The sequence below is a fragment of the Equus przewalskii genome, chromosome 3, assembly GCF_037783145.1.
Source record: "Equus przewalskii isolate Varuska chromosome 3, EquPr2, whole genome shotgun sequence".
Lineage (NCBI taxonomy): Eukaryota > Metazoa > Chordata > Mammalia > Perissodactyla > Equidae > Equus > Equus przewalskii.
The window spans coordinates 16824875-17055742 of NC_091833.1; the positions used below are offsets into that span (position 1 = coordinate 16824875).

The 230868-nt window shown below is 50.0% G+C and overlaps 7 protein-coding genes, 1 long non-coding RNA gene and 1 pseudogene across 27 annotated transcripts; 6 read left to right on the top strand and 3 right to left on the bottom strand.

Annotated features, from left to right (window-relative positions):
- The first annotated feature begins 31302 nt into the window (after positions 1-31302).
- CDH5 (cadherin 5) lies at positions 31303-65698 on the top strand. Its single transcript, XM_070612046.1, has 12 exons — positions 31303-31925; positions 43314-43533; positions 48772-49060; positions 50199-50315; positions 51232-51396; positions 52305-52492; positions 53879-54129; positions 57429-57571; positions 59477-59601; positions 59946-60054; positions 62089-62334; positions 63628-65698. The coding sequence occupies exons 1-12, from the start codon at positions 31744-31746 to the stop codon at positions 64143-64145; spliced, it is 2553 nt and encodes an 850-aa protein (XP_070468147.1). The 5' UTR covers positions 31303-31743; the 3' UTR covers positions 64146-65698.
- Positions 65699-89200: 23502 nt separating this feature from the next.
- On the top strand, positions 89201-128974 carry BEAN1 (brain expressed associated with NEDD4 1). 9 transcript variants are annotated; one of them, XM_070612047.1, is made up of 6 exons: positions 89224-89352; positions 98623-98729; positions 103768-103887; positions 118586-118849; positions 125540-125690; positions 126762-128974. In XM_070612047.1, the coding sequence occupies exons 2-6, from the start codon at positions 98705-98707 to the stop codon at positions 127099-127101; spliced, it is 900 nt and encodes a 299-aa protein (XP_070468148.1). In that variant the 5' UTR covers positions 89224-89352; positions 98623-98704; the 3' UTR covers positions 127102-128974. The 9 variants fall into 9 exon arrangements, with proteins under 9 accessions (XP_070468150.1, XP_070468148.1, XP_070468152.1 ...); XM_008508943.2 differs by lacking the exon at positions 89224-89352 and adding an exon at positions 95281-95464; XM_008508958.2 differs by lacking the exon at positions 89224-89352 and adding an exon at positions 95281-95464 and having other exon boundaries at positions 118589-118849.
- On the bottom strand, positions 109137-109712 carry LOC139082419 (nuclear envelope phosphatase-regulatory subunit 1 pseudogene; annotated as a pseudogene).
- LOC139082203 (uncharacterized) lies at positions 116065-126767 on the bottom strand. The gene is made up of 5 exons (XR_011537956.1): positions 126423-126767; positions 119548-119891; positions 118504-119100; positions 117690-117797; positions 116065-117344 (listed from the first exon to the last, which is right to left on the bottom strand). It is a non-coding gene; the product is annotated as an uncharacterized lncRNA (long non-coding RNA).
- A 3453-nt stretch (positions 128975-132427) lies between the features above and the next one.
- Positions 132428-176202, bottom strand: TK2 (thymidine kinase 2). 9 transcript variants are annotated; one of them, XM_070612053.1, is made up of 10 exons: positions 175844-176095; positions 174909-174946; positions 171159-171233; positions 168093-168146; positions 165641-165730; positions 163542-163615; positions 155166-155254; positions 154488-154567; positions 152200-152280; positions 132428-133315 (listed from the first exon to the last, which is right to left on the bottom strand). In XM_070612053.1, exons 1-10 carry the CDS (start codon positions 175956-175958, stop codon positions 133298-133300), a joined length of 714 nt encoding a protein of 237 aa, XP_070468154.1. In that variant the 5' UTR covers positions 175959-176095; the 3' UTR covers positions 132428-133297. The 9 variants fall into 9 exon arrangements, with proteins under 9 accessions (XP_070468154.1, XP_070468159.1, XP_070468155.1 ...); XM_070612054.1 differs by lacking the exon at positions 132428-133315 and adding an exon at positions 138639-138765; XM_070612052.1 differs by lacking the exon at positions 132428-133315 and adding an exon at positions 149233-151051 and having other exon boundaries at positions 175844-176202.
- LOC103542024 (spermatogenesis-associated protein 2-like protein) lies at positions 136252-140759 on the top strand. The gene is made up of 2 exons (XM_008508935.2): positions 136252-136593; positions 137204-140759. The coding sequence occupies exons 1-2, from the start codon at positions 136252-136254 to the stop codon at positions 138323-138325; spliced, it is 1464 nt and encodes a 487-aa protein (XP_008507157.2). The 3' UTR covers positions 138326-140759.
- Positions 176203-178465: 2263 nt separating the features above from the next.
- LOC103542090 (chemokine-like factor) lies at positions 178466-189684 on the top strand. Of its 2 annotated transcripts, XM_008509009.2 has the most exons (4): positions 178466-178673; positions 183559-183717; positions 187057-187152; positions 189505-189684. In XM_008509009.2, exons 1-4 carry the CDS (start codon positions 178596-178598, stop codon positions 189619-189621), a joined length of 450 nt encoding a protein of 149 aa, XP_008507231.1. In that variant the 5' UTR covers positions 178466-178595; the 3' UTR covers positions 189622-189684. The 2 variants fall into 2 exon arrangements, with proteins under 2 accessions (XP_008507231.1, XP_008507246.1); XM_008509024.2 differs by lacking the exon at positions 183559-183717.
- LOC103542081 (uncharacterized) lies at positions 189648-202260 on the top strand. 2 transcript variants are annotated; one of them, XM_008508985.2, is made up of 4 exons: positions 189648-190500; positions 192940-193098; positions 200083-200181; positions 201747-202260. In XM_008508985.2, the coding sequence occupies exons 1-4, from the start codon at positions 190153-190155 to the stop codon at positions 202161-202163; spliced, it is 1023 nt and encodes a 340-aa protein (XP_008507207.1). In that variant the 5' UTR covers positions 189648-190152; the 3' UTR covers positions 202164-202260. The 2 variants fall into 2 exon arrangements, with proteins under 2 accessions (XP_008507207.1, XP_008507215.1); XM_008508993.2 differs by lacking the exon at positions 192940-193098.
- Positions 202189-216117, top strand: CMTM2 (CKLF like MARVEL transmembrane domain containing 2). Of its 2 annotated transcripts, XM_008508980.2 has the most exons (4): positions 202189-203012; positions 203153-203311; positions 215169-215270; positions 215743-216117. In XM_008508980.2, the coding sequence occupies exons 1-4, from the start codon at positions 202779-202781 to the stop codon at positions 215983-215985; spliced, it is 738 nt and encodes a 245-aa protein (XP_008507202.2). In that variant the 5' UTR covers positions 202189-202778; the 3' UTR covers positions 215986-216117. The 2 variants fall into 2 exon arrangements, with proteins under 2 accessions (XP_008507202.2, XP_070468162.1); XM_070612061.1 differs by lacking the exon at positions 203153-203311.
- Positions 216118-230868: the final 14751 nt, after the last annotated feature.

Below are 230868 nucleotides of genomic sequence, written 5' to 3' on the forward strand. Positions count from 1 at the left end.
GGCAGACCCTCTGGGTGTGCCGGAAACATTCCAGCACAGATGGGCAAGGGCCGGCCTGTGGGTTCTGTCGATTTCTAGCGGAATCTGCTCCAAATCAGGATTTAAAATGGAAGTGTGTTTCTCCCAAGAAACAGACGCATCAGGCAGGAGCGAGAGAGAGAGGTCGGGATTGGGGGCAGGGGCAGGGCATGGATGCTGGAAACCCCTGGAGTTGAGCCAGGTCTCTCCTTTACAGATTGGGGGAAACCAACGGGAGGGAGGGAGGAAAAGAGCCTTGCCCGAGGTCACACAGTCACTTAGAGGCCCCATCAGAACCGCAAACACCTCACCTCAGTGGCCCACACATTGTCCCATCTCCCCGCCGTCTCCCCACTCTGAATGCGGAGCCCGAGGGTCTGCCCACCCCCGCCCGCACCCGCCACACTGCAGTCAGTTCTTGCTGTCCTGGGCCACCGAGCTGCTAAGGAGTTCTAAGATCAGTCCTTTCATCTTTTTTTTTTTATTGAAATATAATTGGCATATAACAATATATTCTTTTCAGGTGTCCCACATAATGATTCGATATCTGTATATATTGCAAATAGCTCACCACAAAATGTTTGGGTAACAGCCATCAACACACATAGTTACAAATTTTTTTTCTTGTGATGGGACCTTTTAAGATCTACTCTCTAAGCAACTTTCAAACATGAATACGGTACTATGAACTATAGTCGCCATGCTGTACTTTGCATCCATCTTGTACTCATCTTGTACTCATCTCGTAACTGGAAGTTTGTGCCTTTTGACCCCTTCACCCGTTCTGCCCACTGTCTACCCTCCACCTTTGGCAACCGCCAATCTGTTCTCTGTGTCTATGACTTTGGGGGGGTTTTTGTTTGTTTATTTTTTAGATTCCACATATGAGTGAGATCATACGGTATTTGTCTTTCTCTGTCTGGCTTGTTTCACTTAGCATAATGTCCTCAAGGTCCATCCATGTTGCTGCGACTGGTAAGATTTCCTTCTTTTTCTTTCATTTTTCATGAAGAAAGAAATTGAGATAGTGGGTTGGGCTACAGAGCTGAGCAGAGGGGTCCCAAAAAAGGACAGACAGTGCTCTGCCTCACGGCCAGACCCCAGTCACCCGGGGTCCCTGGGGATGTTCACACGGGTCCTAAGGGAGACAGGCAGCACGTCTTCCACAGCTTTACAGAAGAGAAAACAGGTGCTAACTGAGGAAGGTGCCAGACTGAGAAAATAAAAATATAGAATGTCCCATTACATTTGAATTTCAGAAAAACAATGAATAATTTTTGTAAGCATATTAGTTTCCTAGGGCTGTTATGACAAAGTAGCACAAACTGGGTGGCTTTATTTATTCTCTCTCAGTTCTGGAGGCCGGAAGTCTGAAGTCAAGGTGTGCACAGGGCCACGCTCCCTCCGAAGGCTCTAGGGGAGACTGTTCCATGCCTCTCTCTTAGCTTCAGGTGCTGCCGTCATTCCTTGGGTCGTTGGTGCATCGCTCCAACCTCTGCCTCTGTGGTTACACAGCGTTCCCTCTGTGTGTCTCTGTGTCTTCACGGGCCTGTCTTCCCTCTGTGTCTCTTTTCGCCTTCTGGTAAGGACATCAGTCATTTTGGTTTTATGGCCCACCCTCCTCCAGTATGACCTCATCTAATTTGATTACATCTGCAAAGATCCTATTTCCAAATACGGTCACATTCCCAGGTATCAAGGGTTAGGACCAGAGCATATCTTTCTGAGAGACACAATTCAACTCAGGACAATAAGTTTGTCCCAAACATTGCCTGGGACATACTTCCTTCTGTCTAGGCCATCTGGGCTGCCATCACACAATACCACAGTCTGGGTGGCATGGACAACAAACATTTATTTGTCACAGTCTGGAGGCTGGGCAGTCCGAGATCAAGGCGCCAGCAGATTCAGAGTCTGATGAGGGCCTGCTTCCTGGTTCACAGACAATTCTTCTCCCTGTGCCCTCATGTGGCGGAAGTGGCCAGGGAGCTCTCTGGAGTCCCTTTGGTAAGGGCACGAATCTCCTTCATGAGGACTCCACCCTCGTGATCTAATCACCTCCCAAGGGCCCCATCTCCAAATACCATCGTGCTGGGAATTAGGTTCCAACATATGAATTTAGGGGGGGACACGAACATTCAGTCCATTGTAATAACTAAACAAAAATATTTGTTATTTATTTGAAATTCAAATGGAATGGAGCATCCTGTGTTAAATCTGGCAACACTATACCCAAATCATATGATCTTCCCAAAGTCCCAGCCTCTGGCTCCTGGCTCTGCCCTCTAGAAAGTAGACTATTTTAAAAGAAGTGAAATGATGGGGAGGAAAAGTTGACTATTTACGAGCAAAAGGTCAGTCTCCAAAGGCAATTGAAAATGACGAAAGCTGAGGGTGCGATGGAAGCTAGGAGGAAGCTTTGTGTCCAGATCTATGCGGGGCACTCAGGAGAGACAAGACAAAGGAGCGAGAAGACAAGCAGATGGAGGAGCCCGGGCCTCAACCGACCGGAGGCCAAGCAGAAGAAGAAGGGTGCTCCAGGCACGCACCTGCTGGCACCTGAGCACGTGGATAGAGAGAGCATCACCTGTCCTGTCTGTGGGGTCGTTAGCACCTTAGACCCCTCAGCCCTGCCCCAGATGGAGCAGCCCTGAGCCCTGCTCCTTGATCTTGTGCCTTTCTCACTCCACTGCATATCCTGGAAAATGCACCCAGAACTCCTCGGTCCGAGCTGGTCCTCCACTCTGCCTGGGCAGGGTCATTGCACCACACTCGTTAGGCTGCCACCTGCCTAGGTCTCCCCTGTGCGTCCCTTTGAGGAGTGGGGACTGGCAGGCAGCAGGGGAGACAGGCCTGGCTCCCTACCCTGGAGAGCTGACACTTCTGAGTGAGGCAAGACTCCACACAGGATGCAAGTTGATTAAAACCTGCCTGAACTGCCCCCTTCACCCTGCTCTGGGTGGGCGTGGAGGCTGACCTCACCAGTGGGGTGCTGTGGGGCTTGGGGGCTGGGAGTTCCTCATCTGTCGAGAAGATAGTACTGAAACTAAGGGAGAGAGCAGAGCCATGAGCCCAAAATGAAGATCTGGAAGCTAGGAAGGAAGATGAAGTAACCTTACCGACCTCCATCAGCATCGGGAACCTTTGCTGAGGACTCACCAAGCAGAGGACCAGGGTAACTTGTCGCCCGCACTCTCTCTCTAAACTGGAAAAGCTGGGAAGGGAGGGGATCCCAGAGGGGGGCCCAGCATATTGCTTTGCTAAATTAAACTGCAGGGCAATTATCAGAGTGACCAGGCAATGCTAGAGTTAAGGGCCATTCTTGAGCTGTGTCCAGAACAGGCTCAGGTGACAGGTGGGTGAGGCCTGGGCTTCTGGCAGGAGCTGGCTGGCATGAATGGGGCTGGGGTGTCCCCAACCTCTTAGAGCGGAGTGTGCAGAGCGGAGGGGGCCTTTGCAGCCAGGCTCCTGGCCGAGGGACGCTGATAATGCTTCCAAGCTCTCAGTGGAGACAGTGGGCTTGGGAGCAGGCAAGCAGGACAGACACCGCTCTGTGCCAGGGGGCTGAGGATGTTGGCACATCTGAATCTCAACATAGACCTGGCGTCCAACTGACTTGGGCAGCACGTGGCAGAAGGAGCTGGATGCTCATCCCTCTGGGATGTCACATAGAAGGAGCATGTCTCCTCCAGGGTCTCACATCCAAACCAGTCCCACTCCTGCTCCTTCCCTCGCTTGCTACAGACCCAGTGTCACAGGCCATGCACCTGCACACGCATGCAAATACTTACAAACACACATGCACATTCTCGTACTCAGTCCCACCTATCTGCACACACAACAGTGAGCATGTCCTCACACACACACAGATCCACACTTAGGTACACACACAGCTTCCATAGACAGAGAGATGCAGACACACACACTTGCACACAACGGCCCACCACCACACACTGGAAGCCATGGTCTCGAGTTCATAGATTTACACACACATGAAGTACTCTCAATCACAACGCCCAACTTTGCAATTGCACCCACAGCTTCCCTTTCAAGCATTTCCCTGGCTTGCCAGTGGAAAATAAATTTCTTTTCACACTTTCCAGATTTGCTATCCTCAACCTGGTGCCAACTTCCATTTAAAAAATGACACCCAAGAAAGACCAAGAACCTAGAAAGGGAAATGAATCAGCCTGACAGGTGCTGGCCCGGAGCTTCCCCACAGCGTGGCTGGCACTGTGGCGGCCTGTCTTCGTGGCTGGACGAAAGGGCCTTGGCAGAGAGGAATATCTGAATAGGAATATCGGGCCCGTGCTGAGGCCACCTGTCCGTAGAAAGGAAAGGGGCGGGGGTTCCCAGCCTGCAGGAGGTGGGCATTGAGGCAGAGGGAGGGAGGGGACGGGCAGGGTTGCCCATGAGCAAGCTCAGGGCACAGCCACACAGGTGGTGCCACCTCTGAGCTACCCCAGATGGCAGGGTTTGGATAGGGGTGTGGAATGGCTTTCTGGAAAGTGCTGTGGCAGCTTGGACCCTAATCAGGAAGTTCCCTCTGCCCCTTTGTGGCAGTGCAGGCAGTGTGAGAAGAATGAGGTGGCTTGCCAAAACTCTCGCTGAAATGAGAGAAAGCAGGAAGGCCCAGATCAAGTATCAGTTTGCCAGGACTGCTGTGCCCAAGTACCATAGACTGGGGGCCTTAGACAACGGAAATGCATGGTCTCCTGGTTCTGGAGGCTGGAATTCCAAAACCAAGGTGTTGGCAGGGTCAGTTCCTTCTGAGGGATGGGAGGAAGGGTCTGCCCAGGCCTCTCTCCTTGGCTGGTGACGGCCGTCGTCTCCCTGTGGCTTCACAGCGTCCTCCCTCTGTGCATGTCTGTCTGTGTCCAAACTTCCCCTTGGTGTTAGGACACCAACCAGTCATACTGGATGGGGCCCACCCTAACGACCTCGTTTTAACTTGATCATCTCTGTAAAGACCCTAAATCCAAATAAGGTCACGTTCTGAGCTACTGGGGTTAGGACGCCTACATATCCTTTTTGGGGAGTGGGACACAGTTCAGCCCACTCAGACCAAACCACCTTAATAACAGAACTGAGGGAGACCCTGGGGTTGACCTTAGGACCGTGGTTCATGACTGAGCAGTCGCCCGTCCAAAAAACGGACTCCAGTCACAGAGCGCCTCCAACAGTCTTAAAGAAAAATCCAGGTTCTGCATAGGTTTTAAGTTTTCAGTCACTTATTTATTTTTGCTGCGAAACAGTCTTTCTAGAAGGACGAATGGCTCTCTTTGTGTTCCTAATTGAGAATGGGCACAGTCTCGTGTGTCTGTTGGGCTCATTAAAACTAGATCTGTGAGGTCCACCTGGGCTCATTTTCACTGAGTTGGTGAATAAAGTCAACCTGTTATAAAAATCCTAGTTTAGAACTCAGGGCAAACAAACAGTTTTCTACAAACATTCTAACAAATTTCGTTTCCTATAACAAATATTCATAGTCTCAAAAGTAAAAGTCTACGGTCCCTGGCACGATGAAAATAAACCTTTCAATATTTCAGGAACGTTCCTTGTCCCCTTAGGAAACACACTTGGAGAGAAAATCAACTTTATGATGACAAGACACAGAATAAATACAGATTGAACTTGAATTTCACGGTAACTGGTATGTAAATATTTGCTGCTCTTCCCTCGTCCGTCTAAATAAAGGCTAATGCTTGATCCAGGGCTTTGCATTCTCGAGTGCTTGTGGCCTCTCAAGGCAGCTGCTCCCGAAGCTTGAAGGTTCTGGCCTCAACTTAATTTTAATCAAGTCTGATTTTAAAGTGTTTGGAGTTTATAATTTTTAATTCTATGTAGCTACTGGCAAACATGCCCAGGGCCCCTGTTGTAGAAGTCATGACCTTGAGGGGGTCTTGGGACAACATAGTAAGACAGAGCCTGGTTCAAGAGCGAAGACCTCGGGGCTGGTCTGCCCGGGTTGGAATCAGTTCTGCCAGGCACAGCCACGTGGCCTTGAGGAAGTATGTTAACTGCTGTGAGCCTCAGTTTCCTCATTGGTAAAATGGGGATAATAATAATACCAAGTTCCCTAGATTGTTGTGAGAATTAAATGAGATAGTGTCTGGGTGATGGACGCTGTGGGGCGCCTCCCGCTTAGGAAATGAAAGTCATATTCCCCCAGCTGCTGGGTGTGCCTGAGAAGACGGCCGTCAGCCGTCAGCTGTCTTCAGGGAACTGCCGCAGCTGCAGAAAACTGCCTTGCCCAACGTCACACCTCCTTCCAGGGGCAGCCTGCGTTAATGAGTGATCAACGTAGGGGTATAAAGGCCTGGCACTCTTGTCCCCCACTTGGGCAAGTCTGGAGGACCAGAGGACCATCCCAGTTCCAGAGCTTCCTATGGCGCTGGCTGAGCTCTTTTTGGGGACCACGTCACACCTCACCTTCTCCTTCTGTCCAATCCCGCTTCCCACCCCCTTTTCCCCTGGGTGTTGATCCCAAGACACCCCCTCCTCCTTCATGAACATCCTGTACTCTAGTCTTTGACTCAGGGTCGGCTTCCCCAGCAAGAACAGTATGTGACAAGACGTAAAGTGCTCAGAAATGTGCCTGTCACAGGTAAGCATCATTTAAGTGCTTGTTAAATAAAAAGCCGGAAGGATGTAGTGACCACAGGATGTCCTCCACGCCTCGGGAGCCAAGTGGTGTCTGGATCCAAATTTGCCTTTGAGGCAGAAACTTTGGGGAAGATCTTAGAATGGGATGGAGGAAACACAGTCAGACTGCTGCCTCCAGCGCGGCGAGCTCAAACTCAGCTCCCTGGGAAGGAAGGAAAGAAGGGGAAACGGGGGCCTGCTCCACAGCCCACTGCCCTGGCGGGAAGGTGGGAGATGTGGAACTTTCTGCCTGAGTTTTTCCAATTCTACCTTAATCTGAGATCTCTGGACACTTTCTATCATTGCAACTGAACACTGTCCCAGAGCAAGAACATCTGGGACAAAGAGAAGAGCAGAATTTACCAGAGCCAAATAGACCTCTGAGACAGCTCTTGGCCAAAGATGCCTGGGGAAGGACACAAGTTTTTCATTTGAAACATCTAAATGTCCAACTTTTAAAGCGAGTCTCTCTCCCCATTGGAATATGGGGCCTACTCCCAGCTGAAGGATAAAAGGACAGGCCATGTTATAGACCCTGATTCTTTCCACAGGTCCGTCATCCCGTATCAAAAAGCACACATCAAGGGCATGAGACTAGTGCTATGAAAGGGCTTCAGATGCAGTGGAAGCCTAGAGAGGGTGGAGATTAGTTCTGTCTGGAGCAGTGAGGGTAGGCTTCCTGGAGGAGGTGATGTTCAAAGTGGGTTTTGGGTATTTTTTTTTAAGAAATACAATTTTTGGGGGCTGAGAAAGATTCATCCCGAGCTAACATCTGTTGCCAATCTTCCTCTCTTTTTTTTTTTCTTCCCCAAAGCCCTAGTGCACAATTGTACATTCTAGTTGTCTTTCTAGTTCTTCTACGTGAGCCACCACCACCACATGACAACTGACACATGAGTGGTGTGGTTCTGTGCCAGGGAACCAATCCTGGGCCACCAAAGCAGTGAGAGTGCCAAACTTTAACCACCAGGCCATCGGGGCTGGCTCTGGAAGTGGGTTTTGACAGATGAATAGAAGTTCCCCCGTCACACACAAAGTGCAGAGGGATTTCTAGGTAGAGGAAACAGCACATCCATTGACACTTAGACACAAATAAACAGAGAAGGCTCAAGAAAAGTATAGGTATTTGGTTTGTCTGGGGCTTGCAATGCTTGAGACGAACTGACTTAAGAGGAAGTTGAGGAATCACACGGGGGCCTGCTCATGGCTGCCGCAGAATCCCAGGCCTAAGAGCTTGCATCTCATTCTAAAGATGCTGGGGTCCCCACAGGAGCAACTGAGCAGGGCACTGGCCAGGCCAGACATGGTTTTTGGAAATCTAACTAGGTGGTTGGCGTGGGGGGTGAGAGGAATGGCTCACCTGGGCACCAGGCACATCTTTCCACTTGGGGCTGGTCAGCAAGGAGGCAGAAACCTGGGTTCTGCCCATCTCCGTGAAAGCCAGAAGACAAACACAGGTTTGGACAAGACAGAAGGCCCACAGTTGGAGGAAACGAGGGAGCTGGAGCAGTTTCCTCCTAAACAGCTGTGGTGCACGAGCGTTTGGATTTGGTTTCATTATTTAAACGGAATGCACTTCTCACTGCCTCGCCTTGTTTCGTATCAACATCCGAGGCGGCCGCAGCAGTACCCAAACCATCCAGGGACTCGCTCAGCAAACAGCAGACGCTCAGCCACGAGCCACAGCTGGAGAGCCCATTTTTCTGTGGAATTTTCAGCCATAAAAAGACCCAGATGTTCTAGGATGATTTTCTTGGTGCTGAAAAGAAGCCAGGTCTCAGCAAAGAACTGGCAAGGAGATGGGTGTCTTAGAGCGGGCTCCCTGGAAACCAGCTCTGGGATGGATATTTGCACACAGAAGGTTTCTTGGGGAGGGTGGGTCCCCGAAGGCACAATGAGGAGTTTGTGCTCCCCCTGACCTAAAGGAACAGAAGACCCTGCAGGGTTTTAAGCAAGCAAATGATGTCATTGGATTTGTGTTTTAGGACGATCCTTCTGGAAACAGAGTGAAAAATTAATTGGAAAAAGGCAGATCTGGCTTTTACATGGAAGATGCGCCTGCAGAGACTGTGATTGTATTTTGCTCCTATTGCGTCTGTCCTGCAACCTGGGACCTGAGTGACACTCCATAAATACTTGAATGAACCAGTGACTCAACCAATGAATGCCTCTGGTATTCTGTTCCCTGGTTCAAGGTCACACCTGAGCCTTTCCTAGCAGCTACAGGAGCCTTTTTCTTATCTTTTCTGAGCACAAATTCATTCCCAGCTCCCACCCTCCTACATCAAAAAAGAGGAGAGTAAAGAAAAATATCATTTCTTAGAAAGAAAAACCTTTTTGTGGCGTTTTCCCTCTTCAGACTCTTAAGCGAGAATATATTGTTCAGAGAGACACTAGGCATAAAACCCAGGATCCATGTTCCCCAAACGATATGTTTCTTTTCTGTCCAAAGGGAAGAGAAGAGATGGGGTAGGCGGAGGGAAGCCCCAGGAGCTGGGGAATGGGCACTTGGAGAGGCACAGGGAGAGTAAGGGGCACCCAGAACAGAGGGAACACCTGTGGGTGGGAGAGGGGACGGAGTAGGTCCTGTCCTGGGACCCCAACACCGCCGAGCCCAGAGCTGACACTTTGCAGGCTCTGTGACCCTGGGCAGGTCTGCTCTCTGGGCGCCCTGCTCCCCAGGGTGGCTACTTCAGCTTGGGGCCATCACTCAGGGTGCCCTGGCAGAAGTCGTTAGACCCCACAGACGTGTTGGTGGGTGGGGCGAGGAAGCAGGTACAGGGACAGCAGACAGGATCTCTGGCCCTGGCCCAACTCAGGTGTGCAGCTGTGCGGGGTCCCTGACTCCCTGGACCACATTTTCCCACAAGGACGGGGTGAAGGGAATTGTCCCCAAGCTCCCGACTAGGCTGAGTGTGTGAGCTCTCCTGTGAGGACACCAGGATGTCTCTGGAGCACCAGATGTCTAAAGCCAGGGGCGGACAGCAGGCTGGCGCTGCCTCTCCCCGAGCGGACGCGGGCTCCTATGAGGCCTGGAGACACCCCGTTTCCCACAGGCAGTTGGAGAAGCTCTCCACCCCGTCCTCCATTAGGTAGCTGACACAGATGTGATTGGTGGAAGGGGTTTATCTCCCATTCCTCTTCCTGCAGCTCAGCACTGCCCACCCCACCCACCCCCGAGGTAATGCCTTTTATTATAACTCCAGGGGCTGGGGGAGCAGACCCTCCTTAGCATAACAAGGTTGGTGAGAAATGCTAGAAAAGGTTAACACCTGGGTGTGAGAGCTCTGTGGCTTTTCAGATATCGTCTGGAGAGCTTCTCCCCTCCTCCTTCAGAATCCAGGCCTCCCCACTGCCATCCAGCAGGGGACACAGAAACCCCCAGCTAGGCTCAACTCGGGAGAAAGTGGGACCTTAGGAAGAGGGTATGGAGGGGACCATGTGAGGGAGGGACAGGAGAGGATGGAAACAGGTCCCCAGGAGGTGACAGTGAGCAGTTTGTAGCGGCTGGAGGAGACTCAAGTTGTGCGTTCCTGCTCATTGTCATCATTGCCTCCATCCCCCCCATCTGAGAGGTAAACAGTCCACGCAGGCTGGGGCCACAGGGCGCAAAGAGCACAGACTTTGGAATTAGACGGCCCTGAATTCCAGTCCTGACTGCCACTCCCGGGCTTTGTGATCTGGGTAACTCGCCTCATCTGGCAGAGACTCAGTAGTCTCAACTGCAAATTGGGGGCATGGTCATCCTGGCCCCATCGAGTGGCGGAAAGGAGATGAGGTCATGTGCACAAAGCTCCTTGCACTGGGCCAGGAGAGGTGGCACACGGTCATCATCGCTGTGATGGTGCGTGACAGATGAGGAAACTGAGGCCCAGAGATGCCAAGCAACTTGCCCAAGATCCCACGGCAGGCAGGCAGCTGAGTAGGGCTTCAGACTCAGGTCTTGTGACTCCAAGTTCAAGGCTCTTCTTTTCCCCTCTATTTCTCCCTGAACTGGGTTTCAGAACAAAGCAGGCTGAGCAGCCCTAGCCCAGCCTCTGCAGAGAGGGACAAACAAGGCTTTCTGTGTGTGAAGAAGACCGGCCCTGAGCTAGCATCTGTGCCGATCTTCCTCTTCTTTTTTTTTTTTTTTTTTTTTTTTTGCCTCTCCAAAGCCCCAGTGCACAGTTGTATATCCTAATTGCAAGTCATTCTAGTTCTTCTATGTGGGATGCCACCTCGGCATGGCTTGATGACCCGTGTGTAGGGCCGCACCCAGGATCCAAACCACCGATCCTGGGCCACCGAAGAAGATCGTGTCAACTTAACCACTCGGCCACAGGGCCGGCCCCCAAACAAGGATTTTTGTCGTGGACTTGGATTCACTTGGCGTTTACAGAGCAGCCAAACGCCCCCCTTCCCCCAGCTCAGGCAAAGAAGACAAAGCTCAGTAGAGACGGTTCTTCTGGCCATTCCCCAAGGCTGGGCATTCAGGAGGCCACCATGTACTGGGCATTCAGGAAATGCGGAGTATTTTACACCCATTGCTCCCTCCAGTGTCCCTGTGAAGAAGGTCAGTAGCTCCCAGGCTTGCAGTTCATGGACCAAAAGAAAACAAAATTGAGGGTGAGGGGAGGTACAAAGAAAGAATTGCCAATACTTTATTTTTTACACTAAATAGTATTATGACACTTTCATTGCTTGAAATCCTCTGGTGCTGCCCTCTAGTGGTAGATCTGAAATAGTAGCCGTTAATCCCAGGCGGCTATTTGAATTTAAAGTAATTAAAATTAAAACTAAAATTTCGGCTCCTCAGTTGCACTAGCCACATCCCAAGTGCTCCGTAAGCACATTCGGGTAGCAGCTACCATATTGGACAGCTCGGATATAGACCGTTTCTGTCATCACAGAAAGTTCTACAGGGCGTGCTGCTCCAGCGGCTTCCCGCTGCTGAAGCTGGGATGAAACTCATGCTCCCGCGGTGGCTACAGGCCCCAGGGAGCCTGCCCTACCTTCCTTTCTAGCTTCCTCTTGGGCCACTCTCTTCCTCTTTCTGATGTAGGTCTCATTGTCTCCTTTTGGCAGACGAGAAACTGAGGCTCAGAGAGGTGCAGTGACTTTCCCAAAATCAACACAGCAAGTAAATGCCGAAACTCGGACTTGAACCCATGTCTGGCCTATACACCTTCATCATCTCTTTCAAGTTCTTTATTACCCGTGACATCAAGGAAGAGCCCTTCATCCTGCTCTTCCCCAGCACAGCTGACCCCCTTCGGGCTCCTGCCCCGACAGCCTCTCGTACATCATGCCCTTCTGCCCGCGACCAAGCCAAGGTCAAAGGCAGAATATCCAGGGTGTGGAGCCCAGGCTTCTCTTCCACCAACAGAAGGCGCATTTCCCCAGGCTGCTGGCTCTTGTTGGCCAAGAGCCCAGGGTGGACGGAGCAGGGGCACGAGGCATCCTTTTCAAACAAGAAAACAGCTTCGAAGAAATTCCTTGATGGCAATACCTGTCAACACACATTCACACACAGGAATGCACAGGCTGGCCGACACGCACTCACCCACGGTCACACGTACATGCTGACTGACACACTCACAGACACACACGTTGACTGGCACACTCACACAAACACACACACACACAGGCTGGGGCACACACACACACACACATACCCAGATGAGCACATTCAAGGGTACACAAGCTTGTTAACACAGACGGCAGTGCCGCATCTGAAGGATTTCAGAAAGACAGCCAGGAAAGTGTCCCCCCACTTACTGCAGAGCTGTTCTCTGCAGACCGTGGCCTTCCGGTTTTGTCTCTGATGAACCTCTGAGCTGCAAACGCCAGCACCCCTGAGGGCTGTCGGGCAGCACACACAGCCTTACAGATTGGCTGAAAATCAGTCAACGCAGGAACCCAGGGAAACTAGCAAACAGCACCCCGGCCAGACAGGCTGACGCCAGAGCCACCTCTGGGCCTCCCCCCGCGCCCCAGTGAGGCACCAGACCCCACAGCACAGACCCCACAGCACGGGCCGGAACCCGACAAAAGCCTGAGGAGCAGCAGCTAAACAGGGGCCTCTGGGAGAAGAGAAGGGGGCGATGGTCAGGACGAGACGGGAAGTTCCAGAAGCTCATGAACATTTGAAAAGAATGCCCAGGCCAAGGAAATGCTCTGACTTCCATAATACCCCCAAACAGGAAAGACCCCAAACGTCATCCATGAGAGAACAGAGGGGGCATATTCCATGCAGTAGTCAATGGAATATTACTCAGCAATTAAAGAAACGACTCTTGGATGAACACAACGACGCGGACAAATCTCACAGGCGTGACACAGGGTGAGAGACGGTAACCCAGAGAGAAACACGCTGCCTAATTCTCTTTAGATAAATCCAGTGACTGGCGAGACTATCTGTGCCATCAGGAGCCAGAGCAGTGGGCACCCCTGGCAGGGAGGGAGTTGCACATGCACGTAGAAGGGACACGAAGGGAATTTCTGGGCTACTGCAATTATCTTTTTTTTCCATTAAGCTGTACATTTAAGATGGGTGGCCTTTACCGTATGCATGTTCTACTTCAAAAAAAATTTTTTAAGCGAGAGAGAATATGCTGGCCAGCAGGTGAGTGTGTCGGAGCCCAGGCCCAGAGGCCTCCCAGAGGCCCTGCTGGGCGCGTTGTCGGCCTGCCCACCTGATCCTGCTAGGTCCTCTTCCCGGGGCAGGGGAACCTGAGCCCTAGCTGGGAGTGTCTCTTCCTCTCTCTCTCTCTCTCTCTCTCTCTCTCTCTCTCTCTCTCTCTCTCTCTCTCGCACACACACACACACACACACACACACACACACACACGCAGCCCTGCTGGGGCCCACACAGGGGAATGTGGTCTGGAGAAGGGAGGGGATGGGCCCAGTCACGCACACTGAGCTTCAGGGTCAGGAAGAGCAGCCAAGCCGCCCGCCCCCACCTGCAGACAGGGCCCTGCAGTGCCCCCCGCCCCCACCCCTGCCCCTGTGGGGCTCCATCAGCCCTGGGCTCAGTTCTCTGCCTACCCCCTGCCTCAGCCGCCACAGCTCCAGAGTTCTCATGCTTCCTCCATAAGCCTCCGTTTTTCCCAGCTCTGAAATGGGGCTGTTATCACCTTGGAAGATGGCCATGAGGACACAGTGTGGCCATGCCTGGCCCCGCACCTGGCACACAGAATGTACCCAAGTCCACATGTCTGTCCACTTCGGTTGGCCCCCTTCCCTTGCTGTTGCAAAATGAGCCCATGACTAGCGTGGCGGGTCTCCCGGACTCAGGATGAGGTCACCTGGGCCCCTGTTAACCCTACAGCAGCCTCCCAGGCTCTCTCAGGAGGTTGGGGTTCAGTGGGGCAGGGTGGGGCTGGGACACCGATTTTCACAACTTCTCCAGTGATTCACACGTCGGGGATGTGAGGGAAATTCTTCTGGCCAGGATGGAGTCACGCAGACTCCGGGCGAGATGCTGGATGGGGACGATGGCACCTGCCTCATCAGCTGGTTTCAAGGACTCAGAGGTCTTACTATTCTGGGGACTGTGCTGATGAGCTTCCAGACCCCACCCTCAAGTCCGAGCACAGAGTGGGTGTTCCGTCGATTGTATCATTGTGGGAGCCTCAGCAATGGATCCAGACACAGGGGCATAGGAGGAAGTGCCCCGTTAGGTACACAGCAAGCCAGGGTTGGGCCCCCACAGGCCTCTTAGGTCAGTGAGGCCCCAGACAGGAGACGAAGGTCCCAGCAGTGGGGTGCAAAGCCTCAGGACAGCACAGCCCCCCACAGGAAGCCTTGATGCTTGGAAGGGAAACTGATATCCCTGAAAATGATGACCGCCATTTCCGACTCCCACCCTGGGACCCACACAGCCCCGGGGGGAGCTTTGCCAACATCCTCTCCTAGAAGCCCCTCAAAGGCTGTGAAGCAAGAAGCATCGGGCCACGATGCCTGGATTACATTTATTTTTTTTCTGATTTTAAAAGAAAATCGAACATTTTTGTGGGCCCCTGTATTCATTTCCTACTGCACCTCTAACAAACTAACATAAATCTAGTGGCTTAAAACAACATAAATTTATTATTTTACAGGTCTGGAGGTCAGAAGTCAGAAATGGGTCTCGCTGGGCTGAAATGGAGGTGGCACAGGCCTGCACTCCTGCAGGAGGCCTTACGGGAGAATCCATTTTCTTGACTTTTCCAGGCTCTGGAGGCTGCTTGGATTCCTTGGCTCGTGGCCCCTTCCTCCATCTGCAAGGCCAGCAAGGAGCAGTCGGGTTCTTCTCACAGGGCATCTCTCCGGAGCCCATTCTCTGTCTCCCTCTTCCACATCTAAGGAGCCTGCGGTCATGTTGGGCCCACCAGAATAATCCAGGATCATCTGTTTATTTTAAGGTCAGCTGATTAGCAACCCTAATTCATCTGCACCCTTAATGCCCCTTTGTCATGTAGTATGCTGTCTTCACAGTTTCTGGGGATTGAGATGTGGACGCTTTGGGAGGCCATTCTTCTGCCTAGCACAGCCCCTAAATTAGCATTTTAGGCCTTAGGCACTGTCCTTGCTGTGCCTAATGGATAAATCGGCCCCGAGCATTAGAGTTCCCATTTCATAGCTGAGAAAACTGAGGTTCAGAGAATGCAAGCAGTTCACTAGAGGTCACACAGCATGGAGCTGAGATGCCAGCTCAGCTTTGCCTGCCTCTGAAGTCGGGGAAGTGGGTGCGCGGCTGTGGTCAGGATCCTGGGCAAGGTCACCATGGGGCACCAACTGCTGCGGCACCCAGAAGGGCCTGGGTTTGATGGGGAAGGGGAGGGGGCCGGATGAGAGGCTGACCCAGCCGTTCAAAGCTCCCAGTTCTCAAACAGGAAGCAGCACTGACAATGCAGAGGGACGGGCATACCGGGGGCGGCTCCCTGATTCACGGCCCAGCAGGTGCCTCCCTGCATCAACGTGCTGATTCTTAATAAAACAGATTCATTTACCTCTGACATTTACGAGTGGAGACAGAAATCATGTTGGGGAAAATGTATTACTTTTCAAAGGCACAGTTGTTTCTTCCTCACGGCCTCCCCATAAGCAGATGCAGGCAGGAGTTATTTATTCGAGGTTCCTGTTCGCCGAGGTTCCTGTTCGCCGGTAGTTAGGTTGAGAACACACCATGAAAAAGGCACTTATGCAGGTGAGGGTTTCCTCTTCAGGACCCACAAGCCAGGCTGCAGAAATGGCTGGAGGCCCCGCCAAGCCCTTGGGACAAGGGAACTGTGACCCAGCGAGCCCAGAGAGGCCAATGGTGGGGGGAGGTTGGGTGGGGGGGGGTATGTCCAGCGGAAGCCAAGGAGCCTGAACTCTGAGACCAGGAATCGGGGATTCAAGGGGCACCAGGGAGGGTGATAATGGATCATCCCGGGGCCACAGTGGGGTTGGAGGTAAGCGTGGTGAAGAAGAGGGTTCAGGACTCGAAGGGAGGGGCCCAAAAGCTCATTAGTGTACCCCCAGAATAGTAATACCTGCTGTTCGCACAGCACCCCCTGTGTGTTGGGCACCTGACAGAGAGCTCCTTTAACCCTCACGGTGTGATAGCCATAGCTGACACATATTGGGGTGTTGGCTGTGTGGGTGGCACTGTCCCTACATCTCACACAATGCCTGCCAGAAGTAGCCCCAGTTTTCGAGGTGAGAAACCCAAGCCACAGAGAGGTTAATTCATCTGCCCACGATCACACAGCTCGGGGCTGAGATTCATACTTAAGTAGGTGGGCACTAGAGGTAAGAGGGGCAGGCCTCTCTTTGCTCTGCCAGGCTGTCTGAGCAACCGAGAGTACCAGGGAGGGCCCCAGACCCTCGCCCACTTCCCCAAATCCACACAGGAGGCAGCCTGCCTGGGTCTCTGTTGCTGTGGCCCCCCTACCACTGACAAGGTGTCAGGCTGAGAGCAGAAGGGAAAGGCGGGGGGAGGCGTGAATGAGCCTCTCCCTCCCCAGCGGCCTGCCCCCTCCCCTTGCAGATAATTCTCCCCAATGTTTATTGCCTTTCCGCTTATTTATTAGCCAGGCTGCCTCAAAATTTATGCCAAATCAATGTCGTAGCAACAGCTCAGCTGAAAGGATTGATTTCTTTTACTTAAGGTGAAACAAGCTTAGTTCAGAGGCCCAGAGCAAAAGCCTCACATTTGCTGAAAAGAGGCTGCTTGGCGAGAGGATTCCTGGGAAGAATCTGGAAAGCCGAACCCCTCTGGGTCAGCCGTGGGTCTTCCAGGATCCTGGTTCCCAAGGCAGAGCCATCAGCTTCCTCGCGTCAGAGGGGCGTGTCCCCTTCTCTCCAGTTCCTCAGTGAGGAAACTGAGGCACAGAAACGCTGAGAAGCTCGCCTAAGGCACAGAGTGACCTCAGGTCTGTTGACCTCTAAATAAAAGGACTTCCCTGAACCCAGTAACTGTTGGAGTTTCTTCCCCAAAGTAAATTCGCTGAGTTACTGACACAACATCATAAAACGAATGGTCAGAAAGCAGAACACGTTTTCCCGTAGGAAGGATGTGAGATATTCAACTCGGCTTCCTGATCAATGACTGGCACCCAGCGTGTCGTACATACTACTTCCCCAGTGTCATAAATACACACGCACAACAACGACAAATGTCTTCATAATCAGCTAAAACGTAAACCCTAAATGGTCATGTAAAATTTGTCACAAGCCCTAGAACTTGAGAATGAATATAGTGCACATATTTGTCATGGGAGAAACCCCAAAGTATTATAAATAATGCACACATTCGGTGCGGAAAAAATAGAGTTCTCCCGTACCATAAACTAGGCTTGAAAGTAGTAAGTTGCTATAGCAGAATTATAGAATTGCAAAGGCGGGACGGACTGTAAGTATTAGGTGTCCTAGTCCCCATCTGATGCTGGGGCCCTCACCACGACAGCACTGTCAGAGTCTTCCAGCCTCCGCTTGTCCATCCCCAGGGACAGAGAGCTCACTACCTCCTGGTTCCTGGTCTACTTTCGGTTGGACTTCCCTGTAGCTTCCCATTGCACCCCATGGTTGCTTGCAAGGAATGAACACAGCGCTCCAATCAGAGTCTGACCAGTGTGGAGGAGGCCTTGGGGAAGTCCTGTCCTCGATTAATGCTCTGTCACCTGCTAGCTGTGTGACTCTAGGTAAGTTACTTCATCTCTATGAGCCTCAGTTTCCCCATCTGTTGAGTGGGCATTAATAATAGTATCTACCTCATACATTGTTGTAAGGGCCAAACAAGGTAATCCACGTTAGCTATCATTAATCACTAATATTATTATTATCCCAACCATTGACCGAGTGTCCTCAGATTCTCTTATATGTGTCTCTTCTGTCTTTGGGCAGCTGCTCTTGATTTTTTCTTAAGCCCAAGTGCAAAACCTTCAACTCATCCTTGTAACGTTACATATCGTTATTTTGAACCATTTCTTCACCCTGTCGAGACCTCTTTGGATCCTGACCCTGTCACCCAATACATTCCCCATCCCATCAGAGTTTGAATAGCCCACTGATTTGACCGGTTGACAATCAACGTCTTCTTCAAAGTCATTGATGAAAAATGCTGATCTAGATGGCCTGGGATGGAGCCCTGTGGCATACCACTGGAGACTTTCCTCTAGGCCAACGTTTCCCCGTGTCCCCTGGAAGTTTTATTTTCCATGAGATACAAATATGTGTTTGGGAGTAAAGGAGCCTGTGATCCAATGAGGTTGATGCACAGCATGTGCTAAACAGCATTTGCACAAAAAAGCAAAGACACGACATCTAACGGTGAGCTTCCTGGCTGGAGGGTCCACCTTCCAAGAGTAGGAGCCCTTAAATCTGTTCTGTCCACTAAGATTGAATTTTACAAGAGAATTCCAAGCTACATGAAAAGATGCTCAACATCGCTAATGATTACAGATACGCAAATGAAAGCCACAATGAAATAGCACTTCATACCTGTCAGGATGGCTACTATTTAAAAAAACACAAAATAAATGTTGGCAGGGATGTGGAGAAATTAGAAGCCTTGTGCACTGTTGGTGGGGGTGTTAAGGTTCACATTTGTACACCCGTGTTCATAGCAGCATTATTCACAAGAGCCGGAAGGTGGAAGCACCCCAAGTGCCCATCGACAGATGAATAGATAAACCAAATGTTGTCTATACATATAATGAAATTTTATTCAGCCTTAGAAAGGAAGGAAATTCTGACACATGCTCCAACATGGATAAGCCTTGAGGACATTTTGCTAAGTGAAATAAGCCAGTCACCAAAGGACAAATAGTATGTGATTCCACTTATATGAGGCTCCTGGAGCAAATTCACAGAGACCAAAAGTAGAATGGTGGCTGCCAGGGGCTGGGTGAGTGGGGAATGGGGAATTGTGTGTCATGGGTACCGAGTTTCCATCTTGCAAGATGAAAAGAGTTCTGGAGAAGGATGGGGGTGATGGTTGCACAATAATATGAATGCATTTAATGCCACTGAACTGAACACTTAAAAACGGTGAAGATGGTAAGTTTTATGTTATGTGTACATCCTTTGGGTGCTCTGCACACAGCCAGTCACTCCCTGCCTCCTCGGATGCTCTCTTGCTTTCAACGCCCCTGCCCCTGGGGAGAACGCAGCCACACCAGCACCTGCGAGGTCCCAAGGCACTTCCTGGGGGTTCTTGTTTGGTCCCACAGGAGCCAGCAGGGCAGCAGCAGCCATCAATTCTGACTCATCTCTTTGGGCTCCTATTCAGACCCTGGGTACCAGCTTCATCAGGCGGGCCCCTCCCACAGCCACCTCAGGTCTCCCAGCTGGGGGCACCACCCCCTCCCAGCCCCACCTGCCTCCACTGGAGCCCCTCCCAGGGCCAAGACCAGATCTGCTTGGACCACAGGGGATCAAGCACCCCAAATAGTCTATGCTACTCCCCCTGATCTCTGAGAGCCAGCACCCCTCTCAGCCCTGACTCTCAGTGGCTGTTCGTTGAATGAATCAATGCCCACAGAGGTCTGACAGCCCCTGAGGGTGGGCGGAGCTCTACTGCCCGGGTGCATCTCTCTCCATCATTTGGGATCCCTCTCTGCGTCCCCTTCCAGCCCCTGCCTGCGACCTGGCCTCCCCCGTGTTAAAGAAAACAAGCATTTATGACGCTTGTTAAAGATGGTAAGGCAGACTCAATTCAGGACCATCGTGTTAGGTACAGGGAGCATCGCGTTAGGTACGGGGACCATCGCCTTAGGTACGGGGACCATCGCCTTAGGTACGGGGACCATCGCGTTAGCACTGCAGCGGGATTTGCAGTGGGGGAGGGAGACGGGGCTCAGCTCTGAAGACAGCGTGGGCAAATGGGGATTTACAGCCAAGAAGCACGGTGAGCGGGGCCGGTGGATGGAAAACTACTAAGAGGACACATCAGGGGTCGGGGGAGATTCTGGATAAACCTAATAGGACTGTTTCCGATCAGACATGCCCTGGGGGGTGGAGGATGAGGAACGTCAGATATCAAGGATCAGACACCCGGGGCGGGGACGGGGGAGCTGTATTCTGGTTAAACTGACTTAGCAGGGTTCTTGCTAAACTCGATTTTACAAGAAAGTGCACAGATGGGCTTCAGAGAAGGTTCTAGAGGCTGACTAAGTTTGACCAGGAAGAGACTGCGTCCCCAGCCTCCCCTCGGCTTTGTGAATGGACTCTCATCAACAGCACTTCAACGTGAAACCTGCCATCATCTCACTCTCCTTTTCTCAAAGGACACTTTTTGAGAAAATGGGCCCAAGTTTCCCCAAAACGTCCGTCTGAGCAACCGTGAATGGTGGCCTGTCCTCGTTCCACGTGTGTCCCCCGAGAACCGTCGCTGCAAGTCCTGCAGATGCTCGTCAGTTTTCCTCGACAGCCACCAGATGGCGACATCAGGCACCGTTTACTCTCCAAAGAGAGCAGCTTGCGGCCGAACACACGGGTTCTAAATTACGCAGAAAGTAATGAAAGGGAGGAGGGAGGGGATGCGGGAAGGCAGGGACTCTGGGTGCCAGTTCCCCCTCCTTCTAGGTGGCTATCCAACCTGGGACACGTCTTACAGAGCTTCTCCACTTGTACTCTGGGGCTCAGGGGGGTCCCTACTCCTAAGGCAGTGACTAAGTCCCAGGTGCACCTTTGGATCTCCTGGGGAGGTTTAACGAATGGTGAAGTGTGCCTTCTCCCAATCTGGTACCCAGACACAAACAACGAAAGGCTCCCAGGCAGCTGCAGTGCGCAGCCTGGGGCGAGGCCCAGCTCTGGGGCAGCGCTCAAGCGTCAGAATCCCCTGGAGCTCTTAGATAACGCGACAGCTGGGCCCCACCCCCAGAGCTTCCGAGTTTGGGGGTCTGGGGTGCAGGCCCAGGAATTGGCTGCTGCTGCGGTCCAGGTCCCGCTTGGAGAGCCACCACCACGGACGGAGAGAAAGTGAGACAATGCACAGACAGCACTGAGCAGGGGCCTGGCACAGAGAAGCCCTCAGTGAGGGTCGGTGACAGGTCGGTGACAGGTCAGTGACTCTTTTCCATAACCCACTGCCGGGCTCCCCAGCTCCGTGTGGGTCACCCTGGCACCCATCTGAGCCTGACTTTGAAGCGAGACAGCTTGCCATCCACTAGCTATACGCCCAGGAATGGATCTTTGAGCCTCAATTTCACATCTGCAAAATGGGAGTCAAAACTCCTACCCTGCCAGGATGTGACGAGAGAAGGTCATGTTTGTAAATACCCGGCACAGGGCAGGTCTCAAGAGCTGACAGCTAATCCTCACGGCCTTGGACTAGACAATGGGTTCTTAGGTTTGATACAAAAAGCACAGCAGACAAAAGAAAAACTATATAGAAATTGGACTTTATCAAAACTAAAAGCTTTTGTATTTCAAAGGACACCATCAAGAAAGTGATGGCAGCTCAGAGGATGGGAGAAAACATTTGCAAGCCATATATTTGATATGGGACGTATATCCAGGACATATAAAAAACTCTTACAACAACAAAAAGACAAATAAGCCACTTTAAAAGGGGCAAATGAGGGGCTGGCCTCGTGGCCGAGTGGTTAAGTTCACGCGCTCCGCTGCAGGCGGCCCAGTGTTTCGTTGGTTCGAATCCTGGGCGCGGACATGGCACTGCTCATCAGACCACGCTGAGGCAGCGTCCCACATGCCACAACTAGAAGGACCCACAACGAAGAATATACAACTATGTACCGGGAGGCTTTGGGGAGAAAAAGGAAAAAATAAAATCTTTAAAAAAAAAAAAGGGGGCAAATGATTTGAAAAGACACTTTTCTAAAGAAGATAGACAAACATCCAACAAGCATGAAAAGATGCTCGACAGCATTAGTCATTTGGAAAATGCAAATCAAAATCACAATGAGATATCACTTCCGCGCACTAGGATGGCGAGAATCAAAAAGACGGATGCTAACGAGTGCTGGTGAGGATGTGGAGAAGCTGCAGCCCTCCTATATTGCTGGTGGAAATGTAAAATGGTGCAGCCGCTTTGGAAAACAGTTTGACAATTCCTCAAAAGATTGAATCTAGAGTTACCATATGACCCAGCAATTCCCCTCCAAGATATAAACCCCAAGAGAATTCAAAACATGTTCACATAAAACTTGCACACAAGTTGTTCGTAGCTGTCTTATTCATAACAGCCAAAAAGCAGAAACAACCCAAATGTCCACCAACTGATGAATGATAAACAGATGTGGTTTATGTATGCGTTGGAATATTATTCAGCCTTAAAAAAGAAGTTCTGATGCATCCTACAACACGGATGAACCTTGAAAACATTGTGCTGAGTGAAAGAAGCCAGTTGCAAAAGGCCGCATATTGTATGATTCCATTTGTATGAAATTTCCAGAATAGGCAAATCCATGGAGACAGGAAGTAAATTAGTGGTGGCCAGGGTCAGGGGGTAAGGGAGATAGGGAGTGACTTCTAATGGGTTCTGGGTTCTTTGAGAGGTGATGCAAATGTTCTGGAATAAGATAGTGGTGATTAATGCACAACTCTGTGAATATACCAACAAAACACTGAATTATATGCTCTAAAAGGGTGAGCTTTATGATATATGAATTATATCTCAATAAAGCTGTTACTTTTAAAAGAGGAATATCTATATTCCTTACCGTTGTTGTTTGTCATGGAGAAGATGATATTGGATTGAATTTCTGGGAGTTGGAGAGGCTAGAGGTTGTTAGGGAGGTGGAATTCCAGACAGTGGAGGTGGCACATGCAAAGGCCCTGTGGCCCAACAGAGAACTCTGCTTACTGGGAACTCAATCCCTCAGCATGGCTAGAGCTGAGGGGTGGGGAGTGGGGCAGTAGGGGGCAGTAGGACCTTGAATACCAGGCTGAAGAGCTTGGACCTTGTCCCAAGGAGGGAAAGGTAGTGGCTCTCAGGCAGGAACCAGCACCCAACAACAGACTGATGAGAATTGAGGTGGGATGGGGTGAGGCTGTGCATGACCTTCTCAGGGTAAGGGAGGGCCACAGTGGGGGTCCCAGAGCTGAAGGCCCTGCGGGCTGGCCTATGGGGCAAGAGAGGGGCAAACCATCCCCCATCGAGCCTTCCCAGTCCCCCGGCCTCCAGACTCCCCACCAAACCCCGCCGCCCTGACCCCTCCCTCATTCCAGCCGAGGCCCACCATGTGTTTCCTGTGAGTGGCCCCAGCCGGGACTCAGAAGCAGAAGGAAATTTTCCCGGAAGTACCAACAGGCCCGAGGGAGCTGTTCTCAGAGACGGCTCCTCAGCCCAAAGCAGGGGACCCAGACAGCGGCCAGATTCTCGGACACAAGCTGTGCAGCAACAGCCCGAGCGTTCGAAGAGCCATCCACACGGACAGGAGATCCTCCTCTCAGCTGGTTTGGCCCCCACCCCCAGAGAGGCCAGCTTCCTGCAGGACTGTCACAGCCCTGCCTGCCCTTTCCTGCCACCAGGCTTGTTAGAACTGTATGTAGACTGAGAGTTAACAGGCTCAGAGACACCCTGTGAGTAAGAGTTTCAGCACAGGGGCTGGGGGTGTTTCTTGGGGCTGATTAGAGTCTCTCCGGGTCCCCTCTTGGTTCTCAGTGCACGGTGGGTGGGTGAGGTCGGGGGATCCCTGAGACCTCCATCAGCCTGAGTGGTCAGTCCCATCCAATCTGACTTGGGTTCTCGTGGCAGCTTCCTTCCCCCGGACCAACTCAGGCTCCCCGCCCCCTAGCTGGGCTGTGCCCAGAATACCAGCCTCAGGCCACAGGGCACGGGGAGGGGAGTAGGGGCAGTGTGTGCTGGGGGTCTGGAGGTGGCCTGGAGAAGGGATGGACCAGGGCAGGCAGGAGGCAAATGTCCCCGGCTTGCCGGGTCTGGCCCGGCTGCCACGCTGCTGTCCTAGGGCTGGTGTCGGAGCCGTATCTGTTTGCCCCATTAAGAAGGAGGACTGACTGGCCCCGAGCCACCTTCCTGCCCCGCAGATGGCGGAGCTCTGACCCATTGTTCTCCAGGACACTTTGACGAAGGACGCAAGGAATATGGGGCCCGGAGACAGGAAGTCCTGGCTTCTGTGGGGCAAGCTCTCTGCCAGACTCAGGCCTGCCTTTCCAGAGAGGGAGGCAGGGGCCTTGGTCCGATCTTGTCCCTCTCTGCTCACTGGGCCACCTCGGAGCAAGGCCTTGACCTCTCTGGCCCTCTGCAGAAGGCTTGGTCAATGGCGCAGGCAATCGTTGACACAGGCCAATGATTCCAGACGATGGAGGAGGAAGGTGCTGCGCCCAGGCCCAGCCCTCCCTGGGCCTGACTGCACCCCTCAGCCCACTCGTGCACCCATAAACACACACAGTCACATCCGTGGGGGTGCCTGACACGTTCCACGTGTGCTCTCACACGTACACATGCAGCCACACAGCTGCCAAACACACACACGTGCACAGCCCTGCTCACCCCTCACGTGTACACACTTGCCCTCCTCACACACTCGCGGCATCATTGTCATGACTAACATTTATTGAGCACCTACTGTATACCAGAGACTGTTCTATGCACTTTACATGAATCTTCTCAAGCCCTCCTTCCACCAACCCCATGAGGAAGGCATGCAGCCACTCCCACTTCACAGGAGGGGAAACTAAGGCCCCCAAGGCTGCGTGGCTGGTCCAGGATCAGCAGGACTGTCAGTGGCAGGGGCAGAATTGCCTGGGATGGAACCACAGGGCACGCCTCCGAACCCTCACGTCCCGTGGCTCCTTGAGACTCCCCCAGCCCCACAGCCCTGGAGCACCGTTTCCTGACTGCCTTGCCCGGATGTTGAGAGAAAAGTGACAGACATCTGGGAAAGTCCTCTGCGGACAAGGTATTGTTCTCGCTGTTGGGAATTCAGTCCCTGCTCAGCCGTCCTTTCCTGGCCACGGTCAGGCCTCACTCGGCTCCCGGCCTCCCGGTCTCCCGGCCACGCTCAGCGGTCTACTCCAGCCTGTGGCCTCTCCCCGGCCTGACCACAGGCCACCAGGTTGGATGAGGATGCGGTGGGCTGGATGGGCCGATTCTCCTAAAATTCAGGGTTTCTTGGGCCCCTGCCTGGCGTGAGGTCCCCAGGAGTCCCCCGGCCTGATCTCTGCTCCAGGGTTCATCCCCGGCTAGTCCCCCATTCCCCTCCCAGGACCTCAGTGCTTCCCCCCACGGACCGGCACCTCCTTTCCAAGCAGGCCTCAGAGCCTTTGCCCTTGCCGTCCCCTCTGCCCGGCCAGTCTGTCCTCCTGCTCTGCGCTTGGGGAGCTCCCGCCCTTCCTTTCAGAGCAGTTTGGGGACCCCATCGTCCAGCAGCTCCCAGGCCACCTCCTCTGAGCACACCTCTGTCACCAACCTGCCCCCACCCAGTGCACCCACACTGGTCTGGGCATGTGTCTCTCCCACCAGAGTGAGGACACATCAAGGGCAGGATCCAGCTTGGGTCACCTGTGTTCCCCATGCCCAGCACAGAGCTAGGCAAAGCCTGGGCATCATTAATAGTATTTTTCAATAATAAACAAGCATAAAACGTCATTAAACAATGACAGGTTGTCAGAAGGAGGAGGATGTTGTAGAGTGAGCACTAAACTAAGAACCAGAAGAAGAGGATGGGAATCCCGCCTCTGCTTCTGGAGAGCTGTGTGACTTTGGGCAAGTTACTCAGCCTCTCTGAGCCTCGGCTCCCTCATCAGGGAAATGGGAATAGGAATAGTATTTACACCTCTCAGGGCTGTTGTGAGAAATCACTACATGAGAAAATAGGGGAAGGTGCCCAGGAGGCTTTGAAACTGAACAAGTGCGGTGCAGGGGGGCTGGAAGTTTCCCAGGGGCACTTCCAGAATGGGAATCAAGGAAGGCTGGATGGAGGTGAAGTGTGTGTGAGCTGGGCACTGAAGGGCTAGGAGGATCTGGGCTGGCAGAGGGAAAGGAAGAGAGTCCTAGGTGACAAGGACGACACAGGCAAAGGCTCGGAGGCAGGAAGCTGGAGCAGCTCAGCCTAAGACTGGATCCAGGCCATTCAGAAGGCTCAGCCCAGTCACGTGAGCCTTGTTCGAACAGGGCAGAGCCACGCCGGGCTGGGTACTTAATGCTGTGAAATGGGAAGAGCCATGCCCCGGTCGGGGTCACCGTATTAGAGATAAGGCGCAGAGCCTGGGACAGCGATGACACATGCAGTTAACTCCACCCCAGCCTCAGAGCTCATCGGGGGACGGTCTCTTTCACTTCCCTGGGTCCCCACCCCAGCCTGGCGCAGAGCTGGGCACCCAGCAGGGCTGAGCCATCCATTGATTCGGTGCCTCCGGAAGCCTTCGGGAAAAGGACCTACTGTGCGCTGGCACATACCACAGCACACAGTATACATGGCCCAAGGCCTTGTGTCTGCCTCAACACGCCCGTGGCCCATCCACCCGTTCACTCATTCACGCACTCATTCGTTCAACAGCCCCTGCTCTGCGCCCACCCTGAGCTCAGCTCGGCACCCACAGGTGAGCCCAGTCCCGACCCTACTCTGAGGAGCTCTCCCTGCTCCTTGTGGGACCAGCACTGAGGGCGAGACCCCTGCCCTGCTCGTCCTCCCTCCGGGGCCCCCACAGCCTACCCCGCACTGACGCCCATTCCGTGTCCCCTGAAGATGGTGTCGCCCCCGTCACCACAGCCAAGGACCCCTCCCCAAACCCCCGCTGGGGAAAGGGTCTCCCTTTGTCCGTAACTCAGCAGGCGGGCTCACAGAGCCCACTGCCCTCGCAGCCCAGGCCATGTCTCTCCCGTGGAGGCAGGAGCGCAGCGGGCAGCCTGTGAGCCCACACAGTCAACTGTCCCCTTTGTGCCCCACCCAGGGAAAGTCCGACCGTCAGATAGCAGGCTCCTCAGCAGCCACAGGTGTCTGGAGCAATTATCCGGAGAAAAGAGGAAGGAAATGGAAAACTCTTCAGCAGCTAAATGGAGCTACTGACAGAAGCCGTGGCGCCCATTCCAGGCGCTTTCCCACAGGAGCATCCGAGTTTCATCCCTGGCTGGGTGTTCTGTGACAGGGGCCCGGCTCACAGCTCTCCACCAGGGCTGTGCAGACAGGGCCAGGGCCACTCCCTGCAGGGGCGGGGAGCCCCACACACCCACGCAGTCCCTGGGGGAGCCACAGATCTGGCCCACAGGGCCTGCCTGCTGTTCCAAGGAGCGATGGTTTCACGTCCGCGTTTCTGGAGCACTCATCCTGTGCCGGGCGCCCACCACACATGCAAAGGAGACACTGTCGGACTGAGAGAGGGCAATGAGCAGAGAAGCGAGGGGTAGGGCCGTGAAGGGGTTTTGTAAATGCTACGGGAGCACAGAGGAGAGAGTGGAGCCGCAGAGAGGGCCCAGGAGGGCAGATAGGGGTGGAGAAAGCTGGCGGGGGCTCTGCAGGCAGGCGAGGGGGCAGAGAGAAGGCAAGGACAGGTAAAGCCCCAGAGGCGTGAGCTGCGTGGTTTTACGGCCACCTCCCCTGCAGAGCCAGCGGCCCGGCTTCCCTGCGCCAGCCTTGGGCCTTCCACACTGTGGGGAAGAAGGAACGGGGTCTCTTGTGAGGAGCCCCTTCTGTGCACCAGACACAGGTTGAGAGGCAGGAAGGCTTGGTGGGCGAGGAGACGGCCTCTGAACAGACGCCTGGGTTGGAATTTCCGTTCCACCACTGACATGCTCTGTGATCTCGGAGAGCACTTAATTCTCAGTCTTGGTTTCCCCATCTGTATAATGGGGACAAGAATAGTGCCGTCCCCCAGGGTTGCCCTGAGGACTGAACAAGGAGTTCCCGGGGAGAGAGCTCCGCTCACCACCAGCACACCGGGGCAGTGGTCCTCAGACTCCCACGTGCAGACACGTCACCGGGGAGCTACAAACATGTGGGTCTCCATGACCAGCTTTCTGACTCCATCTGCCTGGAGAGGCCCAGGAATCCAGATTTTCAACACTCTCCCCAAGTGATTCTGAGGCAGGCGGCCTGAACCACACTTGGAGAAACGCCGGCTCAGGAAACGCTTGTTGTTACCGTCTTTTCTTTTCTTTGTCTCATTTGACCCACCAGACAGCCCTGCACAGTGTGAACTGGCAGCCCATTTCACAGGTGAGGAAAGAGGCTCAGAGAGGCAAGTCGACAGCCCCAGGTCACACAGCCCACCGTGGGGCAGGGTAGGATCTGAACCGGTCTGCCAACCCCGAAGCCTGAAGCTCTCCAAGCAGGGCATCACGGGCTCCCCCAACACCCTTGTTACAGTCCCCAGCCCACCCCCACCTCCCCCACTGTTGCTTCCTCCTCCGGCTGCCTGCTAATCAGGTCTCCCAGACCAGCCTGTTTCCTGCCGGCCCACCGGCTGCCTCTTTTGCTCCTGATGGCACTTCCCGGCCTTGTGCCCTCCCATTACCTCCTTTGCCTCCAGACGGGTTGGAACAGGGGCTGGGCAGTGGCAGAAATGGGGCATGAGATCCTCAGGGAGCCCCGAGGGGCGCTAGCCCCCCCTCCCGTGGCCTAGACTACCTCTGTGTGGCGAGCCCATCCCCGCTCCAGGGGCACGTATCTGGACACCATTCCCTTGTTTACAGACGACAGGAACAGCGGGCTTCAGGGCAGTCAACTTCCTCACGGATGGGGAGGACAAAGGGAGCTGGCAGATGGTGCCAGGACAGACCCTGCACCGTCTGCCACCTGCGCCCAGTCTGAGACCCAGCAGGAAGCAATGCCCAGCTGGGCCCGGCCCTGTGGGCACGTAGACCACCAGGGCAGGCTGTCGGCACAGGCAGGGAGGAGGGGGAATGGGGCTGGGGCATCAGCGACGGAGTGCGGGCCTGTCCCGGCTCCTCAGTGGCCACCCCCACCCTCTGGCAGGAGAAGGCAGAGTTAATCCTGTCGGAGAAGGGAAGTCTGAGCCTTTGTTTGCTCATTCCACAAAGGGTGATGGAATGTGCTGGGTCCCACTCAGGCTGCCCCAGGACTGCTCTCCTGCCAGAGGTTCCCTCTTCCTACTCCAGCATCATCTGGCTTCCGGTCTGCTGGACGCCCCCTCAGCACACAACATGCCACCATAGCTTTAAACAGACAAAAAGCCTCCCATTTCTCTGCCCCCGTCACTGCAAGTCTTGGAGGAGCTGTGACCGCGGAGCCCCCACTCCCTCATCCCCGGCTCCAGCCCCTCTAATCCGTCTCATCCACGCCTCGCCGCGTGATCTGCTCTGGTCGCAGCCATCTATCGCCTCCGTCTTCCAAATCTAGCAGTCGACACTCAGCCCTCACTTTTCCCAGGATGACCCGGCTGACACCCCACTGTCCTAACCTGGCTCCACAGCCCTGCCCTCTCCCAGCTTCCCTCCTTCCTCGCTGGGCCCTCTTCTAACAGATCTGCAAATCCTGGAGGCCCGGGGGCCTCCCTCCCTGTAAACTTATCCACTCCTATGGCCTCAGGTGCCAGCCCTAAGATCCCCCCAGCTTTCAAACCTCATCTCCAGGCCACCCATCTCCACCTGTACCCACCCCTGTCTCCACCAGTATCTACCCCATCTCCAACTGTACCCACCCCATCTCCACCTGTATCCACCCCTGTCTCCACCTGTACCCACCCCTGTCTCCACCTGTATCCACCCGTTTCCACCAGTATCCACTCCTGTCTCCACCTGTCTCCACCCCTGTCTCCACCTGTACCCACCCCTGTCTCCACCTGTCTCCACCCCTGTCTCCACCAGTACCCACCCCTGTCTCCACCTGTACCCACCCCTGTCTCCACCTGTATCCACTCCTGTCTCCACCTGTCTCCACCCCTGTCTCCACCTGTATCCACTCCTGTCTCCACCTGTCTCCACCCCTGTCTCCACCTGTCTCCACCCCTGTCTCCACCTGTATCCACTCCTGTCTCCACCTGTCTCCACCGCTGTCTCCACCTGTACCCACCCCTGTCTCCACCTGTCTCCACCCCTGTCTCCACCAGTACCCACCCCTGTCTCCACCTGTATCCACTCCTGTCTCCACCTGTCTCCACCCCTGTCTCCACCTGTATCCATGCCTGTCTCCACCAGTACCCACCCCTGTCTCCACCTGTACCCACCCCTGTCTCCACCAGTACCCACCCCTGTCTCCACCTGTATCCACCCCTGTCTCCACCTGTACCCACCGCTGTCTCCACCTGTATCCACGCCTGTCTCCACCAGTACCCACCCCTATCTCCACCTGTACCCACCCCTGTCTCCACCTGTCTCCACCCCTGTCTCCACCAGTACCCACCCCTGTCTCCACCTGTATCCACTCCTGTCTCCACCTGTATCCACCCCTGTCTCCACCTGTACCCACGCCTGTCTCCACCTGTACCCATGTCTGTCTCCACCTGTCTCCACCCCTGTCTCCAGCTGTATCCACACCTGTCTCCACCTGTACCCACGCCTGTCTCCAGCTGTATCCATGCCTGTCTCCAGCTGCCAATCTGACATCGCCATTTGGGTGTCTAAGAGCCATCTCAAACTCAATATGCCCAAAACAGGGAAATCTTTTTCTCTCCCCCCAAAAAAATATTCTTCCACGCACTCCCCATCTCCATTCCAGTGTCCGCTGACGTCCTGAGTGCCCTGGGCAAGCCCTCTCCCGCTCAGGTCTCTGCTCAGCTGCATGATGGAACAAGATCGGGACTTCCCGACCATTCATCCACCCCCGGAAAAACAGGGGCAACTAGTCAAAGGACGGATTCCCCCAGCCTGCCCTGGGAGATTCCAAATCAGCTGCCCTGGGTGGGGCTCTGGGGTCGGCAATTTGTAAAAGTTCCTCCTAACTCTCAAATTAACGGAAACTGAGCCCCTCCCCCCAGCTTCTTGGTTCTGACAGCTTCCGATCCGGCCTTCAGCTTCACCACCTTCCACGCCCCTCTTCGACTCTAGATGATCACAGCAGCCATATGGGGTTCGGGCTACAATTATTCCCATTTTACAGATGAGGAAACTGAGGCTCGGGGGGGACATGATGGGCCCACAGTCACATCAGAAGCAGAGCCAGGGCACTTGACGCTGCCTGCCGTTCCTAAACCCAACGACCCCCACAAACCCAGTCTGGCGCCTTAGAGCTGGAACCCATGCCCACGCCCACCGGAAAGTGGATCCGGCTCACAGAGCCAAGAGTGGCGGTCTGCGACTCGTCTCCCACCCACTCCACCTCTGAGGCCCCTGAAGCATCCCCTGCAAAGTCTGCCCCCACCTCATGTGCCATGGGGTCACCCGGGAGAATCTGACTCTCAGCCTGGGCTGACCCAGGCTGGATTTCTGGCGCTGCTACGCCCCAGCCGGGTGGACACACAACCTAAACTTGCTGAGTCTGTGTCCCGAGCTATAAAATGGACGTGATGACACCTGCCCTCGGGGTTACAAGGAGGGTGAACTAAGGCCCTAGGCAGGTGCTGGGATCGGAGGCCCAGAGCTGAGGCCCGGGGTTGGGGTCCCAGTTGAGCATCCCAGGCTGGGGCAGGGCTAGGCCTCCATGGGGTCAGCCCGGCTGGGCCGAGGTGGCCGCCCACCACGGGGCCTGCCTGTCTGCGGCCAGCCCGGCCCTCACAAAGGAACAATAACAGGAAGCCATCCTGGGGGAAATGGGCCGGGGCCAGCTGGAAAACCTGAAGGGGCGGCGGCCAGGCCTCCCTTGCAGGCCGGGTGTGGCTCCCCTCGAGAGGCTGTTGGCTGCTGAGCTCCGCAGAGCTCCCCAGCGTGCTCGGCCCCGGAGAGACGGACAGACAGACGGACAAACGGAGACACCTCTCAGCCAACGGGCACGGTGAGTGAGGGCTCCCCGCACCGCGCGCTACCCCAGACCCATCGCCATGTGCCCAAGACCAGAGGGTCCTCAGCTTCTGCATCTTAGAATGGTCGTCGTTGGGGGTCCCAGGAAGAGCCACTCCTTGGGGCAGACTGGGTCTCCTCCTGGCTCAGAGCAGGGCTGGGAAGGGCCACCCATGGTCACGAGCAGGTGTTCTCAGGGCTGAGGGAGGGCGTGAGGGCTCAGCTCTCCCACATGTAGACTCCGCAACTCGATGTGACTTGAGGGCCCACAGGCTTCCACTGGTGCCAGGCTCAGAGAAGGTAGGATTCTGCCCAAGTTGCCCAGCACACCACCCACAGGGGACTGACACCCAGACCTAGGCTCCCCCTTGGTGCCCCTTCCCCCACAGGAAAGGATTAACCAAGGCCTGGCATCAGGCCCTCCCCAGGGATTGGAAGAGAAGCCCAGGAAGAGGAGCTCTGAGCCTCGGGCCCTCACTACCAGCCAGCGCCCCCACTTCTGGAGTAGCAAGCTGAGGCGTAACTCCAGGCACTAGAGGTCCTGCCTATGGGAATCCCTTCCCCACCCTGCCCAGCCCCAGATGCTGTGGGGGCTGGTCCCCAGCTGTGGGAGCTGCGTGCAGGAAAGCGGCTCACCCATCCCCCCAACACCCAGATAACCAAAGGCTGGGCCCAAGGGACCCGGCAGCCCTCATATTTTAGGGAAATCACCCCAAAGAATCTTGAAGGCAGGCAGCACAGGGTGAGAGCCCAGCCTGGAGACAGTGGTCTTGGGCGCAGATCCCAGCTGTACCACTCACTTCCTGTGTGACTTTGGGAAAACTGCCCAACGTCTCTGAACCTCAATTTGCTTGTCTGAACAGTGGAGACAGCAATTCTTTCTGCGGTTCCTCGTGGGAACTGGAGATGATGCGCACAGAAGCCTCTCAAGGAACGGGACTCATTATGTTCTACTAACAGCCCCATGAGTGAGCCCATCCTTTCCCCCCCTCCATGGAGGCCACCGAGCTCCAGAGATGTTAGAGCTGGAGTGGGAACTGGAACTAGAGCTCGCGCCCGCAGCCCCGGCTCCTTCCAGCACCACGCAGCTCTCCCCGTCTCAGCTTTCTTGTCTGTGAAATGGAGGAAACGGTCTTTTCAGGAGTCAGTTGAAAGAAGCAATATACACACCTGGCGCCAGGAACAGCTCATAGTAGGGGAACCTTCAAGAAATCACGGCTCAATTTATTTGCTGCCCCAGAGCTGACTGTGGCTGTGAATGTCAGAACGGTTTTGAGCCCTGAGGGAGGCCAGTCCCCAGCTAGTGAAAGGGATGGGGTGCAAGGGACGGGCTGTCGACTCAGCTCTTCCTCCAGTAAGCACCCTGGGCAGCTACTCTGCAACAAGCACTATGCTCATTCTCTACCCGCCTCCCCCGCCCCCACCATGGACCTTTCTGCCGTGGGTGGTGGGCAGCTAGGATCCCGACACGGGAGAAGGGCATTGCAGGGGAGGCAGGAGGCCTGGGCGGCTCGGAGGTTTTGGGGAGGCTGCAGCCGGAGGGGTTTTCAGAGCAAGGAGCACCCGGAGGGCGAGGGATGCTGCAGGCCCTGAGGGCCAGGCCCGGAGCTCTGGTTCATCTCCAGGCGATGGGGACCAGTGGGGCTGTCCGCTGTCCAGCCTGAGTCCAGCCATCTTTGGGCCGCACCTGGAGGGCAGCAGGTGGCCTCTAAGGGGCCCAGGAGCTGCTGAGCCCCAGGCGGCCGTGCCAGTTCCAGCTTACGGCACCCTGGGCGCAGGGGACGCGGCCACCGGCCTTGAAGAGGTTAAGCTGCCCGCCCTCAGCCTCGACCTGAGCGATTGTGCTGCTGAACAAGGGCCGGACGTGGGGGCAGGAAGCCGGGGGGCTGTGCTTATTTTCTCCCAAGGCTGGATGACTCACGGCTCTGCCGCTGCCTCGGGGACACAAGGTGGACACAGTGGCCACCAGCTGAGGAAAAATCTTGGGCCCCTTGCCCATGTGGACCCATCCCTGCTACATCTGTCCCCACTCTGCACCCCCACAGCAGCCTTGAAGCCACTCAAAGAATTCCCATTTGACAGATGGGACCACAGAGGCCCAGAGAGGCTGAGCAGCCAGTCCAAGGTCACACAGTTAGTAGGAGGTAGAAGCAGGATATGGGTGAGGCCAGCCCCTCTGACCCCACAGCCCCCACCACACTCCATAGCGAAGATCGGAGAGGGGATAAGTAGAGGAGGATTGAACCTGACAGTTCAAGCCACAGAAGAGGCACCAGGACAAGCCAGGAGCCCAGTGACCCTGGGAAAGGAATGTTCTAGGAGACAAGTCTTGCCCTCAGGAGCTTGGCATCTGGCTGGAGAGGTGCTGAAAAGCCCATCCTTGGACAACCAGATCCAAGCTGATGCTGGGTGGAAAAATCATGGAAGGCTTCCTGGAGGAAGAGCAGAAGCCCCAGAGGATGCTGGGAGGTCTTGAGTAGCCCCTCTGCTCTCTGAGCCTCAGTCTTCTCAGCTCTCCAGGGCAGGAAACGGGCCTCATTCAGGGACCTCCAGATTGACTGTCTTGGGCCACAGCGTAACAGTCAGATCCTGGCGGGTGCAGATACGAGGAGGAGGAGGAAGCAGGGCCCATGGGGCCAGGCCAGGCAGGCGGTGAATGAGATTTCCTTCTGGAAAGGAAGAGAGGAGAGCAGGAGGTGGGCCCAGGACAGAACCAGGAAATGAGGTCAGGTGTGAGTCGGCTAGTCGAGCCCACAGCCACCCGGCTGACAGGGGTGAGTAGATGTGGGTCAAGACACCCGCATACTTACTGAGCACCTAGTGTGTGTCAGGCTTCACCCCTATGATCTCACTTAATCCTTCTGACTAGGAAGGCAGCTACCATTGGTGAGGAAGCTGGGGCTCAGAGAGGGCAAGGGACAGGCCTAAGGCCACACAGCTCCTATGCAGCTGGGCAGATCCAAACAGGCAGGTGTGTGGGGTTCATTCTGTTGTCCCCCCGACTGCCTCATAGCCCCTGGCAGAGTCAGGAAACCCAGGGGAGGCTGGAAAAGTCCAGGGTGGTGTTCTCTCCTTGAACTCGGAGTTGCCCTAGTAAGAGACGGGAACAGACTGGATGATCCTGGAGCCCAGAGACCCCAACACAGCACACATTTGTTTCAAATCACAGCCATTCGCTCCATTTTGCGAGCCCTACCCTCCGAGGCCCCTGGCACAGGGTAGGTGTGTGTTCATCGGGGACCTGTAAGAAGGGTAATCTTGTCCTCAAAGGACAAAATCCTAATGGTGGTGTGTCTGACAATGGGACAGGCCATTAGAGATGCTATTGGGGACAAGGACAAGCTTCTCTGAGTTATTCCAACTATTGTACCTGCTCTGACCCCCCACAGGGTTGTCTGCAAATATGCAGATTTGTTTTCAATCCTGTGAGTGAGGAGGGAAGCAGCAACAAGACCGGAGCTGGAGACGGTGGCCAGCTGACAGGCAGCAGTGGGGACCCTGACACCTCAAGTCAGGGGCCTCGAGTTCATGAGCTGGATGCTGGGCAGACCCAGAACCTGCCTGGTCACATGTGCTCGGGCCAGGGACAGAGCTGGCCCAGGGCCAGGTGTCAATCAGAAGGCCTCGTGGGGGAGGCGGCCCGGGGCTTGAAAAGAAGTAGGGCGTTCACTCAGGGGACACAGCAAGGAAGGGTATTCTGGGCAGAGGGAACAGCCTGTGCAAAAAGCCTGCTGGAGAGAAGAAGAGCACTGTGTGTTCCAGAAACGCCTAGTTCTCCTCGTGGCTGGAAGGGGCATGGAGATGGGGCTGAGGAGAGTCGGAAGGGTGGGGCAGGGACACACCGTGCTGGGCTGTCCGTGCTGGCGCTGGAGCTAGACTTCGTCCTGCAGGGTGGGGAGCCAGGGAGGAAGGTCAGCAGGGGGACAGTGTGGTCAGCTCTAGGGGGAGTCGAGATAGGGAGGCTGTTGGCAGAACCCCGAGGGGAGAGCATGAGGTCTGGGACTCACAGGAGCAGGTCCCAGGAGTGAACTGAGCCGCGAACCAGGAGAAAGTCCCAAGGGGCCAGCTCGGAGCTGCCCAGCCCCACCCCCAACACACCCCAACCCCGAGGCTCCCAGGGCCTCACCCTTCGTCCTCCCGGTGCTCGTGGCTGCCAAGGCCCAGCTGTAAATGCCATGGATCACGCAGACAAGTGAGGGGTCCCTGAAGGAGTCTGGGGACCACTGGCTCCAACCTGTCCTAGACTGAGGCTGAGGGGGTGGAGGCAGTGGGCATGGCTGCCCGGGGCCTCACAGGCAGTGGGGGTCCCAGTGCCCCCACCCCCCGCAGGCACACCTCCTGCATGTTCTGGGCCTCTCCTCCCATCACCCGGCCCCTAATCCCTGACCCAGGGCCTCTGGGATGGAGTCCAGAGCCTGGGGGAAGCTGGGCTGGGACAGAGCGTCCAGTCCGCCCTCTGAGGCTCTGCCTGGGGTGGGCTCCGCTGCCAGAGCCCGTCCCGCTGACACGGGGTGCTGGGCAGGAGCAGAGGGGCCACACGCGGAGCAGAGACTCTTCAGGAACTGGCGTGGGCATTTGGGGGTGTTGTGTGTCCTAACCTGGAGTCCTCCTCTACCCACCCCCAAAGGCCCCCTGGGCCTGCTCAATAACCCCCCAAACCCAGATTTAGCCCCTGAAACCTCAGACTTGAGCAGGGATCTGCCCAGGGAGGGGTAGGGGGCAGGACCAGCCCAGGGGATTTGTCGGGCTGCCCCGCTGAGCCACTCCCAGGGGGGTCCAGTCTTCCCAGGGGCAACTTAGCCACAAACGGAGCAGCTCGAGCCCCTCCCTTCCCTCGGCTCCCTCTGTGCCCCCAGCCCCTCCTTTTAAGGAGCACGGAGCTGAGCGCAGCCCCTTCAAGGTCAAACCCCAGTGACAGAGGGGACCACGAAGAGAAAGGGAGCAAAGAGAGTTCGCCTGATGCCCCACAGCAGGTCAGAGAGAGGCGGACTCAGCCCTGGCCCGAGACCCTCACACCCATCCGGGACCTCCTGTCTCGGCCCTCCCGTCTCGGCCCTGTTACCGCTTCCTCTACTCCTCCATCAAAGTGAGCATCATAATTTGAAACCGTGGGGTTTTTATCAAGTGGTTAGTGTCCCTCCCTCCCACGGGGGTGCAGCCCACATGTAGTTTGGTGCCTGGCACATAGTAGGTGCTGGATAAATGTTTGTTGAGTGACTATGTAACCCCAGGGCTCTAGAAAGGGCTTCAGAGAAGTGGTGACAAATGACCTAAATCCAGGCAGAAGAGAGAGAAGGGCAAGTGCAAGACCAGGAGGCTGTGACCCAGCGTGGCGGGGCTTAGTGTCCTTCAAGCGGGGGCTCCTCCTGGAGGCTCCCCAAGCACCTTGAGACCCAGACGGGCAACTGGAGAGCAGCAGTCAGAGGCATAGGCCCCACCATTGGCTGGGCCTTCGGAGCCACCCCTCAGTCCTCAGGCCTGGCCCAGGCATCTAGGTTCTGACCTCAGTGGTCCCAACCAGTGTGGACACAGCCCCGGACCCAGGAGCTCTGTGAGGCCCTGAGCTCCCATCCTGGCCTCGTGGAGCCCAGCCGCTCCCTGGGGTCTCTGAGCCTCCTCCCCCTTCTCCTGGGCTCCCTGCCCGTTCACCAGGGGCTTTGGGCCACATACTCTCTCCTTTCATTTTGGTCCCCCTGGACCTTCCCAGACTGACCCCAGAAGTCCCGCCCTCATCCAAGAGTCCATTTGGAGCTGCCCCCAAAAGCCTAATACAGCTACAAGGATGGGGCATCGTCAGAGATCCCGGATGACAGGGACCCGGGCTGGCGAGTTCCCTATCCTCCCATGGCTGTTGTGGGGCAAGTTCCCAGGGCTGCTCAGCTGGGATCTTCTGGGCACAAAACCCTTTCTAAAACCCTCAGCCCCTCTGCCGTCTGTCGTGCCCCAGATCCACCGAGCAGTGGCCTCATCTCTCCCAAAACTTGGTGAGAGAAACCAAGAGCTGTGACTCCTGTTTGTAGGAAGGCAAAGGGCTAAAATAGTCTGAACCCAGCCGTGGCTCTGACCACACACTTTGTGCGGAGGGCCGGGGGGAGGGGGCCCACCTCCAGAGGTGCAGCCAAGGGAAATTCTGTTTCCAGCTGTGGGTACAGCCCGCCAACGTCCTCTCCATCAGCTGCAGGAGAAGAAATAATTATTGGAAAAAACCCTTCCCCTTGGCCCCCATTTTGGTGGCCAGATTTCTAATGCAAAAGGCAAAAGACACAAATAAATGTGGCTTTTCAGTTGGAAAAGTCCCTCTGGCCCCTCTGAGATGGGTATAGAAGGAGCCCAGGATTTAGAACAAGGTAGACGTGGGTGAGAGTTCCAGATCTACCACTTACGAGTTGTTTGTCTCTGAGCCTCAGTTTCTTCCTCTGTGAAATGGGGATGGTAACCCCCACGTCCTGGGGATAGTGTGAAAACTGAAGGAGATGGTATCTATGAAAGCTAAGCATGGAGAACAGTTGGTTATTATTATTACACGTGAATGTCACCACAGAGGTAGAGAGAGGGTGGCGTGATGGGAAAAGCACTATTTGGGGTGAAAGGCAGCCTAAGTAGAAATCCTGGTTCGGCTCCTCCCCTTACCGCTGTGTGACCCAGGATGACTTACTCCACCTCTCTGAGCCTCAGCTGCAAAATGGGATTATTGACAACTACGTAGAAGGATGCAAGCTTTAAATGAGATAACGTGTGCCGCTGATGAGGGACTCAGGAATCTCAGCCCCCCTCCACCGTCCCAGGCAAGAAAGGGCTGTCCGGGGAGGGCACTCAAGGGTCCCACACAGGGGTGAAGACAGGATTATGTGATCCTTATCTCCCAAAGGCCCCCATCTCCAAGGTCCCACCTCTCCAGTAACTGCTCACTGAGAAGGAGCTGAGCACGCAGACCTCTCCCCTGACCCCAGCAAGTGACACACTGGTGATACGGGCCCAAGTGGGAGGCAGCGCCAATCCAGTCAGAAGGCGGGAGCTTGATGATGCCCCATGTATGCCAAGGGATCTCTCTCCAGGGCTCACAGCAGGGCTGCTGCTGGACAGGGAATAGAATCCAAGGGGCTTTTCTGCACATTCAGAGAACACTTCGCATGCGGGGCCATTCAAAGCCCACCGAGGGGTCAGTGTCCCCTGTGAGCCATGTGGCTGTGGCCTGTGATGTGGCCTCTGCTTTATTTCAGTCCAGTGTGGTTATTCGTTCCTTTGGCTGATGGCTGCTGTCAGCCCTGGGACCACTAGCCCATCCAAGCAGGCCCCAGCAGAGAGGAAGCCGTGCACCTGTTCGCTGTATCAGACGTGGTCCCACCAGCAAACAGAAGTTACCCCAGGGGTTCAAATGCAGAGACTTTATGAAGAGAATACTTACAGAGCTCTGTGCTTGGGTGAGGGTACAAAGGGGATGTCGAGGTATGCAGCAGACACCAGCAACAGTGGGAAGCTGTCACCACCCCAGGGACAAAGGGGAGGGCAGGGTGTTTCCAGAACCCAGAGAGGGACAGAACCACGGAGGGGCGGCCCAGTAGGAGCTATCATCACGGAGAGATGCAGCCACAGCAAGAAATACGAACCAGAGTAGAGAGCAGCAGGGAAGAAATACCCCACTTCTCACCTCCCATCCTCAGAGCTCCTGCTGGAGCCCCTGCTGGCCAAGCACCAGAAATCAGGGCCAGAGGCCAGGGGTCAGCCCCCTGACACAGAACAGAGGTCAGGGGTCAGCCCCCCGACACAGAGCGGAGGCCAGGGGAGGTGCGGGGGGAGTGGGACTGGCAGGGTGGGGACGAGCGCATCCCCCAACCAAATGAATGGATGTTTAGGAACAAGAATGGTAAAGTGACTCCCCAGTGGAGCAGAACCAGAGTGTCAGCGAGGCTTCGTACGCGTTTGGCATCATTGTTAGTTTTTTGGCCATGTTAACAAATACTTTTTAATTAGGGCTTGAGAACAACCCTGAAAGGAAGACACCAGTGTTCCCATTGTACAGATGATGTAACTGAGGCTCAGAGAGGTAAAGTGGCCCGGGCGCCGTCAAGCAGCGACAGAGCAGTGCATCTGAGGTTCTGGAAACCACGGAGCCTGCCAGCACAACCGTCCCCCTGCACTGTGTGAGCCCAAAGAGGGAAGATCCCCTGGGACTTGTGGCTGGGCCTTGGGGAGTAGGGAAGATGCAGACAGTGCAAGATGGAAAGACACTCTCTAGGAAGGAAAGGAAGCTGTGACTTGAGCCCAGCAGTGGGACATGGGTATCAACCCTGGGACCGGTCCCAAGCTGGGCCATAATGGAGGATGCCCAGGGATGCACAGGGCTGGGAGGCGGGGACCAGGGTCGGCTCCCCAGAGGAGGACCTTTGGGCTCAACTCTGAAGGACTAGTTCACCAGACAGAGAAAGAGGGAAGATTCTGGGGGACTGTCCTGGGCCACTTCTCCTCACCAGCTACCTGCTCTCCTTAGTGTCACAGTTTAAGCATCAAACACACAGCGACCGTGTGCAAGCTACTCCAGCCCTGCTTTCTCCTCCAGACTCTGGGCCGGGTCTCCAGAAGCTGCTGGCCATGGCTACAGAGACGTTTAATAGGCCACTGCCGCCTGATCCAGGTCACACAGATCTTCTGGTTTTCTCCCCATCAAACACGCCACTCACCCTAGTCTTCCTGCTGCCCCCAACTGCTCAGGCCAAAGACTGGGGAGCCATCCTTGATTCCTTTCCATCTCTCACCCCCACATCCCCTCACCAGCAAGTCCCGTTAACTGTTCCTCAAAAACATAGCCCACGGCCCTCCCCTCCAAAACCTGGTCTGGGCCACCATTAGAACGTATCCACAGGTTCCAGGACGAGGGCATCTTTGGGGGCCATCACCAGCCTGCCACACTGACCTGGTCACCTCTTCTTGTGCCCCACCCCCGGTTGCTCCTTTCTGTCTGACTCACCTTCTTTTGGTTCTTCAAACACACTAACCATTTTCCACCTCAGGGCCTTTGCACTGGCTGGTCCTTCTGCCTGGAATTCCCTTCCTTCCCTTGGCATTCTTGGGGCTGACACTCAGATGTTGGCTTAAGTGTCGTCTCTCTGAGAGGCCTTTCCTGGCCTTGAAGTCTCGGCCATCTGCCCCCTCACTCTCTGTTGCATCCCCCATTGCAATTCCCTGATCACTAGCTTATGTTTTCCTCGTTTACTAATTTCCCTGGTGTTTCCACTCCAGCGTGCACTCCCTGAGGGCAGGCCGCATCCGGTTCCATGGTATACAGTAGGCGCTCAATACCCATCAGCTGAGTGCCTGGGCTCTCCCTCTGTCCTGTCTGGAGGCCTGAGAACTCTCTCTCTCAGGCCTCGGTTTCACTTCTGTTTGTTTTCCTTTTTCATTTTTGAGTCACTTCTCACTTGAGGGAGGAAGAAAGAACCAACACTTGCAGTTCCTTTCTAGGCAAAGAAGGAAACGACCCACCGGGCCCGGGCCCAGCAAGGCTGCGGAGGGGTCACACCTGCCTCCTCCCCAGAGTCAGGACCAGCTTCCTGGCCAGGGCTCCCGGCCTCCCCAGGCCTTTGTTCGCCGGCTTCCTCCCGCCCGCAATGGCCGTCCTTTCCACATCCTACCTCGAGGGGCGCCAGGTCTCTCCTAGTTCCCCCGCCTCATTTATGACTGAGAAACTGAGGCCCGGAGCCTCCCCCCGGCACACGGCACATGCATCCTGGGGCCTCCTCAACACCCTGCCCCACCCCAACCCTGGAAGCCAACTTCCTCCTGGCCAACTGCAGGGGCCACTGGGTAGGGGCCTTAGATGCTAAGATCAGCAGACGCAGAGGCCGGGCTGGCCCAGCACAGGCATTCTTGGCCCTTGTTGAGACAGCCCGGCGCCAGTGTCTCAGAAGAAATGTTACTAGAGTTTAGGAACCTCCTGTGACGGGCAGAGTCCAGCCTCTCCCTGGGTTGGGAGGCAGCCAGGAAGGAGGCCTCCCATCCAGCATCCAATAGGTCCTTGTCTCGCTCCAGGCAGAAGCCCTGGTTCCCACTTCCTCCCAACCACCTTCTTCCTCTGAACCATCCCAGGAGCCGCAGGTCAGTGACACAGGGACCCAGCAAGGGTAGATGATGGGGTCAAGGCAGAGAGGGCACTGTGATAGCCAAGATCACAGCCTCCACCCGCCATGGGGCAGTGGGGAGAATCCTTCTTCTGAGAATTCAGGATGAAGCCAGGGCCCATCTCTGGATGAACCTCAGATCCTGGTCCAGGCAGGTCCCACGTCCTGAGGGCTGCCTTCAAGGGCGTGCAACCTGTGCCATCACACAGGGCCCTGTGCTTAAAGGCCCGCATGCTTGGTTTCCTGTCTTCTCTCTCTGTCTCGAAATTCCTAAAAATCTTTGAGCTAAAGGACCCGCGTTTCCATTTTGCACTGGGCCCCAGAGATTAAGGCAGTCCTGTGGGCCCAGCCTCAGTCCCGCACCGGGCCCCAGCCCTGGTCTTGGGCCAGGTCCTAAGCTGATCGTCTGCTGTGAGTTCTGGGTCTGGGGAGAGCCTGACCCTCTGGGTTAAGACATTTGGGTTTCCTAAGAGCCTTCTGAAGACAGCATCAAAGCCAAGGCTGCCGCAGGGGCTCTGGGGCCGGCCAGAGGGGCAGTGTTGTGCAGGAGAGCCTTTAAAGCCGCCCCATTGCAGCTGCTGGGATGAGAGAGAGCAGTAGGGAAGAGCACAAACTTTGGGGCCAGGCAGACTCGGTTTAAATCCTCCCTCAGCTGCTTACAGTCTGAGTGATGTCAGAAATGTCACTAAACCTCTCTGTTCCTCAGCTCATCTGTAAAAGGAGGGTTACAACTACAACCACCTCGAGGGTTCCTGGGAGGATTCAATGAGATAACATATAATGTGCTTGGAATAGTGTCAGGCAAATAATGTGTGCTCAATGAATCTTAGCTCCGACACCCGGGCTCCATTCTCAGCCCCACCACTTGCTCCAATGTGAACTTTAACCTCCCTGTGCCTCAGTTTCCTCATGTGTACAATGAGGGCAACCTGGGTGTCCAGTGCACAGGGCTTTGGGAGCTACCATCAGCATCAGCAGCCCTCTCCTCCAGGAATCCTTCCCAACGGCCCTCCTCTGGGCTCCCCTATTGCCTGTGCTGGCTGCCACACTAGCCCATGTGACACTTAAGTAGGCGTTGTCTCTGTGTGTGTCTTCCCCTCCCAGACTGGGAGCTCTCTGGGGCAGGAACTGAGTTGGCTCTGCAGTATCAGCAGAGAGTGAAGGATGAAGGCGTGAACACACAAGGAGAGTCCAGTTGTCTCTGGGAGCTGCTCACACCCCAGGGCAGTGACCACCATGCCTTGATGGTGCCTCCTGTCTTTCCCCAGGTCAGTGCCTCCCAGGAAGATGCAGATGCTCATGATGCTGCTCGCCGCCGTGGGTACCTGCCCGGGCCTGCTGGTGGCAGCTGCAGCAGGTGTTAACTCTGCCCAACTGGACACTCCCGGCATGCTGCCCACCCACCGGCGCCAGAAGAGAGACTGGATCTGGAATCAGATGCACATCGATGAAGAGAAAAACAGCTCGCTGCCTCATTATGTGGGCAAGGTAAGGCTCAGACCCCAGGACAGGAGAGGCCTCTGCAGCAGGGGGCCCACAGTGACGGTGGTGGTGGTAACATGCTGATAGATACTGTGGTGGTTTTAGGGGTGGGGATGATGGCCGTGAGGGCGATGGTAATGGTGGTAGAGATGGTGGAGGTGGTATATGTGGTGGTGGTGGTGGTGATGGTGGTGATGATGGCAACGGTGAAAACAAAGGTGGTGGTGGTGGTGGTGACCACGTAGGTGATGGTGGTGGCAGTAATGTGGTGATGGTGAGGGCTATGGTTCATTTTCTCCCAGACCTTGGTCTGTGGACTAAACATTGCTGCTGGAATAGCTACCCCAGGCACAGGCTGAAGAGGCCAGCCTGGCCTGGGGTTTCAGGGCTTCGAGCAGAACCAGCCGAGGCTATCATTAAATTTTCCCATCTGAGAGGCCCAGAAGACCTGAGCAGCCTTCTACAAAATTGTGCTGGTGACAAAGTTAATCATCCAGGCCATGGTTTGCGAACCCCTGTCTAGGCCTTGGAATCTCCTCAAAAACCCCTTGCTCTCAGACTATCCCTCCCTGGTCCCCTGTCACCCCACACAACACCCTAGATTTTAGGACCCCCATTACAAGGTGCCTGAGCCAAGCCTGCCCTCCAGGGCAGTGCCCAAGGCTCCAGCCCTCACTTCCTCCCCCTTTAAAACTCGTCCATCCCCAGGCAGCTTCCTAAAGCTTGGAACTGATCTGAGAGACTACTGATCGGTCTTACGGTGTCAAACTGTTGTTGATGTCAAAACCTTCCATTCTAATTCAAAGGAACAGCTCTAGTGGTGGGATTTCACACACAACGGCAGGTAGATGGACTAAGTATTTTGAGAGTTTTCAGTAAGAAGAAAAATTTCTCTCAAGTGTTTTAAAATCTCACCATGTCAGTTTCTTGGAACCTAAACATGGTGGGCTACGAGAAAGAATAGATCCATGTGCTGGTGAGAGGGAAGTATGGTGTCAAGCACATGGCTGGGTTCTGGGAAGAAAGCAGCAGGCAAAGACACGGCCCCACCCTCGTGGAACTTGTGGTCTGAAATAGAGACTGGCAGAACCCTCCCACCACCTGGTTTTGTAAATAAAGTTTAATTGAAACAGAGCCATAGCCATTCACTTACAAATCGTCATGGTTGCTTTCATGCTCTAATGGCAGACTTGAGTAGTTGTGACGCAGAACATATGACCCAAAAAGTCAAAAACGTTTACTATCTGGCCCTTTACAGAAAGAGCTTGCCCACCCTTGTCTAGAAGAGCAGCAGACACCAAAGAATCTTACAGATGGTGGTGATGCAGGAGCCCTGTGGTCACAGAGAAACAGGCTGCAGAGGAACCTTTGATAGGGGAGGGTTCAGTCTGGCCTCAGCACCAGAAATGTCACGTCAGCTGGGGTGGGGCCAGCTGGGAAAGTCCACTCATGGCCCCACCTACAGTCAGCTGACTGTGCCCACGGGCTCCTCTGGCTCCCAAAATGGCTGGGAAATTTAAATCCTTCCGTACGGCCACTCAGAGGGGAAGACGCTTGCCCAGGGTCATACAGGGAGCCCAGGGCAGAGCCCTAGGTGAAGCGAGTCCTGACCCCCAACGCAAATGTGAACTCTGTGTCATAGAGGAAAATGTCGTCAGCCCACTTACATCCTTCCCAACGGGATGACTGCGCCATGAATCAGCCTCTGAAGAGAACGGTCAGCCCTAAGGAAAACCTGCAGGGTGAGTCAGGGAGAGTCAGCAGAAAGTGGGGGCCACCTGCATCACGTGCCGCCCTCAAACTTGGGGGGGCTCGCCCACTGGCCTTCAAGCAGCAGGAAGAGCGTCAGCCATGCCATCATCTACCATCAGGGTCCACTTGGCACCTGGTGGAGGGCAGGGAACAGAACAGCCACATGTAGTCCCCACCCTGGGAAGAAACAAGGATGCTGTGAGAAGCAAGGACACGGCTCCGAGGATCAGCCCCTGGGTCCCAAAGACATACTCTGAGGGAAGGAAGTCCCTTGTTTATCGAGACCAGAGCCCGGAGCCTTTGTGTACAGATCTGGTCGGACAATGCGAGCCAGCCCTGAGCCACCTTCCGAATCCACAAATGTGGGTCAGTACGGCTTTTGGCATTAAGACATCATGTCTAAATATGGTGATAATTTTAAAAAAGAGGGCTCCCAGAAACCCATACCTTAGTCTAATCATGAGAAAAATGTCAGACACATTCCAGTAGAGGGGCACCCTACAAAACACCTGACCAGTACTCCTCGAAACTGTCAAAATCATCAGAAACAGTGAAAGTCTGAGAAACTGTCACAGCCAAGAGGAGCTTAAAGAAACACGACAACTAGATGTCATGTGGGATCCTGGATGGGATGGGAGAACAGAAAAAGGACATCAGATAAAAACTAAGGAAACCTGCATAATGCATTAGTTATAACATGATGCTAATAATAGGAGGACCTGGGAGCAGGATATGTGGGAATTCTCTGTACTATCTTCCCAATTTTTCTATAAATCCAAAACTGTTCTAAAATATAAAGTCTATTTAAGAAAAGTTGGAGGGAAGGAAAACAGAAACTTAAATGAAATGTTTTGGGTTTTTTTTTTTGGAACACTATTTATTTGAAGATATTGAGAAAATATTATCAAAGTTGGTTAAGGGTGAGTCAAATGAAATCTTATACAGAATCGCAATAGACTAGATGGAAGCTGACTCACTCCCCTCCCTCCCCTGCCCACGTGGGGCTGAACACGCCCACCCAGGACCAGTCTGGAACCACCACCTCATCCTAACCCTGAGCAACAGGGCCCCAGACTGTCCCTCCTCCTTGAGCCCCCGCCGTCCCCCCAGGCCACAAGTTACAGAGCTGGTGCATCGCTTCTTGCCTCTTGTCCAGCTCTTCATCACTTGTCCCAGCCACTGGGCCTTGGGACCTCCTCTTGAGCCACACCGCAGCCCTGCTCCAGGATGCTTTACCACCTCCAGCTGCGGCCCCGCCTCTCCCCTCCCTGCCCACCCAAGGGGGAGGGTCCTCACTCCCTGTCTCCACTCCCTTGCCTTTCGGACTCTTCTCTACACCCTGTCATCTGACTTCTCACCCCAACACCCCTTGATGCTGCTCCCACCAAGGGCTCTGATGACTGCTCTGCCGCTAAAGCTGGGGACACTTTCTGGACCTCGTGGGGTTTCACCATACCCTTCTTGACTCTCCCTCTTCTGTCTTGAGACCCCACTCTCTCTAGGTTCTCCTCCAGCCTTTCTGATGTATCCTTCTTAACACCTTCACTCAAGACTCTTGTTCCATCTGAACCTTAAATGCTGCCCTTTCTCAGAATCTCAGCCTCTGTGGCTTCAAGCTCAGGCCTTGAGAGCAAGAACGGGGTCTGGACTCTCTCTGTGCTCCCAGCGTGGGGCCTGCCACCTTGTAAGCATCCTAGTTATATGTTTTTAATTGAATTAAACTTTTTTGTTTTTCCTGAGGAAGATTTTCCCTGTAACATCTGTTGCCAATCTTCCTCTATTTTGTATGTGGGCCACCGCCACAGCATGGATGCTGACAGACGAGTGGTGTAGGTCTGCACCTGGGAACCGAACCCAGGCTGCCAAAGTGAAGCCCACCGAACTTAACCACTAGGCCACCAGGGCTGGCCCAAACTATATTTTTTGAACATTCTAACCGTCTATGAGAGTACCATTTTACATAAATACGATTCTCTTATGTTCCTGATAGTCTCTAAGATTCTATAAATGAAATGTTCAGCAATTCTAACCTGTTAATATCTCTTAACATATGGATCTAGCATGAGTAATAACTGGCATTTATGGAAAGCCTGTGCAAATTGCTTTACACACATTATTTTCCAAATCTTGCTCCTTGTGACATGAATAGCATACGTTACAAAGAAAAAAGTTCCAGTGGTCTAGTAAGTAGGGGAAATCCTGAGTTAAACAAAGCTCATCGGATGTCTTTTCTGCAGGACTGTACACTGTAAGTCTCCAAGAAGAGAATATTTTAGGTACCATTCCAAAACTAAAGTGGCCGGGACCAGTGGTGTGCTGATAAATGACAACTGGCTCTCCAGGGGAAAAGGTCTTGATCTGTAGAATTTGCTCATTCCCCTGGTGTAAATATTCTCACCATGTCTGTTTCAAGCTATCAACTTGATGTCACTGAAGGCTGAGTTGGGAAAAGATGTGTATTACAGCATTATTTAGCATTTTCATCATTCAATGCAATAGGCATAAATAACCTCAAGAACACAGTAAAATGTAGTCAAATAATTAGGAGGCAATGAATTTTGAGTATGTTACCTCTGTTTTGAACATGATTCATTTCATTGTAAGTTTATATCATTGAATTTTTAATAATGGCCGTGTTGAACAAGCAGCTCACAAACAGTCCTGAAAATGTAAGTTGGCTCTCAAAGCCCAAGCCCGTGCCAGCCAGCTCCAGCGCCCTGGGACTACACTTTTGTGTGGAACAGCAAAGGAGACCAGTGTTTCCTGGAACTCACTTTCAAAAGTGCTGTTCTGCTCGTCAGAGCAAGCCAACATCAGCAGTGTTATCTCCATTTCACAGACGAGGTCACCACAACTCAGACAAGTTCAGTGACTTCCAAGGGGTGAAATAGCCCTTGCCTCCCAATGGCATCACGCATGCTCTTTCACTCAGAAAATGTTTTCTAGGGGCCGGCCCAGTGGTGTACTGGATAAGCTTGCACGCTCTGCCTTGGCGGCTCAATGTTCGCAGATTCGGATCCTGGGCGCAGATATACACACCACTCATCAAGCCATGCTTTGGTGGCGTCCCACATATAAAATAGAGAAATATGGGCGTAGATGTTAGCTCAAGGCCAATCCTCCTCACATACACACACAAAAAAGTGTCTTCTAAGCACAGACTATGTTCCAGGCACTGTTCTAGACAAACCAGGGCAGTATGCTGGGCAAGTCACATTAATGTGATATTTGCAGTGACCTGGCTGAGAACAACTCACTAATGACCAGTCAGAGATTTTGATAAAAATCACAGCATCACATCTGGATCCCTGGCTGGCACCACACACATGCATGCACAAATATGGATGTGTGCACATATATGTACACAAGTGCGTACACATGTGCATACTTACAGATATACCTATACACATCCACTTGCACACACTCACATGTGCACACACACACACAGCCACCACTGCCCATTCCCAGCTCACAGCACCTCTTCTTTCCTAGATCAAATCAAGTGTGAACCGCAAGAACGCCAAGTACCTGCTCAAAGGAGAGTCCGCTGGCAAAGTCTTCCGGGTCAACGCAGAAACAGGGGATGTGTATGCCTTTGAGAGGCTGGACAGGGAAAAGATCTCTGAGTACCAACTTGTTGCCCTCGTGGTGGACAAGGACACCCACAAGGACCTGGAGGCTCCTTCCAGCTTCACCATCAAAGTTCATGACGTGAATGACAACTGGCCTGTGTTCACGCACCAGTTGTTCAACGCATCCGTGCCTGAGATGTCGGGTCTGGGTACGTGCCCAGTCTGTTGCTGCCCCTTCTCCCTGCCTCATCCCCAGTCTGGAGGCACTTGTCCCACCTGCAAGTTCACTGCCTGGGGTCAGAATTCAGTGAGTTGAGGGCAGTGATTGTAACGCCCACATTACCACTTTATATGACTTGAAAGAACCTCTGGTCTCTAAAGACTAAGTTCTGACCTGGCCCCAGCCTGAGCCCTGATCCTGATCATAGACTGAGCCCTGACCCTAGTCATAGATGGAGCTTTGATCCTCATCACAGACTGAGCCCTGACCCTAGTCATAGACTGAGCCCTGACCCTAGTCATAGATGGAGCTTTGATCCTCATCACAGACTGAGACCTGATCCTGATCACAGGCTGAACCCTAACCCTAATCATAGACTGAGTCCTGATCCTGATCATGGACTGAGCCCTAACCAATAGACACACATGTGTCTTGTTACTCTTTGGAGCAAACCCCACTCACTTCTCTGACTCTCAGGACTGGCATGACAAGAGTATAGCCTTTGCATAAGAAGAATGCCAACTCTGCCACCAAGGCAGGAAGACTCATCTCTAGGGTCCATGCAGGAGTGGAAGGGGAGGACGAGAGCCCAAAGTGTATCACCAGCCTGGACCCCATGCCTCCAGAAGTTACTACTCTTTCCTTAGTTCTATCCCCAGCCTCTAGGAGGTGCCAGAAAAGGGTTCCCTTCCTCACCCCCTCAGTCCAGGGTCTCTGGCCACAACCCTGGGATCAAACCTTCCTGTTAAGTATGGGGATCCTGGAGTTCAAGGGAAAAAGAGATACGACACGCACCCTTTAGGAGCACCTTCCCAGTCTCTTGTCCCCCTCCTTCCAGAAGAGGGAAGAGGCAGCCCCTTGCTCTCCTCTGTTTCTCCTCATGACCCCAACCATCCGCCCTCTCCCTCATTTCCCCATAAATGAAAACCACCTGTTCTCTTTGCCCCTTCAAGGCTGACCAAGCTGGGCTTCTGTCATTGCCAGCTCTCTGCCCCGTGCAAACTCCTCAGGACAAAAAGCAGCATTTTCTCCCTCAGGACCTAAGCCCCATTTGCCCTCCTCTGGGAATGGGGTGAGCGGCCGGCAGTTAGTTACAAGGCAGCAACCTCTGGATTCTCTCTCTGCAGGGACCTCAGTCCTCCGTGTGACAGCAGTGGATGCAGATGACCCCACTGTGGCAGACCATGCCTCTGTCGTGTACAGAGTCCTGGAGGGAAAAGAATATTTCTCCATCGATGGTTCTGGTCTGTGCGACTCGCCCTCCTGGGCAGGCCCTGGCTTGAGAGGGGGGTGGAGGCGGATATTCCAGGTGCAGGCACTGAGGGAAGTCCAGTCGGACAGGCGTCGCCTACTACTGAACCACACTGCCCTACAGAGGTGGTCAGGATCACACGTTAAAACAAGGCGGCTGGTGAGGGCAGAGGAAGCAGACGGGTGCCCAAGAATGGACTCAAGTCCAGGAACAAAATCGGGACCCAAGCAGTGACACTCGAGGCAGAAGAGAAGGCGGGTTAGCAGCTCTGGGTCTGGATTCAGACAGATCTGGTTTCTAAACCCAGCTCTGCCTCTCACCTTTCTAGAGACCTCAGGCAAGTGAGCTAACCTCTGTGAGCCTTAGCTCCCTCTTCCCAAAAATGGGAGCACTTATGTTCTTCTTGCATGGCAGCCGTGACTTCTGAATTAGATCATGTATGGAGGGCGCATAGCCCATAATAGTCATCTACTCGATGCAGCTTCAAAAACTGTAAAGACTGAGTCTTGGGAGGAAGACAGAAATTCAGTTGCTCAGGCCTAGGACACATTGTCTTTCAGAGGGATGGCAGATACACAGCACAGACACCATCACAACCCATGACGCTCCGGGGCAGGCATCACTAATCCATCACAGCACTCTGAGCCTAGCAGTGGCCTTGTGCTCTTTCCAAACACAATGCTTCAGGCAGCTAGGACCAATACTGAACCAAACAGCTTGGGCAGCTTTGGCCTAGCAGTGCAGGGCATGGAGGTAGGGGGGTGTTGACCAGGGGTTCTCAGCCCTGGCTGCTCAGTGGAATCACCTGGGGAGCTCTGAAGTCAGGTGCTCTCCAGGGAGGGCCCGGGCATCAGGATTTTCTAAAAGCCCCCCAGGTAACATGGTTCCTGCTGGGACACTTTTTGCAGGACTCATTGTTACGACGAACAAAAACTTGGACCGAGAGAGAACGCCCAGCATCAAGATCGTGGTGGAAGCACAAGATGTCCAGGGCCTCCGGGGGGACTCAGGCACGGCCACGGTGCAGGTCATTCTGCAGGACATCAATGACAACTTCCCCATCTTCACCCAGAGTGAGCACCTCCCCCAGGGCCCTGGGGAGGGCGAGGGTTGGGTTACTCTGGACTTGGTGGCCTGGGGGCTCGCAGGGGGCAGCCCAGAAGACGCTCTGCTTCTCCCCTCACCTTGGGGTAGGCCTAAGGCCCAGGGAAGTCTTTTTGGTGCAGGGAGAGCCCTGGTCCCCATCGCTGCACACATTCCCAAGACTGTCCAGCTACCCCTTGCCACAGTCCCCTCACAGCCTGCAGGGAAACCACGTCCCCGCTGTGTGCCCCCACTATGCCCAGACTCCCACTACCCAAACAGCAGCAGTTTCCCCCAGATCCCACGGGCTCAGGGAAATCCAGGCCCCATCTAGAAAACCCCCATGAGCTGGTGAGCAGGAGCATGGCAAAGCTCCATCTCCAGAGCCGGGGCTGGGTCCTGACCCCACCCACAGATGGATTCTCCCTCCTCTGCCACAAAAATATACCTGACGAGAGCTTTTACATTCCCCGGATGGGGCTGGGGAGGAACGTCAGATGGCTCACCACTTGCACCCTCCAATGCGGAAGGTGTAATTCAGAGGCTCAGCCACACCAAGGACAGGCCAGTTTTCCTGCAGTGGCCTTGTTGTGCATGACACGACCTCCCTGAAGTCAGGACTTATCTCTGCTGTCAATTGATGGGTCCCTGGCAAAGTGCCTGGCATGCAGTAGGGGCTCAATAACTACTTGTTGGACAGATGGAGGGATGGAGGGATGGAAGGATAGACAGAGCAGAACCTCTTTGCCTTGGGACCCAAAATCCCAGGGGTATTATTATTATTATTATTATTTTATTGTGCTCATTTCCTATATCAAAATGTGTTAGGATAGTATGAGGGACAATTGCCTTGTCAATCATTAACCGAGTGCCCTTTGGGGCGCCCCTTCTGCATCAGCCAAGTACGTATTTGCCGTGCCTGAAGACATCCGTGTGGGCAGCTCCTTGGGCTCTCTGTTTGTTGAGGACCCAGACGAGCCCCAGAACCGGATGACCAAGTACAGCATCGTGCAGGGCGAATACAAGGACACCTTCACCATCGAGACGGACCCCATACACAACGCGGGCATCATCAAGCCCATGAAGGTTTGTAGGCCTGAAGCAAAGACATCAGGATGGGTTGGGGGCTCCTAGCATCCCAGGACTGGCCCAGGGGCTGCTCCAGGGTCAGAGGTCATCAAAGTGCGCGTTCTGGGTCAGCTCAGAGCTGGCCATGTGCTCGTGGAGACTGTAATCCTGGAGCTGGAAAAGGGGATCCAAGAAGACGGGCCAGTGCCTTAGGCTGGGTTACCCCAGAAACAGACCTTGAGGCAAGGATTCGGGTGTAAAGAGCTTATTTAGGATGTGATACAAGGAAGCCCCCAGAGCAGCGACACATGAAGGGGAAGAAGCTGCTACGAGGCTCCTTAGTGGGCAGGTTATCACTGTGGGCAAGGGCCCCTGGTCCCATGGGGACATCTGGGGGACAGGTGCCCCCGAGATGTAGCAGCCAAGGGGGAGAATGATCTGGCACTGACTGCGGGCTGCTCTGGGGGCAGTCACTCCCTGGCCTGACGCGGTCATTCTGGGAGCTTGCGGCAGAAAGCCGTCAGCACATAAGAAAACGGTGAGTGCTGTGGGGATACAGGAGGGCACTGGCAGTGGCTGCAGCTGACACAGCAGTCAGACCCACTGAGTCTGGAAGAGGAGGGAAGGTCCTGCCAGGGGCACAGAATGCCTCCAGAATAGGCATGCAGAGGACAGGGGGTCCTGGGTCAGGGATGACCCTCCTCAAATGGGACACTCCAGAACGCCTCTGCCTGAGCCAGGCCATGCCTCCAGCAGTCCTCTCTAGAGTCCGTCTCTGGCCCAGCCCTGTGCTTGGGACTGGAGACAGCCAGGGGAGCCAGACAGCCTCCCTGGTACAGGAGCTGTCAATGGGAGAGGAAGACAGACCCCCAGACAGAAAGGGAAGCAGGTGTAAGTGCTATAGCAGCCCACGCAGGGAGCAATTACCTGTGTCAGGAGGGGCAGAGACTGGTTCTGAGAGGACATCTGATTACCTTCAGATTGGGTTCTTGAGGAGTGAGTAGGAGTGTGCTAAGCGGGGAAGGGCAGGAGAAGCATCTGGAGCAAAGGCATAAAGAAGAGGCTTGTCCTTAATGAGCTGTGGACAGAACCACTAGTCTGTGATCCCCTGAGAGCAGGACCAGGGCTGATCTCTTGTGTGTCCCCAGTTCCTGAAACAGGGCGAGGCACAGGGCCAGGGTCAAGGGTGCAGCCATGAAGCTGCTGAGATGCAATGGAGGGCAGCTGAGGACAGCCAGGCCCAGTCACTCTCTTGATGACCTTGGAAATATCACTTCTCTGGGCCACAGGCCCCTCATCTGTAAAATGGTGGCAACCCAGTACTACCCTGCAGAGTCGCTGTGAAGATCATGTGCCACATGCTTGGCTTGGAGCAGGTGCTCACCGTCCTTTCTCCTTGTGCAGCCCCTGGACTATGAACGCATCCGGCAATACAGCTTCACCATCGAGGCCACGGACTCCACCATCAACCTCGACTACCTGCGAGGCGCCTCCACCAGAAACATCGCCCGCGTCATCATCAACGTCACAGACGTGGATGAGCCCCCCGTCTTCCAGCAGCCTTTCTACCACTTCCAGCTGCAGGAGAACCAGAAGAAACCTCTGATCGGCTCCGTGAAGGCCACTGACCCCGACGCCGCTCGGCGGAGCATTGGGTAAGGGGGTAGAGGGCGTGAGGATGGTGATGATCATGACAATCCTTGCTTGAGGTTTCTGCACCTGCTGGCCTGAGACCAGGACTCAGAGGGGGAAACTGGCTTCTCCCGGCTTGTACAAGGGGAGTGAGCACATGCAGGGCTAGAAGACCAAGCTCTTCCACCAACCCACGTGGCCAGGTGGGATCTTGTCCCTCCTAGGAACCCCCGCCCAGCACGGTCCTGGCCATCAGAGCTGCCCGCTCCTGTAAGAGGCTGTTCTTTGGACCACAACTCCCACAGGTCCCATCTGGGGAGATCTGGCAATCGAGAGGGCAACCCACTAGATGACATGCATGAAACCCCTTCACTAAACATGTTTTATTAAATTTGTCTTCCTAAAACCACCAAAGGAAAAAGCATTCATTTCACACAGTGAAGCAACACAAAGATCTACAAAGAACACATCAGCAACCCCACTCCCAGATAACTCTCGCTCACAGTTGGATGTGGTCCTGTCACACCTGTCTTCAGGACCGCACAAACATCTCATACACTTACCGTGGATCTGTCGTTTCGTTCAGGCTTTCTATTGTTCTTAACATTTTCTGGATCAGACCACGCCCGTTTCATCACTCCTTGTTCTCCATCTCAGCTAGACTCCTCTCCTCTACCCTCTGGGACAAAAGACATAGTTCTAACTCATACTTTCAAGAACCACATAACATTTGATAGTAAGTATGAATTTAATGCAATCCCGTTTTATTCCAGAGGGGTGGCTAACTGTGCCAGCACCATTTATTAACTGTCATCGTTTTCTCATCTTTGTTATGTACTGAGTTCCAGTATAGACCTGAATCTATTTCCAAATCCTCTATCTTCTCTATTGCTCTGGGGCAAAGCCATTCTGTTTTATTGAGGCAGCTTTATACTAAAACTTTGTATAAGGCAAGTCCCTCCCTCACTGTTTTTTTACTTTATATAATTTTTATGCATTCTCATTCATTCTTTCACATGAACTTTAAAGTTCTTTTATCCAATTTTTAAAAAAACAGAATTCTAACGAGAATTGAATTTAGATAATCAATTTTGGAAGAACTCATGTTTCTATGATATTCTTATCAAGAATTGTTATTAATATTAAGGATAAAATATATCCCTCCATTTTGGCCACATCTCATAAATTTTGGGACACTTTTTTCACGGCCATTCTATTCTAAATAATCTGTAACGATCATTTGTCTTTCTTCACTGATCCAAGGGTTTATTAACAGACTGATTTGATTGTTTTCTTTTCATTTACAAGTGGTAGGGTATTTTTCATTTTTGCTTTAACCTGTCCTGTGATGTCATACAATTGTGTTTGTGTCCATTTTTTTCCTAGAATATCTAAGCTTTCGCTTTATGTAATTTTTCTATTCAGTTAACAAAAGTTCAAAACTATTTTACCTCCATTACAACTTGTAACTTTGTCCCTATGAAACTACCCAGTCTGTTCTGCTTAAACATTTTGCCCTCAGTTCCCCACGCCTGGTGAGAAGTTTGTCAGTCCTGTTTTCATGTTATTCGTGTTCACCTGATACAAGTTATCCAACCTTTACTTTTAACTTTTCCAGGTCATTTGACATTAAGTTGTCTCTCAAAAATAGAATGTAGTTGGCTTTGCCTTTAATCTAAAGTGGGATGATTTGTGTGTAACCTATTTACATTTTTAATCACAAATTATATGTTTGATCTCACTTCTTTTATTTTGTTTTACATTTCCCATTTCTCAAACTTAATGTCTTTTTTCTTTTCCCCCCATCTTTGCTACATCTTTTTGCGTTTTCTTCTTCTCCTAGATATTTGGAATGAGTACATCCATTTTTACTTCTACCAGTGAGATTTACTTATATCCGTAAAATTAAGAATGTTTTCCTGGACCTATATTTTCTAGTTAAAAACATTACACACACACACACACACACACCCCCCATTGCTTTCCTATGTATGATAAAGAAGTCAACAGTTTCATTTTAGTTCCTCCCAAACCAGGTTTTTACTTTATATTGAGACATTTCTTAGTTAGATGAAGGAAGTTTCCAAAAAAATTTTTTCAGGATCCATCTGTGCAGGTGATATATTTCCTGATTTCTTGCATACTTACGAATACCTTAGTTCTTTTGCCTTCTTATGTTAATAGCACCTAGATGTGCTCATATAATCCTCAGATTCTAGACATTTCCCTTCAAAAATACTATCAATGTGTTCTAGCATTTGATTTTGAGGGGACGTCTGGGGTGAGCTTGATTTCTCTTTCTTCGTAAGGAAATTATTTTGGTTTTGATTGGCACTTGAGTTAACATCTGTTGCCAATCTTTTTTTTTCCTTCTTCTTCTTCTCCCCAAAACCCCCGGGTACATAGCTGTATATTTTCAGTTGTGGGTCCTTCTAGTTGTGGCATGTGGGATGCCACCTCAGGGTGGCCTAATGAGTGGTGCCATGTCCGTGCCCAAGATCTGAACCAGCGAAACCCTGGGCCACTGAAGCAGAGTGCATGCACTTAACCACTCGGCCATGGGGCCAGCCCCCATAAGGAACTTTTTTTTTCTGTCTAGACTCTGTTTTCAGTTTCTTCATACAGCCTTGAAATTCAAAAGTGTCACCAGGATATACCTAAATATTTATCTCTTTTTAAAATTATGCCTGATATCAATGACTTTGTTTAACCTGTAGACTTGGGCCTTTCTTCAGATCAGGAAAGTTTTCTTTTATTATATCTTTTCTTATTTTTTCTGTTCTATTTGTTCTGAAATTTTCCTCAGTAATAACAAATATATATATTTGGAATTCCAAATATATATATATATATAATACATATTATATTTATATATATTCCTCTCTCTTTTCATCTCTTCATAACTTTCTTCTTGATTTCTGGAAGAACTTGTCAAATTTTTACTTCATAAGTTTAATTTCCTTTCAACCAATTCTTATCTCTTGCAGCTCCTTTTTTATTTCTTCCTGGCTCTTACATTTTCATTAATCACAGACACCAACCCCACCATGGTGTAGGTGATTATAGCGCCAACTGCCTCAGCTCCGAAAGTTCTGTCGATGGAGCCTCAGGCACCACTCTCAGTCCAGGGAGGGCAACAGGGCTAAAATCAACAGGATCTTCTCGGTGCTCTGAATCCCCTGGGTGGTCGAGTGCAATGAGCAGTGAGAGGAGGACAGAGGGGGAAGGAGGGACAGAGCCTGAAGGGCCTCACTGGTCACACTGAGGAGTTTGGACTCAGCAAAGAACAATGGAAAGCCATGACACTGTCTTCCCTGGGCAGATACTCCATCCGCAGGACCAGTGACAAGAACCATTTCTTCCAAGTAACCAAGGAAGGGAAGATTTACAATGAGAAAGAACTGGACAGAGAAATCTACCCCTGGTATAACCTGACAGTGGAGGCCAAAGAACTGGATTCTAGAGGTGAGTGGCCCCATCTCAGGGTACCTGGGCTTTTCTCCTTTCCTTCATTCTTTCAAAACTGGCATACTCTGTCATTTTGGGTCTCTAGAGGTATCATAAGCACCTGCTGAAGCACCACTTGGCTGGGATGCTACAGAGCATCCACCCCCAAGGAGTGGATGGACCAGCAGCATCCACATTCACCTGAGACACTGTTAGAAGTGCAGAACATTGGGCCCCACCCTCAGACTGAATCAGAATCTCACACACATCTCAGCTGAAGCAGCACTGTCCTAAAACAGGCTGCCAGATATCTCCGCAATGAGATTCACCTAAGGCGCCACTGCAACACAGAGCTGCTCAGACCCCTCCCTGGAGGTTCTGGCCCAGTGAGCCAGAAATGGGGCCAAGGCATGTGCACCGAACAAGTGCTATGTGATTCTTACTACCGTGGACATTTGGATAAGGCTGTTCTGGGTGTTGTTTATGTGCCAGTTGGCGGGTTGAATTCAAAATCTGAAGCAGCTTCCAACTCCAAGATTGTTAGGTTCTCCAGAAATTAGTATGACTTTTGCCAGAGGGAAAGGCAAGTATTGCAGTTTTGCAAGAAAATCACAACAGCCCTCCAGGAGCAGGATTCATATTCCTACCTTACCCAGGAGACCACCAGGCCCAGAGACAGGGAACAAGGTATCACTGGTGCCCCCCTGAAGGACCCTGCCACTTGCTGGTCGCTCCCAGACTCCCACGACCCCCACCATGGTGGCCAAGCCCAACCTCGATGGCCTCTTGCGTGTTTCCCAGAGCAGTCTCTGCCCCCTTTCTCGCCATCTAATCTCCTTCACACACTGTTAAACTTTAATGGTTGCTTGTTCATTTTAAAATATGGAAAATACAGAAAAAGAAAAGAAAATTATCCCCCCATAATCTCACCACACAGAGACAATTACTGGCAGTGCTTTAGTGTATTTTCTCTGGTCTTTTTTTTAATACATATTTTTATACAAGTGAGATCATAATATTTGCATAAAAAACATATCCTGCATTTTTACTTAATCTTATTCCAGAACCATTTTCTGAGGGTTCTAAAATGTCTTTTTTTCTTAATTACATTTTTAAAATGTGATTTACACGGGCACTGTAAATGGCCACATATCTCATTCTCTTAAAGTGGCATAATTTATTAACCCAATCTCACCTACGTTGTTTACCTTTTAAATTATTTTGTAATTAAGTAATTTAATTTATTTACGGGCATACCTTGGAGATACTGCAGGTTTGGCTCCAGACCGCCACTATTAAGTGAGTATCACAATAAAGCAAGTCACATCGATTTTTTGGTTTTCTGGTGCATATAAAAGTTATCTCTACCCTATATTATAGTCTATTAAGTATGCAATAGTATTATGTCTAAAAAGACAATGTACATACCTTAATTTAAAAATACTTTATTGCTAAAAAACACTAGCCATCATCTGAGCCTTCAGTGAGTCGTAATCTTTTTGCTGAAGGAGGGTCTTGTAAAAAACATATCTGCAAAGCGCAGTAACGCAAGACATGCCTGTAATTAAATAAATTATATTTACTTAAATTAATTCAATTATGTAATCAAATTATTAAATTGGCTTAATAACAATTAATTGAATTAATTTGATTAAGACCTTTTTAAAGTCAATTACATTATTTACCGTGTTGATTCTTACAAGCAATTCTTTAGTAAACATCCTTGCGCATGAACTTTGACCACTTTCCTCTTCCACTCCATTCATCCTGAAAACCATCCCTGGCCTCTCTTCCAGAGGTCCACAGCCCCGTCTTCAGGCAAAATGGGCAAGGGTACCCGTCCAGGACCCATCCACACACCTTCTACCCCCAGGGCCGGCATCAGCTGAGCCCACTGCAGTGACAAGTCCTTTCCCCCTGCAGGAAACCCCACAGGCAAAGAATCCATTACAAAGGTCTACATTGAAGTTTTGGATGAGAATGACAACGCCCCGGAGTTTGCCCAGCCCTATGAGCCCAAAGTGTGTGAGAATGCTGCCCGGGGCAAGGTGAGTTGGGCTCAGGTGGGGGGTAAGGCAGCGCCCCCCTGGGGCAGCTGAGGAGCAGCACCTCCCATCCACAGTCAGCTGGCGTTTCACTGAGCTTAATGTAACCCGCCCAACAGCCTTGAGAAAAGCTGACATTGTACTCCCTTTACAGATGGAGAAACTGAGGCTCAGAGGTTAGATGGGTGGGGAGGGGGGTGGTAGAAAGAGCGGCTTTGTGGAGACCATTTAGGTTAGTGTTGCAGGTGAGAGGCAGCCGTAGTCAGGTCTAAACCCAAAGTCTCCATCACTGAACCCCGGGCCACCCCAACACCACTGCTGACCATCCCTGATCTTTCACACTCCAGCTGGTCGTGCAGATCTCGGCAATAGACAAGGATGTAACACCACGAAACGTGAAGTTCAAATTCTCCTTGAGCACTGAAGACAGCAACTTCACCCTCACGGATAATCATGGTGCGCATCAATGTAGTCAGCCTGGCTCTCAGCAGGGGCAGAGGGGGGCTTGTTTGAGTCTTGGAAGTGCCAGGGTCAAGGACCAAGCCAATGAATTGGGGGCAGGCCCTCGTCGGGGTTTTCAAGATCGGGGATATTTTGTACAACTCCCACCACATACCTCACTGGTCTGTGCAATGGTCAGAGCCGCCAAGTCCACATTCCCCATAAGATGCTCAGGGCAGTGAGGAGTACAGAATAGATGTGGGGTGCAGACAGCTTGGTTCATGAACTAGCCAAGGGATTCCTTCCCACACCAGATGTCTGTGCTCAGCACAACTGCAAATTGCTCTATGACACGGAACTTTGAGGTTTCTTCTAAAGAGTCAAAAGTGGAAATATGAAATCTGAAATGCCAAGCATGCAGTGAACTTTGTTTTAATTCAGCTACAATGACTACTTACTGCCAAGGATCTGGTCCACCAATCAGAGCCCAGAGAGTCCTGTGATGTCAGTAGCAGCCAATCAGAGCTTCTGATGAGTATGTGCTTATAAGAGTGATGAAGCTGAGTTGATGGAATTCCAACCAAAAGTAGACAGGCTTCCATGGCTTCAGCAGCTTCCTCAGAAAAACAGAGGAAATCCCCCTTGGGTCTAAAGAGAGCAATCCTTCAGCCAGCTCAGGGTGGAATTTCTGTCGGTGCCTCACTGGAAAAACTGTGGTTGATGAGGATCTCTGTAAGAAACAGCCATGCTACCTTTGAGGAAGGTCAGGTAGTGGGGTCCCTGAGAGTGGAGGGCAGACCCAGGGGATCAGCCACAGACTGTCCTTAAGGAGCCTCCTGTGGGATTAGAAAGGTGGCCATGATATGTTGACAGTCAATGACAGACCATTCAACATTCGGCTGTCTTTAGGAGTAAATAATATGGCAAAAATACCTGCCACCCCATCCCCAATGCCCACCTCAGTCCCACCTCAGAAGGGGTAGAAAGGTTAAGTGCCACCCCAAAGACACCCCATGTGCAACTAGGAGGTAAGCCTGTTGGTCTCAGATTCACCTTCAGCATGAATGTCCTGCTATAGTATTAAATGAGGATAGTGAGAAATGTCTAATTTCTCCCATAAAGTATCAATGGCCATAGCATCGTTATCATAGCGTCATTATAATAGACAAGGCTACTTAATAATGAAATGTAATTGCCTTTCATTTGAAATCAAAAGACGGCCTCCTTTTCTTTTGGCCGGCTTCCTGAGCGGGCCAGCCCTGCATGGCTAGGTAAATCCTAGAAAGGGGTCCCTGGACCCTCTGACCATCAGCATCACAACCTCCCAGAAGCCTACAAAAGGCAGATTATCTGGCCTCTGCCCAAAGCCACCGAATCAGAAATGGGGGGGGTCAATGCGGGGAGGGGTCTGAAAATCAGCACATTCAAAATGCTCCCTGGGAGATTCTCCTGTGGGAGGGAGAGCCGACATTTGGGTCAAAAAACAATCCCAATTCCAGCGGGCCTAGGAAATCCTCAATTACATGTGTGATCATTCCCTCAGTGGCCCAGAAAGCACGTGCATCGTTTTTACTTTCTAATGGATTTACAGGGATAGCAGAAATAGCCTTAGAAGTTAGCCCAACGCTAAAAAACTTTTTCAAACTTTATTTTTCCCCTGATTGCTTGTTGAAACTTGAAACAACGCAGTAATTAACTGAGCTGAAAGAGAGTCACCTGTTATTACAGTAGGGCGAGGGAGGAAGAAGGGCCAGGCATGCCAGTTGCCCACAGAAAAAGAAAGCAAGGAGTTTACATTCTGGCCAAGCTATTCTTAAGGGGTAAGTCAAAGAGCTGCCCCAAATAGCCCCTCTCAGGAGGAAGAGACCTGAGCTCAAATGGCTGAAACATGAGGCAGGGGATGCAAAGGGCAGAGAAGCAGCCCAGGCAATACATGGGCTGGCATAGTCAAGGAAGGCTCCCTGGAGGAGGCAGGCCACACCGTCAGTGTGGCGAGGGGACGGGCACTCCAGGCAGCAGAGCCTGACTCTGAGGACTTGGTGTTTCCAGACAACACAGCCAACATCACAGTCAAGTACGGGCAGTTCGATCGGGAGCGTGCCAAGTTCCACCACCTGCCCGTGCTCATCTCAGACAACGGGAGGCCGAGCCTCACGGGCACCAGCACGCTGACTGTGGCCGTGTGCAAGTGCAACGAGCGTGGCGAGTTCACCTTCTGTGAAGAGGTGGCCGCCCAGGTGGGCATCAGCATTCAGGCGCTGGTAGCCATCTTCCTCTGCATCCTCACCATCGCAGGTCAGTGCCTGGGGCGGGGGGCACAGAAGCGACACTGAGGGGGCTGCACAGCAGGAGGAAGAGGCCAGGAATCCAGGCCCAACTCTGCCTCCAGCCTGCAGTGCAGTCCTGGGCCAGTATCCCACCCTGGGCCCCAGGGTTCCATAGTGGGATACAGGGATGCAACCTCCACCTGAGAGGCCCCCTGGGGGTGTCCCCCTTCTAGGGCTTCTCTAGAAAAGAATCCAGACCCAGAACCCCCTTTAACAATAATTAGCAATAATAATGATAATGGCATTGCTGCCACACGTAGAGTTGTGCTAACCTTATAATCACCTTACTAAATAGAAACAGAGCACAGAAATCATTGTTTCCATTTTACAGACAAGGAAACTGAGGCTCAGAGAGGGCGTCACACTATACTTATGTTTGTAACAGTTTGTTAAGTAACCCAAGGCTAGAAGGACAGAGCCCGGGGAGGATCTGAGCCTACTCTCGGGAGCTCTCTGCCTACATCGTCCAGCACACCTCAGCGGTTGGGGACTCTCACGCAGTTACACCTCTCAGAGCTTTGCGCAGGGTCGACGTCTACACCATTGCCCGATCGTGGGACTCTAGGAAAGTCACTCAGCCTCTCTGAGCTCAGTTTGCTTAACGGTGAAATAGGATAACAACACCTACCTTGAGTGAGATAACATGAAAATGTGCCCAATGTCACATCAGCACATATACAGTAGGTGCTCAAGAGTGGCTGCTGCTACTGCAATGCTGTCTACCAGCACCACCATTATCCACTATCATCATCATAGCTGTCAATGAAGCCACAGCTCAGGATCTTTGCACTCCAAATTCCAACTCCACCCCTTTCCCCATTGCCGTCCCAGCCTCTGGCCTCCTGGCCTTTGGACATTACATGGAAGGGTCTGCCTCTGTGGTACAAGGAGGCAGGAAATGAGGATGCAGGTAGGTGGGGTGGAGACTGCCAGGCTTAAGGGAGGCCTACTCTGTTCTTCCCCAGGCGCCAGAAACACACACACACACACACACACACACACACACACACACCCTACCAATGGCGATGACAGCCAGCCAGGATCATATCCTGGGGGGACAGGTGACTCTGGAGTAGGGGTGGGGAGTAGACCCAGCAGGTGTCTAGCCCAAACCGTGCCTTCTCTCTTGGCCCGGGTGTCACTGGGGCACTGGGCTGGCCCAGGAATTTCCAGGGAGGAGGGGAGGGCACAGGTGAGCCTGGGAGGGTAGGAGCCACCGGGCAGGCTGGGCCTGGTCTGACCAGCTCTGACTTGCTCTCAGTGATCACCCTCCTCATCTTCCTGCGGCGGCGGCTCCGGAAGCAGGCCCGCGCCCACGGCAAGAGCGTGCCGGAGATCCACGAGCAGCTGGTCACCTACGACGAGGAGGGCGGCGGCGAGATGGACACCACCAGCTACGACGTGTCGGTGCTCAACTCCGTGCGCCACGGCGGGGCCAAGCCCCCGCGACCAGCGCTGGACGCGCGCCCGTCGCCCTACGCCCAGGTGCAGAAGCCGCCGCGGCACGCGCCCAGGGCGCACGGCGGGCCCGGGGAGATGGCCGCCATGATCGAGGAGAAGAAGGACGAGGCGGACCACGACGGCGGCGGCCCGCCCTACGACACGCTGCACATCTACGGCTACGAGGGCTCCGAGTCCATCGCCGAGTCCCTCAGCTCCCTGGGCACCGATTCGTCCGACTCGGACATCGACTACGACTTCCTCAATGACTGGGGGCCCAGGTTCAAGATGCTGGCCGAGCTGTACGGCTCCGACCCTCGGGAGGAGCTGGGGTATTAGGGGGCACCGCGGGCCTCTGGGCCTGGGGATCCAAACCACTGCAGGTCAGGCCAGTCGGACACCAAGCGCTGAGCCCTCGAATGGTAGCACTCACGCCCCAGCCTAGCACCCCTTCCTCGTGGGTCCCAGCAACCTCACTGCCTTGGGTAGCAGACCCCAGGTCCCTGAAACGTCCAGGAACATATTTCAGTGAGGGCTACCCCCAAAATGCTAGAACATTCAGGCTAGGACATCCACATAACCCTGCCTCCTGGGACCACGGTCCAACTGGAAGACTTTCTCTGGCTCCTCAAAGCAGCTCACCTCCCTGGGAGAGCTCTTCGCTTGAGGTCTCCAAACCCCTGGTGAGGCTGGCGACGTCCGGGTGCCTGTCTGCCTGGAGGCAAAGGGCTGGACAATGTGACCTGTGGGCGACATCCTCTGCAGCCCCGTGCTGCAGGAGTCCGGGATTGTCCCTCAGCCTGACCTGCTTCAATTTTGTCAAACCCTCCCAAGCCCCCCACCCCAGCCCCGCCCCAGGCCTGTCAAGAGGGAGGAAGAGGCTCCTTGGCAGCTCCTGACCTTGGGTCCTGAGGTGACCTAGCTGGCCTGCCACACCCGTAACTGTGCGGTATTGAAAGCTGAAAATTCAACCCGAAGTCAGGGAAATGGCTTGTTGAACTTTGAAGCAACTGTGAATTCATCCCGGACGGACAGCGGAGACCAAGTGTGACAGATCATAGGGTGAGGGCCACCTCCACACCCACACCCTCCGGAGAGGGCCTGGAGTCGCTGTGACCCCAATTCAGGACTCACCGACACCCCTCCAGTTCTGCCTGGGAAGTGGGCCAGATGTTCCCTGAGCAGAATTCCTCTCCCATCTCTGCCCCACCTGGTCGCTCATTCATGCTCTCTCTTTTCTGGCGCTCTCTCTCCATCTATTCCTTATCTCCTTAGAGGCACGCCAGATGTGACCCTCAGCAACTCTGGCCAAAGGCCAAGCCCAAACATGACTGCACAACAGAGCCGTGCCATTTGCCTTTACACCTCGTCACTGCCACATCTCAGGGAACCCCAGCAGGGCCCCATCCCTCGGGCACTGTGATCATCTGTGCATCTCCCACTTTCAGCCACATAGGGAACATTCCACTGCAAACACGCCTTGGGGAAGTGGCAACACTCCAAGGGAGGGGGCGGGAAGAAGGCAGACTCTGCGACTTACCCTTCGTCATGACTGAGGTTCCCACCCTGGGCCCTCACCCTCCAGGGGATTGTAGATAACACTGACTTTTTTTTAACCAATAACTAGTTTTTTGTTTTTTACTAATAATACTTACGTGTTCCTAGCTCTCACAACATATAGAATAAGGGTTTTTGCATAATAAGCAGGTTGTTATCTAGGTTAACAATTTTACTTCAGGTTTTTTAGTTGAATAAATAGATTCCTGTAACCTTCTATTTGCTATTATTGTTGTAATTGCTCTGGAGATGATGACTGTATATTGACCACACTGGTGCATAAGATGTACTGTATTTTTTTTTTATACCTAAATAAAAATTTTGAAATTCTTCCATTTCTAGAGCTGAGGGGGCTCATGTGAAACATGCACACCCACACACACGCCTAAACACCACCACCATCATCATCAGAGGAACCCAGGGAGCACTTGCTATCAGGATTTCAGACACTCACTACCAAAAAGTGATGGCAGCAGAGATTGACAAGGGACACCCAGTCCAGCCCCCTCCCCTCCCAGAGCACCATGCCTTCACCCAGCCTGTGTACATGACCCCCAATCCCATCCCACCCCACGCAGCAGTCAGGGCATCTGGAACGTGGAGCTGTAACACCATTTCCATTTGTCAAATGAACTGGAGGAGTGGGGTGAGCTCTAACAGCAGTCACAGAGGAAATCGATCTCTAATTAGCTGGTTGACAACAGTAATTGAGCAGCTGGCACTTTATTGGTGTGTGTGGACCCCAACATTGGGGTCCTCCCTGGAAAATCTCACAGTCAAAACGAGAAGAGGAAGCCTCCTTGTCAGGTCTGGAACTGGGGCAGTGGGGGATGAAGCCCACTTGAGCAAGGCCCCTGCTCCTGGGCCCCTACCAGCAGGGTTTCCTGGGCAGTGTGTCCCCCGGGGATGGTATTTTGCAAACTGTGCTCTGGACAAACACTATTTCTTGGAGCTCTCAGGGGTCAATTTGTCTTAATTCCAATTTTGCCCTAATATCCTTTGTGATTTCTTTTTTGATTCATTGGTTATTTGGAATGTATTGTTTAATTTCCATATATTTGTAAAGTTTCCAACTTTCCTTCTAATTTCATTCTATTGTGGTCAGAGGATTTCATTTTTATGATTTCAATCCTTGTAAATTTATTGAAACTTGTTTTATGTCCTAACATATGTTTTATTCTGGAGAACATTCTATGTTCACTTACAGGAATGTATATATATATTTTTATTTTTAAAGATTGGCCCTGAGCTATCATCTGTTGCCAATCTTTTTTCCTCTTCTTCTTCTCCCTAAATGCTCCTAGTACATAGTTGTATATTCTAGTTGTAGGTCCTTTTATGTCTGCTATGTGGGATGCAGCCACAGCATGACTTGATGAGCGGTGCTAGGTCCACGCCCAGAGTCCAAACCAGCAAAACCCCAGGCCAGGCCATCGAAGCAGAGCACACGAACTTAAGCACTCACCCACAGGGCCAGCCCCAGAATATATATTCTTCTATTGGTGGTAGAAGGTTCCATAGATGTCTGTTAGGTCTAGTTGGCTGAACTGTCTATTTTTCCCTTCAATTCTGTCAGTTTTTACTTCATGAATTTTGGGTCTCTGTTGTTAGGGGCATATAGATTTACAATTGTTATATCTTCTTGACAGCTTGACCCTTTTAGCATTATAAAATGTACTTCTTTGTATCTAGTAACAATTTTTATCTTAAAGTCTATTTTGTCTGATATTAGAACGGTCACTCCAGCTCTCTTTTGGTTACTGTTTACTTGGTATATATTTTTCCATCCTTTAACTGTCAACCTATTTGTGCCTTTTAAGATAAACTGTGTCCTCTGCAGACAAAATATATTCAGGTCATGACAGTTTATCCATCCTACCAATCTCTGCTTTTTGATTGGAGTGTTTAATACTTTTACATTTAATGTAATTACTGATAAGGTAGGATTTATGTCTGCCATTTTCCTGTTTGCTTTCTATGTCTTATGTCTTTTTTGTTCCTCCATTACCCCATTACTGCCTTCTTTTAGGTTAAATGGATATTTCCTAGGGTACCATTTTAATTCTCTTGTCCTTTCTTTTATTGTATTTTTTTGAATTATTTTCTTAGTGGTTCCCCTGAGAATTATATTTAAAATCTTAACTTATAACAATCTACTTAGAATTTGTACCAACTTAATTTAAATAGTGTACAAAGTTTTGCTCCTATATAGCTGTACTCCCTCTCCCCTCCTTTGTGTTATCATTGTTGCACATATTACATTTTTTTAGACATTGAGTGCCCATCAACATAGATTTATAATTACTGCTTTATGCAGTTGTCTTTTAAACCATATAGGAGGGGAAGAAGAGTTACAACAAAAAAATATATATTTAAACTGTCTTTTATGTCTACATACACGATTACTTTTACTGCTGCTCTTTATTTCTTCATGTGGATTCAAATTACTCTCTAATGTCTTTTCATTCCAGCCTAAAGGACTCCCTTTAGTATTTTTCGTAGAGAAGGTCTAATAGTGAGGGATTCTCTCCATTTTGTTCCTAGATCAAGACATCTAGGAATGTCTTGATTTCCCCTTTATTTTTGTAGGACAGTTTTGCTAGATATAGAATTCTTGGTTGATATGCTTTTTCTTTCAGCACTTTGAATGTCATCCCACTGCCTTCTGGCCTCCCTGGCTTCTGATGAGAAATGGATGTTAATCTTATTGAGGAAACTTTGTGATAAGTTCTTTCTCTCTTGCTGCTTTCAACATTCCCTCTGTCTTTGATTTTCAATATTTCATTATGATATGGCTAGGATAAATTCTAAGAGTTTATTTTGTTTAGAGTTCACTGAATTTCTTGGGTGTGTAGATTACTATTTTTATCAAATTTGGAAATTTTGAGCCATTATTTCTTCAGATATTCTTCCTGCCTCATTCTCTCTCTCTTCTCCTCTGGTACTCCCATTATGCATATATTAGTATGCTTGCTGATGTCCACTAGCATCTGCTCTATCCGAGTATCTGAGGCTCTATTCATTGGCTTCATTCTTTTTTCTTTCCGTTCCTCAGACTGGATAATCTCAATTGACCTATCTTCAAGTTTGCTGACCCTTCCTTCAGTTAACTCATATCTGCTCTTGAACTCTTCTAGTGAATTTTTCACTTCACTTACTGTACTTTCAACTCCAGAATTTCTATTTGGTTCTTTTATATAATTTTTACATCTTTATTGATATTCTCTATGTGGTGAGACATCATCCTCACACTTTTCTTTAGTTCCTTACACATGGTTTCCTTTAGTTCTTTGAACATATTTTAAATAACTAGTCTAAAGCCTTTATCTAGTAAGTCCAACATCTGGGTTTCTTCAGGGATACTTTGTAATGACTGCTTTTTTTCCTGTGAATGGGCCCTACTTTCTTGTTTCTTTGCATGTCTCTTGATTTTTGTAGAAAATTGGATATTTTAAATAATATAATGTGGCAACGGCAAAAACTAGATCCTTGCCCCCAGAGTTTGTTGTTGCTGCTGGGTTTTGCTGTCGTAGTTTTTTAGTGGCTTTCCTCAACTAATGCTATAAAGTTGCACTCTTTGTTGTATGTGGCCACTGGTCTCTGCTTGGTAGTGGTCAGCTAATGACTGCATAGAGAGCCCCTTAAATGCCTGGAACCAGTAAGTCTCTCAGCATTTGCTGAGGGGTTTTGTGTGTATGTTGGGGAACCCCTTCAATGCTCAGGCAGGCAATTTACAACTCAGTCTTAGCCTTCACTTTCTGATTGCACAGAGCCTCAAGGTCAGCCAGAGGTGAGAGCTTATGGCCCTCCCAGGTCTTTCCTGGCCATGTGCACAGCCCTACACCTGCGACTGGCCTTTTATTTTTTATTTTATTTTATTTTAAAGATTTTATTTTTTTCCTTTTTCTCCCCAAAGCCCCCGGTACATAGTGGTATATTCTTAGTTGTGGGTCCTTCTAGTTGTGGCATATGGGACGCCGCCTCAGCGTGACTCGATGAGCAGTGCCATGTCCGCACCCAGGATTTGAACCAACAAAACACTGGGCCACCTGCAGCGGAGCATGCGAACTTAACCACTCAGCCACAGGGCTGGCCCCATCAGCTGGCCTTTTAGATTCCCAGGGATATGCCAAAGTTTTTCAAAGCCCTCTGTGGACAGCTCATTCTCTAACTTTTCCTTTTAAGATCTTTGGTCAGCTTCTTATCTGCCCCAACTGTTATCACGGCCTCAGGCAGCTGTGATGTTAAACAATTACCACTGGTCGTTTTCAACAAATGGCCTCAGAAAAAAACGCCATTTGCATTGAGTGAGTTTCTATTCAGCTCAAATAAGTGCAACCTTTTAAGTGAGGTCTTCTAGGGAACCACCAGACAGGTCAAATAATGACAGTCATCTGTTCTGCCCCTTCCAGTGGCTGCTAGGCTGCTGATTTTCACTATGATTATGAGGTTATTGGGTTTCAAGGTTGCCACAGAGCTGAAGAGAGGAGAATGGGATTAGGGTAAGTTAAAACACCACAAAGTTCACTGTTCTTACCAAGATTTAGCCATTTTTCTTGGATAAACACTCCCAGAATTGTTGCAAGCCTTTGGTTAATTTCTCAAGTTCTGAAAAAATTGATTTTGACAATTTTTTCCAGTGTTCTCATTGCTTTTACAGAAGAGAGGGTTTCATTAATCTGCCATTTCTGCTCATATCACCCCACAGGCTGGTTTTTGAGCTCTGTTTTCCTGCCTGTCTGAAGTGCCTACCCCCTGAACTCACAGTTGTCCAAACCCTGGAGCACATGAGATCTATCCACTACCTTCCACTCCAAGGAGGCTCCCAGACCTCAAGTCACCCCCAGATCGGGCAGTCCCTATCCCTCCAACCTCCTAGTGGCTCTGAGCTCTTGGCCACCCTGCCACCTCCTCTCTTTGACTCCTGTTTAACTCAAGGTGGGAGGAGAGATTCATGAAGGCAGAGGGCTCACTTCTGAATTTGGAGCTTTTAGTGGACACCATGATAGGGCACGAACCCAGTGCTCCCTAGAATCTGCTAGCCACACCGCACATGCCTGCTTCAGCCAGCCCCGGGCCCTACGCTCTGGCCAAAGTAGGCAGGAGCAGCAGAGGCTCAGAGCCCTTCCCTTCCCCCAGGTCAAACCTATGAGGCTGGTAATATCCTCCTCATTTCACAGATGGCTAAGGTGAGACCCAGAAAGGGGTGCAATGTGGCCAGAACCACACAGCAACTTAGAGACAGAGTCAGGGCTAGAACCCACCTCCTGGTTCCCAGGAAAACGTGGATCTGCAGGAGACTTGCCCAGACCTGGGGGCTGAAGACTGGAGGCTGGGCTAGGAAGCCCTATCTGTGCGCCCATCGTGCTGGTCATGGGAAAAATACCACTAGGGGGCGCACGGCATCAACAAATGTTCAGCTCTTGCTGGCAACCCTGGTGCAGTGCACCCAGGTATCCTGATGTAGACCACAGGCTCCAAGGATCCTAGAACTTGACAGAGAACCTGGATGAGAGAGGCAGCTGCGGAGTTCCACCCCACAACACACCTTAGGCTCCAACTCTGTGTCTCCCCACAAGCCAGGCTCTGACGGGGAAGAGAGAGTCAGGGACCCAGTTCCCTGCCTCCTGAGGGGATGGAATACCTGCAGCCTCCAGCAGCCCTGCCGGCACCGAGAATCTGAATCCACAGGGAGCAGCTGGCCCTGGCTGCAGGATCCTTTGGTTTGTGAAGGGCACAGTGCACCCCATGATCCCTCCCGGTACCAGGGGCCCCCGCCTCAGTGTCCATGACCAGCCTTCCTGCTCCACCCCAGCCTGCTTTCACCAAGCCAATCTAAGGGCATTGACTCTGGGCCAGAAACAGCAGCCATCCCTGAGTGCCCTGGTTCCAGACACCTCCCAGGTCAAGAATCCTTACAATAGATCCTACCGTCCTCAAGGTGATGGGTTGAGTCTCTGATCCACACAACCAAAACCTCAGACCACCCAACAATCCCCCTTCTAAACACCAGCCTAAGAGGTTTATGCACAGGGTGTATTTGCCACAATGTTAATTTCAGGTTATATACAAAGCCAAAAGTTGGAAACAATAAAATGTCCAACAATAAGAGATTGGTTAGGTAAATTATGGGAGATCCATAAAACAATGTTGGGCAGCCATTACAAGTCATGTCGCCACACGGTGATCTTGAGCTGAATTCAAGGTCAAGCAAAAAGGCAGAACCCAATGCATTATTTACAGTCAGATCCCAATTTTTTTACTAGTAGATACTCATCTCCAAGTTTTGAAATTATGAATAATTTTTCTTTTCTTCTTAATTCTGTTTTCCAAATTTTCTATAATCAGCATGCATTGTGTTTATAATCAGAAAAGTTATTTTAATGTTAATTTGTAAACACTTTCTTCTAACTGAAAAACAGTAAATTTGACAAGCAAAGTTTGTCCCCAAATATCATTTTTTTAACATTGAAAGTTTTTTTAAATGTTTGAGTTTACTATCTACTAATGCAACTGACACCTTTTGTTTTTTAAAGATTGGCACCTGAGCTAACAACTGTTGCCAATCTTTTTTTTTTTTCCCCGCTTTCTCTCCCCAAATCTCCCCAGTACGTACATAGTTGCATATTTTTAGTTGTGGGTCCTTCTGGTTGTGGCATGTGGGATGCCGCCTCAGCATGGCTTGACGAGTGGTGCCATGTCCAGGCCAGGATCCGAACTGATGAAACCCTGGGCCACCGAAGCAGAGCGCGAGAACTTAACCACTCAGCCACAGAGCTAGCCCCACCTTTTTTAAACTAATTTGTTTTTGAAATTCATTACTTTTGAACCCAGCAAAACTGTTGTTGAAGGGTTGATTAGTTTCATTGTTATTTATTTATTTATTTATTAATTTTTGAAAGCATTTCTTTGAACTTGGTCATGTGGGGCCTGCACCTCAGTCTTTGGAATTCTTTAATTCCAAATTTCCCGCAACTTTCTGGATCAGAACAATTGCAGTCAATGGGATGAGGAAAACCTGGCCATGTGACCCCCGGGATTCTGCAATGCATAGAAATTCCCTACATTACTCTTCCTCAAAGATTATTTCCCACAGTCCATCCAAAGGCCATCTGGAGATGTCTGGGAAAGCTGCATGTGCACCAACACTCAGGGACTCCACAGGACTTTGCTATGTGCTTTTGTAGCTTAGGCTGTAGGAAGCCCAGTTAACTTATGATGCTCCTGAGTAACGGTCGCTGGAGTGATGTTTAATGATGCTACACAGGAAGCTGTGCAAGAGGGTTTTGTTTTCAGATGAGACTCTGAGCAGGAAGTGAGTCTTCACATCAAAGGAAGAAAACAAAACTCTACCTTTGAGCTCAGGAAGCCAGAGAAGCCTTTTCCTGGCTGAGCAGAGGGAGACGTGCAGACAGAGGGCGCTGGCAGGAGACAGAAAAGCCCCACTTGGGGCGCACGTGAGACAGCTGACATTTTTCAGAGCATAGGAGGAGTGACAAGTGATCTGGGGCTTTTTTTTTTTTTAAACCAACCATGGTTCAGACCTACCATGAATACTACTGAGAATAACAAGGAGCAAACACTGATAGATGTGACAATTTGGGTGAGTCTCAAATGCATTATGCTAAGTGAAAGAAGGCAGACTGGAAGGACTACACATTGTATGATCCCATTTACACAACATTCTAGAAAAGGCACAACAACAGGACACACAGCAGATCAGGATTTCCAGGAGTTGGGAAGGAGGGAGGATTTGACTAAGAAGGAGAAGCTGCATGAGGGAGACTTTTGGGATGATGGAACTTTCAATATCTTATTTGTGGTAGTGCTTACCAAGTCTATGCATTTGTCAAAATCATAGAACTGTACTCAAAAAAAGTGAATGTCAGGGCCAGCCCAGTGGCATAGTGGTTAAGTTCACACTTAACCATTTCGGTGGCCCGACGTTCGTGGGTTTGAATCCTGGGTGTGGACCTACACACCACTCATCAGCCATGCTGTAGCAGCATCCCACATACAAAATAGAGGAAGATTGGCACAGATCTGAGCTCAGGGCCAATCTTCCTCACCAAACAATAAAAATTTTTAAAAAGTGAATGTTACTGTTTGTAAATCAATACTAAATTTTAAAAATCATCAACAATTTTTTTTTATATGGAGAGAGAATTGATCAGGGTCTGTCTCACTTTATAAGTGATCAATTTATTGGTCACTTCATTGGTGCACAAGGTCTAAGTGCCTGCACTTACTTACTTGAGCATCCTTTCTTTCTAAAATATCTGTTGAACAATGTGCCAAATTCCCTGCATTCTCTTCCTGATGCCTCTTGAAGCCCTCGCCTTCTCTCCTTCTCCAAACTGTCCCAGCCTTAGTTGAGGCCCTCTTTGTTCTCTCTGCTATAGTATTGCCCAAACTTCCCAAGTGCTCTTCCTGTCTCTAGACTCAGCCCCCACCAACCATTCTTCTGCTGCCACTGAAATGATTTTTCTAAAGTACAAATAAGATCTTGTATTCCCTTTCTTAAAACTCCTCAACAGGGGCCGGCCCCGTGGCCGAGTGGTTAAGTTCACACGCTCCCCCTCAGCAGCCCCGGGTTTCGCTGGTTCGGATCCTGGGCGCGGACATGGCACCACTCATCAGGCCATGCTGAGGCGGCGTCCCACATGCCACAACTAGAAGGACCCACAACTGAAAATATACAACTATGTCCCAGGGGGCTTTGGGGAGAAAAAGGAAAAATTTTAAAAATCTTTAAAAAAAAAAAAACTCCTCAACAGAATTTTCAAACCTTCCATGGCTTTCTACTGTCAGACAGTAGAACTCAAACTCTTCAGTCTGGTACCCAAGGCCCTGCACAATCTGGCTTCTCTTTAACATTTTAATCTCCTTATCATCGTATCTTCTCTCATGCTAGACTCTGCATCACATTAAGCTATTGACTTTCCTCAGACATACGGTAGGTTGTCTTATTGGTCAAAATATGTACTGTCTTTCTCTGTGAGAGAATTACACATCCCTAACCTACTGATGTCAAGCTTGGCCAGGTGACTCGCTTTGTCAAATAAAATATGAGTGGAAGAGACACTTGACACTTTGGAGCAGAAACTTTAAGAGCCAACTCATGGTTCCACCATCTCTCTTCTCTCTGCCACCAGCAATGAACAAAAAACGTGAGTGAAAAATAAACCTTCACTGGTGTAGCCATTGAGATTTGGGGGTTGTTTGTCACCACAGCATAACTTAGCCTAAGCTGACTGAAACACTCCATTAGACTGTCAGCTCCATAATTGTTCACTCTGTAACCTCTATGTATAGTACAGACACAGGACTGGCATTCACAGCATAGTTGTTGAATGAATGAATACAATGAGTGAATGAATGAACACATGACCTCTGGGCCTTTGTACATGATAGTATCTCTGTAAAGAGTGACAGTCTCTGCTTCCTCATTTGCCCAACTGCTCCTCAAGTCAAACCTCAAAGATACCTTCTCCCAAGAAGCCTGCCCTGCCCACTCCTCTCTCCTCCCTAAGGCATCTGTGTATATTTGTGCTCTCATAATAACTGTGTGTCTCCATGCCCTGACTATGAGATGCTTAGGCAGGACCAGGTCTGCCTCACCTTGGTGGCCCTGTGCCCAGCACACAACCTAGCCCAGAGAAAATGGGTGGATGAATGAATAAAGGAGTAAAGGTGTGGGGGCTTTTCTCTTCTTTCAGGTAGCCACAGGCTTTCTCTACTCCAGGCCTTTGCACTTGCTGTTCCCCTACCTGGAGCATGAGTCTCTTCCCCGTTTGCTAGCTTAACTCTTCTAAAACCTTTAGTGTCACCTGCCCCATCCACTGCACATCCCTGTCACAATTAACTCACCCCTCTCTTGCTCCCACAAACAATGCACCCCTTCAACAGAGCCCTTGTCACATGGCACTGAAATCTTCTCTGGTCTGTCTCTCTCACTATGAGCACTGTGAGGGCAGGGCCTGAGTCTGATTCATCTCTATGTCCCCATACCTAGGGCTTAATAATAATGACAGCGACAAAAAAACAATAATAATAATAACCAACCAAGGTTTACTCTGGTCAAATAAATGGATGAATATTTGAGTAAATGAATTACTGCAAATGAGTTCTAGCATGTTCTTCCATTGTCCCTCAGAAAGCTCAGGCTGGGCACTGGAGGACAATTCTCTGAATGTGATGGGGGCTGAGCTGATTGACACTTTGATACCCCAGTTGACTCCTCTGCCAGGCCTCTACTCCCATCCCTAACCTCATGGGCCCTGTGACCCCACTGGTGACTGTGTGGGGACTATAAGGATGAGCACACAGGCCCACTTCCCAAATCCACCACCCACATTCCCCCAGCGACCTGGCTGGGTGTCCCAGAGTGCACGACCCCAGGGAAGTGTGGGCCAGCCTGCCAGGTCTGCCAGCCCTGGAGCCTCCTCTAATCTGTTACTGACAGGGGACAACTGGGAGATGGGAGGAATGGAGAAAGATATGCAGAAAAGGAGGAGGAGCAAGAAGGACTGTGCATCCATCCTGAGTTAATGTGCGTGGCTAATGGCATAAGTGACAGCAGATGTGACCAAGAACTCAGAATATGACAGGGAACACCCAAGGTCAAGAAACACTAACCACCTCCACATACTGCCTTCCTCCTCTAACTGAGTCTTGCTCCAGAGAATCCCAGGGAAGCAAGCAGAATGAGAGGGGAAAGAAAGAGAAGCTCTTATCCAGAACTCATCCTACAGTCAGGCCTTCAGGAACTTCATTCATCCAGAAACCAACCAGGAACCGGAAGCAAATAAAAAGCTTCTATGTAACTGATCAGTACTCATCAGATTGTCAAGGTCACAGATTGGAAGAATCTGAGGACACACAACAACTACCTGCCATGGGGAATCCTAAAGCAGATCCTAAACAGAAAAAAAATATTAAGTAAAAACCAGTGAAATGCCCACAAGCTACAAAAGCAGTATTGTACCAACGATAATTTCCCAGAGTTTTATCACTGTACTGTGGTTATGTAAGTCGTTCTCATTAGGGGAAGCTGGATGAAGGATATACATGAGCTCTATGTTTGCAATGTTTCCGTACGTCTAAAATTATCTTAAAATAAAAAGTGTGTTTTGTTCTGTCTTCTAAAGGACTTCCACATAGCCACAACGTCCTGGTAAGAATGCAGTCACTCTCACCAAAACTCGTTTTGCTGAATTGTCTGTGAATATGGCTTATTTATTTAGCAATCACGGATCTTGTTCTCTCAAGAAACTTAGAGTTCTTCTGTGAAGCTTCGAAGTATCAAATGGAAGGAGGAGAGCTGGAAGCAACACACTGAGAAGTAAACTGAGAAGGGAGAGAGAAAGAAGTACAATAATGCCATTTGGGGCCATTTAGCACCAGGGCAGACCCACCTGTGCACATGAAGCACCTCCCTGTTCCAGCACAACCACTGGTGTCTTTACGATCCAATTCCTTTTGCGAAGCAAGTGTTTCTGGAGCCCTGAGCCAGACCCCAAGCTGAGGACACAGGATCGAACAAGACTCAGCTCCTGCCCTCCAAATGCTCACAAACACAGAGGCATGTATGTACAAACACAAAAGAAAATCTTATGCAAGATCTATCATCTTGAAATGTGAAGTGCATTGTAGGGTCCCAGATGAAGGAGCCATTAATTCCACCTGAGGGAAGACAAGGTCAGAGAAGCCACTGGAGAAAGGGGTGTTGGATGTTAGAGATGGCTAGAGTCCAGGGGGTGAGATGGAGGTGGAATGGAACCCAGAGGGGTGGACAGGGACCAGATCAGAAAGGACTTTGACTGTCTTTTCCAGCGTGGACTTGACCGTGTAGCAACGGGCTCAGCTGCTCTGGGCAGGGGTGTAAATTGTCCACACACTGTGCTGCCTTCAGTTCCATGATTAATGTACTTCTCAGGATGAATCCTCCCAGCAGCATGTCAAGTCCATCCCGGTCAGCTCAAGAGGAACAGCAGCCAGCCTGCCTCCTAATGGAGGAAAAGAAGGGACCCCACCTCTCTCTGCCCATCCTGGTTTCCAGCCGTCTCACACAGCTCTCTTAGGTCCCCGCGCTGCTGTGCCTGTTTAAGAGGAGCAGACACAGGGGGCAGCGAAATCCCCCAAGAGCCATCGAGTTGGGTTCTGGGGTTCCATGTTCTGCGTCTTGTGGGGGCATGCGAGTGACATGGAGACATTTCTGAGTTTCCAAGAGTCACCAGGAACTCTGGCAGAGAGGACCAGGACAGAAAGCAGAGGCAGAGTTAAGAAGCCCCTTCACACTCGCTAGCCGCTCCAGGGGAGGGGGCCACGGGCTGAAGATGCTGGACAGGAGATCCAGGCCCCAGGTGGTGCCTGATTGAGACCCCTTCTGCTGGACCAAGGTTCTGAAAGGACAAGTGATTTGCCCCAGGATGCACACCAGGTAAATGGAAGAACGAGGAACTGAACCCAGGTTCTCTGACCCCAAACCCAGAGCTCCTGACCCAGGTCAGAGGGAACTTCTCTGTGCTTTCCAGAACTTAGAGAAAGCTGAGACCTCCTGTGATCCCCGGTGTTCCATCCCTATGCTCCCTGGCCAATGGCTCACAAGGGCATTGGATGCCCACTATGTGCCAGGCCAGCCCCTCCTGAACCACTGCCCTTCCCCTGTAACTTCCTCCGAAATGAATGGTGGAAATGCCTGACACACAGGAAGGTTTTCTATAAATGTTTTCTGCACTGTTTGGTTCATTGGTACGCCATCTTCCTCCAAAAAGAATCAAAGCCACCTAAAAACACACACACATATTATGACAGAATGTGTTCTCTAACAAGTGAGCAACAAGGAGCAAAGGAAATAGACACACATCTCAATTTTTCTTAATAAGTGAGTGAATCAGGACAAAGGAAACACATGCATTACAATATTTTTTAAATAAGTGAGTGAACTGGGACAAAGGAAAAATAAGGATAGGATATAAAAGAAAAAACTCAAAATGACACTGAAGACCCAATTCCCACACTTGCCAGAGGTGGACCCCAAAAACTGACTTTAAGGAGCAGCCACTGCAGAGGGAGGCGCCCTCTGTCGCAAGATTCACAATACTCAAGAGAGATTTCAAAACAAACAAAAAGAAAAAAATTGTTGTTCAGAAGTGAAACGATTTTTGTTACTGAGCCTGGAAAGAAAGTTCTCCCACAGACTGAATAAATATTAGATCTTTTCACTTTGCCCCTTCTGCCTGGACTCCCAATCCCCACCCCCCACCCGGCTTCAAAAACTGGGAGCCTGTATCTCCTGCCTCCGTTGGGCAGGTGCATAAAGATGGAGCACTCCTCTTCTTTTTTAAAAACTTTTTATCAAAGGATAGTATACGTACATTAAAATACACATAAGTGTACTGTTGAGTGAATTTTCACAAAGATGGGTACCCAGCACCCAGCTCAAGAAATAGCATTACCAGCACCCCAGAAGCCCCCTCCCAGCCAGAACCTCGCCAAGGGCAAACACTGCCTGAATTTCCAACACTGTAGATGTGCTTTTCCTGTTTTGGAACTTTATATAAATAGAATCATTCAGTGTCTGGCTTCTTTCACTCAGCCCTGAGTTTGTGAGCCACCATACAGTGCTTGTAGTCGTAGTGTGTTCGTTCTCATTGCTGTATTCTGCCGTGTGGCTATGTCACAATTTGTTCTCCCGTAGATGGGCCCGTCCATCCATCTTGGTCAGGAAAATAAAGACAATCACAGGTTGCACATAAGTATTTTTAACCGCGTTAACTCTCTTACTAATTAGTTTAAGAGCTTGAGTTCAGAAGACGCCAATGTTATTTTTCTAAACTTTTAAATTAGACTCAAATGCAGCATCTAAAAACTGTCAGTCTGGCAGCTGACATTATTTTGATCACTGAAATCTATTTTTGTAACCAAAGATGTCTCTCCTGTGGCCAGGGGACCAAAATACATATAGAAAAGCCATACGAATTTTTTGTTTGCTCTTTTGCAATTAGACATCCAACGCTGTAGGCAGCGTTTCCTGAGACATTACTGTGTGTCAGGAACTGTACTAAACAGTTTGCAGGACCTTTCGATCCTGACAAGAACCCTGTGAAATTGTTTTATTTTTATGACTCTCATTTTTCAAGCTTTGTCCTCAGCACCTAGTCTAGGATCTTATACAAACCAAACAAGCGCTTATCAAACAAGCCGATGAATGAGTAACAGCAGGTACTATTCATAGAGCTCATAGTATATACCAGAAAGGGTGCCAAATGCTTACATTCATTCCTCTATTTAACCTTCTCAGTGAAACTGAGGTGACACAGGAGACACCTTTGGGTGTTTTACCCAGCTCACAAGTACCCACTTTCTCTGAAAATCACCCTGCTTATGCACATGTCCACTAGCTGCCATGTTAGTGCCATATGACCTGGCACCATTGCTCACAGTTGATTGGACCAGACGTGAACACCTAGTGCAGCTCAGCCAATCAGATTCGTTCTTGGGAGTTTGGACTTGTGGTTGAAAGATGGTCTGCGGGTCTGCTGTGGCTAGAACTGAGGAGCTGTAAACTCACTCCCAAGCTGCAGTATGGACATTTTTTATGGAATAATGGAGAAAGAGGCTGTGCAGCATGAGAAAAACCAGGAGACTGAGCAGAGAGGTGCAAAGACAAGAGGCAGGGTCCTGCCTGGGTTCCCATCTGCTTCTCTGTTCCTCACTCCAGGACCTCAAAATGCCCAGACTTGGGTTCTAGTAAACTCTCCTTTTTTGCTCAAAATGGTTCATGTTGATTCACGTTAGTTGCTACCAAAACAAAATCTAAACTAACATAGGTAAATATTATTTTTTCCCTTCCACATACGAAGAAATTGAAGCTCAGAGGAAGTGAAGAGACTGCCCCAAGGTCATAGTCCAGTGAGTGGTGGAGCAAAGACTCGAACCCAGGTCTACCCAGCTCCGTAGCCTGAGGTGTTTCCCTTTCCACATTTCACCCCTGCTGCAAGCTTTTTGAGGGCTGAGGCCAGGTCTGACTCACTGTAGCAGCTCTACCTGGGCTGAACACTGTCAGGTGTCACTGGCAAGCCACCAGGATGGAGACTTCATGGGGCCAGAGGAAACATCATGGAGTAACTGATGGGAAGTTAATGGATTTTGTGGATACAAATTGCAGAGGCAGAAAAGTGGGGCACAGAATCAAGGTACTTCCTAGTGACCTTGACAGACATGCCAGTTGATGCGGGGTCGGTGAGCCAAGGAGTCGAAAGAAAGATTTCTTGGACTCTCAAAGATCTGGCAGTAGTGCTCTTTTATTTAGAGAATAGTGTGGAATAGCATGGGGACAGGACCCATGAGCAGTCAGAGCTGCTGCGTGGGGACAGGGCCCACGGGCAGGAGGAGGTGCTGCTGCCGCCGCTTCTGCTGCCCACATGGGTGGAGAGTAAGGCTAAATTTAAGGCATAGGTATGTGAGTTATCTCTTTACAAGACAAAGGAAAGAACATGTAAAAAATTAAAATGGTATCAGTGCAGGTGGGGTCTGGCCATTGGGTGGTCCCACAAATTTTAGATAAGAATCAAATCGGATTAAGTAAAGGCCAGGAACCACCACCCTAAATCAGTTACATGAGGTTGCCAGACAGTAACCAACTTAAGTCCTTGCCTTCCCCATTAAGAGTTTCTAGAGATAAGGTCATCTCCCTTCTTCCTGGCACAGAGAGGGAGGCAACTTTACAGATGGAGGTTTCCCTTACAAATGTAAATGTTTCCCAACACAGGGCAAGCAAACTCTGCTCCTTGGAGCCTGCTTCTCATCTGCAGTTTTAAAAGTAACCAGCCTAAAATCCTCATCACCAGTGAGCAACTGACAAAAGTCCATGGCAGACTAAAGTTGGAGAGGGACTGCCACAAGATTGAAGACCTCGGTAGGGGTACCACGTGCTACCCTGGAAAACGGAGAACCCCTAAACCTTCCTCATGCCACAACCCTCAGCATGGCTGCCTTGACTTCAGCCTTGGTAGGGTAAGTGGAATGACAATTGGGTTTGGGTTCAGACCAAATGTGGGGCCTAGGCCAAGTGCAGGGGCTGGATCAAGAGCGCGTCATTGGCGAAGTCCTCATTCTACAGAGACTGGACCACCCAATCCCCGCTGCATATGCATACCGCACCCCATCTTCCACAAGGCAGCCAGAGAGAGCTTTCTAAAACACATACCTGACCATGACACTCCCTCCTTAAAGCCCTTACATGGCCCCCAAGGCCCTCAGCCTGTCATTCAGGGCCTTTATGACCTGCTGTGTTATGATGAGAAATATGTTTGGTCTTTGTCCTGGGTTCCTGGCACAGAGCAACTAAAACCCACATAATTTCTTGAGTGTGATGGGGGATAGGATTGTCTTTTGTTGTAATATTTGGTTTTCGTATAGAACTCCTAAGACTCTTGAAATTTCCTAAGTAATAGGAGTATCTTTTGTTATTCATACCAAGCCCTTTTGATCATACCTGAGTTTATGCTGATGAAGTGACTTAGGGTGGGGCCCCTATACAGCCTCAGGATGGCTAGGGTCACCAGAAAAACCAGTGATTACAGGGTTGAAATTTTCAACCTCACCCACTGACCTAGAGAAGAGGATATAGGGGCTGGAGGTCAAGCTGTACGAAAACTCTGGAATGAGATTTGATGAGCTTCCTGGTAGGTGAACATATCAAAGTACAGGGAGGCGGGCACACCCAGAGAGATCACCGAAGCCCCACACACTGCTCCCCACTCCTATATCATGCCCTATGTATCTCTCCCATTTGGCTGTTCCTGAGTTGTATCCTTTGTAATAAACTGGTAAACATAAATAAAATGTTTCCTTGAGTTCTGTGAGTTCTAGCAAATTATTAAAGCCACGGAGGGGATCATGGGGACCCTCCATTTATAACCAGAAGGGTAGCTTTGCGACTGGCATCTGAACTGTGGGAGAAACTTGTGGTACTGAGCCCTTAAGCTGCGGGGTCTGTGCTACCTCTGGATGGTTAATGTCAGAGTTGAACTGAGCTCTTGGACACCCACTTGGTGTCTGGAGAGTTGGAGAATTGGCTGTTGATGTGGAATACCCTCCAGACCTGCCATTCCAGTCTTCTTTCACAATACATCACTCATTCATTCTCAACTTTGCTCCCAATATTCCAAATTACCTGTGTGCCTGGAATCAGCTGGGTCTCTCGAGAGCGACACCTCCATTGTACACAGAGTTATTCTCTCTCCTGGACCATCAACCAATCTTGTCTATCTGGTGGGATCTTAATTGAACTTTAAGCTCAACTCAAGGAGCACGACCTCAAAGTAGCCTTTTCTAACCTCTTCAGATTAAGTTAAGAGTCCTTTCTTTGTGCATGTCTGGCACAGAAAATATATTGTTCTGTGACCTTTAGTGTATACCTTTGCCTCTCCTGATGGATTGTGGGCTCCTTAAGAACAGGGACCTGGTTTTCTACAACATTTTTTTCACTAGCACACGGCAGTGTGCTGGGCCTGTAGTGGGCATCAAGAAGCATGTACAGGACGCATGGGGGGCTGGATGCAGGTGGGGTAGATAAATGAGTAGATGAGTGGACAAATGGGAGTTTGTATGCAGATGGGTGAATGAAAAGGAGGTTAGGAGGAAGAATAAGTGGATGAGTGGGAGGACAGGGAGGTGGACAGATGAGAGGAAGTTTGGATAGATGGATGGACGGATGAATGGATGTCAAAGATTTTATTTAACTCATTAATTAATGAAGGAACCATAAGATCCTACACACAAGTCAAAGGAGAATCCAAAGTGCAGTTTTTGGCCCACTCTCCCACAAGACATCAATTGACCTTACCTGATAAAATTCCTTTGCATCTCAACGGACAAGAATATTTGAATTACAACCAGTTTTCCATAACTTACAAAATAATAAAATAGCTCAGAGACCATGAGAGGCACAAACTCCTACAGAAACAGATAACCATGTGAGAGGTAACACCTAATTTTCAATTAGGACACCTGGTCATCTTTGCCGCCTGTTTTAAAGTGTTTCATCATCTTACCAGGTAAAGTGTTTCATCGTCTTACCAGGTACGACTTAACCAGCTGTGCATCTCTGGAAAGTCACATTGAGAGGGCCTCAGTTTCCCCGTCTGTGAAGTGGAGTGAAAGCACAAAACCCTCCAAACTCTCAGCTGAGAGCAGCTCCAGAAGGAGCGGCTTCAAGTTTTACAGATATTTCCTGCCCCTGAACTTCCTCCCTCTACTTTAGTGCCACCTCTGAGCTTGGTGGCCTCAGGAGGGCCCTGCTCCTGTCCCCACCCTCAACCAAGCACGAGCCAAAGTCTCTTCTTCACTTCCCCTTAAAACCACAGAGATATGCTCAAGGGGATGGATGGATAGATGGGTGGACGGATGGACGGACTGGAAGATAGGAGGATGGATCAGCGGATAAGTGAGAGGATGGATGGAGGTGAATGAGTGGATAAATGGATAGATGATAGGAGGATGGGAGAAAGGATACCTGGATTCATGGGAAGATAGATGAGTGGATAGATGGATGGATGGAAGGATAGATGGATAAATGAATAGATGGATGGATCAATCAATTCTGATGTCTACATGCCTAAGCCTAGGGTTTGGTCCTTAGGTTGTCTTTGTGGGCTAGACTCCTCTCAGAGTTCTGCTGCCTCCCAACACCTCTTGAAATTCAACATGTATAAAATCAAACTGATATTCTTGTTCCCCAAACTGGATTCCCTTTCACTGTTCTGCTCCTCAGTGAATGACACCACCACCCATCCAGCTGCACCAACTGGAAATCTAGGCATCATCCTTGACTCCATCCACTGCCCCAACACCTATACCCAAGACATCATCAAGTCCTGTTGACTTTACCTCTGATATATTTCTCCACCTGGTCCGTCTCTCTCCATCTCCAGGGCCACCATCATTTCTTTCCTGGGCTGGTGTGATCACCACCTCTCCAGCCTCCCTGCCTCCATTCTGTCTTGCCCAACCATCTCCCTATTACCAATAAAGCTGTCTTTTCAAAATGCAAGTCTGATTATGCCACCACTCCTCCAATATTGTTTAAAACATTCTTATGCCTTCCATGGCTCTTAAGATCAAAAGCAATCCTGGCCCCTGCCCAATTCTCCTGCCTCATCCCACACTTTGACAGGTCAGACCTCCTTCACCATTCTCTCACAGGCTTCTCACACTTGTGGCATGTCTCATTGTGGTGACTTTACATTTATCTCCGTGACCCCTTGGTTAACGTCTGTCACCTCCTCCAGGCATGAGCCTCACAAAGGAGAGACCATGTCTATTTTGGGATTACTCATTTGGGGGTCAGGCAGGCTTGGGAGCAAACCTGGGTCCTGCCCCTAATTATCTATGTGACCTTAAACAAGTTACTTACCTCCATAAACCTTGCTGCACATGAACAAATGGAGAAAATACCGTCCCCCTCTACAGGATATTGGGAGGATGGAATGAAATAATCCATGTTGTGTGGCTAACAGAGGGTCTGGTCTCTAGCAGGACATGTCACAACTGGACTGGGAGCAGAGCAGAAAGGTCTGCACGCAGTCCCTGCTCACCCGTCAGCCAGCTGAATCTGAAATAAGCTCTACCCTGCATACAAATCTTCAGGCAGGTCCAGACATAGGTTCCCCCAGATGGGCCTCTGGGGATAAGAGAGGAGGGGCTGCCTTCTACACTTCAGCACCGGGAGACCTCTCTCAGGGCCTTGGAAGGGTAGCTTCCCTCCTAACAGGGGACAGAGAAGGGCAGCCTGCCCCAGCCCTCCATCCAGGAAAAAGGGTGATCAGGGCTTACTAAATCCCCAGAAGGGTTTAGGAACCCAGAGGCCAGCCTTCTGAACGTGTCCATGTCATTAAGTCTCTCCCTCCCTCAAGAGCCTACGGTGGCTCCCCACTGCCTACAGCATCACTTGCAGCCTCCTTTACCTGCAATCTCACCTCCATCCTCCATCTGGCACCTGGCGCCCCAGAGCCCACCCTTCTTTTCAGACAGGCCTCTTCATCACCCTCCACACCCGACCCCAAGCCCTCCCTCTGTACCGGAAAGCTTTCTGTCTTCAGGTGTCCCTCTCTAAATCCTTCCCCTGACGCCTCCCATTAAAGACAAAACTCGGGTGTAAGACCCAACTGGACACAACCGCAAGCTTACTACTGTTAATGATATGTTTTTTTAAATTACAAAGTCACAAATGTTATACAAATACAAAATGACCACGTCAAAGGTTTTAACTCATTAATTAATGAGGGAACCAAGAAGACCTTATACACAATTCAAAAAGAATCGAAGTGCATCTTTTGGCCCACCCTCCCACAAGACGTCAACTGACCTCGTCTGATAAAATTCATTTGCCTCTCAATGGACACGGACAGTTTGCATTACGGTCATTTTCTACAACTTACAAAATAGTAAAACAGCTCAGAGACCATGAGAGGCACAAACTCCTAGAGAAAGCGAGATCCATGTGAGAGGTAACACCTAAGACTTAATTAGAAGGACACTGGTCATCTTTGCTGCCTGTTTTAAAGTGCTTCATCATCTTACCTGGAGCCGCTTCACCAGCTGTGCACCTCTGGAAAGTCACTTAACTTTGAAGGGCCTCCGTCTCTCCGTCTGTGAAGTGGGGTGAAAACACAAAACTCTTCAAGCTCTCAGCAGAGAGCAGCTCCAGAAGGAGCAGTTCTGGTTTTACAGATATTTCCCACCCTCAGAGCTTCCTCCCTCTGCCTCAGCACCACCTGAGCTTGGTGGCCTCAGGAGGGCCCTGGCCTTGTCCCCACCCCACACCGAGCAAGGTCCAAGACCTCTTTCTCCATCTCCCCCTTATCACCACCAAGACATGTTCAAGGGGACCTTTAGCAAAAATCAGAGAGAAAGAGGAAAAATCCTTGAAACACTGGTGGGATAGGCTTTCCTCCCTCCCCTTCTTCTCTTTTTAGAGGGAGCTGTGCTCCCCACCCCCAAAGCCAAGGCAATCTGGAGAACCAGGCTCTTTGTAATGTAATTCAAGACTGAGAAGATGCTTTTGGCGTAATTCTGTACAAGGGATATACAAGGGATATCCTGAAAGATCTGATGGGTTTTTTTAACAGATATGCCACCCAGAGGCCAGAGCATCCTGAAGCACTGTCCCTCTGCCCTCCTCCACCCTTGGTATCAGAAGATTCCCCTCAGCAGCAGAACTGACAAGCTGGGCATACCCTGTGAGTGATGGGTAAGACAGAACACATTCGAGGGCAAGTCCCCATGGCTCTCAGGGCACCTCCCCATCCTCAGATGGCACTGCATGACTTCTGGAGGCCCCTCCCTCCAGCCTCCCTACCCTGCCCTTGGCCAAGCCGACACTAAATAGCACTGTCCTTCCCTGGTGCCCAGGAGATGCCCCTCCTGCAAGTCTGACCTCATACAAGAGAAAGTCTCAAAAATATATGGACAGGCCTGCTGAAATAAAAAAGAATCATGGACATGTACAAACTTACCCATGAGGATGTTCATCGCAGTGTTGTCTAGAAGTGTGAAAAACTGGAAACAAACTAAATGCCCAGCAATAGGGGATGGGTTAAATAAAATATAGTACAAGCATCTGATGCAACAATAGGCAGCCATTAAAAGTGAGACATAGAAGAGGAGAGAGAGTCAGCAAGGTCACTCTATTTATACTACACTTATAGAGTTATGCAATTAAAAAGAAAAAAACCCTTACTATCAACAGTGACCAGTTTTTATGTTCTCCTTTTGCCTTTTGCTATCTGACACTAACATGTATTTGTGGATGGATAGATAGATGGGTGATAGTCATAACCCCACTCCCTGAAACTAGACACAACCCCGCAGGCCCAGTGGAAACCAGTGCTGGGTTCCAGCATGGAGAACAAGCCAGGTTCGCCAGACCAGGGATGCTCCAGTGGAAGGTAGAGGGGGATGAACTCCTCGGGGCTGGAACCTTCCACAGGGACTCATTCGAAGCGAGCTGCCCCGACAAAACACGCATACACATAATCCAGCCAAAGGGGACAGCGTATGGGTAAAACACTCAACAACCGGAATATCCATCTAGCAACATCAGCAGGTGTCTGCTCAGGGAGGTCAAGGTCACCCTTAGTAGGGTGTGCAGTGAGCACAGCCCTGGCCTGCGAGTCCTACAGCCTCCACTCCCAGCTCTCTGGTGCTGGCCTGTCTCCTCCTTTCTCTAGTCCTTTATTTGCTCATCCATAAAATCAATGTACGGGGTTGGACAAAGGCCTCTCAGGCCCGGTTTCTTGGACTCTGGGACACGTTTCCCTTTGTTCTGGCCCCAACCCCTGCACGCCACATATGCCCCCATGACAGCCCCAGATGGAACTGGAATCCTCCAGCCTTGGTCCCACCCCCTCCCACAATCTTGGGGGATGGGGTAGGCAGTGCAGGAGACAGAGGCCAGAAGAACAGTTACCAAAGGAGGCTGGGAAGTGTCCTCACCCACCAAGGCCCTAGACCACGCAGGTTCCTCTGCCCCGACCCAGGGAAGCCCAAGATAAGGGGACTGGCAGAGCTGGGGTGGAGTGAGGTTCATTTTCTCCACCAGAGCCCGCTCTGCCCCCACCCTCCCAGCAATGCCAATGGCTGCCTCGCTTCTCTTCCATGCCATCCCCACGGCTCCTCTGCTCCCCAAGTTTCATCAGCAACATGGGCAGCTCTTTGTCATCGGGTTTCACTTTTGAGAACCACTTTCCAGCTGGCATCAACAACATGGGGGTTAGGACGGAGTTACCAAGAAAGTTTATCATTAATTAATTCATGAAATTTAGAGTGCATGCTCTGTGCAGGCCCCCAAGGGTCTCCGTTGCGAGGAAAATAGGGAATAGGGAAGATTATTAATAGGGAAAATCAAATAAATGATTCCACAGATAAGTGTAGAGCACCACAACATAGCGGGTGTGCAACACACAGGAGCTCTCTTGTAAGGAAGAAAGGGAGCCCTGGGCAATGGGCTGGGTTTGTGCGAGGCCCCAAAGTAGGGTGCGAACCGAGCAGGTCCTGGAAGCCAGGAGCTCTCCTCCGAGCCGGGCATCTCATTGGGGCAGGCATGCACCTGCCAGCGCCGGGATCTGTGCCTGAGTTTTGGGGGAAGGTGGGTACAGAGGGCACAAGGTGGAGTGAGAGGTGAAGGAAAGAGGCACGCGGGCGGCTCAGGAGAGGAAGGCTCCTAGCGGACATCCCCACGCGCCCCAGAACTCACCTGCCGACAACTGGGAGCAGGAGGCCCCCGCTAGGCTGGTCTGCCCCTCCCAGTGGCCGTGACAGGGTTCCCCGGCCCGAGTGCCCAGCCGTGCCTCTGACCAACCTGCCTGGCTGTCCTTCCCTACACATATCTTTCGTTTGTCCTCCCTTCTCTGCACATGTCTGTCTGTCCTTCTCTGCTCCCGCCTGTCTGTCCTCACACGTCCGGCTGGCGCGCTGGCCTCCCCGCATCTCCCGGCCTCCTCGCGCGCCTGCCCCGCCTGCCGCCGTGTGGGTGTCGGGCTGGCTGAGCGCAGAGGGGCGCGGCTCGGCCCTCCCCCTGCCCGCGTCCCCCATCTCGGGAAGGACCCGGGCGGCCGCCCAGCGCCGCGGAGGCCCCGGAGGTGCGCCGCCGCCAGGGGGCCGGAGCGGGCGGCGGTGGCGTGGGCGGCGGCGCGGGGCCGGCGGGCGGCCGGGCGGGGCTGCGGCAGGGCAGGGCCGGCCCGGATCGCGGGCAGTGGGTCGGCGCGGCCAGCCCGGCCTCGCCCTCCCCGCCCCGCCCCTGCGCGCCGAGCGGACCGAGGCGGAGCGGCGCGCCCCCCGCGACGCCCGAGCCCGAGCGCAGCGGCATCCGAGCGGGAACCGGAGCGGGAGCAGGAGCCGGAGCCTGAGCGGGAACTCGAGCTGGAGCCGAAGCTGGAGCCGGCAGTGCGGCGCACGGAGTGGAGCGAGGCAGCCAAGCCGAGTAAGGGGCGTGGGGCCGGGCGGCGCGGGGGAGGGTCGGGGCGGGGGTCCCGGCCCCCGCCCCCGCGCGCTGCGGCGGCCCGGGCGCACGCACTTACCGGGGCACTCCGCGTGCCGGCAGGGTGGCCGCGCGGTCCGGAGTGGGACCGCAGCGCGCTCGGAACAGGGTCCCGCGCACTCCCGCTGCCCCCGGCCCCGCGCCCCCGGGCGGGCCGCGGGCACAGGCGCGGGCCGAGGCTGCCCCTGAGCACGCCCTCGGGCGCGGGGAAGCGGGGATCTCCCGGCTTCTTGCCTGCCTCGAGTTCCACACGAGCATCCACTCCGTGTAGGGGGCCTAAGACAGACTCCCCGGCCCCGCGCCCTCGGTTTCGCGGACCCTTGCACAACCTACCCAAGAAGGGGAAACTAGGACACACTTTGGGCAGGAGATAGAACAGGAAAGCGGCTCCGGGTTTTGTGGAGTTTGAAGCTAGAATCCACCCCCCACCCGTGAGCCAGGAAGTTTGACCCTCCGACGGGCGGGTCACCAGGGCCAGGCCCCCCGCACCAGTGCCTGCCGCGGTGGCCTGTCTCGACACCAAGGGTGGGAGGGGGCGCGTCTCCGCCGCACCTTGTCCCTCTTTGGGGCAGACTTTCCTTTGCGCGGTAAGTGGGACCCGAGGCTGAGTCCGAGGCCGCTGCTCTGGCTGGCTGCGCAGCGCCAAATGGCCCAGCCGCCCCTCCCCAAACGCCCTGGGAAGCTGGGTAGTGCCCACCCCACCCCCGGCTGACTCGCGCAGCCCTTCCTCTCTCTGCATCGGGCTCCGCGGTCTAGAGGCTGGCGCGCGAGGACCCAGATTGGCCCTCCTGATCCCACGTCGCTGCCAGCGAGGGTGGCCAGGCCCAGGCTGGGAAGGGGCGGGAACAAGTGACAGGTGTGAGAGGAAGGGGCTCCAGGAGCTTGGTCCTTGGGCTTGATCCACACAGTCCCACGGGCACACCTACCTTGAGGATCCTCCTCTGGTCTCACTCCTCAAACATCCTGACTGCTCTAGTGGCACAAGTGACTTCACCTCCCTGTGCCTCAGTGTTCCCCGCTGACAGGTAGGCAGGATGCTGTTGTGAGCAGAATGTTTAAGGGCTTAGGAACCAGAAGGTTGGCTTGGCTGACTTCCTAGCTGTGTGACCTTAGGCAAGACACTTAACCACTCTTGGGCCTCAGTTTCCCCATCTGATACATGGGGAAGGTGAGCTGGGAGGATTAAGTGAGATGATGCCTGTGGGGGTGCTAGCAATGTGCTTGAGCCAGTACTCAATTCAGGTTGGCTACAGGTGTCATTTTGTGAAGAGTCCAGCACCAGTAGATGCTGGGTCAGAGTGAGTTCCCCTGAGGTGGTGGGGACATGACCCCCTCCCTCAAGCCCCCTCCAAGGAGCCCTTTGAATCCCCCAGGGCCTTGTTGATATCTGATTGCAATTCAGGGCCTGCCCTTTCTCGGATGTTCCCTCCTCCCCCAGCTCTCCCCTTCCTACCCACCGTCTCCATCCGGGTTGGAAAAGACGATCTGACTGGCTGTTTTCCTTTGGTCCTTGGCTGATGTCTGCTGGCCCAGCGGAGGGCTCCCCAGGTATTGCTCACACACTCGCCACACTTCCCTCCACTCGGGGCTTTGGGGGTGTGGGGAGGATTGCTTTCCCTGAGGAGCCATCAGGCAGTCAGGTGGCTTGGACATTCCAGCGGTGACAGTTGAGACAGGCAGCGGAAAGCAGCAGGGGAGCAGCCACCAGAGAAAGGAGACAGCTAGGAGTCTGAGGGATCCCAGCCCTGATCCCATGCTGACTGTGGTGTGTTCGTCTAGGCAACTGAGCCACGAGGCACCAGACGTGATGAACCTCTGGGAGGAAATGGAGCCAGTGGCTGACTGAGAGGTTAGAGCTTCAGAGCTGGAAGGGCCCAGGAAGAGATGTGGCTGGTCTGTGCAGCTGGGGCCTCAGACCCAGAGCAGAGCAGGCGAGGCCCAGTGTCTAGGGGAGGATGCTGGGATCCTTGGGGTGGCGTGGAGGGTGTAGGTCGTCAGGAGTGTTGTTGGGAAGAAAGGAAAGGTCCAGCTTGTGGACACCTGTGTTGATCCTGGCCACCTGTGGCCCAGCAGCCTAGAACGGGGAGCAAAGGAGGGGTGGGTCTGTCCACATGTTGCGGTGGGGACCTGGGGAGACAGAGAATGGGCTGGCTCCTCGCGGCTCCTTCAACACAGAAACTCGCTCTCCTTTTCTCCCTCTGTAGCCTACCGCCTGCCCCTAGTCACCTCTTCTTCCCAAAGGAGTTAATCAGGAACTAATTAGGAGGTCTGTGTCTCCTGGTTCACACAGTATTTGAAGCAGAGCTGATAGGGAACAGCTGATGGGGCATTGCTGTCGTCTTTGGGGATAATGGGTCAGACACTCAGAGGCCTGTTACCTGAAGCCTTTGCCCTGGAAGTGCTCAGAACACAGGGGAAGGGGCAGGAAGGTGTAAATCTACTCTCAGCTTCCAAAAGGGAGAAACTGAGGCCAGGAGGGCTTCTGGAGCCCCTTGACACAAAATTCTGGGCTGAGAGCATGGCTTCTTGGACTGGACTGGGTTATAGCAGTGATTCTGGGCAAGAGATTTACCTCTCAGAACTTCAATTTCCTCTTGAAGATAGGAACAATATTACACACCTCCCAGTACAGGTGTGAGGAGTGAAGAAATAATATATAGGATACATATGGCAATATCAAATGGCCCTCTCCCAGTGTCTGCATTCTGATGCATTGAACACACACTGCTTCCCAAGCATATGCATTTTCTCTTTGAATTCCGACAGCAGCCCTCTGATTTAGGTACTATGATTGTCCCCATTTTACAGATGAGAACACTGAGGCTTAGAACGATTCAGGGCTATCTGACTTTACTAGGTATAGAATACTTAAAACATCACTATGACTCATCAGAATTTTAAGAGCTTGTAAAATTGATAATTAGCACATTGTATCTTAGATGATATGTAATTAGTTACAGGAATGATTCCTCCATGGATAGCTTCGGTCGTCTCATGTCGATATGTTCATTGTCCAAGGGCTATAGAATTTTAGGAAACACGTTCATATTTTTTTCTATTCAGAAGTAATCAAACTGATTTAAAAGAGCAGCCCCTCCATTTATTCCTTAGCCCTCTTCTCCCCACTTTTCTCCGTAGTATTTATCACCCCCAACATCTATATATCTTATTCATTTGTTTATTGTCTGCCCTCATTAATAGAACATAAATGCCCCCAAAGAAGGGGCTTTGAACCATTTTGCTCGCTCACGATATTCCCAGAGCCTAGAGTAGTACCCAGCACTGAGCATGCTTTGCGGATTATAAAGTGTTTTACAAACACAAGGTCTATTATTGTTATTATTTTTGCCAAGTGTATAGCTTGCCTGAAAATAAAACACTCAGGTTCGTGGCAAAAACCGTTCCCTCAAAAATTTGGCAAATAGGATTTGCTCAAGTGCCAGGGAGAATTTGATGAAGGTTAAAAACAATGGCGATTATTTCCCTAACATTTTAATAAAGCTCTTTAGCGGTAAGGTGAGTTCAAAGACAAGTTAATTTTTTTTAAATCTTTGCAGTAACAAACGACATGTTCAAAACCAATCAAATTAGCTTTAAAAACTTGTGATGAGTTAACTACCACTGGATTCTTCACCTGATTACTCTTTACTTTGTTAGCACAAAAGATTTTTTCAAGTCTTCATCTTCATGATTTCTTAGATTATGAAAGTAACACATGTTCATTGTAGGAAATTTGGAAAATCGTAAAAAATATAAAGAACATAAAAATCCTCCTTTAGCCCACCACTGCCCAGAGAGCACACTATCTGTGAATCCTTTAGGCTTTTTCATTTCTAATCTTTTTCTGTGTATATATGTTTTCTCTAAGGGTCATTTTTGCTTTCACAAAATAAGGATCTTGTTGTATGCAGAGTTCTATAACCTGCTTTTTTTTATAACTGGTTTTTTTCCCTCTTAACATTATACTGAAAGTCTTCCCCTATGTTATTAAAATTTCTTTAAAAACAGGATTTCATGGCTATATAATATTCCATTATAAGAGTGTGCCATAATTTGCTCAGCCTGTCCTCTCTTATTGCTCAACACTGGGGTTGCCTCCCAGGTTTCACTGCTATAAATAATGCTTGTCAGTGTCCCCTGGGGGTTTTCTGAGCCCTAAATCAGGCTTCTCCACACACTTGGTCAGGACATTCTGGCCAGTTTGCAGATGGACTAGTTTATGTGGTTAGACAGTAAATTAAGCCTTAGAGGTTGATGGGGTCTCCTTAGGGCCATGGTGGCAGTGGGGAAGGAGGTGGCAGCTGATCCTGTAGAGGGCTACTCCAGGTAAATTAAGGCAACAGGAGACCCAGTAATCTCCAGGTGCATCCCAAGCAGCCTAGGGGCACACACACGTGGCCAGATGTTGCATGGAGACACAAGGCCTCTTTGCCTCAGAGGCTGCCCCACACCTGGATCCCTTTTCTTAGATTGGGACCAAGTTACCTGTTTGCAAACCTCTGTCCCCTGCCCATCTCTCTGCCACTCTTCTCTCTCTCTTCCCCACTCCTGAGTCCATTCATTCCATCATCCAAGCATATGACAAATATTTAATGACATTTATCCACACTTGCCAAGAAATGTTCTTCTCCCTTGGAAAAGTCACCAGCTGGGTCCCAGCCTCACCTGACCTTCCTTCAGAAGAGAAAGGTTTTCTTTCCCCCGGGGACCCCCAGCTGCAGCCCCTAGAGTTAGCCTCTGCCTAGCCCTCCAACGGAACCCTTTCAAGATTAATGTGTCTAAGAAAAGTTCCTGGAATTTCTCACTTTCTTCAGGTTCTGGGAAACCACATGCACAGGCTCCTGGAAGCCTTGTGAGATGGCATCATTCATTCATTCAGTAAATAGTCCCTGAGCATTCACTGTGGCCACCACAGGGAAGCAGTCGTTGTCTGGGCTGTCTAGACCTGGAGTACCACCTCCCCCTTCTCAGCAAGGGCCCCATTTCTCCACCATCCCCCGATCTCCCAAGCAGACACAGCGAGTCATCCTCGAGTCCTCCCTCTTCTCGCCTTCTACGTCTGCCCCATCTGTCCCGCTTCTTAAGGATCCCCGACATAGCCCGCTCTGCTCCTCAGACCCACTCAGCATGTTCCTGCGCGGCGTTTGCACGCTCTGCTCTCTCTACCTAGAGTCCCCTTCTCCGGGCTCTCCACTCAGACAGCGCCCTCCCTCGGTCTTTGCTTATAGGTCGCCTTCTCATCAAGGCCTCTGCAGCTGCCGCATCTACGTGTTCCATCTCCGCCCACACTCTGCCTCTGGTCCTTCCCTTGCTGTTACCTAACCAACTCGACCATTACGTTGTGTTGCCACCTCCAGCAAGGAAGCTCCCTGAGGACAGGCCTGTCAATGTTTGCCCCACCCCTCCATCCTCAACACCCAAAATCTGGTACACAAAGGACTTTCAAGAAATACTTGGTGAACCAATGAACGCAGCCTCTCGCCCTTTTCTTCCGTCGCTATCGCCTTCATTGAGCCCCATCATCTCTGGCCTCAGCCTCCCATGCTCCCCGCCCTTCTGCCTCCTGCCTCCCGCACCTGGTCCACCCTCTACTCTGAGACCAGGGAGACCTTCCTAAAAGGATGAAAGCTGACTATGTTGCTCCCTGGCTTAAAATCCTCCAAAGGGCAGTCTTGGGGCAGGGAGCTCACTACCTCACGGGGCTTCCTAAATGTCTCTGAGTTTCAACGTTGTCATCTGTAAAATGGGGGATTGTTTTGCGATCCCATGAGCCCGCGGTACGTGGCCGCGGTGAGCTGGCGCTCCGCAGGCGTCAGGACATCACGTGGCCTCTCCCACAGGCCAGCCCACCCCTGCAGCCCCTCGCTGTCCGCTGTCTGCAGCCGGCAGGCTGAACCCTCCCCTCTGTCTGCCGCGCATGCGCCGAGCCGCCCCTTGCATGCCGCCTCCGCGGAGCCCGGCTCGCCGTGCCAGGACCCCTGAGCGCGGGGCTGCCCCCCTTAACCACACCCTCAGCTGCCCAGGTGTGAGTGTCGCAGCGGACCCCAGCGTGGAGGTATTCCGGGAGTGGGACGTGATGCGGAGTGGGTGTGACGTGGACTTGTCGCACACCGTTCGGCCACCTCGGGGTACCGTCGCCCGCCCTCCAGTTCGTAGCCAGACAGTCCAGTCGGAGATGAGTCACAGGCAGGAACGCGCCTGGCCTCGGATGCTGGGCTCGGAGAGGGGCGGGCGGGGGCAGGCGTGACCTCTCCCCAACCCCCACCCCTACGTCCCTGCTCCGGATCTCCAGCCCGTCTGTGCCTGACCTGTCCACCCACTGCCCCCACCACTGTATCCTTACAGCAGCTCTGGGCACACGTGGGGAGACCGGGGTGGGCACTCGCTCACACGGAGACTCGACATCCAGCTTGTCTGGATGACCCCAACAGAAGCTCCACCCAAGCAGAGGGTCTGATGCCACCAGGAAATGGGTTTCCGGTCGGTCTTCGCGCTAAATCCTCAAGTGGGGGAGGGGAAGAGGAAACAGACAGGTTGAGAATTCTGTTTTAGGATCCAGAAAGTCGCTCCTCGTGTTTTCCAAGGGTTTTGTGGTGGTAAATTCCAAGGGTAGGTGGTTGGTAAATGTTTGAATAAACCGATGCAAGCTAGGGATGCTGGGAGAATGCAGCTGGAGGAAGGTGCGTGTGAAATGCTGATGGAGTTACACAATGCGGGCAATGGTACCCCTAGCTACCATCAGCGTCATTGTCGCCAACGATGTCGGGGAGCACCTCAGCTGTTTACACGGGCGTCCTTCTCTTCAGGATGTTGAGCATCGTTAAAAGGCAGCCTCAGCATGGAAATCGTGCGTTAGCGTCGGGCCAAGGTGGATTTGTTCTAGATTTTCCACGTACATTTCAATGTCCCCTCAGTACCCAATCCTGAGCGAGTTACCAGAGGCCACGGGCCCTCCCTACCATCAAGGAGCTAATAATCTAGAACAAGCTAGACCTGTAGTTGTCCTGGAAGGATGTCCAGGTAATGTGGAAGCACAGCCAGAGTGACTGTTCTGTCTCCGGGAGTCAGTGGCCTTCACTGAAGAGGTTTCTTGAGCTGTGTGTTGACAGCTAAATAGGAATTTGCCAGGAGGAGAGGGAAGAAATAGCATGCCAGGGAGAGAGAACAGCCCCCAAGTGTTAGGAAGTCCAGGAAGCAGACCAGCCGGAGCACCAGGGTGTCAGATCTCTGTGGGGTGTTCCTGGTTGTAACTAGAGAGGTAGGCAGAGCCCAAGGGCTGTGGAGGTTGGGGTAGAAGCTAGGACATTTTCCTGAGGGCACTGGGGAGCTACAGAAGGGTTTTAAGCCAGGGAGTGATGTGATCCATTTTACCTTTAAGGAAGATCTTTCTGGAAGCAACGTGAGAAATGACCTGTCAGCCCACTTTATCCTCCTCCAGGTGCGCACGCAACCACGGTGCACACGGGCACACCCACACACGTGACCGCAGACACATGTACACACATGTATTTTTAGAAAGCATAGATCCCAGGTCCTGAGATTTTTTTGTGAATTTTCTGGTGTGAAATCACAGTTCCCCACACAGCCTGCCACACCCGGGAGACGTCTCCACCAGGCCTGGGGAGATCACAGCCTACCCTCACTTCCCCCGTCACAGCTCTCGAGTTGGTTTCTAGGAGGACTGAGAGTGGATGTCAGGCCAGCCCTGGGGGTTTCACAACAGGTGACGTGTTCTTACCTTGCTTCCCCGGTGGAGACACTGCAGCTCAGAGAGGTGAAGAGCTTTGCCCAAAGTCACACTGCTAGGAAGCGGCAGAGCTGATATCAGCACTCAGGGACTGGACTTCTGAGCCGGGCTCTCCAAAGATAGGTCTTTGACTCAGTTATTAAATAGAAAAGCCAGTTATTAGCCAGTGCCGTTTGGTGAATGGGCCCCATCAAAACATGAGACCCATTTGGAGGAAAAAATATATAATAAAAGGGACCCCTGGGGGAAACAAGGATGGGAACCTCTGGCCTGCCTCTTACAGGAAAGTTCTGTCCATGATGTCATCCCTGGCATCGGGGAAGCCGTCTGCCTCCTGAGGTCTGGAGGGGACGGGCTTTTCTCCTGTTGGCTGGTAGCTGCCAGCTTTCTCCTGCAAGAGCCCTCGGGGCTCCCCATCCGTGGTCCTTGCCCAGCAACCCCAAAGGTGCAGTTTGGCTTCTGGAAGTCAAGTGACCACACTCCCTGGGAGATGAGAATTGTGTCTCCCTGCTGTTCCCACAGCCTCGGTCCCTTTCGGGCTAAGGAGGGGACTGAAGCAGCTCAGGTCCTGAGCAGCACGGGAGGATGGGTTGCTTTCTGAAAATGTTTCCTCCGTTGCAGATGGTGATTAGAGTGACCTGTACTCCCTTGCTCCACAGACATCACACCAAGTTCATCTGAGGGGTGGGGGGGAGTTGGGGAAGAGACATTTTCATCCTCTAGGCCTTCATTTCTGAGTTAGTAATTTAACATGTTAAGTATCTTCTAAGGGAGTGTGCTGGCTGACAGTGTGGGCTTTGGAGTCAAACAAACCTGGCTTCTAGTCCCAGCCTGTAATTAGAAGCTGTGTGACCTTGGAAAAGCTACATAACCTCTCTGAACCTCAACTTCCTTATTTATAAAATGAGAATGAATAGAGCATCCTTCTCTTAAAGTCGTTGGGACAATAGTAATAATAATATGGTTTGAACTAGGCATCTATGAACACCCTTCTAAAGCCAGCTGTGGGATATTGAACTGGCCCCTCACCCTCTTCAGGCCTCAGTTTCCCCTTCTGTGAAATGAGAATATTGGGCTGATCTTTAAGGGTCCTTCTAGTCCCGATAGTCATAAGATGCTTGGAATGTCATGGTCCCTTGTGGTTGTCCGAGGCAGTGGGATCTCATGGGTTCATGAGACAGAACTCTGTGGCATCTCTCATTCCCATTCAGGGGTCCACCCAGGAGAGAGATGCCCCCCTCCACCCACCACGGGGACCCCCGTACAAATGTGCCCTACCCCTGCGCCGGCCCCTCCATATTCCGCGGCCCAGAGCTCCCCCAGGCCCCCGCCCAGAGTGGAAACATGCTCTCAAAGTCACCATCCTCTCCCCCGAGGTTGACAGCCCAGGGGACACGAGTGCCCAGCCTGCAGGGTCGGGGTGCCACCCGGGCGCCCCCATCACCTGCCTGTTTGTGTCTCTGCAGGTGAGCGGAGAGTCCTTTCCTTCGAGGAGTCAGAGCTGTACACGTGGGCAGGCTGGCTCCGCTGTTCTGCTCCAAGGATTACATGTCCTTCAAACGCCCCTGCCCCTGTAAGTCTCCCCCTCCCCCGCAAACTTCCGTGGCGCGGGGTCAGGCGAGGGCAGAGCCTGGAGTCGGGCTTGCAGAGAATGTCTCTAGGATGTTGGGCCAAAGAGCTCCACGGGTCTGATCAGGGGCTGATGTGATATGACGGGTGGAGGGCGACACAGAAGACCCCTGACGTCTGCAAGAGACGTTTTGCCAATCCTTCTGTATCAGCACTTCCCAAAGTGTGGATTGGGGTTCCTCCCAGGGATATTAATGGGGTTACTTTAAAAAAAAATTTCATGGCCAAATGAGTGTGGGAAATGCTAAGTGAGACAAGTTACATTCTGCTACTGCAGGACTTTTCAGAGCCTTTAATGTAGTAATGTGTGTTGTGAGGCTCCCACAGGAAAGAGATAGCCTAGTGGTCTTCACAGACTTAACTGACCACAAGGACGTCTCACGGGATCAGTGCCCCATAGAACACACTCCTTTGAGTTGTCTGTCCTGAGGAAACCCTTCCCGGAGCATGCCCACCATGAAGCCCCTCATTTACTAATTCATTTCCTCTAATGAAGCCATTACGTGATGTTGCACATAACATTCTTCTCATGGCTCCCTGACGCCCACAAGTCCAGGCGATGGACTCAGTCAGGAGCCCCCCTCGGGCTCAAGGCTGCAGCCCCCTTTGGCTGATTCCTCTAGTCTCCACCAGCCCTACCTTCACCAACTCATGCTACCACCCTAACCCCTGGGTACCCTTCACATCTCTCCATGGCAACCACCTTCCTCCTCCCGTGATGTCCCCTGAGCCCACCAAAACCAGCATCACTTGCTGAACTTTGGGAGGACATGCTTAACCTCCCTATCCCTTCTCCTTGATGAGTTGGGACTGTGAGTCTGTGTGAAATCAGGACCCAACCTTAGACCCCCTTTATCCCCTTGTCATCTCCCCTCTCCCACGCTCCTCTGGCGAATTCCTCACCCCGACTCACCAGTGTCTGTTCAGATTCGTACCATCGGTTGCATGTCATGCATCTTGGGCTTGGGGGGGCCTCTCGTCCAAATAGTCAAAACCCCAATTATTAAATCTTTGAACATCAAGGGGCTGCTGCAGTGAGGGGTAGGGGGAGCTGGCACATCCCGTCTGGGTGGGATGACGACCAGGCAGGCTGAGGACTAAGGTGGCAGGGTGGTTCATTGTGTGAAGAGTGGTGTTTGGGGGGGGTGGCTGCTGGCTGCTGTGGGTAGCCAAGGAGGGCACAGGTTAGAGCTAATAGGAGCATTTCTGATGGATAGTACAAGCTTGATACGCTATTGTTACTGTTGTCACTGTGGCTGCTGTTCTGGCTAATCAGGAAATCAAAGCCCAGGTCCCAGGTGGGTGAGAAGGCTGCCATCAGAGCACGTCGGAGCCCAGGGACACAGCCCCACAGAGGGCTGGGGTGGTCGTGTCCTCACCCCTATGAACAGCTGGGGTGGAAAAGGCTGGGGCTGATGAGTGTGGAGGGCTTTCCAGAACCTTCCGGGGTCAAGCCAGGCCCTTTGGAGCCCTGTCTGTCTGCAGTAATAGAGGCCATGGCCCCAGGACAGCCCTCTGCATATGTACCTCTTGAGGACTCCAGGGTGTGGGCATCAATATTCTGGGCTGTTCAGAAGCAATTCCTGCACATCTCTGAAGTGCCCCCTCCCACTACAGGCCTGGTGCCTGGCATGCAGTAGGCATTCAGTAAATGTTTGTTGAGTGAATAAATGTATGGTCGAACGCTCTGGATGAGGAGCTGGAGGCAGTGGATCGGGGGGAAGTTGAAGCTCCTGACTTTGCCACCAGATTCTCTCTGGGGCTTTGGCCAGCCAGCCCTCATCTCTAAAACAAAGGGTAGTCAGCCCGATGGTTCCAGGAGCTCAGAGCTGTTGTGAGGCTCCTAGGAGGGTGAGAGGAGCCCAGGCAGGCAGAGCCCCAGGCACCCCCCCGCCTTCCCCCACCTGTTGCTTCAGCCAGAGCAGCTCTGCTTGTATCCATATCCAGGCTGGGGTCTGCTGAGGTTTCATTGAGAGAAGGGGACCTAGGCAGTGGCAGGCCGGGGGCTGTGGGGCTGTCCCAGCTCACCCCTTCCTCCATCTTTCTCCTCCTCTGCTGGGGTTTCTCATGTTGTCCGGTCCAGCTCCTCCCCTTTTCTCCGAACTTGTCTGAGAAGTGCTCCCTGTCCCCTACTTCGGCACCCCCACCCCAACACCTCATTGACGTCTGTGTCATTAAATCCATCCCAGCCTTTCCAGTTCTCAGCTGCATATGACCCTGTGGTCACTTCACTCTCCTGATGACTTCTTGGGTTCCCTGACTCGGAGCCCTCCTCGCTCTCCTGCAGCCCTTCTGGCCGTCCGGCCATCTGTTCACCGTCTCCTCTGACGCTGAGGGAACACTGGGGCCCCAGGGCTCCAACCCCGCCCCTGGACTTCTCGCCCGAACACTCCGGGACTCCTCGTCCTCAGTCTGCTTTCAGCTGCAGCCTCTAGGCCGGCAGCTCCCAAGCCTCTCTCCCACCCGATTCCTTCCTCTGCCTTCTGCTGCCTCTCTCCTGGGCGGTCCTCACCCCCGCGCCTCAGAGCCAGCCCGGCCCAAACTGGACTCTTTGCCTTCCCCTCCAGGCTGGCTTTGCTTGACTTTGCTCTGTTGGTTTAGGGCACCACCATCCGCTCAGTCCCTAGGCCAGAAATCTGGGAGTGACCCTCAACTCCCGTCCCACACACCCGTTACTGCCAACCACCCAGGAGCCCCCCCGGGGGTTTCCGAATTAGATCTCCATCCTGACTTCACCCCAATCCAGGCCCCCTTGTCAGACCCAGCCTGGAAATCACTGCCTCATAAATGTTTACTGAACAACCGGGCAAGTGAGGGACTCGAGATGAAGAGATGCCCGTAGGCAGCCTCCTGGGCTCGCAGACCAGAGGCTCTCACACAGGTTCTGGAAGGGACGCAGAACCACGAGCGCTCCAGCCGTCCAGAAGACACCTGACATGGGAACACCCTGAGGAACGGAACAAGAAGTCCCAGGAGGGCCCTGCCGAGGCCACACGCCCTCTCTTTTAACACATCCTTTCCTGCTCCGCGAATTTAGACACCTAACAGGGAACTGCTTCAACTCTCGTAGTTCACAAAGGCATCCTGTGCCGTCAGTACATATGATCCCAAAGCCTGTTAAAACCTGAAAAACTGAGGGTAGGAGCCAAAGCTTGTTCCTCTTTGGGTTCTACACCTCCAGCCCCCCCACCAGTTGAGAAGGGTAAAAAGAAAAGTCCCCAGAAGGAAAAACAAGCCCCAAATTTTCCGAGGAGCAAGACCCTGCCCCGGGAGTCAGATGTCAGGAGGTCGCGGAAGGAGCTGAGAAGGTGGACCGGGCAGTGGGGAGCAGGGCAGCAGGCACCGGTCTGCCTGGCTTGCACAGCTTCAGACACTGGGTGAAGTGGGACCGTCCCCTGGCCTCTCAGGAGTCAGGTGGGCGTTAATCAGACCAGGCTAGGCAGACTCCTCCCTGGCACCGCCCACACCCCCAGCATCCCCCACCCCATCTCACCTCCCAGGCATTTCAGCTCATCAGCCTCTCCTAGAGACAGCCCCAGCAGACCTCATCGTCCCCTCCCAACCAAGTGAGAAGACCAAGGCAGAGAGAGGAGGCAAGAACAGGGAGGGGGAAGGCAGGGGAACCCCTGGCCCAGGGAAGCCCAGAGGGGTTTTGGCCACGTGGCTGCGAGAGGGAAGTCGGGTCTTCTGCCTGCAAGTGCCAGGCCTGTGAGCCATTTTCCAGCCGTAAGCACTAGCAAGGAGGAGGAGGACCAGCCTGGCTGCTTGGGAAGGCTGGAGGCGTGGGAGCCTTCTCCATCTGGCCCCAGCTGGGCAGGGTGGCCCAGGATTCCCCAGGACGCAGGATCCAAGAACAGATGCTTCACAACCTCTTCTTCTCCACCAGCAGACGGCAGCTCCAGGGAGCTCCTTGTGCCATGGGGGTGGCCTGCCTCCCTCTGGCGTTGGGGAACAGATCTGAGAGAGGAGGGGCTTTGGGTCCCCAGGGGATACTGAGCCTATAGCAAAGCAGGAAGGAGGACAGAAAGTGGTATCCGTTGATCCATAGAGAAGTCAGGTGGGGCTTTTCTTTGCTAAGAACCCAGGCTGCCTGGAATCGCAGCCTGGCAGAGCCTCCGGGTGGGCTGGGGTCTCCCTCAGAGTCGATGTGGTTTGGTAGACAGTGCCTGGGTTTGGATACAGCTCTTGCTGACACTTCCCAGCTGTGTGATCTGGAGCAAGCTACTTAATATCTGGAAACGTCACTTTGCTGGTCTGTGAGATGGAAATGGTTGAACTAGCCTTTTGGTTTGATGCTCAGATTTGACATGCCACAAGGAGAATCTAGCTGGGTGCCAGGCACTGAGAAGATGCTCAAGAAACTTGAAAGTCTTGTCCTTTTGACCACCCTCTCTCTACACAGCTTAATATTACTCAAGTCTTTGGTGATAGAGTGGGAAAAATGGAGAAAGATGGGGACTTCGGAGATGAATTTGGGGTTTGGACCACATACTACTGTTTTCTGCTCTGCTCATTGTAACCATTGCCTCTTCAGAGACTTAGCCATCAACAGAAGGAAGGACTTGAAGGCAAGGAGGGCAAATGAGGGGACGCAGTACACCATTTACCACTTCTGTACTCAAAGCAGACATTGCTAATCAATTGCAGCACTCTTTCCTACTGAGCCTGGATACAACCTCAGACTCTCTGTAAACACATGTAGGCACTACCCTGGGAAATGAAACCCTTGTCCATTCCCTGCTGAGGTCTGACTTTGGAGTGGGCAAGGGAAAAGAAGGAGTGACTTCAGCTGGTCATTTCTCTGAGCCTCAGTTTCCTTTTTTGTAAAACAGGAGTTGATAAGAATATCCATGTCAGAGGGTTGCTGTGAGGATCAAATGAGATAATCACATTTAAAATATCACATTGTATATCACATTGTAAAGGGATTCCAAGGCCTTAAGAGCATTTCTTTACGTGGCCTCCTTGCTTCCTTGAAACAGCTCTTCAAGAGAGGGGTCAGTGTGCCCATTCCACGCACGAGGAAACTGAGGCTCAAGGACATGAAGAAACTAATCTAAGTGACACAGCTAGAAAATGGTGGGGCCAGGGATACATTCCAGGTGAGTCTTTCCAGGGCTCACTTTTGGTTACCTGCAGCTGGACAAAAGGACAAGGGTGGAGTCAGGTCCACCCTTCACCCCCAGCCCTTGAATGGAGAGTCCACTCTGGGGCAGGACGTCATGGCCTGTGAACATCCTGGCTGCCCCTCCTCAGGGTCATCCAGTCTAGCACAGAGTCTGACTGTAGCAGGCGCTCGGCGTCTGATAGCTAATCTTCCAGGCACAGTCATTTTATATCAGTGTCCCTGGCAAGAGGACATCAGCATCGGCTTGAGCACTTAGTATAGTAATAATAACAGTAGCGGTACTCCCGGCTTTTGCGGAGCGGTCCCAGCTGGCACAGTTTTTGCATTTCACCATCCCCTGGCAGTGAGCACCCTGGGTGATGTCACCCAGCCTCGTGTTACTGAGCAGCATCCATACACTGACAGTCCCCAAATTTACACCTCCAGACTCTACTCTCCCTGAACTCCAGACTCATATATCCAGCTGTCTGCCCTGTATCTCCACACAGTGTCTACAGGGCATCTCAGATGTCACCTGTCCAAACCTTAAATCTCGGCTGGGTCCCCCACCAAACCTGCCCCTCATCTTCTCCCTCTCAGTAAGTGGCAGCTCAGTCCTCCCAAATGCTCAGGCCTCAAACTTTGTCACTTTTTCTCCTTCTCATTCACCCCAAATCCAATTAATCTGAAAATCCTAACAGTTTCATCTTCAAATCTGACCCCATCTTGCCACCTCCACCACTAACTCCTGGACCAAAGACACCATCATCGCCACCTGGGCCACCGTCCTGGCCTCCTGTCCCTTTATCTCCATCTTGTCCCCCTCCAGCCTCTTCTGCTGCAACCAGAGAGTGTGGGGAACGGGCGGATCTAGAGACTGAGCTTTGGGTTGGTGGAGGGCAAAATGGTTTCTGTATCTAGAAATCTTGCCAAGGGAAGCATGCTCCCCAGAGCTGTCACCCACGGCGTCCCAAAGCCACGTGCACTGGGGAGGATTTACCTGCAAGCAGGAATGTGTGAGGACATGGCCATTTCTCGGCCAAGGGCTGCCCTAGAGTAGCTACCCCGAAACTCAGCTGCACTGATTGGGCAAGGCTGGTCGTCCTCCACGATGTCACCACAGAAGTGTGCAGGCCTGCATGCTTCCCAGACAGGAGAGAGAGGCCCCAAGAGAGAAGTCCCATGCCCTGTGGACCCAGGGACCACTGGAGGAGGAAACAGGATTCAAAAGCAGGGCTTCAGGGTCCAAGCCCAGGGCACTGGCCACACTGGCCCCTCTGGGAGCTTGAGGACATTTTCACCTCCCAGAGTTCCTTCTACTTGCTTCTCTCTGCTTTTAAAGCACCATGTCCCCCATTCGTCCCCAAAGCATCAGCTTCCAGGGGCTGCTCCCTCTGCCCACCTGAGCCCACCTGGACTCCATGTCTGTAGGTGACCTCCAGGCCTTGCTCGAGAGAGTCATTCCAGAGCTTTCCTCTGCCTGTATGCCAGGCTCTCCAGCCCCTGGATGATACTTGTCTCGCCTAGGAATGGGGCTAAGAGTAGGGATTGGGGGTGGATGTAGCCTAATGCAGTAAAAACAGCCAGAGCTGAAAGACCCAGATTCAAAAACCATCAGAGCTAATGCATTTAAATTGCCCAAGCGTCTGTTTATTCACCTATAAAATGGGATAATGAGACCCAGCTTCCAGTGTGACCGTGAGAGATTGGTGAGCACAGAGCTATTCAAAAAGATTGTTCTTCTCTTCCTCTGGCTCTTTAATGCCACCGTGAGAGCTGCAGAACTCACTCAATCCTCCCTGAGGCTCCTCCCTGCAGGCTCCTCCCTGAGGGTCCTCCCGCCACTGCTCTGAGGGGAGGTCGTGTCTCCTCTCCTCCCTCCCAGCTAGCCCCAGGCTGGCGTTGAGAGGGGACCTGGCCCACGGCCCACCTTCATTAGACAGGCCTTCCTCAGGGGTGGCCAGGTGCCAGCTGTTCGCAGAACCCCATCACAGGCACCTGATGGGGTAACTCAAGAAAACGGATTCTCCCTACCCTGTAGACTGGATGTAAGAGGTCATCTGCTGACCCTACGGGACTTACCCTGGGTCTCTTCCCCAACTGCCTCACGCCGCAGATGCAGAAACTGACATGCGGAGGGAGGCTGGACCAGGCCTCACAGTGTGTTTGGGGCTGAAACTGTGAGGCTCCCAGCCTGACTCCGCATAAAGTGCTCTTTCAAATGGAGCCGGCTGCCCTGTTCTCAGTGAAGATGCAGAGAGAGAGCAGCCCTCTTTTGAAAGGAAAACTGACCCAAGCTATGTCTTTAAAAGGACAATGGCTGTCACAGCCTGGTCCCCCCTCAGCCTTGGTTGGAGGCAGTGGACAGTCAGGGCAGCAAACCCTCCCCACCCCCCACCCCAGCCCACTGCAGGCTTTCCCCTTGGGTCCCGACACCAGGACACTGAACATCTGGAGTGAGAACTGAGGAATTCCTTTTCTGCAGATTTTCTAGAGTTGGGGTTTTGTTTGTTTAGTAGAAATACCAGCTGACAAGAGTCAACAGTTAGGGAGTTTTGTGAACCATTGTTAAACCATTGGTAACCAGCTTAAACTCTACCATGATGGGAGTATTTACACTGTGGAAATTGGCAAACACTACAAATCAGGGATTTTTCTTTTTTCTTTCTTTCTATTTTTCTTTGGAAAGCTAGTTTATCGGCACACCACTACATGTAACATGCACACAGAAAGATACACAGATCATCAGTGTACAGCTCAATGAATTTTCACAAATTGAACACACTCAGATCAAGAGACACATCATTGAGGCTGGCCCCGTGGCATACCAGTTAAGTTTGCATGCTCCACTTCAGCAGCCCAGGGTTCACCGGTTCAGATCCCGGGCATGGACTTACACACCGCTTATCAACCCACGCCGTGGCAAGTGTCCCACATATAAAGTAGAGGAAGATGGGCATGGATGTTAGCTCAGGGCCAGTCTTCCTCAGCAAAAAGAGGAGGATTGGTGGCAGATGTTAGCTCAGGGCTCATCTTCCTCAAAAAAAGAAAAAGAAATACATCATTACCTAGAATTCCTCCCATGTGCTCTTCCAGTCACTACCCCATGCCAAAAGCAACCATTGTCTCGACTTCCATCCCCGTAAATGAGTTTTGCCTCTTTTTGAACTTTATATTTATGGAATCATGCCATATGTTCTTCTTGTCTGGCTTCTTTTGCTTAACATTCTGTTGTGAGAGTCACCCATGGTATTGCGTATAATTGTAGATCATTTATTCTCATCACTATATAGTATTCCATTGTGTGAATATGCCACAAATAACTTATCCATTCTACTTTAATGGACATTTGAGTTGTCTTCACTTTGGGGCCATGAATGAATAGTGTTGCTGTGAACGATCTAGTACAGTGCTAGCCAATAGAACTTTCCGCGATAATGAAAATGTTCTGTATCTTCACTGTCCACTCTGACAGCCACATCTAGCTCTGGAGCACCTGAAATGTGGCTAGTGCAACTGAGGAACTGAATTTTTCATTTTGTTTTGTTTTAATTAATTAAGGTAGCTCCATGTAGCTAGTGGCTACCATATTGGACGGCATAGTTCTAGTGCCTGGCTTGTGGTGAACACATGGATGCATTTCCCTTGGAGAATGCATTCTGCCTAGGAGTGGAATTTCTGGGTTATAGGGTATCCTTATGTTGGACTTTAAGAGATAGAGGTAAACAGTTTTCCAGAGTGGCCGTACTAACACATCCTCCCACCAGCAACGTCTGAGAGTTCTAGTTGCTCTATATCCGCATCAACACTTGGTATTGTCCGGATTTTTTTCATGTTAGCCACTCTGGTGGGTAGTAGAGATCTCACCTTGTGGCTTTCATTTTCATTTCTCTGGTTATTAAATGTAGTTTAGCACCTTGGGTATCCTCTTTTGTGAAGTGATGGTTTGAGTCTTTTGCCCGTTTTTCTATTGGGTCTTTCAATTATTGATTTCTAGGAGTTCTTTATATATTCTGAATGCAAGTCCTCTGCTGGATGTATTATTGCAAAAACCTTCTCCTTTGTGGATTGCCTTTTCACTTTCGTAATGGTGTCTTTGGATTAACAGATAGTCTTGATTTTTTTCTATATAAAGTATTTTTTTGGTTTTTGTATATAATTATTTACTTTATTCATATTTAACTTCAAAATTGATAGAAAATAAAATGATACAGAACATGAGATTATGGAATACCCTCTTGTACTTTTCCAGAGCAGAGGATTTGATCATTGCGCTTCAAAGAATAAAATTTTATAAACGTGAAAGCCAAGGTAGACACCTTTTAAGTTGGGTGGCAGTCTTGTTAAAGAGTTTTTGTTTATTATTGAAATTTCAGGTTTTAGGTTAAACGAAATTTAAAAGACTGCTCATGAAATAATTTAAACATTTTCAAAAATCGCTTATTTTTTTTCAAGGTAAAAAGATACCTCCAACACTAAAATATCAACAGGGATCCCAATAGTTTAAGGATTATTAGAGTCATATGGCTATTATACATGCACAGTATGTCGCCAACACTCTGAACAGTGAAAATTGTAGCGCTGCGGCGTTCTCCCATGTTATCCTGATGAGGAAGTAGGATGATCAATTACACCTGCGCGATACTAGCGCCCTGGCATATCTACCAAGCATAAAATCCAATTATCTAAAACAACATGACTATCAAATTCTTAGACAGTATGTAATTTCTAACTAAATGTGTGTATTCAGAAAGCTGTGGCGTGTTCTTTGAGTTCTTTTAAAATATAAATTCTATTGATCATTAAATAAAAACCCCGAACTAAAGAGTTTAATCACAATAGTGGCTGAGGTTCAGTAGCTAGTTTAACAAATGTTTACCTGTCATTTCAATATCGATTTCTGCTCAATCTGAAGCGCATCCAGTGCCTCTCCTCCAGTAGGGTTTATTATTAGGTGCACAAGAATGAAAGGTCCAGCTACACACCGTTGTCTTATGACAAGAGCCATGGGGATGGGAAGCTGATGGGACACGTTCAGAAGGAGAAAGGTACGCACGATATTTTCCTTCTGTTCAACATTGGCTTTGAGTTAGAGTGCAAAAACGTATTACAAAACTGCATGAGGGTCTCAGTTTAACTCAGTAACCAAAACCTGTACTTCAACTGCAAAAATCTTTGCAGGGTCGGAAGTACTGAAGCGACACTAATACTGAAACCTAGGTAATCGGAGGTACCAAAGGCATGGTAATGTGAGTCAGCATCAAAAGACAGCCCGGGAAAATAGCGCACATTTCCTGTCAGCTGCTGCTAAGACTTGCATTTTTCCAACTGAAAAGGAATCCTGTGGGGCTTTTTACTTATCACTTATTTGAAGAAAGGTTGTTCTAGATCCCTTCACTGAACATGAGGCCTAGGTTTCAAAATTAGTTTTCCTGTATCATCCCAAGACATATTAATACTGTTTGACATTGAACCGCTGTAATAGATGGTGCAGCTGCTCTCTTGGGTATCTCGCAAAGAACAAGCCTATCAGAGTGAAACAGCTAATCATGAAAAAAATGGATGATTCCATAAAGATGGGGGAAAAGGACCCTTTTGTGTCTCAGGATCTATTAGCCAGTTCCAGGCACCTGGACAGATACCTCCATGAGAAGCATTCTCCACTGTCCCAAGGCAGGGTACAAATGATGAATATATTTAGAAGGTCTTTCGAAACCTTCCGCTTGCTCCAGCCATGGCCTTGACCCAGTTCACATCTCAGTCCCGTCCCTGTGCAGAACCATGGCCCCCTGCCCACCTTGAAGCCTAAACTCCCACCATTATTTTGGTATCAATTTTTTTTTACGGTTGGTACCTTTATATCCTGTTTAAGTAGTCCAAGGTCGGGAAGATGTTCTCCAGTGTTTTCCACTTGAAGCTTTACTGTTTTGCCTTTCACGTTTAGATCTATGTATAGGGGATATTTTTAAGATTTTAAGGTTTAATCGTCATCTGTTGAGCACCTACTGTGTGCCAAGCATCCTGCCAGGCAGTGTGCTCTGATTAGTTCATAGCAGAGACTGCCATTCCCATTTTACAGATGAAGTGACAGAGGCTCAGTGGGTACTGCCTGCAAGAGGCAGAGCCAGGATTTGAACCCATGACCGTCTGTGTCTTACTTAGCCAGAGCCTAGGACAAGATGCAGATCGGCTCTGTTGGAGGAGTTCTGGACTTCCCCCTGAGGAAGGTGGCTAAGGAGTGACCCTTATCCGAAAGGACCCTAGGGCCACCCACCTTCTCAGGATACCGAATGTTGGTGAATAAAAGGCCTGGGACTGGGGTCCATTTGGGTCCCAAGACATCTCAGGGCTGCAAGGCAGTCTTGGAGGTTATAGGGATAAAGGGCTTGTCCCAAATACCCCATAATGTTTTTAGGAATCCATGTTCCATGAACCACATGCTAAGAAATCTTCCAAAGCTCCATGGTTCAGTGTGATGTTGACAGTTGATTGAGATCATCAGGATTTATTATGGCCAAGAAGTATCTGTCTTTGTCTAGTCTACTAGTTTTTCTCGTCCTACTTACTGAAGTGATAGATTATGTTTATAGATTTCCTGATCTGAAACCATTCTTGCATTCCTGAAATAAGCCCTCTCTACTTATGGTATATTATTTTTAATATGCTGCTGCCCTGGTGCTGGTTTCCCATGTGCCCTTGTAAATTCTGGGAGCTGAGGGAACCTCTGTGGAGTGGAAGACAAAGTCCCATCGCCTTTAACATGTTCCAGAATCAGAACCCACAAAAGCAAAAGGCCAAAGCCAAACTTGAGGAAGACAGTACTTGGGAAGCGGGCTCAGCCACTGCGGCCCAGGAATACAGCTCTAGGCTGGTCCAGCTTGTGGAGGGGATAGCTGATGATAATTTGCAGCATTCATGAATTTAACATTTTGTGTATCAATTATTCATGTACTTCCTGGAAAGTCCACGTCGCAGTAAATGGTCATTTTTCCAAGCCGTGATTTTGAGTCTCATAATGCAAGCTAGGATATGGGAGCTAATCCTCTACCTGATGGGTGGGCCGAGACAGGCCCCCAGCATCTGCTTCTCAACACAGTTTGACTAATTCATACTCACTGAGCACGCACAGTGATTCTGTTCTTTGTAGAAAGTAGCCTAAGAGCCAACTCTAGGTGGTAACAGAAGAGGAGAGAAAATGAGGAGGCCGGGGCCAGTGATGATTCTAGCAAGAAACGGGAGGTTTTTGGTGTGGGTTCGTTGGAAGGTGTACTTCTGCTGTGGGGTTCGGTAATGGCAGCCAGTTCACTATTTCCTCTGCAGAAATAGGGAAAAGTAGTCTGTGACTCTGTTTCAGTGAGTTTTCCAGCCAATAAATAAATTATTCATGAAATCAGCGATAAAACCTTAGTGAATGATGACAAGACAGTAAACTTACGGAATTTGGGTATGTGGAGGTACATGGGAGTTAATTTTGGTGAGTTTATTTAAGTGGCAGAATGTATCTTAATAGTGGAATAAATCACTTTCATCTTATATTCATAGACTCATTGACAGCCTGTGGGTGGTCACTTATGTTTTTTCGGTTATGTTTTAATGCAGTGGTTGAAAATCTTCTATTTGGGAGTGGAGCACTCTCCTATTAACTCTGCTATGTAAAACGAATGGAAGCAGAGTTACTCTGCATGAAGTGAGAGCAGGGAGCTCCATGGTGTACTAAGACTTCCCCTCCCAACACTGGGGCACCTGTGTGAGACCTCTTCTTTCCATAGCTTGAGAGTTTCATTTTAGTTTGATTCATATTCATGTTCCCATCGTCTAGCACATGTCCAGGCATGTACCAAGCACTTAGTGAGTATTGGTTAGTGGATGGATGGATGGATGGATGGATGGATGGATGGACGGATGATCGATCAAGTAGATGCTGAGTAGATCCCTAGGTAGATAAATACGTGGGAGGATGGATGATTGGTTGGTTGAGTGGATTTAGGGAAGATTGATGACTAGGTGGATGACTTCCCATTCCAATCCTCCTTTCCACTATAATCTGCCCCACTCTTAATGCCACAAATGGCCAAGTAAAAAGTGTCAGGACCTTGACATGACATTAGCTGACTTCTTGTAGAGATGCACCCCCATTGTAAGAAGAATCCTGAACACCAAGTAGCCTTTTCCTTACCCCCATAATCCCAATGTTAAGGTGACATCCCACAGCCTAACCCCAGGAACACCTCCTCCTTTGCTGAGCTCTCTGGGACCTCACCCCTCCATGCTCTGCCCATGCTCCTTCCTCCCTCCCCTGACCTTGTTCTGCTGGTTTGTCCTTCAAGACCCAGCACCCTCTGTTTGGATGTCTCTGACCCACCCCCAGCACTCTGACATCTCTCCGTCATTTCTCCTGGTGACCAGAGAATGGATATCAGCAAAAGGGTTGAGAAGTCACCCAAAAAAGCAGGAGAGGAGACTCAGAAGTGCCTAAGTGAGCGAGCCTGCCCTGCCATGTCCCCTGCCTCAGCCCCTCTCACATCCCTCCTAGGAGGCTGGGACCAGCCAGTGGTGAGCAGAGGAAGGTGGTGCTTGAATCCTGTTCCCCATATTCCCTCCAGTGACTTGCAGCCTCGTCCTGGTGGGCTCAGCAGTGGAGGAGGACGTGCACTGCTGAGCCAGACTTGCAAAGCAGGTGGACCCATAACAAATGCTGTCAGAATTTTTTGTGACAAGAGCCATCAGTCAGATGCGAGTCCTTGGCCCCCCTTCTCCCTCTAGCCGGCATGTCTGAGGGAGTGGGCAGGACTGGAGGTCTAAAGATGTTGGCTCAGCACCCCCAGTGTCTGATGCCCTCCCTATATCAGTGCTGCTTAGGTAGCTTCAGGCTGCAAAGAGCACTTCCTGCACCCAGACGGAGTGACTGGGGAGCTGCCTGCACACCACACTCAGCAAAGACTCGGTGGCGATGGGCTGCCTCAGTTTCCCTGCCCTGCATGTTCCCTGGGATCCCCAGAGTGGAGCCAGCCCCAACCTCAGCCCCTGACACGGGCCTGGATCTCATCACCTCCCCTTACACCCACCATGCTCACCTGGCCCTCACCCTGTCCCCACCCCTCTGAGACCCTTCACCTGCCCTGGAGGGAAAACTGTTCAAGAATAAGTGTCTCTTCAGGCAGTTAAGGAGCAGGTCCAGAGAGGGCAGGGGATGTGCCCAAGGCCACACAGTGCACAGTGAGTGAGTGGTGGAACCAGGAACAGAACCTTGTTCTCCCACCTCCACCCCTACCCCCACCCTGTCCTGCTCTCTTCCCCTGCTCTGTGCCACTATTTGATGAATTATCACACGGGCCTAGGTTCACATCCCAGATCTGCCACAAAACTAGGTGGGCAAACTTCAGCTCACCAAGACTCAGTGTCCTCATCTGTAAGTGGGGGTCACTGTGGCATCTGCCCAGAGACAAGCAAGCCCAAGACCCAGCCCACCTGCAGGCCTGGGTCACGTAGGGCCTTCTGACTCAACTGTGGGTCCCAGTCCCAGCCCTGGACCAGAAGTCTGGAGGCGTGAGAGCTGGCTTCTGCCTGGCACGGCAGTGGCGCAGGGACTCAGGCAACACCCCAGACCCAAAGGGAGCCTTGGGACCCCATCTGCAGAGCGGGGATGGCACTAGGCCTGCTCAGAGGACACCAAACTGGAGGGGCGGAGGACCTCTCTGAATCGGCATCTTGCCCATCAAGTGCCTTCACCTGAGCGCTGCTCGGCGCGCGGCTCTGCGTGGTGCAGGGGCTCCGGGCCCCAGCCGCCTCCCCGCCAGCTCCAGGCTCATGTGGACCCTGAAAGCAGCCGCCTCACCAGGCATCTGCCTCCCACCCTGCGCCCCATTCTGCAGCCAGAGGGCTCTCCTACAACACTCTCACCATGCTCTTCCATGTCTCCTCTTTGCCCTTGGGATAAAGGACAGTCTCTTGATTTGACCTTCAAGACCCCTCATAGTCTGACCCCTGCCAGCCCTGCCAAACTCAGCAACATTCAGCTGTTTATATGCCTTCACCGTGAAGAAGCCGTAGGTCGTGGTGAACTTTGACTCCATATCAAGTGGCCCAGAAGAAGCAGAGCATTGCTTAGGGGGAAGAAAAGTTTACTTTAGCAAGATCCAAAAAACACGAGCTCCCAGTGCACGGTGCCAGGTTGCCACAGAACAGCATCTCCGCTAAGAGCCTGGGGCTTCTGCTGCCCCCAACCCAGGTCTCTCCCTGTGTGACCTTGGGCAAGTTATGTAACCTCTTTGAGGCTCAGTTTCCCCACCTGTTAATTGGGGATCCCAATACAAGCCATCATGAGGATGAAATAAGACGGTATGTGAGAAGTACCAAGCACAGTGCTGGACACACAGTAGGTGGTCAGGAGATGCTAGCTATTCATGCTGCTATGTGGAGGCAGGGCCACATCTCAGGGAAGAGCTGGGATTTTGAGGTACAATTTCCTCTTGATCATCGACACCTCTGTCGAAGCTGCTTGGGAAGAAAATCCAGGATAGAGACGAAGCTTGCTTCATCCTCTGTCCTTGCCACAGCTGGTGCAGGGGACAGGGAGGTGAGAAGGGGGGCTGTCATCATGTTATTTCTCTGCAGTCATATTTATCTTATTGATAAAATGGGCCCTGCATTTCGAAACTGGAAGGGTTCCCCTCATAATTTAAAGCAGCGCCTACCTCTGCTGGTCGCAGTGACTGGAAGATTAATTTCCCAACCAGCCCTGTAGGCTGATGCCTGCACCAACTGGCTCCATCTGCCGGCCCGAGTGATGCCATCTCCACGCCTGGCTGGTCATGAGCCTGGCACTCTCAGGGGGCGCAGCTCTCAACTGCTGCTGAGGCAGGTGGAGGGAGGGGCATCTTCAAGGTGACCCTGCAGGGCTGGCACCTCGGCAGCAAGTTCTGTGCACTGAGCAGGGCAGGCATGCACACACACATTCAGCCCTACACTTTCATTCTGGGCCTCTGCAGCCACACCATGGGCAGCTGTCTGGTAGCACATCTGTCTTGGATCATGGGCTGACCAGTGTGTCCCAAGCCACTGCAGTAGCTGGGACACGCTCAACAGGAAAGTCCAGAGCCCTGTCAGCAGTGTGGACCCCACACACTCTTATCCTCCCCCAGGAGAGCTGATGTCCCTGACACTGGTCCTGCCCTTGGCTTCAAAGGTGAGAGGCCACATGGTAGAGAGGAAGAGAGTGACATTGCTTGGACAGCCTGCAGGCCTGTACTTTATCAGAGAGAATACAGTAGCAGAGTGACCACTGGCTCAGCCCTAGTCCAAGCCGAAGCCCTGGCCATGGGCTCAGGAGTGGTAGCATGGTGGACTGTGGTGACACTGGATGAGTGGTGGCCAAAAGCTGCGTGACCAGGTGTAAGCACTGTGTGAAGTGCTGTGTTGAAAAGGATGCTGAGGCTGCCTCCTGGGTCAAATGGGAAAGAGAACCATTGTCAACTAGTAATGTCTGCCGTTGGCATAGACTTAGGAAATGGTAGCAGGCATGCTCTATATTCGTCAGCCAAGAACTAGGTATCTCCTAAGTTGAGGTCAGACCGGACAATTTCAACTGATCCCTTTTGCCTGGGAGAAAAAGATGGAGGAGAGCCTGACTTTGCCACCTTTCATCCCTGGGTCTTGAAGAAAAATGGAAGACTTTAGCTTAGGGTAGCTGACAGCCAAGGGAATAAAAATGAAAAGTTGGCACTTCATCAAAAACTCAAGCAGTTACAACCAGTTAAAGAGCAGAGAAGAAACTAAATTCTATACCTTATTGAAAATGAGATATTGAAGTCTCCAATTATTATTAGTTTTGTCTATTTCTCCCTCCAATTTGTCAGCCTTTACTTCACGTGTTGTGGGACTCTGTTCCTAGGTGCATATATGTTTATAGTTGTTATAACTTCCTGATGGAATGACCTTTTTATCATTATAAAATGTCCCTCTTATCTCTAATGACTTTTTTGTTTTAAAGTCTATTTTTTCTAATATTAGTATAGCCACTCCAGCTTTCTTATCGTTGCTGTTTGCATGGTATATTTTTTTCCATCCTTTTTCTTTTAACCTGTTGATGTCTTTAGTTGCCAAGTGAGGCTCCTATGGACAGTATGTAGTTGGTTCCTGTTTCTTATCCAGTCTGACCATCTCTTCCTTTTGATTGGATTGTCTCGTCAATTTGCATTTAATGTTACTATTGATACATTTGGATTTACATCTGCCATTTTATTTTTTTGTCTTCTATACATCTCTTGTCATTTTTGTTCCTCTATTTCTCCTTTTGGCTTTAAGTGAATATTTTCTACTGTGATATTTTAATTCCTTTAATGATTTTTTCACTATATTTGTTTGAATTATTTCCTTAGTGGTTACTCCAGGATATATTATGTACATCTAAACGTGTCACAATCTACTTCATATTTATACTAAGTTAGTTGCAGTGAGAATTAAGTTACTCCGCTTACTCCTATATAACTCTGCCCTCCTTCCCCTTTTTGTGCTATTATTCTTATACACTCAAGAGCTTCTTTTCCAGCTCCTCAAGATTTAGTGGAGGGGCCAAGGCCCAGAGAGGGCCTGTCTTAGTCATATACTGGCTGTTTGATTGTAGGTGAGTCATTTAATATCTCTGAGCCTCAGTGCGCTCACCTATAAAATGGGGACAATTGTATAAATGTTGCTTGAAGGATGAAGCAGGCTCTTCGCACAGAGCCTGTGCGTCATCGGGGCTCTGACAACAGTGGTCTGTGTTTGGCCCTCAAGGAATCCCAGAAATCCGTTCACCCGGCATTCTCACATCAGAGTCAGGAAGCAAGCGTGCCCAGCCAAAGCCACGGGGAGCTCCCTTCTCCCAGTGCATGCCCCTGCAGGGCACCAGCCTGCAATGAACTCCAGCAAGCAAAGGCTTAGATCTCGGGCTGGGAAGACATACTGGCCCAGAGAGCAGAGCCTCCAGGCCAGCCCCTTCTGTTGAAGATCAGTAGGCTGCAAAAGCCACCAGCATGGGCCAGAACTGCTGGCAGGGCATGTTCATAGCTCAGGTGAAGGGCCCAAGTTCGTGCTTCACCTACCTGTCCCTGCCGTGGGCTGAGTGCGACACAGGCTTTTGGAGGCAGTGCTGGGAAGGGATGGAAGGGAGAAGTGGCCACAGCTGAGTGTCCAACCTCTGATTTGCATAAGTCCAGGCCCTCACCTGGGAAGAGAAGCTCTCCTCCAGCTACCCAGGCAGGTGGCCATCCAAATTCTGCTTGATTACCACCCAAGACAGTCCTCCTTCCCCTGAGGCAGCTCAGGGCCTTCCTGCCATTTTCTCATCTGGTCTCAAGTTTGGTGCCACTCACTCAATACGTGCCTTGGGCACCTTTGGTGAGCCCAGGCCCAATGCTGAGCTCGAAGACGCGGAGAACGATCAAACACAAGCCCCGGAAACCACGCGTGATCCTGTGCAACAAATGCAAAACAAGGACATGGACTTGGGCTCTGGGAGGACAGACAGGGGCCCCTCTCAGAACTGGGCCCAGGAGTGCTTGCCCCCGACCCTGTGGCCCATTGAGGATCTGAGGCTGCCTCCCGATGGCTATCCAGAGATAGGGCTCGCAGCCTCAGGAAGGGCTCATGCCTGGGGCCAGGGACACTGAGTGAGCTCTGGGCTTTGAAGCTTGGGCTCAGCCATGTGGGCCAGTCACCTGCCAGCACTGAGCCTCAGTCCATGCCTCTGTAAAAGGGGAAACCACGTCCCTGCTTGGCAGAATTGGAGGGAATTAAGCGGCACACCAAGGCACTCACCGAGGAGGTGCTGGCCCTCCCTGAGGGAGGCAGCGGGTGCCTGTGGCTGTTCCTGGCTGACTCTAACTTTCCCCAGGTCTCCAGCTCCCAGGGCCGCTTCATCTTCTCCTGTGGGAATACAAAGCCACCAAGTTTCCCAAGAACTTCCCACTGTAGGGCTCTCGGGGACCCAGCTATTAGTCCTGGAGGAGGTTCTTGCATGTCCCCATTCTCCTGCCACACCACACTCCCTCCTAGAAGTCTCTTCCCACCCCTCTATACATTTGTCCTTGCTCTTCACCTCCTCTGGGAAGCCTTCCCTGATCTGACCCACCGCCTGACACGTCTGGGTCAGTTGCTGCCCACACCCCTGGGCCTGCCTGATTTCCCTGGAGTCCCCTGGGTAGGTTTCACCCCCAAGGGAAGAGGCCAGTGTTGGAGGCCAGCAAAGTTGATCCTCATACTCTGACCCCCTGTGCATCCCCAGCCCTTCCCAAGACCTTGGTAAAGTCATGCTGACTTTCCAACCTCATGTCTTGATGAGGTAGAGTCCTTGTCTAGCGCTGAGACTTGGGTTCAAGCCTCAGCTCTGCCACTAATTTGCTGTGTGATCTTGGGCAAGTCCATTGCCCTCTCGGAGCTTCCCGTTTCCTATCTGTGAGTTAGTTGAGCTCCCAGGCCTTAGAGGAGAGGAGGAGAAGGCAGCCCCCACTAGCAAGAGGCTCCTGCAGGCAGTGGAGCAAGGGGCCGATCTCCTCCTCCCTGGCAGGAGCAGCCAGGATAGAGTCCATGGGCCTGACCCTGGACTGTCCTCTATTTCTGTAGGGATAAATACCTCGCAGGGCAGCAGGGATGGAGGAGGAAGGTGTGTGGCAGGGTTTGTGCTCCCGCTCACTGTCCACTCTCTCTGTCCTCAGTAGCTCGATACAACCGCACCAGCTACTTCTACCCCACATTCTCAGAGAGCTCGGAGCACAGCCATCTGCTCGTGTCCCCTGTACTGGTGGCCAGTGCGGTCATAGGTGTGGTCATCATCCTCTCCTGCATCACCATCATAGTGGGCAGCATCCGCAGGGACAGGCAGGCCCGGCTCCAGCGACACCACCACCGTCACCACCGCCGCCACCACCACCACCATCGCCGCCGCCGCCACCGCCATCGAGAGTACGAGCACAGCTACGGTGAGCTGCTGCCCTGGGCCCCAGGACTCGGTCCAACTGGGACTGTGACCCAGGAGGCACAGGGAGGGGGCAGCCTGCCGTGGGTGGAGCAGGGTGGTCAGGGAACGCATCCTGGAGGTCTTGGGTGCTCAGGAAGAGCTCTGAGGTGCTTACCATCCTGTTCTCAGTGGCTTGAGAAGCCCAGTTGTCTGCCAAAGGTAAGGCTGAAGGGCAGAGGGCTCAGCCCCAGCCATTGCTGGTCCAGTTGGTGCCTAGATGAAGGGATGGATAGAGAGAGGGATGAGTGAGTGAGATGGGAGGATAGACTGGTAGGGGAATGAGGAGAAGGATAGGTGGGGGGATTAAATGGGGGGATTGGGTGGGATGAGTGAGTGGATAGATCACTGGATGGATGGAGAGATGGATGAGTGGGTGGGATGAGGGATGGATGGCTAAATGGGTAGATGGAAGGATGGAGAGGTGGATGAGTGGGTGGATGGGGTGGCTAGATATGTGGATTGGATAGGATGTGGGTGAACGGATGGAAAGATGGGTAGATGGGAGGGTAGAGGGTGGATAGGTGGGCGTTGTATGGGATGAGTAGGCATATGGACAAGTGGATGGAATGAGTGATGAGTGAATGAGTCTGTCCCCAAAGAGCCTGCAAAGTGCAAACAGAACTGCTGTGAGCGTTTCCCAGTTACAGGAATCACCCTTACACAGAGCTGGTGGCTATTCTTGGGCTGACCAGTCCCAGAAGTGTCCATCTGGCCGGAACTTCCTACAGAATGCAGCCACCTAACCTCGTCTTATTCTTGACAGGGCCAGTTGTCTAAAAGCAGCAGGCAGGAACTCCACTCCATTCAACTCACAGACTGTTGTCAATGGCAGGAAAAAGCCTGCACTGAGGCCCGGCGGGGCCTCTGCCCAGAGTCAGGGAGAGGAAGGCAGGTCTGTAGAGTGGCCTGACCCCGGGGCCACCATTCACAATGCAGAGCGAATGAGATGGAGGCTGCACAGCCAGGCAGGCCTGAGGGTCTTTCCTCCTACAGGACGGGAGGGGCTTGGGAGAAAAAAAGAAAAGAAAAAGTTTAAAACAGGTTAAATTGGGTCTGATCAGCCCAGACCTTGGGAGGCCTCAAATACACAGCCCCCCACACACACCCTGCTCAACTACCAGGTTTGTGGTGTGTCCTCTCCCTTTCCTCACCGAGTTAACTGGTTAAGGAGGGTGCCACCTTTTAGCGATTAAGGGATATCAGAAGCTAGTGACAGAAGCTGTAACAATTGCCGATGGGTAACTGCACGCCTGGCACTTTTCGTGCATAAAGTCTCATTTAATCCTCACAGTGGTCCTCGAGATGGCTTCCACTACCTTCCCAATTTACAGATCAAGAAATTGAGGCTGGGGTGTGTCTTAGTCCATTCAGGCTGCTATAACAAAAATATGATAAATGGGGTGTCTTGTAAACAAGAGAAATGTATTTCTCAGTTCTGGAGGCTGGGACTCCAAGATCAAGGCACCTGCAGATGCAGTGTCTGGTGAGGGCCCGCTTTCTGGCTCATAGACGAGCTTTCTCACCGTGTCCTCACGTGGGGAAGGGACAAGCTACCTTTGTGGTCCCCCTTTTAATTATAAATTATGCCTCTTTTATAAAGGCACTAATTCCAGTCATGAGGGCTCCACCCTCATGATCGAATCACCTCTCAAAGGCCTCACTTTAATACCGTCACTGTCGGGGTTCAGATTTCAATATATGAATCTGGGGGATACAAACATTCAGGTCATAGCAGGGTGGTTAAGGAACCTGCCTGGGGTCACCCAGCTGGGCAGATCCTGGATTGAGTCCAGGCAGCCCGTCCTGGGTCCCACAGTCTGACCACTGTACAGCACTGCCTCGGAGGGGCTTGGCGCTCACACCCTCAGTGCGGTTGAAGGTGTCGGGGAAAGCAGCAGGAGCCACCCGTGGGCTCAGGGCAGTGTCCAGCAGATACACTCAAGGCCTAGGGGCCATCAGACCCAGATGTTGCTCCTCTGGGAAAGCTGCTAGAAGAACTAAAAGAGCAGGAAGCTGGGCCTCTGAACAAGACACAGAGAAAGGTCACCACGGCAGGGGGACAAGTGGCCACAAGAGAAGAAAGATGCAGCAAGTTAGTGGTCTGCCCTCACTGCCCAACGACAAAGATTGAAGAGAAAGGTCAGCATTAATAAAACAGATGTTAGAAGCTCAGCCAGCACAGTCCCCTCAGGTCTACGCAGAAGCCAAGAGCTCCCTAAGAAGACAGACAAGCCAGGAGCACTGCCCAGACCAGGCGTGGCCTGTCCGGGGAACACAAGCTCCTGCCCAGAGCATGCGCACCCCAACAAGGAGCCAGGTACCACCCTCAGGATGGTTCCGGGCAGGCCCAGGATGGCCAGCCTACCCACCTCACATAGCCTGACCCTTTTCCCTCCACTCTTGCTTCTTCCCTAGCACCTCCTTCGTGCTTCTTCCCGCCTCTGCACCTTTGCATATGCTCTTCCCTATGCGCAGAATGCCATTCCCCATACTTCCCCAACCAACAGAAGCCTGTTTTCTTTCCAGGCCCAGCTCAGATGCCACCTCCTTTGGGGAGCTTCTCCAGCCCCTTCTCAGCCCTCCCAGGCAGGGTTGAATCCCCCCTCTTGGTCTTCCTTGGCATTGTACCCCCACCTCTGTCAGTGCCCCTGTCACGGGATGGCTGTGTTGCAACAGTGAAAGCAGGGCGTGTGTGTAGCTCTCCCACCGCCGGCCCACAGCCCAGGACTTAGCCCAGAGAAGGTGCTCCATGGGCGACGGAAGGAACTAGTTCGTTCCATCCTCACAGCAAGAGCCATGTCAGCCCATTTTAAAGACTGGGAAACTGAGGTGACTTGCTGAATGGCCTGTAAGTCCCGAAGTTGGAGCCTGACACTTAGAGCATGGCAGGGGGGCCCACGGGAGTTCTCAAGCTGAGGTCTGGGAGGGTGACCTTGGCCTTGAGGAAAGAGATGGGCCTGGGGGCAGGCCAGTCCCTCCTTAGTCTGTGATGGGGTCACAGGGCCAGTGCCACATGAGCAAGGCCCTGGCCCTGACCTCCGGGGCTGGGTCTGTCCCTGCCAGCATGGCCAGGGGGGGGGTCCCACCCATGGTGCAGGGGGCTGTGGCTGTTCAAACCCCGGAAAGCAAGGCTGTTTCCCGGCCAGGGGCGGGTGGCCCTGGTGGGCGGGCCTGAGAGCTGACAGGGCCCAACCACACCGCTGTTCACCTCTCTCCTCGGGTGGACAGCAGGGTGACAGCAGGTCACAGCCAGGCCATGTCTGGGGTCAGGCGTTTGCTACCCCACGCTGACTCGCAGCAGCCCTGCCTCCCTGTTGCCATGGGGACCCCTCTGTGGGGTTCCCACCTCCCGCGCCACCTCTGTTCTCAGCTCCGACTTTGCCATGTCCCTGGGGTCTCGGTGATGATGGAGGCGCTAGTGCCCCCCACAGCTTCCTCCAGCCTTCGGGAGGGTGCACAGGGGCTGCCAGGAGCCTTGGAAAGACGCCAGGGAAGAGGGAAAATGCACTGTGTGCAGCTGTGGGGAGGACACACAGCGGCAGAGCCCCAGCAAGGAGTGACCTGTCGGCACAGGGTCCTTCTCACGTGACCTTCACACATGACCTTCCCCGGGCTCTCTCCCACTGCTCTGGCTCCTCCTCCTCAGACTTTTTTGTGGATTTGTGTTCTCTGAGGAGAGAAATATCAAGGTCCCTCAGAACCCAACCCTTGGCCCTGGTCCTCTCTCTGCACCTGCTCCATCTCGTCCACTGCCAGCCTCAGGCCCCACCCATCATCCTGGCCCAGACATCCCCACATCCCCCCTGAGGTCCCGCAGGCACCCCCGACCCACGGTGTCCAAACGGCCTTCATCTTCTCCTTCTTACTGTGCCACCTCGGGAGAGTTGCTTAACCTCCCTGGATCTCAGGTGAGTCATCTATAAAATGGGTACACAGGGACCCACCCCAAAAAGTTGTGAGGACTCGGTTAGCACAGTATCCGGCTTATGAGTAAGTGCTCAATAGATGTTAACTATGTTCATTATCTCTCCCCCTGGGAGAAAATCTGCTCCCCGGGCCACAGGCAACCAAAGTGACTGGACGGTGGCCACTTCCATCCTCTGCTCAGCACCCCTCCGTGGCTCCCTGCTGCCCTCAGCACAAAGTCGGGCCTCCTCTGCCTGCACATAGGGCCCTTCTGCAGTCTGGCTGGAGAGAGGAGCCCCTGGAGTGTTTGAGAATGAGGGAACGAGTGAGTGAAGGAATGAGTGAGTGAAGGAATGAGTGAGTGAAATTCTGCTTCTGTAAGATGGGAAGATCCTGAGCTTTAGGAGACAGATCTGGTCTCCTCTCTTCCACTTGCTGGGGCTTTAGAGCAAGTGACTTGCCTCTCCGTTTCTTGTGAGGGTGAAGGGGGTCGTGGGGATGGAGCAGGTGCTCATGGCTGCAGGTTCCTCCTCCCCCTCTCTGGGGCCTGTCAAGGGATGTTAGTCTTGGATTGGGGTTAAATAATGAACCGAGGTGTTTCTTCATTTTGGTAAAGAGGGGATAGGACGATTTCACCCTCCATGAGGTGGAAAGGGGGGCTTCTGGAGTCCTGGACCATTCGGGTCTGTGCTGACGTGGAAATCAGGGAAAGAGAGGGCCTGAGAAAGGAATTTGGGGAGTTCACATGGGGGAGGGTGGGGAGTTCTTTCCAGCTGTTGCTCAGGAGCTCTGCCCAGCTGGAGTCTGGGACTGACCTGGGTCATCTCAAGATTGGGGTCTGACCTAGGTGAGCATCTCAGGGCAGCCTCAGTTTCCCTAAGGTGCTCAGCCTCTGAGAGGCCCAAGAGAAGCAGCCCGAGGAGAGAGGTGAACAGCGGTGTGGTCGGGCCCTGTCAGCTCTCAGGCCCGCCCACCAGGGCCACCCACCCCTGGCCAGGAAACAGCCTTGCTTTCCGGGGTTTGAACAGCCACAGCCCCCTGCACCATGGGTGGGACACCCCCGGCCATGCTGGCAGGGACAGACCCAGCCCCAAGCCCAGCACCCCCGCTCAACTGTGTCCTCACCCTGTCCTTCCCTGCCTTCCTCTTCCCTGAGTCTCTTCCCCAAGTTTGTCCCAAAATTCTCATCCTTCAGCAGGTGCCCTAAAGGGAAACCAATCTTCTTTCAGCTCGCTCCTTTTTACGGCATCTGTTATTGGGGTCCTTTTTTCTAGTAGAAAAGTGATATGTGTTCACTGTGAAAAATCTTTAAAATACAGAAAATATAAAGAAGAAAATAAGAGCCATCATCCAGCCAGAGCCGCTGTTAATGTGTTTGGAATATTTTCTTCTGAGAGCTTTCTCGATGTCCATAGATAACCCTGGGATTATAGCTGCAGATCGTTTTGTATCCAGATTCTTCCACTCACCGTTGTATCAAGAGAGGGGAAAAGATTAGGGGAGTGAAAAGAGCAGTCCTTGGCGTTATTCAGACTGTGCATGAATTCCAGCCCCACACTTTACCAGGCTTGTGACCCCGAGCCTCAGCGGCTTAGTGTAGAATGGGCATGGCCACAGTGCTGCTGACCTCAAAGAGAGGTCGTGAGCCCCGCCCCTGATGCTGAGCCCCACCCTCTGAGGGGTGGAGCCACCGAGGCCCCGTTGAGGTGGGGGAGACCTCGTGTCTCAGCCATCTTTGCAGCTCCCACTGTCCCCCAGCCACTTCTAGACCTGTCAGAAACTGGGAGGTGGAGAGCTTACAGGGTGAGGAGCCAGGACATCCGGCTACCCTCTGGCCCTACCAATAATTTGCTGTGTGGCCTCTGGCAAGTCACTGAGCCTCTCTGAACCTTAGCTGTAGAATGAGAAGATTGTGCTCTCAGCATTGCCTAAGCAGTGTTACTAGGTCTAAGAAAATAAGATTCTGTGGTCAAATGCTGCACAGTCCAATTAAATGTGTTTCTCAGCTGCAGGACTTTTCAGAGCCTTTGTTTTGCTAATATGTGGTAAAAAAGGAAGGCAGGAGGAAGAGAATGCAGTATGTGGAGTGACCAGAATTCATCACAGAAGCCCCTTTCCTCCCTGGAATACCTACAGGCAATAGTGTGTGGTTGGGGGCAGGGAGTAGGGTGGCCTGACCCCAGAGACCTCTGCAGCCCTCATTCCCTGACACTCTCCTCCCCATTTCTCATGCCCCATCCCTCCCGCACAGCTCAAAGCTTCCCATTCACACCACACTCTTCTTTCTCATCTCCCTCCTTGGCTCAAGCTGTTCTGTTCCCTTTGCCCCACCTGCCCCTCTGCCCCTGGCTAATTCCTAGACAAGACTCAGCTCTGAGAGCCCCTCCTCCAAGAAGTCCTCCAGGTTGGATCAGGCCCATCTCTGTTCCCACAGCCCTAGTACTACCTCTGTCAAAGCTCGTGACACACTGCTACACACTGCTCATTACTAGGCTGTCCCCAGGACAGGATGCCCACCACCCTGGGAGCCCCAACAGGGCAGGGCCAGCTCTGCTTGTGTGACCCCATGCCCAGCACAGTGTTAACTCTCACATTCTGGGGCTGTCGCTGAGGGGATGAGGCAGCTGTGCTTGGTGTGGGGCGGGATGGTGAGTTGGAGAGAAGAGTCTCGGTGGCCTCAGGTAGACCTGAGCGGATCTTCCCTGGCGCCGGCTGGAGGCCCAGGCTGAGTGTGTGTTCCCTGCAGTGTCTGACGGGCACATCTACAGCCGCTCAAGCCGCAGGATGCACTACGCCTGCAGCCCGGCCGAGGACTGGCCCCCACCCTTGGACGTCAGCTCTGATGGGGACGTGGATGCCACTGTGCTCCGAGAGCTGTACCCAGATTCTCCACCGGGGTAAGGAGGCCGCGTAGGGGAGGAGGGCGTGAGAGGCGGGGTTCTGGGCACGAAGCCTCACGCCCCCTGCGAATCAGCAACACCTCCAGCAAATGGTGTCAGGCAGAAAACATCTGCTCAGTGGGCGTGGCCGTCTCCTCACCCTCCTGACCAGGCAGGTCCCCCTGAGACAGGGTATGACTCAGCAGATGTCACCATGAGACACAGAAAGGAAGAGGTAAGCTCAGCTCCTTCAGGCTTGGGTGAAATGATGGGGTGGAGGGTCCAGGCCCCAGCTCCTTAGGATGTGCTCCCAAAGCCCAAATCACATCCACTGGGACAGGGGTCATTGTGTCCAAACTGCCCTCACGACCCCCAGGCGGTCCTGTCCCATTGGGGAATTCTTCTCTGAGGGGCCTTTGAGTCCTCTCCTGACAGCCACCTCAGGTAGATCCCCCACCAGTTAGTACTCAAAACAAGAAGAGGGGTCAGGGCCTCCGTCACTTCCCTCCCTGGAGACCCCTCCAACCCCACAAACGGCCACACCCTCCCCATCTCCCTTTTCCCATTACCCCCACTCCCTGGGGCACTGGCAGGGGCCGTGCAGTCCGCCCTCTCCTGGGCCGGTGGATGCTTTTTTGTCCTGCAGCTGTGGGTTCAGAAGGGCCCCAGGGATTCCCTCCCACACCTGGAAGGGCCGCTTCAAGGTGACTTGAGACCAAGGGGTGTCTGGCAGCCTGAGGTTGCTCTCACCTGCACGCCCAGCCTCGGTGCCCAGCCTGGGAGATGCTGCTTCAGCAGTGGCTGCTGTTGTGCTGAGCAATCTGGGACCTGCCGTTCAGTGACTTACTCACTCAAGTTCACACGGAACGTTGGGGCTGAGTCAGGACCAGAATCCAGGTCTCAGTGGTTCGGGGGTGCCGCTCCCTGGGGAGGAGGGGGTTTTCATGGAGCCAGCATGACAAAGGCCTGGCCTGGTCCACTACAGGGCAGCTTGTCACTGCGGAGAGGCCCTGGCCCTGGGGTAGAGACCCCACACCTGCCCCTGAGGCGAGGTTCCACAGAGCCCTGAGGGAGCCTCTTCTCTTCTAGGTACGAGGAGTGTGTGGGGCCAGGGGCCACCCAGCTCTACGTCCCCACGGATTCACCGCCGCCCTACTCGCTGACCGACTCCTGCCCTGCGCTGGACAGCGCCCTCGACGAAGGCAGCGGCCACAGCTCTGGCCGACACCAGCAGGCGCAAAGGGCCCGGGGTCAGAGTGGCCTCCGCACCATCTCCATGGACACCCTGCCCCCTTATGAGGCAGTGTGTGGTACCAGCCCCCCATCGGGCCTGCTGCCGTTGCCGGGACCAGAACCAGGGCCAAGGAGCCCCCAGGGGTCACTTGCCCCAACTCGGTCCCTGGCCTCGGGCCCAGAGAGGGTTATGTGAGTGTCCCAACCGGCCAGGTCCTGCCAGCCCCTAGGGGCTGAATCACATTCTTCAGGCACACAGGGGCACACACGACATGTGCACACACAGCACTCCCACACGCACACATATATACACAACTGGTACACACACAGACATATACACTGGCATACCCATGTGCACACACACACACCCAGACATGCCCCACACATGTGCAGCACACACACAGCCCCATACACCCACACAAACCCATCTGTGAAGGTTTCATTAAAAATGAAGCTCTCCCGACCTCCCGTCTCCTCCCCAGCCTGTCAGTTCTGCCTCTGCAGACAACACTGGGAGAAGAGAGGTGGAGAAGGGACCGGGGCTCGCTTTTCCCTCTCCCCGGGCCTGTTTGCCCCTGCCCTCACCTGGCAGGCTGTGCCCAAACTCTGATTCTGCCTCCAGAAACTGCTCGACCATCCCAGGTCAGCTGCCTGCCCCAACCCCTCCCCAGGACCAGCTTGTCCTCCTGCTTTTGGGACAGGGCTCAGTGAGGTTCAGCTGTGCGCTGCACCTATCTCTCAATTCCAGGGCAGACGAGCCACAACATCACCACCCTGCCACTTATGGGGTGAGGGACACGGGTCTGGGGGCTCAGGCATGACCTGGAGGCCCTCGCAGCCTACCTTGCCCCTTCCCCCCAACCCAGTGCCCTCAGTCTGGTGGTGCTAGTGGAGTTATCTCAGAAGCCCCCACCCCAAGCCACAGGTGATGAACAGGGCTCTTGGTGGGTATTTGGAGTGGGGGTGGCGGGTTATAGCTTTCCCCATGTCACTGCAACCACTGCCCAGGACTGAGGGTCTTCAAAGATGAGAGCTGTCTGGACACGCTCTGAGGGAGACAAGCGGCCCCTTGCTAAGTATGTGCCCAGCTGACCATTAAGGCCTGAGCGTGAATGGGCTGGAGCCAGACCCCAGAAGCCGGTGTGTCCTCCAGGTGGTGGCTCATAGTTTGGAATTGTGAGCCAGTGTGTTGTGGCCCTGCCTTCCTGGGTGTCTGTAGAGACAAAAGAAAGGGGATGTGAGTCCCATTATAGCACCCTGCCACCAGGAGAGGACCAGTGGTTATATCTGGGCTTCACCGCCAGGGGCACTACAGAAGGGGATGGGTGGGGTTGCCTGGTTGTAGAGAGGCTGAGATCCTGTCCTGGCCCAGGAATCCCAGCAGTTTCCGTCAGAGGCCATGCAGGTAACAGAGCTGATTCCTGAAGACCCAGCCTGCCGGAGGGTGGCGGCGAAGCATCTTTGAGGAATGTCCCCGCCAGCATCTCCAGCAGCAGAGAGCGGAGTCCTCAAGGCCAACTTGCCTCTTTCCCTGGCCCCTCCTTAAAGGACAGCACCACCATCCATCCTCTCCTCCACATTTCAATTCCTCCAGTGAAGGGCTAAGACAATTCAGTAATTCCTTTCCTAAGAAGAGGGGTGGCAAGGATGGCAATTGTGAATTTTATTTTCTGTAGAAATAGAATTTCTTCTGGTGCAGAACTGAAAGGAATCCACCCAGAGGTTCTGTAGTATCCTGGAGCCCCTGACTCTACCCAGGGGAGAGACCTTGTTTACAAGCAGTTCTGTCCACCTTTGTGGTGTACTGTTTTCTAGGCAAAAAATTATCTGTCTGTTGTACTGTATAGCCTTTAAAATGCACTCCAGGGATGAGAGTCTTTTAAGAAACGCATCCTGCTTCTGCAACCCTAGTGAGTGCTGGGAAAAAAGATAAAAATCCCTACCTGCTCATCAGTGTTTGAGGGATGGAGCTGAACAGCTTTTCTTGTTCCTAGATTAAGCGCTAAATAAGCAACTATGTATCTTTTCTGTGTTCAAAATAAATATATCAATAAAAAATGTTGCAAGAAGTAAGTTATCAAGGAGTGTGCTGGGGGGGGGGGGGGGGGCCCTGCCATAACAGTAAATAGCAAACTGAAAAGATGTTACTTCTCTCAGAATGAGCAGCCATTGGCACCTCCTCGTGTTCCTGTTGACTGGCTATTTGAGTAGTCAGTGATTTACCGAATTACTTTCTTTTCAGCCTCGCTGAAACATGGCATCATTTCTCTTAGACCTGGCCAGTGTCAATGTCGCCATAAACAAGACTTGACTCCAGGAGCAGCGGGGTCTGCACGTGTTACTTTGACAGCAGCTGGCTTTCAGCATCCTGAAGGCTTTGACTACCAGGAAAGAGGGAAATTTGTAAATTAGACTGAAATGAGTTGTTTTCTCCCCCTCTGCAGAAATTCTCCTCTTCCTTTCTCTGCTTTCCATAAGACCTTGGCTTTGGTTGTTGATCTCTTGGCTGACAGAGGCTGGTTCCCTTCCTTTGTCACTCTGTCTCCCACTAGAACTCAAGTGGGGTCCACTAGCATAGTCCTAGGCCCCCAGGTGCCCTGAAAGTGGGGTGCGATCCTGAAGGAAGGTGCCGCCCCAGTCTCAGGTCCCAGTGGTTCTGCGCCCACCAGCCCCACTCCAAGCCCACACTGCCACCTGCTGGCTGCCTGCTGCCACTGTTCAAAGCAAACGAGCTGGCCCCTGAAGCATGAGCAGATTCCCTTCTCACACTTTCAAACCGTCTGCCCACGGACACTCATATTTGTAAACAGAACTTGTTTGGGTCCTGAGTTTGTCTTCCATCCTTGGCATGTCCCATGAAGTTTAACCCATTCAAGCATCCTACTTTCAGGAATTGCTCCTGCCCCTAGCATCTCTCTCTGGGCACAGCCTAATACCTAAGCCACCCATCTCTATATGCAAAGTAATCACTCCTCTGTCCTTCTAAGCACCACTGTGCATGGCTCAGCTGCCACCTCCGTGCTGTGGGGCCCCACCAACTGGAAACGAATGTAGCAGCCTTCATGGTGATGGTGTCCAGCCACATGCTCACCCCAACCTGAACCACCCCACGCCAACACTCGATTCCAACAGCAAACAGGCTCAACATCCCACTGGCCCAGGGGACTGTCGGGCTGGGCGTTTCCTGCCTCCTCCATCCACAACACACCCTGTGTCCACTGTGACATGCTGTGGCGTACGCATATATGGTGCCACATTCAAGGTCCTTCTGCACACTCCTACAAGGAGACTGGCCTCTCTCTGCCAGGGGCCTGAGGGGTGGGGCTCAGCCCAGGGCTCATCAGGGCCCCAAGGAAGTGGGAGGTGAAGCTGAATTCCCAGGATGGAGAACAGGAGCGGGGCAGGACCAGACCCTGGGACAGGATGGAGGCGCAGGGGGTTGATGGAGTGACCCCAGGAGCACCACTAGGGAGTGGGCAGTGAAACGAGGAAGGGAAGGAAGGCCATGCAGGGTACCGGCAAGCCGGTCGCCACCATGGGCAGCTGAGCTCTGTCCCCCTGGCAACTCCAAGAGACAGTGTGGAGCACACCTCAAAGTTAGCTACCTGACGGGGAGGGAGATGGATTACTCGAACTCAGTGACTCTCAAGGGTCATTGTTTGAGGTGCTCTTTGGGGAATGTTAATCCCTGCCCCTTGTGCAGCCAAGCGGGCGCCTCTGGCCAGAGAAAGTCTTTAGACAAGGGAGTTGCAGCTTCCGGCAGCTGAGGCCATCATGTAGGTCAGCATGATATGCCACTGGGCCACTATGCCTGGGCACAGCACGTTCCAAGGTCTCTGGACAGGGCACTGACAGCATCTGCCAGACATGAACCTCAGGAATCACCCAAGAGAGGGAGGAAGGAGGGTTGATACAAAGTATGGCCATCCACAGCCGCCCCTTGGGACATCCACCAGCTCACGCTGGCCAAGCCCACTCACACACACAGGGATCTCTCACACCCAGTTCCCAGAGACACCCTCAGACAGCTTCGGTGCACACACGCTAGTACTCCTCACAGAGCTCACACACTCAGGGGTCCCACATGCACACTCCAAGGCCACCCATTCTCCCAATCAGGTGTCACTATCAGTGTCTACCTGATGGCTGACCAGGTTGTGGGTATGAGCGGTGGAAGGACAGGCAGCTCCATCGTCTGAAAGGGTGAATCTTCCATCCTGGGCTCTGCACTGCTTGACCTCACATTGACCTTCCCCAAGCCCAGGTGAACTCTGTCAGTCTGGACCAATTACCTGAGTCAGGTGAGTATTTCTGGGCCAGGGGGTTGGACACGACTTTGCCGCTGGGGTTGCAGCCCAGCTGTGCCTGCTTGGCATCTTTCCAAGGAATCCCAGGCCTGCAGGCCTCAGGCCCTGTTGTCACAGCCTCAGCCAATCATAACTACCCATCCTCACCAGCCTGCCTCCTGGGGCTGCCCATCCTTCTGCCCCACAGCTGGGGGCTGCCTGGCCCATGACCCACCACAAAGCTGGCAGGTGGAGAGGAGACAGCTCTTGAAAGGGGGACCTTCCACCCCCTGACAGGCTTTGAGTCCCATTGCCCACCCCCATTACTTGATTGCAAGAGACAGAAGCCCAACTTGAACCTTCTTAAGCAAGAAAGGATACTCGTTGGTTCATGTAACTAAATTGTCCAAGTGATAATTCTAACTTCAGGCTTGGCTGGATCCAGGGAGTCTGAGAATGTGGGCAGGTGTGTTGCCTCTCTTGGCTCTGTAGCCCACCATGTTGCCTTTGTTCTCCCACAGGAGCAATGGCTGTGGATGCCCCAAGTCTGTGTTGGCTGGGTCATGATCCAAAACAAAGAGACACCCTCTCTCTCCCAGAAAGAAAATATCAAATCTCAGGGAAAATTGATCGGTCCAGACATGTACTTATGCCTGACTCTCTGTGAATGGCTGTGGCTGGGGAGCAGAGTCTCTGATTAGCTGGACCTGGGTCATGTGCCCACTCCCACAGGGAAGGAGGAGCCAAATCAGCCTTTCCTGGAATGGGTTTTCCAAAGCAAAGAAGGAAGCGGGTGTGATGGACAGGGCGCACCCAAAAAAGCTGACTCTGCCCTGTTTGCTTGACAGTGCCAGGCCCCACCCGCCAGCTCTCAGTCTGAGCAATGACACCACACCAGGGTTAGACAGCGACCACACAGTAAGCGAGGGCAGGTGCGGGGCCAGGCAAGGCAGGGGCTGGTTGCTGACTAGGGTGCGGAGCAGAGGAAGGAGGAGTCAGAACCAGCCTCCTGCAGAGACTGAGGACGCAAGACTCATGGGGCACCATCTTGAACCCGTCCCGGCTCTTTCCCACGGTTGCCCCGTCAGGGCAGGGCTGGGGTCAGAGAGGCCCAGCTCTGGTGCCCACTGGGAGGGGCCTCTGGTCAGCTGCAGGGAGCTGGCCCAATTCCACGCTGAGGGCACTCTAGGGCTTGGGGCCGTATGAGACCCTCATAAGGGATACACCCATCCACAGTTTGGTTGTTACATAGTTTTATTCCCCAAATGGAACATAAATTTGGGCAAAAGGCCAAGGAATGGATCTGTGACATCAAGCCTGGGGTTCAAGGCCAGCACTGACTCCTCCCCCAGGGCCGTCTCGCTGCTGGCCTCCTGCATCCCCTCCTCCTCCCAGCCCTTCCCTTCCTGGACTGACCCTGTGTGTCTGAGCCATCCCTGCTGGACTAGGGGCCCAGGGTCAGGGCCCAAGCTGGTTCCTCTCCAGGTGGTGGGCCCAGAGGTGTTATGGAGTGACTAACTGGCAAGAACATTCACATTCAGTTCAACTCTGAGGGATGCAGTTTCCTCCCTGTGTGTCACAGCCTTGAGGACACTAAGCCCTGAGTTCCCGACCTGGGAGCCCCTGCCCAGGCAGCACCCCCACCCCTGCCCTCCTGTGGCCTCTGAGTTCCTGGGCTCAGCAGGGAACCTGGGGGTCTTTGAACAGCAGGGACCGCTGTGCACAGGGGCTTGTGCTAGGACCCAGATGCCTGGCTGTCCCTGCTCTGTCACCAGCTCACCATGTGACCTTGAGCCAGACCCCTTCCCTCCCTGGGCCTCAGGACCACTCCCCCGAGCAGATCTCCAGTGCCCCTTCTCCTCCCCCGGCCCCCTGCATTGTCCCCAAAGCTAGTCACCCTGGCAGGCAGAGAAAGCAGGTTCTCACTGAGCCAGTCATGCCCCTGAGGGCCCAGAAAGCATGAATAATGTGGTAACACCAAATGGGACAGTTCAAGAAGCTGCAGCAGTCCAGGGGCAGGAAGCTGGCCCTGGAGAAGCAGGGCTGACCCAGCAAGAGACGGCAGGGAGGAGAGTGGTTCCAGGCACCATGCCCAGCATCTTCCCCTCAGGACCTTGGGCCTCCCTGCAAAGACAGGGGCAAAGGGCAGCGCACAGTCACCACCAACCAAGTCTCCCCAGGCTGAGGACCAAGGTGTCCCGAATGAGCGGGTGGTGAAATCAGTAAGTAACTAGACAAGCGAAGAATCACACAAGCGGGAGAAGACTGAACTGTGTGCCAATTTGTGAAACTTTGGTTATTAATAGCAAAAAAGACAAAGGCCCCATCAGACCTCTCCTCAGGGAGCAATTCTGCCTGGGGCCAAGGAGAGAGGCGAGACAAAGACAGACAGAATTAAGACTGTTTTGTTTTAGATGATCCCCTTCCTTGGCCTGTGACCCCTTCAAGACAAATCAATGACCTGGAACCCTGTCTATCCACTCCCATTCGGGGCTCTTACAATCTTTGGTATCGTGGAAAAAGCACGGCCTTGGGTACCAGACTTGGTGTAGTAAGCTGCATAATGCCCCCACCCCCACCCCAAAGATGTGCAGGTCCTCATCTCCAGACCTTGTGAATATGTCACCTTCCATGGCAAAGGGACTTTGCAGCTGTGGTTAAGTTAAGGACCTTGAGATGAGGCCATGATCCTGGATTCTCCAGGTGGGCCCAACGTAATCACAAGGGTCCTCATGAGAGGGAGGCCACAGGGTCAAAGCAAGAGAAGATGTGACAAACAGAAGCACAATGAAGAGAGAAATGAGGGATCTAAAGATGTGTTACTGCTGGCTTTGAAGATGGAGGAAGGGGCCATAAGCCAAGGAATGCAGGTGGCCTCCAAATACTGGAAAAAACAAGAAAATAGATTGTCTCCTGGAACTTCCAAAAGGAACCAGCCCAGTGAGACTGATTTTGGACTTCTGACCTCCAGAATTATAAGATAATAAATTTTTGTTGCTTTAAGCCACTAAATTTGTGGCAATTTGTGACAGCACAATAAAAAACTAACATACTTGGGTTCCAGTGCCAGCTCTTGCCCTCTCTTCCCCAGTCTTCTCATTCATAAAATGGGAAGAAGGGGGATTCGGCTGCTTAATGGAGAAGGGTGGCCTCTGCAGCTCTCTTTGGCCCCAGGCTGTGACAACACCAAACGTCTACCAGCACTGTGCCACATTTGCCGAGCCTGGCCCTGGCCTCTATCTCCAACCCAGAAGGAGGCCGAGGGGGAGACCACAGAGTGCCCAGATGTGACCCTGGACTAGTTACCTAACCTTTCTGAGGTTCAGGGTCAGAAGAGCTAATGTGTCTGAAAGGGTAGCATCCCCAATATTAGACCTAAAAGGATTAATCCAGAATGGCCTGTGGAGGGAGAGTTGCTAGTCACCCAGGGATCCATTTTCAAGTAGGATTCCAATTGGGAAGTAACTTCCCAACCAGAGGAACAGGAACCGCGCTGACCATGGAGCTCTGAAAATGTTGCAGGCGGTGGGGGACCTGGGGGCAGGGAGCAAAGAGACCCAGATGTGGTGAGCCCAGGGCTGAGGCAGCTCCAAGGCCAGGCGCCAGGCAGAGGCCCCTCTCCCGATTGGAGGGGCAAGAGGCCAGCAGAGTCACATAGAAAGCAAATGATGATCAAGAGCCAGGTCTTCCTGGGCAATGTTACTACTAGGTCATAGCCAGCCCTGCACCACCACCACCCCCTCAGCTGGGCTCCCCAGGCTGTGAGGCACCCCAGGGCAGGGACTTTCCCTCATTTGCCTCTGAAGCCCCCGGGCTGGCAGGGAGAGACACAGCTGGCTGCTCAAAGACAGCACTTCCCCCCAAATACCAGACGAGGTCATTGAAAGGGACTCAGGGTCCAAGAAATTGGAAAATACTGCCCATGGCACCCCTCCTAGAAATTCACACCCCCAATTAGCATGCTTCATGAGAAGTCCTACAGCAGCCAAGAAGCCAAGGGACCGCACTTGACCCAGAAGTTCCCAAATTTATTTGGCCGCAGGAAATTTTGACTCACGTAAGACTGATTAAGAACCCCAACAAGTGTGCCTCCATGGAGCGCACTAAGAAATTCTGACCCACATGGTAGAAGTGAGTCACGGAGTGGCTGAATGAATGAGCGAATCATCACTTAATTAAGTACTAGGTGAATGAATGGAAGGAAAGAAGGAAGGAGGGAAGGAAGGAAGGAGGGGAGGAAGGAAGGAAGAAGGGAAGGAAGGAGGGGAGGGTAGATGGGAGAGTGCAAAGGTGATTGTTGCCATCTCAGTTCCCCCAAAAGCCGTCCCTGCCCAAGGATTTGGGTATAAATCGTTTATTTAGGAGGCAAGCCCAGGAAACACAGTGAAGGAGTCAGGAATTAAGACAAGGGAGGGAGAAGAGGCAATGAAGGGTGCATTAATGAGCAGGTTACTGCTGCGGGCAACAGGGGCGATCCCCCCCGGGACCCTCCGAAAGATGGTATACAACACACCTCTGACCATCCCACCAAGGGCAGGCAGCTGGGGTTGCTATCCACTGACCCTCCTTGTTGGTTGAGGGCGTTAACTCCCTGGCACTCGCAGCCTGCCCCGCCCACCAGCAGAGCAGCTCCTGCAGCCAGAGAAGACTCTCAGGAGGAGGCGTAGGGAGCCTCAGAGGGTGATATCAGGAGTGGGCTGAGGGTCATGGGCGGCACTGGCAACATCTGCTGCAGAGGTGGGTTGAAAGGATGCAGCACCAATACGCCCGGCTTTCCCTTCTGTTCTTGGGACAAGGTGAGGACCCAGCCTGACTTCAGCTCTGTTCCCCTGGGAGGAGATGGGACAGGGAGCTGAGCACAGCCCAGCCACCCTGAGATTTCAGCTCCCCCAGAGTGACAAGCAGTGGAGGCCACACTGAGCATAGCTTTCTCTTTTGCCAGCACAACTTCCTCCTCAGCTTCCTGACTGAGCGCTGGGGCGGGACAGAGGCAGGACAGCCTGGCCTGGCCTGGGGAGGACCACAGGACTCTCTTCCGCATCCAGTCCCTCGGAGCCACCATGAGCCGGCCCCCTTCCCCGGGCGCAGGCCAGGCTGCTCCAGAGACCCTCCTGGGTGACCTCCTCAGCTACTACCGGGAGGGGGCAGGGGCGGGCCGGCTCCGGGTCTGCAGGCAGGCAGCCCTCACCCACAGGGCGCAGCGGCTCTTGGACACGGTGGCCCCTCCTCAGCTCTATCTGCCTGAGGATGTGGGCCCTGATCTGGGGGCCACTCACTCCCAGGGGACGCCCAGCTCTGCCCAGCACGTCTGCCACAAACTGGTGCAGGCACTAGAGTTCCTGGAGCTCATCTCTGTCAACCTACTTCTGTTTCCCTGGAGGAAGGAAATCAGGTCCCTGAAGGTAGGCACCGCCATGCCCTGAGCAATGGGGTCTCGGGAGGGGCTGGCTCTGCCCCGGGGGGGCAGCATGTCCACCAGGCCCACTGACTTTGGTCCCATTTTACAGTTGGAGAAAGTAGGAGCAAATGAGGTTAGTGCAACTTATCTATGGTCACCCCCTAACAAGCAGCACAGCCAGGGTCACACTGAAGCAGTGCAGCTCCAGACCACCACGTAAACCGTCTCTCTAAAGAGAAGGAGCCGAGGGGCCCAGAAGAAACAGGGGCAGGACTTTGGCTGTGGAAAGCCACTGGAAGGCTTCCTCTCTTCTGGCTCCAGGCCTGGACTGCTGGGTTGGGAGCCAGGACACCAGGGCCTCACCCCAGCCTGGTCATTCTCTAGTTGTGTGACTAGGTGCTGTCCTGCCTCTGGGCTTCAGTGTGCCCTTCTGTAAAATGGGACAGAGGGTAACACAATTATGGGCCAGGATTCCATGCAGCCAAATGCCCTGGCCCACCTGCTTCTCAGGAGCCTCTGGTGCCCTGGGCATCTGCCCTTGGTCCTGCCTAGCCCCTTTCGGCCACTCTGCTGAGACGTGGCCCACCTCTAACGAACACCCCTGTTTGTTCCAGACATACACTGGGAACTTCGCCTACTGGGTGAGGCCTGTGCTTTCCGAGCACACCCTGCGCACCATTCTGGGCAGGCTGGGCTATGTGGCCACCTCCGAGGCTGAGTTTTCACTGGTCCAGGCCACCAGCGAGGAGGACACCAAGCAGACGGTTTTTGAGATCTTCCTGGCAAGAGTTGCGTGTGAGGCTGTTCTGGGAACCTCGGGCGGGCAGGTCCTCGGGCTGGGCAGAGAGAAACTGGCCAGGCCCCACCACAGGCACAGCTTGGACAGAAGGCCGGGGAAGGCTCATACCTCTCTCGAGGGGGCGAAGCTAGGCCCAGACCCCTCAGAAGGGGTGGGGTCTGAGAGGGTCCTGCCCGAGGGCCCTGATGACCAGAGCTCTCTGCAGGTGACCCTGAGCCTGCCTGAGGTCTTAACAACCCCCTACAGCCCCCTCACTGGCCCCCAGGTCCCTCTGGGCCCCCAGTGCCACGCCAGCACACGCTCGGACAGTGAGGAGTTCCTGACCTGCTACAGTGACCTCGTCCTGCACTGGACACCGTTGTTCCCCCAGGACCTTCCCCTGAGCAGCCCAAAGGGACACCAACTGCAGGGCCCCGCTCTGACCCCCGGCCCACCTTCAGGTGAGGCAGTCATCTGCTCAGGTATCAGCGGTGAGCAGCCCCTGGTCCTTGACGCAGCTCCTGAGAGCAGAAGGGTCACCATCCCCAGCCTGCTCTGCCCAACACCAGGTCCCCAACTGTCAGGGAAGTCCTTCGAGCCCGAGCCAGAAGCACAGCCAGAGCTGGCCACCCGTGGCACCGACACTGCGCCTCCAAACACCACCTCTGAGATGGACGAGCTCTGTGAGCGCCTCTCCTACCTCCTCAGACCCCCAACTCTAGCAGAACGTCCCAGGGGCTTCCCCAGCCCTGGGGGTGAGGAGAATGGACAATCAGAGCCTCTCGTGGAGCCAGAGCCAGCCAGTGAGGGTGGCAGCCCGGAGAATGGGGTCATTTGGCTCTGGAGGTCTACTCAGGCCCCCTCTCACATACGAGAGCCCCCCAGCGCTCATTATGTCCCCCCAGAGGGGCTAGAGATGCCTGTTCCCACGCGAGGACACCACTCAAGCAACAGCTGAGGCTGTCACACCCTGGGTAGTACAGGGCAGACACTCCGACCAGGCAGGTTGCTCTTCCACCAGGAAGAGGACTGTGGAGAGAGGTAGCAGATCTGGCGCCACAGCATGGGGAGTAGCAGTCAAACACACGGCTTGTCAGGCACAGGGGCAATCTGCAAATCCCAGCTGGTCTCGAGTTCCAGCCCTGCCACCTACTGACTGTGTGACTTTTGGCCACTCACTCTACCTCTCTGAGCCTCGTTTACCTCATCTGTAAAGTGAATGTGGTCGGACCTACCTCCCAGGAGGCTGGGAAGAGTTAGTGAGGTGAGGTGTGCGTGGCACCCCTCAGTGCTAACCTCAGGAGGCTTCTTGTCCCTTTCACATCCCAGCTCAGCGTGTGACATTGAGCAAGTCATCTTGCATCTGAGCAGCAGTTTCCCTCAGCATCCTTAAGGCACCTGTCACAGGGCAGATTAAGAGAAGAGATGGGTAGACAACCAGATATGTTGTATGCCCTTAATCCATTAGGGTCCACTGTCAGCCTCCCTTTTCTCTCAGCTAACTTCTGGATGAACAAGAACAAAAACACACTTAGGAACTCAGGGTCAGCTCACACGGCTGCTCTCCTTCCAGGGGTCAGGGGCTCCACCTATCTGGGCTGCAGGGGCCAAGACTGAGCCTGGAGTGGGGGCACCCCTCCACTAGCCACCTCCTGCCCCCATATATGCACATACGTGTGCAGACTTGCACACAAGTGGGTGCCTCTGGCACGGCACATGCACACACGTTAGGCATACCTCATTGGTACCCAGACAGAGAGAGCATCCTCCTCTTGCAGCCAAGAGCCTCTCTGTGGGGTGGCAGGTGGCACTGACCCACGGCTGGCCCTTCAGCTGCCCATCTGTAAGATGGGGAGGATGGCCCCTGCCTCCCAGAGAGGTGCTGAGCAGTAAAGTTTAGGTAGGCGAACTTTCTGGGCATACAGCAGGTGCTTAATAAATGTTGGTGCCTGCCTTGCTCTCCCCCAGAGCTGAGCATATGACCTCATCACTTTTAGTTCCTAAAATTAAGGGGAACCCCAGGTGGGAAGGATTTAAGGAGCATTGGTCCCACCTCACTCCCAGTCAGACAGCTGTCTACTGAGCCAGCCCCTACACAGAGTTTTTGAGACAAATCCATCCACCCACCCACCCATCCCAATCACTTAGCACAGCACCCAGCAGTCGACACTCATGCTGGCAAGTTGTCAGTGTCAGGAGGCCAGAGTTGGGTTGGGGACAGACCCCAGGCACAGCCTCTGTCCTGGGGAAGAAGAACATCAGGTACAGACTGAGCTGGAGGCAGAGGGGGTCAGGAGCCTCAGGAGAAGGGATAAGTCAGGAGGGGCCACTGACCAGCACCCAGGGCTTATCCCTTAGGGCACCTAGTCCTGGGTCTCACCCACAGCCCCTGCCCATTCTTTATTCATTCTTCTCTGATCATTAACATAATAAGCATGCTCATCCCCAAACCAAAACAGAGCTTTTGCTTCCCTTCCAAACTCCCCCCGTGTTCCCCATCCAGGTAAATGACTGCCACCATCTATTCGAAAGCTGAAACCCAATGGAGAAATCATCCTTGACTTCTCTCTCTCTCTCTCACATCCGTTATCCAACCCATCACTCTGTCAGAACAGAGCCCGAATCTGACCGTGTCCCTCCTCCTTCCACATGGCCCGAGCCACTTGTCTGAGCTGCCATGGTCTCTCACTCAGATCCCTGGAGGTTGGCAGCCCCCTCCCTGGTCTCCCAGCTTCCGCCCTCATCCCCTTGCAGTCAGCTCCACCCAACTGCCAGAGTCCTGTTAAAACCAAAGCTTCATTATGACTCTCACATGTTCCATTCCTTCCATGGGCTCCCAAGGCCACACCAAGCCCCATACTCTTGGCCCCTTGCTATCCTTCTGACCTCATCTCACACCCCTTTCCCCCCTAGCCCACTGCAGCCAAGCCACACTGGCTTCTTCTAGGTTGTCCCACAAGCTCAGCCCGCCCCTACCTTGCAGCCTCTGCGCAGACAGCTCCCTCTGCCCTCTCCCCACTCTGCACCCCCAGTTGCATCTTCTCCTTCTTGTTATTCACTTCTCACCTTAAATGTCACCTTCTTGGAGAGGCCTTCCCTGACTACCCATCTCTCCATCACATCAGCTTAGTTTAATTTCCTGCACAAAGATATTTTAAAGGTATTTACACATTTTCCATTTGCCCCACTAGAATATAAGCTCTGTGAGAGAGACTTGTCTCATTCACCACTGTTTCCAAGGATCGATCAGATGAAACCATCAGACGAATATGAAAACAAAAGCAAAAGTCACTATAATTTCCACCATTTGGAGATACCCAATGTTACAGTGTTGGTGGAATTCCTGCCAGTCTTTTTTTCTACATATATATATTAAAAAATTAGGATTGTAATATTTATAGTGTTGTTTTCTGCTTGTATTTCCCAAGAAGGGAGTTATTTTAACTAATTTTAGACTTAGAGAAAAGGTACAAAATAGTACAAAGTCCCTTCTACCCCCCCCCACCCCCCTGCTCTGTTTCCCCTGAAATTAACATGGTACATAACCACAGTATGGTCAAGAGGAAATTAACATTGATACAATATTATTAACGAAGCTACAAACCATATTTAAATCCCACCAGCTTTTCCACTACTATCCCTTCTGTTTTCCAGGATTCTATCCAGAATCCCACATGGCATTTGTTATTTTTCCTTCTTCTCCTCCAGTCTGTAGTATTTCCTGAGTCTTTTCCTTGTTTTTCAAGATCTTGCTATTTTTTATCAGAACTGAATACTGATCAGTTATTCTGTTGAACCTCAACAAAAAAAAACACCTCAATTTGGGCTTGTCTGGTGTTTTCTTATGTTGGAGTGAGGTTATGCATTTTTGGCAAGAACACCAAAAAAATGATGTTGTGGGGCCAGCCCAGTGGCGCAGCAGTTAAGTGCGCATGTTCCACTTCGGCGACCCAGGGTTCGCTGGTTTGGACCGCGGGTGCGGACATGGCACCGCTTGACAAGCCATGCTGCAGTAGGCATCCCACATATAAAGTGGAGGAGGATGGGCATGGATGTTAGCTCAGGGCCAGTCTTCCTCAGCAAAAAGAGGAAGATTGGCAGCAGATGTTAGCTCAGGGCTAATCTTCCTCCAAAAAAAAAGTTATGTTGTGTCCTCAGGGCATCTTATCAAAGGGTTCATGATGTCAGTATGTCTAATTACCGTCTAAACATCACAAGGTGGTGATATTTACCTTGATCACTTATTACTGGTGTTGGCCAGGTTTCTCCATTGTAGAGTTACTTTCTTTCCCTTTGTATTTTGTATTAGGGGAGGTGCTTCGAGACTATGAGAATCCTGTTTCTCCTCAAATTTTTGTCCACTAATTTTAGTATTGTCCACTAATTTTAGTATTACTTAGTGATAGGTAGATAGTGTCTGCAATATTTTTACTGTGGTGTTTGTCTGACGGCAATTCTCTATTTCCCTCTCTCCTTTTACGTTTATTAATTAGAATTTTATTGTAAGGAAGCACTCCCCTTCTCCTCCATTTACTTATTTATTCGAATGTTTGTATTAATATGGATTCATGGATATCTTATTCTGTGGGCCACGATCTAATACTATCATGATTTATTTTGTTCCTCCAAGTGTTGCAGCTCTGGCCATCAGGAACTCCTTCAGGTGGGCTCCTGTGTCTTTTTGACACGCCCCCCACTTTGTGTTGAGCACTTCCTTACTTTCTAGTACCATAAGATGCTCCAGGCTCACCTTGTAATTTCCCTGCTGCATCCCTGGACTCAACCACTCCTCCTAGGAGCCCTGCATCCTTTTGTTGGAGAATGATGTTTAGAGACCAAGATGCAGGTGCCAGGTGTACTCACTGTTAGTTGATGTCACTGCTTCTGAGCCCACTCAGGGCACAGAGCCAGGAAACACATGTATGTGTACTAACCCTCGTGTATACACACATAGCTATACTTCTGTATCCATCTATAACTTCAAAACCACGAGTTCATACTGATATCTCTGATGCTAACCCAACCCCACAGGGTCTATTGTACCCTTCCCTTTTATTTATAACTTCTTTCTCTAACAGTGAGAAACCTGGCTCTCATAATCTACAGTCTACTTACTCGTTTATCAATTCTAGAATATTATTCAATTCTAGTACAGGGCAGTTGGAGAACTGTTAACTGTACCCCTGTAAGAAACACTTCTAAAACTATGTTGCAGCCTTTATGAGAGTAATTGTTGCCTTTACTCTTCCTCTATCAGTCAAGGGACTGTTTTGCACGGTGACTTCGGTGAGTTATTTCCTTTCTCATCCCTTCCAGTATGGTTGTTATTCACTGAGATACTGCGGGGTTCATCTGTAAGTGCTGGCATTCTACTTTCTGTACCCCCTACATCCTGGTTGATCTTAATTGTTCATTCATTTGGGGGGGTAACGTGAAATATTACTCGGTTCTGAGAGTCAGAGTTATACACAAAAAGATACACTCACAGAAATGTCACTCCCTTCTCACCCCTGCAACCCCAAGCCCTTTCCTCTTTTCTTTCCAGCCTTTTCCCAACAATGTATTTAGCGTCTGGGTTATCCTTCCTGTGCTTCCTTTGCATCTGCGTATTTTTTTTTTTTTTTTGAGGAAGATTAGCCCTGAGCTAACATCTGCCATCAATCCTCCTGTTTTTGCTGAGGAAGACTGGCCCTGAGCTAACATCCGTGCCCATCTTCCTCTATTTTATATGTGGGACATCTGCCACAGCATGGCTTGCCAAGTGGTGCCATGTCCGCACCCGGGATCCGAACCAGCGAACCCCAGGCCACCGAAACAGAATGTGCAAACTTAACCACTGCACCACAGGGCTGGCCCCATGTGTATTTTCTTATGTCTCTCCTTTCTTATATAAAGGGTAGCATACTGTAGATACTCATTTGGACATTGCTTTTTTTCAGCTAACATGCAATATGATGTCCTGGAAATTGTATATCTGTTCAGAGCACTCTTCCTCAATCTTGTTTACAGCTGCATACTACTCCATCATGTGGATATACCATAGTTTATTTAACCACTTTCTTATGTATGGGTCTTTGTTTCCAATATTTTGCAAGTACAAATAATGCTGCAACAAATAATCCTGAGCATAGATATTTTCATATTCTAGAAAGTGTATATTAGCTCCTGGAAGTGGGATTGCTGGATTGCGATGTAGGTATAGATGCAGTTTGTTAGGTGTCATCAAATTTCTCTCCAGAAGGGTTGTACAAACTTGCACTGCCACCAGCAGTATATGAGAGTGCTTGTTTCCCCCCAGTCTTATCCAACAGAATGTGTTTTGTTTTGTTTTGTTGTCAGTCTGGTAGGTGAGAAATGGTATCTCAGTGTCCTTTTAATTTGCTTAGTCCATTAGGGCTGCTACTGTGTGGCTTATAAACAGAAATTTATTTCTCACGGTTCTGGAGGCTGGAACTCCAAGATCATGGTGCCAGCATGGCTGGGTTCCAGGGAAGGCCCTCTTGCAGGTTGCAGACTGCCGACTTCTTGCTGTGTCCTCATGTGGTGGAAGAGGTGAGGGAGCTCCATGGGGCCTCTTTAACAAGAGCATTAATCCCATTCACGAGGGCTCCACCCTTACGACCAATCACCTCCCAAAGGCCCACCTAATACCATCACCTTGGGCATTAGGTTTTCAACATATGAATTTGGGGGAAGAAACAAATATTCAGACCACAGCATTTGCATTCCTGCTAGTGAATCTGAGTATTTTTCATATGTTTTAGGGCCATTTTTATATCTTTTTTGTAAATTGTCTGCTCACATCTTTTTCTCATTTTTCTATTGGATTTTTGGTCCTTTGTTCTTCACTTTTTAAAAATTCTTCATGGTTATTCAGGGATATTAGCTCTTTGTGAATATATGTTGTGAATACTTTCTCCCAGTTTGTCAATTTTATAGTGTATTTTATCATATAAATTTTTAAATTTTTACTTAGTCGCATTCACTAATCTGTTATTACTCCTGGATTTCGAATCATAGAAAGTTTCTCCTACATCAAGCTTTTAAAAAAGAATTCATCCATGTTTTCTTCTAGTACTTGTACAGTTTCACTTTTACTTCTGGATCCCTAACCATTCGGAGTTTATTCTGGGGTACGGTGTGAGACATTGATCTACTTCTACTTTTTTCCAAATGGCTATCCAGTCATCTAGCACCATTTATTAAAAGGTCTATCCTACCCCAATGATCTGAGATGCCACCTTTATCATACACTAAGTTCCCACAGGCACTTACGTCTATTTCTGGGCTCTCTACTTGATTCCACTGGTCTGTTGGTCTATGCATGCACCAGTGCCACACTGTTTTCATTACAGATGTTTTACAGTATGTTTTAATGTCTGGTAAGGCTGGTCCTCTACCGTACTTTTTCTTTTTCAGTGGTTTCCTGGTTATTTCTGCATGTTTGTTTTTCTATGTGAACTTTAGTAGAATGGGTCTATCTCCATAAAATAGACTGTGATGTTTCTATCGGGATTGTATTAAACTTGCAATTTAACTTAGGGTGAACAGACATCTTGATAATGTTGAATCATCCTATCCAAGAATGGGATGTCCTTACATTTGTTCAGGTCTTATTCAGTGTCTTTTAGGAGTGTTTTAACATTTTTCTTGTATGGTTTTGCACATTTCTTATTAAATTTATTCTAAAGTGTTTCATCTTGTTACCATTGTAAATGGGATTTTCGCTACCATTCTCACCTCTGTTTATTATTTGTGTATGTTAATTCTTCATTCTCCTACTTCACTGAAATGTTACTGTGTTACTTTTATCATTGAGTCTTTGGGATACATTATTGTATTAGAGTTACTTCTCTACCCCAGCAGAAGGGAGTGCCGAGGCTGCTGGTGTCCTCCTGCCTCAGTGTGGGTGTTCTCAGGGATATTTCAGGATGGGGGCAGCTATGGGAGCTGAACTGCATGCTCCACGAGGGGAGGGTCCCTGTCTGTTCTGTCCTAGCACCTAGTACAGAGCCTGGCACAGGGTTGACGCATGGCAAACGCTGTCAGAAGACAGGGAGAGAATAGAGGCCTGCTTACAAATTGCCTGGGACTCCAGGGTAAGCAAATGGCTGTCAAGGATGCTGAAATAATATTCCCCCCACAACCCTGATGAAGAAGCATATTATAAAAGGAAAATGTGGGATCTCCACTGCCCCAGCTTGGAGCAGCAGACCAACAGCTTCCCCCTCCAGGAAGGTGCGAGAGAGTCTGGTCACCTCTCTGGCCAATTACAGAGAGGTGGAAGGGGTTCAAAGGAGCAGGAAATAGCCAGGCTCTGCTCTAGAGCCTCTACATTCATCATTCATCTAACTCACCCCTTCCGAGTCTGTGCAGCCCCTCTCCCTGTGAGGGAGAAAACAGAACCCCAGTGTTCGGGGAGGAAGAAATAGGACCAGAGAAGTGAGGTGACTTGTCCAAGGTCTCGCAGCCAATAACCAGGGACATGGGGATCCCAGCCCATGTTCTGACCCCAAAGCCCAAGCCCCACCCACAAACCCAGTGGATCCCAAAACGTAAGGTTCTTTAAAACTTAGCAATTGATCACTGCTCACTTTTCTGGGCATTTCCTAAGATGAGCCTGGAGCTGCCAAGATCTATCCAACCCTGGCTACAGAGAAATCTGCTCTGCGCATTAGGGAAAGTGTGTGTGAGAGGTCACCTGGGCCCAGGGAGAGGGAGGTCTGCCAAGAAAAGAGACAACAGATTAGAAAACCATCAGTTCGTTGTGTAAGGAACTCCAGGGCCTCACTGGAACAAGAAGAGGAGTCAGTCCCCACAGCCTGAGAAGCAGCTGTGTCTCTCCTGGCCCTCCCTCTCATATCATAGATCTAGAGTCCCCGTGAGAATGGGAACATTTTTAAAAAGAAAAGGAAGTCCAACTGCTTGCCCCATGCTCTGTTATCCCAGAAAGGCCATGAGGTACATTTCAGAGGTGCAATCCCAAGTCAGCCTCCACCAGGCCTGGGACCAGTTCCTACTAAACGGGTCAGTCAAGAGGGTCCCCTGGTTACGTCTCTGATGGAAAGTGCCTGTTACTGTGGTTACCCGAGTACTAAGACCACTAACTGTATCACGGCCCAGTCTTCCCGGGTACCTCAGCTGAACTAACGTTTATGGGGCACTTGCTGCATACCAGGCCCTGACCCGGTCCCCTCCACATGCCAGGTCAGTTATCCTTGCAGACTTGAGAAGCGAGCAATGCTCCATTTGATAAGATAAGATAACCAATGCTCAGGAGAGGTTCAAGAATGTGCCAATGTTTCTTTGAACTCCTGGATGTCCAATTCTAGAAAGCGTGAATCTAGACAGGTGGTTCTCAAAGGGTAGTCCCTGGACCAGCAGCCTCATCATCACCTGGGAAGTTGCTAGAAAACAAATTCTCAGGCCCGCCCCAGACCTGCTGAATTAGAAACTCTGGGATCTGTGTTTTAATGCGTCCACCAGGGGATCCAGATGTTCTGCAGCTGGAGAACCATGAGCTCAAGAATCCCCTAGGGCACCAGAGCTGGGGGTCAGCAGCAGCTGCAGGCCCCTAAAACAGTGCTTCCCAATGTGAGTTCCAAGAAACACTAGCGCTTCTGGAGACTGTTACAGATATTCCCCAAAGGGGGATTCTACTGTCAATCGAGTTTGGGACGGCCCTGGCTTAAACACAGGTTTTACCACAGCACTTTAATTAGACTAACCTTGTGCATCTCAGAGAGTACCCAGGTGGTGGTTCCCAAATTCCCTGGGCTACTACACCCTCTTTTCTCAGAACACCTATTATCATCTCCCAGGACACCTGTGTTCCAGGGAGCCCAGTCTAAGAAAAGCTAAGAAGTGCAGAAACTCAAGACAGCAGTAAATGCTGAAACCTATTCTGGATTCTACAAGATTAGCTTTCTCCTAGCTTCTTTTTAATGACAGCTTTTGCTGAGTTTACCATCTTATATAAACTGGAGGAACACAGAGTCACTCCAGCCTTAGGGGAGCGGTGGGCTTGGGGCTATTAGGAAAAGAAAGCCGCGTGCCAGTGCCCCTGAGGGCTTCGGTGAGTAAGCCACTGTGGAGGCCCAGAGGCACGGGGTGAGATATTATTATTAGATTCTCAATAATGGAGGGCTGACATTGCCAAGAGCTCGTCAATTATCTTAATAACTAACTCTTCAGGGTGGAGAGGCCAAGTGGATAGACGTCACTCATTCCACAGATAGTGAGCATTTGAAGTGAGCGCCTCCATCTGGCCCCAGGGCTCTAGGAAGATGAGGTAGTCCAGAGTCAACACGACCCAGGTGTAGACAGGTTTTGGGAACATCTACCTGCTCTCACAGTTGTCAATACCTCAGTCCTTCCCCAGGTCTGACGGCGGGAGTTTGTGGGAGTCCCAGGAAGGGTCTCTGACTGATTCCCTGGGCAGGGGACACTCACTCCTCATCTCGGAGAAGGGCCCAAGTGGAAATGAAAGGGGGAAGGAAGAGAAAGGGAAAAGGAAAAGCAGACTGGTGACATCATTTCCCAGGGTCCACAGTTAGTGAGGGCCTCCGGAGAGCCAAGCCATGGGAGTGATCAGACCGGTGGTCTCTGCCCTCACAGGGCTCGGCCCAGGGCGAGTGAAGCCCACGGGAAGCAGGCTGAGCTGAGGACACAGCAGTACCAGGCGGCGAAGAGGATGTGACATGAGGGCAGAAGAGATGGAGAGGTGGGGCCCAGGGGGCACAGCAGCACTGAAGCCAGATTTTGTGGTCCAGCCTGTGGGCGTCAACTTCCCTCTTGCCTTTCCTCCACCTCCAAGGCCTCTAGCCAAGTCCTGTTAGAAGCTTCCAGCTTATCTTAGTTATGCCTTGCAAAGTTGTGACTTGAATTAAAGTGTGAATGAGGGAAAGTATGTCCTCATGCCAACATCAGCTAGAGGGGGAGCTCCAGTGCCATCTCGCACAGTGAGGCCCCTGGAGCAAGGAAGCCACGAACCAGGATGTCCAACTCGGAACAGAAAAGCAGAAAGAGCCCTGGATCCTGACGGCCTCAGGGCCGCCACACCAGCCCTGGACTGCACTTCTTTTATGTGAAAGAGATACCCTTCTATCTCATTTTTTTTTAATCACCAGGCACATGAAATATTTCTGAATGGTTCTAATCATGTATTATAAATGTAAAATTAAAAAGCTTAAATGTAAATTGGAATGATCTCACTAAAAATGATGACTGAAAGAAAATGTATAAGAAAAGATTTTTTTGAAAATTAGCAAAAGTTAAAGCAGCTGAGGCAGCTCTGGGGCGTACTCACTTTACGCCCTACGGAACCCCGCCTCAGGGTAAGAACGGGGCGATACCAGCAGATCTGGAATGTTATTGCCCTGGCTTGCCCTGCCTGGCAATCCAGGCATGCCAGCCCCCGCCCCTTGCTCCTCCCGGCCATTCCTGGGAGTCCCTGGGGAGTGCCTCCCTCTGCTCGAAGAACTAGGCCCTGTGCCCACTATGTGCCATCTCCCCTTCTCCTGCCCACTTGCAGCAGTGTTCTTAACTGCTCTGTGACCCCTGCTGCGACCAGCCCAGCCTGCTGTATGGGGAAAGCGACCCTCGTGCGAGCTGGACTCCAGCCATTTCATGTGACATCTTTGGGCTGGGAGATGTTTGCAACCAGGCCCGGCCACTGCAGATACACACAGCATCCTCTCCATGACACCAGCATGGAACGATGGTGAGCCCTTTTGGACCCACACCTCCCATGTTAGGAAACATGGTGTTTAAAAAATAAAAACACATTATCCTACTGGCAAAAGGCTGCTGCAAGGAGCTAAAACCACTGGCTGAGGAAGCACTCCAAAATTAAGCACTTCAAAATTTAGGTGAAGGATTTATTGGCTACAACAGAACAAGACTTTTTTTTTAAAAAATCACATTACCCCTGAAACAGATGTTCAAAATGAGCTGTGGGGAAAATCCTGGACTTTCACTTACAAATTCCCAAAGACAGCCCCGGCCTGTCACCATACCCGGTTGCAGAAGGTCTCGCCTCCCCCAGGTTTCTGGTCCATCACTGACAGTGAGCTGAGAGACACAGCCCCCACGCTGGGCTGCTGCCCCTCATCCTGCCGACATGTCCCAAGAATTGGTCCAGACAGGCAGGGCCGGGAGCCAGAGTGCTTGCCCTCTTAGCACTCGCTCTGGGACTGGACCACCAGGGGCACCTGTCACTATTGAGCAGCAGACTGTTGCAAGCACAGGTGCTAGAGTCACGCGGAGGCGGGGACCAGGCCTTCCAACCTTCAGCTACAGCAACCGCTGCTCGGGAGGGGCTGAGGCCTGTCCCCCCAGACTTCACAGTCGACCCTCTCCGGTGTGCGCAGCCAGTCTTCTTGAAGCTCTCCCCGCCTGCCTCCAAAACATCAGAAGCCTTTGCTGGCAAGCCCCGACTTTCCTGTCCAGACTGTCCCCAGAGAGAACGTGCTTCCTTTCTCTTGCTTCCTACTTGACTCAAGAGACAGCTGTGCCTTCAATGCATTGTTGCAGCTGAGCAAAGCTACGATATTTTCCACGTCAATAAAGATGGTTTCATGTTCTATGGCCCAAGGTGTCCCCTTAGATGGAAAACATTTCAAAAAGAATGAAGGCTACTTGTGTCTCTCAGTAATTCCAAAGGTGAAGCTCCTCGCACAAAGCCACAAGTGAGGGAGCCCCAGAACCAGGCCCGGTGGCCCATGCCCCAGCTGGCACTGGGCAGGCCAGCCAGGTGCCCGCAGTCATTTCCCTGACGTGGAAGTGGCAGCAGCTCAAGCAGGACCTTTGTCACCGAGGAGACCGAGCACCACTCAGGAGCCAGAGCGTGATTCTCCCAAGGACGTGGAAGTCTAGATGATGGGGTGGTACAAGCTGCAGCAGCCTTATGCTGGGACACTACTAAACGCTGGCCTCGAGCCAAACACAGCACAATTTTGTAAACATCTAGAAATGCCAACTGTCCTCAAGAACTGCTCAAATAATGAGAAAATGATGCTAGTGGCTCCAAGCACCCCTGGCTCTCCCCACGCAGACGCAAGGGTCTCCAGCAGCGGAAGGCAGGGCTCTCAGGCTGAGGCAGCCTGGGGCAAGAGAACGCTCTGGGGTCACCAAAAGTCTGAATGGTGCTGACTACACTGTTACTGGCTGTGTGACCCTGAGGAGTCCCTCAGCCCCTCTGAGCTTCAACTTCCTCCCCTGGGATGTAAGACCACTAACCTCGCCCTCCTGGGTGGTCTGAAAGGTTAGAGACCATGAGCCCAGCATAATGTCAGACGGCTCTTCCCTTCATTAGAGGGACCCAGCAGTGGGAAACCACGAGGAGAGGCCCCAGGGAGAATACAAGGCTGTGAACACCAAAGGGCACAGCAAACCCATTGGTGCCATTTGTCATTTACCCACAAGTGCCAGAAACTCAGGATAAAGACACTGGCAAAGGAGAAAGGACCATTAGGAAAACAAATCTGGCCATATATAAAGCCCTCCCGAGAGTGGATTTTTCTAAATTGCTCCTAATAGCTAACTGGGCAACAGCGGGCATTTTTCTGGCAGGATCTTTCCTGTCCTACGGACCATGCTTCCAATTCTCTGGAGTTAATATTCGGTCCCGGTTGTGTTCAAAGAGTTCTAACATTGTCTGCATGTTGTGGTCAGCCTCGATCACCTGGAAATTAAACATACGGGTCACAGGGCTGCACCTGACCCCAACATCACCCTCTCTTCACAGACGAAGAGAGAGATGGAGGCAGGCAGATGAGGCAGGGAGAGGCAGAGAAGCCCAAGGTCACAGGCAGACGAAAAGGGAGGTCAGGGCCAAACAGTTCTAGGTCAATCTACATGCTCCACTCTATTCTCACTTAAGAATCCATTACAGTGGTCCCTGCAGTGAGCTCACAAATGACGTTTTTTCTCATCATTTTATATCGTCCACTTTTCTGTAATGAGGGGAAAAAAAGACTTTACTTCTTTAAAAACCCACTACAGTAATATCTCACTTTCCAGCAACCTCACTGCCTGGAAGAGCCAAGGTGTTTGAGCAGCCCAAACAGATGTCCCCAAGGCCACGCACAACAGTTTGTGCCTGGCCCTCCTGCAGATCCTGCACCGTATGCACGTTTCACTGTGTGCAGACGGGTCTTAGGGACCCATCTGCCTGCCTAAAGAAATTTGGCAGCAACAAATCGGAAAAGGAGGCGACCAGGAAGTGGGGAAGCATGAGTGGAGCAGACACATCAACACAGTGAGAAATGGTGAGCGTCAGCAAAAGGGAGGGTCACCAGAAAGCACACACAGGAACTCAAAGGCATTAGTAGTCTGGGGCAAACAGTCCTACACACCTCAGCACCTCCTAAGGGCATCACTGTGTGACAGCCCAGAACAGCACCGCCTGCTCCTTCAGATGCCCTGGGTCACCAAGAAAAGGTGCGTGAGGCTCTGTGCCTGCCATCCACTGAAGAAGGGACGGTCATGTCAGAAAGGCCACCATCCCAAATGGTTAAAGCCAAAACTCAGGTCTAGAGGCTTCAGTCATCTGGAACACTCCTTTACTGATGATGCTGGATAAGTGAGATGCTACTGTGGTCACTGTTGTAATGACACTGGGACAGCCTGCCTTCTCTCAGACCTGTCCGACTCACTCTGGGACTCAGTCCAGAATGGGGACCGTGAGAGACAAAGAGACCCTTCCCCCTCCCAGCTTCCTTTTTCTAAATTCTCCAAAGGACTCGGCCCTTCCCCAGACTGAGAGTGGATGACATTCCCCAGGTCACTCTTCCTTCTAGAAAAGTCTCCTGCCCTGTCAGGGGGACTTACCAGAACAGGGGCCGTGACGGGGAAAAGGCCTCCTTTGATGAGCCACTCTTCGTAGAGGTGGTGAATTGCATCCAGGTACTCCTGCCGGGAAACACACACACATGCACGTCGGGAGTGCGAAGGGGAGCAATCCTCTCCCAGCAAGGGGCTCAGGCAGGTGGGACAAATGTCAGTCCATGGGGCAGCAGCTTGCACAAAGGAGCCTGGGACAGCCGACCTGGCTCAGGCGGCCGGTGACAAACACGGCTGCGCACCCCACTGGCCAGCCCATGCACTGCAACGGTCAGAAGCATCACTCCGGCCACGCGTCTCATCCCTTGGGTGCACTCTGCTCCGCTGCTGCTTCAGACGCACCCTCCTGCCCGGCTCCTCTCATTTACTGCCACTTCCCCAGCAGCAGGGCCACTAGTTCCTTCACGGGGGGTGGAGTGTCCATGGCCATTCCCTGGCCAGGTGTCCCAGCCCTGGGCCGCCTCTGAACCCTCCCCTCTGTCCTTCCCAACAAGAGGACTGTGACCCCCATGGCCTAGAAGCCCCACTCGCGCTGCTTCCAGCCCACCAGACAACTTGCAACCTAGGAATCCTCAAGACCATAAAGACCACCGACTTCAGAAAGCTCAACAAGGTGGAACCCAGGAGAAAAGAGGCCCAGACACACCCCCCAGCCACTCGTGCCTCTGTGCCAGACAGGAGTGGATGGCATGCTCTCCCATGCACAGACCAAGGTGCTCTTGGCCACCCAGGGACACCCCCTCCAGGGGTACTGTACTCGCCAGCCCAGCAGCTGTAAGCATAAACCGCACTGCTGCCTTCTCATCCACCATCGAGTTCTCCCTCAGCCACAACAGAGAGATGTGTCCTGTAGGCCTTGTCAGAACCGCTAAGACAGTGGCTTAGATAATGGCTTGGAGGGACTCCAGCCTGGCATTTCTTCAGAACATCTGGGTCTCCCACAGAGCTGCCGGGCCCCATCACAGCACGGTCTGGCCCCGCTCCACTGTGCCCTTCCTTCAACCACTCCTGTCTCCAGGATTTCAAAGGCGCTGCCAAGAGCAAGGCCCAGGCCTTCACAGCGGGAATCTCCCATGCTGGTGCCCAGGCAAACCAGGCTGGGCAGGCCTTCAGGAGCTGGACAGGCCTTCCAGGGCCCCCAATCCAGCCCATCTGGAGCTCAGTACCCCATGACATCCCAGTAAATGCTTGCCCGGCCTCTGCCTATGTCCTTCCAGGGGCAGCTTCTCACATGGGACATTCAGGTCAATATTAACTGAGAAACTCCTAGGTGCCAGGCCCTGGGACACATGCCAGGGACACTGAAGGAATGAGATCTCATCTTAAAAAGCTCAGTTTAGCGAGGGATGGGGAATGAATGGATAAACAAACAGTTTTAGTATGTTTGTCCTAAGGGCTGTGATCATAGTAAGCCCAGGGGCTAGGGAAGCAAAATGGAGGGAGGTCAGGGAAGGCTGCCTGGAGGAGGTGACATCTGAGCTGAACTCAGAAGGCAAAAGAACCCACTACGCAAAGGCACATTTGGGTAACTCCATGGTGCGTGAGTGTGTATATGTGTGTGTGTAGCCACAACTAATTCTTTTTGGCCCGAGTGTGAAAGCAAGCAGAAGGAGATAAAGCCAGTCATGCAGGATCTGGTACAGCATGCTACAACAGGGGGACTTTATCCTAGGCAGCAGTGAGGCACTGAAGGGTTTTTGGCTAGGAAATTGCCTGAGTGTTTTTCTGTATTAGAAACATCAGCCAAGCAGCAGAGTGCAGGCCAGACTTTGGAGGGGGCTGTGGGGAGTGAGACCAGGGCGAGGAGAGCAGTCCAGGCCGATTACAACAGTCTCGACGAGTGGACGTGGCCCTGAGCCAGAACCCAGTAGGGGGAAGCACTGGGCAAACGCTCGTGGGGGCCACCTCTGAGCCAGGCACTGTGCTAAGCACTGGGGATGCAGCAGGGAGCACAAGGGGACATTCTAGCAAGATCCAGAGAAGGGCAGAGAGGGGAGCAGCCTTCAGGAGGTGAACCGGACAAGCCCTGGTGACCCCTGGACTGGATGGGGAGGAGGGGAGGGTGCAGAGCACGAGGTCAGGAACACGGGAAGCGAAGCAGAGCTGGACATCGCCAGGGGTCTCCAGCCACAGAGGAAGTCAGAGCTTGCCCTCTGATATGCTCACTTCCTGTTTCTCTCTCTGTGACTGCACAAGGATCTCAAGGAGGGTGGGGCCGGGCTGGGGCAGAGGTGGTCTCCCACTTCATCTCTAACCGAGTTAAAGGGCGCTCTTACCAGCGGAATGACCTTCTCCTCTTCCCTGCATCGCATCTTTAACCTCTGGTAACAAGTCTCAGGAGTGGTCCGAAGGTAAACTGAGATTGAAAACAATTCGTAGCTCTAAGCACTCTGTTCCTGGCTTGGAAGCGAAAGCCACAGAGAGGGGAAGGAAGGTGTGGGCAAGGCGTGGGGAGAGACATCTGCCAGCAGCTCTGAGCAGGAGCCACAGACCAGGGTCAGCTCGCAGCTTGACCACTGACCAGCTACGTGGCCTGACAGGCACCTTGACCCTCATATCCTGACTTTGATTCCCTTTCCATGTCACCAGCCCCATGGGGTCGCTGTGAGTCTGAATGAGCCTCCACACACAGACAGAGCTTAGCACAGGGCCTGCACACAGCGGGTCTCAAGAAGTGTCCAGGTTCTGGCCCTCCTCTCTCCCTTACAAACTAGAAAACCCACCAAATCAAAATGGACCCAGGAGAGAGCAGCTTGAGGAAGGCCAGGGTGCTTCTCCAGGAGGGACAAGAAGCCCCAAATTCTGCCTGACTTTAGGGAGAAAGCTGAACTACTGTGGGGAGCCAATCACAGGTGGTTAAGGTGACTACCTGCTGGCTGGGGGCCTGGACAAGCACACCCTCGCTGGGCCCAGGGGCGGGAGGCAGGGAGGGAGGCTGGGAAGGGGAGGCTCACCTATCAAATCGACAGACACATCAATGTTCCTCACGATCCAGTCAAACCACTCCGACAGAACCACATAGTCCACTTCAGGCATCTTCCCGCTGCAGTGAGAGTTGTAAAGGTTTGTTCGCCTATAAGAAAGCTTCTGGGATATGCCATTCCCCAAAAGGACCTGGGGATGGCTTTCATTGAAAGGGCATGGCCAAGGGCACCGAGGCCTGGTGTGATCCACATGATATTGGACGAGCAGTGATGCCAGGACCCTAAACACCTCCGACCTTCCACTGCCTGGGGACGGGGTATGGTATAAACGCACCAAGCGGCACGGCACTGCCCGGTGGGAGAACTCATCTGGATCTCAACTCCAAGCAGAGAAAGGGGCTTTGAAGGCCGTTCCCTGAGAACAGGGACAGTGCTCAGGTTGGGAGGCGGAGCAGCAAACCAATTTCACCTCTGGAAACTTATTCTGTGAAATGACCATGGATACCACTGTAGCACTGTTTAAAATAATTAAAAACTAAGTCGTGGGCCTGGCCCCACGGCCGAGTGGTTAAAGCTCCACAGCTCTGCTTTGGTGGCCCAGGTTTGCGAGTTCAGATCCTGGGCGCAGACCTGCTCCACGCACAGCCATGCTGTGGTGCTGTCCCACATACAAAAGAGAGAGGAGGACTGGCACAGGTGTTAGCTCAGAAGGAATCCTTCCCAGCAAAAAAAACACAAAAAACACAAAAACTAAATCTTGGTACATCTATATAACAGAAAACCATGCAGTAACTGAAAGATGACATTGTAAAATAATTTTTAATGACATGGAAAATGCTTATAATCTAATGTTCAATGAAAACAGCAGGCTATAAATCTGCGTAGATAGTATGACCCAACCATATTTTCAAGAGTATTCACTCACACATTTTGAAAAAACACTGGAAGAAAAACCCCAAAATGTTAACAGTACTTTTCTTTGAGCTTTAGGACCATGGGAGACTTTTATTCTTTTTTTTTTTTTACACCTTTCTGTACTTTCCACAATTGAACAACATATTAGTTCTCCAATCAAGTGAGGGGGGGACATTACTATGTATTGAAAGTGTTATCTGAAAAATAAAGGAAGGAAGAAATAAAGAAAGGGCCAAAGAGTGAAGAGAGACCTGGCGTCCATCCCTGACTCCTGCGGGCTTCCTCAATCCCAGGAGGAAACAAACAGGAAGGGGACAGAAGGAAGGGCAGCAGATGGAGGAAACAAGTCCATCCACAGCTGAGTGAACTTCAAGGGCCCAGGAGAGGAATTACCCATCCTGGGTACCATCTTGGATCTTCTGAGAACTGGGTTTGGTGAGACTGGCTACGGGGCGATATGGACTGAGCTGTGTGCCGAGGCGGACTCCTGATTGTTGACTAAAGAAAGGGGGCAGGGGAAGAGCCCAGTGGAGGGGTGGCCCAGAGCCGGCCCCCTGCCAGGTGCTGTGAACTGACTCCTACCTGGTGGGAGGAGGTGGGCAGGGATGGGCACGGAGGGAGGCAAGAAGCTGGCACTGCCACAGCCATTTGTCACCATGAGGGAATCATACTGAAGCCACGAACAAGACAGAGTAAGAAAACACAGAGAAAAAGGGCCAGAACCACCAAATGAAAGCAACCCCAAAGCCCCTAGTTAAGAGAGCCAGTAACTACCTCATTGTTCAGGCTACACTGAGTTGGGCTTCAGCTAGTTGTAGCTGAGAGTATCTGACGTTCAAGAAACCAAATCACTCTCTCAACACGTTTTCCTTCTCTGGGAAACAAACTATCTTGTTCTCCAGAACAAACGTGACTCCAAGGGAATAAGGATTTGCAAAAAGGAAGGTGCAGATCAGCCCTTCCTCTTCTCCACCAAACACACAGCCCAAGGACACAGGACACACAGGCAACTCAGGATGGTGAGCCAGTGAGCAGCGCAGAGGGAAAGCTGCCCCAAACAGTCTCCCGTGTTCCCAAGCCACAGCCAGATGTCAGACTTTGCTCTTGGAGGACTCCACGTGTATCTGCACAACTCAAGAGAGATTCTGTCAAATCCCAGAGCTGGGAGGATCCCCATAGCTATGACCACAGAACCGAGCCAGAGTTCAGGCCACACGTAGCACAGTGTTAACCAAAACCCTACCAACTACCACCACAGAAAAGCGTCACGTGTGCATGGAGGTACACGGAGATATGCAGAGGGGGCTCACACCTGCGGGGGTCTCTGGGGCCTGAGAGCCACTGCTCCCCTGGAAATTGTCTCCAGGTGGTCTCAGGACACCTCCTGGGTGGCTCAGGGGCCTCCCATCACCTCCTCCCAGCCCATGCTGGCTTCCCCCACCCGGGGCTGAGAGCAGACAGAGGAGGCAAGACCTCCCTTTCCGATGCTCCTCTGAAGAGGGCCTCCATGGGGACAGTGCTCTGGGGCAGCCTCCCCGAGGGCAGGGTCGGTAGGCAGACCCGCAGAAAACCCCTTCCAAGACTACGGCAGTGATGTGCTGGAAGGTGCAGGGGAATCCGGGACAACTGGCCACTGGCTGAGCTGAGTGAGGATACAGAAGCCAGGTGTCCACGATTCTCAGGGATGTCAGGCAGCAGGTGCTGCTTGCTCCGCATCTGTGGTTTTCCACCCAGGAACTCCTCCCAGTTCCTCCAGGGTCTGGCTTGCGAATGAGGCTCCCAGCACCACTGACAAGCCACTGCTTTTATTTCCACGGAACACACAGACGGTGGCACCTCTATACAGAAAACCCAGCCTCATGTCTCACCGACAGTGGACTGAGAGGGTCACAGTGCCTCCCCCTTATCCCAGGGTGGCAAAATTGAGGGCTTGGGTCCACATGAATCCTGCTGACTGTTTTGTTTGGCACAGTATGCTGCCACTTCCCCCTGAGGCCCAGAGAGCCCCCAGCTTGCACATAACAGGCCAGCACAGAAATCTCACACGCAAATGCCAGCCACCTCGTATACATTCTTTTCTTTTCTTTTCACAAGACCTTGTGAGGTCGATTTTGGTCCCAATTTATAGATGAGGAAAACTGACGCCCAGAGACACTAAGTTCGACTCGGTCTGAGCAGGGAGTCAAGCCTGGCTCTCCGTGGCCCCCGGACCCATATACTGTCTGTTGCATCACTCACCCTCCATGGCTTGTCAACTGAGGGGACTGTGCTGGATCACGTCCAGTGTCTCTTTGGTCTCAGCTCAAGCAAAGCCACAGCTCTCAGGCCCACGACCCAGGCCACGAATCCCCGGTCTGGACCAGAGCGAGGGAGGAGTCCAAGCCCCAGGGCCAGTCAGGGAGGTAGGAGGACCTGCCTATTGTCCCAAATGCAGGGTCTTAATCAGTGTCCCCGACCACCAGCCCCAGGTGAGTCAGCATGTCACCTCCCCAGCCGGGCCCCACCCAGTTTCCTCACTTCTGTTCTTAGAAAACGCCAACCACATGATCTTGCAAAACCTTCGTGGTTCAATTATTCAGCCCACGGGATTCAGGCCACACAATTGCCTGCGAGGCCACGTTAGCTGTGTAGTTTTGCTCACCACCTTCAGCTTTCTACATCAGCCAAGTGCCCACACCTCAAATGTTCTTTTCTTTAAGGAGACTGTGTAACCAGAATCTTCCTCTTCAGCAATCTCAAACCCCCCACACTCACTGGGGCGGGGGCCGGAAGAGGCAGTCTCTCCCAGGGGGAACTCCTCACTTGTTCTAGGCCCCATAGGCAAGAACGCCTTTTGAGAAATTTTGCTTTGGGGATGCAGAGCTCCAGTCTGTGGGCTTTTCTGGGCCCCCGAGCCTGCAGCTGCAGAAGCAGCGCCATGTCTGTAGCAGTCCTTTCCACCTGGGACCCCAGATTCGAGACCCAGGTTGCAAGGGCTTCAGAGAAAGATGAAAGGACCAACCCCAACACTGAAGGGGCAGCAGCAACTCGCCCCCTGCCTGATGACAGAGCTGTCCACACACGAGCTCCCAGGCAGCAGCTAACACCTCACATGTGCCGTCTGTGGTTTCTACTACCCAGCTGAAGTCCCCACAGGTGGAAACCAAAACATCCTATTCTAGGTACAGGCAAAGGACCCAGCCAAACTCAGTTCTAGGTTTCTTTTGGTTTAGGCTCAAAGTAATGGTAACCTGTATTTTTGGGGAGCACAAACCTCTCAAAACATCTACTTTCTCAATAACCCTTCACTGTGGATGACCCACTGCCTCGAGAGAAGCTGGAGCTGTCACGAGGGTGACACAAAGACAGGCCACATTCTATTCTTCCTCCCACCCGTCACTTCTTTAGCTCCAGCCAAAAACACTTTTTACACTGCCCCACTCCTGACCTAGGTAGGAATAAACCCAAGACCCTCAAAACAAAGACAACAACAAAACTCCAACAACCAGAACCTGAAGCAACAAACGTGAAACGAAGAAACCACAGGCGGTGCAGGAAAAAGGAAAGCCTGCCCGTGAAGATCACCAGGGTGGGCCGCCTGGCCCCAAAGACAACGCACAGGGCTGGGCTCTTGCTCTCATGACCCCAAAGGCCCAGGTGAGGCCGCAAGGAAGCCATGGGGACAAAACTCCAGGGGGAAAGGGCCAGGTGTTGGGACAGAGGGCTCCTTGCGGGCCATCTGGCTGTGGGCTTCTTCTGAGGCCTGCCCTTCCAAGAGTGATCCCCCGCCAGCAGGAAGGAGGGGGGGGCCTGTTGGAAATGCAGGCTCCCGGGCCCCATCCTGGACTCAGTGAAGCAGCATCTGCATGTTAACAAGATACGCAGTGACCTGTGGGAGAAGCCGACTGTAAGGCCTGGGGGAAGAGTCAGAGGCCTGACTCCCCTGAGCCAGCACCTGGGGGCTCCAACAGGCCTGAAGCCTCTGGCCTGAATGAGAGAAATCTAGATGTCTCTCGCCACCGCCTCGTTACCTCCGCCCCACACAGCAGAGCACAAGGCAGCTCACCCATCAGTTTCCCGCCCCATCAGGAAGGAGCAGGGGACTACTAACCCCTTCTCAGTTCCTCATCTGCCCAACAGGACCTACCTCAAAGCTGCCTTGACAGTTCAAAGCAGGGGAGTGTGAAGAACCGGGCCATAAATGCAGCTCCTGTCCACGGCCCCGACCTGCTCCTTAGCCACCTGTGCAAACGCCCTGACTTCCGGAACAGAGATGACCTGGGCCAGTTCACAGGACAGTCACCTGCACTGGGAAGGGACTTCTCAGTGCCCCTCCCTTGGTTCTCTGCCTCCTGATCCTGGGGACTCTGGGGCATGTGGCTGAGAGAGGGGGTACTCCAAGCTACACACTAAGCATGGTGCTCGCCACAGATACAGACAGAAGAACCCATTATGGAATAGAATGCAAAATCCAAATGAATGTCCAAGATAAAAGAAGAGACTTCAAAGAAATCTCCAGTTTATTAGTGGGCTGCTTCGGGCTCACAGGCTGGGAGGGCAGCTGGGGAAGCAGCCGCCTGAGTGTGCTTTCCTCTGCCTTTGGGGGACTTCAGTGAAAGGGTGTGAGGAGCACCGCCTTCTCCCATCTCCCTGAAACCCAAGTGGGGGACGGCCTGGCCCTGCAGGGTGCCACAGTGCTCCCAGCAGCCTCTGGAGTGCCCGGGCCATGTGCCAACCAACAGCCTTTGGGCTTCATCACCTGAAACCTGCCATCCTCTCGAGGCTCCAACAGGGTCTTTGGGGCTCTCCCCGCGCTCTGGAGGCTGTATGAACTTAAAACAACTAGATCCCAAGAACAGAAATGAGGAGACTGTAAATTTCTTTCATGGTTCACTGTACCATAGAAATCCTAACACAGATACCAGGCACTGTGGGAGGGCCAGGGGGAGGCACAAATGCGAAGTTACCACGGCAGGAAAAGACCTCAAAAAAATTAAAAGCTACAGCCTTTTCCTGCACCACACACAAAATAGCCCAGGGCAAGGCCCATGTTGTCTGGACCAACACCCTAGACCACAGCCACAGAGGTTAGGAAATACAGAACCGCCCCTCAGAAGCGCTGGAATGAAGGACTCGGGGTGTAGGTAGCCAAAGCCCTCGGACATCAGCTAAAGCTGCTGCCTGAGACAACAAGCAATGACGAATGTCTCCTAGGGAGGCGCTGGGCAGCCTGCAGCTGGCTGGGGGGGGGGGGGGGGGGGGGGTGGGCAGCAACTGGCAAAGTCCATGAAGACCAAGGTGAACGAGGATTTGCATAAGGGTCACAAATCCTAAACCAGGCAACTGTTCCCAAGGCTCTCCAGGAATGGATAACAGGAATTAGAGATGAAAAGGCTCAGAGAAGTTTAGGAACTCGGTCGTGCTCACAAAGACTGCAAACTGCAGAGCCAGGATGGGCCCCAGGTGACCTGACTCCCACCCTACTCTCTCCCCCTGACCTCTGGTCATTCCACCCCAGGTTACCCCCCTCAAAAAGAGCCGCTGGCTGCCACAGAAAACCGACCAAGCTGACTGCGATTAGAAAACAGAGAAGCAGCTAAGCGAAGGTCACAGGGACCCTCCCCTACTGCCCAGGGTCCACTCCACAGGCCACACTTTCATCAGAGCAGTAAATAAACACGAAAGGGGCTCCCTTGTTCTCTTCTCTTCTCTCTTGGGCCTGTCCTCCCTCTGGCAGAGGCACTAATGAGCAGGGAGCAAAGAAGAGCAAAGGATTAAATAAACCTAGCAGTGGACACCTCCGCCTCGCTGGAAACCCAGGCAACTGGGGGAGGATGGGGTTCGAGCACCAGGAACACTGCCTGCTGGGAGGGCAGAATCCACAAGAAAATTCTGAGGTCAGAGGACAAAGCTACAGTCGGGACTTGCCCTGGCTGCTGTGCCTGACCCCACATCACCAGCTTAACGCTCGAAGTGGACAGGGGCAGAGCCCATCCAGTCGTTTTAGAGCCACACAGGCCCGACGACATGAATCCATGACAGCTCAAGACCCAAAGGAGAAGCCTTTTTAGTGGCCCCCTCAAAGGACAGGCTGTAAAACAACTGGGGCCGCAGCCTGGGGCACAAATCGGGCTGGAGACCAAAGAAGACCCACAGGTCCCACCAGCCAACAACAGTCAACAATATCAACCAGGGGCTGGCTCTGTGCTGGGTCTGAGCCAGGCAAGTAAACCAGACGTGGTCCCTGTCCGCAAGGAGCTTATGGTCCACTTGGGGGGACACGCAAAAGACAGACAAATAAACATATACTAAGTTGAACCACACGAAACTGCCATTTTTATAAGTCAAACTGGTCAAATATCAACAGTATCACATGGTTCAACCTAATTGAAGTTGTCTTAAATCCAAGGAAGGAAACCAGCAAAAAGAAGTAATCAGGGGTAACAAAGGTCTTGACTGATCTAGACAGGGCGGCTGGGGAGGGTCAGGAGAGGGACATTCAGGACAACAGCTGCAGATGAGAAGGAACAGGGAGCCAACGCAGAGAGAGGAGAGGGCAGAGATCAGGACCAGCTCCACTAGGGAGTAAGAGCAGCGCCCCAAAGCTCAAAGCAGGAAGCGGCAATGTGGGGGGTTGGCAAGGAGAGGGGGACCAGGCACACAGCTTCCCAGGAGCGAGGGGCATGAAAGGAGCTGAAGCCTCAGACCCCAGCCTGCAGCCCATTTCCCCAAGACCCCTAAAAATCAGCAGTCAGCTGAGCACAGGAATGGAGGGCCCCTCGCCTCTGAGGCCTCAGCACTGTAGGCCACCAGAAGTGCCCCCCAGCTATGTCCATATGGCAGAGTTTGCTCCCTTGAGGGCAGGAGACAGTTTTGAGTGAAACCATAACAAACATGACGCACACTGTGCTGGACTGATGGCTCTAGCTGCTCCAAATCTTCATCCTTCCCTGCGCCCTGCATCCTCCCATTTTGCCAGGTCACCCACAAGGGCCCTCCCACCTCTCAGACTCGGGTCGGCTTGTGTGACCTGCTTTGGCCAATGGGACATTAGCACATGTGAAGCAGAGCCCTGAAAAAGTGTTTATGCATTTCCACTGGTGCTTTTGCCCTCTGCCATCACCACGAGCAGTGAATGCCCAGGCTAGCTTGCTGGTCCCAGGAGGAGGATGAGGGCACGAAGAGAGATGAGTCACCCCAGTCACCCTTGCCATCCTAGACCAGCCGACCCCCAGACATATCACTGTGCCCAGCCAAGGTCAGCAGAGCCCCCTGGCCGACCAGCCTAGATGACTGAGTGATCAGTGCAGAGAGCTGTCTGCCTCTGAGGTTTTGTGGTTGTTTGTTACATAGCATTACTGTGACAAGAGATAACAGATACAACACAGTAGGTACTCCACAGACATGGAATCCATACCTATGGAGATACATCAACTGAATAAACAAGTTCCAATTTCATTTCTGAAAATTAATGGTTTAATAAAAAATTATCAGTTGTGCAAACTATGATACCTTCTATACAGGTTTTCCACAAAAATGTATCTTGCACTGTGAATCGACCGCTCCATCAACCGTACCGGTGATGTCTAAAAGAAAACAAGAAGTGATTCACTAACACAGGCAAAGAGGAGGAGGTCAGGAAGCCTCGAAGAATGCCTGTTGCTCCCCCTGCCCATGGTCTGCGCTGAATACAAGAACAGAATGAGACAGTCACCAGAGGAGAACAGTATGTCCCACATTAGGCTCGGCACTGGCCCTGCCTGGGCCCTGGACCCTCCCCACACCCTGAAGCTCAGCGGCCAGTGCAGCAACACAGGGGCTGAGGGCTTGTCAGCAGCAGCCTCTTTCACAGGGGAGGTAAGTCTCAACTGGATTGTGGGTTTGGGGAAGTGCTAGAAAAACTGCTGAGTGCCGTCCCGCAAAGTGTTGTCAAGTGCAAAGTGTGGTTATTATGGACCTAAACAGGGTGCATGTGCTTAAGTGGAGGGATTGGAATGCCTGAGGTAGAGCTCCAAGAGGGCTGGGGTGCAGGTGACAATCTGGGGACTCTGCCATTGGTGCCTGAGGGTCTGGCTTTGTGGAACCCCAGAGAGATGCCAGACCTGTCAACTTCGCCACCTCCTCACAGGGCTGGTTGGGGATCACTGCAGCTCTTTGGAAACCAGGAAGGACTGTGCCCAGGAGGGAGGAGGGTGACCCTGGTGTTGTCCCTCTCTGCCAGGGAGCTCACGCTCTCCACAGATGACCTTTGCCTTTGTCAGTGTCCCTCTGGGAAGCAGGAGGGCCCTTACTCCTGACGCCAACTGGGCAAACACTGCTGTCACTCAGCCTGGCCCACAGAACCCACAGGGCCTGGATCAGAAAATCAGAGGCAGACTCAAAGCCATAACCCAGGAATTCCTGACTCTCTGTCTGTCTGTCCACCTGGCTTCCTTTCCATTTTTCCATCCTCTCCTTACATATGCCTCTCCGCTGCCCACCTTTGCTAGCTCCCCATTCACCCGTCCCTCCTTCAGCTCCTCTTTCCCAGTCTGTCTATGTCTCTCTGCCTCCTTCGTGACAGGTTTCCTTAAACAGAGGAACACACATATGCCCCATGTATTCAGATATATCACATACAATTTAGGTTTGCAGTTGAGTGCCCATGTGGGAAAGGGAGGGTGAATAAAGCAGAAAAAGGCCAGCCTCAGAGGTTCTGATCTGCATCTTTTAGACAGATATTTGGAGAGACAGAAATTCATATGGTCCTGCTCCTATCTTTCCATTAAGACGCAGATTTGTAGAACCATAGCTGTAGCTGCAGGGGCCCAACCCGGGGTCAGACAGGCCCACATCAACGTAACTGGCTATGGGGATCGCCCGTCTCCATGGAGATTCTCCGAAGCCAGTCTCTTAGGTAGTACCTGCCATTCTGAACCACGGGTGCCAAGCAGGATTCCCTCAGCCAGCCTTTCTCCTAAGAGGCTGCCCCTAACGACAATGTCCCTGATGGAAGAGGCCTAAGCAGCCATGTTTATGCCCCAGGATCTGCCCCAACACATGATTGGCCCAGGGATGGACACCTGACCCAACGTGAGCCAATCAGGTTCTTTCTCTCAAGAACTTGAACCAAGAGCCAGGCCTTGTGAAGGTTAGATCAGTGGTTCTCAAACATGTGAGCAAAGCATGTATTAAAATGACCTGGAGAGCTTGAGGAAACACAGATTGCTGGGCCTCATCTCCAGAATTTCTGATTCGGCAGGTCTGGGATGGGACCACAAAATGTGCATTTCTAACAGGTTCCCAGGTGCTGCTGCTGCTCCTGCTCCAGGGACCACACTTTGAGAAGAACTGAGTTAAATGGCATTGATCCCAGAAGTGATCGGGTCATGAAAACTGGGGCTCATATGCCACTACAGCAACTCCTTGGCTGGCTGAGGTGGGTGGGCAGGGGCACTGCTGGCTGGTCTGCAGAGAGCTGCAGGAAGACACCGTGGCCCCAGAGACAGAGAAAGCTGAGCAGCACGCAAGGCTCAGCGAGGCCTCCTTGTGAGGTTTCCCCTCTTGGCAATCATATACCCCTTGTTTGAAGAAAATTTTAAGAAAGTTGAAACCAAGCATCTGAAAGGTACCTGAGGACGAGTGTGCTGGTTCAGCATGGTGAGCTGCACGTACGTCTGCAGTGTGAGGCCCCATCGACAGGCGTCACGGTACATGAGACCCTGCAGAAGGGAGAATACAGCAATTTACCTAAAAGTGCTCCATCTGTAGGACACTGGTCTCTTTGGTCACTGATAGCCATCCATAAAACCTATATGGGGCTGAGCTGGGGCCAGAGATGAACCCAACATGGTCACAGGGCCCTCAGAACAGAGTGGACAGAGACAGACACTGGAACAATTACAGGACAGCCCAGTAACAGCTGTAAGGAGCCTATATAAAGTCCCCAGGGAACACTCATTCAGTCACTCAGTAAACGTTCATTGAGGGCCCTGCAGTCTTTTCTCTATTCAGCAGCCAAAGTGAGCCTGTCCAGCCTAAATCAGTTCTTGTCACTCCCCTGCTCAGAAACTTCCAGTGGCTTCCCAGTGCATTCAGAATGAAAGCCAAAGCCCTTACCAAGGCCCACAGGGCCCTAGAGAATCACTGCCATCGTCTCTATCTCCTACCATTCTTCCTCCGGCTCAGGGAGCTTCTGGCCATGTGAGCCTCCTTAGTGTCCCGCCTCAACCCGAGCCCGACCCCATCTCAGGGCCTTCATTTTGCTGCGCCTTCTCTCTGAACGCTGTCCCTCCAGATACCTGCATTGCTCCCTCCCTCACTTCGGTTAGGTCTCTGCTCCAGTGTCACCTTCTCGGAGATGCCCCCCAGCCAGTCTGTCTAAAATAGAAGCCCCACCAGTCCCTCTCTATTGCCTGTAGGTACAAAATACTTCATGCTCCGGATTCCACTTGCTAATAATCTTATTCTGCTCTTTTCCATTTTGCTTTTTTCTCTTGGAAGTAACGAAACCCCAGCGCTCTGCGTTGAAAACTGCAGACTCCTAACTGCGGGTGAAAGATGTCAGAGAGGTCAGGAGAAACACTCCTTCTTGGCTGATGGCTGCAGAAACAACCACCTTTCGGCAAAAGAAACTCGATTCAGATAAAGTGATGAATCCAGACTTTTCACAAAAATATCAGTCCTTCTCTTCTGTCCAGAGTGGAAAGCCATGTAAAAGTATCTAATTCTATTCTTAAGCTGTCATTGTGCCAAGGAGACTCCGACTTCTGAGACTGGGACCGTGCGGGTGAAACGTCACCTCTAACCCTTGACGTCTGCAGCTCCAGTTGTCTCACTTGATAACCCGGCCCTCGTACCTCGCTGGCTCCTAGAGATTATGTTTCTGAGGGTTCTTTATCCCCAAAGACAACGACTGGCATTCCATCTTCTCCCACATGCAGAGACATGAACTCTTTTCATGTCTCTGGGATTCTTTATTCAAAGACTCTGAGAGTCTCTGCCTGATTTAAATGACATCCTTTTACCCGCTTTAGATTTCTTCACAGCTCCTATCACCACCGCCATATCTTACATTGAATTGTCTCCCGCCTCCCCACACTGGAACATTTAGGGCCAGGAGGGCAGGACCTTTGAGTTGCTCACTTCCCCAGCATCTAGAATAGTGTCTGGCACGTGGTAGGCAGGCACTAAACATTGCTTGAATGAATGAATGAACAAGCACCTACTAAGTGCTCGGCAGTGCACTATGTTCTAACAAACAATGGAAAGCCAAACTGGACACAGTCTCTGCCCCTAGTGGAACTCAGAATCTAAAGAACCACACGAGGAGCTGCCAACTGTGTTGCTAGAAATGAGGGGACAGCCCTAGTCCCAGGTTCAAACCTAGATCTGTCATTTACCAGCCGTGTAACCTTGGGAAACTGATTTCAGCTGCAGTTTCCTCCCTGAAAAATGAAACTAATCACGGGAGGGGGGCAGAACCAACATCCCTTTCTTAAGCTCCCTCTTACAGGACCCAGACCCCACCCAGCTGTTTTAAGCAGCCAGAGCAGAGCCTTCTGAACAGGGAAGGAAGTGGAAAGGGCACAGGCTATAGACCCTGCTTGCTAGGTCTACCCTTGGGAAAGGAGGCGGGCAGCTTCACGGGGAGCCAGAGGCAGCCCCTGAACACTGCCAAGTGCAAACTGAAATCAGAGGTTTACCAAGGCCCCTGGTTACTTAGAGACAGGTCCTGGGGAACTAGGCCTGAGGAGACCTGGATTCTGAAGGGTTTCTTCCAGGAGAAGTTGGGAGTAGAATGAGCAGCAGGCGATGGAGGGAGGCGAGGATGACCACTTGGGATAGTCTAGGATGGCTGACAGGAGGTCCCTGGGCCCTGCACACGCCCAGCCAGGCCTCAGAGATCTTTGACCTCAGAACACCAACATGCCACTATTTCCCATTTGTCCCCTCCTTCTCCCCATCCAACCCAGTTAAGAGCGAGGAAGATGCCTGGACCGGGGGCAGGCTCGGGCACCAGCACCACCGTTCCCAGGCCCCTAAGGGAAAGCTGCTGGTTCACGCAGGAAACAACACACTTGCCAGAGGATTATGGCCACGGACATTTCTCCACTTGGCCACAGGCTCCATGAACACCTGCAAGGAAAGGAAACATCAGAGAGCTGCTGTTGATCAGGTCTGAGTTGTGTGAAAGCGGGTAAGTGCTGGGGGCTGGGGGTGGAGTCAAGATTTGGGTGCCCAGAGTGAGCCAAAATAGTCGAGCAACCCTCCCTGCAAGGCCACATCTCCATCTAGACGTGGTTTCCTCACGTGACTTCCAGAAATTACCTGAGAACAACTCTGTCCATCCCCCTCTAAAAGTATAGCACATGCCACCTGTCTGGCTGCCTTGGGCACTTCCCGAGGGCAAGGCGGGTTCTCTCACTCCCTCCTCCATGTTCATCCTGGTCCTAATTGCCCACCACCTCGGAGTGAGCAGGGAGGGGAGAGCAGCCAAGAGGGAAGCTACCTCAGGTGCTCCAGGCTGCGGCTAGAAGCTCAGTGTCCCCACTCAGGAGCTCTCCTGAGACCTTGGCAGCTTGCTATGCCTCCATTCCCTTCCCCTGATCTCTGCATTGGGCACAATGACAGCTAAGAGTCACATTTCTTTAGTATGCTCCCTAAACTATGCAAGAGCCTTTATGAGTGCGCAGGCGAGTGCTGGAAAGGACTTAAATGGTATTCTTGGGGCCAAGATTTTGAGAGTACCTGGATCCACTTGGGGACTTTCAAGTGCATATGAGCAGGTGCCATAGGCCACAAGAGACCAAAGGAAAGCAATGCATGGGACTCTTGAAGAGTACCCTCCCCCAACCTTTTACACCTCTGTGCCTTTGCTCATGCTGTTCCTTCTGCCCAGTATGCCCACCTCACCTCATTTCACATCAATTTTCATTACATAGAAGACTCCTACACATCCTTCAAAATTCAGTTTAAATACCCCTTCTTCTGTGAGTCATTCCCTGCCCCTCCTAAGCCCCCTCTCCTTCTTCTGTGTTTTCAGCACTCTGTTCCTGTTCCCTGAATAGTGTATGCTGCACCACTCAGGCCCACCAGCAGCTGGGTCACAGGCAGCCTTGCCCTGTGGCTCCACAGGTGGCACTGTCACTCAACAAATATTTATTGAGCACCCACTGTGCCAGGTGCCATGCCAGGCACCAAGGATACAGCAAGAGCAAAACCACCCTAGCCCTGCCTTCATGGAACTTTAAACTTACTGGGGGAAGCAGACATCAATCAGATCATCACAGAAATCAACATGTATTTTCAAACCCTGAGTGGCAGTATAAAAGAGTGGTACATAGGGGCCAGAAGAACCTAAACCAGGAGGGTCACCTAGTTGGGGAGGTCAGAGAGCATGGAGCTGAGATCTGAAGGCTGAGTGGTCTTCCTAAAGCCGGCAAAGCTTTCATGCTGTAGAAGAACCCAACAAGGGCATGGTCCCTGGAGCCGGACAGCCTGAGCTGGGATTTGGCTCCACCACACACGAGCCATGCGACCCTGGCCAAGCCATTTAACCTCACTGAGACTCAGTTTCCTCATCTGCAGCTGAGGAAATAACAGTACCTACCTCACAGGGATGACTCTTGTAAGGATAAAATCGATTAGATAATGTATAATGAAGCCTCAACATGGTGCCTGTATTATCCTTATTAGATATTAACTGTCGCTGCTGTTACTATTGTTGTCGATCATTGGTCCAGGGTCTTCAGTGAGACCTAAGTGCTTCTAAAGTGCCAGTGAGAGTTACACCACTCAGGGCAGGTGTGTTGGGAGTCAAAAGACACCCCCCTCACCCCAGATTCGATAATTCACTAGCAGGATTCACAGGACACAGCATCGAATCGTACTCATAGCCAAGATTTATTACAGTGAGAAGATTCAAAGCAAAATCAGCAAAGGAAAAGGGCGCATGGAGCCAAGCCTCGGGGAACCAGGCACAAGCTTCCAAGGGGCCTCTCCCAGGGGAATCACACGGGACGCACCCAACTCCCCCAGCAGCTGGTTGTGACAACATGAGTGGAATGCTGACTGCCAGGGAAACTGGCCTGAGCCTGGGAGTTCCGGGTTTTTATCAGGGCTCAGTCATGTGGGCAGCCTCTGCCTGGCACATATGGAAATTCCAGACTGGCAGAAAGAAAGCCGGTGTCCAAAATAAACCATATTGTCTGCACAGTTCAGGCACAGAGAGCTGCTCCTATCGGTTAGGAAATGGTGGGAACTCTCTCCAAATCTAAGTTCCCACACGCCAGCCAAGGGCCAACCTTGCAAACCAGCCTCTCTAAGGACACAGTCTCAGGGCTGCTATGTTAACTCTTTCCTGTACGGCAGGATGTGAACACAAGCAAGACAGGGCTGTGCAATGTCTACTAGTTTTATCAAACCACATATATTTCTAATCGAAATAAAAACAGGAAAGAAAAGAAGGACAGAAAATGACTCTAACGGTATGGAAATTGTAGGATCTGTAGTAACAAAATAGAGCCATAAAAAGAAAAGATGACACCACTAAGATCTAGAACAAGGAAGAAGGGTCTTGGTGAAGAGATAATTCTTAAACATCTGTGAGGTTACTTTTAGTGATTGGATTGTAAATAAACTAGAAATTATGTTAACTGGCCACACATAGTAATACTCCCCTAATATCTCAGATGTAACACTCTAGCCATGCTCAATAGTCTAGACTTCTTTCACATGCAGACTCTTCATCTAACCAGACTGTGGCACTGTTCCACACCCACACTGTCTGACACAGCGACTATGAGCTAACGTGGCTATTACAACCTGACACATGACCAGTTCAAACTGAGATATGCTGTAAGTGTAAAACGCATCCCAGATTTCAAAGACTTAGTATGAAAAACCAAACACAAAATAGCTCATTGATGATTTTTATACTGATTACATGTTGACATGATAATATTTGGAATATATTATGTTAAATAAAATGTTCTTTTTGGGTTTTTAGGGAGTCTATTAGAAATTTTACATTACCTTACACACGTGGCTTACATTTATGGCACGTATTATATTTCTATTGGACAGAGCTGGTCTACACCCTCTGTAAATTAGTCTGCCAAGCTTTTGCAGGTTCCTTCGAACACATACCTCAATGTCTGCTGTGTTGGAGAAGAACTCCAGGCATGTTGTCTTCCCACTTGCAATATTGCCTTCGACACAGATCTGGCAAAACACAAAAGCGTGTCAGAACCAGAAATCAAGCACCTGGGGGAATATCAGGGAAGAATTTCCAGGCAAGGGCTCCAGTGAACGGCATAATTGGTTCAGTCCAAGACTTGGATGTGTACACAAAAACCCCTGCACAGGAAACCTCTAAGGTCCTGTGGTTAGTAATACAAACAGACTGACCCTCCCCATCAGTGGCAGGCTCCAGGCCCACCACCCGTGGCCACCAGATCACGGCCTCCAGAACAGATCCTCACAGTCAACTCCTAGAACATACCCAGCTTGCCCTCGTCCACCCGAGCTCTGCCCTTCCCTAGCTTGGCCCCTCAGACTATTAGATTTAGGTCTAAGTGTCCTGCCTCCTTAACCAGGGCCTAATGGCCTCGAGGTTGGGAAGTATGTGTACGTTATCTAGAACCTCACTGCTTTGTGCAGAAAAACGCGCTTGGCATGGACTAGAAGGTATTAGGACAAGAGAGAAGGACTTGGTTAAGCACCTTGTTGAAGGCCAGGCCTTAAGATGAGTAACATAGACCATGACCGCACTTAACCTCTCTAGAACCTGAGAAGCGGGTCCTAACATTTTCACAGAAGAGAAAAATGAGGCTTGTAGAGAGAACAAAGCAGGAAGCTCGAACCCACACTCTGCTCACAGCAACTGCACTGGGGAGAGGGGAGTCATGGCACTGGTAGGTGGGGCCACAGACAGCCATCAGAGACCAGGGAGCCTCCTACAAGTACCTCATTGTAGGGAAAGCAAGCATTCGAGGCAGTGGTTCTCGGGCCGGATCAATCAGAATCACCTGAGAGCTTTAAAAAAATCTCTACAAGGCAGCCACAATCCAGACCATTACAATACAATCCCTGAGGGAGGGACTCCGCCTCAGTACCCTGTACAGCTCTCCAGGCGACTCCAGTGTGCAGGAAGGCTGAGCACCACTGTTCTCAGTGTGTGGTCCACAGGCACCCCGCTCCAGAGCACCAGAGAAGCACCCAGACCCTCTGAATCAGACTCTCGGCTGGGGCCCTCAAACTTGCTGGCCAGCGATTCTCACGAGACTCTGCTCAGCCAGGCACTGCTGGTGACACAGGCCAAGTGGCTTTGGCTCCAGCACAGGAGGAAATGGGCAGTTCCACATCCATAAGAAGACAAACTGATCCTTAAGAACACATCTTAGACGTTCCCTGGGGGCACACACAGTCAGAAAAGGACCCGTCCTGCTGCACAGTGACCTTTACACCCAGGCTGGACGCACCCAGAGAAACATGGGCCACTTAGGGGACTTGCCCAAGGCACCAGGCCGGACAGGGGAAAGAGCTGGAATTCACCCCTCGGTCTGGGAGACACCTTTGTGTGACTCCAGTGGAGCCTCAGTCACACCCTACATAAAACACGGGGTCACGGTGGGCGGTCTTGCCTTGCCTCCCCGACTATAACTGTCAAGCGGCTGTGGAGGTTTCCTCTGGCCTTGACCCTAACCCGCATCCAGGTGAGCTGGACAATCATGCTTTCCACAGATGCCAGGCCACCCTCCCATGCCGGGTCCCTGCCAGCTCTCTCCTCTAGAACTTGAAACTGCAAAATGAACCAAGGGATCTTGGTTCAATGGGATCTATGCAAAAGGTAGATCCCATTAGGGCACTAATGGATTTGGGTTTTTCTTGCTGTTCTTCAAAGGAAACAACTTTTCCTCTTCCTAGAAAATCAAGAAGAGCTCAAGCTAGACATCATTCTGCAGAGACTTTCTTTCTTTCCTGTTCGCTGCAAGGAACATGTTGTTCAGATGAGACCTTCTTCCAAAAATGCTTGTTCCTGTTCCCACCAAGAAATCCTGAAGAGATGGTAAATCTAAGGCCCTGGATTAGCAAATGGTTTTCCCAAGAGAGCAGACAAAGTACGAAGAATCTTGCAAAATTCCCCTGCCATGGAGGTACAAAGAAGAGCCAAGCAAAGGAAGTCTTTAAATATTTTTAAAAAGTGACATCTGAAAATATTAGAAGAGTGTGTGCCCACTGAAGAAAAGAGAGAAAACCATAAAGTAGAAAATACCGCCCATAATCCACTAGTAAAAGATAAACATCATTACATTTCAGCATATCTCGGGCAAGCATTATTTTCTACAACGTTTCACATCTTTGAGAGTCTTTCAACTGCTCGTGGAAGGCCTCCGATGTGCCTGGCACTGTGTACTCAGGAGTCAGTCCCAGCACCCGCAGAGCTCACAGTGAGTGTGAAGACGCAGAGGAAAGTAACAGAAAATTATGAAAAAAGATGTTCACCATGCTGTGGGCACACATGGCCAGCCAGGCCCAATGCTCTGCCAAAGTTTACCTCCACTCTCCTCGGCTATTAGCCTTGGTTCCAACTTCCCATGATTAAAACTAACACTGCGAGGGGCTGGCCCCGTGGCCGAGTGGTTAAGTTTGCGCGCTCCGCTGCAGGCGGTCCAGTGTTTCGTTGGTTCGAATCCTGGGCGCGGACATGGCACTGCTCATCAAACCATGCTGAGGCAGCGTCCCACATGCCACAACTAGAAGGACCCACAACAAAGAATATACAACTATGTACCGGGGGGCTTTGGGGAGAAAAAGGAAAAAAAAAATAAAATCTTAAAAAAAAAAAAAAAAAAAAACTAACACTGCGATGCGCCACGTAGCCTTATTTTTAAATAACATTTAATCTTTTCTGAAAATAGAAGTTAAGCATTCTCACAGTAGGAAATAGAAAAGAAAAGAAAAATCACTGATAATTCCAGAGATAACTACCATTTAGATGTTTAATCAGAACCGAGCTTTCCAGAGGAAAACAGGTTCAGGCTCCAAAGGCCCCACCAGAAGAACCGAAATATATATTGTCTTCTTAAAGACCCTAAGAAATCTGCAGTAAAGGGGCTGGCCCCATGGCCGAGTGGCTAAGTTCGTGTGCTCCACTGCAGGCGGCCCAGGGTTTCGTTGGTTCGAAACCTGGGCGCGGACATGGCACTGCTCATCAAACCACGCTGAGGCAGCGTCCCACATGCCACAACTAGAAGGACCCCCAACGAAGAATATACAACCATGTACGGGGGGGACTTTGGGGAGAAAAAGGAAAAAAATAAAATCTTTAAAAAAAAAAAAAAAAAGGAACCCAGTTAAGTTCATTTAACATCCAAACAACTAAGGAAGGGAGCACCCCTCACACCCCAAATTCTCTCTCCCTCTCTCTCATACACACCCACTGTTAACACTCTCCAACTTCCCCTTAACCAGACTGACAATTTCTGTATCATTAACAGTTTGTAATGTTTCTTTCCTGTTTTTTTTTCCTGTGGATGGTTTATATATTATCTCATTTAGATCACAATTCATATATTTTTATCCTTTTTTCCCATCTTTCGTAGTGAGTACCTTCCCAGGTCATTAAATATTTTTCATAAACATGAATTTTAAATGGCTGAATAATATTCCTCATATAAGATATACCATGGCCTCTGGGGAGGGAGTCTGAGGCCGAGGGGTAGAGACAGACTTCCCTGTCCCCAGAGACTCTCTTGTATTTCTGTTTTTTACTATGTCACATGTTCCTTCACTCCCCTACTCGAAATATATATACATACATATATACAAACATCTCTCTCTCTCTCCATATAATATTATCCTACACTGGAGAGTGCACATAAAAGAGGGACTTACCACTGATTTTTTCTCTTTGTCATTTTCTCTATCTTTATCTACAAAAGAAAGGAAATCAATTTTTTAAACTCAGTTTTAAACGATTCACTCTTCTTTGTCCTAATTGGCTAAACCAACACAAAAACTAATTTCTATGCTTGCTCCCTGGCCTGAAAATGTTTTCCAAGGACACCTGGTACCCTCCATGGGTGGATGGAGTCAGCCCGACCACTGCTGGCTACCTGTGTGTGACAGCCTGCAACTGTCGCCTGGGTCCTGTTGGCCCGTCTGGGCCCCAACTGTGGTCAGCTTTTTTCACTTAGCGTATTACTCTTTCCATTTCCTACACACTTTATATCCATGATCTTCACAGATGGGCGTCCAGCAAGTTAAAATGCAGAGCGGCCTCCCCTCGAAGAGCATGGGTGCGAGTGAGCAGTGGGCAAGGGTTTCAGCCCAGGACTCAGGTTTCTTCGCTAGGCCCGAGGCTGACATCCAGGCCCACCCACGCCATGGAGGTGCCACCGAACAGCCGGAGGCCTAAGAACGCCAGACCTTGGCTATAACGGTGCTCCCATTTCTGCATGGGGGTCTCCACTCCCAATGGGAGAGGGAGGGCACCGAGCTTAACCCACCCACCACTCGCAGGCACCAGCGTGCACTGGGGGCTGGTTAACCGCAGCTCTCAACCCCCGTCTCCCCCAAAGCCGAAAGAATCGGACGGAGGTGGGGGGAGGTCCTCTCTACTCTTTAAGAGGACTCCCCAGCTCCCACCAGGAGGGGGAGCCGGACCCCACGGCCCCACCCGCTCGCTGCTGGCTCGCGTCTAGGGTAACGGCCAGTGAACGCCACCCCTCCCCCCACCCCCACACCCCCCGGCCCCGGCGCCTCCGAGAAAGGGTTTCGGGTTCAGGCCGGTCCGGCGAGCCAGCGGGTGGACCCGAGAGAGGCGTTACCCCGAGGCCAGGCCCAGCGCTGCGCCCCCCGCGGCCCCGGCCCCGAGGCGAGGCTGGTGGGCCCCTCCCGGCGCAGCGCCCGGGCGGCGCAGCTCAGCAGCGGTCGCAGCAGCATGGCCGGCCCGGCGGCTGGGCTGGCGGCTGGGCTGCCGAGCCGCAGTCTCCGCGATCAGCGCGGGGGCCAGCCTCCTCTCGCCGCCTCCATCCTGCCGCGGGCCGCCGGAACAAGGCTCTTAAAGGGCCCCCGTCGTATTTCACCCTCTCTCCCGGAATGAAAATAATGCAAGGGGAGTGGTCCGCCGGGTGCAGCCAGCAAATCTCCCCGCTAACCGGATGTTGGCAGAACGAAGCCGTAACTTGGCAAGACTCCAAGGATGGATGGTTAATAACGCTAGCGACTGATTGGTTAATTATTGGAGATTACTTAACTGGGCACGCGTTCTATCCAGGCACCTGGCCCACACTCACAGCGTCATTTATTTTTCCCAACAACCCTGCAAGTGGATGTTGTCACTCCCATTTTCAGAGCTGAGCTGATCCTCGGAAACTTAGGAAACTGGTTAAAAATGATCAGAAGCATTCATTAAGGAGTGGAGCTGGAATTCATGCCCATCCAGCTTAGTTCACAGACTAGCTCTTTCCTCTGAACTTTGATATTTCTAGGGTCTGGACTGTAAACGTACTAGATCCCTCAGGAAGGTGTTAAAAAACAAGACAACAGACCCAAAATGGAGTCACTTATGCTAAGCCCCACATCACCAAACCAAGACTTAATTTATAGTTTGACTCTCCCAGAAACGGAATCTTTAAAAAGTCTATCAGAATCGCCTGATCAGCACTACTTAGGTAATCTACGGATAGACCCCAGCTATCCCCTAAAGAAAGTAACCTTGCAATAACCAACCAGCTTTTTTGCCTAGTATAACTTCCTTGTTCCTGCTCCCTTCTGCCTACGCATCTTTGATTTTGTACAGCTCCTCGGAGCTCTTTCTATCTGCTAGATTGGATGCTGCCAAATTCAAATTGATTTTTGCTCAAATAAACTCTTAAAATTTTTTTTTAGAGGAAGATTAGCTCTGAGCTAACTACTGCCCATCCTCCTCTTTTTGCTAAGGAAGACTGGCCCTGAGCTAACATCCGTGCCCATCTTCCTCTACTTTATATGTGGGATGCCGGCCAAAGCATGGCGTGCCAAGCGGTACCATGTCCGCACCCGGGATCAGAACTGGCAAACCCCGGGCTGCCGAAGCCGAACGTGTGCACTTAACCGCTGCGCCACCAGGCCGGCCCCTCTTAAAATTTTTAATATGCCTCAATTTATCTTTTAACAAAGGTACAACCAGTATTCCAACTGAACAGACACCAAGAGGGTGGGTAGGAAGCCTGTAAATCCCATCCATAGCCAGGTAGCAAAAATCCAGCCCAGGTGTTAGGTCGATGGGGCATAATTCAACAGGCCCAGGCCCTGGAAGCTAAGCTGTTGCAGTAAGGAGCGGTGACTGTGTGTGTGTGCATGCCCACTCCGGGTGCCTGGGTGGAGGGGTACCCCACCTCTCTCAGGAGATGCTAGCAGTCACCTCTTGGGCAGGGAGAAGAAGGAAGTCATTTGTGAGAGGGTTCACTCAGCTTCTAGATCTCGTACCGGAAAGCCCAAACCCCATCTTGTGCTTCCTCTAACATCTGCCACAGACCTAGCACAGAGCAATGTGCCCTCCGTAAACAAACTTCAGGATTAAGTTTAAGGTTTTTGGGAGTGACTTGGGATGAGGCTGTTGGAGGTACCTGCTGATCAGATTTGACTGAATGAAATGGACTGAAGCTGAGCTGGGCAGGATCCAAAGAGGTCTGAGAGGACGGGGGAGATGGCCAAATTATCCAAGAAGGACTTGAAGTCACGTAAAAGGAGCCACACCTGCTCGGCATCCTTAAAAAGAAAGGCTCCAAGGTGGTGGAGCTATGGCTCCATAGGAGCATTTGTGAAAAACTCAGATTGAATTAAGGATCTGAATCGCTGCAGGCTGTTCTACGAAGGACCAGTGAGAGGCAAAAATAAAAATATGCAGAACAGGCTCACAAACCCAGACTGTGATCCCCTGGAAGCAAGGGTAGGGGATGAGGGCCTGGCCATTAGTTCAGATCATACATTTTCTACATCTTCTATGTGCCAGACCCTGCAGGGAGAGAAGCAGATAGGCTTGTGCTATTTAAATTCCTAAGATATATACATATATATGAGCTAGTGATAAATGCTACGAGGAGAGAGTGATGGTGGCTACTCTAGACGGAGCGACCAAGGGAAATCCTCTCGAAGGAGGTGGCATTTGAGATGCCCAGAGTCTGGGGCGGCAGGGCAGCCGTTCCAGGACCCTCCGGGAGGCTTCCCGACAGGAATGCGCCTGAGGAGAGCTGGAGAGCAGTTGCCATTGGTGCCTGGCAGGGCGGGCGGTGCTAACAGGGGGCTGGCCTGCGAGACTCCCCTCTAGGTCAGTGGAAACTCAGCGCGCGAACCGTAGCAGCCTAGCCTACCGAACAGGACTCGCTCGCGGGCGGCTCCGGCGGGGCGCATGCGCACGCGCACGCGCACGTGTGCGGGCCGTGGTGACGTGCGTATGCGCGCGCGAGGGCGGGAAGCCGAGACAGCAGGCGCGCGGCTGCGGCGGCGGCGGTTGTAGTCGCCGCACGAGGCCGGGCGGAGGCGGGTGCTGAGGAGGGGGGCTGAAGGAGGAGTGGGTGCTGCTGGGTGTCCAGCGCGATGCAGCCCGTGAAGCTGAAATCGAAGCATCGCTCTTTCTGCTTCAGCGTGAAAGGCCACGTGAAGATGCTGAGGCTGGTGAGGGCCGGGCCGGGTGGGGCCGGGGCCCCAGCGCGCTCGGGGCGGTGAGAGAGGGCTGTGAGGGATGAACGGGACGCCCTGCCTGCTCTTCCCGCCTCGTTGTCATTAGCGGCAAGGCATTCTGCTGTGCACCCTGGGGGTGAAAGGAGAGAAATAAGGCCCCGTGCGCCCCTGCAGGGGGTTCACGGACACACTCAGAAAACAAAATCCTCTCTATCCGTCATATGTATATGAATCGTACCTATATGAATGGCCACGCCGGGACCCACAACCAGGTGCCCAGGTCACCAGGTGAGGTAGCCGCAGGTGTACCACTCAGAAGCCAACAAGATGAAGACTAAGGGGTGGATGCTGTGTTCCCTTACTCTAAGCAGTCTGATGTGACCGAGCTCCAGGCGGGTACAGTCCAGAGCAGGGACGAGGGAACTGCCCGTTTCTGGACGTCCGGCGCCCCAGGAGCACTGCAGTCAGTTCTGAACAGAGGTTTGGAGAGAATGAATCCTCATCTGGAGGAAGGTGCCCTGGCTGGTTAGAGAAGTGGAAACTATCAGGAGAATGTGTTGAAAGAATTCGAGAAGAGAAAAGAGGAAGGAAAACACAATTTTTTAAGTTTTAAAGTGATGACACGTAGGAGAGGGGGTGGAAATAGTTCAAAGTTACAGGGAAACAGTTCTGCTTAATACGGGGAAGAATTTTATATTGGGAAAGTTCATAAAATTCAGTGGCCACTTGGAAAGGCAGTACATTCCCAGACAGCAAAGGTAACAGGCAAAGATGAGCCTGTTAGTGAGGATGTTGTAGAGGAGATTCAGACTTCAAGCTGCATACAAGGTCCTTCCCACACCAAAAGTCTGTGATTCTGAGAAATAACTACAGCAGAATACAAGTCAGAATGCATAAGAGAGGTCTAGAAAACTACTCTGGAGTTCAAAGGTTGGAAAGATTACGCTGAGTTGGGAGTAAATAATCAGGGAAGAAGGGTGCTGAGGTTTTATGCCAGGTACTGAAAGCTCTGGAACACTGGAGGAAGAATAGCATTTTGTGAGAAAGGTTTAGTTTTTGACATATTAATTCCCTCAACACACATTTTGAGTATTTCGTGTATTTCAAGATCTGAGTTAGGACCTGGAACAACAAAGACAACCAAGACAAAATTCCTTGACTCATGGGAGTTCTTCGGTTTAGTCAGGAGACAGACACATGAGCAGATAGCTCTAATATGTGATAAGAGGGAGATAGGGCACAGAGTGAGACATCCGACTGAGGACGAGATAAAGGTGTCGGGAAACTTCCTAGAGGAACCTGCATTGGAGTCTATGGGACAGCCACCTGAGCCAAAGCATGGAGGCAAAAAAACCAGCATGATTTATGCAGCAAACTATAAGAGGTTGAGTGTTACCTTATTTTTTTCATTCAACAATATTTATTGAAGGGCTGCCATGTGCCAGGTACTGTTCCGGGCACTTGGTGAACAAAACAAAGAGCCCTGCCTCATGAAGTTTCCATATGGGGGTGAGAGGGAAGGGGAGACAAACAATAAACACGATAAATAAATAAATGATGTAGTATTCTAGAAGGTGGTAAGTGCTATGGAACAGAGAAAAGTAAAGCCAGGTAAGGGAGTATAGGGGAGGAAGGGTTGGAAAAGAGGGTTGCAGGTTTCGGTAACAGAGTGGTCACGTTAGGCTCTGTTGAGATGACATCTGAGCAGAGTTGAGAGAGGTGAGGCAGTTAGCTATGAAAATATGTGAAGGAAGAGTGTTTAAGGCAAAGAAAAATCCAGCACAATGGCCCTATGGCAGGAATGTACCTGAAGGGTTCAAGAAAGAGCAAGGAAACCAGTGTAGCTGGAGAGTAGTGACTGGAGGACACAGTGGGAGGTGAGGAAGATTTTGAGTAAAGTTATATATGATCTGACTAACATTAAAAAAAGTACACCAGCCGCTATGTTGACAATAGATGGAGGTGTGAGAGCGGGCTGGGACAGGAAGAGATCCCTGCAGGGGCAACGGTAGAACCAAGGAGGCCAATTAGAGCTATTGCCGTAATCTGGGCAAGAGATGATAGTGACTCAGACCAGGGTGTTAGCAGAGTAGGTTACAAGACATTTGAGATATATTTTGAAAGTAACTCCAATGAGATTTGCTGATGAACCAGATGTGGTATGAGAAAAAAAAGGAGTTCAAAATAACTCCAAAGTTTTTGGCCTAAGCAACTGGAAGGATGCAGTTACCATCTACTGAAAGCCTGTGGGTGAAGCAAATGTAGGCCAAGGATCATTAAGTTCAATTTTGGATTTCATTGTTAGATTAGAGATGTCTATTAGACATCCAAGTAGCAATATTGAATAGGCACTTGGAATATAGAAGACTAGATTTTGGGAGGGAGATTGGCGCTTCAGAAATTAAGATATTTAAAGTCATAAGACTGATGAGATCATCAAGAGATGAGTGTAGACAGAGCAGAGTACAATAGATTGAGCCCTCAAACACTTCAACATTAAAAGGTTGGCGAGGGGAGGAAAAACCTGCAAAGAAGAATGAGAGGGAGCAATTAGGAAGGTAGGAGAAACCAAGCATATGGTGTCCTAGAAGCCAGGTGAAGAAACTCTTGAGAGAATGATCAGCTGTGTCAAATACTGATGACAGTTCAAGTAAGATGAGGACTGAGAATCAAGTATCGGAATTATCCTGTGGATAAATTGTCAAGCAACTCTTTGCTAGAGAAGTGGACAGGAGCTGAGTCATGGGAGACTGTGACTACCATGGTGAGAGGTAGGCTCTATTCTAAAGACCGTGGGGAGCCATCGAAGGGTTTTAAGTAGGTGGAGAAATGCATAAACAAATTTGCATTTTAGAAATTTTACTGTAGTATCTTTGTCATGGTAGTTTAGGGAAAAGACACTGAAGGGCAGTAGTTGTAGGGATGAAGAAGAGGGAGTGGATTCCCAAAATGTTTAGGCATTAAGTCAGCAAGACCTGATGATTGATCATTTGTGGGGAGTGAGGAGCAGCTGTCATCTCGGTTTCTAGGGTGGGTGATAAGGTAGATGGTGGTATCACCAATTAAGATAGTGAATACAGGAAGAAGGGGCAAGATGAGTTCAGTTTGGGGCGTGATGAATTTGAAATTCTTGTAGGTTATTCAGATAAAGATTCTAAATGATTATGTGTGAGATGTTGAGGAAGGGACCTGGGATAGAGACCCAGATTCATTGAGTGGATTGTGAACAGAATCCAGAGGAATGCCAGCATTTTAAAGGGATGGACAAAAGGAGAGAAGCCCACCAAGAGAGAACAGTTGCAGAGGTATAAGAACAAGGAAAGGTGACATGGGAGCCAAAGGAGTAGAAAGGTAGGAAAAGGATAGCCAATGGCAAATGAGTCATGGGTTCCAGTAAGATAAGGGTTGAAAAGTGTTCATTAAATTTAGTCATTCTGAAATCGTTGATGATCTTAGCAAAAGCAGTTTCTATAGAGTCGTGAAGAAATGCTTGAGATATCAGTGGGATATTTGAAAGAGAACTGGAAACAAAGGCCAGAAGTTAGGAAAGATACAAGAGCTGTACATATGGGTTGGAGTAGAACCTAGTGTGACAAAATCATGGGAACTTTTAAGAAAATGGATTAATCACTAATGCCAAATTCCTTGGTGTGGAAAGGTTGTGGAGGATGAGGACTGAAAAAGTGACCCTTGATTTCATAATCCATGAACTCAAGACCTTGGGTCAGTAGAGTAAATGAAGTGGTTTGAGATGACATGTTGCAAATAGTAATTATAAAGAAGGAGTTATTTAGTAATAGTTATATTTACTATGTAATCGAGCTGACCAATTTAGAAGTTTGAAGGTAGGCTATTTTTACACTAATAAAGTAATTACAAGAATTACTAATAAGTAGCCTGTATAGATTCAAGCTTAAAAAGAGTACGTAGATGCTACCAGCTGACAGACTGATCGTAAAAGTTTAGCCAGGGAAAGCTCTTGACAAAACTGCTTTCCAAGAACACAGACTTTGGATAGAGCTGTGTCTCCTGAGAACATCATGACATTGAAAAACTCTCTAGGACCTGCCAGCTTATTTCTTCGTTTAAGTCACGTAACATTTTGATGTTCTATGGCTTAATTTGGAAATGAGGAAATTGATTAATTATCTTCAGGGGTTTTTTTCCACTTAAAATATTCGTCAATTCTGATTGCATTGTATTTAAGTAAGAGGAAGTGTGTAAAAAGTGAAGCATCAGAATTGTTGGGGGTTTTTTCTCCCTTTTTTCCCCATAGAGTTCTTCAGAGAATTGTTTTTCTCTGACAATTTATTAAAAACTTTCCTCCCCAGTATTTTTCATGGGAACATTTTAAGTTTAAATTTGACAGTAGATTCCAGATTGTTAAGAGTTAAGGAGTGATGAGTAGATGATAAGTATAACAGCCAGTATATAGACTTTTTTGAGAAACATTACAGGGGGAAGTAGAAAATGGGAGTTTCTGTGGGGAACAAGACAAAAGGAAGGTGTGTGTGTTTGTATTTTAAGAGAAGACAACTTAGATATGTTTGTAGGATGATGAGGAAAGGAGCTAGTGGAGGAGGAGAGATTGAAGGTACAAGAGGGAAAAGGAGATATTTAGTGGAAAAAGATGAAGGGAACAAATGTGGGAAGTGATGGTATTAGATGTACAATTGGAATAATTAGATTGAAAACAGAGAGGGACACCTAGTTCTCTAAAACACAGAGAGAAGTCAACATCCATACATTTTAGGCCTGCCTCTTTTAGATGTGCGTGTATATGGCAGAAACCCATTTAGTTATTTTACAAATGATCATTTTTACAGCTTAAACTTGTATTCAATAATCATTGAATAAATCATGTTTCTTTTTCTTATAGGCACTAACTGTGACATCTATGACCTTTTTTATCCTTGCACAAGCCCCTGAGCCATACATTGTTATCACTGGATTTGAAGTCACCGTTATTTTCTTTTTCATAATTTTATATATGCTCAGACTTGATCGAGTAATTGACTGTTTATTTTGGCCTTTGCTTGTAAGTGTTCAGTTTCATTGTTAAAATTAACTACTTTTTCCTGCCATAGTGAGACATTTTAATAAACTCTATTCTTTAAGTTTTCTTAAGCCTTTAAGGAATCTCTCATAGGCTTAGGAGAGAGGGACTCTACCCACTGCTAATGTGCTCTGTATTGTCCCTGGGGGAGATCCGCAGGGAACCAGGGCAGCCACAGAGCATAAATTCTCCTCCAAGCTTCATCTATCAGTAGATGTGGCTGACCCTTCTGTTAGGAGAATTCACGTAAGTGTAGATCGTCTAAAGAAATTTAAATTTAAGATCATGGTTAATAAAATTATAGAACATTCTTAATATTTACTTCCCTTTTGAATGCATGTTGATATGGCCTCAAACTTGGGGGATGTATACAGGTACACAAGTATCTACATCTTGCAAATCCCAGATCACTAAATGGAAAATCAAATTAATTTGAGAGGCTGAATAAAGCAGAATGTTATCTTACTTAAACATGTCTGTAATCGTTAATGCCAAATAATTTTTATCTCATCTTGTAGAACCTTATTTAGTAGCATATGGAGTTCAGCTGCCATACTCATAGCTTTAGGAGTAACTGCCCAGTGGAGTGCCCAAATGGTTCTAGAAACTGTCAAATTAGGCAAGTTGGGGCCAGCCCTGTGGCACAGTGGTTAAGTTCACATGCTCTGCTTTGGCAGCCAGGGTTCGCTGGTTCAGATCCTGGGCACAGACCTATGCACTGCTCGTCAAGCTGTGCTGTGGTGGCATCCCACGTAGAGGAACTAGAATGACTTACAACTAGGATACACAACTGTGTACTGGGGCTTTGGGGAGAAAAGAAAAAAAAAAGGAAGATTGGCAACAGATGTTAGCTCAGGGCCAATCTTCCTTAAAAAATAAATAAATAAAATAGCAAAACAAAAGAAGTTGAGTTGAAGATATTAGTTAAGGTGTACATAGCCCTTCAGCCTAGACTGTAAGCTGGCTGTAGGAAAAACTGAGTGGCTTCATCTCTCTGTCCTCTTTCAAGTCTTATCCTCAGCATCCTATCTCCTTGGTCTCCCTCCTAAGATTCCCTGCTGACCTTCCCCGCTCTGGCTGGACTGGTAGCTGCATTTGCTTCTGCTGCTGCACTTGTCTCATCCTCTTGGATTCCATGGTGCCAACATCCAAACTGATATCCCCTATTAAGGAGAGAAGACTTTCAAGCTATTCTCAAACCATAAGCATGCCTTAAAGTGGTAGGTTCTAGAACCACCTTTGAAGGCCAGTGATGAGCATTTTAGGCTAATCACAAGCTGAGAAAGTCCCAAGAGGGAAAAGGTGGAAAATGATAGGATTTTCATAGCACCTCTCTAAACTTCTACTTGAGCTACAGTTTAGAGCTGGACCTGACTGGAGGGAGGTCTAGGAAAAAAGATGACAAAGCCTTCCTCAGTCGGTCCTCAAGAGTACATAGCATCATTTATTAGCCAAGAGGGCTAAGTGAAATTATTCCAAGGATTTCTTCAAGGAGATGATGAATATGGTCCACATCCTCTTAATCTTGTACTCAAAAGGTTATATAGTTGCTCTTCACACTCTGCTTTTCAGGGTTAATAAAACCAACACATTTTAGCATTTATTTTTCTCCAAACTGTAATAATTCTCTGTGGCTTCTTACACGTCCCAGTAATAAACTTGGAGCCCTAAGTTTAACAAAATACACTCAGGAAAAGTGGCCTATGTGTAGCCTACTGAAAGTAGTCTCCAAATTTCTGAAGATCAAACTTTGCTGATATTGTAAGCTTTCAGAAATGGTGCTATATGGTCAACTAAGCTGTTACTCCATTATGAAACCCAGATTCCTCTCTGCTCTTGATCTAATGAAATCATTTATTCAACAAATGCTGAGTATCTGCTAATCCCAGATTCTGTAATGGGTTCTTTGATAAGACAAAAAAATAAAAATAAAAGCACCTGAGAGACTTTCACTGTAGCCAGGAAGCAAGAAAGATGAGCAATTCAGTGTAATAGGTGCTATGAAAGATGTCTACCCAGGATAGCGTGGAGGCAACCAGCCAGGGAAAGGGACCAAATCGTAATAGGCTTTCCTGAAGAAAACTATGCCTGAGCCTAGGGCTGAAGGATGAAAAGTATCTAGCAGACTGATATGGGGATGAGAGGGCTTCCTGGTAGAGGGAGCAGTGTATGTGAGGATCTAGGAGGAGAAAGAGCATGACCCTCAAGCCCTGCAGCTAGTTCTGAATGGCTGGGATATTGAGTTGTGAAGAAGAGAGGGGGCAAGAGTGGAGGCTTGAGAGGCAATAGGAAGTCAGAGCGTGCAAGGCTTTTTTTGTATGCCTTGGTTTTAGTATAAAGGCCACTGAAAGCTTTTGGAGGTTTTTAAGTAAGAAGATGACATGATCAGCTTACATTTTAGGAGATCCCTGGTGGCAGTGTCAATAATGGCTTGAAGAGGAACAAAACTAGAGGTAGGTCTCAAGAGACCACTTAAAAGTCTGTTAGCATAATCCAGGCATGAAAATGATAAAGGCCTGATCTAAGGTTATAACAGTAGCTGGAGAGGGGGTGTTAATGAGGCAGAATTGATAGGACTGGGTAACTAAGGATAATCAAGGATACTGCTATTTCAATAACTATCTTATTGAAAGGATAATGAGATAGGAAGTATGGGAGGAAGAATAGGTTTCAGGAAGGGCCAGGGAGAGTGGTATGTAATGAGCTCAGTTTGGGAAATACTAGGTTTAAGTTGTACCTCTTAAAGCCATAGTTCAGAATGAAACGCTTCATTTCAAGAAATTATTAAATGAATGAGCTACATCATCAAGAAATAGCATAATTGGCTAGCCTTTGCATACAGATGTATGGGAGTTTTTTTCCTGAAAATTACCACTTCCTCCTAAGTGTGAGCTGCTGTAAGTCTTATTAATTCGTTTTAGTAACATTATAAAGTTGTTATATTTACAGTGTAGACTACTCCACACTTTCTTGTATTATTAAAATTGAGCGTTCTGACTTCCCAGTGTACCATTCTGCCTTAAATGTTCTGCATAATACATCATCTACTCCTAACCAGATGAGTTCTCCCTCCAACTACATTTAAGGAAGAAAGAAGCCTGTTAAGTAGTTAAATGATTCATGTATCATAGGTTAAGAGAACTACTAGGCATCACTGTGGACCAAATACAATATAGGTGTCATTTTACTGTAGCAGTTTGATTTCCTAAAAGATAAGCACTAAATAAATTTGTTTAAGGAACTTTCAAAATCTTTAGGGAGCTGATTCATTTTTTTTGGTGATCTTCCTGTAAAACTGACCTTTCTATTCTGTGTTTTCAGGATATTATCAACTCACTGGTAACAGCGGTATTCATGATAGTCATATCTGTGTTGGCACTGATGCCAGAAACTACAACATTTACAGTCCTTGGAGGGGTAAGTGGAGGTCTTTCTGGTTCCTTCCTTTAGGTTTGAGTTCAAATTTACTTGAAAAATAGATACAAGAACAGAAAACTCTATTCATCCTTGGGGCTCCTAGACCAGTATACAGTACCTAGTAGCTTAAGACTTTTTTGTGTGAATACATGCCCTGATTAATGTGAAGGAATATGATTTCAGACTAAAATTGAAGTTAAATAAATAAAAAGATTCCTACATATTTCTCATAGGTATGTAGGGCTAGACCAGACTGAGAAAAGCTGCTGGAATCAGTTACAACACTTAGCTCTGAGAAACCTGATGTCAAGCTAAAAACCCACTGATGAGTCTAATAGCTCTCCCTTTGAAAGAAAAGGACACATGCCTTTGTTAAGATGAGACAGACTGTCCTGAGCTCAATTATTTCTTGTCCAGATCCTTCTTTACTTGGAATATAATAGATGTCTGATGATAAGGGAATGGTGGTAGGAAGCCTTGTAACTAAAGGATTATTTTGAACACTGTTTGAATAGAAGCAAATCAGTTTAATCAGACTTTATCCTGGAAGGCAAGCCAAAATAAAAAAGAGTCAAATAATTTAGTTATAGTTCCATCTGATATTTTTCTGAGATTTCTTATAGGAGGTTCAGCATTTGGCTTTTCTAGGTTCTGATCTAGAGAAGTGAACTAGAAAGTTCTTAAATCAATCTCTCTCCTACTTTCTTGTCTTTTCATAGTATGGGCCACTTAGGAGAAATGACCACTATCAGACAACCACTTATGTCAGAATCCATGGTTTTTCGTCTCCCTTATGAGGCCTTAAGCAACTTCATGAGGCATGGGAATTTTTCTAGAAATGAGATAGCACTGTAACAGCAATTTCCCCCAGTTGTCTTTAAAGAGAATCTTATCCCTCTACTATGGAGAAAGAGGGACCAGGCATAGGATTTACTTTCACTCACTTATTTACTCATTCATTCATTGATTCATTCTTTTAATGCACATTAGTAGGTGCTGACAAAGTATAGAGCTGTGCTGTCCAGTGCAGTAGCCACCAGCCACATGTGGCTACTGAGTACTGGAAATGTGGCTAGTCTGAATTGAGATGAGCTGTATGTGTAAAATACACACTGGATCTCAAAGACTTACTACCAAAAAAAGAAAAATGTAGAATATCTAATTAGTAACTTTATTATACTGATGACATGTTAAAATGATAATATTTTGGATATATCAGGCTAAATAAAAAAAATTATTAAAATTTCACTTGTTTTTTCTTTACTTTTTAATGTGGCTATTAGAAAATTTTAAATCAATTATGTGGCTTACATTGATAACTCAGATTATATTTCTTTTGGACGGCACTGGACTAGAACATGAGACCTATCTTCAAGTTGCTTAGGGCCTAATACAGGAGACAGAAGTGCAAACGGCTGTATTTAAGCTGTTGAGAGAGTACTGCAAGCACAGAAAAGAGGAAGCAACTACCTCTCTCTAGCAGTGAATTGCAGTTTGCTGGAATAAAGGAGAGAAAGTAGGGATGGTTCCAGGTGGAGGAACCAGAAATATGCAGAGTACCAGAGTCATGAAAGGATAGATGGGAGGTCTTCAGTGTGGTCACCTGCACTTGAGATTGAGGGTGGAAAAGGAGCAGGGTCTGGAGCCAGAAAGACAAACTTCCTGGTCGTTGAATGGAGCTAACCAAATAGCATGCAAGGAATGACATCCCCCTTCTCCAGCCCAGGTACCAGCTCTCAGATAGTCATCAGACTACCTAGAGATCATGTTCTACTTTATTCCCTTTACCTCAGTTTTATTCTCCTAAGGCCTACTTAGAATCCCACCCCTTAAATGGATGTAGCCCAGCCTTTGAGAGTTCACTTTGGATAATTTTATCACTTCAATTCTCCAAAGCTTTTATCACAGCCACTATCTCCATGGTTTAATCTTTAGCTGGTGTCAACTTTGACCCTTTCTTCAATAGAGTTTGTAATAGGAAAGTCAAACAGTTGAGTATTGGGGATAGAAATGTTGATTGATAACTAAATGTCGTTAGTAGGGCTTTAAACAGTACATCCAGGAGCAGGTGAAGAAATCCAGACAATCATTTATTTCCGAGCCCACACCACTTCAGTATTATTTCTGCTCACTTATCTTTTCCGTTTCTCTAGGCAGGTATTGGGGAAACCTGGGAATGAGAATAAAATGATCTCTGAAGTCTCTTCCCATTTTAGTGTTAGGTGGCAGGGTAGAGAGCAACCCCAGTACCCTAGCAGGGGAGGAAGCTGGTGGGCAGACCACTTAAAACCCGTGTGAATGACCGCAGTCCAGACGATGGCCACAGCAGTGACACTGTGTCTTTGCTTCCAGATGTTTGGACTCCTGGCGGCAGTGTGCTGTATTGCCGACGGGGCCCTTATTTACCGGAAGCTTCTATTCAATCCAAGTGGTCCTTATCAGAAAACTGCTGTTCATGACAAACTATAAGTTTTGTAATTTTATATTCCTTTTTAGTTGATGCTAAATATTAAACATGTGTTTATTCTTCCATGTGTTTTCTACGGTTGTTCTCATTTTATCTCAGTATGGGAGCTGGAGGAAGAGACGTAGGCACCCTGCACCCAGAGCTTACCCTAACCCTAACTTCTAAGAGAGGGCTGGGAGCGCTTGGATTGGATCGGATGGGTTTTCCCCACTCCTGGCGGGGTGGCAGAGAAGAATGCGCCGGGACCGCCCTAAAGGGTTTCCGGAGCCCCTGTCCTGGCTGGCTGGCAGCACGGAGCTGGTAGGGTTGCGGGGACACTGAGTTCCCAGACTAGGCAGTGGCGTCGCGTCCCAGGTGGCGACGAGGGTGGCCGGAGGGCTTGGTTTGTCCTCCGGCGAGAGAGAGCCAGATGTGCGCGAGGGACAGGCGACCGGCAGCCGTTGGAGCGCGACGCTGGTTCCCGGCGGAGAGCCAGCCGCCGTGCGCGCTCAGAGCTGCAGGGCCATCCTGACACAGGCAGGCCCGGGCCGACCATGGACCCTGAAGGCAGCGAGACATCCTCAGGCTCCTTGGAACAGCCGGAGCAACCCCCGGGGCGTCCCGTACGCTCAGGGAGTCTCGCACCTCGGGCGCGTCCCGTGCGCTCGGCGCGGTCCTCACGGCGTCCAGGAGCCGGTGCGGACGCCCAGCCCTCAACGACGCCCACGGCACCCGAACATAAGACGTCTGCCAGAGACGAAGACGAAGCGCCCCAGTCGGCAGAGAAGGAGGAGGCCATCCAACAGCGCGCCGAAGGCCGGGCCAAAGTCCCGCCCAAATTCAGGGACAGCCTCAAGAAATTTTTCTTCTCGCCCACAGGAGGGTTGAAGGTCGCGAGGCTGGTGAGCAGAGAGAGCGAGTGCCCGGGCTGTGCGGATGCAGGCTGCGTCCCAAGGGGATGATTCCGCGCGGGAGGGCGCCCCTGGGAGGCTCCCGTAATTCCCTGTTTCAGGCACCTCTGTTTTGCCTCGCCTTTCCTCCCGCGCTCCCCTTACTCCTCCCCCACATTCTTACCACTGAATTTGGCTTTTTTTCCCCCTCGTCTTTCATAGTTCTCAGGTTTCCCCTCACGAAGGGAATTAGGGAAGCAATGAAGGTAATAGCAGAAATGTGTAAATTCTATTACAAAAATAATGGAATTGACCAATAAAATTGATAAACCACCAGCCAATATAACAGGAAAAAAGGGGAAAAGAGAGGATATATATTTAAAGTTAAAAACCAGAAGGGGAAAATAATGACAAACACCGATGAAACTGAAAGGATCCACAAGAGTACTTTGCAAAACAAATTTGAATTAGATGAAATAGTCAGTTTTCTAGGAAAATATAAATTACCCAAACTGATCCCAGAATAGAGAAAAACCTAAACAGACCAATATAAACACGGAAGAAAATGAGATCTTATCAAGTGAATATCTTTCAGAAATGTATGAGTCAGACTTTTTCACAGGTTAACGCAAAGCTTCATGGGATGTAATTCTAACACTATTTAAAGTTTTTCAAAGAATAGAGAAAGAAGAAACACTTCTGACCTATTTTTACAAAGTCTGATATCAAAACCTAACCAAGTTCAGAAAAAGAGAACTAAATAGAAATCATATCATTATCACTCATATCAAAGCAACAAGTATTAATATATTGGCAGAAAATATTCAATACTTTTTTAAAAACACCATGAAGAAGAAACATAAGGATGACTCAATATTAGGACTTTACTAAAGTAATCCACCATATTATAAGTAAAAGGAGAAAGAATCAGAGTATATAAAATAGGGTAGAGAACACATTTGACAAAATTCAACGTTCATTTCTGACTGAAAAAAAAAGAGACCAGTAAAATAGGAATACATAGATATTTCACAGACATTATAAAAATAAACCCAAAATTCAGCATCGTATATAATTAAACATCAGAGATGTTCCCATTAAAATGAGGAACAGGGGCCAGCCTTATGGCATAGTGGTTAACATCACACATTCCACTTTGGCAGCACCGAGTTCTGGCGCTGGGGTCCTCGGCGCAGACCTACACAGCATTCATCAAGCCATGCTGTGGCGACATACCACATACAAAATGGAGAAAGACCGGCACAGATGTTAGCTCAGGGCCAATCTTCCTCACCAAAAAAAGAGAGGAACAAAGAGGATGCCCACTATCAATGCTGTTATTCAATATTTTTCTGGAACCACTAGTCATCACAATTAGGCAGGAAAAAAGAAATAAGAACATTTGAAAAGAAGAGGCAAAATATACTTTTCTTTCAACTGATGTGAGCATATATCTAAAAAAACTCAAAATCAACTAGAAAACAATTTAGTACAAGATAATTTCTACAAACTCCTTTACGTTTTCATCCACTAACTTGTAGAAATGAGAAAACAAGCACTTAAAATAAAATATTTCTCTTTACAACAGCAATCAAAATGATAAATATCTAAGACTGAGTAAAATAAATTTGAAAGACCTATATGAAGAAAGCTTTTTAAAATTCTGAGAGATATTTTAAAACCATTAAAATAACTGGAAAGACATACTTTGCTCTTGAATGGTAAGACTAAATTTTGTAATCTTTCCAAATTATAAGTTAAATGAAATGCCAATTAAAATACTGACAGGCTTAGTTTGGGGGACTTGACCAAGACAAACATAGGAGACATACTCAGAGAATCAGGACCGAAAGGGGGGCTAGGCCAGACAACCACACAATGCAAAACAAATTGCCTGTAATTTCAAAAGTACTAGAGAAGAAATCGGCAACTCAATGGAAGAGACGAGTCTCAAAACAGCCCCAAATACATCTGAGAATTTAGTGTATGATAACGGTTGGATTTCAGATCAGTGGGGAAAATCCGGGTGTTTCCCAGTAAATGATATTGGGATAATCAGCAGCTGTTTGGAAAGAAAGCAAGCTGGGCTCTACCTTACTCTTTCCATCAAAGTCAGTATGTCTTTACTCTACTTTACCTGTATATACATATTTCTTTCTGGTATGAAACATACACTGTTAACAGTGGTTACTTTTAAGGAGATAGACAAGGGTTGGTTGAGGGATGAGAAAGAAATTGACATTATTTTTTTACCCTTCTATACTTGTGCATTTTTATTATTTGCATGTATTATTTCATTTCTTAAAAATATAAGAAATTTTAAAAATAAAATGTATGTGCAAAACAATACAGGCAATTATAATATAATCAGATTTACCTTCTGACAATTTATAGTTTGTCTTTTTTTAAAGCCCATGTGCATTAAAACAAATCCTGTTTCTTTTATTGCAGGGTCTTCTCATAGGAGCATTAGCTTGTTTCATCACTGCCAAAGCCCATGAGTGGTATATAGCAGTCACAATTCTGGAAATACTCATCGTTCTTTATTTTATTCTATCATATATGCTAACCCTTCACCACTTGCTGACTTATTTAGATTGGCCCTTACTTGTAAGTGTTCATGTTCATAATCTGAATATAAGCTTTGCCCTCAGCCCCAGAGAAAGGCTCTCCTCAAGTAAAAACAACAGAGCTGTCTCTCTAGACAAGGACATGGCTGAGCTGTAACAGTTAGGGTGTTGCCCTAGTCCCAGGGGAGAAACTAGCCTAATACCCAGAAAGATTCCTTGGCCCCCTCTGTCTACAAGACAAGCACCACACACACCTACTTTCATCTCATTATGGCACTGATCACATGGTACTTTTCAGCTTGTCCTAAAGAAAATTTTAATTAGTATATTTAGTAGGTAAACACACTTCTCACCTATTGCTTGTAAAACAGCACATGCTTCTGCTTTTCAAACAGCACCCTTTCAACAGATTATAAACATCTCCCCCAAAGCAAGAGTCAACATTGCAGAAAATTGTCACGCATACCCTGAAAGATTGCAGGAGTCAACATTTTCATGTGTGTTAAGGGTCCATACCCCGAATGGGTGCCATATGGTGGAGTATTCAGGAAAAGATATTGCATAGCCTTCTTCCATATTTACCAATTGAAAGATTCCCAAAGCTCATCCCGCAGGTCTCAAATCCTATTTGTTGTGGAGCCTGAGGCTCTGCATCCTTACAGACTAGAACTACAGTTTTGCACATATACAGACATAGGCCCAGTTCCTGGCCCTTACTAGCTGTGTGAACTTTAGCTCAGTTTCCCCATCTAGGAAATTCAGCGAAGGAAAAATGTAATGATAATAACTGCCTCATAGGGTTCTTATAACATTTAAATGTGTTTAAAACAAATAGCACAAAGCTTGGCACAAAGTTAACATTCACTACAAATGTCCATCAGACCCCATAAGGTAGCTGGGGGGCTTTTATCATTTTATCTTGCACTATGAACAATCCTAACTCCAAGCTCAGGCCTCTTCCACATCCCATTTCCTTATAGTCCTTTTTTTTTTTTTTTTTTTTTTGAGGAAAGTTAGCCCTGAGCTAATCCTCCTCTTTTTGCTGAGGAAGATTGGCCCTGAGCTAACATCTGTGCCCATCTTCCTCTATTTTTGTATTTGGGACGCCTGCCACAGCATGGCTTGCTAAGTGGTGTGTGGGTCCGCACCAGATCAAAACCACAGAACACCGGGCCACTGAAGTGTAGTGCACGAACTTAACCACTACACAACAGGGCCGGCCCCTGTAGTACTTTTTTCTAACCTTAGGGTAGTATTGGTTGCTATTAAAGTAAAACTCAAAACATTTTCAAGTATGTGAGGGATTTTCTGAAAAGGCTGCTGAGCTCACTCTGTCCCACAGAGTGCCAAGCAACAGGAAGCAGAAAAGGCAAAATAAGAGCAACTTTAATTGGACGTATGGAAGACCCTCTCAGTTATGGAGAGCTGCAACCATGGAGAGGTTCTGAGGGGAAACTAAATCTCTGGCCATGGGACTTTACAAGAAGGGAAGGTAAAGTAACTGTTTTTGAGCACATACCATGTGCCGGATACTTTGTCACATATATTACCTTATTTAATCCTCACAACAACCTGATGAGGTTGTAATCATCCCCCACCCCCCATTTAATAGATGAGAAAATTGGATTAAAGAGATTAAGTTGCCATGGTCATATGTAGGCACAAGGAAACTCAGATTTGAGACTAGATCTACCTGACTCTAAAGCCCAGACTCTTTCCAGCCTTTATGCCCTTTTACCTTGTGATGGTTTCTCTGTCTCAACCCTCCCTACATCTTTGTCCTCCTTAGATTCTCTAAATTTTATGTTCTCTGTAACTTCTGTTTCCTCGTGGCTTCCTTAAAATATGGAGCCAAAGGTGAATTGATTATCCTGGGGCTGTGTACAGGCCCTTGGGGATGGGTGACCGAGGGTTCCACCACGCCAAGGTCAGTAGCTGTGGTCAGGAGGACCAGAGCCCTCTCAAAAAAGATCCACTGCCACAAAGCTGAGAGGGCCTCAAGGCTGTAGGACCCTGGAGGAGTGTCCAGGAGATGTCTCAGAGGCAAGAGGTGGGTCTCCTAAGCATGAACCATGACGGTCCTGTGAAAGGAGCTGCTCCCACAGCAGCTGCCTGGTTACAGGCAGCTCAGGCCAGCTTTTGTAGAGCTGCAAGCCTTTGGTCAACTGATAAAGCCAGGCCCCCTTTTGCTACCTCCATCCTTGGGTGAGAACATTCTCTTTTCTTTGGATAGCTATGGAAGCCCAGAGCACGGTTCAGAGCCCCTGCCTTTTTCTTGCTCCTATCCTCCAGGGGATGGGCCAGGGTCTGGAACAGCACATGGATATGCCTGGTGAGCTCCCAGGAGCTTCACAGTTGAGAAACTGTCTTACCAAGAAGGTTGCCCAGTTATTCTGATGCTCAACTAACTAGCAGTACTAGGAAACCACATGCTATCCTACACAGTTGGCCAGATGGTGAGTGATCTAGTTGACTTGGAAGGTTTTTAAAAGGACCCATCAAAACAAGATTCAAAACTGTTTTCTTCTCCTCGCCTGTCCCTTCCTGTCTTATCTGCCCTTTCAGATCCGTAAGATGAAGGACATGTACATATAAGATTGCTCAGAGGGGTAAAGAGCTACCACTGGGTGGTAATAGGGAGGCCTTGGTAGGGCAGGAATGTGCTGATTTAGTGACAGTATTGGTGCCTAGGAGGTGACTACTTGATACTTCAGAGAGTAGGTTCACTTGGAGATGTGTTGGCATCAAGCTACAGAAATCACTTGAGATCTTATCGAATGGTCAGCACGGGAAGCCAGAGAACACATGGCCCATTTCACACTGCAACTGTTTCAGGGTTCTGCATAGGCTCACTGGCCTACCCACACACTAGAGGTGTCCAGCATGCACAGCTGTCACTTTCTTTCAGCCCTTCTTTCCAAGCAAGATGGTTTGGTGCCCAGGAGGTATAGGATTAGGGTAAGGAGTTCTGACATTAAGTGGCAGTCTCCTTAAAGGCTCACATGAGGATAGAATTCTTTCTTACCCTATACACATTCTTGTTTGGCAAAGGGCTAAGGGTGAAAGTCCCCAGCAGGGAGATAGCAAATCTGATAAATAAGGGCTTCAGACCCTCAGCAGGGCAGCCTCAAAGAGTACTGGCCTCCAATACAGATGACCTGCTGAAATCTGTGGGCTCTGGGACCGTATTTTGGCAAGGCCTCCTCTGGAGAGGTCATAGAGCCTGGGTTTGGGGACCTACCTAGTCTCAGTTGCAGCTTCTCACTTCTCACAGCTTTCCTCACCTCACCCATGGTGGGATCTCTGTCTTCATTTACAGACATTGTTCTCCATTTTACCCACTCTAGTCTAGTGTCATCTGTCAATATACCCAAGAAAAGTATGAACTGTAATTATTGTCTTGTAAATAGCTCATATTTTTAATACTTCTACATTGTAAAAAATATTATCAAAGAAACTGAGTTCTGGTCAAGCAGATGTTTTTGCCAATAGAAAGCACTTTCTTTAAAAAAGAACATAATAAATATATTTTAAACTTAAACTCTATAGAAGTGATGATTGCCAAACTACCAGCAATATCTTTACATTTATAAGTAACAAGTATCAGCTTTAGATGTCCCCTTCAAACAAGATTAATGAAAAACAGCAATTCTGGCGATTTCTGATCAGGCTCTGCCATGTGTTTGGAGAACTCCAGGCACAAATGGAACCAATGAAAGTTGCAGTTAGTTGAATAACAAATAATATTTATTGTATATGAATTCTTGTTACAAATACCACATTTGGTAAAACAAATTGTAAATGTTTAACTTTTTTTCTAATATTCAGTGGTTTTCAAAAATAAGCATTTACCATTAAAGCATCTTTTTCTTTCCCAGTTATAATTCTACACAATTTTGTTTATCTCAGACAACAGTTTGGGAGCTTTATGGAAAAATAATAGTCAAGTAACAAACCCATCTCTCAGTTTAGTCAGAGGGGGCTACTTAATAGGATATTTGGTCAAAGGGGAAAGAAAAAGATGATGAGTAGGGACAGCATTTATGGGGAAATCAAAAGTCCTACTGCACATGGCACAGCTCAGCTACGATTTTGCCCCATCAGGGAGAATATCTCTCTCTCTCTGTCAAAGACAAGGCCAACAAGAGGGTGTGTGTCTAAGGCAAAAGGGAGGGTGTTTAGTCAGAAGAAGGGCCCTAAGGCACTAAAATCAGACTGCCAAGGGTCATAGTCACTTACTGGCTGAGCAACCTCATGCAAGTGGCTTACCCATCTGTAAACTGGGGATAATGCGAGTTTGTTGTGAGAATCAAATGAGATCACATATTAACACCTTGGCACAGTACGTGACACATAGTAAGTGCTCAAGAAATGTGAGCTACAATAGAAATGTTAGGTTCAAGGCAAACGTTAGCTTCAAGGGAGAGTTCAGGAGAGCACTTCCTTGCGAGTAAGGACTGGAGTAAACTATAACATCCAGTAGTCCAACAAGGAGATGGAATTATGACAAGGAGTCAATGACGGGCTAGCGAGGCCTAGTCTGTCTTTGGTTTATTATCATCATCATTACTAATGTGCTTTCATCCAAATTCTCAATGGTCTATGACTACAGCTAGTTAATTTTTATTTTAAAAAGTTTACATTCCACTTCTTAGTTGTAAGAGTCCTGGTCACATCTTTGAATGTCTTGGTTTACACAATCCTCAGATGCTAAGCTTCCTGAAACGCTGCAAATCGCTGTACCTGCCCCACTCTGGGCCCACCTCTCCTCACCCTACAGAACCCAGCTGGAACTTACTTTCAACCCTCACTAGCCCTGCTCCATGTCCCCCTTCCACTGTTACCCACCAAGCACCCAGATAACAGACATCAGTGCCCTTCAAGAGGCAAGTCACATTCCTCGATAGGGCTCCCTGCTCACCAACCTCAACACCTGAAGTTTGCAGAAAGTTTACTATATGTGCATATTTTGAAAGTAGATATCACAAATGTACATTTGGATGCACTGGATGCCAGGCAGCTTAATTGATGCTTTCAGATTCATTATGTCATTTAATCCTCTGATCAACCCAATGAATCTCAATCATTACCCCCATATTAAAAATTAGCATGTTGGCAAAGAGGGGTGATAAAACATGCCCCAGGTCACACATCTAGGAATTGGCAGGCCAAAAGAGTTCATCAACAACAAACATTCTCACCTTATTTGTCCCATACCATTTTGACCCTCTAATGACCCATTCCACAGAAAATGCCAAAGATGGATGCTGCACTTCCAACCTAGGGGGATAGCTCATTTCCTTCTTATTTGGGTGTCCCTGATGGGAGGCAATAATGTGTTGAGTTCTGACCCTACTCCGTGACAGATATTCCATCTTAGGCAATTTAATCAACCTCTCTAAGCCTCTGTTACGTCCTCTTAAAATGGGGATCATAACATCACTGACTTTGGAGGGTGTTCGTGAGGGTTAAATGAGATAATGCCTGGGAAATGTTGGCACATTGCAGAGGTCCATTAGAGCCATTATGATTCCATGCACTGGATGGCAGGGCTCCTTGCTGTGTTTGGGCAAGTGCACCAAGGCTGAGAGAGACACTAACACTACCAAGTCAAGCCACCAAGACTTAAAGACTTAAATGTTCAAATTAGATATCTGGGCCATATTGTGGTTTTATCACCCTAGGCTTTTCCCCTCCCCACACACTGGTGTCACTGACACATTGAGTACCCTCTCTTCCGTTATTGCTCAGCTACCAAAGCCCAGTCTCTGCTTATACTCAGGAGTGCACCTCCATCCATTCATCCTCACCCTTTGTCTAGCACACAAAGAAGCAGACTAGCCTAGCCGCTAAAGAACCCAGTACTGAAATCCAGAAGGAAGGATACAAATAGCCTACGGATGTCAGGACAGACTCAATTCTGGCCAGGTCTTAGAAAAGAGCAAGGGCCGGCCCTGTGGCCGAGTGGTTAAGTCCGCACTCTCCACTTTGGTGGCCCAGGGTTCACCAATTCAGATCCTAGGAACAGACATGGCACCGCTCATCAAGCCATGCTGTGGTGGCATCCCACATAGAAGAACTGGAATGACTTGCAATTAGGGGCTTTGTGGGGAGGAAAAAAAAAAAGAAAGAGGAAGATTGGCAACAGATGTTAGCTCGGGGCCAATCTTAAAAAAAAAAAAAAGCAAAAGTCAACAGCACAGGCATTCACTCCAGAATACCAGGTCTGCTCCTCAAAGGGGTTCCCACCTTCTTGGCACGTGTCAACCTATAGAATAAATATGACCTAACTTCCAGAGTATTGGTTCTACCTACAGATTTGGGAGTGGAATTAAATCAGTAAAGTGCTCATCTAAAATTTTATTTTATTTTATTTTATTTTATTTTATTTATTTTTTGATGAAGAAGATTGGCCCTGAGCTAACATCTGTCGCAATCTTCCTCTATTTTGTAAGTGGGCCGCCTCCACAACATGGCTTTGATGAGTGGTGTAGGTCCACACCCAGGATCCAAACCTGCAAATCTGGGCCACCAAAGCAGAACACGTGAACTTAACCACTACACCACTGGGCTGGCCTCCTAAAATTTTATTTTTATATTAAAACAAATGTAGTATGGAATATAATGCAGAATTTACATTAATTTAAAATAGAAGACTTCAAGAAATCATATTTATGGAAGGCCAATTTGGGCTGGGCCCCCAGACCTCTAGGTTTTTTCATGCCCACTTTCCTATGCCCTTTAAGAAAAGTCTGATGGAAAAGTTGTCAGCTTTTTTTTATGGTATTCTTTAATGAAATTAAACCTACTGCTGCTGACAAAGTCCTATCCAAGAATCTTAAAATCACATAAACTCACATCTCTGGAAGATGTAAGAAGTATACTGCTGAGGGTTCCTCTTCATAGTAATCAAAAGGAAAGTTTAAAAAGGGCATCCATCGTTAGATGGGTAGTTGACCAATTTAAATATTTTAGGAAATTACATTTTCATGTAAAATTGACAATTTTTAATTCTGTATTACAGGATCTTATCAATACTTGCATTTCAGCTGTGTTCCTTTCAATAGTTGCTGTCTTGGCCATGCAAGAAAAGGAAAGAAAGCATTTATTCTATCTTGGAGGGGTAAGTAGAGGCCTTCATGACTCCATTTAAGATCAGTATTTCAAGACTCTTTGAAACAGGAAACTGTCAGACCATCATTGTTTCATTTATAGAACAACGTCCCCCCACCGCCCCTTCTCTTTCTTGCACTGACTTCTTCAGAAGATGTGAAGTTGCACAAACTCTAAGCTCATGAAAATCTTCATTGTGATACTCATTCTCCAAATAGGTACAAAAACAAGTCTGTTGAACCCTTTTTGAGAATCGTACACACTATTTTTTGAAATGTTCCAGCAAGATGTTCTTGTCTATAAATAGGACTTTGACTTTTCCAGAGTAGAGAATTATATTTTAAAAGCACATGAAAAGAATGATTGTGGGGGGAAAAAAGTGCATTGTCAAAAGTGAGTGACCCAGCCTATTTAGGAAAGAAGGATGGAAGTTCCCAGCATGTGCCCCCCACCAGGCTAGGCACAATCTAAGTTAATCTTTACAACTCTCATGTTTACAGATACGGGAACTGAGATTAAATACCTTGCCCTGGGTCACAAGGCTGGGACAAACTGGGACTCAAATCCTTATTATATGAAGAGCACAAGAAATGGCTGATGGAGGGGTCACGGGTGGGGAGGCGAGACTTTGGTTTAAGAAGTTAAGCAATGGGAACAGAAATTAATCCAGAAAAAAAGTTTAAATTCTTTCAATTCATTCCATCATTAGTAAATATTTGTCAATCCTATTGGATTGTGCCAGGCCTGAGCTCAGTGTTGGAGATAGAGTCTCTTCCCCTGGGGTAGCTCACAGATTAGCTAGGGCAACACCTCCCTAGGAAAAGTTCATTAAAGTAGCCAGGGATTAAGTGACCATAAAGAGAAATATCCAAGACAGGCAGGAGCTGAGGAGCACCAGGGACCTCAGACACTGTGGTCTGCTGGTCCCCATCTGCTACCTCAGCCAGCAAACCACCTTCTACCTGCCACCCCCGGTCTCTGTCAGTTCTCTCCTGGATGGCAGAGTGCCCCCACTCCCCAGTGGTCTCCCTGCCTCCAGCCTGGTTGTTCATTTTCCCTGAGCCTCATGGCTACTCCAAGTGGGCTTTCTGAGTCTGGCACCCGACCTCGCCTCTTGATCAAGTCCCAGATCCTGCACCTCCCCAGCCTCAACTCTGCCTCCTCCCTTACCAGCTTCAGAGGTCTCAGCCACCCCAGATTCCTTGGAAACTCCTTCCTGCCCTTTCAAACACAGCGCAAGAGTCCTTTCCACTGAGAGGCCTTCTCAGGCTCCCACCCGGACCTGAGGCCTCCTAGAGCTAGTGCCCCTCTCTGGTCCTTTCCTGGTGCCTCAGGCTTCAGGTGACGTCATTACTGGCAGCAAAACCCACCATTTCCAAAATCCCTTTCTCTGGGAATGGCAGAATGGGCTGCGGCAGCCAGTTGGGCAGACACCAGAAGGTAGTGGAAGGTCAGAGGGAGACAGAAGGCCGCGGGAAGCCCCGGCCTGGTATGGGGGATAGGGAAGACGAATTGCTGCTGAGCTGCAGAATAACCCCGCTTTTCCCTCCCCGCATATGGCCTTGTGTCTGACAGATCCTGTGTCTCACAGCAGTACTCATGACTGTCATCGATGGGATTCTGGTTACCAAGATGATAAGGAATATTTTGAAAAAATTCCTGGGGTTCAGTACCGAAACTAAGCCTGTGCCTGCCCTGGCAGACTCAAAGGCACCCCCGAAGACAACCAAGCCGGCACCCTCAAAGCCACCCAAGAAGGCATCTTCAAAGGCACCCAAGCGGGCAGCTTCAAAGGCACCCAAGCGGGCAGCTTCAAAGGCACCCAAGCGGGCATCCTCCAAGGCACCCAAGCGGGCAGCTTCAAAGGCACCCAAGCGGGCATCCTCAAAGGCACCCAAGCGAGTGTCCTCAAAGGCACCCTCGCAGGCATCCTCAAAGGCACCCAAGCGAGTGTCCTCAAAGGCACCCACGCAGGCACCCTCGCAGACATAAGCGTCTGTGTCTCACCCCTCCCACCACTGAGCTCGCATGCTGTCACCCGTTTCGGCCTACATATGATCATAAAATCAGGGCTGCTAAGTTGGGAACACTTCTGCTTCACGTGTTACCTTGTGTAAAAGTCGAGTTACATTTTCATGCACCTGCCCATGCCCCGAGGGGCGCTGGGCGCCGCTGCCCCAGGAGCCCTTGGCGAGGGCCTTGACCCGGCCCTGGTCCCAGCCAACTGGATCCAAGGCGGGAGCAGCGGCTACAGCCCCGGGGCCACCTTGCGAGGCCTCGCTAGACTGTGAGGGGAGCCACGCGCGAAGGTGGGAGCCCCGTGGTGGGCCCGGAGGTGGGGTGGGGACTCCTGCGTGGAGGGTGGGCGGGCCCGGCGGCCGTGGGTCCCTGGAACCCGCGCTGGGCCGCACAGGGGAGACTCGCGCGGTAAGACGGCGCGCGCGCGCGGAAAGGGCGCCAGGCGTTGGCGTTCGCAGGACCGGCCGTTGGCTGAGCGCGGCCCCTGAGCAGGTCGGTGGGCACCAGCCTCGCTCAAAGGCCAGGCCTGTCCGGGGACAGCAAGAGAGATTGGGCAGGCCGTGAGAAGCTGAGAACTCCCCCGCAAAGATGGCTGACAAAGGCAAAAAGGGCAAAGATGCAGCCCCAGCGGCCCCTCCTCCGGGCGCCAAACCCCCGGACAAGAAAGATGAGAAGGTGGAGGAGAAGCCACCAGAAAAGAAGGTGGAGCCCAAGGATGAAGTGGGCACGAGGAAGGGATGTCGCCGCTACAAGTGGGAACTCAAGGACAGCAATAAAGAGTTCTGGTCTATGGGGCACGCCATGGTCAAGATTCTGAGCTTGGTAAGTTGGGCTGGTATCCCGGGAAGCAGGGGGTGCAACAAGGGGGAGAGAGCGAGGGAGCGGGTTCCAGGGGGCTCCAGAGGGGCTCCAAGAGTCCGTGACAGCCCTTTGCCGTGGCTCAGGAGCATGTCTCCCGGCAGGGCTGCCTAATAGGTTCGCTGATAATGTTCACTGGGAGCATCGTTCACCCCCTCCTGACACTCATCATCACCATGGAGATATCCATCTTCAGCTTCTTATTCGTTATCTACACCTTCGCCATCCACAGATACTTGGCCTTCGTCCTGTGGCCCATTGCTGTAAGTGAGGGGCGGTGGGGAGCGCCTGAGGTTGGTGTGCATTCACGCGTGTGTCTTGACACCCTGAAAGTGACTGTTCTGTCACCGCCCATATGTGTGCCCCGGGCATGGGCTGAGCACCTTTGGGGCTGGGGTAGGGCAACTGAAGTTAGGTAGAAAAGGCTCTGTAAACGCCTGACTTGGAAGTGGGGGCCACTTACTTACCTGGTGGTCAACGAAGGGGTCTTTGCTCTCCCGAAGCTTTGCCCTCCTTGGGAGGAGGAGATGTATAACAACCAGCTGTTCCTCCCAAGCCCTGTTCCAGCTCACACCTGACTGGAGAGATCACCCCAGAAGGTACCCCATCCCCAGAATTCAAAAAAGAAAATCAATCTTCCCATAAATCAGTAAAATAAAATGAGGATTTTTTAAAAATCACTTCCAAAGCAGCTTTAGACCTCCAGTGACTATCCTTGTATAGAATGTTAATTAAGCCCAGAAGGATGTTCAGCCCCAAGCAGTCATCCATTGGAACGGAATTGAGCTGGGCAAGTTACCCAACCACTCCCGGCCTCTGTTTCCGCATCCGTAACGTGAGGACAGTAATAATCTCTGATGGGATTGTACCTGAGGAGTAAACGTACAGCGCTTGATGCGGTGCTTGAGTCCTCATGGACTTGAATCACTGCCTGTCACCTGTGTGATCACAGAGCACACCCCCGTTACCCAAAGCCCCTTGTTCTTCGCACATTCACAGCATGCCTCCAGAGCCCTATGCTCACTGTTTCACTCACTTTACACATGAAATGGGCTCAGAATGGCCAAGTAACTTGCCCCCAGGAAACTCAGCTAGTAAGTGGCAGAAAAAGGATGCAAATCCAGTTTTGTCAGTAGAGTCTGAGTCCCTAACTACCTGCTAACCTGCCTCCTTGTTAAAAGTTATTAGAGACCAGGAGTTCATAGGTCTCAGTGGCATAGGTGAGGACCCCTAGTATAGGGAGAAAGAAGAAGAGGGCCAAATAAGACTCTTGGGAAAGGAATAAACAGAGGACAAAGTAATGGGACAGGCAGAGGACAAGTTTTCAGCCACGGAGCTTGAGAAGATACTTAGTCCCAGCAAGATGAAAAATCAATGAACCCTGGAAGTCCTCCTGCTGCTCTTAGCTGAAACCCCTAGGGGAGATGCAAGCGCTATTGCTTTAGCTGAAAGGCTGAGCTGGCAAAAGAGAGGGAAACACACATGCCAGAAATGAAAAACAGGAGCAGGGATCAAATCAGCTGCTGAAGTGTGGTTGGGAATGGCCCACAGATACTATCCCAGGAACCTAGAGTATGGATTTTCATACACTCTCAAGTTAGTAGATGAGACCTTGGTCCCAAGCAAAGTGGGGATTTAGAACTGAGGACCCTGCATAAAGCTAGCACCTTGCAAAGACTGCACCCTTTGGGAAAAGACCAACAGAGAAGACACCTTTCCCACACACAGAGGAACAATAAAGCGTGTTCGTCTCTGCCTGAGCTTTGAGTGGAAAAACAAAAAAGACCACCTTGAGAAATAGCAACCTTGAGCCTGCACTTTGTGCAGAGTTGGTTTGAATTTTTACTGCCTTCAGCCTAGAAATCTTCATGCAGCCCAGAAAACTTCATGCCTGGGAATAACATTAAAAATTGACCCCAGTTTGAGGATATTCCAATGATATCCTTGGGACTCCTGACAGAAACAAATGCAAAATCACAATCAAAGTGTAAAGAGATTCTCACAGGTCAGGAAGTGAGGGGGAGGGAGCCTTGTCAAAAATGAACTCACAGTTGAAAACTGCAAAACACCTGATTTTAAAATCCCCATGAGTAAGAATCAAGAATCAGCAACCATAACAAATGGGAGGATTAGAACCCTGGGAATATGAGATAATAGAAGAGCTGTCTGAAAATAATAAGAAATATACTTAAAATTATTAAAAAACATAAATAAGAGCCCTAAGGAAAAAACAAGACGTTATGAGGACAGAATAGACAGATTTTTTTAAGTATAAAATGTAATGTCTAGAATTGAACATATGGTTATTGAAATAAAAATGTCAATAGATGGGTTAAAAAGCATATCAGACAAAGCTGGAGAATTAGTGAATGAAAGATGTGGGGAAATTACCCAGGATATAGCACTGAGAGATGGAGAGAGAAAACATGAAAGAGAGAAGTTGAGGCACACAAGGGAATAAGAAAGTCCACCATAAGCCTAATAGGAATTCCAGAAGAAGAAACTTAATGGAAGAGAGGAAATATTCAAAGTGTTAATGACTGAGAACTCTCCAGAGCTAATGAAAGTGACATCACTAAAAATGGCAGAGTAGGGAACTCCAAAACTCTGTTCCTCCACTAAACCCATGATTAGGCTATCAAAAACTGTCAGAATCAGCAAACACAGGCTCAGAGTGAAGGGGTGGAAGACAATACTCCAAGCTAATGGCAAACAAAAGAAAACAGGTGTCACAATACTTATATCAGACAAAGTAGACTTCAAGATAAGACAGGTAAAGAGAGACAAAGAGGGGCAGTATATAATGATCAAAGGGACACTCCATCAAGAAGAAATAACGCTTATAAATATCTATGCACCCAACACTGGAGTATCAAATTTCATAAAGCAACTACTAAAAAACCTAAAAAAAGATATTAATAATAACACAATAATAGTAGGGAACCTAAACACCCCACTCACATCAATGGATAGATCATCCAGACAGAAAATCAACAAGGAAACAGTGGAATTAAATGAAAAGCTAAATCAGTTTGACTTAATAGACATATATAGAACACTCCATCCAAAAAGAGCTGAATACACATTCTTCTCAAGTGCTCACAGAACTTTCTCAAGGATACACCATATGTCAGGAAACAAGGCAAGCCTCAATAAATTTAAGAAAATTGAAATAATAACAAGCATCTTTTCCAATCATAATGCTATAAAGCTAAAAATTAATTACAAGAAAAAAGCTGAGAAAGGGACAAAGATGTAGAGACTAAACAACATGCTATTGAACTAGCAATGGATCATTGGAGAAATCAAAAAATATCTGGAGACAAATGAAAATGAAAACATACCAACTCGTATGGGATGCAACAAAAGCCATATTAAGAGGGAAATTCATTGCAATACAGGCACACCTTAACAAACAAGAAAAATCCCAAATAAACAATTTCAAATGACATGTAACTGAGTTAGAAAAAGAAAAACAAACACAGCCCAAAGTCAGCAGAAGGAGAGAAATAATAAAAATCAGAGCAGAAATAAATGCTATTGAAACAAAAAAGGCAGTAGGAAGGATCAATGGAACAAACAGCTGGTTCTTTGAGAAGATAAATAAAATTGACAAACCCCTAGCCAGACTTACAAAAAAAAAAAAAGGAGAGAGAGAGAGAGAAAGCTAAGATAAACAAAATCAGAAAGAAAAGAGGAGAAATAACAACCGACTCCACAGAAATACAGCAGATTATAAGAGAATACTATGAAAAACTGTATGCCAACAAAATGGATAACCTAGAGGAAATGGATAAATTCTTAGACTCTTACAACCTCCCAAAGCTGAGTGAAAAAGAAACAGACAATCTGAATAGACCAATCACAAGAAAAGAGATTGAAACAATAATCAAAAGCATCGTAAGAATAAAACCCCAGGACCAGACAGCTTTCCTGGGGAATTTTACCAAACTTTCAGAGAGGATTTAATACCTATCCTTCTCAGGCTATTCCAAAAAATTAGGGAAGATGGAATGCTTTCTAACACATTCTATAAGGCCAATGTCACTCTGATACCAAAGCCTGACAAGGACAGCACAGAAAAGGAAAACCACAGGCCAATATCACTGATGAACATAGATACAAAAATCCTCAACAAAATTTTGGCAACCTGAATTCAGCAGTAAATGAAAAGGGTCATACATCACGATCAAGTGAGATTCATACCAGGGGCATAAGGATGGTTCAACATCCACAAATCAATCAATGTGATACACCACATCAACAAATTGAGGAATAAAAACCACATGATCATCTCAATAGCTGCAGAGAAAGCATTTGACAAGATCCAATAGCCATTTAGATAAAAACTCTTAACAAAATGGGCATAGAAGGAAGTTACCTCAACATAATAAAAGGCCATATATGACAAACCCACAGCCAACATCATACTCAATGGGCAAAAGCCGAACACTATCCCCCTGAGAATAGGAACAAGACAAGGACGCCCACTATCACCCCTCTTATTCAACATAGTACTAGAGGTTTGGGCCAGAGCAATTAGGCAGGAGAAAGGAATACAAGGAATCCAAATAGGAAGTGAAGAAGTGAAACTCTCACTGTTTGCAGACAACTGTTTGCCGATCTTATATATAGAAAAACCCCAGAAAATCCTTCAGAAAACTAATAGAAATAATTAACAACTACAGTAAAGTTGCAGGGTGTAGAATCAACTTACAAAAATCAGTTGCTTTTCTGTGCTCCAATAACGAACTTATAAAAAGAGACTCAAGAATACAATTCCATTTGCAATTGCAACTAAAAGAATAAAGTACTTAGGAATAAATTCAACCAAGGAGGTGAAGGATTTATACAATGAAAACTATAAGACATTATTGAAAGAAATTGATAGTGACATAAAAAGATGGAAGGAGATTCTTTGCTCATGGATTGCAAGAATGAACATAGTTAAAATGTCCATACTACCCAAAGCAATCTACAGATTCAGTGCAATCCCTATCAGAATCCCAAAGACATTCTTCATGGAAATAAAGCAAAGAATCCTAAAATTCATATGGGGCAACCAAAGACCCCAAATTGTTAAGGCAGTCCTGAGAAAAAAGAACAAAGCTGGAGGTATCACAATCCCTGACTTCAAAATGCAATACAAAGCCATAGTGATCAAAACAGCATGGTACTGGGACAAAAACAGACACACAGATCAATGGAACAGAACTGAAAGCCCAGAAATCAAACCACACATCTACAGACAGCTAATCTTCAACAAAGTGCCAAGAACATACACTGGAGAAAAGAAGTCTCTTCAATAAATGGTGTTGGGAAAACTGAACACCCACATGCAAAAGAATGAAGGTAGACCACTATCTCATGCCATACAGAAAAATAAAAATAAACTCAAAATGGATCAAAGACTTGAAGATACGTCCTGAAACTATAAAACTTCCGTGGGATAATATCGGTAGTACACTCTTTGACATTGAACTAAAAAGGATCTTTTCAAATGTGATGTCTTCTCAGACAAGGGAAACAAAAAATAAACAAGTGGGAGTTTATCAGACTAAAGAGCTTCTGCAAGGCAAAAGAAACTAGGATGAAAACCAAAAGACAACCCACCAATTGGGAGAAAATATTTGCAAATCATATATCTAACAAGGGGTTAATCTCCAGAATATATAAGGAATTCACACAACTGAACAATAAAAGAAAAACAGGAGCCGGCCCCGTGGCTGAGTGGTTAAGTTCGCGCACTCCGCTTCTGCAGCCCAGAGTTTCACCGGTTCAGATCCTGGGCGTGGACATGGCACCACTTGTCAGGCCATGCTGAGGCGGCATCCCACATGCCACAACTAGAAGGACCCACAACTAAAAATACACAACTATGTACCGGGGGGCTTTGGGGAGAAAAAGGAAAAATAAAATCTTGAAAAGAAAACCCACAACAACAACAAAACAAACAACCCGATCAATAAATGGGCAGAGGAGATGAACAGACATTTTTCCAAAGAAGATATACAGATGGCCAATAAACACATGAAAAGACGTTCAACATCACCAATCATCAGGGAAATGCAAATCAAAACTACATTAAGATGCCACCTTGTGCCTGTTAAAATGGCTATAATCACTAAGACTGAAAATAACAAATGTTAGAGAGGGTATGGAGAGACGGGAACCCTCATACACTGCTGGTGGGAATGCAAACTGTTGTAGCCACTATGGAAAAAGTATGGAGATGCCTCAAAAAACTAAAAATAGAACTACCACATGACCCAGCTATCCCACTACTGGGTGTCTACCCAAACAATTTGAAATCAACAATCCAAAGTAGTGTATGCATCCCTTTGTTCATTGCAGCACTATTCACAATAACTAAGACATGGAAACAATCCAAGTGCCCATTGACTGATGCTTGGATAAAGAAGATGTGGTATATATATACAATGGAATACTACTCAGCCATGAAAAAAGACAAATTCATCCTATTTACAATAACATGGAAGGACCTGGAGGGAATTATGCTAAGCAAAATAAGCCAGTCTGAGAAAGACAAACACCAGATGATTTTACTCATATGTGGAGTATAAACAAATACATGAACAAAGAAAACAGTTCAGTGGTTACCAGGGGGAGGGAGGTGGGGAGTGGGCGTAGAGGGTGAAGGGGAGCACTTATGTGGTGACAGTCAAGAAATAATGTACAACTGAACTCTCACATTGATGTAAACTGTTATGAACTCAATAAAAAAAGCCTGTCTGAGTCATGTGGTTGCCAGAGGTTAAGGGGGGTTGGAGGGTGGAGAGTTGGGAAAAATAGGTGAAGGGGATTAATAGGTATGAACTTTCAGTTATCAAATAAGTAAGTCATGGGGATGCAATATATAGCACAAAGAATATAGTCAATAATATTGTAATAACTTTGTATGGTGACAGATGGTTCCTAGACTTATCATGGTCATCATTTCAGAATGTATATAAACAGTGAATCGCTATGTTATACATCTGAAATAATGTTGTATGTCAGCTATACTTCAATGAGAAAAAACTGTCAGAATCAACTTTTTCATAACTCTGGAATCTATTTTTAAAAACTTACAACAACCAGAGGAATGCTTAATGAAGAAAGAAAGAAGTTGTTGAATTTTGGTAAGAGAGGATCGTGGCATTTTAACTTATCCACCTGCTGTCCCTCACTCCCTAGCTTGTCAGTGGCCAAGAAGAAAACTGCCCACATTCCTGGCCACATTCTTCGCTGGTGGCAGAGGGGGCAAAACAGTATATAAAGAGGATCACTACATATAGCAATTCTGACCTTGTATGTACCTTACAATATAGCCCCAAAATATAAAAGACAAAAATAGATTTAATTATAAGGAAGAATTGACAAGTAGCAACCACAGTGGGATATTTAACATGCCTCCCTCAGTAACTGATAGCTTGATCCACTGATATATCTAGAACCCTACACTCAACAGTAACAGGCTATGTATTCTTTTCAAGCACACTTGGAACAATCATAAAAATTATCCTCAATAAGACCACAAAGCAACTGTAAACAAATAACAAGAAATTGGTATCATACAGACCACATTCTCTAATTTCAATGCAACATAATTAGAAATCAATCAGTAAAGTTTAACTAAAAGCCCATATGTTTGGGGGGAAATATAATGTTTTCCACAAACATATAGGGATTTAGTTATATGTAGTATTTGCCAGTACTACCTGTAGAATGCAGCTAAACAATTCAAATTCAAATCTATATAATTAGAAAATGAGACCAAAAATTAACAATTCAAGTGTCGTATCTCAAGAAGGTACCAAAACAAAACAAAATAATGAAATTAAGAAGAAGGCAATGCCAAAGATAAGAACATAGGAAACAAAGATCCATAGTGAGGACCAATAAGACCAAATATCCAGTTCTTTGAAAAGACTAATAAAGTACATAGATAGACCTCAAGAAAAAAAGAAAGAAGGAACAAAGAACAGTATTAATATAAAGGTCAAGAACGGATTTTAAAGGTCACAGGGAAAATATGAACTTTTATGCCAATAATTTGGAAAGTTTAGATAATAGTTAATTTTGCAGAAGAAATATTACTTACAAAAATTGACTCAAAAAGAAATAGAGAAACAGGTTATAAAATAATTCATCCATGTTTTCATCTGGCACTTTAGTTTTTTACATTTAAATCTTTTGATTCATGTGGAGTCATTTTAGTATATAGCTCTATATCCTGATGGCTATCCAGCTGTTCTACTCTATCACTTGATTTATTAATTTATTGAATAGTACATCTTTTCCCCACTGATTCGAAATGGCATTTTTGTTAAATGCTAAAATGCCATATGCCTGGTTCATTTCTAAACTTTGTATTTGGTTACACTGTTTTCTTTCTTTTTTTTTTTAAAAAAAAAGTCTTTATAATATGTTATACTATCTGGTAGAGCTTGATCTTAAAACAGACATTAAAAGGAAAGTAAACTATAGGCCAATCTTATTTGAATATAGCTGTAAAAATCCTCGGTAAAATATTAGCAAACTCAACCAAGCAATATATAAGCAAGCAATACGTCACGATCAAGCAGGGTCTGTGTCAGGAATGTAAGGATGGTTTAGTCTTCAAAGTTCTGTTAGTGTAATTCACCATCTTTTATTTATGGGAGAAAGCCATTTCATCATCTCATAAGCTGCAGAAAAACTATTTAATAATATTCAATATTCATTTTTAGATAACTCTTAGCGAACTAGGAAAAAAGGGAACCTGCTTGTCTTAATAATGGTATCTACCTGAACCTACAATAAACCTTGCATTTCACGGTAAAACTTTAGCGATGTTTCTTTAGCGATGCCTCCTGTCCTCACTTCTACTCAACATTGTGCTGGAGATCTTAGTCAGCACACTGTGACAAGAAAAACAAAAGCTATATGGAGTGTGACGGAGAAAACCAGCATTACTCACAGATGACATGCTTCTCTACACAGAACATCTGAGAGAATCTTTTATTTTTTTTAAAGATTGGCACCTGGGCTAATAACTGTTGCCAATCTTTTTTTTTTTTTCTGCTTTATCTCCCCAAAACCCCCTGTACACAGTTGTATATCCTAGCTGCACGTCCTCCTAGCTGTGGGATGTGGGACGCCGCCTCAACGTGGCCTGACGAGCGGTGCCATGTCCGCGCCCAGGATCCGAACCCTGGGCCGCCGCAGCGGAGCACGCGAACTTAACCACTCGGCCACGGAGCCGGCCTCCATCTGAGAGAATCTACAAACTACTAGAACTATGTGAGTTCTTCAAGGTTACCAGAGACAAAAACAATAGTGTTCCTGAATGCTAGCAACGAACAATGAGAAAATGTGGCTTTTCAAAGAAACCATTTAAAACAGCAACAGAAACTACAAGGTGTCTGAGAATAAATCTGTTCCAAGATGTATAAGACTTTACATAGAGATTATAACATTTTATTAATGTCTGTGTCCCCCCAGAATTCATATACTGAAATCCTCACCCCCAGTGTGGCTGTCCTTGCATATAGGGCCTCAAGAGTAGTAATTAAGATTAAACGAGGTCATAAGGGTGGGGCTCTGATCTAATAGGATTAGTGTCCCTATGAGAAAGACAACAGAGAGCTCTCCCTCTCTCTCCCTCTTCCTCTCCCCGCTCTCTCTCCCTCAAGCCTTCCCACCCCCACCTTATGCACCATGGAAAGGCCATGTGAGGACATAGCAGGAAGACAGCTGCCTGCAAACCAGAAACAAGTTTGCTGGCACCTTGCTCGTGGACTTCTAGCCCCCAGGACTGTGGGAAAATAAACGTCTGTCGTTAAGCCACGCAGTGTGTGGTGTTTTGATGGCAGCCTGAGCAGACTAATACAGGAATCAAAAGACGACTTGGAAATAGACCTCCATACATATGGCAAAGTTGGTGTTTGACAGACGTTGCATTATAAAACAGTCGAATGGAATATTTAATAAATGTATTTGGGACTGAGAAAAAGGAAGAGGAAGAGAGAGAAAGAGAAACTATGTATCCCCTTAAAATTAAAACTTACAACAGAAGACATCATAAACAAAATTTTTAAAACAAGCCAATAGAAAAATGGGATAAAGGATATGAACAGACAGGAAAACCAAATGCCTAAACCATGTTTTAAAAAATGCTTCAATGGGGCTGGCCCTGTGGCCGAGTGGTTAAGTTGGAGCGCTCCACTGCAGGTAGCCCAGTGTTTCATCAGTTCGAATCCTGGGTGTGGACATGGCACCGCTCATCAAGCCACGCTGAGGCAGTGTCCCACATGCCACAACTAGAAGGACCCACAACTAAAGTATACAACTATGTACTGGGGGGCTGTGGGGAGAAAAAGGAAAAAATAAAATCTTTAAAAAAAAAAATGCTTCATTAGTGACCAGAGACCTGAAAATTGAGACAACAGTGAGGTACCGTTTTGACTCATCAGATGGACAAAAATAAATAAGTCAGGTAATCCTGAGCATTGGCAAGGACTTGGGAAATGGGAGCCCCTATACATTGCTGAGTGAGTGGAAATTGGCACGAGCACTTTAGGGAGAAACTTGGCAATACTTAGCCGAGGAGAAGATGTGCAGGGGAGGCACAGACAAGAGTGTTCATTGCAGCAGAGTTTGTAATAATAATTTCCTGAAAGGTAGAAACAACCTAATGCCTCTAGTTTGGTTTATTCATACAGTAGAATACATCAGTTAAAATTAATGAATTCAATCTATATTTCTTAAAAGGAATAAATCTCAAAAACTTTAAAAAGTGTGCAAGAAGCTATCTTTTATTTAAATTTTTGAAACACACAAAATGGTATATATTGTTCATGAATATATGATATGGAGGAAAATACTAGTGCACACTTGGGGAAACTGCCCATCAACCTCCCACCCATGGGTGCCTCTGGGAGACGGGCAGGAAAAGGGAGCGAATGCTGAGACTGCAGCTCATGTCACAAAGTTTTACTTCTGTTTTTGCAAGACATTAACATCTGTTTAATTTCAGTGGTTCATGGCTGCTGGAGGTGCGAGTGGGGATGGGATGTTCTATTATTGTCTGTATGTTTGAAATGTATTAAAATTCAAAAAAAGATTGAAAAGGAAAAGAAAGGCCAGAGACAAAATGGCCAGGGAAGGACAGTCCACAGAAAATGGCACCATAGAAACCAAAGACAAGAGTGGGCATTGTCCATCGCTGCAGTCATTTGCTCCCCATAGGATTAAGAGGGTGCACAAGCTCTTGGGCTGGCATCACCCCTAGAACGATGGGGAGGAAGCCGGAATGCTGTAACCATGGTTTGACCAACTCTGAGAAGTTTGGCTGTGCCAGGGAGCGACACTGGGTGGTACTTGAGGGGAAGGTAGCGTAGAAGGCAGCCCTTGTGCCCAGTCTGGGAACCTCTGGACCTTGTCAGTAGGGTGAGGAAGACAAGTATGGTACAAGGGTAAGACTGAGGCCACAAGGGATGGGAAGGAAGGTTGATGATGGAGGAAGTAGTGTGGCCTTGCAAAGAGGGGAGGGGGTCTAGGAAGTAAGGTGGGGGGTCAGGGAAGGCAAGGGGCTGAAGCGGCAGCTGCCAGGCCAGAGTCCAATCGTGGGGCCAGAGTCCAACAGAGCCTCCTGCCAGCAACACAGCTGGCCCCCAGATCCAGAGAGAGGAGCTGGCCCAGAGAGCAGAGAAATGATGTGGGGTGGCACTCAAGACAGACATCATTAAGTAGGATAGTTATGCATTTATTTAAATGAGTACTGGAGAAAAAGAAAAAAACACAACTAGCCACTAAATGTGTGATTTCATAGACAAGATGGTAGTGGAGGGAGCCCGTGAAAGCAGTTAAGCTCCTGGACTTTGAGTCTTGACTCAGAGAGCCCAGCTGGGGGGCCACAGGTATGTCCACCTAGCCTGGTGTACATTTATCTTCATATATATATATATATATGTTTTAAATCAGGCAGAAGTTTGAAAATCATTCCCTTTGGAGGAAGCTATGCAAGGGGAGGGCGGCGGCGGGGGGGGGGGGGGGGTGGTACGGGGAGGGTTGGGGAGGGGATGGCGGGGAGGCCTGGCTCTGTTTGGGGCTGACTCCTCTCTCCCTGGCTTTCAGGACCTTCTCAATGACCTGTTCGCCTGTATCTTCCTTGGGGGGGCCGTGGCCTTTGCTGTGCAAACTCGGCAGAGCATACCGATGAACTACTTGGTTGCCCTGGTGAGTCTTCCATGCTCGGCTGTTTATTTGCTCAGAAGTCACCTCTTTTGGAGAATGGTTCTTTTCCCCTGTTTTGCGGAAAGGGCCTCTTATCTTTTCACAAAATGTTGGGATCCAAGCAAAGTTTAAAAGTAAAATTGGTGAATGTTTCCAGTGGAGAAGCCATGTAAATAAAAATGACGTCCAGGGAGCCAGCCAAGCTAATGGCTTCCTCCTGGTAGCTGCTGACCCCAGAGACAAAGGGCCCCACCCAGGCTGGTTTAAAGAGAGAGAGAGAAAGCCGTGAGACCACAGGACGGTGGGGACAGGGCAGCCGAGGATGGAGGAGGGGTGAACTCCCGGTCTCTTGGTCTGATAGTTTGAGGGGATGAGGGGATGTGTTAACCAGCACCTGCTGGCGATAGAAACAAGGAAGGAACTATGCCAGCTTCGGAATGAAAGCAAAAGTAACAAGGATCATTCTGTTTTCCAGATCCTTATTGCTCTGGCTGGGTTTTTTGCCTTAATCGATGTATGTCTTCAAAGAAAACACTTCAAAGGCAAGAAGGTCAAAAGGCATGTGCTGGTTCCTCCAACAAAGGAGGGAGCAAAGGAACCGGGACAGGGACCGGGGGCGGCAAAGCCAAAGGAAGAGCCAAAACCAGCAGACAAGAAAGCGGAAAAGCCGAAGGAAGCAGACAAGGGAAAGGACAAGGGGAAGGGAGGCAAGAAATGACGCGGAGGCGACGCCCGCCATCAGGAGTGGCGGCGTATTTTACCACAGAACATATTTCCACTGTCTTCCTTGTCTTCTCTCTAGAATGCTTTTCTTTTCCATTTTAATAATCACCTTTGCTTGGAAAAGAAATTTCTCTTCAAATGGATTTTAATACTTAAAGTTAATGGAAACACCATTTTGCTCATTCCACAAAAGTTACTGAAAGTTTTGGTGCAGAGAGCGAAGCTGGAGCACCGCCTCTAGAGGAGCTCACAGGCTGCAGGGCAAGGGGGTTTAGGGGACCAGAAGTGTGGGCGACACCAGCTGTCAGCACTGACCAGCCAAAGGGGCCAGAGGAAAACAAGAGACTGGACAATGAAAGGATGCATTTTCTTCACAGCGGTATTTTTACTTTACATTTTTTTAAAGCATCGAGGTAGTTGCTGTAGGAAGAATCAGGTTGCTGGCCTTCCTTAGTCTTACTTTGTGGTTTAGCGTTGGTCCTCATTTGAAGTGTCCTCTGGAGGAGGTCCACGGGGGTGGGATCGTCTCCTCAGGGCTTGGGGCCTCCGAGAGCTGGAGTCAGGTTGGTAAATGGGCCAAGCAGGATGGGCACAGGAGGAACGAGGGGGACAGTTCCCTCAGAGATGGCCAGCCAGCCCCCTGGGACCTGCAGTGTCTCCCTCCAGGAAGGACCTGAGCATAAGCCCTGAGCCAGGCCCAGCTGGGCCCTAGAGCCATGGTACCCACGCACAGGCCTCAGTCAGGGCCGCATTCTCACTGGACAGTCCAGCCATCCTGGCAGGAGAAGGGTCATCCTCACAGGGGGGAGACAAGGTCCCAAACTGATGCATGAGGAGCTGGGAGGAGGTGTGGGGAGGAGGGCAGGAAACAGGGAGCCCTGAGCCCAGCCATAGATTACGTGAGAGACAGGCTGGGAGGGTCAGCTGGGCCTTGGGAGCAACGGTAATGACTTGGGCCTTTGTTCTAAGTGCTCTGGGGATCCCTGAAAGGGGGAGGTGGCAGGGTCTGCTTCCACCAGGAGAAGATCACACACCTGACTGCTGCTGAGAAGCGAGTGCAGCTGGAAGGAGGCTGCTGCCTGTCGCTCAGTGGGGAAGACGGGCGGCTGGGGCAGCAGCCAGGAGTGAAGCAGGCAGAGCCGGAAGTTGGGATGGCTGTGCCCTGCCACTGGCCCCAGCCACAGCGCCTCTACCCCTCAAGTTCCCTACTCCCTCTGTAGCCCCCACACCACTCCCTGCTGGCCAGGAAGGGTGAGGCAACCCTACTGAAAGTGGGAGTCACATTAGAGAGAAAAACTCAAAAATGCACACTGTCCTGCCATATGACCCAGAATTCCTCTCCTAGGTATTTAGCCAAGAGGAACAGTGCACTAGAATGTTCATAATAGCCAAAAAGCTAGAAAGAACCCAAATATCCAAAGGGAGAAAAACTGTGCTACATTCACATGGAATTCAAATGGAATGCTACTCAGCAATAAAAAAGAATAAACTACTGATAGAACATGATGATGAATAATGATAAAAGATAATGAAAAAATATTCATAATGATGAATCTCACAACACAGTGAGTGAAAGAAGCCAGACACAAAAAAAGGATGTACCATATGATTCCATTTCTGTGAAGTTCAAGACCAGGGAAAATACGGTGGAAGGAATGTCAGCAGTGGTGACCTCAGGAGACGGAGGACGGGCATTCATCACAAAGGGGAAGAGGGAACTTGTGGGGCCTGAGGAAGTTTTATATCTTCACTGGGGGAACTGGTTACACAGGTGTATACATCTGTTAAAACATTCAACTGTATGCTCTAGATCTGAGCATTTCATCATATGTAAATTTTATCTAAAAATGTAAGCTAAATATGACTGTGCTCAGAATCCAAGGGGAAAGGGCAGACCTCGCTAAACTCCTTTGTGTGGCCGCTCCTCTCAACCTGTAGGGACAGCTCTCTGAAGCAGGCAGAGTGTCTCCCCACCCAGACAGAAAGCGTGAATTGGGACTGGGCTGGGGCTGAGCATGACTGGAGGCAGCCACCCAACATGCTGAGAAGGGGACCCCAGGACAGGGAGTGGTTACCCACAGACTGCAGGAAGAAGCCCCTTGAGAGTAAAACTACATTAGGTGAGTGTCTCCCAGGAGCAGGGAGTGGCCTGGGAGCGGGGCATATCACCCGTAGATCTGGTCCAAATGCAGAGTCTGAAAAGTCCCAACGAAGTCATTCAGAATAAAGATGAGTCCTGGCTCCTTAACACAAAAGAGACTGTAAACAGGGCGAGAAGCTCACAACAGTTCTTGGGAGGGTAATGAGCGGGAGAGGGCAGGAAAAACTATGACAAAGATTTTAACGTCTAACGAAGGGTCAATTAATAGAGTGGACAATCAGTGATCTGGAGAATAAAGTCCAGGGAATCTCCCGGAAAGTAAAGCAAGAAGTCAAGGAGACGTCTACAGAAGTTAAGAGAGACAGGATGAATCCAGGAGGTCCAACAACCATCTCAAAGGGATCCCAGGAGGCAAGAACAGAAAAAAGGGAGGGAAGGAAGCGACCAAAGTAGCCACAGGCCAACGCTTCCCTCGGCTAAAGAAAAGTGAATGTCCTCTGATAGAAAGGGGCCTCCAAAGGCTGAGGAGGTTTCCTGGAAAAGGATCCTCGCATCCACGTTTCTTGGTGAAACACGGGAACTCTATAACGATAAAGAGAAAATCCTCAAAGCTTTCAGAGTGAGAGAAGCAGCACAAAGATGTTATTGACAAGAGAACAACACCAAACACCAAAGGCCTCCCTGGATATTAGAAAACAAGGGAGCAGTAGCTTCAGAGTTCTGAGGGGGCTAGCAGTCAAGTGGAAAGGCAAATAAAAAGCAACTCTTTGGGGGGCCAGCTCCCTAGCCTAGTGGTTAAGTTCAGGTGGCCCAGGTTTGGTTCCCAGGCATGGACCTACACCACTCATCAGCAGCCATGCTGTGGCAGCAACACACAAACAAGCAAAAAATAGAGGAGAAAAAGATTGGCACCGATGTTAGCTCAGGGCGAATCTTCCTCAGCAAAAAAAACCAAAAAAACTTTTTTTTACAGGTAATGACTCCAAGATCACTACTGACAAATGCTTCTAAAAAAAATCAAAACCATAATGCAGCAACAAATTATTTTTAATCCTAAGGAGAATTCCTTTTGTCAAATTGTTTATTTGGCTACAAAAAAGGAAGGAAGAGAAAATGAAAAAAGAATTACAGTTCAGCCTTAGGCACATCAACTTAAATTATCTTTTTTATGGTAAAATACATATAAAATTTACCATGGTGACATCTAGAACATTCACAATGTTGTGCAACCATCACTACAATCTAGTTCCAGAACATTTTCACCACTCCAAAAGGAAGCTTTGTACCCATTTAAGGAATCACTCCCCATTCCTTCCTCTCCCAGCCCCTGGCAACCATCAACCTCCTTTCTGCCTGTTCCTGGTATTTCATATAAATGGAGTCATACAACATGTGGCCCTTTGTATCTGGCTTCTTTCGCTTAGCATGTTTTCAACTTTTCTCCATGTACAGCATGTATGGGGACTTGGTTGCTTTTTTTAAAAGGATACTTAAAATTTTTATTTTAAAATTTGAATAACATAAAATTAACAGTTTTAAAGTGAACAGTGCAGTGGCATTTAGAGCCTTCACAATATGTACAACAACCGCTTCTATCTACTTCCAAAACATTTTCATCACTTCATTCCATGTTTGGCTGAATAACATTCCATTGTATGTCTATACCATGTTTTGTTTATCCATTCATCCATTATTGGATATTTGGGCAGTTTCTAACTTTTAGCTGTTGTGAATAATGCTGCTATGAAGTTTCATGTACAAGTTTTTGTTTGAATACCTGATTTCAATTCTTTTGTGTATATACTCAGGAGAGGAATTGCTGAGTCAGATGGTAATTCTAGGTTTAGTTTTTTGAGGAACCACCAAACTGTTTTCCACGGCGGCTGCACCATTACATTCACACCAGCAATGTACTAAGGTTCCAATTTCTCCACATCCTCTCCAACACTTGTTATTTTCCTTTTTTTTTTCAATGAGAGCCATCCTACCGGTGTGAAGTGGTATCTCATTGTGGTTCTGATTTGCATTTGCCTAATGGCTAATGATGTTGAGCATCTTTCGTATGCTTGTTGTCCAGTTGCATATTTTCTCTGGAGAAATGTCTATTCAAGTCTTTGCTCATTTTTTAATTGAGTTGTTTGTCTTTTTCTTGTTGAGTTGTAAGAGTTATTTATATATTCTGGATACTAGATCCTGATCTGACATATGATTTGCAAATATTTTTCCCATTCTGTGAGTGTTCTATTCACTTTCTTGACAGTGTCTTTTAATGTACAAGTTTTTAGTTTCAGTGAAGTCCAATTTACCTTTTTTTTCTTTTGCTGATAAGGACAAGGGAATGTTAGAATTCAAGAAACAGTGGTAAGCAAATAACTCAATAAAACTTAAGTCTAGATAATTCTTAATGCAAAATGAAAAAAAAAAAAGCATTAGAGACCCAAAAACTCAGATAAAGGAGAAAGAGGAAGCGTAGTCAGGGAGAAGGGAAGTGACAATGCATTAAGGTCTTTATCTAGTTGGGTAGAAGATATACGTATTAACTAATTCCATATATGTAAATTTAATCATGGAAAGCACAGAAAAAAGGAAACAACTTTTAAAGCATTAGAGGAAATTAAACAGATAAAATGAAATAATCTAGTTAATCTAATGGAAAAGAGATCTGGCAGGAAAAAAATCATGTAAAATCAAAGTCTAAACATCAAAGTAATCACAATAAATGTGAATAACTCAATGTTTCCATTAAAAGACAGAGGCTATCAGATTAAGGTTTTTAACGAACTATAGAAATCATCCCTGAAAGTATAGTCTTCAGATTAAGGTTTTTTTTTAAAGCTTGGCACCTGAGCTAACAACTGTTGCCAGTCTTCTTTTTTGTTATTTTTTTTAATTGGTTTTTCTCCCCAAATCCCCCCCAGTGCATAGTTGGGTATTTTTAGTTGTGGGTCCTTCTAGTTGTGGCATGTGGGACGCTGCCTCAGCATGGCCTGATGAGCGGTGCCATGTCCGCGCCCAGGATCCAAACCTGTGAAACCCTGGGCCACTGAAGCAGAGCACGCGAACTTAACCACTCACTCAGCCACGGGGCTGGCCCCAGATTAAGGTTTTTAAAATCCAACTTTATAACAGATAAACCTAGAAGAAAATGACACAAAAAGATTGAAAGTAGAATTATTTTATAAAGCTAGTTCTGGGGAAGATGGAATAGGGGTACTCCACCTTCTCTCTCCCATAGAATGCAATGGAACACCTTGGACAGGAGGCGTGGAGCAACTCTGCAGGGCTGCTGAAAAGTAAACAGCGGCAAGTCATTTAGACAAAGAGATCAGTACTTCTCAAGTCCCACTGAACCAACAGTGAATTTTCCATTTCTGGCATCTCCAGGCCTGGACTCATATGCACTACAAAATCCAGAACTATGCATTCATCGGGTGCGGACAGAAGGAGTTCCAAGGGAAGCCCTCTGTCCCTGGTTGTTACGGACGGAATGTTTGTCTCCCTCTCCCAAATGCTGAAACCATAACTCCAGTGTGGCTGTATTTGGAGACAGAGCCTCTAAGGACGAAACTAAGGTTAAATGAGATTATAAGGGTGGAGCCCTCATCTGATAGGATTAGTGTCCCCATGAGAAAAGGCAACAGAGAGCTTGTTGACACTCTCTCCACAAGTGCACAGAGGAAAGGTCATGTGAGGACACAGTGAGAAAGGAGCCATCTACAAGCTAGCAAGAGAGCCCCCACCACAAAGCACATTTGCTGGCACGTTTATCTTGGACTTCCAGCCTCCAGAACTGTGAGAAAATAAATTTCTGTTGTTCAAGCCCCCCAAACTGCGGTATTTCATTATGGCGGCCACACTGACTGACACACTCGTCCAAGGAGCGAGAAACAGGGTCCTGTGAATCAGGAAGACTGGGATGATCCCCTGGGGTTTTTGTTTGTTTTTACATTCTCTCTCACCCCAGCCCCCAGACAACACCACAGCATCAATGGCCGTGATGGCGGCAGCTGAACAAGAAGGAACTCAAAACTCCAAGACAGGGAAAGCTTTCTCTCTGACCAGAAGAACTGGGGCCCAAGAGTGTGGGGGAAATCCCTTGTTTTTTCCTCTCTGTATCAGAAGAAGTGGCAGGAAGCATGAAAAAGAACAGAGAAACTTAAGCCCCAGCTTTCTAGACAGAGGACCCCTAGGAACTTGAAAGTGTCAGGGAGACCATGGAGAGGAGAGAGCTCAAGAACAAAAGATCCCATCAAGCTGTATATGAATTCCTGGGATCACTCCCAAGCAGTGGATCATGGATTTGACCCTAGACAGCATACCAAAGGCCTGGAGAAGTAAAATACAAGGGTATGCCATGACCCAGGTCCCAGAATGGCCACTAAGGCACACACAGGACAGATCAGAACAGCACTGCAACAATAATAGACAGGCCATCTAAACAAGGTCAATAAGAATACAGAGGACTTGCAAAACACTATAAACCCTCTAGTCCTAACAGACGTATATAGAACACCACCCCCAACAATGGCAGAAGACATGTTCTTCTCAAGTGCAAATGCAACAGTCTTTAGGAGAGACCATATGTTTAGCGTGCAAAACAAGTCTCAATAAATTTAAAAACACTGAAATCATACAAAGTGTCTTCTCCAATCACAATGGAATAAAGCTAGAAATGAATAGCAGAAGGAAAACTGGAAAATTGACAGATACGTGGAAAATAACCAATGGGTCACAGAATAAATAAAGGGAGAAATGGGAAAATACAGATGAATGAAACTAAAACACAACATACTAAACTGAATGGGATGCAGTGAAGGCAGGAAAACTATAGCAGTAATTCCTGATCAGAGGGAAATTTATAGCTGTAAATGCCTACAATAACAAGGAAGGACAATCAGAAATCACTAACCTAACTCCATACCTTGAGGAACTACAAAAAGAAGAGCAAACTAAACCCAAAGCCAGGAGAGAAAAGAAGCAATAAAGGTTGAAGCAGAGGTAAGTAAAACAGAGGACAGAAAAACAATGGGGAGAATCAACAAAACCAAAAGCTGTTCTTTGAAAATATCAACAAAACTTTAGCTAATGAGAAGACACAAATAACTAAAAAGGAAATGAAAGTGAGGACATTACTACTGACCATACAGAAATAAAAGGCATTATGAGATAATTCTATGAATAATTGTATGCCAGCAAATGAGATGAAATGGACAAATTCCTAGAAACACAAAAATTACCTAAACTGGGGGCCGGCCCTGTGGCCGAGTGGTTAAGTTCGTGCACTCCGCTTCAGCGGCCCAGGGTTCGGATCCTGGGTGCGGACAAGGCACCGCTCATTAGGCCATGTTGAAGTGGCGTCCCACATGCCACAACTAGAAGGACCTACAACTACAATATACAACTATGTACTGGGGGGATTTGGGGAGGAAAAAAAGCAGGAAAAAAATAAAAGGATGATTGGCAACAGTTGTTAGCTCAGGTGCCAGTCTTTAAAAAAAAAAATTACCTAAACTGACTAAAGAAGAAATAGAACATCTCAACAGACCCACAATAAGAAAAGAAAGTAAATTAAAAAGTTCCCAACAGGGGCTGGCCCCGTAGCCAAGTGGTTAAGTTCGCGCACTCTGCTGCAGGCGGCCCAGTGTTTCTTTGGTTCGAATCCTGGGCGCAGACATGGCACTGCTCATCACACCACACTGAGGCGGCGTCCCACATGCCACAACTAGAAGGACCCACAACGAAGAATATACAACTACGTACTGGGGGGCTTTGGGGAGAAAAAGGAAAAAAATTTTTAAATCTTAAAAAAAAAAAAACCCCATGATTTAAAAAAAAAAGTTCCCAACAAATAAAATTCTAAGACCAGATGGCCTCACTGGTGAACACCAAACATTTAAAGAAGAATTAATATCAATCCTTCTCAAATTCCTGCAAAAAATAAAAGACAATGAGTTAGGAAGGGAGCACTTCTCAACTCATTCTATGAGGGCAACATTACCCTGATACAAAGACATCACAACAAAACTATACATCGGTATCTGTTATGACTATAGATGCAAAAATCCTCAACAAAATACTAGCAAACCAAATGTAACAGCTTATTAAAAGGATTATACACCATGACCAAGCGGGCTGTATATCACAACAGCACATCAAAGCTTTTCAAAACTGAACTGACATGGGAACCACAGTCCAATGGTAAGTAAGAAATTGTGGCCTGAATCTAACCAGGTTGATTGCCTGCTTAAAAAAAAAAATTCTCTATAGGACAAACCCAGAATTCATAACATAATGTTTGAAATGTCCAGGATACAATCAATAATTACTTGACATATGAAGAACTAGAAAAATCTCAACATCTTAATGGAAAAGACAATCAACAGAAAACAAACTCAAGGATGACACAAATGTTAGGATGACTATGCAAGAACCTGAAAGAGAATATCATAACCATGCTCTAAAAATAATCAAACAAATGGAAAGATAGAAAGTCGTAGTGGAGAAACAGAAGATATAAAAAAACAGAACTAAATGGAAATTTTAGAACTGCATACAATAACCAAAATAAAAAACTCACTGGATAGGCTTAATAGCAGAACGAAGACAAAGAGGAAAGAGTTGGAGAACTTGAAGACAGATCAATAGAAATTATCCAAGTTCAACAAAAGAGAGTAAAAGGATTGAAAGAAATGAACAGAGCCTCAGGGATTTTAGAGACAATGCCAAAAGGTCTAATATTTGTATTATTAGATTCCTAGAAGGAGAGGAGAAAGAGCGTGGTACAAAAAAAAATTTGAAGAAATGATGGCTGACAACTTGTCCAAATTGGCAAAAGACATAAATTTAGAGATTCAAGAAGTCCAGTAAATTCCAAACAGAATAAACTCAAAAACTCCATGCCCAGGTACATCATAATCACATTTCTGAAAACTAAAGATAAAAAAAAACTCTTAAAAGAAGCTAGAGAAAAATGATGCATTACTTACAGGGAAACAACAATTTGAATGATTAGAAATTTCTCACCAGAGACTATGGAGCCCAGAAGCAAGTGGCACAGTTTTCATGAGCAGAAAAAATAACTGTCAAACCCAGAATTCAATATCCAGTGAAAATACCCTTCATTGATGAAGGCTAAATAAAGACATTCTCAAAAAGAGGAAAACTAAGAGAATGCATTGCTAGCAGATCTGCTCTGAGAGAACTGCTACAGCAAGTGTTTTAGACAGGAGGGAAATGACACCAGAGGGAAATATGGAACTTCAAGGATGAAGGATGAGCCACAGAAATAGTAAATACCTGAAAAAATTAAACACAGAACTGCCATATGACCCAGGAATCCCACTTCTGGGTATATACCCAAAGGAAATAAAAACGCTATGTTGAAGAGATATCTGCATGCCCATGTTCACTGCAGCGTTATTTACAGTAGCCAAGACATGGAAACAACCTAAGTGCCCATCAATGGATGATTGGATAAAGAAAACGTGGTAGATATACACAATGGAATATTATTCATCCATAAAAAAGAAGGAAACTCTGCCATTTGTGGCATCGTGGATGGACCTTGAGGGTTTTGTGCTAAGTCAAGTAAGTCAGACAGAGAGGGAGAAATACTATATGATCTCACTTAATGTAGAATCTAAAAAAAAAAGACAGTCATAGAAAAAGAGATTAGATTTGTGGTTAGCAAAGGCAGGGGGTGGAGGTGGGGGACTGGAGGAAGGTGGTCAAAGGTACAAACTTCCAGTTATAAGGTAAACAGGTACGGGGGATGGAAGGCACACATGAGGACTATTGTTACTGCTGTGTGGTATATTTGAAAGCTGCTAAGAGAGTAAATCCTAAAAGTTCTCATGACAAGTTAAAAAATATTTTTCCCTTTTTTTGTATCTATATGAGATGATGAATGTTAACTAAACAGTGGTAATCATTTCACAATATAAGTCAACTCATTATGCTGCATACATGAAAGTTATACAGCGCTGTACGTCATTTATATCTTAATACAACCAAAAACATAGGAAATATCTGGGCAAATAGAATATTCTTCTCTTCACTTTCTTTAAAATATGTTTGATGTTCAAAAGCAAAAATCGTAACATTACTTGATGGGATTTCTAATGGACATCGATGTAACACATTATGACAACTACAGCATAAAGAGGGTAGGATAAAAGAACCTATACAGTGGTCAGGTTTCTACACTGCGTTTGAAGTGGGAAAATATGAATTCTAAGAAGACTGTAACAAGTTAAGCATGTACAGTTATGCGCCACATAAGGACGTTTCGGTCAGCGATGGACACGAATACGACAGCGGTCCCGTAAGATTAGCACCATATAGCTAGGGGTGTAGTAGGCGGTACCATCTAGGTCTGTAAGTGCACCCTGTGATGCTCACACAGTGATGAAATTGCCCAACAACACATTTCTCAGAACATGTCCGCGCCGTGAATCAGCACATGACTGTACCCTTTCGTGGCCCTTGCTGAGTCCAGGATCCGCCCTTCACGCCCATCCCCATGAAGCTGGTCATCCATCTGCTGGGCCGGGGAGAGAGAAGAATGGCTTCACCCTGTTCTTCAGGGCTTAACTGCCAGTCAGAGCCCTGGAGGACGTTGGGGTTTTCGGGGGGTTTTAGTGGCAGGAAAATTAGTTGGCTCTCTATGAGGCAGGGAGGGTCCTGACAGCTGGATCTCTGTCAATTCTTGGGGCAAGCTCTGGCCTAAATTTCAGTCCTCAGGCCCCTGCCTATATTTATCGTGAGCCCAGGCAGGCAGACCCCTCGCCCACCTCTGTCGTGGCAAGCTCCCCTGGGTGGGTGGCAGGGGGGGCCTCTGTTGGGAGATCTGAGGGCAGCTGAACCCCAAGCTCTTGTGAGAGCCGGCCTAAGAATGGGTGGGGGCCTGTTCTTCAGAGTCGAGGCGCTCAGAGTGAGCGCAAGTCCGGCAGTATTGAGCGCTGGGCCTCGGGAAAGGTGAGACTCCTCAAAGCAGGGCCTCTGTTATTTAGACCCCCTTCTGGGGGTCACATCTGCTTCTCTGCTCCCTCCCCCTCCCCTAACCTGGACAATGTGGTCTGTGTGCTGGGAGTCGGTCACCCCCCTCCTCCGCTGAGCAGACAAGGCCAGGGTGGGGAGCGGGAGGAGAGACCCAACCTGCTTTTGGTTCCTTGGAAGGATTCTATTTCCTGCTGCCACAGAACCTTGGCACACGGTCTCCCCTCTGTTTGGCACGATTTTCCCTCCTTTCTTGTCTAGTTAACTCCCATTCCTTCTTCAGGCCTCTAAGTGTCACCTCTGCGGGGAAGTCTTCCCCAGCTAGTTAACTCCCCCTGTTACAGGTTCATTTATTTGGGTGATTATTCACATTAAGCAAATAATCCTGAGGGCCTGGTTTACTCACCGACGTGTCTCTACCACAGAGCAGGGACTGAATAACCATTCAGTGATGGACAAGGAGCTGAGCCCAGTGAAACGTGGGGAGAGAGGCTGGCCTGGGGAGGCAGACAGACAGACAAAGCCATAGCTCTCAGGCAAGGGTTTCCGTTTGGGACCCTCCCTGTCCTCCTCTGTAAAGAGCAGCATGGCAGTCCCAGGGCACAGGGCTGTGAGAGCCCCTGAGCTGCTGCTAGCAGAGTACTTACACACACTAGTGCTGGCCCACAGAAGTGTTCCCGCAAGTCACCTCCCCACTTCCCACAGCTGCTCGCTGAAGGCCGCCTGGAAGGCCTGTTGCTGAACATCTGAGAGCTCATGGAATATTCTTGAAAGCAGCTCGAGGCCACCCAGAGAGCACAGGTTTAGAGGTGTCGGGCCTTGAGTGACATTCCCAACTCCTTTGCATCCAGCTCTGTGACTTTGGACCTGGTGCTCTCAGCTTCGGCTTCCTCAGATGTGAAAGGGGGGCTCTCCACACCCACCTCCTGGGGAAGGCACGGGCATTCCACACGTGCTCCCTTCCCTCAGATCAGAGCCCAGCACCACAGCGGCCACGTATGGCTCCGCCCGCCCTTCCTCGGGCTCACTCACTAGCTGTGTGACTGGAGGCAAAGCGCCACCTCTCTGAGCTTTGGTGGTAATACATGCCTCACCAAGTTGTAAGGAATAAGTGAGAAGGGCGGGTGAGAATCCTTCATAAACCCGGTGCTCCAACTGAGTGAGGGATTGTGATGGCTGCTCCTGCCTCCCGGCGACCCCCTCTCCTGTTCTGTGACCCCCTCTGCCAGGCCACCTCTGCTCAGAGACCCCACAGATGGTTCAGGCTCCTTTACCAGAGTAAAAGCTCCAGGCACCAGGGCCAAACTTCATGCCATGCCCTGCCTGGGCCTCTGTTAGCCCCTGGGGGCCAAGTCCGAAGGGGAGCGTGGACAGACCCCAGGGGCCCTGGAGGCAGAGAGAGATCGCAGCCAGCCAGAGGTCCTGTGGCTGTGGCCCCTGGCTGGGGCTGTGGGGGCTGTGATCAGAGTCTGAGCCCGGATGGGGTGGTCTGGGGACCCTGATAAGCAGCTTCGGGGCTATCAGGTGGGGGCCCTTCCACTTAGAAGGAGCCTGTGGGGCCACGGTAGGACCTGCAGCCCCCTCCCGCCCAGGGCTGTCTCCTGGATGGCTGCTTTCCCATCTCTGCCTCCTTAGAGCCCTTAGGGGAGTTAGGACGGGAGTCCATCTCCCTTTCTGCAAGTCACATGGAGACTCTGCCCCTCGCCTGGCCAGCATGGGGGTGAGGGACACGGTCCAGGTCCTTGGGCCCAGGCTTGCATCCTAAGAGCTTTTGCTTCAGACCAGGAGCTTCGGGGCTCTCCCGAGGCCAGGGTGGGCGGTCTGGGCCCTTATCCTCTAAGGTCTTACTCCACTGCTGCCGCTGTCAGCCCTCACCTCTCATTGAGAATTTCTTCGGATGAAGTCCTTAAACCACATGCTCAATGACGAGGTGAAGGACGGTCAGATCTGCAAGAGTCCTGCAGACTTGTGGAGCTCAGGTCCCTCATTTATGTAGAGAGAAACCGAGGCCCAGAGAGGCAGGGAGAATTATCCAAAGCCTGAGGGCTCCCTCTGCCTCCCAGCATCAGGGAACCCACGACCCTAAGAGGAACAGGAAGGCAGCAGCAGAGACGCACACATGCACACACACAGCACACATGTATGAAGCCCACACAGACACACAACACATGGAGATACGTATTGAAAAACAGAGATTCAGCTGGTAAAATTTCTCCTAATTTTCCCTTGGCTGCTTTACTAAGTTTCATGAAGTTGGCAGTTTTGTACAAAGATAAAAGAAGGCCAGAAAATATGGTCATTTGATGTCTCACTCACAGCACAGTCACTGGCAAAACTCATCCTGGAATCAAGGACTTTGAGAGGTTGTGGGAGGTTCTTGCTCTCCTGTTTTGGTTTAGAAACAAGGGACCCAAAGCAAGAGCCTGATGTGGTTCCAGGAGCTGAACAGGCATGAAAGAGAAAAGGTGGAAAACCGTTCCAATCCTTCCTCTCCATGGGGTAGACTGGGGCCTGAGACCTAGGGGGTGCGTTCAGCCCACCACTGGAGACAGCCTGTCATCCCACCTGGGTTCATCCCGACCGGCCTGCGAAGCTGCTCCTAGCCCACCCTGATGCGTGCCCACTACATCCGGCGTTGGACCTGCTCTGTCTTCCTCAGCAGACTCTGAGAATTCATCTGATCCTTTATTTGTCCCCAAATACTCCGTGAGCAGGCACCTTGTCTGGTTCTTCTCTGTGCCCCAGCACCCACCATGGGCCTCCTCCTGGGAGGTGCTCCAAGAAAGCCTTACACCGAACAGACCCGACCCCACAGACAGTGCCCACGCGCGCTCAAGATCTCCGCATGCTCCCTCACACCCTCTATGCCTTGCAGCCCCACAAGCAAGGGGACGTGTGGAGCAATGAACCCAGATGCAGTGGGGTCCCAGCAATGGCTTCCCTGGGGGCTTTGCCCACGGCCATCAGCTTCCAAGAGATGACTGTCTGCCAATTTTATAATAGGGAAACTGAGGATCCAGGAGGAAACACATGGCCCTGAGGCACGGAGGAAATCAGGAAAAAAGGCAGGACTACAACTCAGCTCTCCAGACTCCAGAACCCAAGCTCTGTGCGCAAACCTGCTATGAACCAGACTGATCTTGTGTGTGTCTCTGTGGGCCTTTTTCAGTGTCAAAAGCAATGGATTCAGACCTGAGTTTTGCCACTTACCAGTAATGTGATTCTGAGTATACTGCTTCATCTCTCTGAGCCTCGATGTCCTCATCTCTAATGGGGATGACAGTATAGTCATGCACCCCATAACAACGTTTCAGTCAATGACGGACCACACATATGATGGGGGTCCCATAAGATCAGTACCATACGGCCTAGGTGTGCAGTAGGCTATACCATGTAGGTTTGTGTAAGTGCACTCTGTGATGTTCACACAATGACAAAACCACCTAACAACGCATTTCTCAGAACGTATCCCCATCTGTAAGGATGCATGACTGTATATAGGATTCTCTATAGAAAACACTAAAAAACCGTACAAAGAGATAGGGTAAAAAACTCAACAGATAAATTATAACGGAATACTAAAAAAAATTCAAATAAACCAAAAGAAGGCAGGAAAGGAGAAATGAGAACAAAAACAGAAGAAACAACCAAAACAAAACATGGTAGATCAAAATCAAATATACAAATAATTACTTTAAATGTAAATGAGCTAAACACACCAACTAAGATACATAGATTGTCAGATGGATTTAAAAAAAAAAAAGACCCAACTGTATGCCA

Excerpts from the sequence above, each read along its gene's own strand:
- CDH5 (XM_070612046.1), top strand. The coding sequence starts at position 31,744 with ATGGGCCGGGGCCAGCTGGAAAACCTGAAGGGGCGGCGGCCAGGCCTC. Across the intron at positions 50,316-51,231 it reads TTTCTCCATCGATGGTTCTG|GACTCATTGTTACGACGAAC; the intron begins GTCTGTGCGACT and ends CACTTTTTGCAG. Across the intron at positions 57,572-59,476 it reads CAAAGAACTGGATTCTAGAG|GAAACCCCACAGGCAAAGAA; the intron begins GTGAGTGGCCCC and ends TTCCCCCTGCAG.
- TK2 (XM_070612052.1), bottom strand. The coding sequence starts at position 175,958 with ATGCTGCTGCGACCGCTGCTGAGCTGCGCCGCCCGGGCGCTGCGCCGG. Across the intron at positions 163,616-165,640 it reads ACCAGCACACTCGTCCTCAG|ACATCACCGGTACGGTTGAT; the intron begins GTACCTTTCAGA and ends GTTTTCTTTTAG. Across the intron at positions 152,281-154,487 it reads AGGAGAAGGTCATTCCGCTG|GAGTACCTGGATGCAATTCA; the intron begins GTAAGAGCGCCC and ends GTTTCCCGGCAG.
- BEAN1 (XM_070612047.1), top strand. The coding sequence starts at position 98,705 with ATGTCCTTCAAACGCCCCTGCCCCT. Across the intron at positions 98,730-103,767 it reads CTTCAAACGCCCCTGCCCCT|CTCTTCAAGAGAGGGGTCAG; the intron begins GTAAGTCTCCCC and ends TCCTTGAAACAG. Across the intron at positions 125,691-126,761 it reads TACCCAGATTCTCCACCGGG|GTACGAGGAGTGTGTGGGGC; the intron begins GTAAGGAGGCCG and ends CTTCTCTTCTAG.
- LOC103542090 (XM_008509009.2), top strand. The coding sequence starts at position 178,596 with ATGCAGCCCGTGAAGCTGAAATCGAAGCATCGCTCTTTCTGCTTCAGC. Across the intron at positions 178,674-183,558 it reads ACGTGAAGATGCTGAGGCTG|GCACTAACTGTGACATCTAT; the intron begins GTGAGGGCCGGG and ends TTTTTCTTATAG. Across the intron at positions 187,153-189,504 it reads CATTTACAGTCCTTGGAGGG|ATGTTTGGACTCCTGGCGGC; the intron begins GTAAGTGGAGGT and ends CTTTGCTTCCAG.
- CMTM2 (XM_008508980.2), top strand. The coding sequence starts at position 202,779 with ATGGCTGACAAAGGCAAAAAGGGCAAAGATGCAGCCCCAGCGGCCCCT. Across the intron at positions 203,013-203,152 it reads TGGTCAAGATTCTGAGCTTG|GGCTGCCTAATAGGTTCGCT; the intron begins GTAAGTTGGGCT and ends GTCTCCCGGCAG. Across the intron at positions 203,312-215,168 it reads TCGTCCTGTGGCCCATTGCT|GACCTTCTCAATGACCTGTT; the intron begins GTAAGTGAGGGG and ends CCTGGCTTTCAG.
- LOC103542024 (XM_008508935.2), top strand. The coding sequence starts at position 136,252 with ATGAGCCGGCCCCCTTCCCCGGGCGCAGGCCAGGCTGCTCCAGAGACC. Across the intron at positions 136,594-137,203 it reads AGGAAATCAGGTCCCTGAAG|ACATACACTGGGAACTTCGC; the intron begins GTAGGCACCGCC and ends TGTTTGTTCCAG.
- LOC103542081 (XM_008508985.2), top strand. The coding sequence starts at position 190,153 with ATGGACCCTGAAGGCAGCGAGACATCCTCAGGCTCCTTGGAACAGCCG. Across the intron at positions 193,099-200,082 it reads ATTTAGATTGGCCCTTACTT|GATCTTATCAATACTTGCAT; the intron begins GTAAGTGTTCAT and ends TCTGTATTACAG. Across the intron at positions 200,182-201,746 it reads ATTTATTCTATCTTGGAGGG|ATCCTGTGTCTCACAGCAGT; the intron begins GTAAGTAGAGGC and ends TGTGTCTGACAG.